Genomic DNA, 288,358 nt, shown 5'->3' on the forward strand with positions numbered 1-288,358 from the left:
GCTCTTTTCAAACAGACATACAATGAATGCACATGGATGCAATAAAAATAGTAGAATAAATACTTAAAAGTAAGCCACATTTGAATCAAGGACATTGGAGGTAGAGGAATCATGATTAGGTTATTATTAATTAGATCAGCCTAGTCTAAATAGATATTTCGAGGTAGAAAATGCTATGCAGTAAGACCCAGTCACGTACATATTTAAAATAAATTAATTAAAATACAGTACTTTTGAAAATCAATGTATAATTAACTACAGCTCATCATGTAGGACTTGTGATTTTTTGAATAAAATTGGCCACCATAGGTTTCATGATTTGTCTCCAGAAAGGATTTGTCTCCTGCTTGAGAAGGATTGGAAAGTGTGGCCTTATTGGGGTGGGGTGGCTTTGTTGAAAGAAGTGTGTCATTGGCAGTGGTCTTTGAACTTTCAAAAGCCCAAACCATCCCAGTGTCTCTTTCTGCTTCCTATGGATCTGAACACATAACTCTTAGCTACTACTCCAGCACCATGTCTACCCATGTGCTGTCATGCTTCCTACCATGAATGAAATGAAAGTTTAAAACTTTACACAATCCCCAATTAAATGCTTTCTTTTATAAGAGTTGCCTTAGTAACAATATCTTTTCACAGAAACAAAAACAAACAAACAAACAAAAAGGCAACTCAGACAGAAGTCAGTAGCAGGGAACAGAAGACAGATCATGCACTGTTATTGAGCGAATATGTAATGTTTGGAAATTTGGACTAGAAAAGCTTTTGGGTACTTTAAGGGTGGTTTAATGGGCCCTCTTAATAGGAACATGGAAAACAGTGCCGAAGTCAATTTGAACTGTGAGTGCTCAGCTCAAGAAATTTCAGCGGGAAAGAATGTTAGTAAATGAACTAGAGATAATTCTTGTGATATTTTGACGTAGAATCTGGATATTATAACCCCTGTCCTAAAAAATCTTCCTGAGATAAATTAAGACAAGTTTAATCACATTGGCATAACCATTTTCAATATAGCCTAGACCTGACTGTCACATGGTTACTGAAGGACAGTTTCATGTAGAACCACAGTTAAAAGGACCAAGCTGATCAAGAGAACAATACAAAATGTACACTTTGAGAAGGAAAGAAGCACGGAGAATTGTAATGTTAGAGCAAAGTTCAGTGATCAACAAGATAAAAAGTTTAAAGATGATCCTGTTCCTAAAAAGAAATAAAGGGAGTAGTGGTAACCTAGAGGCAAGCAAAACACCACATCAGTAAGCTTTCCCTTGTGGCAAGAAATTAAAGAAAAGCTTAAGACGTGAAGGAAACAATGAGCAAGCTGGTGCGAAAGTAATTGAATGAAGAAACCACTTCCAGCCATAGTAAGTAGCAGAAGTTGGCTGTTTCAGCCACATAGTTCAGGGTGTCAGATTCAAGAATACAAGAAAGGGATTGTGGAATTTCCTTCCATGACAAAGGAAAGCTGCTGAGTCCAAGCATACATCAGGAGTGCACGTACATGGAGCTCTAAAGAAGGCATTGTATGAACTTGCAAAGGTGAAGCCTGGATTGTGTTAAAACAAACAAACAAAAAAAAAACCAAAAAAAACAAAAAAACAAAAAACAACCCTCAAGACATTGGTGATAACACAGACATTGGATACCTACCAAAGAACGCTGAAGATCAGGTGTGGATATAGACCAAGAGAGAAGTATCTTGTGGTCAACAAAGCCTTTAAGAGTTGGAGACTTGAAGAACACTTTGACATCAGACAATGACATGACTAATTTGGAGTTTCTCTCTCTGGTGTTAGGTTTGAGGTGGCCCATTATTTCTTCACTCTAATCCACTTCCTTCCTTTTAGAATGGTAATGTATCTTCTATGCCGTTGTATGTTTGAATTATGTGATCTGCTTTTAGAATTTGATGTTACTATGGGTTGCCATCAAAGATTGCCTTGAGTGTCAGAAGAGACTTTGATCTTTGAAGCTTTAAGCAGTGTTAAGTCTAAGGAAGATAATGGGGTCTTAGAATTTGGACTAAATGTATTTTGCATTATGATATGGCTATCAGCCTGTGATGGACAGGGAGTGGAAGTTGGTGGTTTGATTAAGAATGACTATCATACGCTCATAGATTTAAATTAGTAGCAATCAAGAAGTGGCTTTACTTGTGAAAGATTACTAGTTATGGCCAGATTTCTTTTATTAGAGTTGCCTTGGTCATGGTGTCTCTATACAGCAATATAACACTGACTAAGATGGGTTTGGCAGTACTAATAATGTTCAGTACCATCTCGAAGAATATAAGGAAAAACAATAGATGTATCTTTATTGCAAAAGGTGCTGAAAGAGGTCTAGGAAGAGCCTGGAATAAAAAGAATGAAGAATGGGATCTGAAGATATTCTGCATGACAATGGGAAATCTGACAGCAAGTCAACTTTTGGTAGCAAAGTTTACCAGCCTCTGCTTTCCTTCTTCCAGTAATAGATAAATAACAAATTTTGGGAAACAGTATTCCTTGGGAGACATGAACAATTACCTATTTACTCCAAGTAGAGATCCAACATGAAGTCAACATTTGAATAACACCGTAGTCCACCTTATTAACAGAATATGTTTCATTGAGTTACTTACAATGATATGGGTGAATGGTTGCTTACAGGAGCAGAAATGACACAAGGACTCCTGCATCACCAAAGACTACCATCATGTGAGTGATACTTCACAAAGCTGAAAGCCTGTCACCCACTGTTCAACCTCTGGGCTGAGTAACAGGTTGGTGAGAGTCTTGTCTGAGTTGGTTAGCTGATATGAGCTGCTTCTAGGAAGAACAGGAGGCCTGCATTTCTTCTAAGAGATAGTCTGTCCTCTAGTTCTATTGTGCAGATTGACTGATCTCTAAGTCTCCCACATAGCAGAGTCTCAGTATCTTCTCAGCAGCTCAATTGAGAGCAGAGGCTTCAATTCTGAAGCTTCCTAATGCTGTTACCCTTTAGTCCAGTTTCTCATTTCGTGATGACCCCTAAACAATATTATTTTTTATTTCATAATAGTAATTTTGCTAAATTATTTAAATTATCATATAACTATCTGATATGCAGATGGTCTTAGGGGACCTTTTTAAAATGTCCTGCATGCCTATAAGCGGTCATGACCCATAGGCTGAAAATTGCTGGTTTAGAGAGTGACTTTCAGCAATCTTTACTGCTTATATACACATAGGCAGGGGGAAGCATTGTGAATCTGGTCAATTTGGGAGACATCCTGCCTGAAATTATTTTCAGTTGCTTACTTCCTGTCTTAATCATCTTTTCTGCAAGACAAATGGTTACAACTTTCCTTAGAACATCTTGCCCTAAAATCCTGTTGATTAATTCCCCTTCTACATCCTTTATCATAAGATATTTCTCAGAAAGATGGACACTTTTAAACTAGAAGATATTGTTACATGGCACAATGAGCTTTGAGAAATAAACCAATTTCTGGAGGGAGGGATCACAGGTATCTATCTGAATAAAACAGTCAATTATCTGAGCTTGACGTTGAAATAGATCAACAGCAATCCCAGAAAAAAAAAAAAAAAGGACACAAAAATATATCTAAAGACATTTTTAATGGGAAGTCTCAAACTAGTCTTTCCCTTAGAAAACTCTTTACTTTTAACTTTTTTTCTTAATTTTGCTTGTGTGTGTCTGTGTTTCTTTGTTGTTGCCCCTCTCACTACAAAAGTATAATCATGAAATTAGGTTTTTATTTTTCCTTTTTGATTATTCATATGTTCCTAACTCCTGTAAAGAAGTCTAGAACAAGGCAGCTACTCAATAAATACTGTTTGACTGAATGGATGCAGAATTAAAGGATAATTACAGATAAAATGAAATCAGCATCACAGTCATATGTTACAAATATCATAGTGCTGGCTGGTCAGTGTGGGACAGCGAATGTGTTGAGCACTTGATATCCACAGGGACTTTGGGGAAAATAAGGGAACAACACAATCCATAACTTTACTTTGGGAGTCTCAGACAGAGATGAAAAAAATGATTCTTGAATGTCTATGAGAAGAAGAAATGGACTTTTGATTTATTATAAGAAGAGATGATATGTTCACCTTAGCATTAATTCTCACCAGACTTACCATTTTAATTCTAGAGTTCTAAAGAAAGGTTATCTAATGGGTATATTCTGAACTGTATCTAAGTTGGGTTTTCAACACACAGCATTTGTAGGTGCCTAACAACATCTGTATAATCCTAAGCATTTTTTGGCTTGCAGTCTGGAAAATGTCAGTGGCTTATATCTCCCGGGAACTGCAGTCAACATTTTAATTATATGACATTCTGTTTCTGTTTCTTACTTTCTGGATGAACATGGCTTCTGTTACATGGCTCCTCCTGAGAGGCACAGACAGAATGTAGAAAGTGCTAAGGTGCAATATTATTTGTTTCATTGAACTTCTGTATATTGCTTATATGTATACAGAATATGTATGTAGACATATATTTTCTGATTTCAGCTAATAATTCTGTTGTAATCTGGAGCTGAAACATTTTCAGGAAGGATTAGCAAATAGAAATTCATGGGATCTTTATATTTCAGTAGATAAAAAGATTTAGGAAGCAGGTTAGGCATGGGGGGGTTTCTACACTTTAAATTCCGATATTCTACTCAAGAGCCATGGATAGGGATAGGTATAACTGTGAGCTTCTTCCTGTTGTACATAGTGGGAGCCTGTTTCAAACACAAGCAAGAAGATGTGAAGCAGAGTAAGCAGTTTTCTTTAGGCAGACTTTCTGAGATTTAGATCCTTCTCAGAGACCAGAAGATCACATGAGGGATGAAAGAGCATATATCACACAGCCAGAGATACAACTGATGAGGGCTGACAGACAACCCTGTGAGCTATTAACAACAACAAACCTGAAAGATATTTTTCTATTTTGAAGAACTTGAATTTTTGGAAATGTGGGACAGAAGATTGCACAATGATTCTAAGGGAGGCAAAGGAAACAGATAATTGTTAGTATTTTTAATGTAAATCAATGGAATTTAAGAATTTTGTGTCTGGTATGGAATAATTAGCAATGTTCCAATATGTTCCTGAGATGGTTTGAGAAAAATACAGGATAATTTTCACAGGTTGTTGCATATCATATTTATCTTATGAGTATTTGTAGGAAATATGTTCGTTGTTTATGTATGTTATGAGAGGGCTAGTATGGGTTTTTCTTAGGTCCTGTGATGACATTGTGTAAGAGTCCCCAACAGAAGGATCCATGGGAATGGGAAAGAATGTACACAACTGCTCACTTCACAGCTCTAGTTGAATGTCTCATGGGTTGGAAAACGTGGCTCAGTCAAAGGAAAAAAAGTACAAAACTCTAAGAAACCTATGCAATTAGTCCCAAAACTTGCCTTGTTACTGCTGTCCATATAGTTAATATAATTGTCATTCCTCTATACTGAATCTCAAGCAATTCTTGTCTCTTCATTGTCCTCTTTCAATGTATTGAATCAGGTGGAAGAATAGTGCTTGGTCTTTATTTTTAGTATATATTTCACTATGCAACTATTTTTGATAAATAATAATTAAGTATCATAAAATTTTTCAATTAATTTCCACTGTGATGGTACAATAAGTCTGAGAAGCCCTCAAAGAAATGCTCAACATCCTTAGTCATCAGGAAAATGCAAATTTAAATGACTCTGAGATTCCACTTTACACCAATCAGAATGGCTAAGCAAAACTCAAGTGACAGCACATGTTGGCAAGGATGCAGATAAAGAGGAACACTCCTTTATTGCTGATGGGATTGCAAATTGGTATAACCACTCTGGAAGTGAATCTGGTAGTTCCTCAGAAAACTGGAAATGCTTTTATCTGAAGATCCAGCTATACCACTCCTGGACATATACCCAAAAGATGCTGTACCATACTTCAAGGACATGTGAGGCACTAAGTTCATAGCACCCATATTCATAATAGCTAGAAGCTGAAAACAACACAGATTTTCCTCAACTGATGAATGGATACAGAAAATGAGGCTCATTTTCACAATGGAATACTATTTAGGTACTAAAAATTAGAACATCATGCATTTTTTCAGGTAAATGGATGCAACTAGAAAATATAGCCCTGAGTGAGGTAACGTAGACTCAAAGGGACATGCATGGTTTATACTCACTGATTTTATCCAAAAAGTACAGAATACTCATGATACAATTCACAGACCATCCGAGTTTAACAAGAAGGAAAGTCCAAGATTCTTCAGTCTCACTTAGAAGGGGGAACAAAATTATCATGGGTAGGAGAGGCAAGGAGGTACCTGAGTGGGAGAGGGGAGGAGAAGGGGAAGGGTGGCGAGATCACATACGGGCTTAGGCAGAAGAGAAGAGCAGAGGGAAGGGAGAAAGTATGAAATATGCAGCTGCAAGGAATGGGGTAGGGTGGAGAGTGAGGGACCATTTAGAAAGTCCCAGAGACCTGGGATTGAGAGGCTCCCTGAACTCAATGGGGCATGTCCTTAGTTGAAATGCCCAATAGTGTAAAGATGGAACCTGATGAGACCACCTCCGTGTAAACAGACAAGGAACCCAGTGGAGGGCCAGTCACCAGCCACCTGCCTTTAAAATTTTTGACCCAGAACTGGTTCTATCTAAAAGAAATGCAAGGACAAAAATGGAGCAGAGGCTGAAGGTAAGACATCCAGCGACCATCCAACTTAAGATCCATCCCATGAATGTGCACCAAACTCTGACACTATTATCAATGCTGTGCTTGCAGAAAGGAGCCTAGCAAGGCTGTCCTCTGAGAAGTTCTATGAGCAGCTGACAGACACAGACACAGATACTTAAAGACAACATTGGATTGAGGTCAGAGACCCCTTTGAAAGAGTTAGGGGAAGGATTAAAGGAGTTTACAAGGATGGCAAGCCCATAGGAAGAGCAACAGTATCAACTAACCTGGATCTCTCAGAGATACCAGAGAGTAAGCCACCAACCAAAGAGCATACATAGGCTGGTCCATGGCTCCAGGCAGATAAGTAGCATAAGATTACCCTGTCTGGTGTCAGTGGGTACAGCCTAATTCTGTAGAGACTTGATGCCCAGGAAAGGAGAATTCTGGAGGTAAGGAAATGGAATGGGTGGGGAAGCACCCTCTTAGAGGCAAAGGAGAGGGTGAATAAGGTGAAGAACTCTGTGAGGGATGACCAGGAAGGGTGGCAACATTTGGAATGTAAATAAATAAAATAAATATCTAAAAGAAATTATCTTGCCTTATTTAAAACCCTTTAATGATTCCCTTAATAGAATAGATTCCAGAGTTCTTATAATGGAGACTCCATCTCTCAGATCCAATTTTGCTACATCTTCAAGTGAGCATTTCTAATTGTTTCCAGGACATTCTTTTTAAAAAAAATGTTTTAAATATATAAAGAAATATAGGTTCTAGTGTGGCAGAGTCTACTATTAAGTACAACTGGTGAGAAAGTCAGTGGGGTGGTGAGGTTCACCAGCAGGACACCAGTAGTAGGAATGAGAGAAGAAAGAAGTGACCACATTGTGAGTCCTACTCTAGGATAATATCATTAAAATAGATGAGCCTTCTGGGAGGTACCCCTGGCTAAGGACTTAGGCTTTTTTTTTTTAGGTCAATAAGTCTATGTATCATTATTTAATCACAGGTGGGTCCAGAAAACCTGCTGTACGTTTCCTTGGTTGTTTGAATGTGATTAGAGATGCAAGCGATCAAGGCCCTCTAATTGTCAATAAATTTGTTGGGCTTCAGACTCTAATATCCTTTCTGCCATAGGACAGTAGAATATTTTCCATTTTCCATTCTGGGCAAAGGCAGAGTTCCCCAAAGAAGAAAGCTTTCTCCTATTTGAAGGTTCTAATCTCCATTATCCAGGGACTGACTCATCCTTTACCTTGGATTTCTGCATTAGTAGGGAGAATACTCAACCAGCTTCTGGGATGTAATGGTCACCATTAAATGGATTCATTCTTGCCACAGTCACCAAAATGCCAAATCTCTAGTTGTCAAGACTAACCAGAGACACGAGGTCTGACTCTGTCACTCCAGTTGATGATGTGCACACTAACTTCTTCTGCAAAGGATTGCTCATGGATGATACACAAATCCTTCAGAACATTTTGATGTTGTAACTTTCTTCTTTGTTAACACTCAGACATTTCCAGAAGCCTGAAACCTCTCAGCTACGTTTCCAGAAGCCTGCTGTTGACCCCAAACTGAAATAGCTCTTGGCTGGCATCTTGCCACCAATGTTTATGGAGTTGAACAAATGCATACACCAAATGAAAGTTCCCTTGTTTTCTATGTGCTGTCTGTCTACTCTATTATCAGAGAGAAGGTGGAGAATCACTGGGTCAAAGACAGAGACAGGTTCCATTCTTAGGCTGTTTCACAAGGAGTCTTGACTTGATCATGAACTCAAGATAATATATGGTATTATATAAGCTGGGAAACAAGGCTGAAATTCTAACTAACAAAGATTGCTGGAAGGTTTATGACTTTCCTTTCTTCTCTGTTGCTGACTTAAATGGAAAGGTAGCATAAAGCTGCATATGAGATGAGACAGGGACAGCTATGGGTGTTTCAGCAGAAGGAGAATCCAAAATGGGAGTGGATAATATTTTCCTGCTTATTTTTCTTTCTCTTTACCAAGATCTCCCACATTTGAGTTCCAGGAGATTTTACAGCCAAAACAGCAGCAGCAGTAGTGTCCAAACTATTCTTGGGAACCTGCAAATCTAGGGAACAAAGTCTTGTTATCACAAGAGAATACTCCTTCTTTCTATGCCCTTACATTGCAATTCAAGTTTAGAGTAGTTTGGTGAAGTGCACAGAATAGGCCAATTAAAATCAGAGTTCTTCTACAACAGAACTGGGAAATAGCAGGGAGATTGTAAAAAGAAGAGAACCTTCTAGAGGGAGTTCATTTCTATTTGGAAATGTGTGTGCTTGTGTGATAACCTCTGAGCTAAATAGGTAACACCTTAACTGCAAGATGTCATCACACTATTAAAATTCATTTACACCAAAACCACAGCATATGGGTAGGAGACTTATGAGTAATATAATACACAAATCCAAAAAAGCACTGCAAACATCCCTCCCAAGAAGTGTACTGATATTGCAAAAACTGTTTAATGAACAGGTAAAATGTTTTCTATGAGCGCAATGATAATAAGAATGACATTAGTCGCCGGGCATGGTGGCGTACTCCTTTAATCGCAGCACTTGAGAGGCAGATGCAGGTGGATTTCTGAGTTCTAGCCTAGCCTGGTCTACAAAGTGAGTTCCAGGACAGCCAGGGCTATACAGAGAAACCCTGTCTCAAAAAAACCCAAAAAAAAAAAAAAAAAAAAAAAGAATGACATTAGTCAGTTTTCTGTTACTTTTACAAATCCACAAGATAATTAATTTATAAAGAGAAAAGACCCATCAAAACTTGTTGTTTTGGAAGTCTTAGCTCATGATCAGTTTGATCTATGACAACTCTCTTATGCTGGCACACTATGACAGTAGCATTCAGCTGCACAAAATAATTCAGCTCATCATTGGATGAAAAATAAAAAGACAGAAGAGAAAGGACTGGGGTTCTTATATTCCTTTCCATGGACACTAGGATCAGGCCCACACTTTCACATATGGACCCTGGCATGTTGTGTTTGTCTCTGCTCCAAATCGAAGCATTCCTGAATGAATTTCCTAAAAAGCACAAGACTGCTTTCCAAGATTAAAAACACAGAAAAGAATTTCTAATGGAAAAGGGTTGGTGGCAGTCTCCATATGCCTCACTATCTACAAGGCATGCAGAGAGCTAGTCATGTAGGGGTGGCTTCTTAGTGACAAATCTGTCTTTGGATCACCCAAGCCTATGTAAATAATCCCTCATTGATACCCCTGTAAGTAACCCTTCATTGATACTCCAATATGTAACCCCAATAAACTCATTGGTATACTAAGCTACACTTGAGTAGAATTGCTTTTTCTTGTATTTCATCAGTGCCCTGTCTGGAGTGACTAGATTCTTGTCCATGTTTCCTCAGGAAAAGTCAGACTGCAAGGTCTTTCCCAGTGCAGACTCTAGCAAGAATAAAATTCTTCTACATCTTATGAGATAACTAAGCATCAAAGTAACATGCATAGTATTCATGATGCTCAGAATATTAAAAAAAAATATTTCACATGTGGAGAACAAGAGAAAAGAGAAAATACAGTAGAAATGTTATCTCAAATAAATATATCAAACATTGTCAGAGACCATCCTGTAAGAAAGTGAGCCCTTCACAATCTCCCTAACAGGCCAAAGGGCCTTGTGCTAAGAGCTGGTTGCCACCTCCTTCCTCCTTATACCCTTCCTAACACCTAAGGCAGTAAAATTTGAATAACAGTCCCCTCTTCCCTATCTCTTCCTGAGTTCACATGACATCCAAGGACATGAGCTGCACCTGAGTCCAGCTTGACACCCAAGGCTGTTGAGGAGGATCAATGTTCCGGAGATAAGATGCAAAGTACCTGCTGCTTGGCGCCTGACTTTGGCCCCCATGTCAGCAGCTGTCCATTTCTTTGTTCTTTGTATAATTCTCCCTCGACCCCTCCCATATTCCCCGTGATGTATGCTTTAAAAAGAAGGCACCTCAGCCTAATAAAGGAGACCTTGATAGGTACCCTTCCTGGTCTCCTATTCCTCTTTCTTTTCCTCCCATCTCCTTCCAGGTTTGAGGTCCCCCTCGCACCCACGAATAACTGAATCCCGCGGGACTGGATAAAACATATTTAAAACATGTTCTAAGAGAGAAGTGAAAATACCCAAGCAATAAGTAGAAAAAAATGCATCAATCAAGAGAAATAACTTGTAAAATACAAATCATGAATTTAATAATGGGACAACTAAAAGAGGCAATTCAGTAAGTGGCTGAATAAGAAAATGCAAATTAAAAAAAAAGTGGGAAGATAAGTTGAAGGAAAATCAGGAAATGTGAACCATTCTAAAGACAGGGGTGAGAGGGATGACAAGATTGAATGGAATCTCAGAGACCTGACAAACATTGAAAAGGTGAACTGTGAGGATGGAAAACAGAGTATATGACAAAGAATATATACCTGAAGGAAAAGCCCTTGAAAATATCCTATATCTTGGGAAAAGCAGGAAGGAACAGGAGAAAATTCCAAGCTGAATAACTTCTCAAACTCCAAACCAAGCAGTTAAGGATGCATGGAACCACATTAGCTAAGAAAAACTGGACAGAATATTCAGTTGATGCTAGAAGAAGACATAAATCTAAAATTCTGCATCCACTGAAAAGCTTTGGGTGAAACTAAACTTGGTACCAGTCAAAAAGCCACAACAGAAATAAAGAAAAAATAATGAAAATGGAAAACAACTGATTAAATGTGATATGTTATTGTCTTATTTGCTTCTTTAACTTAGGAGTGAAACTATAAAAGTGTAACTTTGAGTACAAAGTGTTTGTAAGTGTCATGCACAGACATGTGTCTATATATTCACATGACAGAAAATGCCAGAAGGGATTTTTAAAAATACCACCATATATCCATATATATTGGTGCTGCTTTACATACAGATGCCTCAATCAATCAATCAATCAATCAATAAATAAATAAATACATGACAAAAATTCTATGAAACCACACAATTAGTTAATGGTCATACTTGTCCAAGTATATTAATGTCCAAGAAAGCAAAGTGGATTTCAGATCTGGGACATTGTAAAACAGTAAATTTATATTAAATAATAATATAACATTCAATTCACTAAAGAAATACAGTCGGGCAGTGGTGGTGCACGCCTTTAATGCCAGCTCTTGGGAGGCAGAGGCAGGCAGATTTCTGAGTTCAAGGCCAGCTTGGTCTACAGAGTGAGTTCCAGGACAGCCAGGACTACACAGAGAAACACTGTCTCAAAAGAAAAAAAAAAGAAATACAATAAACACATTTTTAATTAGATGAGAAAGGAAGAGGTGATGGGGAGGAACTAAGTGAATGGGGGACTGGGAGGAAGGGGCTGCAATTGAGATGTGCAGTAAATAAATGGAAAATAAGTAAATAAATAAATAAATAAATAAATAAATGGAAAATAAGTAAATAAGTAAATAAATAAATAAATGGAAAAAAAACTAAAGGAACTTCCTAAAATATAAAGCAAATATATTGGAAAATTCAAAATAAAAAACTGATCTAACACATCATTATAGCTTGTGATTTCACAGAGCCTACTTTTAATCACTGATGGGAAAAAAATAAAAGAAATGACAAAAGAGTACACATTTAAAAGAACTGAAGATCACCTTAACTAGCTGTATTCAACTAATACTTATTGGACACTAGTGATGCATTTCTATATATGCCCTCCCTTCTCTATGCATACATCGAGTGTTCATCAATATAGGCAATATTAGTGCTACTTTGAAAGTACCAGAACTAAAGAACAGTACTATATCATAACTATATAGCTATATGCATACATATATATAATTAAATAGTTATATATGCATACATATATATAATTAAATATATATATAAATGTTTAACCACAATGACATTAAACATCATCACATATTTCATTTCATGACATCTAAACCTATTTCTACCCTGATGCATCTTTGATAATGTCTCTGGAGCTTTCTCGTGATTTCGATCTTAGCTTACATACTATTTCTTGAAATTCCTCTCTGAATATTCTTCCATATCCCATCTTTGTATAACACCCAATTTTCTTCCCTAAGGGACCATTCCACAAGCTACCACAGTTCATTTGTCCTTTGGTTTATTGTTTCTGTATTCACAACTTTGGCATGCAGGATTGTATTAAAAGTGGTCTATCTCATGATTTCTACTATTTACACTTTTAAGTGAAACCAAGACACTTAAGTAATTTTTGAATAAACAAAAGATAAACTGATTCAAATACAAGACCTCTACAATAGTGCAATGTCTACTTGGATGTATTTTGACTTTCAAATACAAGAGTTAGAGAAACACAGGAGAGTGTTTTTAAGTGATAGTACCATTTATATTTCAAACTGTTGATGTTAATACAGTATTATTATTTCCAGAAGTGTGTGTTATATATATATATAAACTTGTCCATCTTTAAACAATCAGGCCTTAACCTATTAAAAATTATTCAATCTTAGCTGAAACCTGTCTAGCACTCATAGCAGAGGTTCCATAATGGAAGACAGATGGCAGATGATAGAGGTAAATAAAATCATTAAACACTACTCTTTCACCATTTCAAGCTACACAATTATGCTACTTATGTGCTTTCAGTAATCACTCATTAGCAGTGATTCTGGTAAGTATTTTAAGAGTGTGGTGTTATTATTACCCTTAAGATGGAGATGAACAATTATTATTCAAGCATTAATCTTATGAATTCTCCTCCCCAACTAAAGGATGCAAGCAAAATGTTTTAAACCTAATTTAAAAGGAAAATATAATTAGTAAATGTAGGAATTTGAAAAATTCCCACTCCAATAAGCAAACATTTTGAGAGAAACTATAGGTCAGAGAAGAATAAACCTCTTTTGCCCTTTACATTCAGGTTTGATTCTTGTAGCTTTCAAGTTGCTGAACCTTATGTCTAACAAAGTCTTTTTTCAAGGTTATGGTATTGAAGAATAGCTTTAGGAAACAGTGTTGTCTGAGAAAAGACTTGGCCATATTCTGGTTTTCCATTCAGAATATTGGCATTTAAATTATGGAAAGTGGCATGGTAGTTAATTTTGTCAACACAGAATGATATAAAATGACCATAGAAACAAACCTCTAGGCATGACTATAGGAGGTTATCTAGATTATGTTAACTGATATGGGAAGGTGCAGCCTAGATGTGAGTTGTATCACTTCTTCTACATAAAAGCTTAGATGAGCATAAGTATACATCTCTCTTCAATTGCTCTTTACAGATGCTATATAACCAGATCTCATTTACAACCACCTATCACCATGACTCTTCTACCGTGATTGTTTGCACCCTCGAAGTATAAGTCAAAGAGAATCCTTCCTTCACACATTTGACCACAGCACTGAGAAAAGTATGCAATACGGAACTGACTTAGAGGGTGTATAGGCCTTTAAATATTCTTTAGAGGAAGAAATTTTGAAGACTATGAAACTTCAGTCTAAAACACAGGGAGAGTTATAAGCATTGATTAGTGCACTTTCCTGGTTGGAATTTGGGAGGTCAAAAAGCATACAGATATGGGGACTATGCAGGCTAATGTGGTGAGTCTTCAGAGAGAATGTGCACTTTATGGGGAACAGCAATAGATGTCATTCGGAATAAGGTCTGGAAAAGAACCTGTCTACATTCTGCCTATGTCCTGACAACTTTCGTAAAGTTAAATTAAAAATATAATGGGTTAGTTTGTTTGGCAGAAAATATTTCAAGGTAGGATTGCATTCGGGGGTATCGCTAATAATTTGTCTCTGCTCTGAACTAGATCCACAACGAACAAAAGCAAAAGGGAAATGGTGAAATATGATAAATATTAATTTCAGTGAGGAAAGTTGTAGGAATAAATTTAAAGTTGTGAAAGAGGAGAGTAGAAACAAGAGAGCATCTGTAGTTGTTATGTGACTAATATCAATATAAGAGAAACCCAATGATTTGCATTAGGTCAAGAGGATATGGTCTGAGGACAAGAGTCTGCACATATATGGTCCCATGGTGTGAAAACTCAAATCCACTGGAGAGAAGAGATTCTAATCTGAAAGTGCCTGTGCCTGGATTTCCTGTTCAAAAACAGGCATCTCAGAGAACATTTTCTAAGTGTCAGCATATAAAGGTAGGAGAACTGCTTCAAGGAGTGGAGCCTCCATTTGGAGCAGGCAGGAGAACTGGCAGTAACGTACATGTGGTACTGGTTGTGTAGGTATAAAAGTGCAGGATAAAGTGTTACAGAATCTTATACTGTTTCCAGAGAGCAATTGAGGCCTGCAAAAGTGTGTCATGCTCAAGGTCCCTGAAAGGAGGTCCTGAGAGAGCAGTATATGAAGCTGGGAAGGTGAAGAGAAGAAACCTGAGCTGCAATCTTGACTCCCCTAATTTTGGAGATGCTGGAATCACAGAACTTCCATCCAGAAGAGTTGCAAGCATGGAATGTAAAGAACATAGGCAGTGTCAGAGAGAGCATGCAGGTGCAGCAGGTGGCAGAGCTTTAGATGTAGTTACTCAGGCACTTTGGAGTCTAAGTGATTGCATTAGGAGTACCACAAGTCCAACATGGATCTAAAGCCTTTTGTTGCCCCTTTCATTTTTTTTTCAATATGTGCCCATTTCTTTCTAAATTCTGGTGCCTTTGTATTTTGGAAATATATTATCATTTTAAATGTTTTATTATTATTATTTAATGAGCCTCCCAATTATAAGATTGTCTGAATTTCTTAGCAGTGACTCTGTCCTTAAATTTATTTGTGAAGAGTGTTGAACGTGTTAAAGAGTAAGGGTACTTCTGAAGTTAGGCTGAATGCATCTTGTGTTCCCAGGAGCCAAAGGGAACAAAGAGTAGAGGGTTATGATTTAAAACCCATATATTTGAATGGTGAGTTGACAAGGGATAGAGTTGTGATGGTTAATATTGATTGGCAACTTCTCAGAATCGAGACTCACCAAGGAAACAAAACTTTGGACTCGTGTCTGTAGGATTATATAGATTAGATTAATTGAGGACATAAGTCATACCTTAAATATGTGCCTATTGGAAGTTATACCTTAAATATGTGCCTAATGGGTGTGTCACAGAATTCACAAAAAGAAGCAAATTACCTGAGAAGGAAAACTGATTTCTGTTCCATGGTTTTGCATGCAGTATGATCAGCTGCTGGTTCAAGTTCCTGCTATTATGAGTTTTCCATCACAATGGAACATATCCATGAATTATGAGTCCAAATAAATGACCTCTCTATTCATTGCCTTTGATAGGTATTTAATCACAGCAGAAGTTATAATTATGAGAAATGTTTGCATAAAAAGAGATATATTAAGATAAAAGTACAGGCTTATAGGCTGCGTAGGGATATTTGGAGTCTAGATGGTAATATGCATTGAAATCAATGATCTTCTCAAAGTACAGTCTCTGGGCCAGTGAAAAAAGAAGCCTGTTACATGGAAGGACTTGTTGGAAATACAAATGTTATAAATGTGACCTGCATTTTACCAGCCTAAAATTTTGAAAGTGGAGTTTAGAATTATTAAGGATTCTGATGAACAACTAGGTTTGAAAACTCTCTGTTGAGAAATACTTTTGAAATATACTGTCAGTAGTGGAAAATAATTAGTTGTGTCTTATCAGAGCTATCTGCAGTAACATCTACTGCAGATGTTAGCCTTGTCCACGAAGCTAAAGTCTAAAAGCCCTGACAGATTTTGATGCAGTATTCCTGTGGCAATGACAGGGAAAGTTCACATCCTCACTATTTGTCCTAAATTCATCAGATGTAGAGCCTAACTCCTATACTTGCTTCTAAGATTCAGGTACAACTTTCTCATGGGATGCCAAGGATTATGTGACAATGGAGTGCAACATGGAATGATAGTAGTGGTTCTGTCTTTCCTGTGAGGTTTATTTTCTGACAGTTCTTCTTTGTCCCCTTTGTTCAGACCAAAAATCAAGTATGGCCAGGGAAATCTAACCTTCTTCATGCATATGCCTGACTAGTTAACATTATTTCACTGAACAAGATAAGATGCCCGGTCGTTATAAAATGGTGATTCATATCGCTGATGAATAGAAGAGAAAATGTATAGAAAAATCCTAAGTCAAACATGGCAATGCTTCCAATTCGTTATATAAACATCTCATGACTAGTACTTGAGACTTCAGTTGTTAAAGTCCCTAGGTGACTATATTGTACATCCAAGGGCAAGAACTATTGCTCCCAAAGAAAGAATACACATAGAATAATAAAAACTTACTGAGGCATATGTGTTAGAACGTAAAATCATTAGAAAATGAGCCAAAAAATGTAATAGAAACTATGAGTTATAATACTTAAATAAAAGAAGATAATTTTATTAAATTATTTTGGTAATTTTATATAAGTCCTAAATGACTTTACATTTACCAAAAAAAAGTAAAAACTGTAATTTTAAGAAAAAGTAGAGTCCAAATGCTCCAGAGAAGATGTCCCTTCACTTAAAAACTAGACCCGATGAATATATAATATAGATGTTCAGATTAAATTCATCAGAAAGGGACTAAGTTGAAAAACATCCAAATAATTTCAAGAGACATAGGATAGACAGACAGGAGGACCATGATATGGTCATGCCTGGGCATATACCCAAAAGATGCTCCGATATATAACAAGGACATATACTCTAATATATTCATAGCAGCCTTACTTATAATAGCCAGAATCTGGAAAGACCCCAGATGTCCTTCAACAGAGGAATTGACAGAAAATGTGGTACATTTACACAATGGAGTACTACTCAGCTATTAAAAATAATGAATTCATGAAAATCTTAGGCAAATGGATGGAATTAAAAAATATCCTGAGTGAGGTAACCAAATCACCAAAGAATAAACATGGTATGTACTCACTGATAAGTGAATATTAGCCCCAAAGCTAAGAATACTCTAGATACAATTCATAGACCACATGAAGCTCAAGAAGAAGGAAGAACAAAATGTGGATGCTTCAGTCCTTCTTAGAAGAGGAGACAAAATATTCAGGGAGTAAATATGGAGACAAAGTATGGAGCAGAGACTAAAGGAAAGCCATCCAGAGACTGCCCCACCTGGGGATCCATCCCATATACAGACAATAAACCCAGACACTATTGCAGATGCCAAGGAGTTCTTGCTGAAAGGTGCCTGATATAGCTGTCTCCTGAGAGGATCTGCCAGACCCTGACAAGTACAGAGGCAGATGCTTACAGTCAAACATTGGCTGAGCATAGGGTCCCAATGGAGGAGTTAGGACTGAAGGAGCTGAAGTGGTTTGCAGTCCCATAGGAGAAACAACAATATCAAATAACTAGAACCCCCCAAAGCCCCCAGAAACTAAACCACCAACCAAAGAGTACACATGGAGCGACCTATGTCTCCAACCACATAAGAGGCAGAGGATGGCCTTGTTGGACATAAATGGGAGAAGAGGCCCTTGGTCCTGTGAAGGCTGGATAGCCCAGTGTAGGGGAATGCCAGGATGGGGAAGCAGGAGTCGGTGGGTGGGTGGAAAACACCCTCAAAGAAGCAGGATATAGGGATGGGATAGGGGGTTTTTGGAGGGGAAACTAGGAAGAGAGAGAGAGAGAGAGAGAGAGAGAGAGAGAGAGGGAGGGAGGGAGGGAGGGAGGGAGGGAGGGAGGGAGAGAGAGAGAGAGAGAGAGAGAGAGAGAGAGAGAGAGAGAGAGAGAGAGAGAGAGAGAGATAAATGAAGGAAAAAGGAGGAGGATAAAATGGATTGGCATTGCTAACTGGATCTCTGTCTACAGTTATTTAAAACATGACAGTAAGTAGGTTAGTTTCCGAGATATATAATGTTACTTTGTTCTCTACAATTTTCTGCATTTATTATTTATCTGTCTTTGTGGCAGTGCATGAGTATGCATGTACACATATGCCACAGTACATATATGTATGTTAGAGTACAACTGTTGGGAGTTGGTTTTCTTCTCCTGCCCTATGGGTCCCCAGACATTCAGCTCAGGTCATTAGACTGGACAACAAGAACCTTTCCCTACTGACTCATGATCCCAGCCCCAGAAGAAATATATTTTTGATATTTGAAAGGATCCAATACTTTTCAAAGCTCAGTGGGAAAAAAACCCTAAGATCTTAGAGAATATCTAAAGGATATCTTGTCCTTTTCCCTCTGAGATATCAACAGAAAGCATGTCATTGCCATAGATAATTTTAAAAATCCATTTATGTCTCAATCAGATCACATTGGGTCCCATATGGCCCTGATACACAAATGCACATATTTGGTTTGATGCGTGTCAGCATTTTAAAGAGATAGTGAATAAACAGATTAATGGAATTTGCTCAGTGTTTAAAGATATATTTCAGGGTATAACCTGTCACTTACATGGAAGATATTCATTCCCTGCAATGAAAAAAAAAGTTTTTTTCCCCTTTCCTTTTATCAGTGTTAGGAAATATAAATACTGAAAGTTTATAATCCCTTACACATTTGTTTCTCATAGAATTTATGGCCTAATTTGTGATTAACTTTTATATGAAATGGCCTTTAACAACAATTTATGAAAACTTTGCCCTACAATCATGTTGTGTCTGCTTTACATCACTCTTTTCTTCATTCTTCTCCTATGTTTTAAACGTATTTACTTGTTTTGGTTGTATGCTGACATAAAATAAATTCAGGTGACATTTAAATCTAAATAAAATATTAGAATACAAAATACTAATGATTATTATTTATGAAGTTAGAGTAGCTTTATTATGGTATTATATTATATAGTGTGTATGAAAATTAAAACAAGATAAATAAAAGGTGCTTATGATATTTAAATATTTTAAAGGCACAAACAACAATTCTATAATGTTTTAAAAAAACCAAGCAACTAAATCAAATTTAAATATTTTAAAAATAATAAAGTCTACACTGAGGGAAACACTTTAAATAAGTATAAACAAAAAAGTATTTTGATAATATATAAAATAAACCAACAAACCAGCCAGATAAAAGTTAACAAATGAATAGAATATAGAGGATGAATTGGTGTGAGAAAATGTGTACAAAAGATAGAATGTCATTAATTCTTAATTATACGAAAATATTTTCAACAATAACCTTGTGAAGAGATAGATACCTAGAACCACAAACTGATTCTTTTTGTGGTAATTAATGGTAATATAAAATACATGCTTATTAATAATCACCAGAGACTGGCAGATACTAACACATTGTTGATAGATAGGGTTTATAAGAGATTAAAAACATAGAGATGTAACTTTTTGAATATCAAGTCATCCAGTATCTAGTGGAGGTGGATCTAGTGTTAACTACCAAAATGAGAGGTGCAAAAGACTGTGAATCTCAAAATCCATCCCAATATCTTGCTCTATGGTTATTGTCTTCCATTGTGGTAGTGTCATAAACATAAATCATAGACAAACATGGTGGCAAGAATTGCTCTAAGGATAATTTTTATTATGACTTCTATATGAGGACTCATCACAGACTCTGATGTATTCACGGCTTGGTCCCCAGCTTCAGGCAATATTTCGGAGATTTCAGAAGTCATAGAAATTGGAGCTCAGCCAAAGACATAGGCTACTGGGATATGGAGAGGTACACATTAGCCTTTCCGTGCTCATGCCCCTTATATCCCATGGAATAAGAATTGTCATCCTAACTCCTCCATTATCACAAGGCCTTGCCCAATCACAGGCCTTAAAGCAATGGATGCATGGACTTACATCTCTAAAACTAAGATCAAAATAACAACTTTCTGCTTTTAAGTTGTTTCATCTGTGTCTTTCCATAGCAATGAAAAATCTGACTAATACACTTGTTTCATAGAGAGTGAAATATCATGACATTCTCAAAAGGAAGGAAAAGAAACTGTTTTTTATATGGAAAGCTGCAAATATGTGTTATCCAATATGCTTAAGAATAATGTCTACATAGAACACTCAGCCTTAAATAGAATGTCTCCATGAAATCTCTCCCATCAGAGCTCAATGAACCATTTAGAAACGAAGCCAGGAGAGTGGAAGAGCCATAAGGGATGGAGAATATATATAAAAAAAAACCCCAAGACCCTCTAAATCAACATGATAAAATCTCTTATGAACTTTGACTGAATTTAAATATAGTTCTTTTAGGACGATTTTATAACACAGTCCAATTTAAACCTGTGGAAGGATTTTAAATGTAATTTTTCCCTTTCCTCATAAAGACTGAAGGAGCATGCACAGGGCCTACATGGCTCTGCACCAAGCATGTATATATGCATGCAACATATATCTTTGTTGGTTAGATTTTTGGGACATTTTCATATGGTTATAGTTTAGTCTGTTTTTGGTTGGTTAGTTTGTATGTGTGTTGTGTGTGTGTTGTGTGTGTGTCTGTGGTTTCGTTTTATTTACTTGGTTTGTATGAGTTTGTGGTTGTATTGGGTTTTGTTTTGTCCTTATTTTGAGAAACAACATAAATTTGGATGAGTAGGAAGGGGAAGAGGATCCAGAAGGACTTGGGGAAGGGTAAATGTGATCAAGAAGAGTAATTTCTCTATAACTTTGTATCATGTCTCCTTGGTTCTATCCTGGTGAAGAGCTGTCAAAGCAAAAGGGATTAAATGTTAGGGCTTGGATTATGCCAACTTAACACATGCTAGATTCATTAGAGAAGATTGAGAAATGCCTTCATTAGATTGAGAAATTGCCTTCATTAGATTGGACTATGCTATAGCATGTTTGAAAGTTACTTTCTTAATTAGCTATTGATGTGGGAGAACCTACATTTTTGTGGGCGGGACAACCTTTGGGCTGGCAGCCCTGGGTTCTAATAGAAAACAGTTTGAGCAACCCCAGTAAGCAGCACTCATCCAGTGTATCAGCTCCTTCCTTCAGCTTCCTGCACAATTTGAGTTCCTGTCCTGACTTTCTTTGATGATTAACAGTGCTATGGAAGTGGAAGCCAAATGCTTTCTTTTCCCCCCAACTTGCTCTTGTAGTGGTGTTTTATAATTTCAATAGTAATCCTAACTAGAACATTGAAAAGAATTAAAAATAATATTAATAAACCCACCAATCAAAGAAAACACATGGTGGGACTTGTGGTTCTAGCTGCATATGTAGTAGAGGATGGCCTAGTCGGTCATCAATGGGAGGAGAGGCGCTAGCCCTGTGAAGGTTCTATGCCCCAGTATAGGGGAATGCCAGGGTCAGGAATGGGAGTGGGTGTGTTGGGGAGCAGGGAAAGTGGGGAGGAGATAGGGGATTTTCAGAGGGGAAACTAGAAAAGTGGATAACATTTAAAATGTAAATAAATAAAATATCTAATAAAAAAGAATAAAAGAATCATCATATGTAAATACAATTTCTGTAGGGTGATAGATAGAAAATGCTATCTTAACAGCACCTTAAAAGGGTAAGTGGTCGGATGAAAATGAGAGCAAAGAGAGAGAGGATTCTTTTTCACTTAATATATTTTCCATCTTCAGATTATACCTCATTGATATATGTCATCCCATTCCCCTCTTTCTTCCACATGTCAAAAATATTGCTTATAGGAAAGAAATCAAGTTACAACATTTTTAACTATACTATAAAATTAAAATCACCAGATGCCTATACAAAAGAGAAATCATTTATCAAAGGGTAATTAAATAAGAACTCTGTGGAGAGAGTCTGAATATATACATATAGTATTATGCATATGCTACTTTTATATTTAAATGAATGCAAATTTGTTCTTATATAGTTAATATACATTTAGAATAATATAGCATATTTTGCATGCAGAAGAGAGAGAGAGAGAGAGAGAAAGAGAAAGAGAGAGAGAGAGAACTAAAACCCCCTTGGAGATTTTTAATTGCTAGGTGAATTCAAAACCACTAGGATAGAGCATTCAGAGAATTCTCATGGAGAACACAGAGCTCTAATTTGAAAGCTAAGTCAGCCCTATCAAGATGAATATCAGTGAACTGAAGTTTAAAGTGCATTTACTCATTTTAGCAATGAATGAAATAATAACAGAGTGATAGGTAGACAAAGGAGATTTAAGTGTTATAGGTGGATGATTATTCTGAGTGAAAAAATCCACATTTATTATATTTATTGCAATAATTGTTTCATGGTATGTGACATGATAGGTGACATGGTAATTAAAATAAACACCCCATTAGTCATTAAAAATCATAGCTGATAAATTTCCTTGCATATATGACACAGTTCAGGGAATGACTAACTGTATACAGCCCTTAAGATGCTTTGTGCAAAACACTACAGACTCTGGCCACTGTCAAGCTAACAAAAGCTCATTGATTTTGTTTTCAGACAGGAAAAGATGACACTGTCTTGGGCAAGGCTACATTTTTTAGCACACAATCAAACCAAAGGTGATAGAAGGGTCCCGAGCTTATTCTTAAGGCTGCAGATGTACACCAAGTATCTGACATGTCACATCAATGAATATTTTGACTGAATTTTAATACAGTTCCTTTAGGAAGATGTTGTAAGCCAGTCCAATTCAAGCCTGTGGAAGGATTTTAAATGGAATTCTTTCCCCTTCCTATCCACAGGTACATATATGAAGAGTTTTTCAATTTGTATTTTTAAAGGGTTTCTGAGATTTGCCTGTAGCTAGCTAGGTCCTAGAACACTCGGGAGAAATTGTGGAGCTAGAAATCCAATGAAGCTCTTTACTATGATTCCCATTTATGGCTAAGAGTGGAATCTAAATCATGAGTGGGGTAACTAATTTATGCCTGAGTGATAAAACATCCAATCTGAAAGTCAAGTCATTTAACTTTATTCTTGAAAGAAGAGTATTTCAAATGCTTAGAGTAGTACATTGATACGTTATGGTCATACCCAGTCTTTCAAAATATGCTCTGTGACAGTTGCAGGCAAAATGGTTGTCACATGAGAGAATGAAGTAGAATAGAAAGCTTTTAAATGTAGTGCTTACTGGGTCAGGAGTGAGGGACTCATCTGGTGCAAAGAAGAGATGGCCACAAAAGGTCAAAGCCATTTCTATGCACCTTGAAGTACAGGAGGTCAAAGTGAAGAGACATATACTTCAAGGACACTCTGAAATTCATATTAGTGCCATAGAACACTGCAGCCAACTACTGAAGAATAGTCCCAGAGGCGATGTTGGAGACAGAGAGTGTAATGCACACGCTAAGATTACTTTTGCTTAAAAAAAAATGTGAAGACAAGAATTTCCATCTTCCATCGATTCTGACTCACACACAGTGGCTGGTGGATTGGCGTCCACAAATATTTGTTGTAGAGATGCCTAGGTGTGGGCATCTGTCTGTAGTGCATGGGGCATGACCTAAAATGACTCTCCAAATTAACTAGTGATACTGAGATTAGATTTCTCTGTGGATTCTCCCAGGATAAGCAATCAGAAAGGGTTCAGATTGTAGCCTCCCCATAGAAATATGTGGTGCTTTTAAGTTTCTTGTGATATAATTATTTATCAATTTTTATAATTCCCTAGACTCCCTCAAGCCTATCAGTCTTTGTAAAAGTAAAAGCAGGGTTGTAGTGTGTAGTGTAGGGTGTATAGTGTATAGCACAGGCTATTTTGGAACCAGCTATCATTTTTGCCTCAGCCTCTTGAGTGCTGAAATTAGGAAATGGCATGATCTAGTTCAACCTTAAAAATATTGTTAACTTAGTGTTTTTATTTTGTAGGATGTGTTTGTTTCAAATATTTAGTCTTCTTTTTCCTTCAAGAACCCAAAGCACCTTGGTGCAACTTGCAAACGTGGAGCTGGTGGTACAGCCTACTCTTAGGTAGCCCTAGCAGCTATGCCTCCTTTATTCACAATAGCTAAGAAATGGAAACAATCTAAATATTCCTCAACTGACCAATCATTAATGAAAATGTGTCATATGCAAAGTATGGAAAATAATTCAACTGTAAAGAGAATCATAGTTGTGAAATTTACAAGTAGATGGATACAACTGTAAACGATTATAATGAGTGACGTGTGTCATATGCTCTCTAATCTGTGGCTCTTAGCTTCAACCCTTCAGATGTTGAATATATAACATGGTGCAAGCAAGCACAGAAGCCATCAATGTAAAACCTGGGACCATTAGGAGAAGAGCAATAGAGAGGGGAATAGAAGAGCAAAAATAATTTAAGGGGATGTGGGAAAAAAAAAAGGAAGACATCGTCAAATGGAAGGCAGGAGGGATATTAAAACAGAAAGCAAGATAATGAGGATAGTACAATGTCAATAAGGATGTTCAAACAAGTCATGGGAAATCATATTAACTATTCTCATAAATTTGTACTTAATATCTGTCTGTTTGTCTGACTGTCTGCCTGTCTGTCTTTTAGATGAAGATTTTCCACCTTGGCTGACAATACTTCCTCCAAAGCCATAGGCAAATCATAAAACCCATAACATCAGGCATGAGAATCCACTTTATGATTTGTTTGTTATGGGAGTCCATGAAATTACCAAAATAGTATAGACTAGTACCTAGTCCCTAGGTGGTCGGCCAGAGGTTGAAGCAAAGTCTTTGTTGCTGAAAATCTATTTTCTAAGTAACAGTTTAAGTCTAAGGATCAGGACAAAGATTGTAGAGGTTTTCCAAACACAGAGTAAAACATTTATTGTAAATTGCCCACCTCTTTCAATGGAAGGAAGGAAAGTCAGAGACTGGCAGTGCTTTCCCCAGTACCTCTCCCAGGAGATACTTATTCAGGGGGTTTATTACCAGAACACATATTATAGGTTGATTGCATTCACAAAAGATTAAAACAAAAGCTTATGAATTAAAACCCATAGTCCTGTGTCAAAAGGAACGGCATGTAAATACAAAAGTACGCGGCCTTTCTTCTTGTTGTCTTGTATTCTTGTCAGTTCTTCTACATCACTTTCAAAAATGTCTTCATTGAATACCCATGTGATGATCATTTCTGTAATTTTGTGAAATAGTTATTCTCTAGTTTTCAATGTCATATTTTAATCACTGGAATATTTGTATTAATAAAAGTAAAATAATAGAAAAGGTTTTTTTGTTTTTTTGTTTTTTTGTTTTTTTGTTTTTCCTGGATGAAATTTTTTTTTCTGGTTTCCTTCCTGGCGAATTCATTTAGGAATGGGGGAGCATGGGAACCATTGCCACTAGATGTCACTATTACCAGACCATTTCCTGAGCTCCAGATTCTTTTTCTCACATTCCCAGACTTCCTGGACTTTGCAAGAAATTCTTTCTGGCCATATTAATTCCATCTAATCTCTTGTTTGCTTGTTTAGTCGAAGGTTACTGCTAAATTTACATCCTTTCTCGTGTCCCTTTACAAATGGGCAAAACAATTTTCAGTGCAGAAAATCACATCCCAGGGATTTAAAATTTGTTATCATTTTATTAATTAGGTGACGGTGTCTTGCCGAGTCAGTCAGTTTATTATTTCTTAAGAAAGATCTTGTAACCGAGTTTGTGTCTCATTAGAGAACTGCAGGGCCAGACAGATTAATGCACATATGCTACAACATTAATTAGAGAGTCAGATTTTCACACAATAGATAATTTGATTGTGACAATGGAGACAGCAATTAATTGAGTCTCCTTTAGAGAGCATCCAAGGGGCCTGAGTTGAGGAGAGAGCCAGCTATGATTTGCTGGAGTCAGACGCAAAGGGACACTAGAATTATAGGATTACCGAGTTAGAGAGACTTCAGAGGTTTTCAAGTTGAGTTAGGTTTCTCATCCATGCCCCGATCTGAAGCAGAAATTTTACCGAAACCCCCAAATACTGGTCTATAACAATACGTAATTTGTGGCTCAGTGGAGGTTTTGGCAATTATATTCCAATTATATTTCTTTGTACAAATTTGCTAAATGTGTTTTGGCCAATAAAGGGCTATGCTACTAAACTATACAGCACATAATCCATACCACATTTTTAAAAAAATATATCTCTTTAAGTCAATTTGCAAAAGCCAGGGCTTAATTAAAAATATCAGCAATCAACTGCTAAAATGCCCTTAATAATAGAGTAGTGGATTCAGAATAACAGGAGTGACTGAGTAGTCAAACTTCCTTGTTAGCTGACATTTAAAAATTCACATTTAAAAAATGACATTTAGCAGATGAGATGACGATGCAAATGAAATCTATATTTAGGGAGGGGTGAAAAACAGAATCTAATTTGTAGTGATTATATATTCTCTTCTACCTCTGGAATTCAGCTTAAGTTTGCTTGGTCCTTTATAAATATTTCTCATTCTCACATTCTCCTCTTTCCCCAATACCCAGTCTCTCCCCTATCCTCCCCCCCCCCCATTTCATTGTTTTCTTTTGTTTTTTTTCTAACAAAATATTTTTATTTTTGCTTTGGGGATTTTGCATTATACACTCCTATCACATTTGTCTCCCGGGCCATCTTCATACTCCTTTCAGAAAAAAATAAATTCCAGTTTGTGTTATTTATATATTCGTTGGGGTATGGTCAAAGTCAGTGGCCTATTCTCTAAACAGAGCTGAGCCCTTTCTGTCCTGCATCCCTGTCCATTATCTATATCTACTGTGAAGGGTGACATTCCCCAGAATTCTATCACAGTTTTTAAGAGATCTCTCTGATCACTTCTTGTCTAGACTTTCACAATTTGTTTTTGGGAAGGGGATGAGGTGAAAGTAGGGATTGCCATAGAAGTAAGTCTTCCATGTTCTCCTTTCTCAACCATGCCACCTTCTTTTCTTCTTTCATTTCTCAATTGAGAATTCAAAGACATAGAAATATTTTTAATCCTCCTACATCAAGGACCAGCTACCAGATAAACCACTGTTGATATGTAGGCTCCTGGAAATATTCTTAAAGCAGATTCCCATAAACTGTCAAAATCCCAAGTAGGAGCCATTTTGATGGGTCTCCTCACTTATACAACCAGGAGAGATTGTCAATTCCTGTTTTAAACTACTGGATTTTTTTTTTTTTTGGTGTGATTTGATATTCAACAGTAAAAGACTCAGTAGGCTATTTATATTTAAACCAAAGACAGAAATGGTAAGCTTGGGAATGGAGAGAAGGAGGAAAAGTGATAGAAGTGGAGAGAGAGAGAGAGAGAGAGAGAGAGAGAGAGAGAGAGAGAGAGAGAGAGAGAGAGAGAGAGAGAGAGAAAGAAGAGAATTCTACAAACTTTATGGATCTGGAACCTGTCTCATTTGTCATTGTTATCCAGTTTACCATCTTCTATTCTCACTTTTACAAGGTTGGTTTGCTTTGCCTTTATTTGCATTCTAAAGTATATGTAAAAGACTCAGTGCTCAGTGTTTCAGTATATATGCCTTGTTGAACATATTCTATAGGTCATCATGATGCATATGGAGGAGATTCACCACAAAATTATTTTAATTTGCTAAAGTATGAACATTAGCATCGAGCCTTTACCTGCTCTTCAGTGGCTAGAATTCTGAGAGAAGAACATGTGTCAGAATTATCCAGAAGTCTTCTTGACTTAAGGCCTGAGTTTGGCCTAATTATCCTCCAGTTAATTCAAATTGAGTAGCTGCAATATTCATCAATATTTAAATTTCCTGTATCATTTAAACACTGTCAATCCCATTTTTTTATAGCCAGCTGCTTCCACAAAGACACACAAAGCAAGTGAAGACATGTTGCTTATATCAACTCAAGGCATAGAATTGTCAAAGAAAGTAGAAATATAATTTGTTACCCAAGATGTGGATTTCCTTCTGCCTGACATACATTTCTTCCTACCACATCCTGTTAGTGCTTCTTTACCACGACATTTTATATGGGAGATTTACTCTTTCAACAGCCAGTACCATTTAAAATTTCTGAACCTGAGCCAGATAGTGATGTTACTACATTTATTTTCAAGACAGACTGTCTCTAACTATGAAACAGTTTGGACAACTACTACAGGCTGGTGGTGGTGGACAAGTTACTTGGATCTGTTGCTTCTGTTTGTATATTGAACTTCCCTGCTCAAGCTGTATCCTATATTCTCATTTTCTCAATGTCTTCCAATAGGTCTCCAGTACAACCTATCTACCAACTTCCACTACAAACAACCTGTTTATCAGATATGCCTTCGTTTGCTGTACTTGATACCCAATTCCCCCAGAGCATGCTTATTTCTGTTCTTCTTAAGTGAACTAGGGGTTTTGTTATATGGCTTATGTTATATATCCTTTTCCTCATAGTTTAAAATACGTCATCCTGCAGCCATGATCATTGAGACAGCAAATAAGAAACTCATAACAGATACAGGAAGTCCTGAAGTTGACCTGATTCACTAAGCTCTTTAGTTCCCAAGAGTATATAAGCAATAGCTACTAATAGGAGTGATTCCCAGACTTGCTAACTCTCCTGGAAGAACAGACCAGTGTAACTGCTTAGAAGAAACAATGACCAGCTGAGTTGCTTTGGAAGAGCCTCAGACAAACCAAGTCACTGGGAAGAACACTCTTCAACCTGGCAAGCTGCCTGTAGACTGCACAGTGCTCCAGATGCCCAGTTTTAGTTGCCCATGGTGGGTTTTGGTGACATACATTTCTTGTCTTTCTTTTTCTGTCCATATTCACACCCACATTCATATAAATAACTCCAATCAAACTCACTGGTCCTCTGTGTCAGACTTTGGTAATATCTGTATTTGGCCTCCTGTCTGGGGTGTGTAGATATATGTATATTGTGTCTCCCAAAGAAAACTCTGCCACATACATGTAGGGGCCTTTGAATGGTCAGATTGCATTCTCACCCTTATCTCTAAGGATGGAGATTGCATGCTCCATCCTTATCTCTAGCCATGCTGTATATTTTAATGCCTTATATGTTATTTTATTTTATTTTTTATTTATTTTTATTTATTTTTTTTTTGTTTTTCGAGACAGGGTTTCTCTGTATAGCCCTGGCTGTCCTGGAACTCACTCTGTAGACCAGGCTGGCCTTGAACTGAGAAATCTGCCTGCCTCTGCCTCCCAAGTGCTGGGATTAAAGGTGTGCACCATCACGCCCGGTATGTTATTTGATCTCTAGAGAATATTTTTTTTTTTTGTGCCCAGATTCTTCTTCCCTCCCTTTCTCCTTCACTGAAGACATTCCTACTATCTGTTCTTTTCTCAAGTCATTCTCACAGGGCAGCATTCATTGCGGACCACTAAGCACAGTTGTCACATTTAAATCCTTCCCTACTGCAGAGCTTAATTCTACCTTTGTATTTATTTAAGTAGTCCTCCTAAAGTAGAGATTTTGTCACTTGTGCCTGATGCTATAGACTGACATGCTATTAGCTCTTTGCTAGGTGCTGGTACCAAAAAATCAGTGCTATAATGAACACATTATGAAGGAAGGACTAGAGTCTTCCTCATTCGCTAATGTCTCTACTCTCTACATTGAATTTGCCTTTTGACCACTGCCTTTGGTATGACCCAACCTGTTAATCTCTTAGTTTCATTTTATCATTGAAAAGCATAAACTACCATTTGGTGATATTTTCATATTTGACCTTGATGGAAATTATTTAAACCCCTAATGTTAACATCCCTCAGGATGCCACAGTTAGGTTCACTAGCTGCTTCTTTGGGAAACCCACAAATCTTCAAGTGCCACTAAGCAGGATGGATATTCTGACTCTTTCCCAAATTTATGTTGTATTACTCATCACTTTTCATCTTACCTGTGTCCTGATAATATTTTAAAAGCCTGGTAATTCCTCTTGTCTTCTAATTGTAATTGCTTGGCTTTTAGCATTGACCAAGTCTTACTAGTGTTTTCCTTCGTGGAAACTGCAAAAGAAATCAGTATTCATAGATGTTTTCTCCTTTTGTTGGAATAAGTGGATGGTAATCCAGCATGATTGAGGATGCATTTAAAAGGGCGGGGGGGGGGGGGTGAATGTCAAAAAGTCCAAGCTCTTTGTTTGAAAACAAGCAAGGATTAGTTATCAGGATGCTTCTAGCCTAGGGCTTTTCTCTTTCTCTGTCTCTCTTACTGGGCATGACCAAAAGAAAAAAAAAAAAAAAGTCCTGAGCAAGCATTTATCATTCATATGAGTTGCATTCAAGCAAGGAACTGGAGCTTGCTGAATTTCGGTTTGCTGAGGAAGGAGACATATTTTCTGACTAACACACTTGTCCAGTAAACACTTATTCAAAGCAGGACTAGATCTGGTCTTTGCAAACTGTGCAACTATATGTAGGTCTCACTCTAACTTTACACATTTCAGAACTGCCACACATCTGACAACATGGGAGGCATCACATATTTAAGCACTTGTGGCTAGAAAAACAATCATATTCAAGGTCAAGGTGAATTGTAAAAAGACTCATGTGAAGATGTTAAATTGATGCTTCCCCAATGTTTGCTAAAAATAATACTATTCTGCAACACAAGTATTTGGGTCACTGGTTATAAGAGGGGATAGGGGATTTTCAGAAGGGAAACTAGGAAAGGGAATAACATTTGAAATGTAAATAAAGATAATATCTAATAAAAAATTATCAGTCTTAAGCTTTTTCATCTCTCCTAATTCCAGCTGAAATGGTCAATTTTTCCTTTTCCTTGGCATCACACAAGGATTGTAGTATGATGAACTTGGAGTATATTTCTATTACAAAATTGACTCAATACATTTTAGCAAAGGTAACTTTATATAACAATATATAACGTAGGTGTTATATGTTGACTAATTAAGTTAGGAGAAAAGAGAACAGACTGGGCTGAAAGGAACATCATACAAAAATGAGAGACATGCAGTGTAGATTGAAATGACTTTCTTGGACTACCAGCCAACTAGGCTGGAAGAGTAAGCTGTAATAGATATTCAGGAACTCTCATTATACTTTCTTGGAAAGCAGGTGAGATAATACATGCCCACCTTACATACCAGAAATTTTACAGCCTTTGTCTGTTTTATAAAAGCTGAAATAAATGCATAAAATGCAAATTCATTTTCTTTGGCATATTTTAAGCCACAAATTCTTCAAAAAGGAAAAGAAAAACTGACCTTTATATCTTTTCTTAGCCTCATTTGCCTGTACCATAATCACAACTGTGAATGTTTATATTAGCATTGTTAACTTAGGATAACATGCCACAAGCAGAAAAAAGAAAAAAAAAGCGAGTGTTTTTAACCTTGATTTTATCTTGTAGTCATGGTTACTTATTCAAGATTTTTTTAACCTTATTATTATTATTTTTTAAATGTAACCCAATGTATCTGGCCTTTCATGGGGAATGTGTTATCTACAGGGTGGTTGAAGATAAAGAAGGCATGCTTATCATATTTTCAGGTGACCCCAGACTAGAAGGGTTAGTCAATATGACAGTTGACAGAGCCAAGATGCTATAATGGCTCAACATGCAGAACGACAGTGAAAAGCTAATGTTGAATAAATCTGTATCTTATGGCTACTTTAAACAAACAGAGTTATACATCTTAAGAGTGGTGAATTCCTCTCAGAGATGCTTAGCTTAGGTTAGTGCTAGTTTGTTGTTAAAGATTTGGAATTTCACTTGACTGCACGACTTCATGTAATGGTTAGAATTCAACAAGTTTCCATGATGATGTATGTTCCCGTTCTAGAAGTTGCTGGGAGAACGTATAGGTAGCAGCAGCTTTTTTTTTCTCCCATTTTTTTTTCTTTTTTCTTCAGCTTAACTTTCTGATTGTCCTTATTGCATTTGCTGGTTTGATTTGAAACAGGGTTTTATTGTGTAGCCACAGCTGACCTGGAACTCACAGAGATCTCTCTATTCTGCCTTTCGTGTGCTCAATTCAAGTGGGCATCACCACACCTGACAGAGCCACACGGTACTGGTACTACCTATTCCTCCCAGATCTACACTTTTGGAGTAACCCTCCTGTTAACCCTTCTGTCTCTGCTGTTGCTTTCCATAGCCTGTGGTAGATACAGTGGGACAAGTTCATTCTCAGTTCCTGGCCCCTGCCAGTTTGTCCCATTATCTCAAATGTAGCTTGCTCACTCACAGACGAATACTCCATAGAGGCTTATGGTTCTAGGCTTTTCTACTATACAAAACATTATACTTTCTTTCTCATGACTTTAGCTTATCTGGGAGAATAGTTTACTATATTTCCCCCCTGGAGGATACAACGCCAGTATAGTATACTGAGAACCTCAGAGGAGCTAGGAAACTTATGAGGTCTAATATCATTCTTCCAGGAGTCTGGGGAGAAGTCAGCTTGATTAGGGAGAATTGACAGAAATCATATTTCAGTTTGTATTTCTGGAGCTGTTGGATCAAAGTGCACCTGAAATGCTCGCCATGTTCTGCACTTTATAGCTATGTGAGTCAATTAAGTATTTTATTTTTAACCCAACTTGCATTTTTCGTCACATGCATCTCTAGGTTCCTAGTTTACAGATAGCTATCATGTGTGACTGATTTACTTATCAGGGGAAAGGACATATAGGACTATAGGAATTGCTAAATATTTCATTTAAAATGTACATCATAAGGATAAAAAGAGGAATCCAGTAGGAAAACAGTCCCATAGTCTATACTGTTTGCAGGTCACACTTTATGTGCTGTTTAAGTCAGGGAACTGGACTGAAGAGCTGTAGACAGATTGATCAAGTGAATTTTAATATATATTCATTGCCATGGAAACACTAAGAAACAGTTAATTATTTGCTTAACTAATATTTATCTTCACATTTAAGATGGAATTAGTGTACTCATTCTCATCACTGTTATTTTGTGTTATAGAACATACCTACCCTGGATTACAGAACTATGATTAGAAATGAGCTAAAATTTCCTTCCAGTGTGGAGAATGGACAGATTGTTTTTATTAAGAAAACAACTAAAATTGCTGGATAAATTATGTTGAACTGCTCAAATGAATACATGACAGGGTTGATTTGTAAGAATGGAAGCTATGCTCAGGTGAGATGCTGAGGGTAAAGGAAGGAGGCATTTAGCCTTAAGGTGCTTACTAAACAAACAAACTGCAAAGGAAATTTTTATGATTAACTCAATAGAGGAGCAATAAAATTCACAAGTAAAACCAGGCCTGAAGAAAACAAATAAATCTACTAGAAAAAACGAGCCATCAATCTTAGATATTGGCTTCGAAAGTATTTATACCCTCAACTGAAATATATACCATAAAACACAACTTTTCTAAAAATATCTCCAAATGAAGTTTTATTTATTTATACATTCATTATTTATTAATGACTTTAAAACTAGCAACTCTGCCTCAAACTGTTTTCTTAGATTTTTTCCCAAGGTATATGTTTTACGTATTTGGACAAGCAAGTTCATTTCTTTTGTAAAATTTGTGTGTGTGTGTGTGTGTGTGTGTGTGTGTGTGTGTGTGAATTTTATTTCACCAACTGATGTGTTTACAAGACCTTGAGTAATATTGAGTAGTGTGTTGTGTTACGGGTGGTGGTTACCATGTGTCGATGGGTTCTTGATGCTGGGCATGGGATCACTATTTATCCACACATTTGAAGAGATGTTTACTACCTAGTCGGATCATAAATATGGTACTGTAAAGAGAAATAAAACAGTTAAAATAGCCATTAGTGAGACAATGTTCAAAGAAGAGAGGATAACAACAGACAATTGGATATATGGGGCTGCAGGAAAGTTAGGGCCACAGCAATTCATTAAACATGAACAAGTAATTAATTACATTGAAATATTGCAAATATAAGTGATTTTGTTGATTCATATACTTCATGTAGTAAGTAGATTGAAGGTAAAAGAATAATAAGCAGTAAAAATATGGAAATTGCAATACTTATAGAATACTAATTTCAGAGCAAGTATTTATAAGAGATAAGAAAATTAAGTAGATATTATTTCTGAAGATGAAATGTTTCCAAATGAGCATAATAACAAAGCTACAAAATCCATAGGATAGAACTTGATGATGAAAAGATGAAATTCACCATAAGTACAAAGGATATTAATACTTGCTACAAAAGATGGACAAATATTACCAAAGAATATAAAGTAGTCAAACAACCAACTCTGTACTATTTGACATCATAAGACATTCCATTCAGAAAAACAAAAATTTTATTTGCAAACATTTCTAATTATTCGCTAATATAGATATTATTTGAGAATCAATTATCAGATCATAATAAATTAAAAATGATAAGATATATCAAGTCTCCTTTCTGATTACAATGATGTTGTTCAGAAACTTTATACAAGGATTTTGAAATAAAACTTCAAAATAAACAAATATTATTTGTAGTAAGTTTTGATATATTAATAAAAATAATTATAAAAGAACACCAGGAAATATTGTGAAGAGATTGAAATGAATTTGACTTCCATATCATGTTGGAGATGGAGAAATAGAACAAAATTGAAATATATTTAATGTTTAAATTTGAAAGAGGGATAAAAGTGTCTCTTAGGACTTGGTGCTTAATAATACTCCAAATAAACTGAAGTAAACATATCCATGTAGTAGAATAAGAAGCTGTGTCACTCATCAAATCAAGTTAGTACATGACAAAGGATTTAGAAAGCTTAGCATTTTATCTTTCTTGCAAGTTAATCAGTATAATTTCTCTAAAGTTTTAGTCCATCAAAATTAAGTCAGAGAGAAAAAAAAGAAAGAAGAAAGAAGGAAAGAAAGAAAAGTAAAGAAAGGGAGAAAGAAAGAAAAAGGAAAAACAAAAAAAGAAAAACTTGGAGTCCAAATTAAGCAGAGGGAGAGTTTTCTAGGAAGAGATCTAGAAAGATGTGCTCAGGTACTAGTTTAAGACTGAGCAAAGCAGAGTAAATGGAAACTGCATGTGCAAAAAGAATTGCAAGAAAAGAATAAGTAATTCTTATATAAGAATATTAAACAATAAAGCAGAAAACTGACTTTGGCAGAAAATCAATATAATTGTCAATTTTTTTTCAGGACAATCAGAATAGATGAAAAAAAATGAAACAATTTATGAGTAACTATCATGAATGGAATTATATTTCTAAATCTGTTACAGGAATTAAGACATAACAAGGGGCATTATGATATTTCATGCCAATAAACTAAGTGTGAAATTGGAAACATTTATGAAGACAAATTTCTAATGAGGAGTAATTTTAAAATAAATATTTCTATCTTAACTAAATAAATTTAGGATGTATTTTGGACAGACATTGTAAAGTTGGTTTGCTTTCTGGGTGATTTCTCTGGAATATTGAAGAATGATTAAAACCATATTTGTACAAATTCCTAAAATATTCCTGAAATATTTTAGGAAAGTCTTTTAGGAAAGACTATTATCCTTTCTATGACTATAACTCATCTTATGAGTTACCTTCAATTTTGCATAAAGTTTACAAACACTGTTAAAAAAATCCTCACCATCATAGACTGATGTGATAAAACATACCAATTACTTTTAGCTCATTTATTAGGATATTTTCTTATACACATTAATAAAAAGAATAGCCAACAGATAAATAAATGTAAAAATAAAATCCATAGTTTCTGGTGTTTTAAAACAATTAAACAGACACATGTCTTTCAAATTGAGCAAAATTTCCAATGCTTAAAATAGTAAATATATCACTGTCCACTGAGTTTAACTTAGAAATGCAAGAGTGGTTTAACATTTAAAATGAGTAACCCACCATAGTCAGAAATTGGAAAAAAAACATATTTCAGTAAACGTAGAAAATGCCCTTGAGAAAAAAATCTATCATCCATTCCCAATAAAAATTCACAGCAAAGCAGGTGTAGAAGGGAACTTTTTCTCACTGATAAAGGTCATGGACAGAAAACCTACCCCTGACATCATTGTTAATGTTCAAAGACCAAATGCCCTTAGGTCAAGAAGATGGCAAGTATATCCACATGCTGCCCACTACTTAACACTCTCCATTGGAAGAGATTATAGCCCGATGAATTTTAGTAGATGGAAAACTGAAAGTCTTTCAAATAGAAAGCTAATTGATTAGTGTCAAAGGAGTGAAGAATGTGCAGATTTTGTCCTCAAGATCTATAACACAATTATGTAAATTTACATGCAAATTCTCTAAAGTATTCTATAGGAGATCTAGAAAATGATTTAGTAGTTACTTAGCTGATGGCCAATCTCCAGGAGTAAAATTACATAGAAGAACAAAATTAGACCATCTCTTTCCAGATTGTACGTAAAATTCTAGTTTTTCTCTCAGATTCCCAACTTTTGGTAAGTTTCATCATTTTGATATGCTGAATTCCACATTATAACTTAAATTTATTGGAAGACATCAATTTGATTCAAACTATGTGACAGTTTACAGTAAGCAATATGGTTTAGTGCAAATCCCAAGCCTTGTTGGAGTGAAATGGCCTAAATGTCTTAGACTATTGACAACTGTTCCAGGGACTAAATTCGAACTGTAGTAATAAGTATGGCAATAACAAAAACACATACCAAAATGCCACGATTTGCAGAATTATTCAACTTTACTTAAGAATATTATCTTATAAAATAATATAACATTTACTAATGTGTTTTAGTAGATTAAAGAACGTTTGATTCATACAAGTACAACACATACAAATGAAATACACATTCCAATTTTTATTTCTGGCTGTTGTCTGTATAGTTCCTGCTGTTGTCTGAATAGTTCCTGCGGGTGGGGGTGGGGGTGGGGGTGGGTATTGGGGACCTTTGGGACAGCATTTGAAATGTAAATGAAGAAAATACCTAATAAAAAATTGGGGAAAAAGCCTTGTTTGCTTAATTTGGACTCCAATATTTTTTCTTTCTTTTTATTTTCTTTTTTCTTTTTCCCTCCTCTCTGGCTTTTTTGATGACCTCAGACTTTAGAGACATTATATTTATTTGGCTGGCAAGAAAGATGAAATGCTACACTATCTACGTTCTTCATTACATACTTATTTGATGAATGACACAAGCTTTCTTCTGCTGCTACTTGGTTATGTTCAGTTTAGTTTATTTTGAGTATTATAAAGCAACAAGTCCTAACAGAGACTTCATGCTGATCCAAAATAAGAAAGATGATTATTACATTCAAGATGTTACTGTTTGAGGTTTTTTAATCTACCAAAATAATTAACTTAGAACTAACATAATAGAGGTTAAACTGAACATTATAGTCAACTGAAATATAAAAGAATGTAAAAGTAAGTCTGTTATGAATAGCAGTTTATCCGATGGATGGATGAATTTCTCTCATCTGCAATAAAATTCATAGTGTTTTCAATATCAAAAAGGAATTCTCATTTCTACAGCTCTGAATCCATTCCTTCTGATATAAATAAACTAAGTGTGCTTCAAAAATTCAAACATATAGAAGGGTCTAAATCTTATATGCATACTGCTACCAAAGGTAACAAAAATGTAGTGGAGAAGGCAGACTAGATGTGTCATCTAGATTAGCAGTATCTATTGGAAATACTGGAACTCATGAGAAAAGCGTCATTTGACAGCATTCAGGCAACTTAATTTATTTTCTGATGAAATACTTAATAATAAAACATAATAAAAGGGTTAAATAATCATCAAGCGGGTTAAATTAATTTAATGTAAGATGTCAGATTCTTTGTTTCAACAAACAATTATTTTATATATATATTCAAGAAACAGTGTTACTTGTTTCAAAAGACTTCAATATCAAGTATGTATTGTAACTTTCAGTACGTATACAATTTGTTCTAGTCGTAGTTTAAATGCTTCTGAACTGCATATTTTTAATGGTTACCACATTGTTCTGCATAATTCTACATGCATTATCAATTTGTTATTAAACATGTTGCAATAATCTCTTTTTAAAATTTATATTATGTGTGAGTGTGTATATGACACAACCCACATGTTGGAGGTAATAGGACAACCTGCAGGAACTGTCTATCTTCTACCATAATGTGAGTATACAGGACAGAGCTCAGGTCACAAGAATCATTAGCCATTGAAGCATGTTGGAAGTCCTATTTGTGAACTACTTAATGGTTTACCAACCTTTCCATGAATGACAACTTGATTGTTTGTTTGTTTGTTTGAGATAAAATCTATTTAGCACTTGATAGCCTGGAACTTGACATAAAGACTATGTCAGCCTCAAATTCACACTGGCCAGCACTGGAATAGAATTACAGGGGTTCACCACCATTTCCAGCCAACAATAAGAATGCTTTGGTCTATTTTTTGTTTGTTTATTTTCTGTTAGGTACAGATATACTATAGAGCTCTATCTTTATAGAATGGAAGAATGATGTAAATTATTGTTTAAAGAATCCTGGATAAATTTGTCTTTTTAGAAGAAAATTGGTTATGGTAGGATACACAGTACATTACATTTCTTGTCCAGCTTATCAGCGAAAGTATTCGGCAGCTCTCTGCTAACTTGCATCGCTGGAAAACAATCTGGGTAATGACATGCTTTCCTATGACCTAAGAGAGCCTCCAGATAGAAAGCATATACAAATCCCCTAGATGTGTTCATGTTGACTTATGCATACAAACATCCCCACTGCATGAATGGGCGTACCTATAGGGACTCTTCTTAAATAAATCACACAAAATGGAAAGACCAACTTCTAATCCTGATATTTGAGATGGAAAGATCCACCTTTAATTTGGACCACACGTTCTGCTGTCAGCTTGTCTGAGGGACGTGGAAAAAACAAACAAACAAACAAACAAATGTTCTTCTATTGCTTGTTTGCTTTCACTCTCACTAGCAAGTTAGTATCTAACTTGAATTAGAACCTACTGTTTTTGGATTCTAGCATATACTTAAGACCAATTGAAGCATCCAGTTTCAGACTCAACAACTATTTTATTCTTTAGACTTCCATGCCAAGGCAGTCACTGTTATGTTAGCTGGACCACTACCTGTAAGTTATTCTAATGAATTCCATTTCTCTCTATATATACAGATTTATTCTATAAGCTTTGCTACTCTTTAGTATTCCAACCAAAAAGAAAAAAAAAAGATTTTGGTACAACAAATGGTTCTAGGGCAACAGAAAGCATTGCTCTAGATCATATAGCTCTAGGGAGTCTTTTAACATAAGATAAAGCCATTTGCAAAGGAAAGTCCAAAATTCAAAATAACACATCTTTCCCCTTAAGGCTACTATGTAGGTTTTTGCTTAATAATTAGAAGAAATATCCTTAATAATATAAAAAATAAATACATGTCACTCTTGAATTTACATAAAAAGAAAGAAGGATGCAGGTATCTTTATCTATATAGATATTAGTCGCCAAAGAAAGGAGAAAAATGGAAAAATATATAAATGTTTTCAAGGGTGTTTAAATAATGAATAAATAAATCCAGGCCTTTGATCTTGATTCTTTGGAGACAAAGGCAAGGACATACAGATCCTTTGTGAATTCAAGGCTAGCCTAATCCACTAAGCAAGTCCAGGTGAGCCTGGGCTATATAGAGATACTCTAACTCTAAATCATAATAATTGTTTTAAATTATTAAAATGAATGTAGTTATAAGTTCAGTGGTTGTGATGGTTTTACAAATCCTCCATGAGAGAGGTTAAAATAGAGCAGACCTAAATAAAAAAAAATTGGATCAATGTGTACTCTTAATAACTTCAAGTTGATGATTCAAAAGCATGTTGAGAGTGAGGCTCTGTATTTGTGTTAACAGAAAAGAAGATTTTTGGGGCTGAAGAGATGGCTCACCTGCTAAGAGCACTGCCTGCTCTTCCAGAGGTCCTGAGTTCAATTCCTATAAACCACATGGTGGCTTACAACCATCTGTAATGAGATCTGATTCCCCTTCTGGTGTGTCTGAAGACAGCAACAATATACTCACATACATAAAATAAATAAATATATCTTAAAAAAAGAAAGAAAAGGTTTTTGGACTCCTTTCAAAATATAAGGATCAGATTTCATGGAGGAAGTACCCCAGAAGATCTCATCTACAAACAGGAGAAAATCAAAAGGACCAAATACACTGGTAATGTATATTTCTAAGCCCTGTATTAAAACCACTCTGCCAGTGCTTGACAAATACAGAGATGGATGCTCACAGCAAACCATTGAACTGAGCATGGGGTCCCCAATAGAAGAACTAGAGAAAGGACCAAAGAAGCTGAAGGGATTTACAACCCCATAGGAGGAACAACCATATAAACCAACCAGTATCTCCAGAGTTCCCAGGGACTAAACTATCAACCAAAGAGTACACATGGAGGGACCCATGGCTCCAGCTGCATATGTATCAAAGGATGGTTTTGTTGGACATCGATGGGAGGAGAGGCCCTTGGTCCTGTGAAGGCTCAATAACCTAATGTAGGGGAATGTCAGGGCCAGTAGGAGTTGTTGAGCATGGGGTGGGGGGATGGGATAGGGAGTTTCCAGGAGGTGGTGAACAAGGAAAGGGGATAACATTTGAAATGTAAATAAAGAAAATATCCAATATATGTATATGTAAAGAAACCACCCTGGAACTGAAAGGAACATATATGTCTCCAGTTGGAACTTCAGCATACATGGCTTATAATTTTGTTGGCTACAGAATTCTCATGACTTATTACTACATAGCACATCTTCATATGAGATGAATGGAGATTTATATCATAATTTGATTCTATGATATTACTAAGTTCTAAAGAAAGACAGTTGTCTTCCACATGCTCAAACAGTGGAAAATCATCCTTACTTGATCTATGCACACTGCGTATTTGATACAAATGTCTTTTTAGATCTATGTATTGCTTGTAAGATTTGTATATTGCAGAAGAGAAGACCAAGAGGGCAGCCCAGACAGGATTCAACCTCTGTATGCTGAGATGTTGGGACCTGCTGTTCCAGATCTATGCTTAATCTTATGTCAACTGCATCAAAATTGTTTCCTCTAAATGACTTGCTTCCTGAGCATTTTCAGAACAGCTGTTACAGTCAGGACTTCACTTATGCCCGAACTTTCTCAGCATGCAGAAACTGGACTAAACCTATTACATCTGTAAGACCAGTATCTCAAGTATCTTGACCCCTCAAAAGAAAAATCATACCACAAAACAGCAGAAAACAATTTAAAAAGAACTATGTCCTATCACAAAGGTATAAGGTGTTGCTATTACTATGGATGGCAAATGCTTATTGCTATTTAATGGGGTGGTAAAAAATTGTAATAGTCTTGGAAGTAGAGGAAACAAAATATGGGAGGTTAGATTTAGGATTTTCTCTCTTTCTTTTCTTCTTCTATCCTCCTTTCTCTCACATCTAGTATTAAGGGAAAATGGAGCAATAGATGGAAAAGAAAAAGGACATTATAGGAAAAATAGAGAAATAAAAAATGATATTATTGTATTTACTCTTAGACCAAAGTTTATTAACAAGCCACAAAATCTTACATTGGTATGGGTCTCTGTATATTGATATAAACTTAAGTATATATTTGGTTATAACATACTAAGAGCATATTATCAACTTTGATTAAGGTGTCATACCTCTGTGATTCTTAAGAAAAGCAATGTTAAGATCTCACCCATTTAATATCTGTTATTACAAACTCTTTAGAATAGGCAAGACATTTAAGTTAGTAGTTAAATCAATCAAACTTATTGTCATTTTAGATTCTAATCTAATTAATTACAGTAAGATATTCTCAAAATTGAACAGATAGTAAATAGATAGAAGCAAACAATTCAGATATACTATAGATAAATAGTAGATAGCCTTCAGGAAACCCAGAGTTCTGCAGAATATGGAATTTAAAGACATTTTATTATTAAAATATCTTTTTTTAAACAAGAAAACAGAACCGCCTTTAACAGCATGCTTATTCTACTTCAATGAAGATGATGGGTATTAATAACCATCCTGTGGAGTTTCTTTAATTGTGGCAAAGTTAGCCACTGAGTATAGAAATTCCTAACTATAGGCAAACAGAGTGATGTGCATAAAGAACAAACAGATGCAGGGAAAACAAATGCCAAGCTATGCCAAGACAGAGTAAGCAATACCTTCATAATTCCTGCTTAACAAAATGTCTGTCAGATATTCTGTGCAAGATAGTTCCAACATTAAAGATACAATTTTGGGGACTGTCCAGGCAGTCAGCTGTCTCTGCCATTTCTATAATTTTGGGAAGCTATGACCCAGTATTACCTGCATACTCAAGTAATATTTATTCCTTCTCATGACTCTGATGGGGTTAAAGATAGATAGTCATACCCTTACTATAAGATTAAATTATTTAGAATTTAAAAAGATGTTCTAAGTCTAAGAATATGGATTTAGAATGGCAATGTACAGTAGGATAAATTTTGAGTTAAGTACAAAACTTTAAATGTACAAAGATAGTATAGATAATAGAAATTTTCATTAATTGCCAATACTATGGATTGAACATTATAAATATTTATCATATCTTACAGTTTTCTTAGTTGTTTAATAATCATTATAATAATATTCAATTTATATTTGAAGGAAATGGAGTATTTTATTGAACTACATAGGGGGGTAATAGAGAGACTGTCTTGTATATTATATGGATGCATATAACCTGTCAATTAAAAAGCCTGTGGCCTATGACTTATGCAGGAAATAAAGGCAGGATATTTGGCAGACAGAAAGAATTCTGGGATAGAACCAGGAAAGACTTACCAGGAAAATGGGATGAGATGGAGGCATGGTACCTGAGCACATGTAACCACCCACGTGACAGAATATAGGCTAGAATAAATGGAATGTTTTAAGTTATATCTAGTCAGAGAAGAGCCTACCTATATGGCCACGGTATTTATAATTATATCTTGAGTCTGAGTCTTATTTCTGGGAGCATGGGATTATAAGATAGAACCTACTTCAACACTTATCAACCATGAAGGTATTGTATACAGTATCTATCTGACCAGACAACTCCCTTCATAGACAGAGAAGTGGGACAGTGGACCCATGGTTATGGAATCAACTGATGTTACCATGTACCCTATTATTCTGAAGCTGCTGGTCTGATAAAAAGATGAAATGGCCTTTTGAAGACACAGTTATAACACCAACCAGAAGGCAGCAGCTTGAGGGCTGGAGAAGACCTCTCCAGAAGGCAGGATATGTTTTGAGTCAGTGATCATTTTATGGCATGTTTTCTTTCAGGATCCATGGGTCCAGGAATTGAAGGGATGGAATTTGGAAGAGTTCCACACACTATTACCCTAGTGATCCACTATGGAAAATGTTGGTTCCTGCTCCCATGACCATAAATTCTGCTGGCCTAGACTATTGGTTCCAGAGGGAGACCACTCTTCTGAGGACCCACAAGAAAAATTCCATTGAACCACTTCAGACTTCCTCTGGGCACATTGTGCTTCTGATGCCCTTACACCAACAGGCAAAGAAAGGAAGATGGTGTAAGGAGAAGTGATTGATCCAGACTACCAAGGGAAAATTGAAAAGCTTGTCCAAAACAAAGGTGTGAAAGACTATGTCTAGTCAGCAGGAGACCCTTTAGTGTTTCTCCTGGTAGTAACATGTCTAATAATTAAAGCAAAGGGATCAATCAATCAATAAATCAAACACACAAACAAAATAACGAAAATACCTACAAAAACCTGATTCAGGCACGATGTCAAATATCACTGATCAGTGAGGAATAAAGGTATGGGTCATACCTTCAGGAAGGAAAACAACCAAACAGACAAGATTTTCTTGCGTGCCTGCTGAGGACATTAGAAATACAAAGTTGTTCTTTACATATAACCATGTGAGAAACACACACACACACACACACACACACACACACACACACATACCAGGTAAAGGCCATGTGGCCAGTTATAGGAAGGAGGTTTATAACTGGCAGACATATTTTTGTCATATTTTATTAAGAAAAAAAAAACTTTTGTACTTTCTGTACTTTCTTTCCTCAATCTTTTATGTGATATAACCAAATAAGGGAATGTCAGTGGTTATCATATTTTAGTTGGAGATATTAAAAGAATGTTGCTACTGAGACATTGCTAGATAGCCTAAATTTGCAATGTGATTGTGGTTATATGAGGGATAGTTATATCATGTCAGGTGTAAATGTGACCTAGTTAAATAAGTTTGTGATTATGCCTGAGTTAATTATATAATATTTATGTGTAATTTTGACATGTTTATTGTTTTCATTTGAAACTTACACATGACATCTTGAGATATGTATGTATGTTAAGTCGACAAGGGGTAGACTTGTAATGGCTATGATTGGTTTTAACTTGACTGCATTTGCAATTAAATAAAATCTAAATGAGTGGGCACACTGGTGAAAGATCATTTCTTCATTAAATGCTTTTAAGTCAGAGGATGCATTTGTTATCTGGATCTTTGGAGTAGGAGGATAACTTTTAATCTGGATCTTTGGAGGTGAGAAGATGCACCTTTAATCAGGACCTCACTTTCTGCTGGCAACCTATATAAAGCACACAGGAAAAGAAAACCCTCTGCCTGCCTGCTTGTTCTTGCCTCAATGGGAAGTCCATTCTTTTACTGGCATTACGGTGTACTTCCTTGGAATTCTAGCATATAATAAAGACCAGCTGATACATCCAGCCTTGTAGACTGAGAAACTACTGAATTCTTGGACCTTTCATAAGAAGCCATAATTTCATTACTCCGACCAGTGCCTGTGAGCCCTTCAAATAAATCCCTTCATATGTGTGTATATACATATATATCGCTATCTCTCTATTTCTCTATCTCTCTATCTCTCTATCTCTCTCACTCTATCTCTCTATTTGAGAGAGAGAGAGAGAGAGAGAGAGAGGAGAAGGAGAAAAGGAGATATTTTTATTCGTTAAGGTCTGTTACACTGGAGCACTCTGATTAACACAGTATTCATGAGTTTGTGTGGATATGAATGCTTCAAGATTTTTCTGAGATATAAGGGTCCTGATTTTAAAGGATGTTATCTTTTTTATTTTATTGGTTATTTTATTTATTTACATTTCAAATATTATCCCCCTTTTTAGTTAAACCCCCTATCCTCTCCCCCATATACCCTGCTTCTATGGGGGTGCTCCCCCATCCACCTAACCCATTCTGACTCATTACCCCAGCATTCCCCCATGCTGGATCATCAGGCCTCCACAGGACCAAAGGGCTCCCATCCTACTGGTGCCAGATAAGGCAATACTCTGATATGTATGCAGCTGGAGCCATGGGTCCCTACATAACGTTCTCTTACTTTAAATATTTCGTTTGTATATCCAGCAAACATAAGCATATATAAAAGTTTTCAGTTAGCATTATATGCAGATTAGAATAAAAAGGAGATACAACAGGAAAGCTGAGAGTGGTGTCCTGTAACATTGTTTAAATGGGTAGTATTATCTCCTGTAATAACTTGAGTAGTGTGAAAGGGACCCTGAATTATAGCAGACCTGAATATCTTCCTTTGACATGCTGGTTTCTATCTCTCCTCCAATGACTGTAGCATGCTAGAATTTGTCCTCATGCTTGCCAGTGATAAGAATTTTTCTTAAGATTTGTTTTCCCTGTAGTTTAGTTGAGGAGAAGGGGAAGGAACATTTGTTATTTTGGGTGTGAAAACATCTGTTTCTCCCTTTTGTTCCAAACCTCAGAAAGATGACCCTTAAATAGTGAGAGAATTTGGAAATTTGAAAGAGCTGAAAAGAGGCCAGATAAAAAGTTGTGCAGCAAGCCAAATGTCAACTCTGACACCATGTTGTATGACACTACAGGCATGTTACTAACTTATTACTACTGTTCTCTGCCTTTAGAAAATTATCCCACAGATGACCACTGGAGTGAGTCATATGCTTTGTGACGACTATTGCTAATTTTATGTGTGTTCGTGCAAACACTGGTTATGTGAGGGCTATTTCACATGGCACCACCCTAGTCTAGAATGCCCAACTCTTTGTCAGATACTTATTTCTCTTTTAAGTGTAAGTGGCTATACCCTACAGTATTGAAATACTTCCCCTAATCAAGTAAGAAAGGAAAAAAGAAACTTGAAGTTTCAGAAATAAAAGTTCTAGTGGAAGTCTGTATCTAAAATCACAGCATCTGGATGTACCCTGACGCCTGAAGACTCAAAGCAGAGTACTATTTTCTACTGATGAATCAGTCTTGCTAGTCTCTTATAGAAATATTGAAAACTCCAACATTACTATGGTAACATAAGCCAGTTCAATGAAAGAAGCCCTTAACTTGGTTGTTGTCCCTTAATAGTAAGTAGAGAGAAAGGAGAAAACTAGCAGAGTGCAGCAGCTAGACACCACCCTCCAGGAAGCTAGCTCAACATCATGCTGTCCAATTGATTCAGCTTCCTCTGGAACATCCTGACTGATATAGCAAATAGAATCACAGTTGAGGTCAGTTTCCTCAACTGAAATACTATCTCAAATGCATATATGCATGTGACCTGACTGAATGCTTCTTTACCTTGTAATGACAAGCACACATGTCTGCAACTGTGTGAGAGGCATCATCCAACACGTACATTTATGTTAAGTCTGTGACTTTGATAAAAGGAGGTTTCCCGAAGGAAATACATTTACATAATTTAAGGTATTAAATTAGTTATTATACTTAATGAAATTAGAACAATGTCTGGCCTATATTAAGTACTACATGAATGTTCCTCATCTTCTAATTATTATTATAATTATCAGCATAGTCATTGGAAAGCATAAAGCATATTGACACTGAGATGATTAAAAAAGGGACACCTTTGTTCCAGAAGCTGCCTGGCATATGTTTTAAGGCAATAAACCATCAACTTCACTAATGGAACTAATAGGTTAAGTTTCCCATGTTGCCTGAATTATTTCCCTGAGAAAATTAAATTTTCTTAATAGAAAATCTAATTTTATCTCCAGTAACTTAAAAATCTTAATTAGTGACACAAAAGCGATGTTAAAATTACTTAGATCAGAAATAAACACATCATTACACCAAAATAAACAAATTGAAGTGCTACTGTAGTTTAGTTGACATTCAACACACAATGTCTTGATAAAAATAAGATAGAAACAGGCAATTTCAAAAGGCAAGGAAAACATCAGTCCCATAAATTAAATTGATTAACTTTCATACTTAATCAATCACAGGCATAAATCTTACACAATCTGCTGGTGACCTCAGTCATTCTGTTTAATCAAGCACACCAATAGCAGTGTTATGCCTGATTTTCCAATTAAAATAACTTTGCAATTAGATCTAATTAACGTGTTCCAATTAAATAGGTTAAATGCAGCCGTATTCAATAAATTTAAATCCCATACTTTTCTCTTGGTAAAAAGGTTCTCTAAAATTGTTTGGATACATAATCCTTTTGGTACCAAGGCTTAACAAAAGAAGGATGGAAAGGTCGACAGCCTGGTTAAGAAATAACATAAGCCAGATATGATAGAGATGAGCAAGCATCCCGAGTTTCTCAATTATCCTCAGGATCACCTCATAAACCCTTCATGATAGCCCCTTTATGGATATGATCACCAGGTGTTCTGTTAAGTAACTTCCCTTTTTATAACTTGCCTTTGAGCCATGTAGATTCAATATGAATTCTTCATAAATCATAAATGAAATATGATTTGTTAGAAGTGGAAATTGATCCATTATCCATTTGTCCACTGCTTACAATAGTACACAATTAATTTATATTAATTACACATGTATTTATACATGTATAAATGAAAATTGAAATATAACATATCAGAGCTCATAATATTCAAAAAAGCAATACTAAAAGGACAATTTAGAGATATAAATGCCAACATAATTAAAGACTTTCAAATATTGACTGTATAATGCATTTTGAATTTTTAAAAATGTCAGGAAAACTAAAATTCAGAAATAGGTGAAAAAAATAGAAAGTCGAAATGAATCAAATTTAAATGAAAAAACAATACAATAAGTCATAAATAGGGATACTTGAAAAGATAAACAAAATTGACCAACACTTATTCCAACTAATCTCTGGAAAGAGATAGAAGTCAAAATGATAAATATTTATATAAGAAAATGGACCTTGCAGCCCCATAGGAGGAACAACAATATCAACCAACCAGTAACCCCAGAGCTCCCAGGGACTAAACCACCAACAAAAGAGTATACATGGAGGGACCCATGGCTCCAGACCCATATGTTGCAGAGGATGATCTTGTCAGTCATCAATGGGAGGAGAGGCCCTTGGTTCTGTGAAGGCTCTATTGCCCACTATAGGGGATTTCCAGGGCCAGGAAGCAGGAGTGGGTGGGTTGATGGACAAAGGGTGTGGGGATGGCTTAGGGGGGTTTTGGAGGGGAAACCAGGAAAGGAGATAACATATGAAATGTAAATAAAGAAAATGTCTAATATAAAAAGAAAAAAGAAAAAAAATAGCATGGTTTAGAGAATACACTGAAAAACAAAAGAAAATGGATCAACTATAATAGATACAAATAACAGTAGGAAGTTCAGTAGTGAAAACTCTGAAACTATATATTCCAATAAAGTGGAAAACCTAGGAAAATGTATTCTTATAGTCATATATAACCTACTAAGAATAAACCAAGAAGTTATAAACAATATTAAGCTAATCTCATTAAAAAAACAAAAAAACAAAACAGTAAGAATCACCTTGTGATTAAGAAGAAAGATTGAAGAGGCAGACAGATTACTGAGTTTGAGGCCAGACTGGTCTACAGAGTGAGTTCCAGGACAGCAAGGGCTACACAGAGAAACCTTGTCTCGAAAAACAAAAAGAAGAGGAAGAAGAGGAAGAAGAGGAAGAAGAGGAAGAAGAGGAAGAAGAGGAAGAAGAGGAGGAGGAAGAGGAGGAGGAGGAGGAGGAGGAGGAAGAAGAAGAAGAAGAAGAAGAAGAAGAAGAAGAAGAAGAAGAAGAAGAAGAAGAAGAAGAAGAAGAAGAAGAAGAAGAAGAAGAAGAAGAAAGATTGATTTAGAAGAGGGAGTAAGAAGGAAGGCCAGGTTCACACATGTTTATTACTGAATTCTAGTAGGCCTTTAAAGAATTAATACCAATGACCCTCAAATTATTCTGTAAAATAGACAAGAAGGAAGTGTCCCAAACTCATTTAATCAACTCAACTCTAGTCTAAAAATAAGACTGGCCTAGGTTACAACAAGAGAAACAGAAAAGTGTAGGCAAGTTTCCCTTATGCACATGAATGAAAATATTTCTAATAAAATATTGCAAATAGTTATATATCACATTAAAAAAAATCTCATTCACCATCAACAAACTGGCCTCTTTCCAAATAATAAAGGCTGCTATAGAAAGATGAGAAGGAAACTAATGTACAATGTTGATAAACTATAAATTGGCTCAAGCACTATGGAAATCAGTTGAGATTTTCCTAATAACAGAGGTAAAATATTCCCAGCTCCACCTCTCTTGCGTGTATATATATATATATATATATATATATATATATATATATATATATATAATGTATTATATATTTGCCTATATTGAAATATATTAAATTTTAGATGAAGAGTTGGATCCATTGATAATAAATATTACTGGTTTATTTAAAAAAAACATGTCATTTGATACACAATGGATTCTATTGGGACGATGATTTTTAATCCAAAGAAATGATATCCTGAATGGTATTTACTGCATGTTTTCTCTTATTAGTGGATTCTATATTTCCTTACAATACATGAAATCCGATTTATATATACATATATGACATTAAAGCAGAAGGTCAGATGCAGATGAGTTTGATTGGCAGAGAACAGAAAGAGTAAATGAGTGATAAAGATGGCCCAAAGACATATGAAAACAGCCATCTTAAAACCCATCACTAGGTACAATAAATGTAAGCATTAAAAGTGAAAGAGGAAATCAAATCCACATAAAGTAGAAGTTTAGACAAGATAGAGATTTCACTCATTTCTCAGCAGAAGTTACCTTGTAAGAAAATGTTCTCACTTTGCTCTTTCTTCATCAAGGATGAACCATCACACCCCTCTGTCATACTAAAACAGATCCCAGTAATCACTGCAGCCTCAGATTATTTAGTTTTCTGGAAGTGAGCAGCTTTTGTGAAAGATTCACAGAACTAAAATCCAAATCTCCTGTAGACTTTACTAGGATATAGAATGAACGTAGCTAAGATTGCAACACTAGGTTTCAATCATTAATAGTTCCAGCACCTTCCTACCGTGGACAGCAGACAGACTTCCTTAGGGAAGAGCCTTGAATGAAGAGACCCAGAATCCATCAGCTTAAACTCTTGCTTAGTTATTCTTCCTTAGTGTAATCTTCAATGAGTTAATCATGTCCTTGCCATAGACACATTGTATTGAAAAGACTTTCAACCTAACAGGTTTGAAAATCCTTTTCTCAATTAAAAATGTCTAGTCTTTTCAGAGATTAGAGCAGTGATTCTTGATCTTCCTGTTGCTGTGACATCTTAATAAAATTCCTCATGTTTTGGTAGCCCCAAACATAAAATTATTTTGTTGCTACTTCATCACAGTAATTTTTCTACTGTTATGAATCATAAGGTAAATGTCTGATGTGCACTATCTCTGATATGTGGTCTCCAAAGAGGTTGTAACCCATAGATTATAAACATTTGGCTTCTAGACACTTCCTGCTATCAGAAAGAGATCAGTGGATAATAGTTACTGCCCACTTATTCTTTTATTTTCCAAATACACTTCAAGAACATTTAAGAGGTTTTAGCAAAATTGTGAAGAGTTTACATTTCATATCTACTCTCAGATGAATACACATAAAGATTTTCATAGTTCCAATATTCCCTAATGAAGTTCTGTTTTACATGTAATAAACCTTGGTGGATTTAGGTGAAAAACACATATCTATGCAATGTACATGGTGAGGTTGAAAGTATATATCAGTAAATGAGAGACAAATATTTTTCCAATACTCTAACTGGTATTAATATAATTATAGACGTATAAATGTATCAATGGACATGAGAGCACTTGCCAACGTGTTAGACTGAACCACAAGTATTATGCAAGAATTGAAGTTTTAAGGCTATTCTAAAAACCTTCAAAAGCAATATAGTTGAGGTATCTTTCTAGTAACAGAAATCTGACAGATTCAGACTCTAGAACTATATTTTGAAAAAAATTTGCTACAGCTACAGCTTTGATATTATAAAAAAGTAAATGTTAAAAGCAAAATTAAAAAAAAACTTGAAATAATCAAACTTAGAAAGCCAACTGTTGGTGTTGGACTGGAGAAAATCTTTTTCTTTTTTAGCTCTTTCCTCTGATTCTGGAACTTTGTCTTCACATTCATGAGAGTGGGTCTTTAAAATGGGTACTGAACTGAATTAGTTTCTAGAAAAGCTATTTAGTTCAGATACAGAAAATAAATCCCTTCAGACTGCATTTTTTTTTCCACATGGAAATAAAAGATCAAATACCTGAAGCCTCCAAGTGGACAGGCTAGTTTATAAGGAAAAAGGTGGAAAGGGTGGAGTTGTCTCTTAAAGCAAGTACATGTTCTCACTAGGGAAGAATGGGAAATATTAAGACAGAGGCAAATTTTAAGGAATTTTGAAGGGAATAAAGGTTTTTTTTCCCCTTTATGCAATAAGAACAAACCTGAACTACATGACATATTGTTCAAAATAATCTTGGTAATGAAACTAGTCTGACTTGTGTTATTTGCAATCTGAATAGCTGTATAATATATGGATGGAGGTTATTGAACATTACTAAAACATCTACTATAAATATCTAATATTTACACAGACGAGCTACATACAAATCCTGAGAGGAGAGAGAGAGAGAGAGAGAGAGAGAGAGAGAGAGAGAGAGAGAGAGAGAGAGAGGAGAGAGAGATCTACTTTTCCATGTTGGCTTCTAGTCTAAAAATGACTAAACATATGCCTTTGAATTATGGGTCATATTTTAATCACATATAAAAGGTATACTTGTACATACCTTCTACCCTCTAAACACCAGGGATACAAACTTTCTTTTTAAAAAATTTCCAATGTTTTTAGCACTTTAACTCCATGTTTCTCTTGCCCTCATCTGTCAACAGGCAATTTTTTTCAGGAGAGCATCCAATTCCAGACCGTCAATGTTGCCCAAAACACAGTTAATAAATGACTTCTCAATTCTTTCTTCTCTTTCTATCAATTCAAGAAGCAATTGATTCACTTTCTTAACCTGCACAATTTATAAGTGGCCCACTATCATTGTGAGTAATGTTCCTCTAGGTTGACAGAAATTATGAATTTTCCCCCAAAGAAAGTGTAGGAGTCATCAGAGTCCTACCCATACATCACTTTACCATCAGGGTCTAGGTTCCAAATGCCATTTTGTGACTGTATTCCTTTAGTCATATGCCAAGCCCATCAATGTTTATTCAGCAATTTGCAAGAAAAATGGTGGCATAAGTCATGATTAATAGCCAGCCACCCACCTTTGCTGATCCTATGACATTTCTATAGAATCTTCTATGGAATGATTACTATCCTGTCTAAGAGTTGTAAGAACCCTCTTATTAACGGGGTCTCTTTTGGAATGGCTCCTGTTGATTTCATAAACTCTTCAAAGAGAAAATAAATCCACGTAAATTAGATGAACTGGCCTGTGTTACACAGTGCTTCATATTTTGTCTGTACTGTCTAGGAATGGAGACATATAGTTTAAGAGATAGAAAATGTCTTGCTAAAATAAATAAGAAGTTGAAGAAATGATTATGTTTGAAAATGTAATATTAAGAATAAAATTTGAAGATGAAAACATTTAAAACTATACTATCTACAATGAGAATTTTTGATATTTCTTCCCACAATAAAAACTTGCAGCTTAACTAAAGAAAAACATATTTTTCAGCCAAATTCTCTTGTCTTTCAAAGTCTTTAAAGTCACATAATCCAATAGAACTGTCTCTCAAGCCATCTAATGAAACACTTCTCTCATGGCTGACAGTGAAGTCAGTGCTGGGGCACCATTATGTGTGTGCTCAGAGTAAGTTAGAAGACTAATCTTGTGGTGATGTTACCCTTGCCACATACACTGTCATTGTACAGGCCCGTAAATTCATTTCCTTCAGTTATAGGACAGAGAAAGTACCCGCATCTCTTCTAACACCTCATCCACTGTCAAATAAAAGCAGTTGCTTCCCAATATGGTGTCACCAGCTGATAAAAAAATAACTTGCAAGAAAAATTGGAAAAGGGGGTTAACGGAGTCAACTTTTTTATTGAAAAAATTAAGTAAAAGGAAGAAACTGCAGAGACATGAGACTTGGAGTAGAGCCACATATTCAGAAGGACTGACAATAGATTCTGTGATATGTTTGTGACGTCAAAGGGATGATAGAATGTAATGGGTAGAGATCATTTTGTGTAGATTTGGTTAGACCAAGTGGATTGAGGAGGAAATATATTTGATGATGTTTCTTCACAGGCAGAAACACTGACTTATCTATGAGTCTGTCTGTCTGTCTTCTGTCTATCTAAACATGTGTGTGAGAGAGAGTGAGAGATAGAGGAGAGGAGGAGAAGAAGAGCAAGGTGAGGGGAGGAGAAGGGAGGGGAAGGGGAGAGGAAGAGGGAGACAGAGAGGGAGAGGGAAGAGGGACAAGGGAAGAGGGAAGAAAGAGGGAAGAGAGGGAAGAGGGGAGAGGGGAGGAGAGGGGAGAGAGGTGAAAGGGGAGAGGGGAGAGGGGAGAGGGGAGGAGAGGAGAGAGGGGAGGAGAGAGGAGAGGGGAGGGGAGAGGGGAGGAGAGAGGGAGAGGGGAGATGCCTATGGAAGCCAGAAGAGGCCATTGGATCTCCAGAAGCTGGAGTTAAGGCTAGTTGTGAATGAGTACTAGGAATTGAACTCAGGCCCTCTATAAGAACAGCAAATACTCTTGGAAATTAGGCTACATCTCCAGTCACAAGATAGTAACTTATCACAAAGTACTTATTTCTGAAAACTTTAAATCTAAATACAGGGAGAGACAGCTGAAACAGAAGTGAATTGGGTGTGTGTGTAGAAACAGTGCAGTGGAGACGTCCTAGAGTCCATGTGAATAACGCTAGTAAGGACTCCTAGTGATGGATGATTGACTGGCCATTTTTGTAGCCAAGTAAAACTTTCAATAGTAGGACTGCTTTGCACTTACTGAGTTTTTATCAGAGGGAGACCTGTAGAGCCTCTTTACAGACAGACTGAATCCAGGTCAGAAATTTATCTCTATAACATGACAACGGGGCCTCATTGTTGATGACAGCATACATACAGCTCACTGATGAGTAGAGATGCCCAGCTGCTCTGAGTTAGGACCATTCAGCGCTATGAGAGGTACTCTTTAGGCTCTAGAAAGCCAACTTGGATGCCCACCTAGGCCCAAAACCCTAGATCTACAATCTTTTCCTCACATAAAGTGTGGCAATGGTGGCTTAAAACTTGTGGGAGTGGCCAACCAATGTCAGCTAAACTTGAGGTCCAGGTCACAAGAGGGAGCCAAGTTGCCTGGATGGTCAGGAACCAGAGGCTAGATAGACTAGGAACACATGGCTTAGTATCTTATATGAACAACATTCCAGTAAGTTACTCAACCTTGGGCAAATGGGACTTACAGGTTACAGAAATTTTTATTTTATATATCTCTAAAATACAGTAATTTAAACTTAAAGCATAACTTTAGTTCTAAGAAGACCTTTAATCTTAGCATGAAGAGTGGCAGAGGTGGGCATATAGGTTCTAGTGTAAAACCAAACATGTCCAGAAAACACAAAAGTAAATGAAACAATTCCTTGTGATATTCTGTTACATATACACTCATGCCTTATCATCAGAGAATCTGCCTCTGGTAGAGAGATGCAGGTGTAAAGACCCACAGCCTGCCATTGAACAGAGACAATCTAAACTGGATTTCTTTACCTGGTCCCTTTCTTAGTAGATCAGGGAATCACACAGTAGAGAGGAAAGAAAAGACACTAGGAGCCAGAGAAGATGTAGAACACCAGAACATGGCCCACTGAATCAACTAGGCAGGGTTCACAAGGAGCACTAAACTGGCAAGCCATTGGGCCAGCATGGACCTGTACCAGGTCCTCTGAATGTATCTTATGGTTAACAGCCATATGATATGGTTCTCATAGGACTCCTGACAGTAGTGCTGGGCATATATTTGACTCTTTTGCTTGCTCTTGGGACACAAGTAAAATAAAACTAACATGATCCAAACAGAACAAGAAAAAAACCAACCCAACCCCAAAATAACTCTAAATAGAGGAATAGAAAAAAACAAACAAAAGAAAATAAAGCTAAGGTTGTTGGGATTTTTGTGCATTTTGAGGAGTACTGGGAGGCATGATCCCTATATGTATCCTTGTATTTTGAGTTGCCTATTGATGTATAAAACAAAAACAACAATTGATCTCTGTTACATCCATAAGCCCCATCCCTTTTCAGTGTTATTTTATATATTTATTCCCTCTAGGATTGCTTGGCACACTCCATTATCAGGAAGCATGTGTTTCAAAAAGTGTTCCTCAGTTGCCTTGGAATTTCAGAAACATGTTTTCCTAGTAACTGATGAATCACTTTCATAGTTGGAGTCTGTCGACTGTTTGCAGGGCACCTGTTGTCTGCTTGGGAATCCATGTATTGATATGAAGTACTCTTAGTTATTTGAAAGTAACCGCTTGGATAGCAACCAAGTCAACTGCTGCTTCCTGTGAGGTCACATTAAAACTCTGATAGCTTCTTGTTTTCTGAGTTTTGCCTTTCACAGTATAGAAGAATAGAAGTTCTATTTAACCTTAGTCCTTTCTCAACTTTATCTCATGATTTGTCATGTAGATAAAAAAAAATAGACATTGGCTAAAAGACATATGTAAAACATAGAGAATCAGTTAACTTGGGCCTATAGAGGCTCACAGAAACAGAACCATCATCCAAAGTACATGCATGTGATATACTTAGATTTTCTATGCATATATAATAGAAGTGAAGTCTTGTCTTCATGTGGGACAACTAAGAGTAGGAGCAGGAGTTGTCTGTGACTCTGATGCCCACATTTCAACCCCTTCCCAGTAACTTGGGTGCCTTATTTAGCTTCGGTAAGAAAAGATGCATCTAGTCATATTGCAGTTTAATATACCAAGGTAGTTTGATATCCAAGGGAGCCCCCCCTCTCTGAGGAGAAAAGGAGGGAGGGGGATATGGGTGGAGGAGTGTAGAAAGGGATGACCTGAGAAGAGAGAGAAGAGGAAAGCTCCAATAATTATATAAAGTAAATGAGTAAATTATTAATTTTTAAAAAAATGTGTGGTGATTTTAAATTTCTACATCATAAGAATAAATTTCATAAATGGACAAAAGGAAAAAAAATAAGAAAATGTGTTCTTTTGTCTCTGTCTTTTAATGCTTCTCTCCAAGTCTGTCCATCAGCAATAATTTTCCAGCCTTAATACACATATGGAAACTTCAGTCTGTGTGGCTGGAGCGAGGATCAGATAAATCTGCTGTGTTGTGTGCAAAATGGTTTGTGTCAGGTTTTTAGTGTCTTTTCTAGAACCTTGAGGTTTCTCTACTTCAGAATTCAAAATGTTTTTGTCTTGGGAGAGGCCCCTGTGCATAAAATAATTGCTGTAAATTTCATTCTACACAACCCATTTAGGAGCACGACTGATGTCCAGACTACTTTTATTTTATTTTATTTTATTTTATTTTATTTTATTTTATTTTATTTTGTTTTGTTATTTTATTTTATTTGTTTTTTCTTTTTAAAAAAATTTTATTAGATGTTTTCTTCATTTACATTTCAAATGCTATCCCTTTTCCACATTTCCTCTCCAAAAGTCCCCTATACCCTCCCCCTACGTGCTCCCCAACCTACCCACGCCCTTTTCCTGGCCCTGGCATTCCCCTGAACTGGGGCATATAATCTTAACAAGACCAAGGGTCTCTCCTCCTATTGATAACCAACGAGGTCATCCTCTGCTACATATGCAACAAGAGGCACAAGCTCTGGGGAGTACTGGTTAGTTCATATTTTTGTTCCTCCTATAGGGTTTTAGACCTCTTTATCTCCTTGGGTACTTCCTCTAGCTTCTTCATTGGGGGCCCTGTGTTCCATCCAATAGATGACTGTGAGCATCCACTTCTGTATTTGCCAGGCACTGGCATAGCCTCACAAGTGATAGCTATATCAGGGTCCTGTCAGCAAAATCTTCCTGGCATATGCAATAGTGTCTGGGTTTGGTGGTTGTTTATGGGATGAATCCCCAGGTGGGGCAGTCTCTTGATGGTCCTTCCTTCTGCCTCAGCTCTGAACTTTGTCTCTGTAACTCCTTCCATATGTATTTTGTTCCATGTTCTGCGAAGGAAAAAAGTATCCACACTTTGGTCTTACTTCTTCTTGAGTTTCATGTGTTTTGCAAATTCTATCTTGGGTATTCTAAGTTTCTGGGCTAATATCCACTTATCAGTGACTACATATTGTGTGAGTTCCTTTGTGATTGGGTTACCCCACTCAGGATGATATCCTCCAGATCCATCCAATTTCTAAGAATTTCATAAATTCATTGTTTTTAATAGCTGAGCAGTACTCCATTGTGCAGATGTACCACATTTTCAGACTATTTTAACGCCAGTGCTGGGGAGACAGTTGGCTTAGACAGCAAGCAGGCTAGGTAAACTAGCCAATGGACAACATCTGGCTTTGTGGAGAGACTCTGCTTCAACAAATATAATAGAGAGTGAAGAAGGACCATAACAATGTCAAAATTAGGTTGATGTATTCACAGAAACATGCAAAAATGCAAACACACACACACACACACACACACACACACACACACAGAGAGAGAGAGAGAGAGAGAGAGAGAGAGAGAGAGAGAGAGAGAGAGAGAGAGAGAGATATGCAGTGGTTGGCTTATTTAGCTACTAAGAGAAATAGCTGCTGTTGAAAAAGATCTGGGTTCAATTCCCAGTACCAACACAGGGTTGTTCAAAACCACCCTTAATTACAGTTCCAGGGTATCTGATGTAATTTTCTAACTTCCTCAGGCATCAGGAACACATGTGGCACATATTCATGGATGCAAACAAGACACTCACAATTTAAAAAGAAAATATTTCTATTTTTAAAGTAGCCTATATAATTTAATATCTCTATTTCCTTATCCTTACTAAAGACTAGTTAATTTAACCAAAACGAAAATGCTATTATTGTTTACTATTAAGACAAATTGAGATCTTGTGATATAAAACACTTTCCAAGATTACATTGCTCTTAGTGTAGTTTTAGGGGTAAAGGTTTTATTGATGTTTAGGGCTTTATCAAATCTTGAGACTATGGGGCTATCTTATATACTCATAGCAGGATGGGCAAAAGAAAAGCAAAAACAAGACAATATAATAAAATATTACTCTGTCAACCATACATAGTCAGTTCTATATGCTTCCTTTGATTTGCATAGTGCTGGAAATTATACATCAGCTAAATCAACCACAAAGTCTTTTTCAAAGACACATATGAATATAAGTATAACACTTCTTGATATTTTTAATAGTAAATTTTGAAAATTAAGACTATTTACAGTGTTGTTTTTCCTTTATCTCTATATTATCCTCATTTAAATTATTATTGCTGTAAAATCAACCTGTGGAATTTTATTTTGGGTTATATTATGTAGATTTTAGAGTTCTACATGAAGATTGAGAATAAATTTTATTGCACCTATGCAGCATATAATATAGATATTTTGAGTTTTAGAGGATTTAATAACAATGAACCAAGACACCTGGCTAAAAAGAACAGGCACAAAAGACAGGGAAAAGGCCTAATGCTTCCTGGAGAAACAAAGTGTGGATTCTAGCTTGTCTTTGCTGAGGCCTGGCTTCCTTTTGTTAGCTCAATCTAAACACCACCTTTTTGTGAATATGCATCACATTCATTTTGGATTATTTAATTTAACTTCCTTTCCAGATGAACTAGCTTTATTAAATGCTTGCCATGGATGGGCAAACAGAGTTTATGCAGGCTATAAATATCTATGATTAGTTTGGTATAGTATAGCACAGTCTAGGGTGCAGCAATTATGCACACTGCTTCCTCTCAAGCTTGATAAACCATTTGGGAACATAAAAGAAAAGAAAACCTAGAAAGTGGATTTTGCAAGTGTAAGACATATGCACACTTTATGTTTCTCTGAGCCCCTAGTCAGATGCTTATACACATACAGAATTGGATCTGTGAGCTAAATACCAAAAAAATAAATTTGACTCAATATTCCTCAAGTATACAGGGCATAACATTTATATTAATTGTAATAAGAGTTTTGATTCTAGTACTAAAAATTTACTAATTTTGATGTGATAAGCACATATTTCAAAATTGGGACATTTCATGAAGCTGATTTATCTATTCTATGTATTATTTTTGCCTCCTATATATATTGTCCTAAAAGAACTAACATTAAAATCCATAAAATTATATTTTAATGCTTCTTTCCTCCCAGGAGTTTACCAAAATCTTGATTATGTATTTATAATTACTATTAAAATAAAACTTTATGTATCCATATGTAGTCAAACCTTTTGCTTGAAGTAGCTAAGGAATTATTTATAGAATTAGAAACTAGGCTCTATTTAGTGCACCAAAGAGGACTGTAGATATAAATGATTCATACACAAATATAATACATGTTAGACCATGTCACATGTTATTGTAGGACTAGACTAAAATTAAACATATAAAATTAAACAAAGAAGGAACAGCATATGAATTGAGGCCAGCTGAAAGTGATTTGGAGAATTTTGGGCATGATGAGCTCTCTGAAGATTTTATATTGTGTTAGAAGGGATGGGGATAATTTATCAGATTTCTAGGTAGTTAAATCATATAATTAAAGAAAAAGACCAATAATTTTATGAAACTAGTAAACCACAGAAATTCATCCAGGGAAAATTTAAATACCAACAGTCCACAACAACTTCCTACACCTGTGAATTTCTCAAACTACATATTTTCTAAGAATATCTAATTGCTCATGTCATCTATACTTGTATCTAATCATCTATATCTATCAATTATTTAGATGCCTATATACATTTTTTATTACATCTATCTACCTATGCAACCCTATCTACTTATCTGCCTCTGTCTAACTTTCTATCTCTATTTTCTATCTATCAATATATATTATCCATCATGTATGATCTATAACAAATCTATTTATCTACCTATCATCTAACATTTCTCTATTTATATATGTATCTATTATCTTTCTATCATCTATCTCTTTCTATCTTAATCTATAGTCTATCCTTATCTATCACCTTCTTACTAATTTATATCTGTATATCTTCTAACAAACAGCCATTCTGTAACTTCTTGATGCCTCACATCTCTTAAAAGTTTGCCTTGGCTTCATTTAATTTTTTGTGTTAATGCCTTGTTCATAGTTTAACCATGCAAAATCCTTTCAGTATATTCAATTATACAATAAAAGGATAAAACTCACATGCAATAGTATATTCTATCTTTGTAAATATAGAACAAAAAAGCTATAATAAACATTAAAATAGAGTTCAGGGGAATAATGTAAAATAAATACTGTCTTCATGTTTTGAATATGGAAGACTTCCTACAATGTCAGTTGCTTGTATGCATGGTCTCTAGCTAGTGGTACTATTATGAGAGGTTGTGGAAATTTGATAAGACAGTGACCTACTGTCTCCTCAAACATTCAAACCATGACTTTGAAAACAATACTAGAATCTTGATTCGTATTTTGCTCTTTGTCCTATGCTGCTTAAGGTAAAGACTACTGTATCCTGTGCATTCCAACCACCCTAATATTTTGCCCTGTCACATGAGGCCTAATGATTACAGATTGAACAGTCCTCAATAATAAACAGAAACAATGCTTTCTTCTTTTAGATATTTTTATTCAATATTTCAATCACAGGAATAAAAATACCAAAATACACAATTTTCATATTTGTTTTTATATTTTTACTCATTTTGTGTTTGTATTTGCTTATTTCTTAGGATGCATATATGACATCTTACACACATGGAAGTGAGTGAACAACTTGGGAGAGTTAGTGGTCTCTTCCTTCCACCATGGAGGTAGAGAAGATTAAACTCAGGTCTTCAGACTTAACCACGACACCCTTACCCACTGGTTCATCTCATCGGCCTAATCATTGGATCAATTATATTTCACCTCCAGTAGATAAACATGACCCTGAGTTGAGAAATGGGGCCATTGCCCCACGTTCAAATTTTTGGCCCAAATTGTTCTTTTCTAATGAAAATGAAGGGACAAAAATGGAGCAGATACTGAAGGAAAGGTCACACAGTGACTGTTACAATTTGGGATGCATCCCAAATGCAGGCATGAAACCGTGACTCTATTAAAGATGTCATGTTGTGCTTGCAGACAGGAGTGTAGCATGGCTGTTCTCTGAGAGGTTCTAACAACAACTGACTGAGATAGATGCAGATACTTACAGCCAACCATCGGACTGAGACCAGAAAGGTCTATGGAAGAGTTAGGGGAAGGATTGAAGGAGCTAAAGTGGATTGCCACCCCATAGGAAGAACAAGAATGTCAACTAACTAAGCCAACAACCGAAGAGCATAATGGGCTAGTCCCCTGGCACATATGTAGCTGCCTTGTCTGGCCTCAGTGGGAGAAGATGCTCCAAATCCTGTAGAAAGTTGATCCAGGGAGGGGAATCCTAGCAGGAATGAGGTAGAGGTGGGTAGGGAGTAGGGGAGCAACCTCTCAGAAGCAAAGTAGACAAGGATAGGGAAGAACTCAGGGAGGAGGGACCAGGAAGGGGGCAACATCATCACATCATCATCATCATCGTCGTCATCATTATCATCATCATCAAGAAAATAGTTTAACTTTTCTATGGTTTTCATAAATAAGTTTGGGTATGTGTGCTGGGGTCCAGCTGTACTTCCACATTCTCCTTTTTCTTCTCTCAGCATGTCCAATCACCACTACACACTAGGTTGGAAGGATGAAACAAAGTCTCCAATGGGCTAGGAATGAGTGTGTATTGCAGGGAGACCTGTTAATGAAAAGCTCTCTTAGATAATCTTAGCTTGGGCACATATAATTATTGGGTGATTCAACAACATGGGATTGGATACATATGATTTATTCAGAGGTTTTATATATATGATGAGAAGAGTTTTCAGAGTGAAAGAAATCATTGGCATTTGTAGGAAGATGAATTCCAGGAATTCCAGGTACTTTCTGAGAAGATGCTTATCTGGAAAGCAGAAGTTAAACATGTGGATTTGTGAAGGACTATGTGACATTCCTTAGGAAGAATATTGGGGATTGGGTTCCCCAGATCAGACAGAGAAGAAGAAGCCCCACTAAGAAAAGGAAGTCCTCCATTTTGAATCAAGCTCAGAGGAGCTATCCAGACATGGTAAATTACCACCTTCATAGTGAGGTCCAACAAAGCTTTTTCATCATATAATTTGATTTGGTTGTTGATAAACTTTAACTTCTATTGTGACTATTAAATCCATATTTCCATGCTTGGGGAAAAATAGTTTCCGCTACCTTGATGGTCATAATTGCCAATTAGATATTTGAAATGTGTGTAGACATATATGGTAAGCAGTGTACAGTTAGTTACAATTTACTTGATATAGATCAAAGAAAATATTTGCTTCACAGCATTAGAGTATGTCATATAACTAAGCTGGTATATTGTCTAGTGACTGTGTTAGGCTTTACTTAACTTGTCATAGGATCTATTGGGCAGGCTGAATTGCCCATTTTTTATGTACCTTGCCTTCACTCTCTTATACTGTGGTTCAATCTCAGTCACATGGTTGTTCAGAGAGATATCTGGTTATGCACATAAGAAAATATCATCACTCAGAGGTAAAAATCTCCATTTTTCTCTCTGGTGACTGTCTAAGGTGGGACCACCCAGGAGTGCACAGGTCACAGAAACAGCACAGAATCTGGTACAGGGTCCTTCCTCCCTCCATCAGCACCTAGGAGCTGGCACTGTTCCACAGACCTCTGTGCATAAGTCCCACCAGAGCAAGCTGGTCTCCCAGGAGTGCTGACACAGGCTTACCAGACACAGGAGGGACAAGCTCAAGCCAGAGGCAGCAAAACCAACTAGCACCAGAGATAACCAGATGGAGAAAGGCAAGGTCAAGAAGCATACCAACAGAAACCAAGGCTACATGGCATCATAAGAACACAGTTCTCCTACAACAGCAAGCCCAGGGTATACACACACACCCCGGAAAAGCAAGATTTGGATTTAAAATCACATGTCATGATGTTGATAGAAGACTATTAAAAGGACATAACTAACTCTGTTAAAGAAATAAAGGAGAACACAGGAAAACAGGTAGAAGACCTTAAAGAGGAAACATAAAAATCCCTTAAAGAAGTACAGGAAAACACAACCAAACAGTTGAAGGAACTGAACAAAACTATCCAGGATCTAAAAATGGAAGTAGAAACAATAAAGGAATCACAAAGAGAGACAACTCTCTAGATAGAAAACCTGGGCAATAGGTTAGGAGTTATAGATGAAAGCATGACCAACAGAATACAAAAGATAGAAAAGAGAATCTCAGATGCAGAAGATACCATTAACAATGTTGACTTAACAGTCAAAGAAAATGCAAAATGCAAAAAGCTCCTAACCGAAAACACCCAGGAAACCCAGGACACAATTAGAAGACCAAATCTAGCAGGGCGGTGGTGGCACATGCCTTAAATCCCAGCACTTGGGAGACAGAGGCAGGTGGATTTCTGAGTTCGAGGCCAGCCTGGTCTACAGAGTGAGTTCCAGGACAGCCAGGGCTACACAGAGAAACCCTGTCTAAAACAAACAAACAAACAAACAAACAAGAAACAAAACAACAACAACAACAAAAACAGAGAGAGAGAGAGAGAGGGAGGGAGAGAGAGAGAGAGAGAGAGAGAGAGAGAGAGAGAGAGAAACCAAACCTAAGTATAATAGGATAGTAGGTATAGAAGAAAGTGAAGATTCCCAACTTAAAGGGCCAGTAAATATCTTCAACAGAATTATAGAAGAAAACTTTCCTAACCCAAAGAAAGAGGAAGCCAAGAACATACAAGAAGCGTACAGAACTACAAATAGATTGGAACAAAAGAAATTCCTCCCTTCACGTAATAATCAAAACACCACATGCACAAAACGAAGAAAGAATATTGAAAGCAGTAAGGGTAAAAAGTCAAGTAACACAGACCTATCAGAATTACATCAGACATCTTTCCAGAGACTATGAAAGCCCAAAATTCCTAAGCAGATACCTAAGGCCCTAAGAGAACACAAATGCCAGCCCAGGCTACTGTACCTAAGCAGAACTCTCAATTACTATTGATGGAGAAACAAAGATATTCCATGAAAAACACAAATTTTCATAATATCTCTCCACAAATCCAACCCTTCAAAGAATAATAAATGGAAAACTCAAACACAAGAAGGGAAACTACACCCTAGAAAAACAAGAAAATAATCTTTTAACAAACCAAAAGGAAGTTAGCCACTAAAATATAATTCTACCTCTAACAACAAAAATAGCAGGAAACAGCAATCATTTTTCCATAATATTTCTTGATGTCAATGGGCCCAATTTTCCAATAAAAATACTAACAGACTGGTTATGTAAACAGGACCAAAGATTTTGTGCATACAGGAAACCCATATCAGGACAAAGACAGATACTATCTCAGTGTAAAAGGATGGAAAACAATTTTGCAAGCAAATGATCACAAGAAATAAGCTGAAGTAGCCATTCTAATATCAAATAAAGTATACTTTTAACCTTAAAGTTATCAAAAAAGATAAGGAGGGACAATTCATACTCATCAAAGGTAAAAATCTATCAAGATGAACTCTCAATTCTGAACATTTATGCTCCAAATGCAAGGACATCCACATTCATTCATAAAAGAAACTATGCTAAAACTCAAAGCACATATTGCACCTCACACAATAAGAGTAGGAAACTTCAACACCCCACTCTCAGCAACAGACAGATCATTGCTGAGAGGAAACAGAAACAAAACAGAGACAAAGTGAAACAGAACCAAATGGATTTAACAGATATCTATAGAATATTATATCCTGAAAAAGAATACACCTTCTTCTTAGCACCTCATGGTACCTTCTTCAAAATTGACCATATAATTGGTCAAAAAACAGGCCTCAACAGATATAAGAAGACTGACATTATCCCATGCATTCTATCAGATCACCAGGGACTAAGACTGGTCTTCAATAAAAACTAACAATAGAAAGCCTACATAAACGTGAAAGCTGAACAACACTCTAGTCAATGATGACTTGATCAAGGAAGAAATAAAGAAAGAAATTAAAGACATTTTAGAGTATATTGAAAGTGAAGCCACAACATACCAAAACTAATGTGTCACAATGAAAGCAGTGTTAAGAGGAAAACTCATAGCCCTGAGTGCCTCCCAAAAGGAACTGAAGAGAGCATACACAAGCAGCTTGAAAGTACAACTGAAAGCTCTAGAACAAAAAGAATCATATAGATCCAAAAGGAGTAGAAGGCAGGAAATAAACTCAGGCCGAAATCAACCAAGTAGAAACATAAAGAACTATACAAAGAATCAACCAAACCAGGAACTGGTTCTATGAGAAAATCAACAAAATAGATAAACCCTTAGCCAAACTAACCAAAGGGCAAAAGGACAGTATCCAAATCAACAAAATCAAAAATGAAAAGGGAGACATAACAATGGAAACAGCAGAAATCCAAAAAAGTATCAGATCCTACTATAAAAGCCTATACTCAACAAAACTGGAGAATCTGAATGAAATCAACAATTTTCTAGACAGATACCAGATACCGAAGTTAAATCAGGATCAGATAAATGATCTAAACAATCCCATAACCCCTAAAAAATAATAGGAGTCATTAATAGTCTCCCAACAACAACAACAAAACAAAAATACCCATGACCAGATGGGTTTAGTGCAGAGTTCTATCAAACATTCCAAGAAGATCTAATACCAATACCCTTCAAATTATTCTACAAAGTAGAAACAGAAAGAACACTACCCAATTCATTCAATGAAGCTACACTTACGGAACCACACAAAGATCCAACAAAGAAAGCAAACTTCAGACCAATTTCCTTTATGAATATCGATGCAAAAATACTCAATAAAATTCTCAAAACTGAATCTAAGAACACATCAAAATGATCATCCATCATGATCAAGTAGGCTTCATCCCAAGGATGCAGGGATATTTCAATATACAGAAAACGATCAATTTAATCCATTATATAAACAAACTCAAAGAAATAAAACAATACATGATCATTTCATTACATACTGAGAAAGCATTTAGCAAAATTCAACACCACTTCATGATAAAAGCCTTGGATAGATCAGGAATTCAATACCCATATCTAAACATAGTAAAAGCAGCGTATAGCAAACCAGTATAGTAGCCTATATCAAACTAAATGGAGAGAAACTTGAAGCAATCCCACTAAAGTCAGGCTTTAGACAAGACTGTCCACTCTCTCCCTACCAGTTCAATATAGTACTTGAAGTACTAGCTAGTGCAATTAGACAACAAAGGAGGTCAAAGGGATACAAATTGGGAAGGAAGAAGTCAAAATATCACTATGTGCAGATAATATGATAGTATATTTAAATGACTCAAAAAATCAACCAGAGAACTCCTAAGCCTGATAAACAACTCCAGCAAAGTGGATGGATATAAATTTAACCCAAACAAATCAGTGGCCTTCCTCTACTCAAAGGATAAACAGGCTGAGAAAGAAATGAGGGAAACGAAATCTTCAAAATAGTCACAAATAATATAAGATATCTTTGCATGACTCTAATTAAGCAAGGGAAAATCTGTATGACAAGAACTTCAAGTCTCTGAAGAAAGAAATTGAACAAGAACTCAGAAGATGGGTCGCCATCTGGGTTCCGGGACTCCGCGGGACCTAGGAAATTAGTCTGAACAGGTTAGAGGGTGCGCCAGAGAACCGGACAGCTTCTGGGACGGGCGGAAGCACAGAACCGCTGAGGCAGCAGCCTGGGCGGGCCACAGACAACCGGCCACCATCCGGACCAGAGGACAGGTGTCCACCTGGCTCGGGAGACGGCCTCAGCCTCAGGAGCAGCGGTCACCATCTTGGTTCCAGGACTCCCTGGAACTTAGGATTTTAGTCTGCACAGGTGAGAGTCTGCACCACAGAAGCTGACAGCTTCTGGGAACTACCAAAGCAACTCAGCTTCTGAGAGAGGCCCTGTTTTGGGCCTTCTTCTTCGACCAGGAGGAGGTCCAAAAACAAGATATCTGCACACCTTCCCTGTAAGAGAGCTTGCCAGCAGAGAGTGCTCTGAGCACTGAAACTCAGAGGAGAGTATCTGTCTCCCAGGTCTGCTGAGAGACGGTAACAGAATCACCAGAAGAACAATCTCTAAACAGAGTCAACTATAACTACTAACTCCAGAGATTACCAGATGGCAAAAGGTAAACGTAGGAATCCTACTAACAGGAACCAAGACCACTCACCATCATCAGAACCCAGCACTCCCACTTCGCCCAGTCCAGGGCACCCCAACACACCCGAAAACCTAGACCTAGATTTAAAAGCATATCTCATGATGATGGTAGAGGACATCAAGAAGGACTTTAATAAATCACTTAAAGAAATACAGGAGAACACTGCTAAAGAGTTACAAGTCCTTAAAGAAAAACAGGAAAACACAATCAAACAGGTAGAAGTCCTTACAGAAAAAGAGGAAAAAACATACAAACAGGTGATGGAAATGAACAAAACCATACTAGACCTAAAAAGGGAAGTAGAAACAATAAAGAAAACTCAAAGTGAGGCAACACTGGAGATAGAAACCCTAGGAAAGAAATCTGGAACCATAGATTTGAGCATCAGCAACAGAATACAAGAGATGGAAGAGAGAATCTCAGGTGCAGAAGATTCCATAGAGAACATCGGCACAACAATCAAAGAAAATGGAAAATGCAAAAAGATCCTAACTCAAAATATCCAGGAAATCCAGGACACAATGAGAAGACCAAACCTACGGATAATAAGAGTGGATGAGAATGAAGATTTTCAACTCAAAGGACCAGCAAACATCTTCAACAAAATTATTGAAGAAAACTTCCCAAATATAAAGAAAGAGATATCTATGAACATACAAGAAGCCTACAGAACTCCAAATAGACTGGACCAGAAAAGAAATTCCTCCCGACACATAATAATCAGAACAACAAATGCACTAAATAAAGATAGAATACTAAAAGCGGTAAGGGAAAAAGGTCAAGTAACATACAAAGGCAAGCCTATCAGAATTACACCAGATTTTTCACCAGAGACTATGAAAGCCAGAAGAGCCTGGACAGATGTTATACAGACACTAAGAGAACACAAATTCCAGCCCAGGCTACTATACCCAGCCAAACTCTCAATTACCATAGATGGAGAAACCAAAGTATTCCACGACAAAACCAAATTCACACATTATCTCTCCACGAATCCAGCCCTTCAAAGGTTAATAACACAAAAAAACCAATACAAGAACGGGAACAATGCCCTAGAAAAAACAAGAAGGTAATCCCCCAACAAACCTAAAAGAAGACAGCCACAAGAACAGAATGCCAACTTTAACAACAAAAATAACAGGAAGCAACAATTACTTTTCCTTAATATCTCTTAACATCAATGGTCTCAACTCCCCAATAAAAAGACATAGACTAACAAACTGGCTACACAAACAAGACCCAACATTTTGCTGTTTACAGGAGACACATCTCAGAGAAAAAGATAGACACTACCTCAGAATAAAAGGCTGGAAAACAATTTTCCAAGCAAATGGTATGAAGAAACAAGCTGGAGTAGCCATCCTAATATCTGATAAGATTGACTTCCAACCCAAAGTCATCAAAAAAGACAAGGAGGGGCACTTTGTTCTCATCAAAGGTAAAATCCTCCAAGAGGAACTCTCAATTCTGAATATCTATGCGCCAAATACAAGGGCAGCCACATTCATTAAAGAAACTTTAGTAAAGCTCAAAGCACACATTGCACCTCACACAATAATAGTGGGAGACTTCAACACACCACTTTCACCAATGGACAGATCATGGAAATAGAAACTAAACAGGGACACACTGAAACTAACAGAAGTGATGAAACAAATGGATCTGACAGATATCTACAGAACATTTTATCCTAAAACAAAAGGATATACCTTCTTCTCAGCACCTCATGGTACCTTCTCCAAAATTGACCACATAATAGGTCACAAAACAGGCCTCAACAGATTCAAAAATATTGAAATTGTCCCATGTATCCTATCAGATCACCATGCACTAAGGCTGATCTTCAATAACAAAAAAAAATAACAGAAAGCCAACACTCACGTGGAAACTGAACAACACTCTTCTCAATGATACCTTGGTCAAGGAAGGAATAAAGAAAGAAATTAAAGACTTTTTAGAGTTTAATGAAAATGAAGCCACAACGTACCCAAACCTTTGGGACACAATGAAAGCATTTCTAAGAGGGAAACTCATAGCTCTGAGTGCCTCCATGAAGAAACTGGAGAGAGCACATACTAGCAGCTTGACAACACATCTAAAAGCTCTAGAAAAAAAGGAAGCAAATTCACCCAAGAGGAGTAGACGGCAGGAAATAATCAAACTCAGGGGTGAAATCAACCAAGTGGAAACAAGAAGAACTATTCAAAGAATTAACCAAACGAGGAGTTGGTTCTTTGAGAAAATCAACAAGATAGATAAACCCTTAGCTAGACTCACTAGAGGGCACAGAGACAAAATCCTAATTAACAAAATCAGAACTGAAAAGGGAGACATAACAACAGATCCTGAAGAAATCCAAAACACCATCAGATCCTTCTACAAAAGGCTATACTCAACAAAACTGGAAAACCTGGACGAAATGGACAAATTTCTGGACAGATACCAGGTACCAAAGTTGAATCAGGATCAAGTTGACCTTCTAAACAGTCCCATATCCCCTAAAGAAATAGAAGCAGTTATAAATAGTCTCCCAGCCAAAAAAAGCCCAGGACCAGACGGGTTTAGTGCAGAGTTCTATCAGACCTTCAAAGAAGATCTAATTCCAGTTCTGCACAAACTTTTTCACAAGATAGAAGTAGAAAGTACTCTACCCAACTCATTTTATGAAGCCACTATTACTCTGATACCTAAACCACAGAAAGATCCAACAAAGATAGAGAACTTCAGACCAATTTCTCTTATAAATATCGATGCAAAAATCCTCAATAAAATTCTCGCTAACCGAATCCAAGAACACATTAAAGCAATCATCCATCCTGACCAAGTAGGTTTTATTCCAGGAATGCAGGGATGGCTTAATATACGAAAATCCATCAATGTAATCCACTATATAAACAAATTCAAAGACAAAAACCACATGATCATCTCGTTGGATGCAGAAAAAGCATTTGACAAGATCCAACACCCATTCATGATAAAAGTTCTGGAAAGATCAGGAATTCAAGGCCCATACCTAAACATGATAAAAGCAATCTACAGCAAACCAGTAGCCAACATCAAAGTAAATGGAGAGAAGCTGGAAGCAATCCCACTAAAATCAGGGACTAGACAAGGCTGCCCACTTTCTCCCTACCTTTTCAACATAGTACTTGAAGTATTAGCCAGAGCAATTCGACAACAAAAGGAGATCAAGGGGATACAAATTGGAAAGGAGGAAGTCAAAATATCACTTTTTGCAGATGATATGATAGTATATATAAGTGACCCTAAATATTACACCAGAGAACTCCTAAACCTGATAAACAGCTTCGGTGAAGTAGCTGGATATAAAATTAACTCAAACAAGTCAATGGCCTTTCTCTACACAAAGAATAAACAGGCTGAGAAAGAAATTAGGGAAACAACACCCTTCTCAATAGTCACAAATAATATAAAATATCTCGGCGTGACTCTAACTAAGGAAGTGAAAGATCTGTATGATAAAAACTTCAAGTCTCTGAAGAAAGAAATTAAAGAAGATCTCAGAAGATGGAAAGATCTCCCATGCTCATGGATTGACAGGATCAATATTGTAAAAATGGCTATCTTGCCAAAAGCAATCTACAGATTCAATGCAATCCCCATCAAAATTCCAACTCAATTCTTCAACGAATTAGAAGGAGCAATTTGCAAATTCATCTGGAATAACAAAAAACCTAGGATAGCAAAAACTCTTCTCAAGGATAAAAGAACCTCTGGTGGAATCACCATGCCTGACCTAAAGCTTTACTACAGAGCAATTGTGGTAAAAACTGCATGGTACTGGTATAGAGACAGACAAGTAGACCAATGGAATAGAATTGAAGACCCAGAAATGAACCCACACACCTATGGTCACTTGATCTTCGACAAGGGAGCTAAAACCATCCAGTGGAAGAAAGACAGCTTTTTCAACAAATGGTGCTGGCACAACTGGTTGTTATCATGTAGAAGAATGCGAATCGATCCATACTTATCTCCTTGTACTAAGGTCAAATCTAAATGGATCAAAGAACTTCACATAAAACCAGAGACACTGAAACTTATAGAGGAGAAAGTGGGGAAAAGCCTTGAAGATATGGGCACAGGGGAAAAATTCCTGAACAGAACAGCAATGGCTTGTGCTGTAAGATCGAGAATTGACAAATGGGACCTAATGAAACTCCAAAGTTTCTGCAAGGCAAAAGACACCGTCAATAAGACAAAGAGACCACCAACAGATTGGGAAAGGATCTTTACCTATCCTAAATCAGATAGGGGACTTATATCCAACATATATAAAGAACTCAAGAAGGTGGACTTCAGAAAATCAAACAACCCCATTAAAAAATGGGGCTCAGAACTGAACAAAGAATTCTCACCTGAGGAATACCGAATGGCAGAGAAGCACCTGAAAAAATGTTCAACATCCTTAATCATCAGGGAAATGCAAATCAAAACAACCCTGAGATTCCACCTCACACCAGTCAGAATGTCTAAGATCAAAAATTCAGGTGACAGCAGATGCTGGCGAGGATGTGGAGAAAGAGGAACACTCCTCCATTTTTGGTGGGATTGTAGGCTTGTACAACCACTCTGGAAATCCGTCTGGCGGTTCCTCAGAAAATTGGACATAGTACTACCAGAGGATCCAGCAATACCTCTCCTGGGCATATATCCAGAAGATGCCCCAACTGGTAAGAAGGACACATGCTCCACTATGTTCATAGCAGCCTTATTTATAATAGCCAGAAACTGGAAAGAACCCAGATGCCCCTCAACAGAGGAATGGATACAGAAAATATGGTACATCTACACAATGGAGTACTACTCAGCTATTAAAAAGAATGAATTTATGAAATTCCTAGCCAAATGGATGGAATTGGAGGGCATCATCCTGAGTGAGGTAACACATTCACAAAGGAACTCACACAATATGTACTCACTGATAAGTGGATATTAGCCCAAAACCTAGGATACCCAAGATATAAGATACAATTTCCTAAACACATGAAACTCAAGAAAAATGAAGACTGAAGTGTGGACACTATGCCCCTCCTTAGAAGTGGGAACAAAACACCCTTGGAAGGAGTTACAGAGACAAAGTTTGGAGCTGAGATGAAAGGATGGACCATGTAGAGACTGCCTTATCAAGGGATCCACCCCATAATCAGCATCCAAACGCTGACACCATTGCATACACTAGCAAGATTTTATCGAAAGGACCCAGATGTAGTTGTCTCTTGTGAGACTATGCTGGGGCCTAGCAAACACAGAAGTGGATGCCCACAGTCAGCTAATGGATGGATCACAGGGCTCCCAATGGAGGAGCTAGAGAAAGTACCCAAGGAGCTAAAGGGATCTGCAACCCTATAGGTGGATCAACATTATGAACTAACCAGTACCCCGGAGCTCTTGACTCTAGCTGCATATGTATCAAAAGATGGCCTAGTCGGCCATCACTGGAAAGAGAGGCCCATTGGACACACAAACTTTATATGCCCCAGAACAGGGGAACGCCAGGGCCAAAAAGGGGGAGTGGGCGGTTAGGGGAGTGGGGGTGGGTGGGTATGGGGGACTTTTGGTATAGCATTGGAAATGTAAATGAGCTAAATACCTAATAAAAAATGGAAAGAAAAAAAATAGTAAAAAAAATAAAAAATAAAAAATTAAAAAAAAAAAAAAAAAAAGAACTCAGAAGATGGAAAGATCTCCCTTGCTCATGGATTGGTAGGATTCATATAGTAAAAATGGACATCTTGCTGAAAGCAATCTATAGATTCAAAGCATTCCTCATTAAAATTACAAGACAATTCTTCACAGAGTTAGAAATAGCAATTTCCAAATTCATCTAGAATAACAAAACACCCAGGATAGCAAAAACTGTTCTCAACAATAAAAGAACTTCTAGGGGAATCATCATTCCTGACCTCAAGCTGTACCACAGCACAGTTGTGATAAAAACTGCATGATATTGGTACAGTGACTGGCAGGTAGATCAATGGAATAGAACTGAACACTCAGAAATTAACCCACACACCTATTGCTATTTGATCTTTGACAAAGGAGCTAAAACCATCCAGTGGAAAAAAGGACAGCATTTTCAACAAATGGTGCTGGTTCAACTGGCAGTTAGCATGTAGAATAATGCAAATTGATCTACTCTTATCTCCTTGTACAAAACTCAAGCCCAAATGGATCAAGGACCTCCACATATAACCAGATACACTTAAACTAATAGAAAAAAAAGTGGGGAAGAGCCTCAAGAATGAGCACAGGGGAAATTTTCCTGAACAGAAAAATAGCCTATGCTCTAAGATCAAGAATTGACAAATGGGACCTCAACACATTGCAAAGCTTCTTTAAGGCAAAGGACACTTTAAATAGGAAAAAACAGCAACCAACAGATTGGGGAAAGATCTTTACTAACCTTACATCTGATAGAGGGCTAATATCCAATATCCACAAAGAACTCAAGAAGTTAGACTCCAGAGAACCAAATAACTCTATTTTAATAAATGGGGTACACAGCTAAACAAAAATTCTCAACTGAGGAATATCAATTGGCTGAGAAGCAACTAAAGAAATGTTCAAAATCCTTAGTCATCAGAGAAATGCAAATCAAAACAACTTTGAGAGTCCACCTCATACCAGTCAAAATGGCTTAGATCAAAAACTCAGGTAACAGCAGTGGTTGGCAAAGATGTGGAGAAAGAGGAACACTGCTCCATTGTTCATGGAATCACAAGGTTGTATAACCATTCTGGAAATTAGTGTGTAAGTTCCTCAGAAAACTGGACATAGTACTACCTGAGGAACCAGCTGTACCACTATTGGGAATATACCTAGAAGATTCTCCAACATGTAATAAGGACACATGTTCATAGCAGCTTTATTTATAATAGCCAGAAGCTGGAAAGAACCCAGATGTCCCTCAACAGAGGAATGGATACAGAAAATGTGGTACATTTACACAATGGAGAACTGCTCAGCTATAAAAAAAAAATGAATCCTTGAAGTTCTTAGGCAAATGGATGGAACTTGAAAATATCATCCTGAGTGATGTAACCAATTAACAAAAGAACACACATGGTATGTACTCACTGACAAGTGGATATTAGCCCAGATGTTCAGAATAGGCAAGATAAAATTCACAGACCACATGAACCTCAAGAAGAAGGAAGACCACAGTGTGGATATTTAGGTGCTTCTTAGAACAGGGATCAAAATACACACAAGAAGAGATACAGAGACAATGTTTGGAACAGAAAAGGAGGAAAGGCCACACAGTGACCTGGGTATCCATCCCATATATAGTTACCAAACCCAGAAAATATTGTGACTGCCAACAAGTGCTTGCTGACAGGAGCCTGATGTCTTCTGTCAGTGCCTGACAAATACAGAGGTGAATGCACATAGCCATCCATTGGACTAAGCACAGGATCTCCAATGGAGTGCTTGAGAAAAGATCCAAGGAGCTGAAGGGGTTTGCAGCTCCACAAGAAGAACAACAATATGAACCAACCAGTACTCCCAAATCTCCCAGGGATGAAACCACCAACCAAAGAGTACACATGGAGGGACCTATTTATATTCCATCCACATATATAGCAGAGGATGGCCTTGTGGGGCATCAATGAGAGGTGAGGCCCTTGGTCTTTTGAAGGGCCCTAGTGTAGGGGAATGCCAAACAGAGAAGCAGGACTGGGTGGGTTAGTGAGCAAGGGGAGGGGTTTCTGAAAGGGGGGGGGGTTCGAGGGGAAATGAGGAAAGGAAATGTCAATAAAGAAAATATCTATAAGGAAAATAGGAAAAAATATGAAAATATTGGCAACCTACACACTGGGAAAAAAAATCTTCACTAACCCCACATTCAATAGAGTGCTAATATCCAAAATATATAAATAACTTAAGAAACTAACTTTTAAAAAATGAAACAACCCAATCAAAAATTGGAGTATAGAACTAAACCAAGAATTCACAACAGAGGAATCTCGAATAGCTGAGACACACCTAAATGCAAATCAAAACAATCCTGAGATTCCATCTTACACTAATCAGAATTGCTAAGATCAAAACCTCGGGCAACAGCACATGTTGGTGAGGAGGTGGAGAAAGAGGAGCACTCCTCTATTTCTGGTGGGATTGCAAACTGGTACAACCACTCTGGAAATCAATTTGGAGATTCCTCAGAAAATTAGAAATAGATCTACCTGAAGACCAACTCTTGGGAATATACCCAAAAGATGCCACACCATGTCATAGGGGCACATGTTCGACTATGTTCACAGCAGATTTGTTTGTGATAGCCAGAAACTGGAAACAACCCAGATGTCCAATGACCTCCAGAATAAGGGATACAGAAAATGTGGTTCATTCACAAAGTGGAATACTATTCAGCTATTAAGAATAAGGACATTGTGAGTTTTGCAGGCAAATGGTTGGAACTGGAAAATATCATCCTGAGTAAGATAACTCAGACCCAAAAGGACATGCATGATATTTACTCGGTAAAATGTAGATATTACCCCCCCCCCAAAAAAAAATGTACAGAATACCCAAGATACAGTTCACAGAATTCAAAGTGGTCAACAAGCTGAAGTGTCCAAGTGAGGATGCCTTAGTCACACTTGGGAGAGAGAAGAAAGAAACCTCAAATAGGGAGGGAGGGAGGGAGGGAGGGAGGGAGGGAGGGAGGGAGGGAGGGAGGGACTTGGGATGGAAAGGGAAGTGGGGTAGAGGGGAACCCAATCTGGTATTGGGTGGAGAAAAAGAATGAAGCCCTGAGGGCCAGCAGAAATAATGGAAATAGGCAACCTCAGGAGGTAGGAGGTTGGGTGGGGGCGGGGGGGGCACCTCTCCAGAATATAATAGAGACCTGGGAGGTGAAAGACTCTCAGGACTCAAAGGGAGGAACCCTAGATGAAATGCATTGTAGTGGGGAGAGAAAACTTGTAGAGCTCAGCAGACAGAGTGTCAAGTGAGGGATGGCTTGCCATCTTACAGTCAAAAGTCTGACCCATAATTGTTCCTGTCTGAAAGAACTACAAGGATGAAAATGGAGAGGAGCCGGAGGAAAAGAAAGTCCAGCAACAGGTCCAACGTGTGATCTAGCTAAAAGGGAGGCCCCAAGGCCTGGTGCTATTACTGAGGCTGTGGAGCACTCACAAAAATGGACCTAACATGTCTGCCCTTCATAAGATCCAACAAACAGCTGAAAGAGTCAGATGCAGATGTTTGCACTCAACCAGTGGACAGAAGGAGCTGACCCCTGTTGTTGAATTAGGGAAGACTGGAAGAAGCTGAGGAGGAGGGCAACCCTGTAGGAGGGCCAGCAGTCTCAATTAACCTGGATCCCTTAGATCTTTCAGATACTGGACCACCAACTAGGCAGCATACACCACTTGATATGAGGCCCCCAACACATATACAGCAGTGGACTGCAGAGTGTATTTTCGATGAGAGATGATGCACCTAACCCTCATGAGACTGGAGGACCCAGAGAGTTTAGAGGTTTGGTAGCATATGGGGTAGACGGTGGTGACAACCTCGAGGAGACAGGCAAGGGGGCGGGAAAGACTTGTGGGATGCAGAACAGTTGGAGGGCGGAACAGGAGGTGAATAAAATCTGGAGTTTAAGATAAACAAACAAATAAATAAAATGATTAAAAACTCCTGAATGTATAATGTATAAACATATATATTATTTCAGAAAGGAGCCCTCAACATCTACCTTTAGAAGCATAGGCTTTAAAACAATAAAGCATAGTGTTGCCGATGTGTCTTGTTATTTTGGAAGAAGACTGTCCCTTAACCAGGGGGTGTAAGCTTGACCTCAATCCTATGTCCCAATTTCTGAAGTAAGGGAATAGAAAATGTTGGTTTTGATTCAGTACATGTGCAAGTTTTATATTTCTTATTCCATATTTCTTTAAAGAAATAAATCTATGGAAAATAATACTGGACAATCAAATGGCATTTTGTTCAGCAAAACATCCTTTAAAAAGCAATGTATTCGTCAATATCAATGTAATTGCCATTATCTTACAAGGTGTGAATAAAACCTTTAGGAATTTAGTAAACTTAATATGTTTTTCTATGTGTATCATAAGCTGACTAACCCAGTTTACCAAGCACATAATAGGAAAAAGCTTTTTTAAGAAACATATTAAAGATAAACATTTAATAATATTTTAGTATTTTATGTCATCTAACAATAAATCTATGACATGGATATACACATACTTTGAAACATAGTGTATAATATACATTAAGTTAACATACATATAAGTGTATGTCAATTTTACAAACAATTTTTTTAGATTAAAACAATTTGTTGATTCCATGTCATATTATCAAATAAATAATGAAGTATTAATTCATTAATATTAAAATTATATTATTAAACTAATAATTTTATTTTTATTTTGTTTATGTGCCTATGCATAAGTATATATAAACAATGGTAGGAATATATTAATATTTGATTCTCTAAATATGGAGTTACATGTAGTTGTAAGCTACCTGACATAGATGCTAGAAACTACATAGGTTGGCTGGAAGAGCAGTAAACACCATTAAACATTGAGCCATCTCTCCAATCCCATGAAAACTATTCTTACACAACAAGGGAAATATGTTCTTATAATATATGTAAACTTTTTTACAAATTGGAATTAGTTTTCCCCAATATAATATTTTTATTAATTATTTTGGAATATCATACAATGCACCTCATTCACACTTGCTTCTTATTTCTACCAGGTTCACCATCCCACCTTTGCATCTGCCCGCTCAAAAAAGGAAAAGAAACAAACAAAAAGTTTAATTTGTGTTGCCCATATACTCATTAGAGCATGGTAACTCCCAGTGCATGGCTAGTCCCTTAAGAAAAAAAACAAAAACAAAAACAAAAACAAAACAGAATTCCCCATCCGCATCCCCAGAGGGCATCAACTGTGACAAGTTATACTTTAGCATCTTAGTCACAATTTTAGGGATTCTCTTCAATGTCTTCCAGTGTGAACTATTTCTTTTGGGAGAATGTATATGGAGTAGGAGATGGGTTGGCACAGAATCCTTCAATGTTTCTCATTTTCAGTTATGAGTCTGCAATCATCAATACCACTGCAGAAGAGGTTTCCCTGCCCAGTGACAGCACAGACCACCAATGTCATTGACATCAGCACAGCTTCCAGGAGCAGCATGAACCACTGACATCATGGTCTCTGGCAGCAGCAGTGACCTTGGAAGTCTTCAATGATACTTAAGTCAGGAAGTGAACCATTTTTCACCTCTGGTATCTTTCTGTTGCTCAGGATGAGGGTGGTCATTCAGTTGGGCAGCATGTCTGGGGGCAGGAGCTGTGCAAGCTCCAGGCTGCTGTTCACCACCCTGCCCTCACTGCCACCTACCTGCCAGTACCCTTGGCAGGAGTATGAGCTTCTCAGCCCTTGGTCATAATCGAAGACCCTTTGCATTCCTCCTGCTAACAGGGTAAGATTCACAAGCAGCAGGAGCAGTGGTGGCTACATGCCAAGGGCCAGGCCCATATACCTGGTGGCACCAGGCCCACTAGTAGTCCAAGCCTCCCTGTGCCTGGAGGACTGTCACTACTAGATAACAATATGCTCCTTTGACCACTGAAGCCATGCTACTAGAGTTTTACCACTAGCATTGCGCCATTATGCCATCTCCAAATTTAAGAAATTTAAGATTTACCTTAATGTCTACAAGTATAGCAGAGTATCATTAATAGTGCCAGGGGTTGGCTTTCTTCCATGGCTTTGGTCTCAAGTTAAGTCAGTCATTGGTTGGCCATTCCCTCAATCTCTATTCCATTTATATGCTTCAACTTCTAGTAGGCAGGGCAAAATTTGGATTGAAGGTTTGTGGGTAGATGATGTCCCCTCCCTCCACTGGAAACCCTTCCTGCAGACAGGAAGTGGCCACTTCAGACTCTAAATCCCCTGTGGGTAGGAATCTCAGCAAGTGGTACGTATAGCCTCACCTTTCCCAGGCCTTGAGCTAGTCCCAGAGATGCCCCCCCCACCAATTTCCATTTACATTCCCAGACCTCTCCCATCCCTCCCCATACCTGATAGTCATTCCAGTTTTTCCCCTCTACTCTCTCAGCCAGCCAGCTCCCTCTCTCCCTCCTCCTCCTCTAGTGACTATTTTGTTTCCCTTCTGAGAGAGATTCACAAATACTTTCCTTGGGCTCTCCTTATTATGCAGATTCTTAGGAATCTAGCATGACTGTCTCCCAGGGAGGCTTCATCCATCAGCAGATAGAAAAAGATGCAGAGATCTACAGTCAAATATCAGGCAGAGCTGGTCCATCTTGTGGAAGAGTCGGGGATAGGATTGAAGGAACCTGAGCGGTCAAGGACACCACAAGAAGACCTACAGAGTAAACTATACTGGGTCAATGGGGCTCACGAGACTTAATATCTAACCTTAACCTAAGCCCTCTACATATTTTTAGCAAATGTACAGTTTGATAGTCTATTCATGTTGATCCCCTAATAATTAGAGGAGGAGCTGTCTCAGACTCTGTTGCCTGCCATTGGGTCCCCTTCCTTAACTGCCTAGATAGTCCTCAGTGGGAGAGATTTACCTAGTCCTGCTGGGACTAGATGCCTCAGAATGGGGCAGTACCCAAGGGAAGGGTCTCCTTCTCTGAGGACAAGGGGAGGGAGAAAAGAGAGAGGGATTTGGAAGGGCATGGCTGGAAGATGTGCAGCTGGGATCAGTGTGTCAAGCTGTATATATTATTGGAAACATTACTTTCTTTTTATTTTTTGATGAAATATAGTGAGTTCTTTTTATTGTTAACCCAAAGAACTTACTGCTTTTATCTCAGTTTTCAGGGTTATTTTTAAAATAAATCTATTTTACTTCACCTTATTATATGTCTTGTTATATAATTATATTTGAATTACTTTTACTATATAATACTTGAGCCGTCCTTTATTAAGTATGTCTTTGTTCCAGGCAATGTAGGTCTGTGTTCTACTTAATAGCAAGACCCAGTTTTATATCATCTGTGTTTTAAGAAATTTTGCAGTTATTTCTCCATTCAACAAATACCTACTGAATCTCTTCAATGTTTGTGCACACAATAAAACCTAGACAATATCTTCAAGAGCCCTGATCCAGTTGGTGGATATTAATTAAACAAATATATAATATGGAATGTAACATGGCAAAAAGAGTATGAACAAAGAAAAATGGCTAAGGTTAAATGAAGGGATGTTTTATTGAGAGAGTGAAGGATAAAACACCAGAGGACATATCCATCTCAACAGAGCCATCAGTGAAATGGGGTAATAATGTATTACATAACTGGAGCGAGGATATTTTGAGAACTGACAATACCTCGGTTAAAACAGATGATCATTGAAGGGGGTGCATAGGATAGTATGCCATGGATTGATGATGGCAAAATGTGGGGTCTAAAAGCCACTGTCAGAGTTCTAGTTGGCAACATCCTGGCTTTGTGGGCACAGCAGTTTCTGTAACCTCTCTGTGCCTCAGTTTTTCCAACTGTAGTACATTCACTCTTCTACTTTGGGAATGAATAATTGACTGGACAGTGGACTTCTTAAAGCAGTTGTAATGAGCGACATAGAGTGAGTGCTGGAAGAATGTAAGCTAGGTTCTTATATTATCATTAGGTTTTCAATGATGCTATACAGATCACTTCCTGACATAAATTAACAATATAATCTATGTCCCCACCCAGAACATAGGACTTCTAAGAGATGTGTATACTATAATGCACCTGTTTCTACAAAAGTAAGGGCTCTGCTTTGGGGGTGCACGTGTTCCATACACTATTTAATTGCCTTCCATCGAAAGAATACTAAATTGAGAATGATTAAATTAAGTGAACTGGAGAAAGCCTATTACTAATGTAAATCATTATAAAAGCTTCACTAGGCAAAGAAGTAAAAACTAGAGAGTATAATGTAGTGTCTTTGGATAGTCTTCTGGTAGACAATTAAATTGCTAAAAGTGAGACAGTACTGTTAATAATTGCACATTTCATTTAATATATAATTATTCATTGTGGTCTTGATAGCTTTCTTAAGCTCAGCAATGGAAGTGACCTTTTTTTTTTCCTGCTTGTACTTCTTCCTCGTGTGTCTAAACTGTCTCCATTTATCTTCCTTCACCTTATACCTAGTGTATAGAAAAGGGAATAGTCTTTTGTCTCCTTAAGACTTGTGTGTCAAATAAAAACATTCATTCCTCCACAGAAGGACAAGGAACACTTGTCTCCTGGAGATAATAAATGTGCTGACTTATTTCATGTCTAGGATCCCAGGAGGAAATGATATTTTGGGGCAGAAAATGCTTACAACTATAAGGAATTGCAGAAGAATATACTGGTTCTAAAGCAATCCAATTCACTACTCAAAATATGTCACAAATTAAGAAAAAATTAAGAGAATTCATTAGCAAAATGTTTCATGCGACTACCCAATAATTATCCCTTGACTATTTGGCAACACACAATTACAATCTTTGCTTATGGAGTTATTTTTCTTTTTCTTTTTCTTTTTCTTTCTTTTTTCCAGTTATAAAGAATACTCATGGTCACTACATTTTCGGACTAAAATAATTTATATCACTTGAAGTGCTGAGAATAGTGTCATGCCTGAGATGCTTTTATAAATTGTCTGGTTTAGTTTTCCCTATACTTTCAAAGGGTTCTAGTAGACTATAGTCTACATATTAGAAACCATGAGAAAGAAAAAGCAGGAAATTTATCTGTTTTTTGAAACATTGGGTTACAAATCTAACTATGAAACGTCTTACTCAAGTATGTGATAAACCCATCTTTATCATCATCTTATTTTATTCAGATGAGTAGAAAAAGAGGGATTAATCTTTATTGATTTAATGATAATAATAATAATAATAAGAAGAAGAAGCAAGGTACTCAGTAATTCAGCAAAATTTCCCAATAAGTCTAGGCATGATATAACAGGAATATTATTGGAACCGAATGAATTGTATACATATATTTTGGTAAATAATATTAACTAGGAGCTTGCTTTGCATGTAATCACAAAACAGAAAATCAAAAACGTACAAAAATCAACAATTATTAGACTTAAGGAATATGTTCCAGACAATTAACTTTTCTAAATACATAAATATACACCTAATTCTTTTATCATTGATAAGTTTATCTTTCAGTTAGTGACTTATTTACCCAAAAATTTAAAGGAATTTTTTAAAAAATCATTTTCATTTGCAACTACAATACCTTTCTGTTGAGTTTCTCTTGATTTTATAAATAGAATAATTTATTTTCTTATTTTAATTGTTCTCTGACAAAAATATCTCCATCCCCACATTAATCCCTTCAGCTTCTTAGTCATTATAATTTCATGAATACACATATCTATTTAACCCATGTACATCACTAGAATATACACCACATGAGAGCGATACTTCATTTGTTTGCTACCATGTTTCTGATGTTCAGAGGGGTGTGGACAGATAATGAGTATTTAAAAAAAATATGAAATGAATGAATAAATGTCGCGTCTGCTCTCAACCAGCAAGAACGACACGACCACCAGTCCTTCTAACAGTAGTTTATTCAGCAAACTTCAGTCTTCCTCTCTTGTCTTCCTCTTCATCTATATCTCCCAATAATAATAATAATAATCCTCTCTCAAATAATAATTATCCCTCTAACCCGGGCCTCTCACTCTTATATACTCTCAGCCCTCATCCACTCACAGCAGGCCACGTCACCTCACCAGGTTCACAGCTTCAGCTAATCAGGGCAGCAGGGGCATATCTCCACCAAAATGGATTCACTAGTATCCTGGTACACCTGCGCAGCTCTCATGATGGTTGTGGCTTATATTCAGGTGAGGAAGTCAGGTGCAAGTCATATGACTTAGCTACAGTCCCTGGCGCCTTTGGGACTGCTGCCACACCCACTCCTCACAAATAAACTGCATGGTCATAAAATTATAAAATGAAATCAGTCCCTATCATGACTTTTTGAATGTGTACAAATGCTTATACGTATAGAAACATAGGTTAATAGGCAAGTATGAAATCAAATTTATTGAGAACATTTTTTTTTTCAAAAATGGCTGTATTTTTATGCAGATCATTCATAAGCAATAATGTCACAAATTATAATATGAATATTTGGAAGGAAGTCTAATGAAAAATTCAAAGTTTTTTCTAATATCTTTAATGAGAAACCGATTGATAAAGAAATTAAAATGTATGCTTTTATCTTCTACAGAAGTATCCCAAAATCAACTAGATATATAATTATTTTGGTAATAAAATTTAATAACAAGTTAAGAAGTCTACAAATATGAATAAAACAGTAAATAAGGCAGTATACTCAGTTGTGGAGTGTCAATAGAATCTTTGAGGTACATGGGTGAAAAATATTTTGATCAAAAGAACATGCATTGACATGCCATGAACCAAAGTTTTCATACTATCCATGCATTTCTGTTTAAAATTAAAGCAGAGAATACATATAGATCTGGATTTAAAAGTATACATATTGAAAGCTGTGTGTTAAGATAATTGACAAATCAATTAAATAAAAATATGAAAGTTAATCTAATTCAAATCCTTTGAAAAAAAATCTCTAAGGATATAACCCAACTCAGATTTTGCATCTTATTCCTTTTTAGTCGATCCAGTAGAATAAAGTGAGATTTTGAACAGTTTTACAAGGATGAGTTTTGATTGTCATCTTTGGTTCCCTTTGGCTTAAGTTATCTTGGCATTAGGCAACAAATGGTAGAGACTGATAAAGAGTATCCATAAAAAATAAAACAGAGATAACAGCTTTGAAGGACAGTGGTGTAACAGTATAAGCATGATAACAGCATAATTTGATGTATTCTTGACTGCAGGGAACCCTTTCAGAGAAGATGACTTCAAAACCTGTCATAAGCATCAATATAATTTCAGTGTGATGAAGAGGAATGAAGTAGTCCTCTGAACATAAAGATGATCAAGGATCAGATATATCAAATGCATAAGACAGCATATTAGAGAAAGGTCATGAAAATCTTAATATGATCAAAGCATTTTTAATTTATTCTTTTATCCATGAAAAACCATTGAAACCTTTGTATATGAATGTGAGTATACATATAAAACCTTTGCATATGAATGTGTGTGGATACAAAAAAAAAAAAAAAGAGAAGATGTTTACGTGTTAGATTTGGAGATTCTTCAGTAGAGGAGAATCTGTTCACTGGAAAAATACAAGGATTTTTACACAGAACATCCTTAGCACTGAACACCTAATCACTTCAATTTCAACTCTATTGACTTGTGATCCACACTAAGCATTTCCTTTTGTCAGAAGAGCTAGTCATCTACATGTGAAGAAGTGGTCATTTGATTGACTGCCTTACTTGCAGTCAAATTCACTCCAAGCTTAACAATAAAGCAGAAACTATGAGTGAACCCCATCCTATTCCTTCCTCCCATTGTCTTCTTGATAGCCTAGTATGTTCAAGTTACAATTCCATTCCCGCTTCAGAAAAATATGTTTAATAAGCCACATAAATTTGTAAGTTTCTTGAAAATTTGGTTCTTGCAATATTTTTTTTCTTTTCCATTTTTTATTAGGTATTTAGCTCATTTACATTTCCAATGCTATACCAAAAGTCCCCCATAGCCACCCACCCCCACTCCCCTACCCACCCACTCCCCCTTTTTGGCCCTGGCGTTCCCCTGTACTGGGGCATATAAAGTTTGCGTGTCCAATGGGCCTCTCTTTCCAGTGATGGCCGACTAGGCCATCTTTTGATACATATGCAGCTAGAGTCAAGAGCTCCGGGGTACTGGTTAGTTCATAATGTTGCAATATTTTAATAAGGGGTTCAAGCCATGAGTATAGCCTTGAACTTAACAGTACTACTGATTCCCCAGTTCCCTGTTCTTTGGATTGTATCATATATGATAAAGTCATTCCTTGAAATGCAACCTGTATTGGCAACACAAGTGATTCTGATAAATCTAGGAAAGGGTTTAGTCTGTAATATCATCAAAGAAGTATGGTTTGAAAGAAACAAAGCTTACTCAGAGGCCTCTGGAACTTTCTGGTCTTTGGAAGCAAATTAAAAGAAATAATCTTGTTGCTTTTCCTTTTTATTCATTCTAGATTTGATGCCTGGAAGTGTTGCATCTATCTCAAAGGAAACACATATTTATGACGACAGAAGTAAATTTAAAAAAAAAAAAAAAAGCACATGCAAGGTTGGATACATTGTTATACCAATAACCCAGCTACCTAGATGCCCATCATGAGTTAGGATTCCCTATCATACCAGATAATGCCTGTTCTTCATTGTTTTTATCATTTCAAGTAAGGGATTTTGTTATTAGGATTCCCAACCATTCCAATGGACAAAAATAATAAAATCTCTAAAATGAAATTTGCTAAACGGAGTATTTTTTTTAATTTGGTTAATAATACACACTGCACTGTTATGTTTTGGAGCTGTGCACAAAAGCATTCTGAATAACAGCAGTTAGCAGTTTATTCTTCAAAAGATTAAAGGATTATGTGACATAAAGTCAAATAACTTTGCCTCTGTTGTGTATTTTATAATCTGTGGCTAATTGCAACGTTTCATGTAGATGAGCAACATTGTAATATGTTTGTTTCATCTAATACTAAATATGAAGCTCTATTTTTATGCATTTCTTGATACGGTAAAATTTTTATAAAGGAACAAGTCTATACTAACTTCTGTCCTCACGGTTTAGGAATCAAGGCAAAAGAGGAAGCAGAAAGATTGTAAGCCATACTGGTGGATGATGACACGAAAGCATTGTCTTTCAGTCATAAAAGGACTAGTGTGGATTTGAACTCACAGAGAATGTAACAGCATGCACAAGACCTGCATAGGTTCAGATCAGAAAAGATCCCAGCACTGAGAATGGGAAGTAAACACAAAGTCTCACTCCTGAAGAAAATACCTAATAAAAAATTGGAAAAAGAGAAGAAGAAGAAGAAGAAGAAGAAGAAGAAGAAGAAGAAGAAGAAGAAGAAGAAGAAGAAGAAGAAGAAGAAGAAGAAGAAGAAGAAGAAGAAGTCACTTACAATTAGTATGCATTGGGAAAGGAAACAAAAATCACTTTTTGGAGTGTCACTGTGTATGGTAATCAACCACAAATGGGACAGACCCATTTCCAGGAGGAGCTGACCAGCAAGAAATGGATTTCATAGTTGTTTTTTCTGATGCTGTTATATATCTGTGTGCATGTATCTGTATGTTTATGTGCACATGCATGTGTGTGTGTGTGTTCTGTGTAGTTTTGTTTTGCTTTGTTTTTAACGTATTGGTTTCCACTTGTTTTGATATTGTTTTATCAATTTCATTTTGAGAGAGGCAGAGCATGACATTGGATGTGTGAGGTGTACCAGGCAGGAATTGGGGGAGGGGAGATAATTTGATCAAAATATATCATACATAATAAAATAAAGTATTTTAAAAAGACATAGGGAACAATATTTTATCCAGAGCTCTCAAAAGACAAAGACAATGACTATATGTTTCTATTAGAAAAGGTATGAGAAAGCACTACATGAAAATTAGTCAGAATAAAATTATAAGAACAAGGACTTTTTGTCTTGTCTTGTTGTTTTGACCCCTCGGGTGCTATCTCTTACAGGCCTGCTTTTATCTGAAGAGGAAATGGAGGAGAGTGGATATGTGGGACAGGGGAGTTTGAAGGGGGTTGGGAGGAGTAGAGGGAGGGAAAACGGTGGTTAGATGAATTGCCTGAGGGTAGAATCTATTCTCAATGATATAGAGGGAGAGAGAGAGGGAGGGGGAGGGGGAGGGGGAAGGAGCAGGAGAGGGAGGGGAGGGGAGGAGGAGGGGGAGAGGGAGGGGAGGGGGAGAGGGAGGGGGAGGGGAGGGGGGAGAGGGAGGGGGAGGGGAGAGGGTCAGGGAGAGGAAGTGGGGGGGGGAGAGAGAGAGAGAGATTCAGAGTGTTTACCCTGAAGTATTAAGTATTGCAAAAATCCTAGCCAACAGTACTCTTTCCATCCGTATTCCACCAAGAATGTGTATAGTTCCAACTATTCTTCATACTTGTCAAACCAAAATGGAAGAAATTTCATTTGATCAGTTTTAAATTACCCACTGAATGAACTCTTTTGATAAATGAATGAAGTGCAAAATGACCATATCTAATTGGTCTGTGGGCACATAAATCCTGGTGCTGTTCTCAGCAATAGCAGTTTCCTAGCGTCAGAAGTAATACTTGGCAAAAATCAAGTTTGACTAGGTTAAATGTATGAAGACTTGTCCTTGAGTTCTACAAATTAAGGTACACATTTGCAGCTGAGGAGATGGTTCAGTCAGTAAGTGTTTGATGCTTAAGTGAGGACCAGAGCTCAGATAATCAGCACTTGTATAAAAAGATGGGTGTGATGGGTTATCCCTCTAACTCTCTGTGCTGATGTAGAGACAGCAGGTTTCCAGGGTTTGTTGGAAAGGCCTTCTAACCAAATTGGAACCCTTTATGTTCAATTGCAATGCGCCAAATAATGGTGATGAATGACTGAAAAATAAAGCCTATAGAAAATTCTTGCCTACACACACACACACACACACACACACACACACACACACAAAGAGAACACAAAATGAAAAAAATGATCAGTTTTATATAAAATAATAGAAGTAACAGAATAAAAACCTAATAACCTCATAAGAATGAGATATTGAAAAAGAAGCATAAAAGTAAAGAAGCCTAAAATACTTGTCAAATCCATAATGTGGAGACATGAATGCAGAATCAAAGAGTTTTGTTTTGTTCTGTAGTTTCCTTTTAAGTAAAAGTATAAATTAACTTGACACACAGGGTATATATGCATGTAAATATTTACTGGAGTTGAATATTATAAATGGCCCCAACTTGTAAGTCTATTTATGAACATTAATTTGGCAATAGTGTACAAAGCAAATTAGAGTAAGATAAAACTATGTCATGGTTTCTTAACTGCCTCCAAGATGAGATAGCTTAAATTCTTCATGAATCAATAAAAATAAAAGGAATAATTCTAAATGAATAAAAAATAAAAAAATGCTTTGATATAAGAGGAGACTATGTTATATTACAACTAATGACTCTTTTCTAAATACATCATAAAGACTGTTTCTAGAATGTCAAAAATATTTAGGTTTTCTGTTTCAGTGGCCCTAATTGGGACATTGTATGTAGCAGGAATTTGTGGGGCAGCTTTGAGAGGATTGATATGTACTGTAGGAGTGCAATGGTATTTCGAGATTATACAAATTGTAATCAAAATTGCTACAGCATTGCAGCTCAATGAGAAGCAATTAGAAAAGGATGTAGACTCAAGGGAATAATACACAGAAATAGGACATAGCATTATAGTGCTTGGTACCATGTCTGGCTACTTTGACTACTAGCTTGTGACATTGTAACTAACATAAGCATTGTATATATTCTTTACATTTTATTTAATGGCACGAGGAAAGTAAAGTATATAGTCATTAAACAGTATTGTTTAAAAGGAACCAAGCCAGAGGAGAGTCTAGAGTTAGAAAACACAGGCAATGGAAAAATATCACATAACATATTTTGGTGCAGTTCTAGTTGTAATAGCTAGACAACAAAGACTAATGTAAAGAAAGAGTCAATAGAAGCCATTTGCTGATAGGATAACAGGCTGTAGGATAATGAGATGTCTCAGAGAACTTCAATACCTGAGTTAGTGAAACAGAGATAAATATTAAAACTTCGATTTAAGGTAGCACTGAGCCTTGGAAGCAGAAAGATACAGGAAGCTGTGCCTTAATGGAAAGTAGAGGATGCATCTTAAAGGATCGTTGCGTATAAAACTGATGTGAATATTGATAGATACACTGAAGTCAGAAGTATAGACAAAAGGATGCTGACTGTGTTCTCTCTTGTTTCAGAGGCAGCTCTTCAATCTTGTCTAATTTCCTAGCTGGAAAACTTTAATTTTCCTGTAGATTCTCAACACAAAGTGATTACTGGATGGCTATTGGTGAGTTAGAGAAAGGACTGAAGCAGCTGACAGGGGGATTTGCCACCCCATAGGAAGAACAACAATATCAACCAACCAGATCCTGCTCTGAGCTCCCAGGTACTGAACCACCAACCAAAGAGTACATATAGAAAGGACCCATGGCTCCAGTGGCATATGTAGCAGAGGATGGCCTTCTGGGACATCAATGGGAGGAGAGGCACTTGGTCCTGTGAAGGCTAGATGCCCCAGTGTAGAGGAATGCCAAATTGGAGGGTGCTCCACCACCGTGCTGGAGCACCCTCATAGAAGCAGGGGAAGGGGGATATGATAGGGGGATTCTAGAGGGAAGCTGGGAAAGGGGATAACATCTGAAATGTAAATAAAGAAAATATCCAATTAAAAGAGAGAGAAGAAAAAAAGAAAAATGTGTATGCAAATTACTTCCTCCCTTATTCTCTTTTCCTCTGTCCCTCTTTCTCTCTCTCTTTCCCTCCCTCCCTCCATCTCTCTGTATATCCTTTAACCTATACTTATTAATTTATCAAGTTGTCTTTAAGTACCTACTGTGGCACCCACAATTTTCCACTTGGAGGGAAACAGAATGCAAATGGTATTATCCTTGCTGTAATGGCTATACTGTGTTCAGATAGACATGCAATCAAATTCAGATAATGATTTGGTGTGTTTTAAGTGGGGAAGTTTCCTTAGATAGTTCCATCTACAAGGCACAGCTGACATAGTCATAGAACTAGTTCAATCTCCCTTTTCTTATGAGGTGAAACTACTTAGTTTTCTGTTTGCAAGTAAATTCCTCTGTTATTAAATCTAATGCCATGTTTAGTGGTAATTTTAAATTATATATTGGACGCTCTAGTACATGCACATTGGTTCTTACAGGTTTTCAGAATTTATATCTGCCATTTGTACTATTTACATGTCTTTGGAAGGGATCTTGGTAGCCGCATCAATAATAAAGTTGTAAGTTCTTCAACTATGTCTGTACCTTACAGCTTCAACTCTGGATAGATACTGTGTATTTGAGTCTTCTTGTAATTTGTGGACTTGTGGGCTGTGGATAATGACTTTTATGGAACTGGAAATGCAATGTGCAGTTCAAATGGAAAATGCTCACGCACCATTTGAACTGAACATTTCCACAGGCAAACTGATGCATTTAAAACATCTCCCAATCCCCTTGATATGTGTTATAATATGAGATTCATATCTCAGACACTACTAAATAATGGTTTTAAGAGAAAATAAAATATAGTTACCAATAGATTCTTATTTTCCAATAACTTATTCTCTGAAGTATATAGCTTTCTGTGGAAGAAATTTAGCTACAAAATATCTTTCATGATCTTTCTGAAAAAAGAAAAAAGAAGAAAGAAAACATTGTCTATCAAACAAGGGATAAAAACATTATTTCTTCCAAAATCGACTCAGTATTGGTGATATGGATAAAAATATCTCCACAGAACTATTATCTTGAGAGCCTGAGAATTTGAGATCGTCTTATCTTAATTCTGTGTGGGAGAACTGCTTCTGACAAGCTTAATTTTTTTCTCTCCAGATAACTCACCTCTCAACTTGTCAAGTCTCTGATGTGAGATTCAGGGTTAAACAAAGAGTCACACTGAAAGACTCACACAAGTGGGAAAGTTGAAAATGAGGTAAGAGATGGCTCTCATTAACCAAAAGAAAACACAATCTGCAATCTCCTAGATGATTCTGTCTCTTCCATCAAAATAATTTACAAGTGTAAATTCTCTAATTTAGTCAAGCCTTTCAGCTCTACAGAGTAAGACATGGAACAAATTTGAGTTACTTCTTTATTTTTTTTCAGTTCCATCTCATTTTTACTCAGCGCTGATTTGGAAAGATTTTAAGATTTTTTTCTATTCATATTAGTATAATGTGTGGTATTAAATATCTCTGATTTAAACCCAATTGAGCCAAAGTAGTGACAATGATATCATTTCCTACTATGGAACATAAGAGATTTATGGAAGCAATGAGACACCCTGTACTCTTTGTAGTAAAATGTTACCTGTCTTACATTTTTGAAGTACCAACAATTTTTCCTTTTCTCTCTCAAAATGAGTATGACATTTAAGAATATTACCTACTCCTAACATGTGCACACCTGTTCTGTATTCCTCTATCTTGAACTTAACATTTTCTAAGATAACACATGTATCTCATACAATTCTCTTTTTATAAGAAAACTGCATCACTTCATCTAAAGCTTTCCAGGAGAGAGCATAACAATGATAATCAATAAATAGCAGTTACTACTAATGTATTTTATGTTATTAATAATATAATCAGTCAATTCCCATCTCTATAGCTAGGAACCAGTGTTTGTTCCTCTTTATTCTGACCATTTTTACTTCTGCTATCTCCTCTCTGCTATTTTTTCTCTCCTTTTTTTTTTTTGCAATAAAATTCCCATCATAATCAGGTGACCCTAATGCTTGCCGTAAATCTTTAAAATAAAGATTTTCAAATCTAAGCATAAATCAAAATCATCAATATTTTTAGTGTATACTCAAAAAAATGTTGCTGTCTCACTTTTTAACGTTAATTCTTCATTTTTTTATGCTTTCAGATAGCACGTACTACAAAAATCCACAACTTCAAATATTGAAGCAGTGAACCCAGGACTCTCACATGTTTATGGGTGAAGCTACATATAGCTAATGATGTAGTCTTCTCACAAGAGATTTCTTATTCCCTTCCTGGCAATTGGATTCATATATAATGTATCTATGCCATTTCATTGCACAGTCATGAGTTAACTATTATGAGGCAGATAACTAAAAATTACCAACATACAAATACGGTTAACCTAATACTAACTCTAATTATTACCTCCTTGATTTTTCACACAATCAAACATTTCTATGTGTCTAAACAAAAGACTAAAAGTCATTACAAAGATTACAACTTTAAAAAGTCCAGAAATGCACTTTGAAGAGGGGCGGGGAGGGGAGGTTCTCAGCCAAGCCATAAGACTAAGTGTTCTTTGACCAGGAGCCTTTGACAAATTTGATTCCTTGGTGTAGTCTAAAAGCTTACATAATTCTTCTTTCCAAATTGGAGCGTTGTTCTGAGTTTCAGAAACTCAAGTGGCTGTCTGAAACAACAAAACATATTCCATTCCTGCCTCCACCACCCACAACAGAATCTGCTCGATTAGAAATCAGTTCCTTGCTGAAGTCTTGTCTTATATGTCAAGGTTTTGCCGGAAGCCTATTTCTACTGCCAGGTTACAAACCTCTAAACTACAGCTACATTCTGAAAACAGCACACACCCTTAGCCTCAGTGATATGAATGGCACTGGTATAATACTCTGAACCCAGCATCAGCCATTAGCTCAAATAGCTTGATTTGGCCCAATTGTTGTTCATATCCCTCTATACATTTGCTAAAATGCCTGCGGTGCCTTTCAATACTACTTAACTATAGCCTGTCCTCCAGGAAATGTCAGGCACCACCTCCTCTGGAGACATGCAGACATGTGCTACTTAGCACAGTTTTATCACTAAGATTTTAACTTGATACATGTAAGTATTTTTTTCTATTGAAAATGTACTCCATTACCAAAAGAATATATACTCCTAAGTTCTGTTGCAATGTGATTTTTGTGGTTTTATCTCTTAGAGACTATTATTTTTAGGAAATATACTAGCAAGGATACAGACAGACACAGCCTGCTCGTTCCAGAGCCCTGGCAGAATAAAAATGCATCATTTTCCTTTGATATATTACTTAACTGTTTCCTTGAATACAAATCAAAAGTTCTCAATCTGTGGATCATACCTCTTTAGGGTTCATATATCAGATATCCGGCATATCAGATATTTGCATTATGATTCATACTTAGCAAGATTACAGTTATGAAGTAGCAACAAAATAACTTTATGCACGGGGGTCATCACAACATGAGAAACTATCTTAAAGGGTCGCAGCATCAGGAAGTTTGAGAACCACTGCTCTAGATTGTGACGTGCTTGCATGGGTTGGTATCATTACATGTGACGTGCTTGCATGGGTATCATTACATGTGACGTGCTTGCATGGGTATCATTACATGTGACGTGCTTGCATGGGTTGGTATCATTACAAAGCACACAGATAACAATAGGTTAGAATTCAGCCTAATCAAGCTGGACATGATCAAACATGTGTTCGGGTCACTGGTAATTTTACCTCTCTAAGGCTTTATTTTTTTCAAGCACTTCTATAACCTTAAGCAACTTATGTAAACTCACTGAATATTTATTCTCTCCAGTACTGTCTGCTTCACCTTGAATAAAGTATTAACTATTTCTAAGTCCTTATGTCTTCATCTGTATATGGAAATAAGGGGGCCTCTGTCAGATTAACAAAGATAATCATCATAAAACCCATATAAATATAAAGAATTTCTGTAATATAAAATTAGGATTACAAAAACATTAGTCTCACTGACCGCGTTCTGACATCATATACATACACATACACATACACATACACATACACATACACATACACATACACATACACATACACATACACATACACATACACATACACACACACACACACACACACACACACACAGATGCTAAGGCAACTTTAAGATGGTGACCATTTATTGAGATAAAGGGAGAGAAAAGCACAAGCTGTGATATTCTGCTTAGTGCTTAATTCTTTCAAAGTCACTGTATCAATACAAAAATGTTCCACAACAGGAGGTGTGGTTGTAATGTTGAAATTCATTTGAAAAGTAACTTGAGGGGAAATTCTGTTTTTTTTTTTTTTTTTTTATGGTAAACTCTCCTATGATTGGTCTGTCTTTGTTCTACATCTGCTGTGTATAGTCCAGATCCTTGTGGCATGGTGTATTAACAGAGTGGAAAGGTATTTTCAGCCAAGAATGGGACAATTAGGATGGACATGATAAGGTATAGGTTATCATAGTCAGGAACTCATCCTGGATTCAAGGTGTTTTCAACCAACTGAATCATGTGACAACAAAGGATAGTCTTGAGCAAGATAAGTGAAAACAATCCAGGCCAGCCTGAAATAACAACAACAACAAAAGGGCAGGTTCCAAATGAACAAACAAACAAAAAATAAAGAAGCAGAAACAAGTGCATAAAACAAAGGATAAAAATATTTGAAGCTGTGATCAAATACATATTGTAAATTTATTCTTTTAAAAATTATTCCCCCAAACAAATAAGACACTAATACAGGAAATTATTAATGATTTTCAGGTGAACATGCATTGCATTATGTTTTCAAAGCACAGTGATGCTTTAATGTTTATAAACATATTAGAAAGGCCCTGTTGATAATGAACAAATGCATTACCTCACCTAATTACTTTGGTGGTGATACCTGACATCCACTAAATTATTTTTGCTGTTTTAAATTGATAGTAAATGAGTTTTTCCCGATGAAGTGACTCGGTAAGTAAAGGTTACACCGTTCTCTCCTCATTGAAGTACAATCTCATTTATTCATGGAAGGGCTTCTTCTTCTCCTTGGGAGGCTTTCGTGGAGTGTTCTTAATTAAACATTTAGATGGGAAATATTTACAAGTAGGTTTTCTTTTGTTTTAGTATAGAATAGAGTTTATATAGGGCGTGGGGAGGGGAGTTGAAGGGGTAATAATGATAGGAAGGGAGGGGGGAGGGAGAGAAGGAGAGAGAGGGAGAGAGAATAGAGGAGTAAAGAGAAGTCATGAACATGTGAAGAGAAAGGCAGGAGGGGAATAGGGAGTGAAGAGACAGAGAGGGAAGAGAAGGAGAAGAGGAAGAGCTACAGTAGGGGTTTTTTTTTTTGTTTGTTTGTTTTTTGGTTTTTGTTTTTTGGTTTTTGTTTTGTTTTGTTTTGTTTTTGTTATTCCATTAGGCATTTATCTTTCTTTGTTCCCAACCTGCTTCTTACTAATTCTTACTTGGGAACCCCATAGTTCTCACTCTCTTTACCAATCCCCAACAAAGAAGGCTGGTTAGGAATCACATATAGTGAATTACGTTTCTTCTTAGTAATGCAAAAAACTAAGTTAAAAAGTGAAGAGGAATTTAACGAGATAGTTCATGTAAACCCAAAGTATACCCAATATAGCTGTGCAGAAACATGTAAAAAGTAATATTTGTAGTATTTTGCTACTTCACTATACTGGCTATCTACTTATTTACAAATTATGGTTCATTTATGGTTGTCACTAATCAGATTGACAAAGAGAAAAGTCATACATTTCCAATGGTCATGCCATTTTGCTTTATGTTGAAAGATTGTCAAACTGTCACCTAATCAGCTAAGCACACAGACAAAGACATATTAGAATTTATAAATCTGCTTTGCTTTTAATATATTGTCTAAAGAATATACAATAAGCTGTGTTAAACTATTGAAGTAGTGACTCTCAATGGCTTTTGGAACTTTTCTGTGATTTGCACTGGAACATTTTGAGTCCAATAATTTAGTAAACCCTTGAAATTAACTTTCCCCAATCCTATTGATTAAATGTTGGCACTGAAGTGGTCTTTTTCAGACTGGGCACTGTCTCAGGTTAGATAGGTATTAGCTACCCAAATACTTTCAGGTATTACTGAGTATTTCAATCTCAGCGAGAAAGTAGCAAGATAAAAGATAATTCCTCTTTTTTTGAAGGCCCAATTAAGTATATTTTCGAATAATCAGATTTTTTTGCAAGCAAATAAATGACCTTTAAAAATTAATACCTATAACTAGTCAGTCTATATTTTAGTATATTGACTAATGCTGATTTGGCAGAATTACACCTTTTAAATTCTGTTCCTTTCTGGAATTCACTAAGTGGAGCAGGAAGGGCTTACATTCAGAGAGATCCAACATTTCATTCCTTACCTCCAAATTAAACTTTTTAAAACCCCAAAGTGTCAAGAAAAGGAGTGTGAGCCTTTTAAGAAAGGAATACACCTCTCCTGCTTTCCTGGTTTGAATGCAAATATAAAAGAAATGTGTATTTTCATCTAAGTTTTAATAGAATTGAATATCTTCCAGGAAATTTATGTTTATTTTTACAAATAATAGCCAGAGCCATTTGGTTACATTTTAAGTATGAAGCACGCGCGCACACACACACACACAAACACACACACACACACACACACACACACACACACACACACACACACCATGCATGCACACACTGACGTTGTGAATGTCCTCTTTGAAGTGCTATTCTCACTGAATTCAAACAATGGTTGAGGAACTTAATAAATGCCAGTGGTGTTTATTTTTGGTTTTGCCAGGTCAGAAAGGTCCTTGTCCCTCCATCCATTTAGTGGCTTTATTAGTACAATTAAACATTTAATCATAGAGCATTTTACTTTAAAAAAATAGGTGAATGACTCTGAAGATGGTCTTTTTTTAAGTTATTCTATAACTCTAAAACTATTGTTGTAAAAGCAGTATTGTTTAATCCCCAGTGAGAGCCCTTCTATTTTTATTTTGTGTCTAATAACTCTCTCCAAAATTAAGAATTTCAAGTGTCTGCCTATATAGTAAACTGTTTTTTATTCATAGAATTTTGCTGATTATTATTTTTCTGTCCAAACTTTCAATAATATTAGCACTGCACAAGCTGGACCAAGGCAGCATTACTTCTAACGTGCATCACTGAAATATAAGAAACAAAAATAAAATAAGTTTCCAGTTAAATCAGGAAAATTTCAAAATATATAAATGAAAGAAAAACTAATGAGATACATAGGTTGGCTTTTAGGGAAGAGTGAGGGGAATTTTTATTTATTTATTTTATTTTTATAATAGGGCAACCTGGCACTTCAACCTATGGCATTAGGTTGCTAAAGCCAAACTAGCAGTCAATAAATATCATGAACCACAACCCACCGGAATCTGATTACTCAGTGGTTAGAGAGCTGAGACCCAAAGCCTCTAAAAAGAATCCTAAGCTTGTGACATTTACAAAGCTGTTTCTAAAGACAAAACAGGTAGGAAAGGTCATGACAGACTAAGGCTGTTGGGGGCATGCGAGGATGCCGCTCATCCACAGGAAGATTAAAGGATTCAAAGTTGTAGAGTGAAAAGTTTGTAATTTTTCTGAACACAAAAACTATGTTTTTGATACATATATGTGCCATGAATCTGAAACTGGGAAATGCAGTATTAAGTGTTGGTTTTTCTTTTTCACAGTAAACCAAGGGAAGACTAACTCTTCTCATAGTGTTAAGTTCTAATAAGAGCTAAGTTCAGGCAAGGTTAGATATTCTTGGCTTCCTCAGCTTTGTATGTATACTAAGGTCTTAAATCATGTCATAATTGTAAAACTCTAACATAAGGAAATCATCCAAGATTGATTTAGAATAGCAGCACTGATTTTAACGTACAGAATCTTGATGCCAATAATCATAAGCTTTCAACTAGTTTCTCAAACAGAGAATAACCACTTGTAGATTAATTAACTAATGATTTCCTTATATTCTCATACTACCGAATCAAATTTTAACATTTGTTTTAAGCCACCCACTCCTGTTGAATTTACTAGAAATGTTTATAACAAGGCTTGCTGCCTGGTTTTCACAATTTTGCAGTTTTCATAGAACTACTTTAAACATTTTAATGAAATGCTTCATATGATACATGCCTGTGCAGAAACATGTTCTTATGTGGTATAATTAAAGTATCACTGAGCTTAATAAACTATAGAAAATCACAAAAAAATGGTAAAAATATTCTGTTTTATTCAATTTAAAACAAATGTGAAAATTTATTTGTTGTCCCAAGGTAAAATCGCTTATATTCCAAATCATTATCAATGAAATAAACTAGGGCTCCCTGTACTCCTCCAGGATCTCTTTAAACTTAAAACTCTGTGGAGCAATTTTTCCAAAGTGCTAATCTTTCCAAAATTCAGTCCTTAGTACAGTGCCTCCCAACCTTCCTAATGCAGCGACCCTTTAATACAGCTCCTTAGGTTGTAGTGACTTCTGACCATAAAAATATTTTTGTTGCTATGTTATAACTATAATTTTGCTACTGTTATGAATCACAATGTAAATACCTAATATATAAAATATCCAATATGCAACCCATAGGAGTCAAAGCAAATAGTTTGAGAACTGTTGCTTCAAAAAGAGATCACCAGGCTAAGGTTAGAAATCATATGACTTTGGAATCTAACAATATGCCTTTTTTTAAAAAATCTAAATCTTTGTATCTTGTCATCCTACCCTTATCATATGCACACTGAATTCAAAAGACTGGCAGAAACAAATAACGAATTAAGATTGTTGGCATTTTGCCCAAACATTTGCATCTGGTTAGCAGGATTTGAAAACTGTAAGGGAGAGTTGAAAAACTATTATTTTGAATAAAGATAAAGAAAGAAAAGAAAAGAAAGAAAAGAAAACTGAAGTACAGTCTTAATAATACAGCTTCCCTTACTATGGGACCTTATGCAAAAGGTGTAGTAAAGATGATTAAAAAGGAGAAAAATGAAACAGTATTTGCATTCATTCTGGTAATAGAATATGAAATTAAAGCATGAATGGATTAATGTTTTAAAGCTTGACTCGCAGAGATAAAGCTAAGGTATTAGAACAGACAACAGAGCTGTTTCAGGACAGACAGGCAAAGAAAAAAAAAAAAAAAAAACAAACAAACAGCCAAGGCCTAAAGATGAGTTAACCTAGAATGGAATTACAAAATGATTAATCAACACAAATGAGAAAGTGTACAGGGAAAGAGAGCTTGGTGCGACTTCTTTTGGGACTCAATGCTGTGGCTGCTTACAGATAATGAAAGGAGCCTGGCAAAGCCAAGGAAATGCTTTCATCCCATGGCAAAGTCATTTGTGAACAATTTAAATTACCCTAATCACCTCCCCTCCAGCAGTCACTAGACCCCTACTCTTCAGTTATTTTTTTTTTTAAGATGAAGAAGATGAAGAAAGGAAAAAAAAAGAAAGAAAGAAAGAAAGAAAGAGTTTGGGGAAATGAGTTCAGGGAATCTAAGGTGCAAAATAATTACACACACACACACCGTTTTAGCATTTTAACAATGCAATCCCTAACATTTGTTCTCATTAGAATGCAAATCGACTCATTTAAGAAACCCACAAGAGAATTCCACCACACTCAGCTTAAAAAGCGCAATGGTATTCAAAATATTATTAATAAATGCCAAGTATGGAAAAGCCAGTTTGCTTTGCCAACTGCTTAGGCTAGATAAAAAGCATATACTTGTATTTTCATTTCTTTTTTTTTTCCCTGACAAAATTTGTTTAATTGAAATTTAACAGTTGGACTAGCCTGAGATAGACTTCCAAAAAGAAGAAGAAGAAGAACAACAACAACAACAGAAATTCAAGGTGACAATCCCTCAGCCAGCAAAATCTTTCACACTCTCTACAGTTGTTTTGTCTTGTAAACAGAAGGCATCCATTTATCTTTAGCACGGTGTAATTTCATTACCCTGAATTATTACTAATTGTTTTACCGTGGTTTCAGACAACACTTTGGATATTGTTTTATCCTAAATAGAGGATTTAGAACACATAGTAGGATTTACAAATGTGAGCCTTCTTTTGTAAAACTTAAACACTCAAAATATGACCTTCATTCTACATAATGCAATGATTTTCACATGCTACCTCAAAATGATACACACTATAATATATGATATATAAAATCATTTCTTCAAAAAAAGGACTATTGAGTTTGCTTTTCTATTTATTTATTTATTTATTTATTTATTTATTTATTTATTTATTTTTGGGTATTTATTTCATTTACATTTCCAATACTATCCCAAAAGTCCCCCACACCCTCCCACACCCCACTCCCACACCAACCCACTCCCACCTCTTGGCCCTGGCGTTCCCCTGTACTGAGGCATATAAAGTCTGCACGATCAATAGGCCTCTCTTTCCACTGATGGCCAACCAGGCCATCTTGTGCTACATATATAGCTAGAGACACAAGCTCCAGGGGGTCCTGGTTAGTTCATATTGTTGTTCCACCTATAGGGTTGCAGATCCCCCCATCTCCCTGAGGACTTTCTCCAGCTCCTCCATTGGGGGCCCTGTGATCCATCCAATAGCTGACTGTGAACATCCACTTCTGTGTTTGCTAGGCCCCAGCATAGTCACACAAGAGACAGCTATATGAGGGTCCTTTCAGCAAAATATTGCTAGTGTATGCAATGGTGTCAGCATTTGGAGGCTGATTAGAGGATGGATCCCCGGGTATGGCAGCCTCTAGATGGTCCATCCTTTCCACTCAGCTTCAAATTCTATCTCTGTAGCTCCTTCTATGGGTGCCTTGCTCCCAATTCCAAGAAGGGGCAAAGTATCCACACCTTGGTCTTCCTTCTTCCCGAGCTTCATGTGTTTCCCAAATTGTATCTTATATCTTGGGTATTCTAAGTTTCTGGGCTAATATACACTTATCAGTGAGTAAATATCATGTGAGTTCTTTTGTGATTGAGTTACCTCACTCAGGATGATGCTCTCCAGGTCCATCCATTTCCCTAGGAATTTCATAAATTCTTTCTTTTTAATAGCTGAGTAGTACTCCATTGTGTAAATGTACCACATTTTCTGCATCCATTCCTCTGTTGAGGGGTATCTGGGTTCTTTCCAGCTTCTGACTATTATAAATAAGGCTGCTATGAACATAGTGGAGCATGTGTCCTTCTTACCGGTTGGAACATCTACTGGATATATGCCCAGGAGAGCTATTGCGGGATCCTCTGGTATTACTATGTCCAATTTTTTGAGGAACCACCAGACTTATTTCCAGAGTGGTTGGACAAGCTTGCAATCCCACCAACAATGAAGGAGTGTTCCTCTTTCTCTATGTTCTTGCCAGTATCTACTGTCACCTGAATTTTTTATCTTAGCCAATCTGATGGTGTGAGGTGGAATCTCAGGGTTGTTTTGATTTGCATTTCCCTGATGATTAAGGATGCTGAACATTTTTTCAGGTGCTTCTCAGCCATTTGGTATTCCTTAGGTGAGAATTCTTTGTTTAGCTCAGAGCCCCATTTTTAATGGGGTTATTTGATTTTCTGGAGACCACCTTCTTGAGTTCTTTATATATATTGGATATTAGTCCCCTATGAGATTTAGGATAGGTAAAATCCTTTCCCAATCTGTTGGTGGCCTTTTTATCTTACTGACAGTGTCTTTTGCCTTACAGAAGCTTTGCAATTTTATGAGGTCCCATTAGTCTATTCTTGATCTTATAGCACAAGCCGTTGCTGTTCTATTCAGGAATTTTCCCCCTGTGCCCATATCATCGAGGCTTTTTCTCACTTTCTCCTCTATAAGTTTCAGTGTCCCTGGTTTTATGTGGAGTTCCTTGATCCACTTAGATTTGACCTTAGTACAAGGAGATGGGAATGGGTCAATTCGCATTCTTCTACATGTTAACCTTCAGTTCTGCCAGCACCATTTGTAAAATGCTGTCTTTTTTCCACTGGATGGTTTTTGCTCCGTTGTCAAAGATCAAGTGACCATAGGTGTGTGGGTTCATTTCTGGGTCTTCAATTCTATTCCATTGGTCTACTTGTCTGTTGTTATAACAGTACCATGCAGTTTTTATCACAATTGCTCTGTAGTACAGTTTTAGGTCGGGCATGGTGATTCCACCAGATGTTCTTTTATCCTTGAGAAGAGTTTTTGCTATCCTAGGTTTTTGTTATTCCAGATGAATTTGGAGATTGCCCTTTCCAATTCGTTGAAAAATTGAGTTGGAATTTTGATGGGGATTGCATTGAATCTGTAGATTGCTTTTGGCAAGATAGCCATTTTTACTATATTGATCCTGTCAATCCAAGAGCATGGTAGATATTTCCATCTTCTGAGATATTCTTTAATTTCTTTCTTTAGAGACTTGAAGTTCTTATCATACAGATCTTTCACTTCCTTAGTTAGTGTCATGCCAAGGTATTTTATATTATTTGTGACTATTGAGAAGGGTGTTGTATCCCTAATTTCTTTCTCAGCTTGTTTATCCTTTGTGTAGAGAAAGGCCATTGACTTGTTTAGTTAATTTTATATCCAGATACTTCATTGAACGTATTTATCAGGTTTATGAGTTCTCTGGTGGTATTTTTTGGGTCACTTATATATACTATCATATCATCTGCAAAAAGTGATATTTTGACTTCTTCCTTTCCAATTTTTATCCCCTTGATCTCCTTTTGTTGTTGAATTGCTCTGGAGTTTGCTTTTCAATTCAGAACTATCTTCTGAATAGCCGTGAGTATAATTGATCAATTCAATAAATGATTGGCTTTTCATCTAGATATCTGTTTCAATTGAAGATATCATTCTATTCAACTTTATGCTGCCTATTGCTATGTGTCCACCTCTGTGTATCATTTCTCTTTCTCTCTCTCTCTCTCTGTCATATCTATCCATCAACCTATTAATCTATCATCTATCCATCTCTCTATCTCTCTATCTCTCTATCTATCTACCTATCTATCTATCTATCATCTATCTTTCTCTCTCTCTGTGATTTTTATCCATCTATCTATCATTGATCTATCTTTTCCTCTCACTTTCTCTTCTCTGTACTGTCCGGTTTATAGGACTCTCTAAGACACAGCTTTTAGAATATCTTAAGGAAATGCTCACTACAAATCACTTCATTTTATGCATCATCTATATAACAATGGAGAGATTTTAAAATGTGTACACAGAAACATATACTAAATGAGTTTTCCTTTCAGAGAAGTGATATCATCTTAGTACATTTAACTCAAAACCATACAGGTCTGTGTTTTTACAGAAATAAAGCGAAAACCTTAAATTACTGTTTTAAACGTCAACTTTAAAATAAAATAAAATGGTAAGAATGGAATATTAGATAGGACTTTACTGATCTATAATAAAACAGTGAAGTACACATACAGATACATTTTAAAAGGATAACTTCCAAACTATGCGCCCGTGCATCATAGTGAGATGTAAATAAAAAACAAGTATATATGAATTTAACCCAATCTGCTAACAAATACCTATATTAACTTTTGCATATGTATTCAAAATGGCAACATAATTGTGTTTAGATGGTTTATTTTCTGTATACGTTCACAGAACAGAAAAACATTCAGGAGGTGGGGTTTTGTGATAAACCTCTCAGAATCTTATATCAGAGTTCTGAATACCAGTATGACTGTATTTGATGAAATGACTCTCAAATACATTCTTCCAAGTTAATAAGGCACAGTGGGTAAGACCTAATCTACTAGAAGTAGCATCTTTGTGAGAAGACTAGACACCAGAGAACTAAAAACATAGAGATGAGGCCATGCCTTGTACAGTTAGCTGGATCACAATTCACTATAATCTGAGAGGGGCTGTAAAGGAATCAATGATGCACCAACTAGACTTAAACTGTCCTGTTTCAGAAATGTGAGTCAGTGTGGTTAGGTTCCTCTTGCTATCCCAGGAGACTGTGTCCATAAATGTCTTTAAAAAGATTCCTTGAGCAGCTTTAGACCAACATCAGATCTAGCACTGAGATTAGAGAGAAAGCACATGCACTTCCTAGGTGGACAACAGAGAAGCACGTCTTCTTCTGAACTGTATGCAAATAAGCTATTTTAAAATCAAAGACAGATGATAGAGAACAATTTGTGGAATGTAGACGGTATATATTTTCCCAATTGTGATATGACTTGGTAATCCATTCCATAGAGTAGCTTCATTCAAATACTAGGTTGGAGATAGTATTTTATTTGTTTTCTCAACAAAAGATATAAAGTGTTCATAATTGCTTGAGGTCAGGCATGGTGATTCCCCCCAGAGGTTCTTTTATTGTTGAGAAAAGTTTTTGCTATCCTAGGTTTTTTGTTATTCCAAATGAATTTACAAATAACTCACTGAGGAATTGAGTTGGAATTTTGATGGGGATTGCATTGAATCTGTAGATTATTTTCAGCAGGATAGCCAATTTTACTATATTAATCCTGCCAATCCATGAGCCTGGGAGATCTTTCCATCTTCTGAGATCATCTGTACTACAGAACATTTGTGAGAAAAACTGCATGGTACTGGTACAGCAACATACAGGAAGATCATTGGAATAGATGTGAAGACCCAGAAATGAACCCACAAACCTATGGTCACTTGATCTTTGACAAGGGAGCTAAAACCATCCAGTGGAAAAAAGACAGCATTTTCAACAAATGGTGCTGGCACAACTGGCGGTTATCACGTAGAAGAATGAGAATTTTTTAAATTAATTAATTAAATAATTTGAGTTTTTTGAGACAGGGTTTCTCTGTATAGCCTTGGATGTCCTGGAACTCTCTTTGTGGACCAGGCTGGCCTTGAACTCAGAAATCTCCCTTCCTCTGTCTCCTGAGTGCTGGGATTAAAGGCGTGCACAACCACGTCTGGCTATTTATTTATTTCTATTAGATATTTTCATTATATACATTTCAAATGTTACCCCGAAAGTTCCCTATACCCTCCCCCTGCTCTGCTCCCCTACCCACCCACTTCTGCTTCTTGGCCCTAGCATTCCCCTGTACTGGAGCATATAAAAGTTGCAGTACCAAGGGGCCTCTCTTCCCAATGATGGCCAACTAGGCCATCTTCTGCTACATATGTAGCTAGAGATATGAGCTCTGGGGATACTGGTTAGTTCATATTGTTGTTCCACCTATAGGGTTGCAGACCCCTTCATCTCCTTGGGTGCTTTCTCTAGCTTCTCCATTGGGGCTCTGTGTTCTATCTTATGACTGTGATGGAATATTAGATAGGACTTTACTGATCTATAATAAAACAGTGAAGTACACATACAGATACATTTTAAAAGGATAACTTCCAAACTATGCGCCCGTGCATCATAGTGAGATGTAAATAAAAAACAAGTATATATGAATTTAACCCAATCTGCTAACAAATACCTATATTAACTTTTGCATATGTATTCAAAATGGCAACATAATTGTGTTTAGATGGTTTATTTTCTGTATACGTTCACAGAACAGAAAAACATTCAGGAGGTGGGGCTCTGTGTTCCATCTTATGACTGTGAGCATTCATTTCTGTATTTATGAGGCACTGGCATACCTCATATGAGAGAGCTATAACACGGTCTCTTCAGCAAAATTTTTCTGACATATGCAATAGTGTCTGGGTTTGGTGGCTGATTATGGGATGAATCCCTGGGTGGGGTCCATTCTTATCTCCTTGTACAAAGCTTAAGTCTAAGTGGATCAAAGAACTCCACATAAAACCAGAGTCACTGAAATTTATAGAGGAGAAAGTGGGGAAAACCTTTGAAGATATGGGCACAGGGCAAAAATTCCTAAACAGAATAGCAATGGCTTAGGCTGCATAATCAAGAATCAACAAATAGGACCTCATAAAATTGAAAAGCTTCTTTAGAGCTAAAGATACTGTCAATAAGACAAACAGGCCACCAACAGATTGGGAAAGAATTTTTACCAATCCTAAATCTGATAGGGGACTAATATGCAATATATACAAAGAGCTCAAGAAGCTCAACTCCAGAAATTCAAGTAACCCCATTAAAAATGGGGTACAGAGCTAAACAAAGAATTCTCAACTGAGGAATACCAAAGGGCTGAGAAGCACCTGAAAAAATGTTAAACATCCTTAATCATCACAGAAATGCAAATCAAAACAACCCTGAGATTCCATCTCATACCAGTCAGAATGGCTAGGATCAAAAATTCAGTTGACAGCAGATGTTGGTGAGAATGTGGAGAAAGAGAAACACTGCTCCATTGCTGGTGGGATTGCAAGCTTGTACAACCACTCTGGAAATCAGTCTGGCATTTCCTTAGGAAACTGGACATAGTACTACTGCTAGATCTAGCAATACCTCTCCTGGGCATATACCCAAAGATGTTCCAACTGGTAATAAGCACACATGCTCCACTATGTTCATAGCAGCCCTATTTATAATAGCCAGAAGCCTGAAAGAACCCAGATGCCCCTCAACAGAGGAATGGAAAATGTGGTACATTTACACAATGAAGTATACTCAGCTATTAAAAACAATTAATTTTTGAAATTCTTGGGCAAATGGGTGTATCTAGAGGATGTCATCCTGAGTGAGTTAACCTAATCACAAAAGAAGTCACTTGATATGCACTCACTGATAAGTGGATATTAGCCCAGAAACCTAGAATACCCAAGATACAACTTCCAAAACACAAGAAAATCAAGAAGGAATACCAACGCATGGATAGTTCATTACTCCCTAGAATAGGGAATAAAATATCCATGGAAGGAGTTGCAGAGACAAACTTTGGAGCTAAGACAAAAGGATGGACCACCCAGACACTGCCACACCCAGGGGTCCATCCCATAATTAGCCACCAAAAGCAGACACTATTGCATATACCAGCAAGATTTTGCTGAAGGGACCCTGATATAGCTGTCTCCTGTGAGGCTTTGCCAGTGCCAGGCAAATACAGAAGTGGACTCTCACAGTCATCTATAGGATAAAACACAGGGCCTCCAATATAGGAGCTAGAGAAAGTACCCAAGAACTGAAGGGGTCTGTAACACTATAGGTGGAACAAAAATATGAACTAATCAGTATCCCCAGAGCTCATGTCTCTAACTGCATATATAGCAGAAGATGGCCTAGTCTGCCATCACTGGGAAGAGAGGCCCCTTTTTCTAGCAAACTTTATATGCACCAGTGCAGGGGAATGCCAGGGTCAAGAACTGGGAATGAGTGGGTAGGGGAGCAGGGCATGAGGAGGGTATAGGGGACTTTTGGGATAATATTTGAAATGTAAATGTAGAAAATATCTATTAAAAAGAAATGTGGGGAAAAAAGTTATAAAGTGTTACTTGAGACCAAGTTTACTCAGGAATAAAAAAGCAACGAAAAAGTAGCAATGGAAAAACAAAACAAAACAAAACAAAACACCAGTAAACTCTCTTGTCTGTTAAGGACAACATGTTATCTTTTTTAAATTAACATTTCAAATGTCTACTTTTTTTGTTCCCCTCTGCAACCCCTGTATCCCATCCTGCCTTACCCCTTATTCTGCTTTACTCATACCTGCCTCACTGCCACAGCATTCCTCTATACTGGGGCATCAAACCTTCACAGGACCAAGAGCCTTCCCTACCATTGACGACAGATAAGGCCCCTTAAGCTCTTTTAGTCCTTTCCATAACTCCTCCATTGGGGTCCCTGTTCTCAGTCCTATGGTTGGCTGCAAGTCTCCACATCTGTATTGGTAGGGATCTAGCAGAGACTCTCAGGAGACAGCTGTATCAGGCTCCTGTCAGCAAGCACTTATTGGCATCTACAATAGTGTCTGGTTTTGGCATCTGTATATGGGATGGATGGATCCCCAGGTGGGGTAGTCTCTGGATATCCTTTCTTTTAGTCTCTGCTCCATTCTTTGTTCCTGCATTTCCTTTAGAAAGGAGCAATCCTGGGTTAAAATTTTGAGATGGGTGGTTGTTCCCATCCCTCACCATGCCTAAACTCTGGGTATGGTCTCGACAGGTTCTCCCTCCCCTTTGTGGCATACTTTAGCTAATATCATTGCCATGGGATCCTGGAGGCTCTTGCTTTCCTGGCATCTGGCACTTTCTGTTTGCTACCCCAAGTTCTCCATTGCTCATTGCTACATAACTCTGTTCAATTTCCTTATCCTCTGTACATTTCCTCCCATACCTGTTTCTCCTCACCTTTTCCCTCTCCCCATCTTCTGTTCCTCCCACATCCCTCCCACCCTCTACTTCCCTTGATTATTTTGTATACTATTCTAAGTAGGACTGAAGTATTCACTCTTTGGTCTTCCTTCTCTTGAGCTTCATGCGATCCAAGAGTTGTATTGTGGGTATTCCACACCCTTTGCCTAATACCTACTTGTCAGTGAGTATATACCATGTGTATTCTTTTGTGACTGAGTTACCTCACTCAGCATGATATTTTCTAGATCCATCTATTTACCTGTGAATTTACTTAAGTCACTTTTTTTAATAGCTGAGTAGCATTCCATTGTGTAAATGTACCACATTTTCTATCTCCATTCCTCTGTTAAGGGACATCAGGGCTATTTCCAGCTTCTGGCTATTATAAATAAGGCTACTAAAAACATAGTGGAGCATATGTCCTTATTACGTATTGGAGAGTCTTCTAGGTATATACCCAGGAGTGGTATGGCTGGGTCCTCTGGTAGTACTATATCCAATTTTCTGAGAAACCGCAAGACGATTATTTCCAGAGTGGTTTTATCTGCTCTCAATCCCATCAGCAATGGAGGAGAATTCCTATTTCTCCACATCCTTGCCAGCATCTCCTGTCACCTGAGTTTTAAAAATTAGATATTTTCTTCATTTACATTTTAAATGCTATCCCAAAAGTCCCCTATACTCTCCCCCTGCCCTGCTCCCCAATCTATCCACTCCTGCTTCCTGGCCCTGGAGTTCTCCTCTACTGGAGCATATGATCTTTGCAAGGCCAAGGGCCTCTCCTCCCATTGATGGCTGACTAGGCCACCCTCTGATACATATGCAAGTAGAAACACAGCTCTGGGAAGTACTGGGTAGTTCATATTGTTGATCCTCCTATAAGGTTGCAGACCTCTTAAGCTCCTTGGGTACTTTACTTTCTCTAGCTCCTTCATTAGGGACCCTGTGTTCCATCCAATAAATGACTAAGCAATTCTGACTGATTTGCATTTTCCTGATGACTAATGATGTTGAACATTTCTTTAGGTGCTTTTCTGCCATTCAAGTTTCCTCAGTTAAGAACCTTTTTTTTTTTTTTTTCTTAAAAAAAAAAAAAAAAAAGCTGGGCATGGTGGCACACACCTTTAATCCCAGCACTTGGGAGGCAGAGGCAGGGGGAATTTCTGAGTTTGAGGCCAGTCTGGTCTACAGAGTGAGTTTCAGGATAGCTGGGGCTACACAGAGAAACCCTATCTCGAAAAAAACAAACAAACTAACAAACAAAAATAATAAAAAATACTTTGTTTAGCTCTGTACCCCATTATTAATAGGGTCATTTGGTTCCTGGAGTCTAACTTCTTAGCTGTCTGTCGAATGTAGGATTGGTAAAGATTTTTTTCTCAATTTGTTGGTTGCCATTTTGTCCTACTGACAGTGTCTTTTGCCTTACCAAAGCTTTTCAGTTTTATGAAGTCCCATTTGTCAATTCTTGATCTTAGAGCACAAGCCATGGATGCTCTCTTCAGGAAAATTTCCTTGGTGCCCATGTGCTCAAGATTCTTCCCCACTTTCTCTTCTATTAGTTTAGTGTATTTGCTTTGATGTGGAGGTCCTTTATCCAATTTTACTTGAGCTTTGTACAAGGAGATAAGAATGATCAATTTGCATTATTCTCCATGCTGACTGCCAGTTGAATCAGCACCAAATGTTGTCTTCCCCCCCCCCATTGGACAGTTTTAACTTCTTTGTCAAAGATCAAGTGACCAGAGTTGTGCGGGTTTATTTCTGGGTCTGCAATTCTATTCCATTGATTTACCTGTCAGTCACTGTACCAGTGCCATGCAGTTTTTATCACTATTGTTCTGTAGTATAGCTTGAGATCAGGGATGTGATTCCACCAGAAGCTCTTTTATTGTTGAGAATAGTTTTCACTATCCTGAGTTCTTTGTTAATCCAAATGAATTTGCAAATTGCTCTTTTTACCTCTATTAAACATTGATTTGGAACTTTGATGGGGATTGCATTGAATCTGTAGATTGCTTTCAACAAGTTGGCCATTGTTTCTATATTAATCCTGCCAATCCATGAGCATGGGAGATCTTTCCATTTTCTTAGTTCTGCTTCAATTTCTTTCTTCAGATATTTGAAGTTCTTATCGTACAGTTCTCACACTTGTTTGGTTAGAGTCACACCAAGATATTTTATATTTTTGTGACTATTGTGAAGGATCCAGATGGGTTTAGAGCAGAATTCTATCAGATCTTCAAGGAAGACCTAATACCAATACTTTTCAAACTATTCCACCAAATATAAGCAGAGAGAACACTACTCAACTTGTTTTCTGAAGCTACAGTTATGCTGATACCAAAACCACACAAAACACAACAGAGAAAGAGAACTTCAGACCGAATTTCCTTATGAATATCAATGCAATAATACTCAATAAAATTCTCTCAAAATGAATCCAAAAACACATCAAAATGATCATTCACCAAGATCAAGTAGTCTTTTTCCTAGGGATGTAGGAATGGTTTAATATACAGAAATCCATCAATGTAATCCAAAACATAAACAAACTCAAAAACCACATGATCATCTCGTTAGATGCAGAGATAGCATTTGACAAAATTCAACATTCCTTCTTGTTAAAAGTCTTGAAAAGATCAGGAATTTAAGGCCCATACCTCAACTAGTTAAAGCAATATACAGCAAGCCAGTAGCCAACCTCAAAGTAAATGGAGAAAAACTTGAAGCAATCCCACTAAAATCAGGAACTAGGCAAGGCTTTCCACTCTCTCCCTTTCTATTCAAAATAGTACTTGGAGTTCCACTTAGAACTTCAATTGGATAACAAAAGGATGTAAAAGGGATAAAAAAAAATGGAAAGAAAGAAGTCAAAGTATCACTATTTGCAGATGATATCATAGTATACTTAAGTGACCCAAAAAATCCACCAGAGAACTCCTAAACCTAATAAACAACTTGTGTCATGTGGCTCGATTTAAAATTAGCTCAAACAAGTCAGTACCCTTCATATACTCAGAGGACAACCAGGCTGAGAAATAATTTAAGGAAACATGTTATCTTTATGGGCGTTAGAAAGGGCAAAAAAGAATGTTTTCTAATGGTATGGCCATACATACCAAATGGAAACAGGAGAGTTAGATTGCTCTCCATCCAATGCACTTGAAAAATATATCAAGAAAAACCTTCATATACAGTACTGAAAATAAATGTTAATATGTCAATAACAGGTCCACACTCTGAAGAGACTAGGGTCATTCTCTCTGAATTTTCTCTTAAACAGAAGATATAAAGATGGATGTAAAAGATCTTATGCCCCAGTATAAGGTAATGCCAGGAAGCAGGAGTGAGTAGGTTGGTGAGCAGTGGGAGGGGGGGAAGGGATAGAGGGGTTTTTGAGGGGAAACTAGGAAAGGGGATAACATTTAAAATATAAGTAAAGGAAATATCTACTTAAAAAAAAAAGAACTTCCTACATGGCTTACTGGTTACTACCAAAATGGAATGCATAGAGGTATAGGGAAAGCAAATGCAGCGCTGCTGATTTGTCCTGCAGTGTGGCACATTTTTGGTTCTGATTTTCTAGCTATATTCACTTCTGGTGTATCTGTATGATACAAGTGTTGCGAAAGCACCAGGAGAAATAGAGCATCAATGGAAGACAATTTTATAAAGTGTTTGCAGCATTTAAGAAGGTACTGGGAAGAGAAACTGAAAAAGACATGAATGACAGATAGTTACACAAAGTCAGAAGATGATGATCAACTCTGATTTCATTTTCTATCCTTTTAATTGGAGAGTAGATTCTGGAATAACGTAAAGACACGTGATATTTACTAAATGGGGGAATATCCTAAACTGAAGTTTTGTTTTTTTTTTTTTTAATATCAAGAGATAGAAGTCCAGGATTGCTCGCAAAAAGCTTAAACCCTACCCTGTGTCTCCTAGAAGTATTCTTACTATAACTTGCACCCAGAAAAGTTTCTGAGCTAACATCCATTTAAAAGAAATATGACAGAAAGGGTTGCAGTAAATAACATCCCAGGGAAGCAAAGTGAAGTAATAATATATGGGCCATAGTGGGAGGAATGAAATATTGACTACCTTGATGGATTGGCCAATGGCTTGGGAGCAATGAATTGTGTAAGAAAAATATTCTTATTTTTACAGATATATACTGAAATGAGTAAGATCCAAATGCCATGACTTCTAGAATTTCTTTGGAAATATCCCATAAGGTAAAAAATATTATCCATGAGGCTAATCAATTTGATTTTTTATTTTAAAAATTTTGAAAATTAAAATATAATGAGAATAATTAGTTTGCTGCCTAGCCAGATTTCTCTGAGGAAATGGATACACAGAACTGAACAAAGGAGGTCAGAGAGTTGAGGTCAAGGGTCACTCAGGCAAATCCCTGCAGTGGTCAATGCCATTGTCCAGAGGTCAGGGACTGTTCTCTACATTGGATTTTTAACAAATTTCTTTAAGATGATAAAATAGATGTATTCTATTCTGAGTTCCAGAAAATAAAAATGGGTATCAAGGTAGTATACTAGAGGCCTTTGCTAACAAGATAATGCCTTTAAAATCTATTTTAGTGTTGCTGATCATTTAAAAAGCATCCTGGGATGTTAGAACAATGTTGCATCAGTTTATAATACTCTTCCATGCAGTTCACTAAAACATAATAACATTTCCATATATCAAAGATTTTATATGTGTGTGTGTGTGTGTGTGTGTGTGTGTGTGTATGTGTGTATGTTCTACAAACTGTTCTTTTCTTTCTCAGTTCAAAAATATAATTGGTCACATTTGCCTTAGCAAACACCGAAGTTGTTTTATATCACTGAATTTGTCTAGGTAAGATTATTAAGTACATCTCCTTCTCTTATGTGCACTTAAAAACTGAAAAAATGTTATTAATGTTTAAATTATAATATAGATATTTTGATAGATACTAAATAACATGTTTTATATCTTAAAATTTCAAGGCTAAAGGTTTATACGATCTGAAGACAAACCAGCTGAGTGAGGTAACCCAATCACAAAGGAACTCACACAATATGTACTCACTGATAAGTGGATATTAGCCCAGAAACTTAGGATACCCAAGATATAAGATACAATTTGCTAAACACATGAAACTCAAGAAGAATGAAGACCAAAGTGTGGACACCTTTCCCCTTCTTAGAATTGGGAACAAAACACCCATGGAAGGAGTTACAGAGACAGAATTTGGAGCTGTGACGAAAGGATGGACCATCTAGTGATTGCCATATTCAGGGATCCATCCCATAATCAGCCTCCAAATGCTGACACCATTGCATACACTAGCAAGATTTTGCTGAAAGGACCCAGATATAGCTGTCTCTTGTGAGACTATGCTGGGGCCTAGCAAACACAGAAATGGATACTCACAGTCAGCTATTGGATGGATCACAGGGCCCCCAATGGAGGAGCTAGAGAAAGTACCCAAGGAACTAAAGGGAACTGCAACCCTATAGGTGGAACAACAATATAAACTAACCAGTCCCATGGAGCTCTTGACTCTAGCTGCATATGTATCAAAGATGGCCTAGTCGGCCATCACTGGAAAGAGAGGCCCATTGGACACACAAACTTTATATGCCCCAGTACAGGGGAACGCCAGGGCCAAAAAGTGGGAGTGGGTGGGTAGGGGGTGGGGGGAGGGTATGGGGGACTTTTGGGATAGCATTGGAACATTGGAAATGTAAATGAGGAAAATACCTAAAAAAAAAAAATTCAAGGCTAAAAGTCAGTAATGTACTGATCACATGTTTGTATCTACACTAATGTGCATGCACACTCTTTCACACACACATGTATATATAAATATATGTATATTCACATATATGTACATATACATATATATGTATATCCCTATGAATATACATATGTATATATACATTTTACTTGCTTTTCTAAGACACCTGATGCTAGTTTCTAAGTGATGAATAAAGAATCTGCTTTCTAAAAATTCATTTATTTTTATTCTTTAAAAGCTTTTTACAGTCCAGACTTCCAGACTTCATCCTCCTCCCAGCCTGCCTCCCTCTCTACCACACCCCATCCCATACCCACCCCCAGTCACCAAGAGGATTGCCACCCTCACCACCCCACCAGGCTTCCCCACCCTGAAGCCTCAAGTCTCTTGAGGGTTAATTATGTCTTCTCCCACTGAGGCCAGACCTGGCAGTCCTCTGCTGTGTAAGAGTTGGGGGCCTCATATCAGCTGGAGTAAGCTGCCTGGTTGGAGGCTCAGTGTCTCAGAGATTGTGGAGTTCAGGTAAGTTGAGACTGCTGTTCTTTCCATGGGGCCCAAATTGGGATCCAGCTTAAGGGGAAAGCCCAGAGCCCTGTCACTGATACTGATGCTGTGGTGTGCTTTCACTCAAGAACCTAGCATGGCTTTCCTCTGAGAGACCCAAGCAGCAGCTAAAGGAGTCAGATGCAGATACCAGCACCGACTAATGGATGGAAGCTAGGGATCCCTGTGGTTGAATTGAGGAAAAGCTGGAAGAAGCTGAGAAGGAGGATGGCCCCCTGGGGAGAATAATTTTTAATTAATTTTGTCACACTTTTTTAGAAAAAGCATTCATGTTCTCCTGAAGACAAAAATTGTATTTTTAATTACAATAAACTCCTTGAAATCAGAAATTATTTCTTAATATTTTCAGCTTAAACTAATAGCACAGAATTTAACATGATTTACTGATTCAGAAGTTCTTGATATTTTAGTAAAGTGTGCATCATGACACAAGCTAATTGGTAAAGCAAGCATACATGAATTGTTTATATTTTCTAATCTGTTGTAAAGAATACTCTGGCATTTTATTTGTTCTCTTGTATAATTTTTTTCTGAACATAGGGATTTGTGAAGTTTATTTGTTTTTGGTCTTGCCTTTTAAAATGCTCAAGCAATCAGATGTGACAGGCCTTGCAATTATTCCTTAGGGGAGGTGCCCCTGCTTGTATAATGTTTGTTTTACTTGTGCTCTCATTTGTGACAGACATATAATTATTACACAATGTTTTTTTAAAACCATCACTAAAGCTACTTATTTATAAAAGTAAGAAAGAGCCTACAGATACTCATTTCCCAATTAAACTGCTGAAGTGCTGTTATTCCAGTGAAGCAATAGTATTTGTAAGGAAGCCCAAGTCTGTACATTTTATGAGAGATTTCAAAAACTACCATGTTTGATGAGTATCCTCCTTACTGCTATGGTTCCATTCCAAAGTATGAATCATGGTTCATTTATTAATTATTTTTATTAGTGAATTATCAATTTTGTAAAATTTTATCAAATTTGCTTGATACAAAAATAAATCTCATTCATCCAAACCTCAAAATTCACCTTTACTAAGCAGGAATAATATTTGCCACACACTTGCCAAATATTACCTGAGTGAGTAACTTAGGTTAACTCCGCTATGTATAAGTTCAATATTAGACTGGGTTTTCCTGGAGCAACCCAGCCTCAGAAATGGAAAATATATCTCACGTACCAAAAGATATCATAAAAGGGCTTCGTTTGTGGGCTCCTGGTCATGTCCTACACTGAGAGCTTTAATAAGATATGGCTCAGCTACCTCAATGGTTCCATTTTCATCAATATCAGTATAAAACTGAAGCAGTGTTTCTTCTTTTCTGATGGGTAGTTAACATACTCATTTAAAACTCTCACATTTTCAATCCAGTTGAGGTTTTTGATGAATATTGTTAGTAACTCAAAGAGAGGTTATTGGAAGCATCTAGCACCACATGTGTAGGAGAACTGGAAGGACCCTTCTTTTGCATTCTATCAATTTACCCTCTGTTTATAAACCTTTATAAGAATTCTGATGTCATATTTGGCAGACTCCAGGCAAATATTTATGCTCATTTATGTATAAATCACTTAAGGGTACTTTTTAATTTGGTGGAAAAAGTACCCAACCCTGACAATATTTGTGCTTTCCCCATGGAATTTCTGTAGATTTTTCTGTGTTAAAAACATGTGAGTAATATCCCTAATGTCTGAGGTGTTCATCTGTCTTTGCCTCTTTTTATTTATTGTCACAAACCGGCACTTTCCCAACATGCCCATCATCACACAAACTACATTTGTCTACATAGACTTTCACTATCTCAGTCTTATCTGTAAAGCAACCCCACTATCTTTTTTTGCATTATTTTATTTCTACTTTTCATTTATTGAAGATTTTATTTATGTATGAAGCTATTATATGTTTAGAATTTGTATATTATCCATATCATCACATTAATAAGAACATTTCCAGTGGCGATGAGTCCTAATATTTATTGCATAAAAACTTATAAGCCACTAAGAATTAAGGATATCCCATATATTTAACCCACTGAATCTTAATAGAAGTCCTTAATTTTGGTATCCTTATTGATATTATTATCCTTATTAAAAGATTAATAGGTAGATCAACAGGCTTATCATCACTTGCATGTTACATATCATGCTTTCTATAAAGCTGTCTGTTCAATATTCTCTCTCTGCCTCCACATGAGTATATTTGACATAATTTGCTTTACTGATAATATGTTCAACAAGGACCTCAACCTCCATAATAGGGAATGAATTAATCCAACAAAGATGTTAAAATTATTTGTGTGTGTTATGTGTATGAGAGAGAGAGAGGGAGGGAGGGAGGGAGGGAGAGAGAGAGAGAGAGAGAGAGAGAGAGAGAGAGAGAGAGAGAGAGAGAGAGAGAGAGAAATTATAGTTGTGGAGTAGTTCAACTCTGTACTTTATAAACATGCATGGGAGAAAACCGTAATACTAGATATCTTTTCTTCAAGATTGATGAACACATTTTGGTGATCCACTTAAATAAATTATTCACATACTTGATTTTGCTAACCTGTGCTTATTTACAAAAGGCATTTAGAATAGAATTCTGAAAACAAAAGGTGTTCCCTTGGTATTCTTCCTATTCCAATTTACATCTATTTTCTGTCCTTCTCAAAATCTTACCTTGCTCTTGTGGTTGATACTGACAGGCTCCCAGTTTGTGGTCTCTTAGCAGATAATGATTCTGTCATTTCTCCTCCCTCATTTCATTAGCTACTTTTCTCACCGTGTCCAAACCCAGGACAAGTCACAACTTAAAGAAAAGAGAATTTATTTTGTCTCATGATTTGAGAGTATATCATTGTGGCCTTGAAGCCATTGAGGTAGGTATTAAATGGCACTTGATCATTGGGCAGATCAGAAAGCAAATAAAGGGATGGCCAATACTCAATGGGTTTTCTTTCTTTCCTTTCTTCTTTACTCAGTAATGAAACCAACCAAGGGAAGTTACAACTACTTTCAAGGAATGGTAGTATATTCTTTTAGTTAAGGCTCTCATAATATTTATGTTCATGTTCCTTCCTGTACTCCAAGAAACAGCAGAGGAAACTGCTAAATTTGATTTCACGCACATTAACAAAACTTGTTCAACTATGCTATATCATTTCTGTCTTATTTTTGTGTTAGTCTATGTTGGCACCATAATGTCGGCTAATTTGTAATATAATAGATTGGAAGTAATTATTAATGTATCTGAATAAATGAAAGGAGAAGTATTTTAAATCTACCAGATTTCATCATTTCCGTATGTCATGTTACTATATCATCAGCTCGCTCATCATCTGCATCACTGATTATTGCTTCAGGTGAAGGAAGAAGGGAAATGTCAGAGTCATTTTCTCAAATTATGTCTCTTTTTTAAGTCTCATCCACATTTTGGAATCAAAATATGAAGGGGAAAACCCCGGGGATACAAATAATTGGGAACTCTCTGCAGGTGAATCTGTTACCAGTTTTGTCTTCCTCTTATGCCACCAACCCCTGATCCATATCCTTACAACTCTCTCTTTTAGGTTGTAAAATGACGGTAGTACATTCTTAAGACAATACACAAGCAAAGGCCCACAATTCTTTGGTGATCTGTTAGCTGGAAACATTGAAAGTTGACTTTGTGTGTGTGCCACAGATTTTAGAGAGAGAATCAAATGGGTAGAGAGATGGCTCAGTCATTAGAGTGTCTACAACTCCTGCAGGTGGACTTGAGTTGGACTCAGCAGCAGCCAAGTCAGCACCTTACAACTGGATATAACACTTCTGCCTCTTATAGGCACCTGTAGTAATATGATTATACTCTCGCATATACACAGATACAATAAATAAACAAAATTTAGATAGTCAAACAAGTTTATTGGGATATTGGGGCAGTTGCATTAAAACCAAATGTCAATTTTAGGACCACATATACAGAATACTAAACATTTTTTCCTCTGACATAAATATAATGAAATGATTTTTCATAAAACAGATGAGGTTCTTTAAATATAAATAATTTTCCTGTAAGCTATCTCCCTTTGTGGCTGTATAATTAATTGCTTTATGTAATTTCCTATCTAAATTATGAACTGTATGGACCTAGGCACATCAGCTGAGTGATATCTAGCTTAATGATCATGTGGATGTTTTCACTTGGAACAAATATGAAGAATCATTATCCTCACACAATTTTATTTACATCATTTAAATCAATGTTTCATTCTGAGAGAAAACAAGATAATAGTCAAGTAGTGTTAAGTTTACCAGTGAGAATATTCCGCATCACTGAGAGGCCTGATGTATTTACAGCTAACTGAATCTGGCACTCATCTTGGATGAAGATCTGTTTGATCACACTGGCCAAGTCTGCTGTAAGACATTCAACTTCATGTTCCAATTGGCTTTGCTATGCACATGTGTATCCAACATCCTCTCATCTGGCTTCAATAACAGTCTCTCTTTAATTTGTGAAAGATTTGTCCACTTTATTAACTGATATTTATTTATTTTAGTTGACTTCTAAATTGGCAGAATGTTTCTAGATATGTGTCATAAAAATGGAGTCCAAAGTTTCTAAGTTGACCAAAGCTCAGATGCAGGTCATAATACATCAGAACTATCCATCCATCTGTAAAAATTCATTTTTAGTTCTAGATTGTGCATAGAAGGAAGAAGAGAATAAAGGAAGATACTGCATATAGAGATGCATTTTATAGAGAAAGATTATAAAGGAAATATAACTATTGGCATTAAAGCATCACACTCTAGATAATGCCTCTTTGTATACTATGGGACTATAGATTTTTGACCTATATACTCTAAAGAAAAATTGAAGCTGTTATATATACTAAATCAGTGGTTCTTACCTCATGGAAAGTGACTCCATTGAGGGTCACATATCAGATATTTACGTTATGATTTCTAACAGTAGCAAATTTGCAATTATGTAGTAGGAAGAAAATACTTTTATGATTGAGGATCACCACAAGCTGAGGGACTGCATTATAGGTCTGCAGAGTTAAGAAGGTTTAGAAACACTGTGTTAAAGGATTCACAATGGGGTTGTTAAATTGCTCACCAATACTAAAAACACACTGTGTGAAAGGGAACTAAAACATGCCAAAAATATAACCACTTGGACATGGCTACAAAGTGTACAAGCTAAAATATACCAGGCAAACGGATTAAAAAAAAAAAAAAACCAAAAAACTAGTGTCTTCTTCACAATTCTAGTAGAGTTTTATCTAAATATTTATTGGTAGCAATTATCCCTGTGAGTATACCAAACAATTAATAATATTTTTTTGTTAAAAATATTTTGACATAGTAAGTATATTTTCACTCTATAGAAAAAAAAATCATCTTAATAGCTTCAGAGTTGATGTGAATACCAGTGTTTTACCTCTAGCTAGGAATCACTAACTTGAGCACCAATCTTTAAAATTTGTTCTGTGATCCCATAATTACAAAACACAACCTGATATTTTAAGATATCCAAGATGGACTTGTTTATACATTCCCGGCACATTTTTCTTTTCCAAATAGGAGAATCATAGCTAGCTATAGGTTTGCTGAGAAAAGCTGTATGCAGTCAGCATCACATTCCTCCAAAGTCTGTAGTCTGCTTGGGGCAGAGGTGAATTATCTGGTTTATGGGGCTCAGATAGAGGTCACTGCTTGGATTGCAATTCTGACTTGCCTGTAGTTTATTTTGTGTAAATGTGGAAGCTGCAGCTTCTGACTCCCTGCAGTGAAGCAAACCTTGTCCTCTGTTTGAAGCTGGGTTTATCCTGAGTTCCCGTGATGAGATCTTAGAAACTGTATTCTTTGCCTGGTGCATATAAATATAGAGAGATTTATCTTATGGCTCTTTTCTGTGAATCACTGTAGGCTCCAAAATGTGGCGTTAATATATAAAAATATCACTGGGACAAAAGGGGAATATACTCATAATGAAATGTACAAATCAATAACCAAATCAGTTATTTATCATGAAATAAAAAATTCAATAATATGTAGTATTTTCAACAAATGTCATTTCAAATATTGGAAAAGAACTATTACAGAACAAATAGGAAATACTTTTGTCATGTTATCGAGTTATAAATGCTGGACCAAGAAAATGCTGTTGTAGTTTTTTTTAAGAGAATGAAATTCTGTGTCATCTTTATTGATTATAGTCAGCATGGAAGCAAAAGAGTTCGGGCAACAGTTTAATGTCACTTCCAATATCAAATTATCCAGCATTGCAATGAATTACTTATGTTTCAAACACTCTACCAAAGGTTATTGTCTGAAGTTAGATGAGCTCATATCAACAGCTGAATTCTTTTATGTCACTAAAAAGCATGTTTCACAATGAAGTTCTTTGGGTCTCAGAGTTTCCAATTCATGAAATCAACTTCTAAAATTTGTCAAACAAGGGGTGGACCTTAGGTATTAATAGGATTGGTCATTTAACTACTGGTAACTCCATATGTATCAATTAAATCATTCACTGCCATTAAGAGGAAGAGATGGAAACATAATTGTTTTATTTCTGCACTTCAGTGGGGACATAGAGCCATTGATTACCTACTCTATTCACAATTTTAATTGACCCTCCTGGTATTATATGAGTGATTTCCAATAATAGAAATTCCATTTGGCTTTATTATGGGAAAGACATTCAAAGGCAATAAAAATCAAAGTGAGGTTGGCTTGATGGAAAGTAATTTTAAAACATCATCCATTTCGCTAAAAAGTTTCTCTTTTTCTGTAACTTGCACAAAAAATGAATAGCTGTAAACTCAATAAACTAATTATCAAGAGTTCTAATTGATCAAGTATGGAGTCTAGTTAATCTTTTGTTAAATTACAAATAAAACCCACAAAACATTAGGTGATGAAAATATAAATATCTGTATATTATAACATTATTCAAGCATTATGCAAGAATGCTAAAACAATTACTCATTAATTTATCATGATTTTTAGAGATTCCTTTGCAAAACATTTATGTAATTTTCTATTTTTATGTTTATTCAAGTGCGACATATCCTAGGCTGATCTTTTCTTCCTATGTAGCTAACTAAACCTTGAACTTTTGATCCTACTGTCTCCAGCTGGGCTGGGCTTCCTTTTGTATTTTTAGTTTTATTATTTTTATTTTTTCTGTACATCTTCTTTTTTTTATTACGTATTTTCCTCAATTACATTTCCAATGCTATCCCAAAAGTCTCCCACACCCTCCCCCCCCTACTCCCCTACCCACCCATTCCCATTTTTTGGACCTGGCGTTCCCCTGTACTGGGGCATATAAAGTTTGCCTGTCCAGTGGGCCTCTCTTTCCAGTGATGGCCGACTAGGCCATCTTTTGATACATATATGAAAATATAAATATCTGTATATTATAACATTATTCAAGCATTATGCAAGAATGCTAAAACAATTACTCATTAATTTATTATGATTTTTAGACAATCCTTTGCAAAACATTTATGTAATTTTCTATTTTTATGTTTATTCAAGTGCGACATAGAATCAAGAGCTCCGGGGTAATGGTTAGTTCATAATGTTGCACCTACAGGGTTGCAGATCTCTTTAGCTCCTTGTATACTCTCTCTAGCTCCTCCATTGGGGGCCCTGTGATCCATCCAATAGTTGACTGTGAGCATCCACTTCTGTGTTTGCTAGGCCCCGGCCTAGTCTCACAAGAGACAGCTATATCAAGGTCCTTGCAACAAACGCTTGCTAGTGTATGCAATGGTGTCATCCTTTGGAGGCTAATTATGGGTGGATCCCTGGATATGGCAGTCTCTTGATGGTCGATCCTTTTGTCTCAGCTCCAAACTTTGTCTCTGTAACTCCTTCCATGGGTGATTGTTTCCAATTCTAAGAAGGGGCAAAGTGTCCACACTTTGGTCTTCATTCTTCTTGAGTATCATGTGTTTTGCAAATTGTAACTTATATCTTAAATATTCTAAGTCCTTTTGTATTTTTGAGTTTTGAATTGTTGTGTATGCTAGTAGCATTTAATAAGAAGCAATGAGCCTTGAGTGCAATTTTGCAGAATAGTCTAGAGAGCATATACATTAGAGGGTTCAAACATTCAGTGATGAACTAGATTGTTTCTCTCAGTAAACATGTATTTGTTTGTGACATTGTGTGGTGTGTATGTGAGTTCCTATATGCATGTGTCTTCTTGTTTGTGTGCATGTGCATATGTGTCTATGTGTATTTGGGGAATTGTCAGAGAACAGAGGCAAGAAAACAAGCTATGGGAATAAGCTCTCCCCTCCTATCATGTGAGACCCTGGGGGAGAGAAAGATTTGAACTCGGGTCATTAGGCTTTTTAGCATGTACTTTAAGATGCTAAGCCATATAATGTGCCCAAGAATATAGATGCTCAGAAATTAATTTGATTATTTAAGATTCAATAAGTAAAAATGGGTTTATATCTATAACATATTACAGTGTGGTTACTGTTCTGTTGTTAACATCAGAATTTGTTTTACAGTATCCATGAATTGGACATGCACATGCATGTGCAAACACACACACACACACACACACAAACAGACACACACACACCAACTGCAACTTCAGCTACAACATACCTGACACCCTCTTTTGTCCCCCTTTGTAACCACACTCATGTATAAATGCCTATAGACACACAAACACTTATGTATTCATAAAATAAATAAAACTAAATTTAAAAAGGAAACTGAAATTTTCTTAAGAGTCATTTTAAAATGAAAAAAATAGCATGGAGTTATATTTGATTGGTAGCAGAGAAATGTAGACATAAGTAAGTTCATGTCAAACAATATGAGTCACCTTGGAAACAGCTCTTGGTTTTTCTATATGTGTTTGTTTCTGTCACAAGGTATCTTACCGGTAACTCTGGAAAATAAGACACTCAAAAGGAAAATCCCATGCAGCTTTAAAAAGAGGCTTTGTATAATGAGGAGAAGCAAAAATATAGGGAAAAAACTGAATGCACAAAGGAAAATATTCAAACTTTTCTTAGGATTTTAAAATGGCATATTCATGTTATTAGCAACAGTTGAAAAGATTCCGAGAATCTCAAACCATTATTTATTCTTCTTTGATGGTTAAAATGAGAGAATGATAAAGGTGGTGTTTTTACTGTCTTAATATGTGTAGCTAAAATTTGAAGTGAATTCTGTTTCACACTCCTTGTAAGATTATGTTATCCTCATAGTTGTAGTTTCCAGGTGAGTAAGAACACTGCAGAAAGCCCTTTAGAGCCCCAAATGCCTTTATACTAGCCATATAAACCCTGGACCCTAGGAAAACATACTTACTTCCTAATCTCTAGCAAACTGTGTTTTTCTTTGTTTTTTTTATTTTTATTAATTTGTTTATGTATTCACTTTATAGTCTGAAAGCAGTCCCACCCATCCTCTCCCCATGACATTATAAATACCTACTCTTGGCAATCTTCAAATACTGAATTTGTCTTCTATTTAAATGTGATTAGAAACCATTCAGGGGCAGTCTAAAACTGTCTTACCAACAATTCCTCATCACTAAACTGGATAGTACCCATCTTACTCATTTCATATGTCCGAATTGGGCCAAGAATGGTTTTTAAACAATTTTATTAGATATTTTCCTCATTTACATTTCAAATGCTATCCCGAAAGTCCACTATAACCTCCCCCTGTCCTGCTCCCCAACCCACCCACTCATGCTACCAGGCCCTGGCATTCCCCTGTACTGGGGCATATAGTCTTTGCAAGACTAAGGGCCTCTCCTCCCAATGATGGCCAACTAGGCCTTCTTCTGCTACATATGCAGCTAGAGACACGAGCGCTGGGGGTACTGGATAGTTGGTATTGTTGTTCCACCTATAGGGTTGCAGACCCCTTCAGCTCCTTGGGTACTTTCTCTAGCTCCTCCCCTGGGGGCCCTGTGTTCCATCCAATAGATGACTATGAGCATAGACCTCTGTATTTGCCAGGCACTGACACAGCCTCACAAAAGACTGCTATATCAAGGTCATCAGGGCAATTGAGCCAAGAATGATTTTTTTATCTTTGGGAATAAGAGGACAGGTTTGTATTAGAAGTGATGGGAAGGAGAATTCTTTCAGATGAAGAAAAAATACAATATAAAGCTAAATGTATTTATTTAATAAATAATAATTATTATTGACACAATTCTAAAGGCCAGTTGCTTTATTTACATGTTTCATAATTATAAGTTCTTTGCATCTCCAGAGAAACATAAGAGTGAGAATTATTTGTTATAGGGAAGAGAGCTAAGAGCTAACTACTTGCTGTGTATGCATGAGAATATCGATTTGTATTCCCAATTCTCATGAAAAATACTAGGCTTGACCCTGCATGATAGTAACTTCAAAGCACAGACTTGGAATAGAAGCAGAATAATACAGGTCCTGCCTGGCAGTCATCCTAACCAGAAAATATCGCCTCCAGGTTCAGTAACAGGTCTTTTATGAATGTAATAAGTTTAAATGTCATAGTAGACAACGTTTAAAATCCTTGCTCTGGCCTCCAAGTTCAGATGGACACACCTTCTCATAATATGTAGGTAACACACACACACACACACACACACACACACACACACACACAGTAAGAATTAATGTTATGTGCCAGGGAACTGATGCACAAAGAGATGTGATAGGCCCCCACAATACATTTGAACTCCAGAAACTGCTAACTTAGTTCTTACCAGGCATTAATAATATCCAGATTTTACTTTTAAGGCTGCTATGGATCAAGTACACTTGTTTATTTCTATAAAACTAACACATATTTTGAATTCTTTTTTCTATAAACATGCAGTCAGACCTCATGTGAGAAAGACCATCAGTTCCTTTATTTGTTCATGACTCTAATTTTCTATAAGTAGACTTAAGTTTACATTTTATAGTCCTACTTCATGAAATGCACTTGTTAAACCCAGTATTTCTACTTAACTTTTTTTTTTTTTTTTTGGCTAAATACAATAGGTTAGGTATTGCTGAGTCATTTTTTCTTATTAATTCATTCTATTTCTGAGGATCTTAATAACGGCCAATGGTTTCTCTTGGATAGAGTGTTGCTCCTTAATTAAAGCTGGGAATTTACTGGCCTAATCGTACATATGAAGAGTCCTCCTTGAGATAAAAGCAAAGCCTTGCTTTGTCTCAACTTGTTGCCTCACAACATGGAAATGACAATACATTGTACAGACCACCCTCAACACAGAAATAAGTGTACATCATATACACCACCTCCGACAGGAAAAGAAAATATATTTTATATACATGTAGAACATTATTTTAGGCACGTTAATTTTCTAAGCTAATGTTAAATAAATAATGTGTTCAGGAGGCTTACACTCCATAGAGGATACATTCTTGATGTCTGTTATTTACTTTAGCATATATTTTCCTAATTGTAACATTTGGAGGTGGCAAAGACTACCTTTGTTACAAGTTTTAATGTAGAGGGGTTGTTTGTTTGTTTGTTTGCTTAAAAGTGGGTTTACAAAACAATTTCCCTGATGGCTTTCAGTGCTGTGTGTTGTATAATTTAACAATAACAACAAAAACACTCAGCATTTCATCTTTCATTCAGGTAGTGTCAGCTCAATGATATTTTCTTTTGCCATATACTGTACTCTATATTGCATGGGAAACCATTTTCCACACCTGCCAAATATCCTATTCCTCTATTACCATTATAACCTTGGTTATAATTAATCTTTGGGAAAAATGAAACAGACAACCAACTGTAGTACTGAGAAGATTAAAAGAAGCATTCTCCATTGTACTTCTTAGACAATATTAAATTGAAATTCAAGTTCATCTTAGTGACAGATTGTTGCAAGAATAAGAAATGGCAGAAACAATCAATTGCAGGACAAAGATCCAACAAAAGTAGGAAGGTTGATTATAATTGAATATTCCCTATGGATATCTCAAAAGCTTTGCCTCAGTCTATTTCCTATTGACAGGTGGTAGTGTAAATTAAATGTGGTATTTTGCATTCAAATTGGATTTCAACAAATCATCATCCATAGTGTGACATTAGAATTAGCCCCGATGATGACAGCCTAAAGATCATAATGAGACTGGGTGCCCTTTTCCATTCATATTGTAGTTTCACCGGTGGGGAGGGTAGGAGTTTGAAATTGGATTCATAATTTTGTCATAATCTTTCCTTCCTGAAAATTCATTCCATGAATTGACAATTGTGAATAGTAAAAACACACTGACTGTACTGTGAATTAATGGCAAAAGAAAGACTTCCTGTCTTCTGTAAGTATTGTACTGAGCCCAAACTGCAGCAGCCTCTCCAGCCTCATCAAACCCACTATCAGTTGATTAACTGTTTATAGAAATAGTGTGATATTTATTCCCTGGTCTCTCACATAAAAAAAAAAAAAATCAAAAGCAAGGGGTAAGCACTATCCAGGAAGCCAATCTCCACAAAAGTAGTTTCCCAAGCTGACCTGGGCATGCATTAAAAACAGTAGTGTGGACTAATGCTGCTTGCATAGACTTAGCGATCTGTAAGGTGTCTAGTCACGTGAATGCTCACATTGCTCCCATGGGATTCTGACCACAGTTACACTCACTCTTTCTTGACAGCTTCCCAGCATACAGATGGTGAATACTTGTCATGAAATCTATGGGGATGCCTTCTATGCAAATTTTTGATCCTATCCAAACCTGCTAAGTCATAGTTTCTGAAATAAGGCCTAAGAACATGTCATATACAAATAGCACGTGAGCATGAACATCAGGTATATAAAAGGTGTACATCTTTGGATTAACATCAAAGAGAGAACACATACATTGTCATGGCATGCTCCTAGCTAAGATATCAAGAAAAGAACAAAGCTGATTTGATTGTTTGTGAAATTGTTCATTATGTTAGCTGTTTATGACCCATTCACAATGATTCTGAAAGAATTAATGTCACAGAAAACTGTGTTTCAAATGTTTCTTATCAGTCATTAAAGCTATCTATCAAGATTGTTTATATATTTCTGAGTACTGACATGTACAAATAGTGAAGAAAAACATTGGGTACCTAATGCTAAACTTCTGAACACAAATATAGGAAACAACAATACCTTCAATCAAACAAATTCCACTTTTTTGTCTCAAATAATTATCTAAAAATAACAGTAAGAAGTGGTAATTCTAACAGCATTTGGTCGAGTTTCCATCTCAATAGATTTTTAAAAATAATGACACATAATTATTTATGGCATTTGTAATTATTAAACACAAATAAAAAAGAGAACACAATGTTAAGCTGTTAAGCCTTCCTGTAGATAAAAACAAAGTATATCTTTATTATAACTCCTAATTTAATTAGTGTATTCTAAGTGCCATCTGGTCAAATTATCTTAAACGTTAACAAAAGAGATTAATCTGACACTTAATAATGTATAAATCCAAATTAATGTAATACTAAATACTGATATGCAACCATCATTGCTATCATAATGCATAAAAGAGAAAGGAAGAAGGAGTAACCTTTCAACACCAGAAAAGCTTCATATCGAATGTACAGCACCAGTTAACACAGACTCACAGCAAGTCAGAGTGTGGACTTTGGAGTGGTCAGCCATAATGGGACAACTGTATCTCACACCTATTCTCCCATGGATCAGGAAACATGCAAGAAGAGGTAATGAAAGATCATCAGAGATAGTTCTCAAAGAGATAGCATCTTCGGGACATGACATGGCTATTAAACTCACACACTAATTGAAAATAAGGTTGCCTATATAGGTCCTGAACGAAGTCAAGCCAGTCCATATTCATTGAATATATTTTATCTTATGTGACTCTGTGATAATACAATAACTTTGTAAGAAGACACATGTTATATTACAGTGTTATGCAAATGAATGCAGGTAATATTTGTATACCATCATCAAGAACAATGTGCTAACATAAAAAGACATGATTTGGGTGTCCTTATACAGCAATCAATTTAATTATGAGCAAAGCGAAGTACAATATAAAATCATAATGGATGCAGAAAACTGTTAAATCAAGCAAGGCTAAAACATGTTTTAACTTTTCCTAGAAAAATAATGTTTGGTTGAAATGTGTCAAATTCAGCTTGGTACATTGAACTGATAAGGTTCAGGTGTTATATTGACAGTTACACACCTTATTTCAACATTCACATATTCCCCATCATGATAACTTACAAATACATGAATCAATTTACAAAGGAGTCAACATAAGTTATTTCTCCTGTTTATTCATATGTTAGATTAACTTTGTTTATCAACCCATATATTAAAATGTAATCATTTCATTGTGTGGAGCCTAAAGCTAATGTTAATTACAGTTTGGAACCTCGATTATTAATGCATCTTTACCTACTGAAGTGTGAAATAAGCAATAGTAGTCAGAATGTACCAATTAAATTAGCTTCTGAAATGAGACTTTGCAAGTATTTGCCCACAATGAACAGATTCATGGCATAGGGTTTTATATTCACAGTTATACTGTGAAATGTCAATTCTAAGAAGGGGAACAGCTCTTCAACAAAGTTAAAAACAAATGGCACAATCAATAAACACATGTATGTAATACGTATCTTTCGACTTTTGGCAATGTTTTCCCATATGTTTGTATATTTCAATACTTGGCTCCCCATCCATAGCATTTTTTGGAGAGATTATTGAATATTTAGGAGATTGAGCCTCCATGGAGGTGGGACAAAATTGTATATGGGCTTTTCAAAGTTATACCCTGCTCTACTTCTAAAGAGTATTTTGTCTCTTGCTATCTCTCCTTCTCTCTCTTACTCTGTCTAGTTCTCTTTCTTGCTCTCTAAGTCTCTCTCTAGTTCTCTTTGTATTCTCTTGCCCTCTTTCCCCCCCTCTCTCTTTCTGTGTCTCTATCTGTCTGTCTCTCTGTCTCTTTGTCTCTGTCTCTCTGTCTCTGTCTCTCTGTCCTTGTGTCTGTCTCTCTCTGTCTTTGTCTCTGTCTCTCTCTGTCTCTCTGTCTATCTCTGTCTTTCTGTCTCTGTGTCTGTGTCTCTCTCTGTCTCTCTCTCTGTACTCTCATGCTTTCTCACTCTCTCATCCTTCATTGCTCTCACTTTTGCTCTTATCCCTCTTGCCCTCATTCTCTTTGTTTTGGTGTGTACATAAAGATGTGATCTCTGAGATTTTGGCCATTATGTCAATCTATGGCCACATGCCACATACTGTTATGGACACACCCTCATTGGAACTGCAAACCAGTATTAATTCTTCCATGAGTTGCTTTTGGCTATAGTACTTCATCAGCAACAGAAAGGTAACTATTACACATTTTCCCTAATGTCACATATGCATTTCAAAGACAGTTACCATGGACTTACTACAAAAGAAAAAAAATGTATGGTCATGATTTTTGTTTTTACTTTTATAAAGAATGTGATAAATTAATTTTGTTTACATAACCTATGAAAATCCTGTGTATTTGAGAAATATTATTTACTTTTCTATGTCTCTACTAGCCTGTGCTATTTTTAAAAAGATTTTTTTGCTACAACTTACCTTGATACTTCTGCTTCCAACAATACCACATACAGCACAGATTATTTTATGTAATATTTAAGTGATTATTACTTCTCATTATGGCTTAATAACATAGTGCCCCTGAAATATATTCTCATACAAGATTATCAGTTTATGTAATAAGTGCTAGTACTGCAGAGGGGTACAGACTCTGTGATTCTATCTTATACCCCTCAAATCATCTAAGTACAAATCTCAGGTGACAGCACTTACTGGCAAGGATGTGGCGCAAGAAGAACACTACTTTATTGCAGGTGGAATTGCAAACTGGTACAACTACTTTGGAAATCAATTTTGTGGCTTCTCAGAAAACTGGAACTAGTTCTAACCCAAGACCTAGCTATACCACTTCTGGGCATATTCCCAAAAGATACTCCTCAATATTACAAAAGCACCTGCTCAACTATGCTCATAGCAGCTTTTTTTCCTAAATAGCTAGAAACTGAAACATCATAGATGACCCTCAACTGAAGAAAATAAAGAAAATGCGGTAAATCTACACAAAGGAATACTAATTAGTTACTAAAACAAAGACATCATGAAATTTGCCGGCAATTGGTTGGAATTAGAAAATAAGTGAGGTAGCCCAGGCACAGAAAGACACACATGGTATATACTCACTTGGACATTTGCCTGTAAGGTACAAAATAAACATGTTACAATCTACAGACCCAAATAAACTAAGAAATATGGATGGCCCAAGGAAGGATGTATAATTGTCACTAAGAAGTGGAAACAAAATCGTCCTCTGGAGTAGTTACAGGGACGGAATTGGGTGGGAGATTGAGTGAGGAGCGGAATGGGGATGGGGAACAGATGTGAAGCCCCTTAACACTTAGTGCAGAGGTTGTCCCTGACTCTTCTGCCTGGCATTGGATCCTCTTCCCCCATCACTGCCTAGTTGGGCTTCAGTGGGAAAGGATGCATTTAATCCTCCTGGTACTGGATGTCTCAGTGTAGGGTGGTACCCACGGGGTACTTTCCCATCTCTGGGAAAAAAAGGGAATAATGGGGGAAGGAATTTGTAAGAATGAGTCTGGGAGAAGATTAGGATGAGTGTGGTGAGAAATTAAAATGAATAAATAAATAGTGATAAAAGTAGGGAAACAAAGTAAAATGTCACATTCAAGGGGATCCTGCAATCGATATGCAATGCTTGGTTAGAATGTTGTTTATAATAAAAGTTTCAAACTTAAACTCTGAGAAAAATGTTATGACCTGCTCCATGCTATCAGATACCATTCATTTCTTATTTTCTTTTAATAGCAGTGTTGCTGATGAAGTTGCTATAGACTGTGAGAATTCCATTACAAATAATTCTCTTAACCTGTATTCCCATTATTAAATACTTCTTGATTATGACTAATGCATTTCTTTTATATTTAACAGAAACAGAAGTATTTTCTATTCTGAAACAACAATATCCCTCTCTTTATCTATGAATTATCACATGCTTTGTAGTTTATGCTTCTGTTAGATTTACCTAGTACCTAATTTTAGGTTTGAAAGTATACTTTATAACTTTGATGAAAAAAAGTCACATTTTATTTTACCCATCAAAGGAATTTCTGACATAGGCTAAGCTCTCTTTGAACTCCCCATCCCCATGCCTGTATGCTGGGATTACTTATCTGTGCTGCTACAGCTAGACAAATACAGCTTATACAGACTGGTATACTGTCAGACAAGCACAGTGAGAAACAGGACACTCCTATCATTCTTTACTGTGTATTGAGTTTGCCTCTAGTGTTTTACTTGGAGAGAAAATGTTGAAGGGGTTTATAACCCCATAGGAAGAACAACAATATCAAACAGCCAGACCCCCTAGATCTCCCAGGGTCTAAACCATCAACCAAGGAGTACACATGGCTGCAGCTGCATATGTAGCAGAGGATGGCCTTGTCAGGTATCAATGGGAGGAGATGTCCTTGGTCCTATAAAGACTCCATAGATGCCGAAGTGTAGGGGAATTGAGAAACAAGAGGTGGAAGTGGGTGGGTGAGTGGAGAAACACCCTCATAGAAGCAGGTGGAGGGAGGATGTAATAGGGAGTTACTGGGAGAGGGGGAGACATGGAAAGGGGATAACATTTGAAATGTAAATAAAGAAAATATATAATAATAAATAAGTTTACAAAATATTATTACTTTGCATATATAGCCTTTGCTGCTGAGTAAGTAATGAGAAGAGGATGAAAGACAAAGAGAGAGAGAGAGAGAGAGAGAGAGAGAGAGAAAGAGAGAGAGAGAATCAAAAACAAAACACCATGTCAAAGTAAAGAAACATAAAATTCAAAAAATGTAAAACATTTTCAGTAACTTTGACAATCTAGATTAATAGCATACCACCACTAATGCACACCTTATTAAGTAAAGTAAAACTCAAAAGAATATTTGCAAATTCATGAAGTGTTCCATATTTTTTTAAATGAACCCATACACCTATGGTCACTTGATCTTTGACAAGGGGGCAAAAAACCATCCAGTGGAAAAAAGCATTTTCAACAAATGGTGCTGGCATGACTGGCGGTTATCATGTAGAAGAATGGGAATTGATCCATTCCTATCTCCTTCTACTAAGGTCAAATCTAAGTGGATTAAGGAACTCCACATAAAACCAGAGACACTGAAACTTATTGAGGAGAAAATAGGGAAAAGCCTAGAAGATATGGGCACGGGGAAAAAATTCCTGAATAGAGAACAGCAACGGCTTGTGCTGTAAGATCGAGAATTGACAAATGGGACCTCATAAAATTGCAAATCTTCTGCAAGGCAAAAGACACCGTCAATAAGAAGACAAAAAGGCCACAAACAGATTGGGAAAGGATCTTTACCTATCCTAAATCAGATAGGGGACTAATATAACAATATATATAAAGAACTCAAGAAGGTGGACTCCAGAAAATCAAATAACCCCATTAAAAAATGGGGCTCAGAGCTAAACAAAGAATTCTCACCTGAGTAATACCGAATGACTGAGAAGCACCTGAAAAAATGTTCAACATCCTTAATCATCAGAGAAATGCAAATCAAAACAACCCTGAGATTCCACCTCATACCATTCAGAGTGGCTGAGATAAAAAATTTAGGTGACAGCAAATGCTGGCGAGGATGTGGAGAAAGAGGAATACTCCTCCTTTGATGGTGGGATTCAACCACTCTGGAAATCATTCTGGCGGTTCCTCAGAAATGTACTACCAGAGGATCCCGCAATAGCTCTACTGGGCATATATCCAAGAAGATGTTCTAACCAGTAAGAAGGACACATGCTCCACTATGTTCATAGCAGCCTTATTTATAATAGCCAGAAACTGGAAAGAACCCAGATGACCTCAACAGAGGAATGGATACAGAAAATGTGGTACATTTACACAATGGTGTACTACTCAGCTATTAAAAAGAATGAATTTATGAAATTCCTAGGCAAATGGATGGACCTGGAGGGCATCATCCTGAGTGAGGTAATCCAATCACAAAAGAAATCACACAATATGTACTCACTGATAAGCAGATATTAGCCCAGAAACTTAGAATACCCAAGATATAAGATACAATTTGCAAAACATATGAAACTCAAGAAGAATGAAGACCAAAGTGTGCACACTTTGCCCCTTCTTAGAATTGGGAACAAAACACCCATGGAAGGATTACAGAGACAAAGTTTGGAGCTGAGACGAAAGGATGGACCATCTAGAGACTGCCATATCTGGGGATCCATCCCATAATCAGCCTCCAAACGCTGATACCATTGCATACACTAGCAAGATTTTGCTGAAAGGACCCAGATATAGCTGTCTCTTGTGAGACTATGCCGGGGCCTAGCAAACACAGAAGTGGATGCTCACAGTCAGCTATTGGATAGATCACAGGGCCCCCAATGGAGGAGCTAGAGAAAGTAACCAAGGAGCTAAAGGGAAGTGGGAGTGGGTGGGTGGGGGAGTGGGTTGGGGGACTTTTGGGATAGCATTGGAAATGTAAATGAAATAAATACCTAATAAAAAATAAATTATGAAAAAAGGAAATAAAAATACTATGAAATGGTGGCATGTTCTACTTCGGGTAAATTTTAATGCTAATTCCCAATAGAGGATCCTTAGACACTTAAAATTTATAGTCATATTAAAGTTGTAATTCAACTCTTGACAAATATATGAATTTGTACAGAAAGATAAGTATTTATTTACATTAGTCACACATGGGTGATATGGGAAATAAATGACAACTAATGAACATCTACAGAACTCTTTCAATAACTGATAAGCCACTATTGAAGAATAGACCTTCAGTGGGTATGTTTTCTTTACACTGTGGCCCTATGAACATAGTATAAATAGGACAAACAGAGAGAAAAGACTGGTGCAGTGCTTTGTCCAAGAATGATAATTTAGATTGTTGCAATTTAAATGTGTTTTCTTCAGAACATATTGACTAAATGTGCCAATACATAGCAAGTAAAGAGGAAAATGACCAATCATAAAAATTTACTAATATTAACCATGACACCATTCTATTATATTACTATATATCTGTTGGTGCTAACATATTTTTCTCAGTCCCTTTTTATTTACTAAAGATAACAGTAGAGGTTACACAAATTGTTTCAATTTTTCTGCTAATTATAAAAATTTTCTTTGATGCTCTGATAACAAAGTTTGGCTAAATATCTTCAAGAAGATGTATATTATAAAGACCAATATCATATCTTTAAAGATACATTTAGTTCAAAGTACAGAGAATGAAGTATTAAACCTAGTCATACAGTGACAGTATTTTGAACCTTACGTTAACTGAAAGAAGCTAGCCATGAATAACCACATGTTGGTGATTCGATTTATATGAAGTACTCATAATAAGAAAATTCATATGGACAGAACATAACAGACCATCTGCATGGACTATGGGTAAATTGGGGAAAAAGAAAATTCCTACTAGTTCCCGTAGAGTTCTGCCTGGAGGTGGTAATGAAAATATTTGTAAAATATTGTGATTAAGGCTTTAAAATTCTGTGGATATACTGTAACTAATTTGTGTATGAATTTTAAATAGGTGAGTGATGTTTTATATGAATGAGCTCTCAATAAAGCTGCTAACAGAAGCCTGGTCAAATCTTTTGTAGTCAAGATATCACTTAATTTTAAATATCTCAATATCTAAAGAAAAATGTGCTAGAGAATTAATGAAGCCATTAAATTAAATTGCAATATGGGTTCCACTTATTCAGTTTTAAATTTACTATGTTGAAAGTCACCGTAGAAACCATTTCTTACTACCAAGAAAAGGGAATAATGACAATAAAATAATGATGAAGACAAGATTCAAGCAAAGAACTTCCTACATTATATGGAAGAAATATATATATTACATCTCCATATTAAATCATAGATGCATAATGGTGAAGAAATTAAATTGTGCTATAACCCCAGAACACTGGGGCAATAGAGGTGGATCAAAATAAAGAATAAATTATGATATTGGAATCTTTTTTCTATTATAATAATTATAATTATTAATGACATTTTAGAAAATAGTTTTGACAATGCTATTTTACTTTACAGCTTTGGGACTGTATATTTTAAGAGCCTACAGTAGCTCACATGTGATGTTAATAAAATATGTCACTGATTTGGGGAAAATGTCCTGACTTAGAACAGTGGCCCAGTAAGAGTTTAAATTTCTGCACACACAGGAGTATGGGATTTAGTCCAAAGCCCTTAGGCCACCTGGACAATGAATTCACCTTCTGGAGAGAAAGGATGCTTGTGTTTCCTCCAGTGACTGTGTCAGACTATACTCTGCCAGAAGCAATAAACCCCAAGCAGTGTTGCTACTTCTGCACTTATCAATAAAAATAATAATAATTGGAATTCCTACTTAACTTATAGTTATGTCAATGAAAGGTTCCTTCTGTGTTTTGTGGTAAACAATAATGAGAACAATAATATTAAGATTGTACTATTGAAATTTATCTGAGAGCATTTGCACAATGTTAACCGTATTGTTGAGCACATGGAATGATAAAGTGACATCTTCCCAGGCCATCCCTCTTAGTACTCACAATTATAATAAAGTCTCAATGTTGCCTGATCTAAAGTAGCTAAAATACATCATTCTACTTAAACGTGGACTTCCAAGGACAGACAATGGACAGTTCAAACAAGAAACTCAAACATCGTATTCCCAGGTCACTTTTGGAGTAATACATTCCTGGTTGCAAAGGTAAGAAGCATTATTTTATGTACCTGAGGTGCACTGAGAATAAATTTTAAATGTTCTACTCACACAAGAATCAGGAAATGCTATAATAATAAGTATTCACATTTAACAATGTATGTATATATTTCCAAGTATGTTCTGCACCATAATGCATCCATGACATAGTTATAACTTGATAATATAAGGAAGATATATTAAGAAAACCAAGCACTCCATTTATGTTACTTGATGTAAAAAATCTCTAAGAGATTCCTAAAGTTGCAATAACCAAATTATAACCACAAATATGACTAATATAGAAACAAACTACAAATGCTAATAATTATAACAAAAGATATTTAAAAACATGAATTTGCAAATATAGCAGTTATCAAATTAAGAAATTATTTATTTCATATAAAATACATATATAGCACATCTGTTATATTATTTAAGTTCTTTGAATCTGGTTTTTTCCCTTAAAACAATAAAACAATTTCACTAGAAATACTGTAAGAAATTTCCATTATTTATCTGGAAATCAGTCCTAAACATCAAATGATAAATCCAAATAAGCAGTTTTTATTTCCACTAAGAGTATCAGGTTTCAGGAAATGCATGGTGTTTTAATATCTAAGATAACTTCATTTTGAACTGGAAAGTTTTTGAATTTTAAGAAAATGGGAAGAGAGAGATTGAACAAAACAGTTCATTTATTCTGTTTTTTTAAATCTCTTTAGCATTCTTTCACTTTTCATTTGAAGCCCCAGAAAACTATAAAATAAAATACCTGAGGGTTTTTTTTTTTCATTTTGTTGCATGAATACTCAACTTGTGGGAAATGAGCAATATTCCAGTTCGAACATGGCTTAGGAGGGAGAGAAGCAAGACTCTGTGACAAATGGGGAAATTTGTTAAGCTCATCCTGACTCCTTCGTCCTTCTGTCAAATGAGACTCTGAAGGTATCCGCCCCATAGGAAGCTAGGAGAGTTAGAAGAAAGTCATTATTGTGGGCTCAGGAAATGATTGGCACATAAAAACTGTTCAGCTGTTGTATCGATATTCTTGCAGTGCAGTTACTTTAATTAGTATTATTACTATTTCATACCTGGTTAAATCTAGCTTAGAGCAATGCTGTGCCTGAGACAACACCTTAGAAATTTAGGTATTTCTTTACTAGAGCTATGAGAATGGAAAAAAAAAAAAAACAATTACCAACCTAATATTCTACAAAGTCAGCATCGATGAGAGATTTCTAAAACAATTGAGAGCTTCCTGCCTCATGTGAACACATTACTTGTTGTGATTTTATAGTAAACAGTCATGAAAGTAAGAAGGTTATCTTCTTTTTTACAAGACACTCAAAAATTAATGATAGAGATCTGTATATCTTAACAGAAGTTATATCCTATATATAAATGAGGTTATAATTTGTATTTTGCTTTGATTTAACACTTTTCCCCTGCATAAAAACTGTGTACTCATAATAGTTTTTCTGTACTTAGAGAGAGATCCTATGTAAATTCTGCACTTCCTAAGCAAACATGTTAATTAGATGCTTTAAATTACTACCTCACCTCATTTTGCATCCACCATAAATCATATATCTACTGATGATTCGTCTTTCATATTTTGATTTTAGTTTTCTACATCATTTTGAGGAAGAAGAAATATCCTGAAGATAACCCTTTTAAAATATCTCAGACTTTTTGAAGATTTTGACTTTCTTACAAATTGTAAGAAATTATGGTTTTGCAGAATTTCTTTCTTAATGTTAAGCACTGGAAAGGTACAAGCAGGTTAACTCACGAGTCATGGAAAATGCTTCTCATAAAGTTACTGATAAGTCTAAAAAAAGATGGGGTATGTTTTTTAAAAAAGGGTTGATGAAAATGACTGAGCGCTGGGATGAGTATTTATCCGTTCCTTTCCTTGAATCAGAGACATCCATATAATTTACACGCTTTTCTCCTACCTTTGATAACAGATAATAAATGTTAAGTGGGACCTCAGCATATATTAAGCACTTGGATCCTGCTCAGACAGCTTCCCTCCTCATCCTGAGCATTTTTGTAAACTGGAGAAACAGGATGCATTGCAGATCAATTCAATCAATCAACTTTAATCATAACAGAGGAATTAAGCTGCTTTTCAGGCATGATGCAATAGAGAAAATTGCTTGATATTTTTTTTAAGGCAGCAAACATCCCACAAGAGCTGTCATTTTGCTTTTACATCTGCTCTCCAAATATATGAAGTCTACATTTTCTTGAGGGATGTACAACAAGCAAGGCTAAAGTAATAGGAATCTGGGGGCATAATGCATGTATTTTATGTCATTTTAAACATAGCCATGATCACTGGGAAGAAATAAAGTCAGAGACAGAGCCCCAGAAGGATTTTTCTCCTCCATTATTTGTTGCTTTCGGTATTTCAGCTGATTTTATAGTGGCAGTAATTTTAAATGCATTCTCCTCCTCTGTGAGCTGCACTCTTTCAACCTTCCTAGAGGGGAGCTTGAGGGTCTGACTGATGGTCAGATGTGTACTCACATATATGTGACCATAAAGTACACTGGTAATTCCTCTTTGAATTTGGAAAGGCTGAGATCTTGCTGCCTTTCTTTCTGACACTTGGAACAATAATAAAAACCTCTCCTGCTAAACAGAAGTGAACAATGTGTTTGAGAAACATGTAGATTCTCAGACACAGGTGGACACACGCAAAGCATGCAGGCACACACACACACACACACACACACACACACACACATCTGCAAACAACTATGCTCATAAAAGGTATTTTCACCAGAAAATAGTAAATTATTCATAAAGTTGCAGAAAGATAAGAAATTATATTTTATGTCTTGAAGTGGTGATATTTTAAGTCAAAGTAGAGTAAATGCAAAAACAGATGACTTAAGAAAATTATTAAGTATTATAGCAACTATAATATGGTATTTGCTCCAATAATACATTTGAGAACACTGTTCAGTGTAACCTACATGATGTCTAGTGATAATTGTTAGTTAACAGATAGTAGGACCATGGATCAGCTGTGTGGAAATACTTACAGGGGATTAATTTCATTATGTTAATTGAGGTGGGAAGACCTGCCCACTATGGGTGGCACCATTCTTTGTAAGGATATGCTACTCTATAAATGGAGAAATGGAACTGAATTACAGCACAAATTCATTAGTCTATCTCTGCTTCAAGGTCCTGCTGCCTTGACTTTGTTCCATAATGGATAATAACAAAAAACAAACAAACAAACAAAAACAAAAACAAAACTATTTACAAGAATAAAACCTTTTCCTCTAAATTTGTTTTGGTCAGAGTATTCATTACAGAAAAAGAAGTCAAGAGTCCACTACCCTAACAAAGTGGGGAAAAGAAGAAGATTTAAATATTTCTTACTTGAAGAGATTCTCCTCCTCATAACCAAATTATTTTCTGCCAAATATATGACATGACAGTGAGATATCCAAAGAATTAGATAATACAAGAACTATTTTATATGCCTTTTAAAGTTTGAGAGTGAGATTATCAGCTAGTTTGAGTAGTGTAAAATTTCTGACAAAGTCAACATTACTCCATGAAAATTACTTAACACCAAGTAACTACAACACATTCTGATAAAATATCAGAAAGTCTACATTGTTGAGATTATAAATTCATCGTCAAGTTCTTGTTCTTCTCATTGTCCTACTCACAGGCTGGAAGCAAAACAATACATTCTTTCTCTGACATGAGTTGCTGACTGTCCAGTTTTCCCAGCTTTTCTGTGATTACATCATTCCTTCTCTTTAGGTATCCTTCTCCTTTGCATCTATCTGCAGTACATGGTGGATCAGCAGAGACTGAGGCTTGCTCTGGATTCTGAGCATCACATGACATTTTGAGTTAGAAAGTTCCATGTAGTGGTGGCCTGGGTCTATTACATGTATGTATTCAGAGTCACTGGCATGATCTTTGACCAGCTTGATGCCAATGATAAGTTTCTCTCATTTTTCCCAGAGAAAATGTGTCCCTAAATAATGTCTAAATTGCCAAATTGAACCAACCCACTCTTTTAGAACCTTTGCAACATTTTACAGCATCGTAGTTGGTATGTGATTTATTCAGAAGCCAGATTAGAATTCCAAGGGAAGAAGTGATTTTTCATTTTTCAGAACCAGAGTTTGAGTTGATCACTTACAACTGGAAGCTAAAATAGTAAGAAACAAAATGAGACTCTGGAGAGATGGATCAGTAGATAAGGGGACTTCCAGATCTTTGAGAAGGCATGTTTTGTTTTCAGTAGTAAGTTTGTGTATCTCAGCTCCCTCTGTTACTATAACTCCTGGGAACCCAACACTTAGGATTCTATAGGAAACTGTACTCCCATGCACATAACTACATACACTACACATATGTAGAATTTTAAATTATAAATAAAACATGAAGCAACTATAATAAACAAAAGAGCAGTGGAGAAATGAGAAATTTGGATGACCTTGAGGTATGGGTACATAAACGACAAACCTTTACCATCTAACCATCCTTGACCTTGCTAAGTGATCCAGCATCACTTCTTTCCTTTATGGATATCTGAGTTTGACTCTATGACTTCTGATGAAGTGAAACTTGGTAAGTAAATATGTTTATTTTGAAAATAAATTATTCAATCAGATAGCTTTTTAAGCAGGAATCAATAAATGTACTTATATCCATTATATACCCTTACATGCATTTCTATGTAAATACCATATGCGTAAAGCCTAATTCCACATGGTATGTTTATATTCAATGAGAAAAGTCAAATAAGAATGAATTCACAATTCTTATCATGGAAATCACTCTATAATATATTTGACCCATAATTCTGCTGGTTCCACTGATGGCTAAGGTAGGTAGTTACTCTGTAGCTAATAACTTTAGTATTGGGATTTATTTATTTATTTATATCTTTTATAAAGTCTAGTTAATTTAAGTCAGAATCTTAGAACTTTAAATAGGCTTTTGGAAAAGATATGCAAACAAAGTATTTTCTTCGAAATCACTGAATAGGGACTCTATTGAATTAATCTTGCCATTCTGTCACTAAATAGGTTTGCAAATGTAAGTAAGAATTTGGGGTGAAAATACGGAAGTGAATTCACATGGAAGATATTCCCGCATTTCCTCTCTCCTATTACTAATGAAATGTAATAGTACATTCTTTACTATAGCATCCTAAACAATGATGAAAATAAAAAGTATATTATAGGATTTGCTCAACTGTTCATCTTATAGAAATAAACATCCAAGATTATTGAAGTCTACTGAATTCCAACTATTTAATTGCAAATAATAGTGTGTAAACTTAGTCTTAACTGCTATGTTTATGTCGACTAATGGTGGAAAAGCAAGTGAGGTATCAAAAATTAAAATGACAAAATTAAAAGTATTTTCTATATGATTTTATCTGATATCAAACTTCACTTACATATCTGAAAGATAAGCATTGGGTAGGACAGATGATTCAGTGTGCAAGAGTGCTTGCTGGGTAAACAAGAGTACATGAGTTCAGACCCACAGCATCCCTGTGAAAAGTAGAGTGCATGATGTATGCATCCCTACCCCAACATTGGGAGTGTGATGTGTTATAGGAGACAAGGAGAGAGTTAGGACTTAGTGGCCATCCAGTGTAGGCAAAATAGTCAAGATTTCAGGGTCTGTTAGAGAGTGTTTTTAGGGACTATACCATCATCTCCATGACTGTCACTCTTTTGTCCCCACATTTTTCACATACACATACATTCACTGTGCATGCAAAAACAACAACAACAACAACAACAACAACAACAACAAATCAAAGAGAAATTACAATGGATAGCAGTATGGTAGATAAAACAGGCATGGATAATTTGAAAGTGTTCTTTCATCCCTTGCATTATTTAACCCTATCTATTTATATAAACAATCTCTCCTGGATGGGTTGAGCCTATCCATTCAATCTATTTTTATTATGCTCATCATCAATGTTGTTATGCTATAGTTTACATTCTACTCTTACTCAGGAAAGTGTGGCAGTCATTAAATTTCTTGATGCCATTACTCCAGACCATTCTCTCCTTAAGAAAAGGAGAAAGAAGAAATAATAATAATAATAATAATAATAATAATAATAATAATATCCACCAATCCTATCCTTTCATCAAAACAGCGTCTTTTCAAGCCTCACCTTACCCACCTTAAACAATGCGGCCACAGGCTCTAAAAAGGGAAGTACAATGATGCCACTTTCTTCCTGATTCTTGGAGATTGATTGCCTTTAAAGTAAAATGCTTGCTCTTAAGTCTGAAAACCTGTTTTAATCATTGGATCCTTTATGTATTATACAAATATTCAAGACCTTTTTACTTTTTCTCACTGCACATTGCTATAAAAAAGAACAAAACATCACGGGAATGTTACCCTTACAATTCCACAAGGGAGAGAATAACAAGAATTTTCTAAGCTCATTTGAAGTCTAAGAAGGCTATTGTACCCATTTTTAAAACCTGATCAAAATTCAGTCTGCTGTTTGTTACTAAATTATGTATCTCTGAAGCATAAATGTGTTGGCTTTAGAAAGTTACAAATTAGTGCATTTCCATATGACTTGGGAAAATGTAATTTTAACCAATTTTGTTTGGGGTGAAAAATACTGTTTGCATTATTTTATAACACAAGGGAGCTGTCAGCCCACATGGTCATCCAATTTCTGTGGCAGAGAGAGCCTCCTTGCATCTCAAATACTAGGCAATAAAGCTTCTACTTTTCACATTAATGCCACCGGTAACCTATAAAAATGCTTGCTTTCTACACCTTATTTTACAATAGAAAAGGTGGCAAGCCTAACAAAAGAATTTGGTGCCTTCTTCGATAGATATTCCATTTTTCACTCCATTATCTTTAATTCAAAAGTGTGAAACACCATTTGGAGCTGTCCTGAAACTTATTATTTTTAATCCTTTTCAGATATGCTGATTTCATTGTAGTGTGGAGGAGTGTGTGCCAGATCGTCTCATTGTCCTCTCCAATGTTACTAGGCTGAAGTCCTTTGTTCTCCTAGTCAGTAGAAGTAGATATTACTGTTTTCAGAAATGCAGATTTCAAGACTGCAAAATAAACCTTACAAACAAATGGGAAAGGAGCCATTAAACTACACATGGTAATTAAAAAAAAAAAAAAGCTAAATGGGTAGGCACTATAGATGATACCACAAAACACAAAATGTAGTAAGAGTATGTAAAATATGAATGGATAAAGAATATATTAAAAACTAGGAAAAGAGATCAGGAGTTAACATGGCATGCAGTAGTACTTGAGAAGGAACACACATTGTATGGCACTGTCACTTATGGGGAAAATGAGTTCTATTTTTCATTTTTAGGCATTATTTAACATGCATATTTTAGTCTCCTTATATCACGTCATATCTGTAAACTGTGGTAGTGGCGATTCCACTGCAAATGAGAAATAATATTTTCCACACCAGTTATTTTTACCAAAGGATACCAGAAAACTTTTACTTAAGGAGACTGAAGTTGGTGAAAATGCCAAAACGCTGCCAAACGTCTCACATTCATGGACAGAAAATTATCTGGCCAGATTGATATTACCAAGATAACACCATAGAGATTAAGAAACATATATATATATATATATATATATATATATATATATATATATATATACATATACATATACATATATATATATATGTGTGTGTGTGTGTGTGTGTGTGTGTGTGTGTGTATGTGTTTGTGTATGTGTATGTGTATGTATATGTATATATGCTGTTAGTGATTCCTTTAACAATGATCAAGCTGAAATATCTTCTGATTGCTCTTGTATTGGAAATCACTTTGTACTGCCCAAATAACCATTTGATCACCACTGATAGCAAACCTATTTATGTATGTATATCAGCCTAGTCCTGACGTCTGCTACATTTTACATGAAGTAATGAGTACCATATGCACTACAGGCATCTGTTGATTATTGGTTGGTACAGCTATATTCAAAATTATAGTAGCCTCTACCGCTAAATCCATGTCGATGTGTTGATTGTATTTCATAGGCAATTATACATGGGAGGGTATCAGTCTTCTCAAATGGCAATCCTACATGCAGATGGAACAAGTGATGATAGAGAAAGTCACTGTTAATGATCATAAATAGAAAAAAGGGTTTAAGTTTGCTTCAACACTAAATTACATTCTAAGACGGGAAGAAAATATGATCAATGGTGAGATGATATTTTTCTTTTTAACAGTGTTCCTCAGCTGGATTCAAATTCATGATGTTCTTGTCTGCAGTTTATTGGGATTGTATAGGCACCTTCCACCATACTGCACCATAACAAACCAAACTCATTTAGCATGGTGTTTGTTTTGTTGTTGTTGTTGTTGTTGTTGTTGTTGTTGTGTGTGTGTGTGTGTATGTATGTTTTACATATTATAGTCCTAAAAATGGCTAGTATTTTCTGTAACAAAACCCCCTGAATGTCAGATGCAGGAATCTTGTATTTCCATTCTGCTAGACCTTGCTGAATGCATAGTTAGGGCAGCAAGGCAGTCAAACAGTCTTATTTTCAAAGACAGTGAGGCAGGCAAGCATAAGGAATAGTTGAGTTACCTGGCACTTTACATGGTTTGGGTTATCTACAATCCTCTTTTAATAATGAAGTTGTCAGCCTAAGTTTGTAATTGTACATGATATGAGCACACACACACACACACACACACACACACACACACACACACACCTCCAAAGTACCCAACAATCTTGGCATCATATATGCAGCAAGATGGAAATAAACCCTTTTCTGAACAATAGGACAGGCTTCTCTGCTGCTAAACATAGAGTTGCTTCTCAAATATTTTCCCAATTTATAAAATACATAGTCTTTTTTTACCTTCTGAATGTTTTTTCTGCACAGTCAGAGTAAGAATAAACTTTGTCCTCAAAAGAACTTTTACAGAAATTTTCTATTTCTAATCCTATTTTTATGAGTAATTGGGAATGTAGATGATGAAAATCAGGTGCATCTGGGAAAGCTCACACACAACAGTGTAACGATTGTGTGATCTAAGCCCTCTGTCACATCAGAGAACTGACTTATCTATACTTGCTAGTAATGAAAGCTTTCCTCATGAACTTCATACCAGGAAACATCAAATGATCAGCACCCTTGAGCACTATCAGTAATGTGACCCAAAACTTCCTTCTAGTTTATTCTCTTTTGTATTCATTTGCTCTAAATATAATTATCTAGCTATTTTGCAATGTATGTGGGCATTTATTTCATTCTTGAATAAATGTAACAAGCTAGAAACAAGGCCAAACAGTCACCTGTCCACCAGTAATATTATAACTAAATTTTTTACTAAACCATATCTATGCTTATCATGTTGTAATTAATTTTTTTCTATTTTGTCTTTTATTTATTGATTTATTTTTTTACACTCCAGATTTTATTCCACTCCTGGTAAACCCTCTGACTGTACCACCTCCTGTAATTCCTCCCCACCACCCAACCCCACCCAACCAGTCCCCTAAAGTCCCTAGGGCCTCCAGTTTCTTGAGGGTTAGGTACATCTTCTCTGACTAAACCCAGACCCAGCAGTCCTCTGCTATATATTTGTTGGAGGCCACACATCAAAAAATATCGAGGCTGTGTTTCAAATAACCTGATGATTTGTATTAATTAAAACTGAGAAGCCTTCTTCTTGAGCTTCATATGGTTTGTGGGTTGTATTTTGGGTATTCCAAGCTTTTGAGCTACTATCCACTTATCAGTGAGTGGATACCATGTATATACTTTGGTGACTGGGTTACCTCATTCAGGATGATACATTCTAGTTCCATTCATTTGCTTAAATATTTCATGAAGTCATTGGTTTTAATAGCTGAGTAGTACTCCATTGTGTAAATGTACCACATTTTCTGTATCTGTTCCTCTGTTGACTGACATCTGGGTTTTTCCAGATCCTTGCTGGAAAATAAATAAATAAGGCTGTTATAAACATAGTGGAACATGTGTCCTTGTTATATGTTGTAGTATCTTTTGTGTATATGCCCAGGAGTGGTAAATCTGGATCCTCAGGTAGTACTATATCCAATTTTCTGAGGAACCACTAGACTGCTTTCCAGAGTAGTTAGTTGTACCAGCTTGCAATCCCATCAACAATAAAGGAGTGTTCATCTTTCTCCATATCCTAGCCAGCATCTACTGTTTTTTTTTTGATATTAGCCATTCTAAATGGTGTGAGGTGGAAACTCAGGGTTAATTTGATTTGCATTTCCCTGATGACTAAGAACATTTGTTTAGGTACTTCTTGGCCATTTGATATTCCTCAGTTGAGAATTATTTGTTTAGCTCTGCACCCTGCCCCCATTTTTAATAGGATTATTTGGTTTTTGGAGCCTGACTTCTTGAGTTCTTTGTATATATTGGATATTAGCACTTGATTAGACGTAGGGTTGGTAAAGATCTTTTCCCAATCTGTTGGTTGCCATTTTGTCCTATTGACAGTGTCCTTTGCCTTTCAGAAGCTTTGCAAGACCAAAGTGTGGATGCTTCAGTCCTTCTTAGAAAGGGGAACAAAATGTGGAGACAAAGTATGGAGTAGAGACTGAAGGAAAAGCCATCTAGAGACTGCCTCTCCTGGGGATCCATCCCATATATAGACACCAAACTCAAATACTATTGTGGATGCCAAGAAGTGCTTGCTGACAGGAGCCTGATATAGCTGTCTCCTGAGAGCCTCTGCCAGAGCCTGACAAGTACAGAGCAAATGCTTACAGCTGTCGTGCCCGCTCAGCAAGAACGACACGACCACCAGTCCTTCTAACAGCAGTTTATTCAGTCCTGATTCTTCTTGTTTATATCTCCCCGAACCCTGGGCCTCTCACTCCTTTTATACTCTCTCTCATCCACGCACCGCAGGCCACGCCCCCTCGCCAGTCATGAGGCTTCAGCTAATCAGGGCAGCAGGGGCAAATCTCCACCAAATTGGATTCACCTGTATCCTGGTACACATGCGCAGCACTCAAGATGTTTGTGTCTTATATGAGGAAGTCAGGTGCAAGTCATATGACTTAGCTGCAGTCCCTGGCGCCTTTGGGACTGCCGCCACACCCGCTCCCCACATACAGTCATCCATTGGACTGAACTCGGGGATCCAATGAGGACTTAGAGAAAGGACTGAAAGAGCTGAAGAGGTTTGCAACTTCACAGGAAGAATAAAAATATCAACCAACCAGACCCCCCCCCCCCCCCGCCAACCCAAGCTCCCAGGGACTAAACCAACAACCAAAGAATACACTTAGAGTGACCCATGGCTCAAGCTGCGTATGTAGCAGAGGATGGCCTTGTTGAGCAACAATGGGAGGAGAGACCCTTGGTCATGAGAAAGCTCAATGACCCAGTATAGGGGAATGCCAGTGCAGGGAGGCAGGAGTGGGTGGGTAGGTGGAGGCACACCCTCATAGAAGCAGGGGGAAAGGGGATGGGAAGGTGAGTTTCTGGGGGGAAGCCTGGGAAGGGGATAATATTTGAAAAATAAATAAAGAAAATATCCAGGAAAAAAACAACTGAGAAGCCTAAGTAAAATATCAAATAAATTTTAATTGTTATAAAGAGATATAAGTAAATAAAAGATATATTGACTCATTGAATGGAACCTAAGTCAGTCTTTTCTCTTCCAACTCAAACAGTGTCTCTCGATTCACTTTTCCATGCAAAGATAAACACAAAGTTCATCAATATTTTATATTTTCTTGCACATTATTATGAACTTATTTTTAGTCTTCTTTGCTCATATACTACTTAAAATTTTTGACAACTTAACATTTTAGTTAAGGGTTAAACTTGAGTATGTATTACATTGTGTTTTCTTACTTTTATAATTATATTATATGTTTGTATACACAACTACATCTTAGACTATGCAAATATATGTTGAAATCTTCTCTTATTTTAATTCATGCAACTGTATTCCTTAGAATGAGTGTGGCATTTGTATTTTGTTGTTCACTGATGTGTTTAAAATAGTTTTATATCATCATATTAAAGGTTAGAAGAAGTTGATTGAATACAATTTCAAGATAAGCCTGGCCCTAACAATTTCTACAGCATACAGGTGTTTTGAGTTTTTCCAATCAAAATATTTATACTTTTAAATGTTCATTTATTTTAAATAAATAACACAATCATCAGGGACATTTTTCAAATGGAGGTTAGAATTAAACTTACTATAGGAAAGAATTGTGCTTTATGTGTATTTTGGAACAAAAGAATATAATTTTTTTTATATTTTTTTGGTTTTGTAATTATTCACCAAAGAGAATCTACATCATTTAAATGTTATTTGTTCTTGATGTTTGAGGAAACTTTGCACAAACAAGAGGATAGGCCTAGAAGTCAGTATGATAGGAATGATAGGTAACACACAACCATTGAACTGTGGTCAAGGAATCTTATGGTTGAATTAGGGGGAGGATTGAAGAGACTGAAGGGGAGAACAACCTGGTGGGAAGACCAGCAGTCTCAACATATAAAGACCACAGGGAACTCCCAGAGACTGAGCCACCAACCAGGAACATGCACAGGCTTGTCCAAGGCCCCTGGCACAAATATAGCGAAGAAATAACTTAAGGCCTCAATGAAGGTGGTCTCTAAATTTCTGTGTGCGGTGGATGCCACTTTAAATCATTCTACACAAATTGTCACCCAAATTAAAATGCTCAGGTTTGTAGTTCTTCGTTTGTTCTACTGGTCTGGGTAATTTTAAGGTTTCACATGGCATTCTGCAGGAGTTTGGGACACTGAGGACTTGTCATGAATACCATGGATGCTGTGTTATATTGTGCTGTCAGTCCACGCACAGTGGCTGTTTTGAGTCAAGCATGTAGCTCGCTTGGGTATCATCTCCATGGTAACTTGTTTACAAGGACTGAAATACAAGCTGAAAAATTCAAGGTTAGCTTTTCCTTTGTTGCTGTTTTGATGTTTTTGGCAATCAGAATAATGTGGCTAGAAGACTTGATTTAAACAGCCTCATGGCAGGCTGAGCCAAAATAAAACTCCATACAAAATGTGCTTTCTTCATCTCCCTTTAGAAAATAAAGGAGAGAGGATTCAAACTGATCTTTAATCAGAAACATCAGTTATAACTCTCTTTCATATTCTAGAGCAACTGTCCTCTTGTTGCCCTTTGAAATCGCATCATGGGAAATAGGTCTAAGCCCTTGAATCTTTTGAAGCAATCATTTCCTTGTGCATATGTTGTTTCTTAGATGAGGAATTTGGTTTGATTTTACTGCCATTGTATTGAAACAGAAAAGGGACAGTTTAGTACCTGTGTTAAATCTTGTCACCCTTGAAGAAAATGAGCTTTGGGATTCTAAAACTGGACTGCATTTTCAATATTATACAAATTATATTCTTTCAAAAATAATTATAAAAGAACTCAAGTTGTAATGGTAGTCTAATAGAAGGCTTATTGTCATTACAAAAAAATTATTTTTTTTAAAAAATGAACTACCATTTTTGTTTGTTTGTGTCTTAAATTAAGTCATACTTTAGATCATAATTCTACAGACCCTTGAAATTTCCACTAAGTCGTGAAAAGTAAAACAAAAACATTTTATATTTCCATTGCTTTTTATAACATCCTTTTGAATTCTCAGGAACATTTGAATAATTCAACACAACTTCTAAAACTAGCACACAATATCCAGTACAATTCTATCATTAAAAGTATCATCATGTAGAATAGTATTGATCTGCAAATATAATAAGGGATCTATTAGCATAAAGGTGATGATTTAAGCATAATGGAAGACAGATTTTTAACACACAATTGCATTTAGATTTAGCATTGCTAATGTAGGAACAGTGGAAAGACGATCAACACATATCTCTTCCCTTAAGACTGTACTTGACCCAGATCTTCCCCATCCTTCTGTACCTGAGACATGTGTATATATCAAACAAGCGGTATTGAATGTTGCAATAACTGTTTTACTTGTTGCTCTCACCTGTAAATTGCCATCATCATGTTTGATATAGTAACATTGCTTAGAAACAATACATTTTATGGTTGGTAATCTTTCCAGGATGTTCTTATGGTCATCTCTTCTCAGACAGCAAACTTTCTGGGGATTTTACTTCTGTCATTTTCAAAGCTGATTTGTGTAATGTTTTACTTTCTTTATACTAGGTTGGAGAAAGAAACAGGCAAGTGTTGTTCCTCATACTATATATATCATGTATACTGGGAGCTGTGTTTAACAAATGCTAGCCTTAAAAGAATGCTAACAAGAGTTTGATAAAATAGTATCACATGTCAGTCATCAGGAAAGCATAGTATTTAAATTTGCCTGAAATGTAGCATTCTTAAAAATGTGATAGGTCATAGAAAAAAAAAAAAAGAGAAAGAAACATGTTTTTAAAATTAAAAAAAAATGAGTATACATATATGCTAGACAGGTAGACAGGTATGGCCAACTGCCTGCACTCTAAACATCTGTAAAGAAGAGTCATGTAAATGCCATGTATGGACTGGGTAGATGGAGTAGCTTAACCAGAAAATGATTTAAATAGAAGATCCTCCCTCATGTACCAGGTGAAGAACACTTAGAGACCCCTGAGGTTCATGACATCAAGTCTATGTGAAAACACATGTGCCTGCACATTTCCAAACGTGTTTACACAGTCACACATGTACATGCATACATACATGAAAGTATACTCACACACACATACACACACACATACATATGCACACGCACGCGTATGCGCGCACACACACACACAACACAAGTAAATTACCATTTTCCCCTTTGATAAATGCTTTATTAGATATTTTCTTTATTTGCTATCTTTAATGCTACCCCCTTTCCTCATTTCCCCTCTGAAAACCCTCTATGTCATTCCATGTCTTCTGAGGACACGTTTTACTTTTCTCTGAAACTGCAATTGAAGTATCCTAGGATCCTTTATTCAGCAAGAATGATTTTCATTCAAGTAATGATTTGATTTTCTAACTCAAATGTAATTGTGCTAAATAGAATCTATGCATTAAAAGTAGACGAGACCTTACTGAGTTTTGAAAATACACACTGAGGCTGGGGTATTCTATTTACATAAAGTATTACATTCTCTGTCTTATATTTAACTGGGCCTTTAGCTTTCTCCTGTCTAGCTACTTATCCCCATTCTTTCTGTTGTGAATTATTGGGGACATTTTTATCTGCAGTACTGTACATTTCATGTACAAATTTCAAGTTCAAGTAAGAGCCTTACGTCATATATATATATATATATATATATATATATATATATATATATATATATATATATACACACATATATATGATTATTCAGCATGCAAGGCTACCATTAGAAAAACATTGCAAATCAGACATTTTATTAGAAAATAAATTCTTTCAATTATTCTTTGAGACAAGATAGAAGTAACCCACAGATGACCCCAATTTAAATGAAAAAGTTCACTTTAATCGATTTACTTCCAACATGGCTGCAACCAGAGACCAATAAAATTCTACAAAGTAGCACACAGGTGATTTTCACTACACATTATGAGTTTGGTTTGGAAATAAATAGTAAAGGATGGTGCTTTTCCCTTAATGAGTGTGTATTAAAATAGATGCAACCCACTGCCAATGGTGTTATAGGAACTGAACTGCAAAGATCATTATGTGTTGTCAACAACACAATTAAGAAACACCATGCCTCTACCATCCTTTAAACTCACCGTTTACTTTAATTAAGCTCACACTGTGGAACTTTGTTGTTTTTTTTTTTTTTTCCTTATGAAAGATAGAATTTAAGAAATGGTGAACTGGGTATCAGAATGAATTTTAAATTCACTCTTTCACATTGTAATACACACTCATTGAAAGGACATTGAAAGACATGCTCTAGACATGTAAGATTAAAATATATATGCAAAGAATACTCCAAAATTTGTTGCTGATAAATTCAGTAATTTATAACAATAAAAAGGATAAAGAGATTTAAAATGACCAACACCCCAAGTCCTCAATTCTGATGTCTGGTAGCTATATTTGCCAAAAACTATGATCAAGCTATGAATCATTTGAGAAGAAGAGGTAGATGATATAGTCAACCATGTTTATATGGTGCAGACATTGTGATAACAGCACATTTTCACAATATGAACATGCCAGTTATTCCCCTCCAGACTCCTCCTTTCAAATGGCACTATGTTCACAAGGGTTTTATTACTTATTAATTTTCATTCCATTTCCCCTAGTTGGCAATCAATTAATATTCAGACAAAATACACCATTTTAAGTCATATTATAATCAATAACTAAAAATGAAAAATCAAAAACAAGTTAGCATTCTCCACATTTGCCTCTACATTGATTGCACCGACTTACTATGGCACCCAAGCAATTACAATAACATATAAATAAAATCTCTTCTTGGAAGGATTAACAGTTATTAATTCTGTCAAATCATAATGATATAAGTTTAGTTGGGAAGTAACTAGATAGTATTTCTTGATAATATTGTCCTTATTACTAGAATAACAAATTAGTTAGCAATATAAGCGCAATATATAACACATATTTTGAAAAATATATCATATATGATATATCAATATATATCAATCCATATAAACAGGAAAGGTCTTGAATGGAGCAAAATAACATTGATATTTTAAGATTGTTAGTAACACAGCCTTTTAGAAGTGAAACTCAGAATTTTGAATAATACCTTGGGTATATAACTAGAAGTAAAATCTATATAAGTATTTCATATATGTATAGTATATATTCTATATAGTGTCACATATATAGGAAACTTATAGACATAGGCATTTTTGTTTGAAACAAAAGGAAGAATGTGGTGAGAGGTGAAGGTCATGGCTGATAAGGCAGCATAAATTCAGATTATTCATTGAAAAATCCATTGGAGAATGTTAAAATTATATTTATAAGTAAATGTAAAGTTTAATTATAAAATGTTTAAGTCATATTAAGAATGTTAAAAGCCGGGCGTGGTGGTGCACACCTTTAAACCCAGCACTCAGGAGGCAGAGGCAGGTGTATTTCTGAGTTCGAGGCTAGCCTGGTCTACAGAGTGCGTTCCAGGACAGGCAGAGGTACACAGAGAAACCCTGTCTAGAAAAAAGAAAAAAATGTTAAAATATTTGTGTAGAATTGAAGCTGAGATTTTCGCAACTGGAGAAAGGAAAGTATTTGATTCGGTGTAAAAGAAAAAAAAAAAACAATTGCATGGTCAGTTGGCATTTAGTGTCCTGATAGGAACAATTGCTCAAATTTTGAAATTTCTAATTTGAGATAAAAAGAATATAATTTCAAGAGCAGAACCAAAGAGATAATTATCTAGTAAAATGATCTTGAATCTTACATACATCAGGGGAAGAATGTCTTTAATAGTACTTTTCTAGTTTTATTTAACATACGAATATTGATTCACAATTCAATTGTGAATAAAGTTCTACAGACATTATTAAAATTCCTATATGCTAGGACCACCAATACTCTAAAGTTTATCTAATATATCTCTTTCATTGTGTTTCTTTTTTCATTATTTTTCTTTACCCAAAATGATCACTTAAGTATATTATTGTATTTGAATGCTTCCCTTATCTAAATAAATCTCCATGAAATAACTTGAGATAAATTCACTATACACTTGAGAACTAGAGACACTGTTTACATGTAATTTTTTATTTGGAAACAAAAGAAAGCAATAGAAACTAGCTAGTTATTGGCCCCTCATTAATATACTTTGAGAAATAAAACTTGAGACGCTTCACTAACTTCCAGTTTCCTGTCCAACATTGAAAAATTTCTGTCTCTTGACTCCAAATAGATTCCCCAGTGAATTATTAGTTATCATTTTGTAATAAAATTTAAACAAGGTGTACATTTGTATTCCGGACACTGATGACTCCCACCCCCCACACATCATAGCATATTAAATTAGGACACCACAGTCCCTTATTTTTCTAGCAAACATGTTTACTGGCAAACCAGGAAAGAAAGAAAATTCTCTCTTGAAAATGTTTTACTTACTGTTAAAAGTTGAAATATTTATTTTACTGTTATGCTCTTGGAAAAAGACATGATGACTGAATAAGTAACTCGTGAAGAGAAGACAGACACAACTAAATCTTACATAAGACAGGACACAAAAATGAAAAGATGGAAATATTCAAAGTGCACCCATATAAGGACCAACTTAACAAGCAGGTAGCTGAAATACTGACTACCCAATGGTTATAGGTATTGTCAATCAGTAATAATAGGATTGCTATAAGATAATGTCTATTCTGGTATAAGCTAATGTAGTGAGTAGAGAGCTAAATGAATAGGGGGGCAATGAGAAGACAATTCTAGATTCATTAACATAGTCAGAAGGTCTGTAGGCAGGAATAGCCCTAGTGAGAAACTTGAGGCTTAAATAACTGTACTGTTGAACATATAACGTTCAATCACAATGTAAATTTGAGATATGCATAATTATTTTAAATGATAATATTTTACCTATTTTAAAAATTTGTTTCCTGTTAAATTCAATTTTGGATTTCAGAAGTCAACCAAGGTTAGCACCATTTATTTTAAGATGGTTTGCAACAACATGAAATATTTTCTATTTTCCCTTCAACAAAATGCATTGATAAAAATTACTGAGGCCTGAAATGTGAAAATTTCCTGAAATCAATTAATAAGAACCATGAAAACTTGGTTCATGCCCTGAGTTGAAAAGAAGAAAATTAATAGATTAGGGTAATTAATTCCTACATCTTGTATGTTTAAGGGCCTGCTTATATGTGCCAACAATCTTTTGGCTGTCTCCCAAATACTAAGATGCTGGATTTTTTTCTTAGTTCTTTTCTTAGTTTAACCATAGCATTATTATGCTGAATCTTCTAAGAACAGAGTTCAATACTGGCATCAAATGCTTTTCTACTTGCATCAATTCAGCCGTTTTATTTTTACTTACACATCATTTGAATTCCTGAAAGTATCTATTTGTTGATGTCCTTTCTTATGGGTTGCTTTAGAGTACCTTCTACAAGTGACTATATATATATCATCATCCGTTTGCTGGCCAGTTTGAAAAATATGTGAATTACTACTACTGTTGTTAAAATTTGTATGTACTATGTCATAGTTAACAAGATTTATGGTTTAGATGGAATGTCGTCATAGGAGAGAGGGATGGCAGACAATACATACAGAGCAAACAAATTCTGAATTTGTAAAGGATATTCCAGTATGAAGGAAGAAGAGGGAAGTAGAAAATATATCTCCAATTAAATATAGAAGACAGTTGTAAAAATACTTTCAGACAGCCTGCAAAATCATTTTAGGTGAAGATTTAAAAGTTGTTATTTTCTCCTTTGGAAAGATAGTTTTAATAGTTTTCCTTTAACTGTTTGAAAAGGAACATTTGCATGATTGAAATTGATTTCATTGAAGATTGAAAGGAAACAGTGGATGTTATAATCAGCTCATCATAGAAGCTTTGAGAGAGAAAATTCAAGTTGAAAGTGCGAGAAAGATAGGGTAAACAGGTCATACTGACATGAATGCCAACATAAGACTAAATTTTGGTGTGTATAAGGCTCTATGCCTCAGTATAGGGAAAATGCCAGGACCAGGAATGGGAGTTGGTGGGTTGTGGAGCAGGGGGCAGGGGGAGGGGATAGAGGATTTTCAGAGGAGAAACTAGGAAAGGGGAAATTTTTTGAAATGTAAATAAAGAAAATACCTAATTAAAAAACATGTGTTTTTCTAGTTCCAAAAAAAAAAAAAAAGGAAGAAAGAAAGAAAGAAAGAAAGAAAGAAAGAAAGAAAGAAAGAAAGAAAGACAGACAGACTTTGGTTATTTTTTTAAATAATTTAATATATTTATAATGGTCATTTTCTTTCCCAAGTTCCAGGATAAAGAATAACATTAAGAATTTTCAGGAACTGGTGTAAGAAATAGCTAGCGATACCTGAAAGTATACCTCAGATACTACATAGTTTGCTTAATAAAAAAAATGGGAATGACTGGGTAGGGAAGTGGCGGGGAGGGTATGGGGGACTTTTGGGATAGCATTGGAAATGTAATTGCGGAAAATATGTAATAAAAAAAAGTCTATATTCTACAAAAAAAAAAAAAAAAGAACAAGCCCTTGACTTGATCCGTAGCACTGCATAACTGATTTAAGGTGATGGTGATAAACACTGGTCACCCGAGAGATTCAAGGTTATCCTCTGCAACAACTGAGTTAGTTGCAGATAAAAGAGGATATTAGTCAATTTTGTTTTTAAAAAGGTGGAAGAGTAACTTTTATTCAGCAGCTGTAATTGTCATCTCAGAGGCTGCTGGCAGAGCTTTTCCTGGCTTGTTTCTTGTGTCTTCTTTCAACTATTCTGGGGATAGGGGCAAACAACAACAACAAAATAAAACAAAACACCAAAAACCAAAGTAAAGCCAAAAACAAACTAAACAAATAAACAAAACTACCACCACCAGCAACAAAAACCTCTCCTCTGACCAATTCAAACTGCCTTCTCTTGGATTCCCACTAACATGCTCTACTTGAGCTCAATGTAACCTTGGCAACCTGTTCCAATCTTCTGGATCCTTCTGATTCTCTGACTCAATCTGTCGTCACCTGCAACCTTTTGTTGTAAAACTGTCCCAGTAAAACTGCCTCCTCTCTTTGCACAAACTGAAAGCAACCCAACAGAACTCCACTGCATTGGTGGAACTCAACTGAACTGTACTCTACATAGACATCATTGTTTTGGATTAAATGTGTACACTTAAGGTTTGTCTTCATTCCAGCCAGATCTTACTGCAATCTAGAATGTGTCGCCAGACAGATAACAGATTGTCTATGGATATGATCCCTCGCAAGAGTAGCCATGTTGCTGGATTAAAACAAGAAGGTTAAATTACATTGTGACTTAAAGCCATAAAAAGCAAACTAAATACCCACAGGATGACTTTATGTAATGAAAAAGATCAGAAAACTATCTGAATTACTGCTGGAAGTGGGACAGACCAGAGATTACACTAACCAGTGACATATAGCATGTGAAACCAGACAAGGATGTAACAAGACCTAGAAAGCCTATTTAATGTTCACATATATACAAATGAAGAAGTGGCTGACAAGCAGCTTTGATCCATAAGTCCCTGGCTAAATACAAAGTACTTTATGAACAATTTCAGTCTCAACAGCACACCCAAGGCTTACTTATAATGATTGCGAATGTATAGAAAGAACACTTATTAGTTAACGGGATATCGCTGTAACATTTAATGATTTGCTCTTTATTTATTAACAACTAAGTTTTCATCACAAGCCCCATATAATTTTTTTTTTAAATTAACAAACAAACATGAACTAGCAACTAGCTTTGGAGAATGGGGATCATATTATAAGATATTCTAGCAGCACATTTGAAATTTCTGAATAATTACAGCATATTAACATTCCATGTGTATTATCCACATACACAACTGAGTGTAAGCAACAGACATTGTCTTTGAAGGTTACAGGGAGACATTGGGCTTTATCAGCATGTTAAGCTTCATTAATTCATTTCAAATCAATTGAAGAAAATAGGCATAAAAAAATAAAAAGGAGATGTGATAAAAAAAACCCTATCAAATAAATAATATCCCAAAGAGATGGAAATTAAAAACAAACAAACAAACAAACAAACAAAAAAACCAGGCAGAAATTCTGCTGTAACATACCTGGCACAAACAGCCTGAGGGAAGAAAAGCTTATTTTAGTTTAGTATTTGAGGCTACATTTCATATGATGAGGAAGGCTTGGTAACAGACACCCCACCAAATGATTCCATATCTTCTCACACGTAACTTTAATCACCAAACAATTTCCTCAGGTCAATCCACAGCAAGCTACAATAGGATGGGTGCTAAGATCACAATGCCTGAGCACATCACAGAGGTAAAATTCACAGTCAAAGAGGCCATGCTCCCCAAACTGAAATAAATCATCATGTGTGGTATTCCAGTCAGATGGTCAGCTGGGTACTAACCAGAAACAACAGAAGACAGACTGTCACTAGGGAGCCAAGCTTGAATTGCTAGGGAGAGACAAAGCCAAATGAGCAGCTTACCTTTCCCAAGTGAAGGAAAAAATGGATATGTGCATGAAAAAGACTGAGGCAAGCATCTCTGCCTTATAGAGAAAGTAAAGATTTGGGGGCTACAAAGAAAAAAATTAAACACATGATAAAAAATAGAGTTTTAACTATAAATGAACCTTTAAAACAAAGTTATAGATTCATATATATATATATATATATATGAAATAATATATGAAAATCAGAAACACATCTATATATATGAACATCAGTTACACTATATATACATACATAGGACTGAGAGTGACTATGTTAATAGGGATTCAGCCTCTCATTGAGTTACAGCGCCCTTCTCTCTTTAAATTTTATTTTGCAATGGGACTTCATTAGCTTCCGTGACTGGCATTGTAACCAGTCTGTATCCCAGGCAGAACTTAACTTGTGAGCTTCCTGCTACAGCTTATGAAGTAGATAATAATACAGTATTGTAAGCCTGTGACCTCAGTCTCAATTTGTAAGAAATCCTTTACTTTTCATTTTACACTTTTGAATTTAACATAACTGCCTCTCCCTTCCTTCCTTCCTTCCTTCCTTCCTTCCTTCCTTCCTTCCTTCCTTCCTTCCTTCCTTCCTTTCTCTCTCTCTTTCTTTCCTTCTTTCTTTCTTTTTCTTTCTTTCTCTTTCTCTCTCTCTCTCTCTCTCCCTCCCTCCCTCCCTCCCTCCCTCCCTCCCTCCCTCCCTCCCTCTCTCTCTCTCTCTCTCTCTCTCTCTCTCTTTCTTTCTTTCTTTCTTTCTTTCTTTCTTTCTTTCTTTCTTTCTTTCTTTCTCTTGACACAGTTTTACCATGAAGTTCTGGCTGTCCTGGAACACACTCTATAGAACAGTGTGGTCTCACATTCACAGATTGCTGCCTCTCTCCTGAATGCTGGAATTATAGACAGGAGCCACTACTACCAGGCATCATTTGCCTTTTCAATTTTCTCCTTCCCACCCCTCCTAGGTACCCCTTGTTCTATCTTAAGTCGGAGGTCAATGGCCTCATAAACACACACACACACACGTGTGTGTGTGTGTATTCCATGTGTACTAATCAACTAATCAGACATAGAAATATGTCTCTATCTGTCTCTATCTATCATCTATCTATCTATCTATCTATCTATCTATCTATCTATCATCTATCTATCATCTATCTATCTATCTATCTATCTATCTATCTATCTATCTACATCCCACAGAGGAAGAGAGGAAGATTTATTCTAAAACAGAGCTGATCATGGCTAATAATTATAATTACTGTTAATTATAAATAAATCTAAATATTTAGTTATTGTTTGCTTAACTCAATATTACATTTCTTTAGCCATTAAAATATTCACACCTTTCTAAGTTACCCAGTAGACCCCTTGTTCATTGAGGTACCATCATAATTTTGAAAATAGCTGTTGTGAGAAATGAAATTGCTGGGCTGTGGTTGTGCATGCCTGTAATCCCAGCATTTGGGAGGCAGAGGCAGGCAAGTATCTAAGTTAGAGGCCAGCATGGTCTCTCTCTCTCTCTCTCTCTCTCTCTCTCTCTCTCTATATATATATATATATATATATATATATATATATATATATATAATCTAATTATGTAATTATATATAATATAATATATATAATTTCAGTATTCGTGTTACTTGAATATAATTAAATACATTAAATATGCTTTTACTTTCACACTAAACATTGAGATTTAACTTTTATTTTGGACATTCAATGAAACTTAGCAATCCTATGACTCTGTATATACCTATACCTATCAATAATAAGAATAGAGAAACCAGCTAATAGGGAAAGGCCAAGATACTTTCTGCATATCACAAATGTTTGCACATTTTTGAACATAAGAATTTGCAAAATTCCATCTAAACAAGACATCAAAAGATAAAGGGTAACTGTGTAAAATGGATCCTCTGGTTTAACATCAATAGAAAAATATAGTAAATGAAAAGAGTATAAAACATAGAAAATCAAAAACATACTATAAATTTTCTTTTCTAGTTTAAGAGTGATACTAAATAGGGAACTCTGCCTCCCAGGAGACATTTGGCAGTGTGTAGAAGAATCTTTGTTTACACAAATGGAGAGTGCTGAGAGACAGCCCCTCACAACACAGAAGTGTGTGATCCAAAATGTCAATAATGCTAAAGATGAAAAAGCTTGCACCAGTACACCCCCAAATGTCTAAGAATAAATTTATTTTTTAAATATATTTCATTTTTCTATGGTTGCCTACAAAAACCCTACATTATGTTAAATGTGGAGAATCCTCAATTTTTGTTGGAAAGGTAATCACAAAGGATTGGCTGACATTCAAAAGCCAGATCCAAGTATAACTTTTTTGAAGGTTAAATTTCTTTCAGCTTCATCCAAATCAAGACGGGATTTGTCTGTAGAGATTACAAATGCTGGCCATCCTCTGACATGTTTCTTTATCTGTTAGGGAATATATAACAAATGCTGGTCAGGAATAGATCCCCTGTCAACTTTCTCCATGCCTTCCCCTTAGCTCATTTTCTCCAGCCTGGTAGAAATAAAGCAGAGACAGACAGATTGTGTATGAGGAAGGGAAAAAGAGCTGGAAAGAAACGGAAAAACTAATCCACTGTGATACCAGACTTCACCAAAGACAGTGTGCCGGGTCTCAAAGGAGCATCACTTTGAACATGACAGCTCTGGCTTCTATGGCTGTCCTTGATAGAGTGAATCAAGATGCACTTTCAGACTTTGAAGGCAATTGTAACTGCATCACAAAATCGTTATCTTTCCATTAAGATAGTCAGTTTTTATCTTACAATTAGTATGTCTCCAGAATTTTTGATATTGTCAATCTCTGATTTATTGCCTAGCTGTGTCAATATATGAGTAAGGTATGTTGTTACATTGGATGTCATAAGGCCAACTGAAGTGTAGAAACATTAGGGGAAGCAGAAAATCATATTGAGCGATCATCATAACTGAGAGTGTTAAAATTAGATATATTTCTATTAGTGTTTTAATTACATCAGTTAGAAGTTTACTTTATCCATATAATCTATCTCTGTAATTGTTATATCTTTATCTTCTGTAATCTGTCACAGTTATGTGACACAGAGAAAGATCATCCTATTTATGTTGGATAATATAATACTGATGTTTTTTAAATCCTTCCTTCTAGGTGACAAAGGGACAAAAGGCTTACCAACTTGATAGTATAGCTTTTGCCTTACAAACAGGAAAAGGCATTTAGTCTTTGTCAGGGTTGAGCTAAGCACCATCTTCACATGGTCCAATACACCAAAGAGAGAAATAGGCATAATCCTTCCCCATGGGTAATTCAGCTTTACTGAAGTACATTTTCTCTTATATAGAAGAAGCTGATGAACTGTAGGTCAACCCTAATCATACACGACACCAGAGCCTCTGCTACACCTGTCCTTCTCAACTGGACTAATTCCTCGTTGCTCATATTCCTCCTTCTCAGTACTAATTTCAAAGGGGCCCTTGCTTTTCTTTTCACTTTCAAATTCTAGTATCATATTTCATCATTTTACTTTCATTCATGTAAAGAGTACTTTCCACTTCACTGATAACTTTGAAGAGAAATTCTCTATACTTGCATGGCCTCTTGGGGCCACCTTCTTTAATTTCATACCTGCAGTCAAAATTCCCTTCTTATTAGATGCCTGGAGATAGGGACATGATCTACCTGCTTAGCTGCTTAGGACTGTACTTCCAACAATGTTTCCTCATCAAATCTTTGCTCTCTACCAGTCGTTTTACACAGTCAGAGTAATTTTACTTTATTTTTTTTGAGACACTAAAACCCTTTCTTCTTTTAGGCCACACATTCAGTCTGATACTTTCTTTGCAGTAATCCTATTCCTCAAGTCAGTTATCTTTATTCACTGTTTTCAATTCTTCTCTGACTGGTCATGCCCACAGTTCCATTGAAATTGCTCTTGTCAGGGTCACCAATGCCTTCCAAGTAGAAAAATCTAATAGTCACACCTCACTTCTCACCTTGACATCACATTGGGCACAGTTAATTACTACATTCATTGATACCATTCCTTTGGTTGTGGCCTCACACATGTATATATATTATTGAATCTCTTCCCATTTCATTACTCAATCCTTAATATTTTTCTTCCCTTTGATATATTCTAGCAGAATGAGCTTTAATTAAAAATATGAAACCCATATATTCTTGGTATTGGGGTGTTTACTTGGTTATCTAGTCTACTTGTTTAAGACTGTCGGTATACTCACACTTATTAAACACACATTGCTAATGGATGTGATCCATGCCCTTGAGCTATGGTCTATCTATTTTTAGATTATCAAGATGAAGAACTATGTGCTTACCTTTTTCTCTCACTTCCCACATCTAATCAGCAAGGACATTGTGCTAATGTTACACTTAAAATATCATCTGAATCTTATTGTCTAATTATGATGGGATAAATTGCACTACTGTAAAACATGCCTAGTCATACCCTGACTTCCAGTAGCTAAGTATGTGATTATGTGACAAATTAAAATAAGATCAGGAAGATAAACCTCATATTAGCACGATTATATCAAAAGCAGAAATTTGGAAGCATAGAGAAGATATAGAGAGTGGGTAGATGGTTAGCAAAAGCTAGGTAATTAAGGAGCTGCCTCCACAGCCAGAACTATTAGAAATCTACAAGGATTTGAAAAACAATTACAAAACCAAAACAAACAAGCAAACAAAAACAAGAGGAGGAGTGTTCCCTCTTTATTTTTCAGGGAATAGAACTTGAAGCTTTCAATACAGTATGCCAATATTTTTTTGCATTTTAATTTACAGTTTGCATTTCATTTTTATCAGTCCAAGCAATATATGATATAGAGTATTTATGTTTCAGTTTGTCATTGAGAAGACTACTACCTTCCTAACCTTCTGCCTCCATTCTTACTTCATCTACTATGAAATAACTAGAAATGATGCTGAGAAAGAGAGAGAGAGAGAGAGAGAGAGAGAGAGAGAGAGAGAGAGAAAGAGAGGAAGAAAGAAAAAAGAAAACTGTTCCAATTAGAATTTCACATTAGAATCTTCAAACCACATCATCTTTTTCTTCTATTGAAAATGAACATGATTACCATGTTCAAAATGACATTCCTCATGATTCTTAACCTTTCAGCATTGTCCCTTTTGGATTCTACTCTCCCTGTCATAGACATTGCGGCTGGAGAACTACCATCTTAGTTTTTATTGATCTGAGGGTCTTGCTAATAATACAGCATTTGAGGCAAATGAGCTTTTTTAGGCATCCTTTTCGAGTTAACTGACCAGCCACATAGCCCTCTGTAATATAATCTTTAAATTTCCAGTTAGCTCTCCTTAAATTGATATTAGGAATCAGTCCATTTTATCCACTTTATTTAACTTCACCACCTTCCTTAAAGACTCTACTCAAATCTCGTGTTCTTCCCAAAGTTTATTCTGTTTAAACTATCCTCTTACTTCTTGGGCTTCTAAACTTCTCATCCTACTCATAGATGCCTTTTATTTCTATCATGCAAATCACCTTCTAATATAGCATACACCTTGCCTAGCATCATCTAATATAGCTTGTTGATATAACTTATGAGGAGAGCTAGAGAGGATAATATTTTGATCATCTCTGATATAGGATAGATATTCATTCAAACAATGAGTAACCTTGCGTCACTTTAGAGTTATATTTTTCCCTTTTTTACGAAAATAGAATCATTTTATCCCACACTCTTCAGAAACTATTTTACAAACCACCATAGGAGTGAATGTAGCTAGCTGCCGATTCTTAAGTAGCCAATGAATCCATACTTTGATCTGTGAATTAAACTGTAGATATAGTGATTTAAACCAAGTATCGTTTTTTTATCTGGTTGGCTTCTGTTTTGGAATAAAAATATTAATCAAGTACAAGGCAAGGTTATATGAGCTTATGAAGTAGACTCGTTTCTTCCATTTTTCATGTATCTATATATCTATCTATATCTATATCTATATCTATATCTATATCTATATCCATATCCATATCCATATCCATATCCATATCTATATCTATGTAGAGTTTTATCCCATCTGTGGGTCATGATCCCTTTGGTTGCGGTAGGGGGATTGAAACAACTCTTTCACAGATGTCCTAACACCTTCAGAAGATACAGGTATTTACATGACGTGTTAGCAAAATCAGAGGTATGAAGTAGCAACAAAAATAATTTTATGATTGGGGGTCACCACAACATGAAGGACTGTGTTAAAGGGTAGCAACATTGGGAAGGTTAACAACAGTGCTTTACCAGAATCAATTATATTGCCTATACTTTCAAAGACATAGAGTCATGTTCAAATTAATGTACATTTTCCTGTAGCTCTGTGAGAGTTCAGTTGACACTATCCATTAAATGAATCTCCTATTTTGGGTTCAAGCTACATTAGATAGCAAGGTTTGAAGAATGCATGTGATTTGGCTATTGTTCTCAAAGCAGGCGTGATTATGAATGTATAAAAGCTAATGGATTAAGCACATATTTAATTTTTAAATGTATAAAACATTTTCTTGACAAAAATGAATGCATTCATAATAGAGATTTTTAAAAGAAAAACTGTTTGGGTTTTTGTTTGTTTTTGTTTTTGTTATTTTATAGATTCCTAAAATTAAGAGGAATGTAAAAGTACCAAAATATAGTAAAGTTAGGGTCTTGTGTGTGGGCAGATAATATAATTTTGAAACATATACATTCAACCATGTAGCTCTTTGTCTTTGAGTATAAAAATGCCTTTAAGTGTCTGTTGGCCTTCCTTTGGCCCCTTGTGTTTCTTCATAAATGGGACTATGCCAAACACATATCAACTGCATAGGAAATGTTCTTAATCTGAGCATAATATGCAAAATAAAATTTTTATTTTACTTTAAGGTTTAAGCCTAACCAAGTACTTCTGTGTTACGTTGCCCCATGGCAACTTTGAAGTATTGTTTTCCCAGGCTTCTCTTATTTCCCAGTCCCTAACATTGCAGGTAAACTCCATTGAGTGACCTCAATGAATACTCTTAAATTGTTTGCTCATACCCAGAGAGTTTTATTTCACCTTGTACAGAGCAGAAATACCCATGTGTTTATTTGCTATTCTTAGAGAGAAAATAATTTTGACAAATTAAAAAATACATTTTTTAAAACTCGGACATTGGAATGCTATAAAGATAATATACCTTATTTCTGTTTAAATATTTCTGTTTCTTATTTCGTACTTCAAATTTAGCCTTTCTAAATCCTTTTATATTTTTATTAAGAGAGTGCAGCTAAGTCAATGTTTTGATAGGTCATTCATTAGAAACAAAATAATAAGGATACATAATGGATTGAGCCTTCTCATGTATGTAGTTTTTACTTACAGTACTTGATTTTTGTGTGCTCAAGATTCTACTTGAAATTTCCTATATTTTACTCGGTTAATTAATAAACATAGCTTCCAAAAATAAAATTATTACAGTATATGTTGTGTGTGGTGGTGGATATATAAAGACAAAAAGATGTAGGTAGCTTTTATAGACATTCATTTTCTTATTGAGTACATAGAGATAAGTTCTATAGGTCTGTTTCTCAAAATCTCTCTCCCCGTGTGTGTGTGTGTGTGTGTGTGTGTGTGTGTGTGTGTGTGTGTGTGTGTGTTAACTACCAAAAGCATCCAAGTAATCTAGATTTTCAAGCATAGATCACAAAAATAATAAAATCCCTTCAAACTAAACACATTACAAGAATTGAAACTAGCCGGGCATGGTGGCACACACCTTTAATCCCAGCACTTGGGAGGCAGAGGCAGGTGGATTTCAGAGTTTGAGGCCAGCCTGGTCTACAGAGTGAGTTCCAGAACAGTCAGGACTACACAGAGAAACCCTATCTTGAAAAAACAATAGCAAAAACAAACAAAAACCACAAGAACAACAACAACAAAAAGAATTAAAACTAAAAATTATACAAAACACTTCAAAATCTGCAATGAAATACTCAAGTCATTGCCTGTCTAGATCTTGGTGAAAATAAGCTGTGTAAAATATAGTCTGTCTATATTGTTCTATATTCATTCGCCATTTTAAAAAAATACAAGCTTCTTGATAAATGATTAGTAAATAGTTATTTTCTTAAAATAATTTCAATTACCACTGAATATTAATATCAAAATCATTATTCCATATCATACAGTCACACATTTATATTCATTTTTAGTACCATGGCTTATTGTTCATAATAGTAGCTCAGTGATAGACACAGAAACAGGAAAACAGATTGTTCATCTTATTATATATCAAAGTTAAGAGAGGCAGAGAATATGAGTATCAGAGATCAGGAAAGGAAATGATGTAGGAATTGAGGAAAGTAGGGAGGGAGGAGAGATTGGAGGAGACTGATGAGGAAGAAGAGTTAGAGGACTAGAATAAGAAAGGAAAAGGGGAGTGGAGAAAGGAGGAGAAAAAGCATTAGGTAATGGAGAGGTACCTTATCAGTAAAGAACAATAATTGCACCTGAAGAGATCTGAATTCTGTTCTTTTCATACATTTCCGGGGTCTCACTGCTGCTTCTAACCCAAGCTCAAATGGATCCTAAATATTAATGCAAATGTATTCATGAATACACAGGCACACACACACACACACACACACACACACACACACACACACACACACACACACATATACACACACACACAAACACTGACAGACATGAATACACATACACACAATACACATTTTACGATATAACAAACATTTATAATTATAAAAAAGCAGGAGGAAGAGAAGGAAGAATCCCTAGTATAAGATTCACAGTGACAAATTGTACAGAATTGTAGTTCTGGAAGACTCATTCAATACTTGGGTAGTCTTAGAAATCTTATAGTACATTGACAACTGAGAAAGTGAGAGTAGTTAGAGACAGGCAATGTGAGAGAGCAATTCCCAATAGCTCAAAGATTTGTAAGAGGACAACATTTTGGGTTTACTGATGACTAGAAAACACAAAGCCCTCTGCTTGAAGCATACTAAAAGGTCTGGTGAGAAGGTTAGGGATAGATAATCCAAGTGTGTAAGAGTGGGTTCTGGCTTGGTTAGCAACAAGACCTCCTGGTATTTATTTGCGTAAACCATTCTTGTCAGAATTTAAGGTGGTGTGTCTATATAAAGCATAATGGAATGGAGATAGCAGTGAAGCCCAGTGAATTTGTTTTGTTTTGTTTTGTTTGTGTGTGTTTTTTGTCATAGTACGAAAACTGTTCATAAGTGAGATTTTGAATCAAATTCTCTAAAAATATTTTAATATAAAGTATGCTTTTACTTCTCATTTTATTTTGCTTGTTTATTTTTTATAGCACCTCTTTATTTTTATTTTATAACGTGTTCTTTTTTTGTCTTTGATTTATTTTATTTACTTACACCCAAGATTTTATCCCACCCTCCATCCACCCTCCAACTGTTCCACATCCTATACCTCCTCCCCACATTCCTCTCTCCAGAAGGATGCCCCCTTACCTTACCTAACCAGACCTCTAAACTCCCTGAGGAATCTAGTCTCTTGAGGGCTAGGTATATATATTGAGTGCCCACAAAAAGGGACCTATCATGACAGCATTCTGGAAGGCCCAACAAGCAGCCGAAAGGGTCCAATGCAGATATTTGCACACAACCAATGGACAGAAGTTGCAGACCCTTGTGGTAGAATTAGGGAAAGGCTGGAAGGTGCTGAGAAGGAGGGCGACCCTGTAGGAGGACCAGCAGTCTCAATTAACCTGGATCCCTGAGATCTCTGAAACATTGGACCACCAATCGTGCAGCATATACAAGCCGATATGAGGTCCCCAACAAGTATACAGCAGAGGACTGTCCTGCCAGGACAGAGTTCAGTCAGAGAAGATGCTTTTTGATTTTTTTTTATGACATCTTATTGAGTGATATTCACCTAATAGCTACCTCAACCCAGAATCTTTATTTCACTGGGTAGTAGATTCTTTGCAAACACTTACTACGCCACAATGGAGGCCAGGTATATTAGAATGGGCAACAGAACCATTGAGTGCTATTCTTATGGAAAGACATGACCCACAGAGATACATATGGGGAAGAAAACCATGAAATAGAGATGACAGAGGAGATTTTTGTAACAAAGCTAGAAGGCAAAGTGACAGGATTCTTTGGAATAAACCAAACGGGATGAGGCAGGAAGGGTCAACAAGTCTTTCCTAGGATCCTAAAGAAGATAAGGCCTTAAGAATTGTTTGCAGATATCCAAGATCCAAAAAAAGTATAAGACAATTATTTTCTGTTAGATTAAGTCTCCTTAACCTCCATACTTACCTTAAGCTTTTAATAACAGGTGAAACCATATAAGGACCCTGTGCTCAATAATTGAACAACATATAGTCTATTACAACTTAATTAATATGTGAAATATACTTTAGTTTTAGATATATACTGGAAAACTAATACTTGAGTATATAAATGTTAGTAAATTGAAGTTTGATTCAGTTTTATACTTTGTGACATATTCATGTAATAATCTATGGCCATCCCCAGCTACTGTCATCTCTCTTAGAATGATTTTCATATTCTTTTTTTTTTTCAAGAATTTATTGTCTTATATATTCTCATTAATTTATCTTTTTATTTCTTTATTGATTGATTGATATTTTCTTTATTTACATTTCAAATGTTATCCCCATTCCTAGTTTCTCCTCCAAAAACCCCCTATCCCCTGCCCCCTCCCCCTGCTCCCCAACGCACCCATCCCCATTCCTGGTCCTGGCATTCCCCTGTACTGGGGCATAGAGCCTTCACCAGGACCAAGGGTCTCTCCTCCCATTGAAGATCGACTAGGCCATCCTCTGCTACAAATATAGCTAGAGTCACAAGTTCCACCGTGTGTTTTCTTTGATTGGTGGTATAGTTCCAAGGAGCTCTGAGGGTACTGGTTAGTTCCTATTGATGTTCCTTCTCTGGGGCTTCAGTCTCCTTCAGCTCCCTGTGTATTTCTCTGGCTCCTTCATTAGGGACCTTGTGCTCCGTCCAATGGATGACTGTGAGCATCCACTTCTGTATTTGCCAGGCATTGGCAGAGCCTTGCAGGAGACAGCTATATCAGGCCCTTGTCAGGAGGCTCTTGCTGGTATCTGCCTAGTGTCTGTTTTTGGTGGTTGTTTATGGGGTGGATCCCCAAATGGGGCAGTCTCTGGATGGTCATTCCTTCGGACTCTACTCTGAACTTTGTAACTCCTTCCATGGGTATTTTGTTCCCCATTCTAAGAAGGAACAAAATATTTACACTTTGGTCTTCCTTCTTGAGTTTCATGTGTTTCACAAATTGTACCTTGGGTATTCTAAGTTTTTGGGCTAAGATCCACTTATCAGTGAGTGCATATCATGTGTGTTCTTTTCTGATTTGGTTACCTCATTCAGGATGATATCCTCCAGACCCAGCCATTATGAGGTCTCATTTGTCAATTCTTGATCTTACAGTTAATTTTATATCTAGCTGCACTGAAGCTGTTTATCAGGTTTAGAAGTTTTCTGGTGGAATTTTTAGGATCACTTATATATTCTATCATATCATCTGCAAATAGTGATATTTTGACATTTTCCTTTCCAATTTGTATTCCCTTGGTCTCCTTTTGTTGTCTAATTTCTCTGCCTAGGACTTCAAACACTATATTGAATAGGTAGGGGGAAAGTGGGCAGCCTTGTCTAGTCCCTGATTTTAGTGGGATTGCTTCAAGTTTCTCTCCATTTAGTTTGATGTTAGCTATTGGTTTGCTGTATATTGCTTTTATTATGTTTATGTATGGGCCTTGAATTCCTGATATTTCCAAGACTTTTATCATGAATGGGTGTTGGATTTTGTCAACTGCTTTCTCAGAATCTAAGGAGATGTTCATGTGGTTTTTGTCTTTGATTTTGTTTATATAGTGGATTACATTGATGGACTTCCTTATATCAAACCATCCCTGCAACCCTGGAATGAAGCCTACATGATCATGATGGATGATCGTTTTGATCTGTTCTTGGATTTGGTTTTTGAGAATTTTATTGAGTATTTTTGCAACGATATTCATAAAGGAAATTGGTCTGAAGTTCTCTTTCTTTGTTGGTTTCTTTGTGTGGTTTAGGTACCAGAGTAATTGTGGCTTCATAGAATGAGTTGGGTAGAATACCTTCTGTTTATATTTTTTGGAACAGTTTGAAGAGAATTGGAAATAGGTCTTCTTTGAAGGTCTGATAGAACTCTGCATTTAACCTCATCTCGTCCTGGGCATTTTTTTTTTTTTTTTGGTTGGGAGAATATTAATGACTACTTCTATTTCTTTAGGGGATATGGGGCTGTTTAGATCATTAATCTGATCCATATTTAACTTTGGTACTTGGTACCTGTCTAGAAAATTGTCCATTTCATCCAGGTTTTCCAGTTTTGTTGAGTATAGTCTTTTGTAGTAGGATGTGTTGATGCTTTGGATTTCCTCAGATTCTGTTGTTATGCCTCCTTTTTCATTTCTGATTTTGTTAATTAGGATAGTGTCCCTGTGTCTTGTGTCTTCTAGTTAGTCTGGCTAAGGGCTTATCTATCTTGTTGATTTTCTCAAAAAAAAAAAAAAAAACAGCTCCTGATTTGATTGATTCTTTGTATAGTACTTTTTTGTTTCCACTTGGTTGATTTTGCCCCTGAGTTTGATTATTTCCTGCCATCTACTCTTCTTGGGTGAATTTGCTTCCCTTTGTTCTAGAGCTTTCAGGTGTGCTGTCAAGCTGCTAGTGTGTTCTCTCTCTAATTTCTTTTTGGAGGCACTCAGAGGTATGAGATTTTGTCTTAGGACTGCTTTCATTGTGTTCCATAAATTTGGGTAAGTTGTGGCTTCATTTTCATCAAACTCTAAAAAGTCTTTAATTTCTTTCTTTATTTCTTCCTTGACCAAGTTATCATTGAGTAGAGTGTTGTTCAGCATTCAGGTCAAAGTTGGTTTTCTATTATATATGTAATTATTTAAGATCAGTCTTAGTCCTTGGTGATCTGATGGATGAATGAGATATTTTCAACATTTTTGAATCTATTGAGGCCTGTTTTGTGACCGATTATATGGTCAATTTTGAAGAAGGTACCATGAGGTGCTGAGAAGAAGGTATATCCTTTTGTATTAGGGTAAAATGTTAGGTAGATATCTGCTAAATCCATTAATTCATAACTTATGTTAGTTTCACTGTGTCTTTGTTTAGTTTCTGTTTACTGCATCTGTCCATTGATGAGAGCGGGGTGTTAAAGTCTCCCACTATTACTGTGTGCAGTGCAATGTGTGCTTTGAGCTTTAATAAAGTCTCTTTAATGAATATGTATGCCCTTGCATTTGGAGCATAGAAATTCAGAATTGAGAGTTCATCTTGGAAGATTTTATCTTTGATGAATATGAAGTCCCCCTCCTTGTCTTTTTTGATAACTTTGTGTTGGAAGTCAATTTTATTCAATATTAGAATGGCTACTCCAGCTTTTTTCTTTGGACCATTTTCTTGAAAAAATGTTTTCCAGCCTTTCATTCTGAGGTAGTGTCTGTCTTTTTCCCTGAGATGTGTTTCCTGTAAGCAGCAAAATGTTGGGTCCTGTTTGTGTAGCCAGTCTTTTAGTCTATGCCCTTTTATTGGGAAATTGAGTCCATTGATATTAAGAGATAATAAGGAAAAGTAATTGTTGCTTCATGTTATTTTTGATGTTAGAGTTGAGATTCTGTTCTTGTGGCTATCTTCTTTTAGGATTGTTGAAGGATTACTTTCTTGCTTTTTCTAGAATGTCCTTTCCCTTCTTGTGTTGGCGTTTTCCCTTTAATATCCTTTGACATGCTGGTTTTGTAGAAAGATATTGTGTGAATTTGGTTTTGTCATGGAATACTTTGGTTTCTCCATCAAAGATAAGTGATAGTTTTGCTGGGTATAATAGCTTGGACTGGCATTTGTGTTCTCTTAAGGTCTGTATAATATCTGTCTAGGATCTTCTGGCTTTCATATTATCTGGTGAGAATCTGGTGTAGTTCTGATAGGTCTGTCTTTATATGTTACTTGACCTTTTACCCTTACTGCATTTAATATTCTATCTTTATTTAGTGCATTTGTTGTTCTGATTATTATGTGTTGGGAGGAATTTCTTTTCTGTCCAGTCTATTTGGAGTTCTTTAGACTTCTTATATGTTCATGGGCATCTATTTCTTTAGGTTAGGGAAGTTTTCTTCTATAATCTTGTTGAAGATATTTACTGACCCTTTAAGTTGAAAATCTTCATTCTCATTTATACCTATTATACTTAGGTTTGGTCTTCTCATTGTGTCCTGGATTTCATGGGTGTTTTGAGTTAGGATCCTTTTGCATTTTGCATTTTGCATTTTTTGATTGTTATGTGCATGTTTTCTATGGAATCTTCTGCACCTGAGAGTCCCTCTTCCATCTCTTGTATTCTGATGGTGATGCTTGCATCTATGGTTCCTGATTTCTTTCCTAGGATTTCTATCTCCAGTGTTGTCTCCCTTTGTGATTTGTTTATTGTTTCTACTTCCATTTTTAGATTCTGGATGGTTTTGTTCAGTTCTTTCACCTGTTTAGTAGCCTTTTCCTGTAACTCTCTAGGGGATTTTTGCATCTCCTCTTTAAGGGCTTCTAGCTGTTTACTTGTGTTTTCCTGCATTTCCTTCTTAAAGTCCTCCATCATCTCATCATAAGAAGTGACTCTGATGATGCCAGGTAACCTTGGCTTATATTGCTTCTGTTCTTACTATTGCCTCCTGCCATCTGATTATCTCAAGTGCTTTCTGCCCTCAATATATCTGATTGGAGCCTGTCCTTCCTATAATCCCAGTTGAGTCAGGACTCTTCAGAGTCCAGCTTTCTCTGTGATCCTGTCATTTCAGGCTCCTGTGAACCTGTGATTCTGGGTGTTTCAGAGTTCTTGGCAGTCACACTCCCTCTGAGACCCTGAGATCCTCGTGTGACCAAACTCCTGTTACCCTTGCATCCTGGAATTCTAAGATCCTGGGCATGTTACAGTGCCTGGAAGTGGTGTCTCCTCTGAGGACGATGGGGCTGTCTGGTGTATACTGTGTTTGAAACCAAGGTATACCAGTATGGATCAGAAGGAACATGTGCTGCTGGTCAGGTGGGTCTCCTGTGTCCTTGCTCCTGCTCTCACAGGCCCATTACAATTGGTTTGTAACAGATATTGTGTTCCACTCACCAGTGATTCTGAGATCGAGTGGAGAGTCCTCTGGAAGCTGTGGGACCATCTGTAAAGTTCACACCTAAGTGGTGCTGACTGGAAGGGCAATTTTCATCACTTTGTTTTGTTGTTCTTATTTTTCATTTTATCCCCACAAGTCCCACACTGGTCCTTAATTGGGTGTATCATACATTTGCCTTTCTAATAATCTTATTATCTTAGAGCTGGATTCTGCTTTACATCTTTGATTTCTATTTGGTCCTACTAAGCAACTACTTAATACGAGATACATGAGTGTATAGATAAATTAGGAGAAAAGTACCTGCAGGATTCTGACTTCATAGAGGTCAGGTAATATTTGAATGTAAAATTCACAAATAAATGCTGGTAAATTTCAGTAAATCTTAAGAGAAATTTCACTTTTAATTTTATTTTTTAGAGGAGGAAAAGTTTTATTTGAATTATATTTCCAAGGAACAGTGTGTCAGTGTAACAAGCCAGGGCAGGAACTCAAAGCTGAAATCTAGAGGCAGTAACCACAGAGAAATATTACTTACTGGCTTGCTTCTCTGTTCTTCTTCTACAACCCAGGACTACCTGTCCAGGGATGGCCCTACCCACAGTGAGATGGGGTCTCCTCTATCAATTAACAATTCAAAAAATGCCACACAGACATACCCACAAGCCCATCGGACTGAGATAATTCCCCAGTGTACTGGCTAGTTTTGTGTCAACTTGACACAAGCTAGAGTTATCACAGAGAAAGGAGCTTCAGTTGAGGAAATGTCACCATGACATCCAGCTATTAAGGCATTTTTTCAATTAGTGATCAAGGGGGAAAGGCCCCTTGTGGGTGGTGCCATCTCTGGGCTGGTAGTCTTGGGTTCTATAAGAGAGCAGGCTGAGCAAGCCAGGGGAAGCAAGCCAGTAAGTAACATCCCTCCATAGCCTCTGCATCAGCTTCTGCTTCCTGACCAGCTTGAGTTCCAGTCCTGACTTCCTTGGTGATCAATAGCAATGTGGAAAGTGTAAGTCAAATAAACCCTTTTCTCCCTAACAGCTTCTTGGCCATGATGTTTGTGCAGGAATAGAAACCCTGACTAAGACAAACAGATAACTACAACAAGTAATTTGATTATAAGCAAAATGAATCATAACTTGGGAATTATTTATTGATATTGGTTGGGACATATTAAACTGAACAGGAACATGCCAGTTACGTTTACATTCTTTCTTCAAATCCATGTACCTGAGATCATGGCTCTTCAAGGCTATAGGGTTGGAAGACAATGGTGGCATTTGTCATAAGACTACTCCATATCATCTTGCTGTTCTTGGATAAAAGCAACTGCCTGATCAGAGATGAGAACTAAGTATAGAGATATTTCCTTTATTTCTCTATTCAGTTTTACAGTTGCTATCTGTTCCATTGTCTTATGCCCAGTGTCAGACATCTTCTTCCCTTATTTGTATATTGTACATGGCTGAAACAATGATTGCTTCTCTCTCTCTCTCTCTTTCCTTATATATATATGTGTGTGTGTGTGTGTGTGTGTGTGTGTGTGTGTGTGTGTGTGTGTGTGATGTTTGTGAATATATATATATATATATATATATATATATATATTTCATTTCTCAACTTTCTTTCTTAACATTTCTACTTTCTTAAATTTGATTCTCCAAGATTTGCTATTGACTTACCTTTCTACACACACACACACACACACACACACACACACACACACACACACACACACACGTTTGTGTGTGCCTCACAATATATTTTAAAATGTCAATATATAAATAAAACTAAAACATTTGAAAATTCATGCTGAATTTTAAAGGATTTTCTCTACTTCTTAGGTCTAACATATATCTATGTCTTTGTGTTCATGTGAAAACCCCTTTCAAGTCCTGTTGATGCTACACTAAATGACTCAAAGAAGGTAGTACTTTTATCAGGTTTTCACAGAGCACACTGTGAAATTAAACTAAATTACACCTGCCAATCCCATTTTCTCTCCCTGTCAAGGATGTGTTGCAGCTAAGAATTGACAGTATATGTATGTTCTCAGGCAACTATCTATAGTTAGTGGGGAGTATCCTGGTATATATTTAATATTTTAGAATTCTGAATGTATTATTTACTTAACCTGGATTCCTTGTTGGTAAAATCTGATTAAACTGCCCATATGTGAAATGTGCCTAGCATGGTTTATGCCATTTTTGGTAACAAAACCATGCAATTAAAGCATTCAGAGCATTGATGTTTGATATTTTTCCTTGAGTTGCACTGCAACCAAATTGCTAAGATCATAAAGGAATTTATATAATGTACTACATAGGTCATTTGGTTGTATATTTGACTCCTCAATTTTTTCCAAAGACTTCTTTTGCCTCATGGAAAGAAGATATTTGTGCACCAGACAAGTAATAACTGGGAGAAAAAGAAACATTCAGGGGAATTCCATTTGAGACTGAAGATGGCTATCAGGAAATACTGGAGACCTGATTCTATGGATGTGATCCAAATAAGAAAGGAATCCAGCACATGATGAGTCACAGCACATAGCTAAGTGGAAGCCATGAAGGGTTTACTGGAAGAGAGCACAGGTAGGCTCATAATAGGGATACAAGGCTATCTCTGAGGAGCTGCTGTTCTTTGATGTCTTCTGTGTGATTAGTTTCTTGGCAAAACAAGGATGCTTTGTCATCCTTTTTTCAAATATTTTGGTAAAATGTCCGAAGATGAACTTAAAGTATGAGCATAATATGTTCTAAGTATATATTAGAAGTGACTAAATGTTCAATTCAGTCAATCCTTCAGACCAATAATCCTATATTTTGTGGTGTTGAGCAAAAGGACATATCAGAAAGGAGGCAGCATATAAGAGATGTATAAAATGGTGTGTGAAAGAGGCTCACTTAGATACCCATGTTTAAGTAATGTAATGGCATGGATAAAAGAAAGAGCATAATAAAATGCAGAAGTAAAAGGGCATAATGAGATGCATAATTGGACAAATGTAACGATATGCAAAGGAGAAAGATGTAATATGATACACATTCTTGAGGAGTGTAATGAGATGCGTAAATAGAAAGGTGTAATGAGATGTGCATGTTTAAGCAATGAAATGAGAAATATAGGTTATAATAACATACATGAAAGTAATTTAGTAATAAGATATACAAGGGAAAGGCTTTAATGAAACCCACGAACAGAAATATGTAAAGATGCTTAAAGGAGATGTAATGAGATGCACATATTTGAAGGTTAAAATGAGTTGCTTTAATGGAAGCGTGTAATGAAATGTATATGTTTGAAAGGTGTAATGAGACACATTAAAGGCAGAGAGTGTAAAGCATATCCCTCCTATGGAGAATAACGGTTTCTGAAAGCCTTGAAGAGACATCATCCTAAGAGATTTCACTATTACTACCTTAGTATGAACTGAGATGTTATCAGCCGCTTCAGTATTGCAACATCACACAGCATCTCCCACGGGCCTGGCTTTATTTTTGTATATATAGTTTATAACACAGTCCCGCCTATAGCCACATTTTAGAGCAATTTAAGAATGATACTGATTATTACCCATTAACACAGGAGGAGGACAAGAGTAAGAAGAGGAGGAAAATAACAGCAACTGAGCCTTGATTTCATGGAGGAGCTATGCTGGGAATCTTGGGGTAATTGAATGTTCCAATCACCTTGCCTTGTCTTTTGACAATTACAAAAGAGAGCTCAGAGGCTATCCCAGTTGATCAAGGTCATATGGCAAGCACACATTGGAAGGAGAACTAGAAAAATATTCAATATTGCTTTGCATTGCCATTTTTAGTTTTGTTCCTATTTATCTTTATATGTGAATGCACATGCATGCTATATATATATATATATATATATATATATATATATATATATATATATATATATATATATATATGACAGAGAGAGTTTGGTTTTATTTTCCTGGCTAATTACTTCTAATTATGACTAAGTCTCCAAAGGGGCCTTATTAACACCTCTAGTTATGAATGTCACACATTTACACAGCTAATAATTTTGCCATGAGATAGTAAAGAATAACAGAATAACCACCTTTGAGACATAAGAAACAGCTTTAGCCCTAGTAGTTCAGTGAACAAGTATGTAACACAGTCTATCCCATATAAAAACTACCTGGTGATATACAAATTAGAAAATGGGGTGAAATTAATAGTTGATTATAACAAGGTTTTGAATAACACTACTAGCACATATTTAACTAGACTCTTACTATCTTAGTTGATGAATGTAAAAAACAAACAAAAAACAAAAAGCAAAAAACAAGCAAAAAAACCAAACCGGCAAAGAATAAAAAAGAGATGAAACCATATTCACTACAGCTTTAATCTCTTTGAAAAGAGCCTCATATTTTATAGCCTATGACAGATTAAATTTGCTCTTTGGAGAGCAGAAATAAATGGTGTTAACCTTAGCAACATGTATTACAGTAAAACACAATAATTTTATAACAAATATAACATACTATTTATATAGACTTTTCCATAGTTTAAAAGACAGTAAATAAATATTTATTTATCACAGTTACTAAGTATATGAAATAACCTTAGACCTTAAAATTCTTTGTATTTAGTTGGTGGTAGTTTATATTGGTAGACTGACTTCAAAGGGGAAAAAAACTAGAAAAAATATAAGGCAATTTTTCTATGATGGTTACAGGCAGTAATTTATTTCTGAATTAATTGCTTACAGAATGACAAAGGCATTAATTGGAAGAGAGAATGAATTTTTATAATATGTGAGTACCACAATTACTTCTCCTTTTATTGACAGAATTCAAATTAAACTAAGTACAACACAAATTTGTGACCTTTTACCCTCACAATAATAACTTTTCACAACCGTAATCAATCAGTCTAATATAGCAATTATCATCTCTCCCATATTCCCTCTAGGGTCCATGATTGTTTCGGGATAACTACTTATTGTTCAATTAAGACTCTATGAAAAGAGGCCAAACATTGGTCACTCTTACTCAATACAATTTTGAAGTTTTATCCTGAATATTTTCCCACACAATTGAGGTCCTCATTAGTAATTAATTATTAAAATTCACTCACTATTCATTGGGGAGCAGAGTAGCTAGCTCACATGTGAAGCCTAGATGGGGATGTTATAACCAACAGATTTGTTTATTTTGAGACATAGAATAGCAGCTCCTTTAACATGGCAAGCACACAGCTGAGGAATTATTTTAAAATTCTTGCAAAGAATTTGTTATCTGACTTAATACAAAGAAATAAACAAACCTTTCAAAAGTATAGTCCAGTGACAGAGACATTATTTGACAGGATTGATTTTTTTGTTTGTTTGTTTGTTTGTTGTCCACCAGCAGAGAGCTTGTGAATGTAACTTCTGTTCCTCAAAAGACAGATATTCTGCACTTGTGTTGTCTATGAAGGTAGTCTCTGGTCCTAATCTCATCTTTGCTAGCTGTGCAACTGCGAACAAACTCCTTTTGTATGATAGATATAGACTTACTATTTTATGTCGTATCAAGTTTAAGGAGACAGCATTTGAACTGTTTCAAGAATGTAATAAACTCAGAGCCCCTAGGAAAGCCCATGGTTCTTAAATTAGCAGTGTAATAGTGAACAGTAACTTTGGATCCCTTGGACCATTTTTCTATAATCATTTAGATCTATTTAAGAAGAGGAAGTATTCTGTTTAGACCCCTATCATATGCTTTTGACCACATCTTTTATTTGCTTTGTAAAACAAGACTATCAATTTAATTAAAAATTATAATTCCATGGAACCAATTATCTGGGATTTTAAGTTTGAAACATGAAATTTGTTGGTTATCAAAAGCAGACAGAGAAAGCTAGAACAAGTATGAGAGAGAGAGAGAGAGAGAGAGAGAGAGAGAGAGAGAGAGAGAGAGAGAGAGAGAGAGAGATATTTCCGTGGATTTTTTTCACTCTTGGGCTCATCTACACCAGTTAATGTTAAAGAAGATAAATGCTCTCCTTAATTTAAATACTGTGAAATGAGATATAAAAGAAAAAATATGAATAGACCAAATATATACTACAATTTCAACAAGCAATATGAGCTGTAGCAATTTTAAACATGAACATCATCTACATTCATAACAGTCAGCCTAACTTCCAGGGACTAGCAGTACTCCAAAAACCAGAAACTCACATCATTGGGAAAATGAAGTGTCACTCCCTTACTGCACTGCTAGTGCGAAAATAAATGTGCATTGTTTTTCAAATTTCATTTTCCACGTGAGTGGTTTTCTTTTCTGAGCATGTTAATTAGTTGCATATATTTCTCCTAAGAATGGGAAATATAAAACAAGTAAACAACCCACCCACAATTTTTGTTCTGTGCTAAAAAATAATGTGCTAAAAATGAGGCGGGGTTCACTAAATATCATTAATGTTTATTCTAATCTGCCTACTTTTATATTCCAGCTTCCTCTGTTTCTTTTGCTGTGTTAAAAATAAAATCATGGCTCTGTGAATTTAAATGTAGTTAACAGTTAACACTAGTGTGATTCAAATAAACAATATAGCTTTTAAATTTTAAATTAAAGTGGAAAGAATAGAAATTTAAATTTGGTGACTCTGAATAGTCATGTCACATGATTTTTATTGACATCCTGTTTGTTAGAGGGTAAATTATATATATATATATATATATATATATATATATATATATATATAATAAATGCAATTATATCAATATAAATTAACCTTTAGCACAAACAAAATGTTAAGGAAAGATTGTGGGTGTCAGAGAGGATGGAGGATTCTAGGAGAATATGGCCCACAAAATCAACTAAGCAGGGAACACATGGGCTCACAGAGACTAAAGCAGCACTGGACCTGCATACATCTGTACCAAATCCTCTGCATGTTATGGCTGTTTGATTGGTGGGTTTGGTTCTTTTTGTTTGTTTGTTTTCCTTTTTGTTTTGGTCTATGTTTTTTGGGAATTCTCATAGTGGGCACAGGTGTGTCTTTGACTCTTTGGCCTACTCTTGGGACTCTTTTACTTTTATTGAGTTACCTTGTCCAGTCTTGGTAAGAGGGATAAGGGGAGGGTGTTTTTTAGAGGGGAAACCAGGAAAGGGGACAACATTTGAAATGTAAATAAATAAAATAACCCCCCCCAAAAAAAGAGTAGTTGGAAAGCTTTATATGGACAAAATGATTACTGGTAAAAATGAACCTCAAGGCACAGAGGCTTACATAACAAGATGCTGGGTTCCAGCATCCATTTCTTTGTCATCTTCTATGTTTGTCTCAGTTTTCCAAGCTATCAATTTTTACCACATTCAATAGCCTTAAAATTGTAATAAGAAGAGATTTCAACTATTTTTAATATCTAAGTGTATTAAATTCATTCTTTATATAGTAATTATTTATTAATTCAAACATTTACTTGTTATTTTGTTTATAATTGAAATAAAGATACATCACCCTCCACGACCCCCTCTTCTCCCTCCATTCCCTTCCAGCTACCCTGCTTTGATCCCTTCTCATGCCCAGCTCCTCATTGTCAACTTCTTTTCTTTTGAATATTTTTGTTACATATATATGTGCATGTGTGATTATAACACATACATGTTAAATTGTGTGATATAAAGTAAGATTTGTGTTAGAAATATAGTGTATGGAATATGTCTAGTCAAACTCATGTATATCCTAACATTCAAAGATATTTGATTGTATGATACAGAAAGACATTAGAACATTTATCTTTTTTCTGGTAGCTTATATTATGGCCAATTTTCCTTTCTATGCTTGAGAATGGATTGAATAAAGGTAGAGATGAAGAGAAAAGTGTGAGACCAACTATGTTTCCTACACTATCCAGAGTTATGTGCCAAGAGGAATGGCAAATGGAAGGAGGGTTTTATTATATAAGAAGAATTCTGATTTAATTTTTGTCTGACACACACAACCTGCAGTTTCCCTTCCTCCCATCATATGCAGGAAAAAAAAAAGTTTAACACCTAAGACAGATTTCTGCAATATATTTTCTTGCTAACTCCTATTGGTTTCCTGTGTAGAAGTGAACAGCAGAGGCATATATGTTATTCAAATATATTTTAACTCAAATTCCTAAGCCAGAGTGCACCAATATTGACAGAAGAGCTAGGAACCCTGTGTGAAGATAGATTGCTGGCAACAGGCACCAACCTTTCTTAATTAGACAGGGCAAAGCTCCAATAGGAAAGTTATAGTACACAAGATGTAAAAGTGGTATTGTAACCTTCTTCTAGGGAACAATATTGTAGGAGTCATAGCAAACACCTGTCCAAAACTTTAAATCTTCTCTAAGAAAAATATAGTAGATTAGAATAGATGAAAACAGGCTAAGACAGAGCTTAACCCAACATGATTAGAAAAAAGTGAAAATTGGACTCCATTACATTTTCTGCTATCACATCAAATGATTAATTTGAATTATAGAAAGAAGTAAAGGAAATGACATTTCTCACATACATGGACTTGTTCCCTGGAAATATCATTCTTGCTAAAATAGTTTATCAACTTTCACGTAATTGATCTTTGGCTCAAGTTAATTCCTTTTTGGGAATGTTGAATATTCATGAGACCACAGCTATACTCTAATTATAATTCTTGATCACTATTTCAAATCCAGACTAGACAGACACCCACACTTCCCTAAGGAGATGAAAGCTATATAACCATTTGTAAACATCAGCTGGTCTTAATCAGCTAGATCTTAAGAAAGCATCCTCAACTCAAGGTAAAAACTCACAGAGATCTTTTAGTACAAACACTACTTTCTGGGGGGAAAAAACTCAGAAGATTTTGACCAGTCTTAGAAATAACATACCCTAATAGAAAATATTGTTTCATTCATAGTATTGTTATAGTTGTCATATTGTTTCAATCACAGGAAAATCTACTGCCTAAAATAAGTATAGAAGTCATAGTACTTCTAGCCTTGATTATTTTGTTTTGGAGAAAGGTATATCAGTCCGTTTATTTGGGTATTTAATAATATCCTTGGTGATAATGTTGACTCCGTGGCTTCTGACCCAAGAACTGACCTTGCTCCCACTGGTTATAGCCCTGTGATTGATTTTTATAGCCACAATTATTTTGTCATCCTCGGAAGTTGTGGTTATAATTCCCTTTGTTGGGCATTCCACCTCTGTTGTAATTTCCTCTGTTTGAGTAACCACTTCAGCCAGGAAAAACAGGGCCACGCGGGTATGGATAGCCAATTCCACCACTTTTGCCACCTCCACCTCTTTGTGGCGTGTTGCCTCTCCTATTACATCCACCAGGTTCCCAGGAGCTCTTACACTGAAATTGCCACCTCACATATTGTACCCTCCACTTCATTTATGTCCACCACCTCTGTTAAACTGGTTCTTGCAACTCTTATTTTTATTGCTTTATTTAGATTTAGTCTTCAAGCTAAAGACTGTATACAAAATGATTGTCTCTTAACAAAATCAAAACTTCATGTTTGAGAATGGAAAGATTTTTTTAAAAATCTATATTGTTATATATAATCTGTAATGAAATACTTGTTGGGTAAGGTGCAAGAGGTTCTCATTGATTAAAATATTAGTTTAGAGTACATGAGTCCAAAAGATGTCAAAGCTTAATTGTACTAAAAGATTCAGTGCCAAATTATACACTGTATTAAACAACATAAGAAGCATTAAAAATTAACAGCAACTCAGCATTTAGTCCTTATTATATTGTCAATGAAAATGATAATTGGAAGCTTAAAATAAAATTCACAATAAAGAAACATTTTCATTACTTCAAGTGCTTCTTATGTCACTGTGCTTTTCTCCCCCCCCCCTTTTTTTTGTTCAACACTTTTACTTTAAATTACTTTACATTAATCACTGTGTGTCAGAAAAATATGTCATGGGGATAAAATGCATCTTGAACATAGTTACATTTTGCAAGAAAGTTTTCTCTAAGTCATAGATTAAAATGGCTTTCCTTTTTCTTCTTCTTAAAATGAAAGACATCATACCACCTGCAAACTCTTACGATCACAGGAGATACCTGTCATGTGGAAACGTAAAGATTACTTAATATTAAAAATCAAATAAGTAATCAAGTCTATAAATCCTTTAGCCAAACCACATACCACTGAGAGAAAATAGGAAAAGACAAAAGAAAAAAAATCCTTATTTTTCCTTACTAACATTTCAATATTTCTTTCTCAGTTATATTGAATCAATTGATGTAAAATTCATGTGTAAATACCACTAAATAATTCAAACATACTATATACTAGTATGATTATCACCACCCCCAGTCTTTCATTCCTGCTAATTTACTAATAGTAACAATAACAACCAGTGTATACAAGCACTTACTAAAGTGCTTGACAACATACTGTTATACGACAGACAGATGAAAAATTAGAATCTGCTGATTAAATAAATTAATAGTTTAAGATGAGAAGGTGGAGCCTTTAGAGAAATTATTAACATGCACAGAAAAGGTACAATAATATAATTATAAATCGACCTCTTATGATGACATAATATTCTAAATGTTTCTTTACATTTTAAGTGTAAACTATCCCTGGGTACTTTGCATGCCTGGTAAAATTTTATTTGTACTGGGGATTTGTCTTCTATGTCATTCTAGTATTTTGTATTTTTACTCTTGTTTCTGACTTTTTAAAGATGAAATCTGCACTGTTTTCAATATTTTTGAGCTTTACTGAAATATTTCCTGAACATGAAATAAGAACTGTGATCACATTAAAGAAAAAAAATCTCATTACTTTGATGTTTAAGACAACAGATTTTGTAGGGTGCATTTCAAAAAGGTGTGAGGTTATGAGAATTAAAAGCAGTCAACAGGCTTCCTCAGAAGCAAATGGGAATGTTATCAGGAGACTTTGGGGCAATGGGAAAAGTTGACAAATGAGGGCTGGAAAATGTTGCTGGTAAAATATGGCCAACTCCAGATTGACCTTAGCTGAGATCTTCAAAACAGAAGTGGCTAACTCTTTCATCTCTAAGTAGTTGGTTACCATTTGCTGTATGTCTTAAAAAGATGTGCTTTACCTACGTTGTATTGATATAATCATGCTAATATTTTTCTTTTTGTCATGCCTTTAGATGTTAAGTCCTCTTATTCACGTTCAGTAATTCATATATGTACTTTCAAAGTATCTGTTTAACATGTATGCTTTATTTTTCCAACTAAATATATATATATTTTATATTTTTATATGGAACGCTTTGCTTCTTTATAGGTAGGTATGTGAAGAGCTGCCTAATACATGCCCTGCACTCTGGACAGAGTAGGTTTTTTTGGAGGGTTATGATGAACAACAGAAACACAATTTTGATTAGAATCTTAATACTATAATATTCTTCATTTAGGGTTATGAGATCCAAATTCCTTACTTCCTAGAATAATTTTGTAGTATTTTTCTTCATAGATGCCTTATAGCTACGAGTCAGTCATACTCAGAGAAAGCTGAATAGAAAGATATTGTGGTACATAAATAGTTGAGATTTGGCCACCAGATTGGTGCCAAGAAACTGAGGGGAATTGTGCGATTTACTCACACACCAAGTTAGGTCATATTTCTTGTCTACTTTTGTTTAGCATGACCTGTGACCTTAAGTTTATACTTGGTTATTCGCCATAGTATCCCCATCATAATGATACCTGTTGCTTTCCACACCTCCATGGTGACCATGAGGAGGGTAGTAGTTATTTGAGGCACTCTGCCAATGCTGCTGATATCCTTATAGAACATGTATCATATGGGCCTCTAAGCTGGTCTGAAACATTTAAAACTATTGCTTTACAATCTGTTGACCCATTATAATCAACGATTTTCTCTGTTTCTCTTGCACATGAAACATGCTTACTCTGATTATAAAGCCAAGGGAGAACAAGCCCAGCATTGTCTTCATAAGCTGAATAGCTCCTCTCACTTTGCACTCATGTCCCCTCTCCTTGCTGCCACTGATAACAGTTACCATGTTAAAACAATGTTAAGGATTCAGAGATTATAGCTCCAGGACATGAGAAGACAGTTAAAATATGTTTTGTTTTACCATAGGCTATAAAATTTAAAATTTAATCTAATATGAAGAAAATTATCATTATCCTTTTCTCATATTCTCTGGATTAGGCTGCTTGAGTTCAGATATAATGACACATTGTAGTCAGAATAGGGATTAGGTGTTGTGGATTTTATAGTTTGTTTGCTTGGCAAGCAGTTACCATTCAGGGATTGTAAGTGCTTAATGTACAGAGTGATAGTTGCCTGATTGTGAAGTTCTTATATTAGCATCCTTGGATTTCTCTACTAGTGTGAGGGAATTTCTATGAAATGAAGATGCCACCAGAGTATGAAGATTAGCTTGAGCATAATGGGAGAAGAAATAGGAAGAATCTGAACTGCCTGAAATCCCTTTTATTTGGATAAAACTAATAGTCTTATTCTTTGGAAAGATAACTTTAAAAAGCTCAATTAGGAACAATCACAATTAACATTTATAAAAGGAATGACTGACTCTTGTCATGCCTGAATGTGTGTATACAGAAATGTTAGATTATTCTGAACAAACTGTTTATGTCAAAAGTTTGGGTAACAGAGTAACAAAATGGAATTTACATTGATACATGAAATATTGTGTTTAAGTCATGCTTATATATTTTGAGGTTGACACAGGCTAGAAAATTGTTCGTGTGAATTATTTTCAGAGTTGCCCCATGTCTGTATGGAAGAAACATAATTTAAAATCTAGGATGTTTCTAACAAGATTTTGATAAATTAACAATACAAAATAAATCCATTTGAAATATAATAATAGTATCAAATTGCTATATGAATATAAACTTGCAGAAGGTACATTGCATGAGATTTGGAGTGGGACATTGGCCATCGACATAGCATTTGAAGTTATTAAAAAACACAATGAATAATTTTCACTGAGGTGAAAGATTACAATGCAAACATGGGTCCCAAACTGTCATTTAACTTGGTAGGGAAGACAAGAGGTACATTTATCAATATGCTCAGGCATATGTTTGTTTCTGGACTTTTGAAGACAAATGGATGGAACTAGAAAATATCATCCTGAATGAGATAACTCAGACACAAAAGGCCATGCATGGTATGTTCTCACAAATAAATGGATATTAGCCACAAAAAGTACAGAATAGCCAAGATATAGTCCACAGACCCAAAAAGTTCAACTAGCTGAAGGGTCCAAGTAAGGATGCATTGATCGCTCTTGGAAGAGAGAAGAGAGCAATCACAACTAGGGAGGGAGGGACATGAGAGTGAAAATGGACAGCAGAAAGAATGGAAACAGGCAACCTCTGGGGGTAAGAGGTTGGGGGAACCCTCCAGAAAGCACTAGAGACCTTGTAGGGGAGAAATTCACAGGACTCAAAGGGAGGGACCTTAGATGAAATGACAGTAGGAAGAGGGAATGAACGTATAGAGCCCACCTCCAGCAGGAAGATAGGGCATCAAGTGAGACAGGGGGTTGGCATCCCACAGTCAAAACTCTGACCCATAATTGTTCCTGTCTGAATGAATTGAAACGGAGAGAAGCCTGAAGAAAAGAAGGTCCAGCAATAGGTCCAAAATGGGATCCAGCTCAAGGGGAGATCTCAAAACCTGAAATTATTACTGAGGCTATGGTGATAGGTCTCACAAAAAAGAGACCTATCATGACTGCACTCTGGAAGACTCAACATGCAGTTGAAAGAGTCAAATGCAGATATTTGCACCCAACCAATGGACAGAAGCTGATGACCCCTGTTGTCTAATTAGGAAAAAACTGGAAGAAGCTGAGGAAGAGGGTAGCCCTGTAGGAGGACAGGCAGTCTCAATTAACCAGGACCCTCAAGATCTCTCAAACACTGGAATACCAACCAGGTAGTATACAGTAGCTGATATGAGGTCCCCAACACATGTAAAGCACAGGACTGCTGGGTCTGGGTTCAGTCAGAGAAAATGCAACTAACACTCAAGAGACTGGAGACTCCAGGGTGTTTAGAGGTCTGGTTGGGTCGGGGGTAGGGGTGGGTGGGAGGAGGTAAGGGTTGTGGAACTATTGGAGGGTGGACAGGGGAGGGGGGATAAAATCTAGGGTATAAATAATTAAATAAACAAGTAAATGCTTTTAAATGTATAACATACAACCGAAGTCATATGCCCTAGTCTAAAATATCTAGTTTCTGTCTTGTTAGAACTATATTAAGTCTCCTACCTTTGTTACTATAAGAATGACTTTATCTTAATATTTCTATTGACCCTGTGTTTGTTTTGTGTTTTCACATGATCATCTCCATTTTTATATTTATTTGAGAATTTCATACTCAAGTTCAACGTATTTACATCATCTCTTCCTCTCTCTTTTTTACCCCAAATTCATTTCTGTCCCTTTATCACCTCTTACATTCAAGATCTCTTATTTAATTTTGTTGCTACATATATATGTATGCATGTGTGTGTGTGTGTGTGTGTATGTATATATATATATATATATATATATATATATATATATATATATTCTGCTGAATCCAATTAATGTTGTTCATATGAGCACATGTTTACAGCTAAGCACTTAGGACTGAAGGCTTACCCTGAAGAAAATTGGTTCTCCTTACCTTAGCACCCATTGTCTGTTATCACTGAACAACATGCTTTGTTGTTTTAGCAACAAATCATCCCTTAGTTTAAATCATGATATCTTAAGTATATAAATGCAAATGGATTATATTGATTTCTCAGAGTACAGATCACCCATTCATGCAATATTTACATTGTACATTATAAAAGGGCAAGAGTTAAAGATATTCAATATATAAATGTTCTATAAAATATGCTAACAAGCCGGGCATGGTGGTAAACGCCTTTAATCCCAGCACTCAGGAGGCAGAGGCAGGCAGATTTCTGAGTTCAAGGCCAGCCTGGTATACAGAGTGAGTTCCAGGACAGCCAGGGCTATACAGAGAAACCCTGTCTTGAAAAACAAACAAACAGAAAATGCTAACAATAATGCTGAAATTGAATATGAATAACCTAAGACATTTAGCAGTCTATGAGGTAGAATTGGAAACTATCTACAGGCACATATTTTCGGTTTATAAATAATTACTCTTCAGAATTCAAGCTCAGTGATTCATATCAACATATTCCATAGTAAAAAATACGTGTATTCTATAGCACAGTTCATTACAAAATATATTAAGTGAATATTTGCAAACAAATTTATAGCTGAGAGTAAATCCTTTTCTCCAAAGTGTAATTTAACTCTAAAAACTGCAGACCTTAATCACTGAAATTTGTTTAGGTTTGAGTTTCAGATAAAATAAATTAAATTATTGACAAATACAACAGTAATTTTTTCACCAATGTTAGAGATGGATGGTAGGTCTATGATGGACTACAAGGAGTTACATTTTCAACCCAAAAGTAAATCTTGATATGTAGTAAATCTTAATACTATATTCACAAATTAAACTGAAAAAAATTGTCCTCAGTAATGATCCTGCTCACTCAATACAATCCCTAGGAACAAGAATTTAAATATTTATTTCTGAAAACTACCTCTATTTGTAAGTTGTATTATAATTATGAATTATAAACCTTAATTAATTATAAAGGCCAGAGAAATGGCTTAGCAGTTAACAGTATTCAGTACTCTTCCAGAGTACTTGGGTTCAATTCTCACTACCCACATGGTGGCTCACAAAGTACTGGTGTGTCAGGTCAGTAGAGCTAACCCCAGTTCTAGACTATGCCAACCTAGTACACAAATATACATACAGGCCAAAGACCCTCAAATATAAAATAATAATTTTAAAAATTAGATAAATTTAAGTTTATTTAATTTTTTTGTAATTGATGAATTTGAATTCATTTAAAATGCTGAAGAAATTATTGGGATGTGAGAAAACTGAAATTTCAAGTCCTTATTAAATGATTAGAAGATATCACTGCTGATTTGCTGGTGTCTTTTAGCTACACACACATATATACATAGACATATACACACAGGGAAAATGAATATGACTATCCCTGACAAAGCTAATAACTTTCTATATATCTTCTACATAGCATTTCTAGAATTCCATGCCCTATAGTTTAATAGGAAGAAAACAAGTTTTTCTTATTAATAAAAATTTAAAGTTATCTTTAGATAATTTTAAAGTTGAAATTTAGATTTTTATCAGTTACTTTCATATTTTTCTTTAGAAGATTCAAATGTGACATGGAAAATTGGTCAAATTAATACAATATAAAATTTCTAGGAATTATTTTGGATGCTGCATATCTTAAGTATTAATTTCAAGTATGAATGTATAATATATATTAGCACAATGAAATTAAGGTGGCATATAATAATAATGTAAGAAATAAATTTGGTCCAAAGCCAAAGGAAAGATATGTTTTAAAAAGTCTATTGTTACATATAGGAGTACATATGGCATGTAATATTTTTCAGAAAAAAAGAATATAATTTGGGGATTTCTTACAAGTAGAACATAAGAGGAAATAAGGCCAGACAGTGTTCACATTCAGTAGCACCTCTGCTATAGAAGAGGTCAGAGGTTCAACAATGTTTACTGATTTCTTCCATTATACTTCAAAGATACCATTTTTTTACAATTGGACAGACTTTTTATTATAATCTTGATACATAGTTTCATTTCCTTTTGTTTCTTGACTGTAGCAAGCACTGTTTTATCAGATACTTAATTGTGAGAAGCACAATATATACTTTGGAAAGCTGCTACCTTTTACCACAACGAACTCTACTGATGAACTTGCAAGTTGAGATCTAAAAACAGGGAGAATAATTTTCTATTTATTAAAAAATTAACACATGAAACTCAAGAAGAATGAAGACTGAAGTGTGGACACTATGCCCCTCCTTAGAATTGGGAACAAAACACCCATGGAAGGAGTTACAGAGACAAAGTTTGGAGCTGAGACGAAAGGATGGACCATCTAGAGACTGCCATATCGAGGGATCCACCCCATAATCAGCTTCCAAACGCTGACACCATTGCATACACTAGCAAGATTTTATGGAAAGGACCCAGATGTAGCTGTCTCTTGTGAGACTATGCCGGGGCCTAGCAAACACAGAAGTGGATGTTCACAGTCAGCTAATGGATGGATCACAGGGCTCCCAATGGAGGAGCTAGAGAAAGTACCCAAGGAGCTAAAGGGATCTGCAACCCTATAGGTGGAACAACATTAAGAACTAACCAGTACCCCGGAGCTCTTGACTCTAGCTGCATATGTATCAAAAGATGGCCTAGTCGGCCATCACTGAAAAGAGAGGCCCATTGGACACGCAAACTGTATATGCCCCAGTACAGGGGAACGCCAGGGCCAAAAAAAATGGGAATGGGTCGGTAGGGAAGTGGGGGGGAGGGTATGGGGGACTTTTGGGATAGCATTGGAAATGTAATTGAGGAAAATATGTAATAAAAAATATTTAAAAAAATAAAAAATAAAAAATTAGATGGAGCACAGGGTCCCTGATGAAGGAGCTGGAGAAAGTACCCAAGGAAGTAGTTTACATTCTATAGGAGGAACAGCAATGTGAACTAACCAGTACCCCCAGAGCTCCCTGGGATTAAACCACCCATCAAAGAAATCACACAGAGGGACTCATGGCATATGTAGCAAAGGATGACTTAGTCAGTCATCAATAAGAGGAGAGGCCCTTGTTCCTTTGAATGTTCTATGCCCCAGTATAGGGGAATGCTTGGGTCAGGAAGCGGGATTGGATGGGTTGGGGAGAGGATGGGGGGAGAGGATAGGGTATTTTCAGAGGGAAAACTAGGAAAGGGGATAACATTTGAAATGTAAATGAAATGTCTAATAAAAATTAATATGCTGTTGAATCAACATTGTGTTAGAAACTGAATTAGTTTCATATTTAAAAACAAAACAAACTATAAGTTTTAATTTTTTAAAAACGTTTGATTATTTTGTATCTTTTATATGATTGGGATTCTTGTTAGCACAAACACAAATAGGAATATGATCAATATAATCAGCTCTTTACTATTTTTCAGTATTTTTTTATTTTAGAAATTTCTTTTAAAAAGTACAGCATGAAAGAAGGTCTCTCCCAAGCCATCTTCTCACCTCCACACAATACCTATGCTTCACACTCTTACTTTGCCTCACAAATAAAGAATAACTATATTAAAGGAATTAATTTTAATTGTAAACAAAGATAAGGCATGTCTCACTAAGTATATGTCTGCTTAGGTATCCTTGCACATATCTGTAGGCATTGGTCACTCAAGCTTGAAGAATCATTGTGAGCTCTGACTTCACCATGTCACCCAATACTATATTCTGTGAATGTTATTTCCTTGTTCATGCCAAGCTAGTGGAATTCTTTCCCACATCTTTCTTTATTTCAGATAACTTTTGAAGATCTATTATCTTTTTATCGGTATATTTAAAGACGTGATAATTGTTCAACCTAACACTAAAATGAAAGTGATAACATTCCCTAATATCTAACATTATATCAATTAATAAAATTATATGTTGAAATTCTTGGTCAATTTGTATCATTATACAAATTCCCAGAACAATATATGAAGATGAAGATAAAAAATATTTTACATCTCTTCTTATTTGAGGTTATTAATTTATGTAACTAGGATTTTTATGCCCTCAACAAGTTTCATTTTGATACTTCATTTCGGCCAACTTTATACAGATGAATCATAATTATTTACCCTTATTATAGTGGTGGCCATGACAATAATTATAGCATTAATGTGACAACAGTTATGATTAGCAACATAATGAGGGCAAATAATTTTTAATTACAGTAGTGGCATCGCTCTCTTTTCTTGTTGGTTGCTCATGCTTGCATGATTAGAACAGTATTCAACATTGTTTTTGTGAAGCTACACTCAGTTAAAATTAGATAACATAATGTATGAATCCATTAGCTGTGGAGACTGAAATTATAAAATATAAACTTGAACTTGAAGCTAAAACTCGTTAGGGGTATATTGTTATTTTCTCTTTTGATGAATCTCTGTGCTTACCTCAGCATATTGGACTGACATAAACATCGCATGACTATGTTTTATATAGGCCAAATTTTATGTATTATCCATTCACACATTAAAGTATTATCCCTGCATTAAAGTATTAAGTATTAAAGGACCATTAATTTAATACTTAAGATTATAAATAAATAAGATGAAGTTTAAATTTTTCTCCCATATACCATTTAAACCTCTTAGGCCACACTATCCATCATATACCTATATATCATCTATCTATCTATCTATCTATCTATCTATCTATCTATCTATCTATCTATCTATCTATATCTCTATATATATATATCACCAAACTTATCTATGTCATAATATAAATTATGATTATTTATATAACACAGGAATGGTCATCTACTCCCCTATAGAATTTACTGGTTCTTTACTAATTTGTCAATCACATTCATACAGTTCACATCACAATGAAAATCAATATTTCCAAAACATTTACACGCATATTATTATATTTAAAAAGTTAGAAACACTTAACATTTCTCAGATACTTTCCATACCTAACCTAAAGAGTTCTGCTCAAATTATAACATGGATCTAAAATTTTAATCTTTTTTATTTATACCTGCCAAACATTCTCCCATTCTTTAAGTATCCTAACAATGAAAATATTGTATCATCTTTAGCATATATTTAATTTATGACCTATTTTGGGAGCCTCATTTTTTAGATAAACTTGCAGTGATTCAATGAGGATACGGATTAACACAGAAACTAGCTATTCAGTCAACTGTAGGCAAGATAGAGTTGATAGGTGAAATGAGTTGGAATCTTTTCTTGGCCCTCATTACAGTTGAGTCAAGAAATGGTCTGGAGGTCAATACCAGGAGCAAATGGTTCAGATTTTCTGAAATGATGTGCCTTAAGAATAGTGGTGTTCAGTGAACTAGACTGAAGGACTGAAGTACTCTGTACTCTGCTGATTGCATATATATATATATATATATATATATATATATAGTTTCTTAAACTTCAAACACTTGGCCCAAGTTATTTCTTAAGCCATTGAAACTATAATATTACATATTACATGTATTGGAATATATTATTGTTTTTTCTCAACACTCAACTTTATTGTTTAGTATTAGATGCTGGTGTCTTTGCTTGTCTATCTCAAAGTGTCTCATTTTTCTCTGGGTGAGCAACTACAGGATCCCATATTCTATACTATTTTCTGACCACGTTTCTTATAACAGGGTGACTGAGAAGCCTTTAGGCTTTGCCTTTCATATGGTTTCTCTTAGAAACACTCAGATCCATCATGGGTACTTGCTACTCATACAAATGGTCCTGACCAAATATCAATGGATTTAATGTGTTTTACTTATAAACACCAAAGATTCTACTTAGTATACAATTCACAAATAAATAATAATCTCCTTAAATCAGTTTCTAATTATATAAGATAATAAAAATAATTTTTTTCTTAAAGAGTATCTGAAAGCAATGAACAACTAAACTTGAATTATGACCTAGATGATTGATTTGTTTAAATGTGTTCTATGGTTGTTGTTATTGGTGATCACTTATAATGTCAGAAGTCAGGAGATTCAGGTACCTTACCACAGCAACAATTTTTATTGTTTATTTCATTTATTTACATTTCAAATCTTACCCCCTTCCCTGTTTCCCTTCTATAATCCTCTCCTCCATGGTCCTTGCGTCTATGAGGGTACTCGCCTACCCTCCCACCCACTACTGCCTCAGTGTCCTTGCATTCCCCTATCCTGGGACATCAAAGCTCCACAGGACCAAGGGCACCACTCCCAGTAATGCTACATATCCAGCTGGAGCCATGGGCACCCCATGTGTACTCTTTGGTTGGGGGTTTAGTTCCGGAGAGCTTGGGGGTGTCTGGTTGGTTGATATTGTTGTCCTTCCTATGAGGTTGTTGCAAACCCTGTCAGCTCCTACAGTATCACTTTTCTCTAAGGTTGGATTAGGTTGAGAGTACCTAGATATGATCATATGTAGAAATAAGATGGTATTCCTATTTGTTTTTCTTTCTGTTTGTAGGTAGGAAAGGATAGCTCTTGAGGATCAAGCAGGTCTGCAATTTTTCCCCATTGTACAATAGCTTTCTGTAGATGTTATCCTATTTTCCAATGAAAATACTATATAAGACACTATTCTTTCTTATAAAGTTGCTAGGCACAAGGCATAGTTGCGTCTATGACTTCCTGATCAAAGTTTCCTATCACCTTTTTTTATGAGGCCCTGATGCTTCCTCTCAGGAACCTGTCACTACAAAATGACTTGCTGGTTCATGTCAGACAGCTACACTTGAAAGACCATCAAAACCCTACCAGAAAAGAACCAGAATGCAAGGAAAAGAAAGTCAGCTGTCCTCCCATGCTCTCCTAAGGAGCAAAATCTGAAGAGATAGAGCAATTTGTAACTAAGGGGTCAAGATGGGAGCTCTAGCTTCTCTAGAGAAAAGATGTGTCAGAATTAAGAAGAGGCCACATTTTGTAATCATAAAGTGTAGATCGCTATTGAAATAGGCATAGATGTTTAAAGAGGAAAATGACTGACTCAGGAAACGTTATTTTTTGGGGGGTAATTGGAGTATTGATAAGGACTTGCATTAGGAGCTACAATGGCATCCATTAAAGGAGAAACCTGGTCATCCTAGCATTTACTCTAATAGGAGAATGGCATAATCAGAGAGCCATAGCCAGACAGAACCGTATGTTAGCTGGGAAGTGACAAGCAGGTATATTAGCAGGATGAGTACTAGGTTCATAGGATTATCTGAGGAGCACCAGGAATGGTTATATTTTGTAGGTGTCATTTTCAAAATATAATTTTATTTCAGGGAAAAATGATGAATGGTCTTGGTTTGATAGTTCCATTTTTTTAGATCCAAAGCATTCTATGTCCCTTTCAAATGAAGTTTAACATCTGAAAAGGAAAATGTGTTGTAATTAAGGCTACCATGACTACCAGCATCTTGTACACAGGGGCAAGATAGAGCCACTGAAAGAAATGTGTGTGATAAACTGCAGGCTAATGTTAGGCAGAATCAAACTGCTAAGGGCGCATTATCTTAGTCTTCTAGCTGCATATGAACATAGAAGCTGAGGTGAAGCTGCTATGAACATGGATAAGCAGTTAAGAACATCCACTACTCCTTCAGATGACCAGAGTTGGGAACACAGCTCCCATGTAAGCAGCTCATTACCACCTTAAGCTCTAGCTCAGAGAGTCCAAGGACTCCACAGAATATACACTCATGTGCACATAGTCCTCATCACCAACACACACAAGCACACATATTTGTCTAAATAAAACAAAAAAAGAATAAAAGTCCTAGTTTTCTTATTTTTGCTTACATGTTTGGGCCTTCTATTTAATAACCTTCACCTTTAATTCCAAATGTTCTCTTTCATACCAATATTACTGCACACAAATTCAAAGCAGATATGTGAATATAGTTGGGAATAATTTAGATATCTCCTATTTTACTAATGCAATTATGGTAGAAATATTAAACTGACAAATTCTATGAACCTACAGTTTCTGTGATACTACATTGGAAATTACCTCACTAAAGATTAAATAACATGCATATTATATTTTCTTTGATTAAAAGAAAAACATATTTCACAGATTACAAAACAAAAAAATATAGAAAAAAGTGTGCAAACTATTCAAATACTGACAACCATTTTTAAATAATAAAACAAACAAGACTCTGAATCATGAGAGCACATTTATTCTCTTAAAAGTACCAGTTGCCTCTTAACAGTCAATGTGCACATTTGACTGACAGCTGGTGTGAGCATTTCTGTGGCTCTCCTCCCAATGGACTCCATACTCTCTCAGTGATGGAGGGTAAAATGCAAAATAGCATTTTGTTGTCATATTCAGCTTTAGGCAATTTGACCTAGGGCTTAGATAAAGATAGAGGAAAAAAATCAAGCCATTGAACTTGAGGTAGTATTTCACCTTTGAGGCCACAACAGCAATTAGCACTTCCATTATTATGTTAAAATAGCCTAAATAGACCATGTCCAAAAAACACAATCTGCAAATAGAACCGTTTTGTGTAGTCTCCTGTGTTTTACAAAAAAAGTAATTGAGATATAAGGGAGAGTAATATTACACTGCCATCGTGCCTAATTTATTTTTTAACAGGTGCCTGGCTGAACAATTATCCTTGAGAAAAATAATAAATAGTTCCTTCACAGAAATTTCCTCATAGTGCCATATGCTTAGACCTAGGGAGACATTTAAAGGGAGTTAATTCTTACTGACATTGAAATATATTCAGCAATGGCTATAAAGTAGTAAGTAAGAACGCATATTGTATAAGACATACTAGCATACTCTTACTTTGGCCATAGAATCCCATGCAATTTTTTTTCCCTTTAGCCCTGCCATTTCCCTTCTACCACTGGCATTCAAACTAATTGGTAAAAAAATGGAAAATTAAAGGAGAGATAGAGGAGGGACTTAGGGCTTAATGAAGTCTGAATTTCAAAGTAGACAGACAGGCAAAGTCATGATTAAGAAACTTGACAAGTTGCCAAATCCCTTCAAGGGACTTTTCACTCTACAGTGTAGCATTGTTAATGGAAGTTGCCTGAAAAACACTACAATAAATAACAACTATATTCGTGGGCAAACCACAAGTGATTTCCTGTCTGCCCAGCATCTGGAAGGTGAGAATGGTATTGCAGGCCTACCCGCTTATAACTCCCATCCCTGAGATCAAGTACTGAACAATTAGAACTGCATTTCTTCACATACACAGAGCTCACCACCACCCATAACCCTTCCCTACCCCGCCTAAAGGAAAATGATGGCTTCTGGTTCAAAACAGGAATGGCCATTCTTCTGCTCCTCCTGAAACAGTCTTACCTGACTTGGGAAACTCCTTTGAACACATTTTCATAATGTAAGTAAGAATAACACAGGTAACAGATAAGGGAAACTAAAGAAGCAGGCTGGCTATTCTGGAAATTCTTTCCTACCATTTAGAAAATTCATTTTCTATAAAGCGTGAATTTCTTATTAGAGATCAATTTTGCCTAAAGGAGACAGTTTTCAACATTTAGATCAAGCCAAAAAGTGTTTTTGAGTATTAGTAGACCATATATTTGTGTATATCATGTTAACGGAAGACTGAAGTTTTTATATTAATGAGTATGTTTTAGATTTGGGAGACCATTTATTTACCCTTTGGGACTTAATTATCAATTATATTAGTTTTAATAAACTTGGTGTTATACCTTGGATAGATGTTATTTGTACCATTAGTCTTCTCATACTGTGCTCTCAGATGTATAGATGGGTAATAGCTGGATCCTAGTATAAAGTGTTCCTATCATTGAAATTGCAGTCCCTAAAATGATTAAGGTACTCTATCTCAAAATGCAGCACTTCTCTTGAGAGTAAATTTCTCTGAGAACCAAAGCCTGGCCACCAAACTTCCATGTGACTTCTTGTCTGGAGATATGATCAGTCACTCTTGTGAACTTATGTCCTCTACCTTGAAATCCCTTAAAAGGATCTGAGTTGATGCAATTGATCTTCTTGAGCTTTGAAAACTGAGCTTTAAAATAATAACAAAACCACCTATAAAACCACCTATATGGCTTATTCTATTTGGAGTATTGTCCTATCGGTAAAAGAAAATGGACTAAGCTACATTATTTTTCTCAAGGAGAAATTCAAAAAGTTTAGTGCATAAATAATATCTTAGTCTGACACTGTCATTCCATGACAAAAATCTAAAACACAAATTGAAGGGAAAAAGTTTTATTAGCTCATAGCATCAAACATCAGAGTTTGCACTCATTGATTTGTTCTACTGATCTAGAAGACAGTGTGGTGGTAATGAGGGAACAATATTATAGGCTACTGACCTCATGATACACATGACGTAGAGGAACAGGAAGCAATGCTGATAAGGTGTAGTCTTCAAATGCACAAGTAATGCAACCTATGTTTCAGTCCCTAAAACTTCCATCCTTGTCCCAAATTATACCAATGTGTGTAGCCACCCACAATGTATATGTAAGCTTGGGTTAAGACATTCTAAATTTAAATATTAAGAGATGATATAGCTTATATTTACATCAAAATATGAGTGATTCTCAGTATTTTTAATAAGAAAAACTTGATATTTACAATATTTGATTGTTTCATAATTGTGAAATATTTGCAAGTGGCAATATATTATAACATACTAATATCTATAACACTGTTTATTTCTTAATATTATTAACAATTATTGTTAAATAGCAGTCACATGAATATTGAAAATATTATTGTATAATCCTACAGTGTGACATTCTGAGGCAAGAGGAATTTGAAGAAAGAAGAGAAAGGAAGGAAGGGAGGGAGGGAGGAAGGAAGGATGAGGAGGAGGAGGAGGAGGAGAGAGAGAGAGTTATAATGAAAATATTCATAAAGAAATTTCCCTAATATTAATTTTATTGGGTTAGAATTTAGAAAACTATACAAACCACTAAGAATTCTTTTTGGGGGGAGGTTGGGGGTTTGGTTTTTTTGTTTGTTTTTTTGTTTGTGTTTTTTTATTTTGTTTTGTTTCTTATTTTTCTTTTTTTTTTTCTTTTTCGAGACAGGGTTTCTCTGTATAGCCCTGGCTGTCTTGGAACCTACTTTGTAGACCAGGCTGGCCTCGAACTCAGAAATCTGCCTGCCTCTGCCTCCCAAGTGCTGGGATTAAACGTGTGCACCACCACTATCCGGCTAATATTTCTTAAAATGTGATCTTGGGCTCATTTAAAATTTCCTTGACGATTATTTTCCCCTTTAAGCAGGTTTTCAGTATTCACACTTAGCCTTCCTCCTGTCTGTGAGTTGTATCCTGGGTATTCTGAACTTTTGGGCTAATACTCACTTATCAGTAAGTACATATACGTTTGAGTCTGAATTACCTCAGTAAGGATGATATTTTCTAGTTCCATCCACTTGCCTACAAAACTCATGTTGTCCTTGTATTTAATCGCTTAATTGTATTCCATTGTGTAAATGTATCATATTTTCTATATCCATTCTTCGTTTGAGGGACAACTGGGCTGTTTCCAGTTTCTGGCTATTATAAATAAGGGTCCTGTGAACCTAATAAGACAAATATAAATACTTGCAGCCAACCATTGGATTGAAGGCAGGGACCAATATGGTCCGGTTAGAGGAGAGACTGAAGGAGCTGAAGGAGATTGCAACCCTATAGGAATAGCAAAAGTTTCAACTACCCTGGAACCCTCAAACATCCCATACACTAAACCAAAACCCAAGGAGTACACGTGGCATCAGGTGCATGTGTACCAGAGGACTGCTTTGTATGACCTCAATAGGAGAGGATTATGCTTAGTTCTGTGGATGCTTGATGTCCCAGAGAAGAGGGATGCTGGTAAGGGTGGCGTGGTAGTAGGTGGGTAGGTGGGGGTAGGTGAGCTGATGGGGGAGCATTCTCTCAGATGCAGGCAAGAGAGAGGGTGGGGATCTTTGGTAGGTAGAAGCAGGAATGGGGGTGGCTTTTGAAGTGTAGATAAAATAATTTGATAAAAATAAACAAAATGATTTCCTAGACAGCTCAACTCAAATTAGAAGGTAAAGATGTGTCTTGATGAATATTTTGCTTTCATTTGTTCTATCCTCACTTATTTTTCAGGTTTTCTTTCAAATCACAACTCGGCATTTAAAAATTATAAAAATGTACTTTTATTTCAATAGTCATAAACATGGCTTGTTTTGATAAATACTTATTAGTTGTACTACATCTTTTGTACAGTTAACATTAATCCCACATAAAGAAAGCAGTGATTTCTAACAAGCAGGAAAAACATTTATTTGTTATTGTTCCCTGTGATTCATTTAAAACACAAAGAAATCTTCCATTTAGCAATAAGAATCAACATGAAGTATGTCAAACAACTTGTTTGGAATCAGAAATGCAATTACTATATTCTAGTGTTTACCACAAATAGTGAATAAATAGTAGCTCTATCATATTACCTCTTTGATTAAAAAGTTTCTTTGGAAACTCTAGCATGTACATTATTATTTTTTGTTTGTTTTGTGTGTAAATCAGTATATGTATAAATGCACCCTGTGTGATTGGCATTGTGCAGAGGTCAAAGAGTAACAGAGGGAGAAAGAAGTTTGGCTGTCAACATGAGTAGTAGCTGTGTATAAAGAGTTCCACATCATCATCACTTTGCAACTTCTACTTGTTGTCCATCAGCTGAAACATGAATAAAGACTTCCTCACAAGTTTCCAGGGTTGGTTCTCCCTGCTTGATCCTTAAGGGTCATCTAATTTGCATATGTATAACAGCTGATATAGAGTCCATGTAAGCTTATAAAAGTCTACATGCTCAGTCTGTTGGCATCTGAAACCTTTTCAGCTTCTCACCATCTACTATGAGAATAATTCTTTTAGCTAAGTAAATTCTCATTTAATTCAAATAGCCTTTGGGATATGGATGGGTGCCATCCTCTAATCACAGTGTATGTCATTCAATTGAAACAGTATCTCTTGTTGAAACTGATGCTTGTCCCTTTAATGTGAGGCACTGAACAGAAAGCTCCAGGGATACTTCAGTCTCTGCTATGCCTGCTTCAACATCATAATCAGCCATAGAGTGGAATGTTGAGTAGTCATGGTTTATAGAGTAATCTCTTGGCCGACTTGGGGTTGTGTCTTTCCATTGCCACTAGTATCACAGAAACTCTTTACCTTATAGAATTACCCAGAGAAATGATCAAACTAAAATTTTGAAATAAATGCAGACCATTCTTACTGGTGTAAAGTTGAAAAATCATTGAGAAGCAAGCCAGTGTAGACATTTTAATATCTGACAAAAAGTAGATTTCGTACCAAAAAAAAAAAAAAATAAGAAGACCTAGGGAAGGATACTACATATTAAAGGAAAATTTCACCAAGAGGATATTGCAATTCTTAAAATATATGTATCAAAAACAAAGGTACCCATATTCTTTTAAAATTAAATTTTCTTTTATAGAAACACTACCATTGTTTAAACCCCGTATTGACTCATACACTGGACTTACACTATTTCACTCTTGTTAAAAGGACAGGTTATAAGTCATTCAGAAAAAAAAAAACTAAAGAGAGAAATACTTGTGTTTACATAGGTAAAATACCAAATGGACCTAACCAATATTTACAAAACATTTCGCCTAACACAAAAGAATGTACCTTTTACTCAAAAACTCACGAAGTTTCTTCAAAACTGACACATATTTGGATGGAAATCATGTCTCAACAAATAAAATAAAAGTGAAATGACACTCTAGATCCATTCTGACCACCATGAATAAAAGCGTTGTATTATTCACAATAGTAACAACAGAAAATTTACAAACTCATGGAAACTGAACAACTCACTATTGGATGAAGCATAGATCAAGAAAGAATTTAAGAAAGACATTAATGTCTTGCTAGAATTGAATAAAGAGTATTATATAATAGACTCAAACTTATAGATTATGATGAAGGTGGTTCTGAGGTAAGTTCTTAACATGAAGTGCCTACATATAGAAAATTTAAGGAATCTCACATTAGTAACTTTCAGTATGCCTGAAAGCTCGAGAACAAAAAGAAATAACACGAAAAATGGTTAGTTGTCAAGAAATAAACTCAAGGCTGAATTCAGTAAAATAGAAAGAAACAAAATAGATTACAGAGAATCAATGAAATAAAGAAGTCCATTTTTGAGAAAATAGTAAGATTGGCAAGTCCTTTTATTCAAATTAACAAAATCAGAGATGATCTAAATCTGATAGAATGGAAAGTGGAGAATAGCCTTAAACTCATTGGCACAGGAAAAGACTTTCTTAGCAGAACACCAGTAGCTCAAGTGCTAAGAGTAAAACTAACAATTGGGACCCATGAACTGAAAAGCTTCTGTATTGCAAAGGTGACCATCATTTGGTCAATGTGACATGCTTCAGAAGAGGAAAAGACTGTTACCAACTACACCCCTACTGGAGGGGCATATCTGAAATATAGGAAGAACAAGCAAACAAACAAATGTAAACAAAAGAAAAACCTGTATGGCAGACAGCATTCAGGAAGAGAATAAGTTCCTGAATTTGATTGAACTTTAATAACTTTAGGAAGTTAGGACAGATAATAAGAAAGATCAAGAAGATAGTTTAGTTTGTTTTTTCCAGAAAAAAAAATTTAACAAAGAAAGAACCAAGAGCAAAATGTCTCCATTCTTTGTAGAATAGTGAGAGCTGTATAGGTTAGAGAAGAAGCACAGTGAGTTCTCATACATTAAAAACACACAGTTGTACTTGTGGAGATGAAAATAGGTTTGAGACAGGTTAATAATCAAATAAACCATTCATTCTGGACTGGGTCTGAGTTCTTTATTTTTGTGATCCAAGGATGTGGTCACAGGTTTTTATGTGCACCATGAAAAGAGAGAGTTATAAAAATATTAAATGATGTTATTGTGAGTATAAGAATAAAGAATAGATGATTAGCAAGTTTAGCGCAATAAGTTTTAAAAATAAAGATGTAAGATATATGATTTGGGTTTTTTTGTTTTTTTTTGTTTGTTTTTGTTTTTGTTTTTTGGTAAACACAAAACATCATCTAGCATAGGAAAAATAGCTACAACAGCCTTCACTTGCTTAAACTTTGTTAATTAATGACCAAAAAATTATTACCTTTAGATTAGGATGAATTTGTGGAAAGGAAAAAAGATGGGAACTGTTCAGTTAGGTGTGGGTTTTCCAAGAAGCATATATAACCAGTCATCATGCTGCAGTTTCACTTTGTGTAATGATTTTAATGAAATGTTTTCATGGTGTTAGTTTTTGGAGAATATATAACTGGTGGCTATGAGGCAATCCTTTCCTTATGTAGAGAATTTTTATTTTAGCTGGTATAAAGGGGCTAAGAAAGAAAATAAAGCTGTTTGAGTCTTACTTCATCCACCAAGTGTGTGAATGTGTGGCTGCTTTATGTCATCGCTGACCCTACATCCCCTCCTTGAATCACTGAGCACACTACTGGAGCTGGACTCCAACACCTGAACATCAAAAATCCATAGAAGCCAATTAAAAATAGGGTAATGTCTAGTCAGACAATCCTCCAAACAGTAACTTAATTGGCTGAAAAATATTCATATGTAAACCAAAACTACTTTGAGATTTCATCTTACACAAGTCAGAATGACCAAGATTAATAAAATAGACAGCATCTCATTCTTGCAAAGACATCAAGCAAGGAGGGCATTTATCCATTGCTCCTCAGAGTACAAACTTTTCTAGCCACTATAGAATTCAATATGGTAATTACTCAGGAATCTTGGAATTAAACCATCCCAAAATCCATTTGTACCACTCTTTGGCATATACACAAATTATTATTTATCCTTCTACAAAGACATTGCTTAAACATTTTTATTGCTATTCTAATCAAAATAGGCAGAAATTGGTTTAATGTTCTTCAACTGGTAAATGCATATAGAAAATGCAGTGAACTTACACAATGGAACATCAACCTGCCATTTACAAAATTAAATCATTAAATTCTCCAGTAAATGGATGAAGCTACAAAAACAAACAAACAAATAAACAGCTCCTGAGTAAGGTAACCCAGATCCAGATAAATATAGCATATACTCACTTACATGTGGGTACCAGATCTTAAGGTATTGATAAACATGCTACAATTAATATAACCATTGATATTAGGTATAGAGTAAAGGACTAAAAGGGAGGAATGAATCATTATTAGAAGGGAAAATAGAATCCATAGTTTTGGATAGATTCATAAGTGGACAGAAATGTAATGGGAGGATTAAATAAGGTGAGTGAGGAAACAAGGGGTTGAGTAATGGAATAGAAAGAGATAAAACTAAGAGCCATTTGAGGGATAGTATAGAAACAATATACTAGTAGCTTCACATATATATATATATATATATGTATGTATATATATAGATAGATAGATATAGATATAGATATAGATATAGATATAGATATAGATATAGATATAGATATAGATATAGATATAGATATAGATATGTCAAATAATGGAAGAAGCAGACCCCCAACTGGACATTTCTTTTTACCAAGTGAAGGATATACTTATTCAGGCTGTTGGTCAAAGGGTTCCCATGAAAACCTCCAAACATTCCAATCTATTGCCGAGGCTATCAATGGCTCTCCATAGACTGCCAGTAAGTTCCTTTTGCTGAGTAGAAAACCTACACAATTCACCGAAACTGGAGAAGTCTCGCTGGTGACTACCTTGAACCTTCACCCCTACAGACTATTTCATGGTACTGGAATATACACTGCACACTACCGAGGAGAACAGTAAACAGAACCCATCTTCCAACTCTCTGGTCTATAATGGTAACCCACTCACAAGATCTTTTGTTGCAATTGTGGCACAAAGATTCTAATAGTAGCTAACCCAGATCTGATTTGATCTAAGGTCCACCCCATGAAAAGGAACCCATACCCAAACCTGATTGTGTTGGAAAGAGCCTGAGACTAGATGAGACAAAGTACTTAGTGGACAGCCCGATACTACTGTCCAGCTAAAGGCACATAGCAATAGAATGACTTCTAATAACATTTTGATATACTTTTATATCAGTGACTTGCTCAGCCATCATCAAAGAATCATCTTCCTAAAGCTGGTGGGAACTGATGAAGAGACAAAACTTCAGGTAATGTGTGAAGAGTATATGGAATGATTATCACTAAATGGGAAGTCTCCATCATATCCCTTTTTTCAGGGATCAAGGAATCTTCCCCCCCCCCTTTTTTTTTCTTTACTAGATATTTTCTTTATTTACATATCAAATGCTTTCCTGAAAGTTCCCTATACCCCCTCCCACCCCCGCCCTGCTCCCCTACCCACCCACTCCCACTTCTTGGCCCTGGCATTCCCCTGTACAGGGGCATATAAAGTTTGCAAGATCAAGGGGCCTCTATTCCCAATGATGGCCTACTAGGCCAACTTGTGCAAGGAATCTTACAGAAGAGCAGTCAAAAAGAGTGTTTAAGCAAGAGGGCACAGAGTACAAGGGACAAGGCCAACTAGACTTAGCACGACGGACATACATGTACACATGAACTCAGAGACTGTGGCAGCATACACAAGCCACACACAGATCCATACCAGATAGAGCACGAAAGCTGAGAGAGGTAGTAACAGGTCCCATCCCTAACCCAGAAGCTAGCTCTAATTGATAACCCCGCTCAAGTCAAAAAACTACTTTCTTTCAAGGAAGTGTCACAGGGGTATCAAATTATTCTTTTAGGTTTAAGCTCCATGTCCAATAGTACTTGCCAATACAAATGAGCCAAATGCCAACCCGGACTATACTTTTCTCACAATGTTATGTTAAGATACTTGGTTTTTAACTTTACTTTTTTTTTTTTTGTATGTATGTTATAGTCCCTGGTTTTCAGCTTTTATTTTATTTTATTTTATTTTATTTTATTTTATTTTATTTTATTTTATTTTATTTCATTGGCTCTTTGTCATGTGTTCTGCTGTTGTTTGCTTGTTTGTTTGACATTGGTTTGTTATTATTCCATTTCATTTTATATTGTTTTGCTGTATTTCACTAATTTATTATTCCTATACCTTCTTTCCTTTATCATTTTTCCACTTTCTTTTAATAAGACACTGAAAGTATGTGAATCCAGATGGAAGGGAGGTGGAGAAAGTAAAGTAAACAAGAATCAAAGCATTCTCTTTCTCTCTCTCTCTCTCTCTCTCTCTCTCTCTCTCTCTCTCTCTCTCTCTGTGTGTGTGTGTATGTGTGTGTGTGTGTGTGTAACATCAATAAAAGAAAGAGATAGATTTGAAAGAGTGTCAACACCTCACAAGGAGTTAGTTTAATACTTACTATCCACGTCATTGATGCAGATTTGTCTTATTTTAAAAGAAACACATGATAATGGATAAAACACAGAGGAAATCCTTGAGCAAGTAAGAAGGAGTGGCAAGCCTGAGAATGAAATGTACTTAAGTTGGGAAGTTGTTTGTGCACTATGGAAATCTTCTTGCTGAGTGATTCCTAAATCATGAGGGAGATTAGTTACAAGTTTGTCTTAGTGGGCACATCATTAGCATATCTGGATTTCATGTACTTTAAAGAAACAGATTTTTTTTTTCTGTAATACTTCACACAGCCACAATATGGGGTAAAGTCCAGAGATCTTATCCTAAATCCCTAACAATCCAGAATTATATTGGTGGTGGTGTAGCTAAATGAATCTTAGGATTTCACATTGTAATTTTTGTAACAATTATCGGCAAAACATTGTCTTTGAATTTGGTAAAATAATTTAACTTTTGTGAGTTTTCAAAATTTAGTTTCAAACCAATAATCTTCAATGGAGACTATTGGAATACTAGAGCCCTTTTTTATAATGTCTACTAAGTATCTTTTCTTGATTGAAAAAAAATAAAACATTAATTTTGGGTGCATAGTAAGACTAATTCCATAATATATTGTATAAAGTATTGTGTCATCTTTAGCATTTTGCTTTTTCAGTAACACGTAGTCTAACCATAAAAGTAACACCAAGCTGTAAGTGCTGAAAGGCTGTCTTCACAGTGGTACTACTACAGGCTTGTTTATATTACCGCTGACACAATGATAACTCACATAAACATCAATTTTTTGAGCTTTCGGATGAATAAAAGAATAACTCCAACATCCTATAATCAACAGACGTTGAATTTGTTACATGAAAACAGTTCAAGGGTTGTGATTAGAAGATTAGGAAGAAAGCAAATGGAAGCTGCCAGTACAGTGATTGCTCTCTAATCTATAAAAAAATGTGACACATTTTTTAGTATATCCAAAAAGGTGTAAAACAGAGTGCCTTTTCCCATATAATGATGCTGACCCACTGTGGAGGGGAAAAGTAAAAACAAAAACAAAATAAAATAAGGTTCTTGGTAATCTCCTTGGCAAACTTAAAGTGTTTATTTAAAACAAAGTATATAAATTCATAATTTTGTGAATAGTGTGTCATACATACAGTTTCACTGCAATAAAACATCCTTCGGGGATGCAAGGAATCTTTGATCTATTGCAATTCTGATTGTAACATTTTTATTTCATTAACACCTAATTCACAAGCACAAGCCATTCAAAATGTATCACTCAAAATGTAACAGAAAAGATGTAGGAAATAATTATAAATTAGATTGCAATTTTCATCTCCTAGTCAAATATGTTAAAAATTCCACCTTAAAAAGAAAACATTTAATAACTTACTGAAGATGATTCTTCAGATATTTTAAAAAATTCTATCATTTAAATACACAGGTGCCCACCTTTCTGTTATTATTTTCTGACAATTTGCCTCTTATCACACAGATGCTCAATAAGGCCTGTACTGAACTGTTTGGTTTTTAAAAGATGTGCTCAAAATTAATGAAACAACCTACAGGCATTTACAAATACTTTGCCAGTGAGTTTCTTCCTGTTATAGACCTTAGGCATTTTGCTTAATTGTTCTAGATACTTAAACATTTTTTTGTTTTACAATGGCAGTCTATTTTCTTGTTTGAGCTGATGTTCAATTTACTATCCATCCATAAAACCAAATACAAAACAGGAATATTTTTGTAATACCTACATTAAAATGACAAGAACGTTATCTTTGGTATCAGATTTTACATCCAATCTACTCATTACAAACACAAAGAGTCAGCTCCTATTGGATAGCAACCAGAATGGTTATTGCACTAAGTGAGGAAGAAGTCTGTACTTTCGTAATAATAGCCCTTATTATCTAAGTCTGCTTATCCTCACTCAACATTTTCCAGTCTTTCTCAATTAATGTCTTGCAGCATTTGCCTCAACTGACCTACAGCTATCTGATTCCAAAACAAGGGACTGTTCTCCAACAGGTCTACTGAGACCTTTACCATCTTCTTTTACATTTCCCGTATTTGTATTCTAACTAATAGTTCATGTTAATCACTCATTTCCTACACGCATCCCTCACTATTGTCCCCATTGTGTTTAAATTGAGATTGTTCATATTCTTCTTTGTGTGTGAGTCTTCTTACCACTGGCATATGTGTTTAGGGATGTCCTATAAACATAGCTGACACGATGGGATCATATTATGCAACCCACACTAGCCTAGCATGATTTTATATAAGTTCAGAGGTACAGGAAGTTAAGTAAAACATTGACTTATTCAAATTTTGAGTTTTTCATGATTGAGAGGGATACAAAAGGGTGGCTCTCAGAAGAGATGATACCTCGTTAACTTTCAAAAGCTTGTCTTAAATTGAATAAGATATTTTTGCAATACTTTCCATCTTGAATAGGTTCCTTCTTCAGAGGTTTTATACTATGGTATATGTAGGTTGCTCTCAGAATATGGAAAAAGAAAGTGGAAGCTTTCTTACCTTACAGGAAATGATTCCAGGCTTTATGACAAGACTTCATATGTCTGCAACGTAAAAAGAAAAATTGTCAGTGTTTATATTGTGTCAAACCAAGTATTCTTCAAGCAAACAAAAACTGAAATATGACTCTCTCCTCAGCAATAAGAGATCAATTTTTTAGAAGATAAAGAGAAAAAAAAAGTTGTATCATAATTATTTTTCCCAAAAGGTATCTCTAATAAACCAACTTGGCCTCCAACTTGCTATACAGCTGAATATATAGAAAAAATGGACTTCTGATCCTCCTACTTCTACCTCTTGATGGATAGAATTAAAAGCAGTGGCGATGAGGTCTTATTTGACACAGTTTTAGAAATTGAACCTAAAAACTTATGCATTATAGCTATGTACTCTACTGAGCTACAGCCCCATACATTATTTTATGTAGCAAGAATTAATAAAATAATATGACATGATTAGAATTCAGAGTGTCTTTAGCAGAAAATAAGCAATGCAAGCAAATCTCTAAAACGAATTTGTATTATATAGCATACTACTGTAATAGTTTGATTTTTATTGTCATTACACATACGATGGTCGAATGCAATTTGAGGAAGACAGGTTTTCTTTTTTTTCTCTAAGATTATTGCTTATTTAAAAAAAAAAAGCCAAGGCACTAATAGGCTTTGAATTGTCTACCTTACTGATGGCATATTGCGGAACTTCATGGCCTTCACTGTAATATCAGACGATTACCTATCTCTCCAAATATCCTTACATATCATGATGTTTGTTGAGAGACTGATCATATTGTACCATACATTACCTGCTAAATTTGTACTCAGAATATAAAATATCTTCTGTTCGAGAACATAATAATAAGTCAAGAATGATGGTACATGCCTGCAATCTCAGCACTAGAGAAAGAGAGTCAGGCAGGTCTGTGGGAGTCCAAGGATAACCTAAGCAAAAGGGGTAGTATCCATAATGAAGCTGAAAATAATTATTATGTCCAAGTAAAAGAGAAAAGTTCCTATCTAGGTCAGTCCTACTTTGGATTCCCAAATGCTCTCCAAGAAAATATCTTTTGCTTCCAATGCATATTTGAATTATGTGACGTATTACATTGTTAAAACATAAAATGTACATTCTTTAGAATATAAGAGATCAATATTAAAGTTTCAGAGCACTTATGTTGTTTGTTTTGTTGCTTGGCAATGAAATCTGTTGCTGCAATCTGACTTTCAGAATTAGATTTACTAATATATATTAGTTTAATCCTAAATACATATTTTAGAAAACTCCATTCTATTTCATTGCAAATAAAAACCCAATGTATGATTATCATTTTCAAAACCAATTGCTTGCCTTTACATAATGATTTGGAGGAAGACAGTAGAAGCCCTGGAATCCAGGAGCTCATGTGGAACAGTTAGCTAGGTTGAATGTTATGTTGACTATAAGGTAAATATGCTATCATAATAAATCAAGAACAAAAGCATAGCAAAATCAAAACCCTCACGCCATCTGACCGAAGATAAATACCAGACTATTACTCAAACACTAAAAATGAGCTACCATGTTCCTACCATTGTAAAAGCATTCGTGAATATCAATCTATCAAATCCAAGAAGGAGCTACACAATTTACTTCTAAATAAGGACACTCGGGATGTGAAGCTCAAATGAGAGAACTTTCTCTTTATTTCAGAATGTCTTAATCCTTCCCTAAATCACACGTTCCACATCTATGTCTTATGAGGTGATCCGTCAGTGCACAGTCTTCCTTTGGAAAGTAGTCATCAGACCCAGCTTTGTTTCAAATGTGGTCTTTCTGGGCTTTGGTGAGGAACTGCAGCTTGTATTATACTCAGTCCCTCCTGGAATCCATTTTTCTACTCCTTAGATCAGATATTTATTACCATCCATCATGCAATAACCATTTGGATACCCTTATTGGAGTTTGGAGTCCTAATTTTCCTACTATCAAACCATATTTAGGAGAGTTAAATATATATTAGTCTGAACAACCATTCCTTTTTAAAAGTATTGATTACCAAGCATTTAATGTTACAAAACCATTTTGATCTTTAGAGAGTGAAAGAATGTCAGTGGCTGTTATCTCCAGAGGCATGCTATATCCTTTGTTGTACTGAAACCATTGTGAGCTGTGATCTACCTGGGTGTTTGGAGATAAGGTGAGAAATGCATACCTTTAAGTGGAAAAGCAATTTTCTCTTATGCTTCATATCATAGTATGTCAAAATTCTCTAATTCCTTGGTTTTGTTTTAAATGAAGAAAGGTTGGTCTGCGACTAAAAATTCTGTTTTGATAGCTCCAATCCTTATATAATGCTCAAGGGAATTAACAAAGAGCAGATTCAGTCAGAACAATGTTTAGAAAATATAAGTTTGTACCTTGTCATTATATTTCACATTCCTGCTTAAAATTGCAATGAGAATACTTGCTTCCTAGCTCCTTCTTCATTTAATTCAATAGATATTTTTCATTTGTGCTTTTTAAAAAAGTATTTTTAAAATTGTATTCTACGTAATGTGACACATAAATTGCACACTGTGGAAAGGATTGTCTGCCTCCTTGAATGAAACCATTTTAATCTCAAGAGTTTTATTATCTGTTAAAACCTATTTAAATATAGGCATTCAATTTTACGTGACTTGACATTTATGGGGAAGCTATTTTACAGCAGAAGGCTGCTGAATAGCCTAGATCACAACAAATATTCTTGATTAAATGACATGCTATATTGAAAAAAAACTATTGGAAAAGGCTGATCTTAATACTCTTGGCAGTTCACACGTGTGGGTATATTTGATACAAGTCTGGACTAAGGACAAGTTAATAAAGAATTTACTTTTCACACCTGCAACCTTAGCACTGTGATGTAGACCATAGTTATGACCTGCTTAAGGTTCACTTCCCCATATAACTATAAAAATTGAAGCTTTTCTGATTAGATATTTACCTAAATAATTTATGGTTAAAGAGGTATATAAGTACCTACATACCATGTGTATTTTTCACTCAGCATTTACAGTTTCTATTTTCTTAAAAACAAAAACAAAAACAAACTAGAGTCATGTTCAGTGCTCTAGCTATAAACAGTCAACATTATATCTATGTGTTTAATTTTTTTCACTGAAACAGATATACAAACCTTAGTCATAGTTTGAAATATGAAAAATCTTGTTTATCTGTAACTTTTTTATTTCAGTTTGTTGGCTTCAGTTATGGTTAAAAGGAACTTGGAAATACAGCTTTTATGCTTAAGATGTATTTTTGTTTTCTTTTGTTTTAGAAATTGGCATGTAGAACCTCATATGTGACAATTCAAACTGAGTTTTATAATCAAGGAAAAAATTTAGTGCAAAATTTTATATAACACAGGAAAAAATTGCATGAACCTTTGATCCATCAAATGGCCACTGAAAAATGAGGTAATTACCTAAAATCATTTGCATGTTAAAAGCTAATACAGTATTACAAAGTAAAGTCCAGTTGTGAAAGCAAGGCATAATTTCCTGATTAATGTCTCGTGCACAATATCCCTCCATGCTCTGTCAGAGCCCAAATAACAATATGGCTACTCAATCAAAGTAAAAAGAAAAGATGCTCAGACAAGAAAAGTACTGAGCTCTTACAGACCATGAGTTATAAACAGTGAGATTTTGGGTTATTCAGAGCTAAGCATAGTGAATTGAGGTTTTAAGGCACGACACTGAGAATTTAATTGGTATAATTGTAGATTTTAGTGATTCAAGATTAATATATGAAGGCCAAAAATATCATTTTTCAGTTTCTAAAATGTCATCTACTAAGATATTGAAGAAAGACCCATTTTGAAATATCAATCTGTAACACAGCTCTGCCAAAAGTTACAATTTGAGTGAAAATTACCCAGAAAGATTAAGAATGCCAGCGGAGTAATATGGGAAGATTCCATACAGAAAGACTAGGAAACATTTCTCTCCTCAGTGTAAAGTGGAACATACTTTCTAGAGGGAGAATTAATTTTCCTTGTCATTGGGATGCAGGCATGGAGATAAACAAAGAGAAACGGGCAAGGAAAACTACATTAATAATACAGACTGGAGCAGTGAGCATTGACCAGTCTCTTGTTAACAAATTCCGAAAGGGCTTCGTATACTGTTCTGCTCATGTGAAAATAGAGAAGCCTTCCAAGATGCTAAAACAATGTGTGGAACTTAAGATGCAGGGATTTCAATGTTAGTAGAAAGCTAGCTAAGGAATGGCAGTGGTGGATTTCAGTCAAAGTGCTTCTCGCTGTAATTGGGAAAGGAAACAATGAAAAGAAGGTCCAGCACAGATTCCACTTGATCATTGCAACACCTAAGACAATCCAGCTGTCCTCTGATTACTTAACAAGAGAACACTGACAGCTATTAAATAATGAAAGTATGTTGTGAGTTCTGGCGGGGTGTTCCTAAGCTATCATATTGGTTGACTTTGTCCTGAAGTTACTTTAACATTTTTCATGACTTTATTTTTTAAATTGGAAAACTGTAAGTGATCGGGTGTGGAAGGAGATGGGGGTGGGGTGGGTACAAAGGGTCAAGAAATTGAACAGATATGTGTAGCAGTGGGGCATGGAGAACTGGAGGTAGGCACTAGAAAGTCCAAGATGGCAGAAAGGCAAGAGGCTCCCAGCACCCAATGGGGATGACATTTGCTGTAATCCCAACAAAGGAGATAGAGAACCCGTAGACACCATTTCCAGAGGGTAGGCAGGGCCCCCAGTTGAGAGATGAGGTCACCCACCCATCTCAAATATATTAACACTGAATTGTCCATGTCTAAAGGAAATGCAGGAACAAAGAGTGGAGCAGAAACTGAAGGAAAGGCCATACAGTTGTGCTCTGACATTGCCACTCTAAATGGACAGAAATAATTTTTCATTTGAGTTCGAGCTTTATGTTTTATTTTATTTCCTATATTCCCCATAGACACAGAATCAGATTTTGCAAAACTAAATCATATCTTGTTCTCCCACTCTCATTTAGTAGGGACACACACACACACATACACACACACACACACACACACACACACACACACACAGAGAGGAGGGGGGAGGGGGAGGGGGGTTAGGCACAGATGCAGATGCAGATGCAGACACAGACACAGACACAGAGGGAGGCACATACACTTTTTTCTTTGTTTCATTTCTCTTTTACCAAGAATTGATAATCAAATATTATTACTAAGTCATTGATTCAGGGTTCTCATTTAATTGAAAATATTGTACAAATTAATCACTCTGGCCAGAGACACAAGTTTTTTGTTTCTATTTCATTTCTAAGAACACTTCTCTAAACTATTATAATTGTGAACATGACTATGGTAGTAAAACTCACTAGCTCTTTTACCTGCTACCAGCTTTACTGCCACAGTCGTGTTCATAATTTTCCTCTAAACACACATTTCCTTTGTATCCATTAACATCCTTTGCTTATGTCCACTTACAGATTTCACAATGGAGAAGAAGCACGTGTTCCTTCTCGATAGCTCCTCACTTCCTTCTCTGGCAACTTCTGCATCCCCCTGCTGCCTAATGATTTCCCAGGTGAAACTTCCCTCACAAGGAAGAAGGCACACTCCTTAAGACTCAGGAAGCAAATGAAACATACAAGGCTCACGACATAAACAACCCTCACAAAACTCAGAAGCTTTCAGACTTAAGAAATCCTCAGGTCCATGGATATGGAAGAGAAACATTCTGAGAAACCATACTGCATGTAAGTCACAAAAACAATTCCAGAAATGCAGTTGTGAAAGTTCTCACCAAGGCTGGCATGCAACTTTTAGTGTTGCAGCTGCTTTTGTTACACTCCTGCTCATGTAAGTAATTCTTCACTCTGAAATACTTGTGCCACTATTTAGAATAAATTCCCTCATTCTAAATACTGCACTTGTGTGAATATGATTATCTCTACTCCCACTGGGTTCTCTGCCTGAGAAGAAAAGACATGTTGTTTTTAACCCAGACTGTTTGACTACTTACATCATCCACAGTGATTGCAACACCATAGGAAGAACAATAATATCAACCAACCAGACCCCAAAACTCCAAGGGACTAAACTACCAACCAAGGAGTATACATGGATGGACCCATGGCTCCAGCGGCACATGTAACAGAGAATTGCCCTGTTGCATATCAATGGGAAGAGTGGCCCTGGTCTTATGAAGGTTCAATGTCCCAGTGTAGGGGAATTCAAGAGCAAGGAGGTAGGAGTGGGTGTGCAGTTGAGGGAACACCCTGGTAGAAGCAGGGGAGGAGGAATGGAATAGGGGGTTTCTTTCTGGGGGTGGGGAACTGGGAAAGGGGATTACATTTGAAATGTATATAAAGAAAATATTCAATAAAATATTTTAAAAGAATTTTTAAAACTTAAAAATGTAATCTTGATCATCATTTAAAAGTCCTGGCTGGACGTGGTGGCACAAGTCTTTAACCCCAGCACTCTGGAGGCAGAGGCAGGCAGATTTCTGAGTTCGAGGCCAGCCTGGTCTACTGAGTGAGTTCCAGGACAGCCAGGGCTACACAGAGAAACCGTGTCTCGAAAAACCACCACCACCACTCTTGCACGCTGGCCAGGAAGAACGACGCTGCAACAGGATCCTTCTGCACACGTTTATTCAGTCCTGTTTCTTCTTGTTTTTGTCTCCCTTGTTTTTGTCTCCCTTGTTTATATCTCCCTCGTTTATATCTCCCTTGTTTATATCTCCCTTGTTTATATCTCCCAATAATAATAATCTTCTCTCGAATAATAATCCTCCCTCTAACCTGGGCCTCTCACTCTTATATACTCTCAGCCCTCATCCACTCACAGCAGGCCACGTCACATCACCAGGTACACAGCTTCAGCTAATCAGGGCAGCAGGGGCATATCTCCATCAAAATGGATTCGCTGGTATCCTGGTACACCTGTGCAGCTCTCAAGATGTTTGTGGCTTATATGAGGAAGTCAGGTGCAAGTCATACGACTTAGCTGCAGTCCCTGGTGCCTTTGGGACTGCCGCCACACCTGCTCCTCACACACCACCAAAAAAAAAAAAAAAAAAAAAAAAAAAAAAAGTCTTGCTGCCTCTTCTTGAACACCAACCTCAGCACTCAGGATGTTAAGGAATAAAGCCTGGACTTCATAGTGAGACTTTGTCTCATAACACAACAAGCAAACGAACAAATGTCAAAGGTGTACACCATTTTATATCTTCTAGGAAACCAAGTCTTATATATTGTGGCAAAAAGGCAGAGTGTAAGCATAAAATATATATCATATAAGTAACGTAATTCATTAATTCTACAAGGATATGATCAGTAAGTCCTTCCTTATTGTTCAGTCTTGGAGAACACTAAGGAGTTACTGTTAGAATATTCCTCCAAGTGTTTGCTTTATTCAAAAAACTCAGGCTGGAGGATACAGGTTTAGAGTTCTACATCAGGAGTCATTGTCAAAGTCATGATTAATTTGAAACTCTTGATATAGAATAATTCAGTTCATTATAAACTCTAGCTGATTTATTTGTCTTAATATCAGCTACAATTAAGACCATGCCAGGCATGTATATTCACATTTAAATGCATATTAAAAGACAAGCAAAATTATGCTGGTTATATGAATGCAAATTAGGTCATGTCTATGTCAGTGAGGTCACAATCATATTTATACTGTTTTTCTCTGTCCTAAAAGTTTAAATTTTTATAGGAATTAAATAACCTTTTTTATATAATTTAGAAAATGAAGAAAAATTAATTTTCATTTATGCCCATGTAACTTAGATAATTGTACAAAATTTATCTTTGTATATGCTAGAGTTATTAAATATTAATTTTTCTGGATGTTGTTTTTCCTTTTCTTTATAAGGTATTAAAAGAAGTCACTTTCTGACTTTAAATATCAATGAAATATTATTTTGAAAATTTAACAAGGAAATACTTTTCTTGAAATATGCTTTAAATTCATTTTTTTTAAAAAAAGTGAATCCACACTCTGCCTTTTCATTGCACAGAATTGTCTGGTTAACAAAAAAAAAAAAATAGTGCTTTCACATTTTCTGTTAAAAAACATCGAAATAATTATCATAAAATAAGTATATCATAATACTTTAGTTAATCATTTATTTTAATGTGAATAGTTGGAAAGACCTTTTTTTTAAATTAAGCATTCAAATTCTCTGTATTTATGTGCTGTAATTGAATGTATAAAATATGTTTGATGAAGTATATATAATAATATGCCTTGAACTCCAATGTAATTAGCCAGAAATGCTTTAGAATATTGTATATTCTCCCACATTGTCCAAACAATCTATAATGTAGAAAAAGACAAGAGAGAACACACTTACATGGCCTTTGCTAAGTTCATCTGACACTGAGGACATGGTTCCTATTATTGTATTTTTAAAGACTTATTTTAAAGAAAGAAAGAAAAAATAGAGTTTACTATTATATGGCCATATGGGTCTAAGTGCAGCTTCCCACACTACAGTCAAATGAAGTCAACTGGAGTAACAGATGCACATGCAGCATATAAGGTGGGTCCTGGGTACAGAGCCTGAGGTGGGTCTTATAGAAGACCAGTATGAGCTATGCAACATTGAGATGTTTCTCTAATCTCCTTATCAATGTATTTACAGCAGACAATAATATCTACAAAGGAAGGATCATTATGTTTGTTTGACAGAGAAATAGATATTTTTTAGTTTTAAAGATTTGCTATTCTAAGTCACCCACCTATACAGGAGTGGAATGCGCTTTGTGCTTGTTGCATGATTTGAAATTTTTTCAGAGTTTGCCATCTTAACAAATAGACTGTATCACTTGTGGATAGTTGCTTTTATCTTTGTTGAACAAATTAGAAGACAGAAAAGCAGGGCAATCATTTTGCAAATCAGAATTTGAACTGATAATCCTTGAGTAGAGTTCTACAACAATGTCATAAAGAAATGAATACAAATGTTCTCCATGTTGTAATATATTTTGCACACTTTAAATTCAGAAACCATGAGTTCCACAGTATAATTAATCAGGATACCAATTATGTAAAATAGTTCACCCTAGGTGAACCCAATTGCTAGGTTTTCTAACTGACTTTTTTGAGAAGGAACTGTGGTCAATGGTAGCAACCAGTAGTATTTAATATTTATTATCCAACAAAACTGTATTAACTCTGTCAATTATGTCTTGTCTTCATCTTTAACACAGCACCACCAGGCATGATGTCACTATCATTAATAATATCCATGAAATCAATGTCCAGAAGTTTCCTAATGATAAAAGCAAATTCAACTTTAATTAACTCATTGTTAAAACAGACATTGATATTTGCCCTGTTTGATTTTAAGCAAATTTTTATACCTCAAATTCAAATACTTTACCATGAAAGCACAGTAGAGTCTCAGTCTCTTTGCCACATGCAGATATCTGTAAGGGCAGTATGAGCCAGGATATTTGACAAATTTGATATTACTAATTACCATAAGCATTCTTCCTAGCATAAAACCCAGCATCATATTTAAATGCACTTTGATAAAAATGGAAATGTGCTGTGTTTTTTAGTAATTTGAGTATAGGAAAGATTCAGGATGCCTTAGCTCCTAGTGTCTGCTGTTAAATTTTGAACATAAGCTTATCATTTCCCACATTGAAATTTTCCATTTGACTTAATATGTGAAAAGTGGTATAGGTGCCACTACTACCAACTTAGAGTTATTGTGCCATACTGGCACATACATATTATTGATGTTCACAAATATCATAGTTAGGTAGTAGTATTGTTTTCTTCCTTCGTTTGAGAGCTGGGATTACAGGTGTATACCAACAAAATTTTTCCTGGTCAAAATTCTTATAACAGTAATTAAGAAAGAGAATCTAAATACAACTTCAATATTCCATAAAGACTTAACTTTACATAAACAGAAGAATGATGTTATTTTTAAGGAATTACTGCAGGCACACCTAACACCCTCTTCTACATACACATATACACATCATTAGCAAAGAATTAGAAAGTATATTGTCTTATTCAGGGTTTCTATTCCTGCACAAACATCTTAACCAAGAAGCAAGCTGGGGAGGAAAGGTTTTATTCAGCTTACACTTCCATACTGCTGTTTATCACCAAGGGAAGTCAGGTCTGGAACTTAAGCAGGTCAGAAAGCAGGAGCTGATGCAGAGGCCATGGAGGAATGCTGGGAACAAAATAAAGGAGGGACTCAGGGGGAGGGGCTGGGGAGAAGTTGGGGAGGAAAAATATGCCACATCTGGCCAGAGTTCCCATACTATGGGCAGAAGATCATAGGGAAACTACTAGGCGCTTTTCCACTCTGCCCTGGGTGAACATGCCTGGCCTATGCAGTGGGGGATGGAGAAAGCCCCTGACCAGAACCCCCCACACCCCAGGAATTATCTTGCTAAAGCCCCAGGGTTGCAGAAGAGAGGGAATAGGGGAAGAAGTTTCAAACATTAACCAGAGTGCACAGTGGGCCTTGATGGAACAGAGACTCTCTATGGTCTAAGAACAATATTATAGAAATGCAGGCAAAAAGAGAAGGGAGAGAGAGAGAGAGAGAGAGAGAGAGAGAGAGAGAGAGAGAGAGAGAGAGAGAGAAAAGAAGAAGAAGAAGAAGAAGGAGGAAGAGGAGGAGGAGGAGGAGGAGGAGAAAGGAGGAGAAGGAGGAGAGAGAGAGAGAGAGAGAGAGAGAGAGAAGAGGAGAGAGAGAGGGGGAGAGGAGAGGAGAGGGGAGGGAAGAGGAGGGGAGAGGAGAGAGGGGAGAGGGGAGAGGGAAGAGGAGAGAGCGTGGTGGGGGCTGAGCCCCCCTTTTTATGGTCTTCACTGATGTTAGGTAACTGGGGAGGAGTTTAGCCTGAAGGTCAGAAACTTGACCCATTGCTTATGTGACTACTGACCATGCTTCTCTTGTGGGGGATGTGGGAGGTGGTACCTTAGGCAGGGGCCACAGTTCCAGAAGCATGAGGGAACACCTACCTACCATGTCATGTAGGTGAACTATGACCATCTGGGATCAGACCTCAGCTCAACTGGATGCCAGCCTGCAATTCCCCACAGAGGAATGTTCTTTACTGGCTTGCTTCCACTGGCTTGTTCAGCTTTCTTTCTTTCTTTCTTTCTTTCTTTCTTTCTTTCTTTTTTTTGTTGTTGTTGTTGTTTTTGTTTTCCATTTTTTATTAGGTATTTAGCTCATTTACATTTCCAATGCTATACCAAAAGTCCCCCATACCCACCCACCCCCACTCCCCTACCCACCCACCCCACCCCCCTTTTGGCCCTGGCGTTCCCCTGTACTGGGGCATATAAAGTTTGCAAGTCCAATGGGCCTCTCTTTCCACTGATGGCCGACTAGACCATCTTTTGATACATATGCAGCTAGAGTTAAGAGGTCCGGGGTACTGGTTAGTTCATATTGCTGTTCCACCTATAGGGTTGCAGATCCCTTTAGCTCCTTGGGTACTTTCTCTAGCTCCTCCATTGGGAGCCCTGTGATCCATCCATTAGCTGACTGTGAGCATCCACTTCTGTGTTTGCTAGGCCCCGGCATAGTCTCACAAGAGACAGCTACATCTGGGTCCTTTCGATAAAATCTTGCTAGTGTATGCTTGCTTTCTTATAGAACCCAAGACTACCAGCCCAGAGATGGTCCCACCCACAAGCATCCCTCCCACCTTGGTCACTAATTGAGAAAATGCCCCAGAGCTGGATCTCATGGAGGCACTTCTCCAGCTGAAGCCCCTTTCTCAGCGTGTGTCAAGTTAACACAAAACTAGCCAGTACATATATCTTTCTTAGTTTTCAGTTGTTGAAAGTACTGATGTGGGAAGAGATAAAATTCCCAAGATGATATGTTGGCAGTATAATTTTTTCATTGTGCACAGTAAAAGTTATTAATCCCCAGATGACACTATATTTTATCTCAAAATATTTCATTATTTCTCCATTTTCTACTTACAGTCATGGATGCATATCATTCAGAATATAATCTGACCTTAACAGGTATTGCTTCATAGTACAGTAAATGTATTAAAACACATAAATGCTTAAAAGAAATGAAATGTGCATAGAGCTGTGGGGAGTACAAACAATGTTTTTAAAGTTTTTGTGTAATGTATATGAATTTTCATATAAATTATATGAATTTTCAAATCATTTGAACAAGTTAACATTTGTTTGGCCTTTATTTTAATTTTTAATGGAATATGTTTGTTGTATATAGTCATGAACTTTACAAAGATATTTTTAATATGCTTATTTCTTGGCAATAGGTACTCCATGCTTTCCTTTAATTAACTTTCTGTTCCCATGAATTCCATTCATTCTCCCAAGATATTGGCAAAGCTTGCATGCCTCATTTGCATATCTGATTATATATATATATATATATATATATATATATATATATATATACATAAAAATGATGTTTGTCTTTTGTGTCTATAGTTCTTTTGCTTAATATGATGATCTTCAGTGACATCTGTTAACTATAAATAGCAAATTTTGTTCTGCTTTGTTCCTGGATAAAACTCCATTGTCTAAATATGCCATATCTTCTTCCTTAACCATATATTGATAGACAACTAGTCTGATTTGCTAATATGGTTATTAGAAGTAGAGATGCAACATAATATCTCTGGGAGTATCCAGGAATAATTCTGCCTTCATACAAATATCAGGCTACATGTCTCTGATTTATTTTTGAAAAAAGTTAAGCACAGCTGAAGATTGTAGATCTATAAAGAATGAACATTGCAGATTATCCCAATTTATGTAATTAAAGACAATATTATAAAACAGTATGTATTATGGTAATATTTTGATAGAAAAGACATGTACTACATGAGTATGTAGAAATATATAGATTATATATATGTGTGTGTATATATATGTATATATATATACATATATATATAAACACACAAATAAAATATTATTACTTAATTTATACCAGTGAGATCAAGTGACCATAGGTGTGTGGGTTCATTTCCTAAACACATGAAACTCAAGAAAAATGAAGACTGAAGTGTGGACACTATGCCCCTCCTTAGAAGTGGGAACAAAACACCCATGGAAGGAGTTACAGAAACAAAGTTTGGAGCTGAGATGAAAGGATGGACCATGTAGAGACTGCCATATCCAGGGATCCACCCCATAATCAGCATCCAAACGCTGACACCATTGCATATACTAGCAAGATTTTATCGAAAGGACCCAGATGTAGCTGTCTCTTGTGAGACTATGCCGGGGCCTAGCAAACACAGAAGTGGATGCTCACAGTCAGCTAATGGATGGATCACAGGGCTCCCAATGGAGGAGCTAGAGAAAGTACCCAAGGAGCTAAAGGGATCTTCAACCCTATAGGTGGAACAACATTATGAACTAACCAGTACCCCTGAGCTCTTGACTCTAGCTGCATATGTATCAAAAGATGGCCTAGTCGGCCATCACTGGAAAGAGAGGCCCATTGGACACGCAGACTTTGTGTGCCCCGGTACAGGGGAACGCCAGGGCCAAAGGGGGGGAGTGGGTGGGTAGGGGAGTGGGGGTGGGTGGGTAAGGGGGACTTTTGGTATAGCATTGGAAATGTAAAGGAGCTAAATACCTAATAAAAAATGGAAAAAAAAATAAAATAAAATGAGCAAATGATGCATGAAAATTAAAAAAAAAAAAAAAAAAAAAAAAAAATTTATACCAGTGAGTACAAACACAACATAGGCCAATTTAGAAGAAATTAAGTTCAAATTCATGTCATCAGTACTTGTGTTTTAGTTCGACCATTTATTCATATAATTATTTAAGCTAAAAATATAAGTTTATTCAGTCTGAATATTATAATGGCCCAAACTGACACATTGGATATAAGAAAGTCATCTAACACATATTGCATATTTCATCTTTACGGGAAATTAAAATTTTCATTATCTTTTCTTAAATTTAAACATTCCTTGCTCTGACCTCTGAGGTGTAGAAGCCTAGATGTATTTGAATATATTTTTAAACAATGTGGGCAATCTGGTAAGCTGTAGCAATACAATCCACTGCTTTCTATGCTCTTCACCTAATTAACCATTGTTCATGGAAAATAGGAATTATCACAAGGAAATACGCTGTCATCAAGTTGATTTCTTTTTCATTTAAGTTGCATTTTTATCATGGAGATTACCAACGGCAAAGCATGTTGATATGATTTTCAATCACATTTTACTGCCTGGATATTATTGAAGATTTCTACACTCTCTTTTGAAACTTGAATCACATCCCTAATGAAAAGATTAGTTTGTGACTGATGAATGCATTTCAATGGTAAAGTATTGGAAAGTTATTTTCTTGGTGCTACAGGGGTTACAAATTATCTAGTCATAATTTAACAGATATTATATCAGGGTTGAAATATCATTAAGGTTGTTCTAACTGATAATTCTGTCACAAGTAAAATATTCTTTGAAAGAATAGTAATAAACCTGTTTAATTTCTATGCTATATGCTTGAGTTGCTAAATATTACCGGAAATTAAAATGCACAAAGACTTCCCCTAATGTTTAATATGAATGAGATTGTATAATGGAAAGAAAAAGAACACTCAGTAATCTTTCAGCTGAGCCTGAGAATTCCAGTGCAAAACTGCTTTAGAGAATAAATCCCAGTAGAATGATACATATGTTGCCTGCAGAGGAAGCCATGAGGACCAAGCCAGTAAATAGCACTCTTCCAGGTCCTCTGCATCATCTCCTTGCTCCAGGTCCCTGCAGCACTTGAATTCCTGTCCTGACTTCCATTGCTGACGAACTAGCATGTAGAAGCTTAAGCTGAACAAACCCTTTCCTTCCAAAGTTACTTTGGAGATGGTGTTTTGCTGCAGCAATAGAAACCCAAATTAACAGTCAGAATGGCTAAGATAAAAAATTCAGGTGACAGCAGATGCTGGCGAGGATGTGGAGAAAGTGGAACACTCCTCTATTGCTGGTGGAATTGCAAGCTTGTACAACCACTCTGGAGATCAGTCTGGCAGTTCCTCAGAAAATTGGACACAGTGCTACCTGAAGATCCAGAAATACCTCTCCTGGGCATAGACCCAGAAGATGTTCCAACTGGTAATAAGGACACATGCTCCACTATGTTCATAGCAGCCCCAGATGTCCCTCAACATAGAAATGGATACAGAAAATGTGAATGGTACATTTACACAATGGAGTACTACTCAACTATTAAAAACAATGAATTTATAAAATGCTTGGGGAAATGGATGGATCTGGAGGATATCATCCTGAGTGAGGTAACCCAATCACATAAGTAGTCACTTGATATACACTCACTGATAAGTGGATATTATCCCAGAAACTTAGAATACCCAAGATACAATTTGCAAAACACAAGAAAATCAAGAAGGAGAACCAACCTGTGGATACCTCATTCCTTCTTAGAATATGGAAGAAAATACCCATGGAAGGAGTTACAGAGAGAATTTTTGGAGCTAAGACGAAAGGATGGAATCCATCCCATAATCAGCCACCAAACCCAGACACTGTTGCATATGCCAGCATGATTTTGCCTAAAGGACCCTGTTGTAGCTGTCTCGTGTGAGGCTATGCAATGCTTGGCAAATACAGAAGTGGTTGTTCACAGTCATCTGTTGGATAGAACACAGAGTCCCCAATCAAGGAGCTAAAGAAAATACCCTAGGAGCTGAAGGAGTCTGCAACCCTACAGGTAGAACAACAATATAAACTAATCAGTACTCCCAGAGCTCATGTCTCTAGCTGCATATGAAGCAGAAGATAGCTTAGTTGGTGATCAATGGGAAGAGAGGCCCCTTGGTCTTACAAACTTTATATGCCCCAGTACAGGAGAATGCCAGGGCCAAGAACTGGGAGTGGGTGGGTAGGGGAGCAGGACAGGAGAATGGTATAGGGGACTTTCGGGATAGCATTTGAAATGTAAAGGGAAAAAAACTCATAAAAATTTTGAAAAAATAATACACATTGTTGTCAAGAAAAGAAAAGAGAAGAAAAGGAAAGGAAAGGAAAGGAAAGGAAAGGAAAGGAAAGGAAAGGAAAGGAAAGGAAAAGAAAGAGGAGAGGAGGGGAGGGGAGGGGAGGGGAGGGGAGGGGAGGGGAGGGGAGGGGAGGGGAGGGGAGGGGAGGGGAAGGGGAGGGAAGGGAAGGGAAGGGAAGGGAAGGGAAGGGAAGGGAAGGGAAGGGAAGGGAAGGGAAGGGAAGGGAAGGGAAGGAAAGGAAAGGAAAGGAAAGGAAAGGAAAGGAAAGGAAAGGAAAGGAAAGGAAAGGAAAGGAAAGGAAAGGAAAGGAAAGGAAAGGAAAGGAAAGTTGGTACCAGGTCAGTGGGGTAGTGTTTTGAAAGAATGTTGAAGGTATTAAAACGTTGTTCAAGAAATCCACTTAGTTTCAAAGTTATGTGAGCTATTCTGTGGAAGCTTGGAAAAATAAGAATGTTGACAGCAGTGCAAAACATAGAGGTCTGGCATCTGACATTTTAGAGGGAAGTTTAATGCATTCTATCATTGCCACTTACTATTTTTCATTAAGATTTTATGGTTCTGTTTAGCAGGGGCTGAAATCAGTTGTGATTGGCTGATAGGAGACCTACTAAAGTGAAATATTTGCTGTGCTGGGATAGTCGATGCTGGTTGGCTGGGGCTTAGAAATTAATCGTGTATAGGATGAGACCATCAGCACTGAAGGAAAATCTGGAAAGTGGTTTCTGAGAGTGCATAGATGCTGTGTTCCAGGTGTGGCCAAATTTGTACTTCTAGTCACCCAGGTGGTATTAATTTTGAAAGCATGAAGGATTCATACAGAGCATCTTAGGCTTGACACTCTGAGAAGCCTGGAAAGGTTACTGTCTGATGATACATCTTCAGTGGCAGCAGCAGACCTCAGCATTTTAGAGATATTAGTAAAATGGGATGACTACCAAGAATAGCAGCAGTTTCAAAGTGGATCCCGCCTGAACTGAGAGGATAAGCTGTGTGTGCTGTAGACAGCAGAGTAGCAAAGTTTCTCAGATCCCTTAGAGGAGACTACCAGATTGGGAATGAGTACCAGACATTGAACATTGAGTTGTACTGTCAAGATTGGTTTCTCTTTGCTCAGGATTATGACTTGTCCTGCTTCTTCCCTATAGTCAAACTTTAGATGGAGCTCAGGAAGCGTTGTGGAAGATTTGGCAGAAGGAATGAGGAAGCCATATGGGAAACAGAAAAAACTAACCTGCACACTTGGGGGTTCCCAGAAACAAAACCAACCAACCGAAGAGCATACAAGAGCTAGACCTAGCCCCACACATATCACATATGTAGCAGATATGTAGCTAGCATGGTCTTCATGCAGGTCTTCCAACAGTATGAATGGGGGCTTTCCCTGACTGTATTGGCTGCCTAGGGCATTTTCTTAATTAGAGATTTATGGTGGAGGGCCCAGCCCATTATGGATGATATTATATCTGAGACAGTGGTCCTGAATTCTATAAGAAAGAAGAAAGAGCAAACGATGAGGAGCAACCCAGTAAAAAGCACCCCTCCATGGCATCTGTACCAGTCACTGACTCCAGATATTGCCCTGTTGGTGTTCCTGTCATGATTTTAGTGATACATAAACATAAGCTTAACAACCATTTCCTCCTCAGGTTGCTTTAGCCATGAGGATTTATTGCAGCAATAGAAATACAAACCAAGACATGCTATTAAAATAGTTTAAAATTTTTTATATTCTGAGAGAAGACATTTCTGTTTCAAGTATATAAAGCAAGCATATAATACAAATTTTATAAGATATTTAATCAGAATTAGAATTTATTGCACACAAAATGTTACCTGTGGCCACGACTCAAGTAAAATCATGTGTCATCTTTTTCATTACAATATTATCAAAATACTGGTTTTTAGTTTATGACATGCTGGGTTATTGATTTTGCCACAGTGCTTTGAAGTAGAGATGGAAGAATGAAACTTATGCATTCCAGGATAAAAATGATGAGCCAATACTATGTTTAACAGTTTATACATAATATTTTATCCCATTTTCAAAATGCACTATCTTTTCTTTATTCTTATCTATCTTACCATGGAAAAGATTATCTGAATAAACCACTTATGTCATATTTTACTGGTAAGACCAGGATCAACATTTGTGCAATTTTTGTATCACAGTTATACACTGTGGCATCCATGGTGAGTAACTACCAATGCCTACAGGTAGAAATGTGTTCCTTAAACACTAAATTCCATTTTAAGAAGCTGCCAATTATGAATTTACTTCTTTGAAAATAAGAGAAACAGACAATAGAGTTAATATAAGCACAGACACCCAGTAGGCTTCTCTTGATTTTCTGCACAATAAAGAGCAAAACTACTTAGTAGATATTTAATTCCTCATGTTTTATGATATATGCTTTATGATATATGTATGCTTTAAGCTGGGAAGCATAATGTCACAATAAAAGATGATTAGCAATAAAAATGAATCTTTTATTAGAAGAAAATGATGAATTTCATGGAAAATCATTCTGTGTATGCCACTGTTTGCTTATATACATGCATATTAACTGCCCTGGAAACTAACTTAGTTAAAAGTCACCATCTGCTGGAATTATCTATGACAGAATATGTGTTAAGCCACATGCACTGATTTTGATGATACCAGATAAAAATTCTACCTGGCTTATCTATAGGCAGAAAGTTCATCAGATGTACTTAAAAAAATATGATGACCTGTGGAACATTTTGTGTTTTTGCCATTTTATGTCTAATAGGATACAATTGTCTGAAAACATAACTATAAAATAAAGAGGTGTAGAGGAATTTTAATGCAGTAACAGGGCTGTTCTGGCAAGGCATCTAATCCAAAAATCTTCTAGTTCTATATGATAGGGCTGGAATTACAAAGACACTCCCTTAGCACACACATTTCATTCCAAACAATGAAGATAGACTTAGTTTGTAAAAGGATGGATCCATGTTTGAAAGTGATGTCTAATTGAATGATAGATTGAATGATGATGAAACAGAAACATTTGACAGAGTGTGTCAGAGATATGATAGGTTCACCGTTCACAAGAGCAGCTCAATGTGGGTCAGATGTGAAGGCCAGTTCAGAGAATGCAAATGAGTAAAGTTGAGTTTATCTAGTTCTGTTCATTTCCATTGTGTTCTTGAAATCAATGCTGTTCAGTTTGTTGATTTCAGCTACAGTTTTTCCAAGCAGTACAATCAGTTAGAGGCTAAGAGAAGCCATCCTGAATCCATCAGCTTAGAGAGAAGTTGTGGGCCAGAACAGCTGAGTTGAACAAGCCAGCAAGAGTTCAGAAAGAGACAGAAAGGGTGAAATTATCTAGCATTAAGCCTCCGAGATGACAGTCACATATGGCAAATAAAAGTTACTTTTACAAAGATTATTTTAATATTTTTATTAGGTATTTTCCTCAATTACATTTCCAATGCTATCCCAAAAGCCCCCCCCCCACTCCCCTACCCACCCATTCCCATTTTTTGGCCCTGGCATTCCCCTGTACTGGGGCATATAAAGTTTGCCTGTCCAGTGGGCCTCTCTTTCCAGTGATGGCCGACTAGGCCATCTTTTGATACATATGCAGCTAGAGACAAGAGCTTTGGGGTACTGGTTAGTTCATAATGCTGCACCATCAAAGTCAATAGAGGTACTTCAGGCATATGATATCAGTAAATTGATTTTATTCTTTTAAACCAATCAATTTACTGATATCATATGCCTGAAGTACCTCTATTGCCTGTACAAATTTTCACAATAAAGATTTAGCTTTTGGCATAGAATTACCCAAAATAGCTAATGGAATCATTTGATGGTTCCAATTTCTTTTTTTTATTTCTTTTTTTATTATTATTACATATTTTCCTCAATTACATTTCCAATGCTATCCCAAAAGTCCCCCATACCCCCCCCCCACTTCCCTACCCACCCATTCCCATTTTTTTGGCCCTGGCATTCCCCTGTATTGGGGCATATAAAGTTTGCATGTCCAATGGGCCTTTTTTTCCAGTGATGGCTGACTAGGCCATCTTTAGATACATATGTAGCTAGAGTCAAGAGCTCCGGGGTACTGGTTAGTTCATAATGTTGTTCCACCTATAGGGTTGCAGATCACTTTAGCTCCTTGGGTATTTTCTCTAGCTCCTCCATTGGGAGCCCTGTGATCCATCCACTAGCTGACTGTGAGCATCCACTTTTGTGTTTGCTAGGCCCCGACATAGTCTCACAAGAGACAGCTATATCTGGGTCCTTTCAGCAAATTCTTGCTAGTGTATGCAATGGTGTCAGCGTTTGGAAGCTGATTATAGGGTGGATCCCTGGATATGGCAGTCTTCGGGGTGCCTTGCCACCAGAGTCTCCGGACACCTGCAAGGACCCACACAGTATTTTCCCCATGGGATCCTAAGACCTCTGGTTAGTGGAACACAGGTTACAATTTCTAAGTTGTAATTGCAGTTGGTTTTGGAGATGTAAAAGAAGCTAAAACGCTTCAAATCTTTCTCATATCTCTAAAGAACAAAAGGTAAGTATAGAGGTGAGAGTTAGCCAATCTATTTCTTTACTGAAATGAAATGGAATGTGAAGATCAGTTACATATTCTGACTTTGATTCATGTTTTCGATATATAAGTAGACAAATAATTCAAAGAACAAGTAACAAAACTAGCATATTTCATGCCATAAAAGTGTTGCAAATCACTTTAAGACACTGAATTGTTACAGAAGTGTTAAAATCAAGACATACTATGTTAATATATGCTTCTTTTTATAAAATGAATTATTATGCAACAAGTTTGAAATATAGACTTTTTAAATGAGTAGTATTTGCACAATTTAAAGACAAATAGGGCCTACAGCAGAAAGACAGGGCACCAAGTAAGGGGTTGGGTTGCCATCCCACAGTCCAAAACTCTGTCCAAGAATTGTTCCTGTCCAAAAGAACTGCAGGAAAAAATTGGAGAATAGACTGAGGAAAAGGAGGTCCAGTGGCAGGCCCAAAGTGGAATCAAGCTCAAGGGACAGCTCCAAGGCCTAACACTATTACTGAGGCTATGGAGTGCTTACAAAAAGGAACCTATCATGACTGCCCTCTGAAAGACCCTGAGCAAGCAGCTGAAAGAGTCAGATGCAGATATTTGCACCCAACCAATGAACAAAAGCAGCTGACACCTGCTGTTGAATTAGGGAAGGCTGAAAGAAGCTGAGGAGAAGGGCAACTGTGTAGGAGGACCAGCAGTCTCAATCTGGACCCCCAAGATCCAGACACTGGGGCACCACCCAGACAGCATACTCCAGCTGATATGAGGCCCCCAATACATATATAGTACAGGACTGATGGGTCTGGCTTCAGTCAGAGAAGATGCACCTAACCCTCAAGAGACTAGTGGTGCCAGGGAAGTGGAGAGGTCTGGTGGGTTAGGTGTGGAGACATCCCCATGGAGATGGGTGTGAGGAGGAGGTATGGGATGTGGAACAGTCAGAGGATGAACCAGGAGTAGATAAAATCTGGAGTGTAAAAAAATATTAAATATAATTTTTTAAAAAACAAATAGGTATTTAAAAACTGCATAGCACTACAAAAACAACAGTAAAAAAATTTAAACATGAATCAGTCTTGAAGATACTTTAATTTATGCATTAATTTATAGCTTTGAAATGGATGATTAACTCATTTTTTCTATATGGTGTCAAATTACAAACACACAAAGTATTGGTCATATAGATAAAGCAAATATCCCAATTCAATTTGAACTATAAAGACAATTTTTAAACATTTCTAGAAAGTTAGTTTTATGCAAATGTAAGTAATTTAACAGCATCATGAATATGAGATGGTGTTAACATTTTACTTCTCTGTAATTAAATGGAAGAGAACATTCATTCAAAACTTGGAGAAAATTATGAGCAGGATATATAGAAGTGTGTATATTTTAATTTCAGTTATGTCAACATATATTCACCATTCATTAAGACTCATAAAGGCCTAATACAATGGTATTGCTAAATTGCATGCAACAATGGACAAAATATGGTTGTAGAAAAGTATTCTGTAAACAATTGTTACAATGCGTAGAAAAACTGTAAAAATCCAGCAACATGGCTGCTCTGGTCACATCCAAAGACCTAATAGGTCTATGTTTATCCAACTGGAATGTAGATAAAGCCTTAGGATTTTTTTTAAGCCCTCTGGCTATAATCCTTTGGTGCACCTGTGGCTGGAATCCTTTCGTATACGCCTTTAATCCCAAATGATGACATCTAATTGAGGGCAGACAAAGTGATGTATCAGAAAAGATTTGATTGAGTGAGTCAGAGATAGGATAGGTCAAATCTTGCCTCAGGAGAAAAGCTATTAAAGAGCCACAAAGGGAGAGTAAGTTTAGTTAGTATATTTGAGAGGAGTTGAGATCAGTGTAATCAGTGGGGAGCCAGTATAGTACAATGAAAAGTTTGTTCATGAATTCATGAAGTTCAGTACAGTTCAAAAGAGGCAGATGAAGCAAGAGAATAAACAGGAGCCAAAAAATTACAACATTATGTAAGAATTAGTTTGAGGCCAAAAGACAAGTCAGTCAGAAGATGAGAGAAAAGCCAGACTGAATCAATCAACTTGGAGAAGAGTTTGAACTAGAAGAGCTGAGTTGATCCAACAGCCAGAGTTCACACAGAGCTAGAATGGGGAGGTGTTACTTGGTATTAAGTCTTCAAGACAACAATTACTTCAGGTGAGTAAAAATTACTTTTATAAGGCAACATGAAAATTCAAAGTATAAACTATTTCTTGACATACCCATGTGCAATCTCCTATTAAAAAAAAATTACTGCCTTTACTTTTGAGATAATAATTACATCATTTTCCACTTCTCATGTCTCTCTGAAAACCATTCTATGTACTCATCTTTACTACATTTGTGACATCATTTTTCATTAATTGTTGTTATAGTAAATGTATAAGTACAATATAGGTCTCCATGGGAAAGCTAAAGATGTGTTCATCCTTTACAACTCACAATTAAAATTACAGAGAACAACAGAAGTAATATTCCCCAAGGAAGAACATATCAGTTGGTTATACAATATCAAATGGTCACTCCTAAAAACATATGTTTCAATGTCTCTGTCACTTTCTGAACTTCATTGAAAGGACAATTTCAATATTCAATAGGAAAATACAAACTAAGGTGAGTTCAGCCAATAGGAGAGGACTGAAGCAAGTCCACAAGCCATTCCTAACTTTCTAATCACTTGCAGGATAGGTAGTTTATAATACTTCAAATACATTGATATTTCAAAACTAGTTCATTATCAGTGTCCTGGGAATACCAGAACATAATATGTTCAGATCTGTATGTGTAAATAAGACCCAAGGCCTTAATCAACAGTATTTTCAATGAATATAAAGAAGGCTATAGAGACAAGCTTAAAAATCCCATAGGAAAGTCATAGTACCTAACTGTCATGAACCTGGCACAAAGTAAGACACAGACATCACTATACTATACTATACTATACTATACTATACTATACTATACAACACAATTATAAACCCATATAGCCACTGTCATAATATTTTGGACAAAGATGCTAAAAAAAATTTCTTGTGGATAAAAGGTATTTTTTTTTTGTAAAATCAGTAATAAGTAAACTGAATATTGGCAGGAGAAAGAGTGAAATTATATCCTTACACTCTATTCTCTACAAAAATCATCACAACTAGGGAAAATGATCTTAATGTATAACCTGAAGAGAAAGCATTATAAATGTACAATTAGGAAAGGGTTATCATAATATAATTTAAGTCTATTCATCAACAGAAGAATGTAAATGATTGACAAATGCAACCTCATGAAATTAAAAAAAAAAAAAAGCTTCAATACATTAACAGGATTAATTGAGCCATAAGATAGCCTGAAAATGGGGGGAAATCTTGGATGGTTAGTACATGGGACAGAGGATTCACTTATAGATCATAAAAAATAAAACAAATTATTATGAAGAAATAAAATGTTAGCCCAGAGCTGATTCTGTGCCACAGCACTCCATATCCAAATATCATCAGGAGAGAGCAAGTCTCCCAGGAATGCTGACACACCTATGAGCACAGGTAAAATCACCACTTCTGCTCAAATTCCTGACCCAAGAGAGACCTTCCCAGAGACATCAGGATAAGGGAAGCAGGGAATAGCCAGGAACAAGATCCTTCCTGTTTTTGCTCCCTGGAGCTGACCCTTACCACAGCTCTCCATAACCTAATTCCCCCCAGAGAGAACTGGTCTCCCAGGAGTTCTGATATATAGGCTTGCAGGAGAGAAAAGCCACAGTCAGAGAGAACAAGACTAGTTAACACCAGAGATAACCAGGTTGCAAAAGGCAAGGGCAAGAACATAAGCAACAGAAATCAATGCTACTTGGCATCAACAGAACCAATTCCTCCCACAACACCAAGCCCTGGATACCCCAACAAACCTGAAAAGCCAGATTTAAAAAAAAAAAAAAAGTAAAATTACATCTCATGATAATGATTGAAGACTGTAAGAAGGAAATAAAAAAACTCCCTTAAATACAGGAGAACACAGGTTAAAAGGTAGAAGTTCTTAAAGAGTAAACACAAAAATCCCTTGTAGAATTACGGGTAAACACAACCAAACAAGTGAAAGAACTGAAAAAAAAAATCTAGGATCCAAAAATGGAAATAGAGATAATAAAGAAATCACGAAGGGAGACAACACTGGAGATAGAAAAACTAGGAAAGATATCAGAAATCATAGATGCAAGCATCACCAACAGAATACAAGAGATAGAAGAGAGAATCTCGGGTGCAGACAATACCATAGAAAGCATTGACACAACAGTCAATGAAAATGCAAAATCCAAAAAGCTTCTAACCCAAAACATCCAGGAAATCCAGGACACAATGAGAAGATGAGACCTAAGGACAATATGTATAGAATATAGTGAAGATTCCCAACTTAAAAGGGCGAGTAAATATCTACCAAAAATTACAGAAGAAAAATTCCCTAACCTGAAGAAAGAGATGCCCATAAGTATACAAGAGAGTTGCAGAACAACAAATAGATAGGACCAGAAAAATAATTCCTCCCCTCACAAAATTGTCAAAACACCAAATTCACAAAACAAAGAAAAAATATTAAAAGCAGTAAGAGAAAAATGTCAAGTATCATATAAAGGCAGTCCAATCAGAATTACACCAGACTTCTCACCAGAGACTATGAAATCTACAAGATCATGGGAAGATGTTATACAGACTCTAAGAAAATATCAATGCCAGCCCAGGCTACTATGCCCTGGAAAACTCTCAATAACAATAGGTGGAGAAACTAAGACATTCGATGTCAAAAAAATTTACACAATCAATATCTTTCCACAAATTGATGCCAACAAAGGATAATAGATGGAAAACAGCAACACAAGGAGGGAAACTCCACCCTAGAAAAGGCAAGAAAGTAATCCTTCAACAAACTCAAAAGAAGATAACCACACAAATATAAATACAACATAAAAAATAAGAGAAAGCAAGAATCACTATTCCTTAATATCTCATGACATCAATGGACTCAATTCCCCAATAAAAAGACAGAATAACAGACTGGCTACATAAACAGGACCCAACATTTTGCTGCATGCAAGAAACACACCTCAGTATCAAAACCAGACATGACCTCAGAATAAAGGAAACAATTTTCCAAGCAAATGGTCCCAAGAAACAAGCTGGCGTAGCCATTCTATCATCGAATCAAATCAACTTTCAAACAAAATTTATCACAAAAGATACGGAAGGACATTCATACTCATCAAAGGAAAAAAAATCTACCAAGAAGAACTCTCAATTCTGAATATCTATGCTCCAAATGCAAGGGCACTGACATTCATTAAAAAAAAAACAAAACAAAACAAAAAACAAAACAAAAAAAAAACATTACTAAAGCTCAAAGTACACATTGCACCTCACACAAAAAAATAGTGGAAGATTTCAACACTGCACTCTCATCAATGGCCAGTCATGGAAACAGAAACTAAACATAGACACATTGAAACTAACAGAAGTAATGAAACAAATGGATTTAACAGATATCTATAGAACATTTCATCTTAAAACAAGAGGATATACCTTCTTCTCAGCACCTCATGGCACCTTCTCCACAACTGACCATATAATCAGTCACAAACCAGGCCTCTACAGATACAAGAAGATTGAAATGATCCCATGCACTCTATCAGATCGCCACAGACTAAGGCTGATTTTCAATAACAACAAAAACAACAGAACATCCACATATATATGGAAGTGAACATTGCCCTACTCAGTGATAACTTGGTCAAGGAAGAAATAAAGAAATTAAAGACATTTTAGGATTTAATGTAAATGAACGCACAAGATATCCAAATATATGGGACACAATAAATGTAGTCCTGAGAGGAAAATTCACAGATCTGAGTGCCTTCAAAAGAAAAAAAAAAAAAAAAACTAGAGAGAGAATACACTAGCAGCTTAATTGCTCATCTGAAAGGTCTAGAACAAAAATAAGCAAATACACTCAAGAGGAGTAGACATCAGGAAATAATCAAACTCAGGGTTGAAATCAACCAAGTAGAAACAAAAAGAAGTATACAAAGAATCAACAAAACCAGGAGCTGGCTCTGTTGAGAAAAACAACAAAGCAGATTAACCCATAGCCAGACTAACCAGAGCGCTCAGAGACAGTATCCAAATTAACAAAATCAGAAACGAAGAGGGAGATATAATAACATAAACTGAGGAAATTCAAACAATCATCAGATCCTACTACAAAAGCCTATATTCAACAAAACTGGAAAATCTGGATGAAATGGACAATTTCTTAAACAGATACTAAATACCAAAGTAAAATCAGGATCAGATAAATCATCTAAACAGTCCTACAACCCCCTAAAAAATAGAAATAATCATTAATAGTCTTCCAACCAAAAATGCCCAGGGCCAGATGGGTTATGTGCAGAATTCTATCAGTCCTTCAGAGAAGACCTAATACCAATACTCTTCAAATTATTCCACAAAATCGAAAAAGAAGGTACACTATCCAATTCATTCTATGAAGCCACAGTTATGCTGAGCATTCTCCCTTGGAGATGGAACAGTTTCTGTCTAATCAGGAAATTGTGACAATTTCCTTTCATAGAGGAGTTTATACAAGATTATTTTCTGGTCAACCATCTTCACCCTTGAGCTGAGGCTATTCCACAGCCCACTGTGCACAGGTCACACCAGGAGAGACATGTTCTCCCAGGAGTGTTTTTACTCCTGGGCTCAGAGGTGAGACAGCCACTTTCTCTCCCATAGCTGTGTGGAGTGGGGGCGGCTAGGAGCACACAGGGCACAAGATCAGTGGAGCAGCTGTGACAGGATCATTCTGGTCTGCCTTCTGCAACCAGAGCTTAGGCTGTTCCAGAGCCCTCTTTACACAAGTTCCACCAGGAGAGAGCTGATCTCCCAGGAGTGCTGACACGGGCTTATAGACCTACTGGAGGAACAAGCTCCAGCTAGAGACAGCAAGAGCATCTCACACCAGAGATAACCAGATAACAAAAGGCAAATGCAAGAATCTTACCAACAGAAACCAAGACTACTTGGCATCATCAGAACCTAGTTCTCCCACCACAGCAAGTCCTGGATTCCCCAATACACCAGAAAAGCAAGATGTGGAGTTAAAATCATAACTCATGATGCTGGTAGAGAATTTTAAGAAGGAGATAAATAACTCCCTTAAGAAACACAGGACATCACAGGTAAACAGGCAGAAGCTCTTAAAGAAGAAGGACAAGATCCCTTAAATTATTAAAGAGAATGCAGGTAAATAGGTAGAAGCCCTTAAAGAGGAAATACAAAAATACCTTATATAATTACAGGAAAACACATCCAAACAGGTGAAGGAATTGAACAAAACCATCCAGGATCAAAAAATGGACATAGAGGGGCTCGTGAGAAGGCTCAGTGGGTAAGAGAACCCAACTGCTCTTCTGAAGGTCCAGAGTTCAAATCCCAGCAACCACATGGTGGCTCACAACTATCTGTAAAGAGATCTGACTCCCTCTTCTGGAGTTTCTGAAGACAGCTACAGTGTACTTACATATAAATAAATTAATCTTTTTTTAAAAAAATGGAAGTAGAAACAATAAAAAAAATCACAAACGGAGACAACTCTGGAGATAGAAAACCTCAGAAAGAAATCAGGAGCCATAGATGTAAGCATCACCTACACAAACAACAAGAAATGAAAGCAAGAATCTCAGGCACACAATATACTATAGAAAACATTGACACAACAATCAAAGAAAGTTCAAAATGCAAAAAGATCCTAACTCAAAACTTCCAGAAAATTCAGAACACAATGTGAAGACAAAACCTAAGGATAATAGGTATATATAGAAGGAAAATTTCCAACTTAAAGGGGCAGGAAATAGCTTCAAAAATTATAGAAGAAAACTTTCCTAGCCTAAAGAAAGAGATGTCCATGAATTTACAAAAAGTCTACAGAACACCAAATAGATTGGATCAGAAAAGAAATTCTTTAAGTAACATAATAATGATACTTCCAAATGCAAAACAAAGAAAGAATATTAAAGCAGTAAGGGAAAAAGGTCAAGTAACATATAAAGGCAGACCTATAAGAATTATACTAGACTTCATAACAGAAACTATGAAAGTCAGAAGATCCTGAACAGACATCATACAGACCATAGGAGAACACAAATGCCAGACCAGGCTACTTTACCCAGCAAAAGTCTAAATAACCTTAAATGGAGAAATCAAGATATTCCATGACAAGAACAAAATTACACAATATCTCTACACAAATCCAGCCCTTCAAATGATAATAAATGGAAACCTCCAAGACAAGAAGGGAAACTACACCCTAGAAAAAAACAAGACATAATCTTCATTTAACAAACCAATAAGAAGATAACAACCTGTTTGGTTGTGTTTCCTGTAATTCTTTAAGGACTTCTACCTCTAAATGGGGTACAGATCTAAACAAAGAATTCTCAACTGAGGAATACCTAATGTCTGAGAAGCACTTGAAAAAATGTTCAACATCCTTAATTATCAGGGAAATGCAAATCAAAAAACCTTGAGATTTCACCTCACACCAGTCATAATGGCTAAGATCAAAAATTCAGGTGACAACAGATGCTGGTGAGAATGTGGAGAGAGAGGTACACTCCTCCATTGCTGATGGGATTGCAAGCTTGTACAAGCACTCTGGAAGTCAGTCTGGCGTTCCTCAGAAAATTGGACATAGTACTACCGGAAGATCCAGCAATAACTTTCCTGGACATATACCCAGAAGATTTTCCAACTGGTAATGTGGACACATGCTCCACTATATTCCTAGCATCCTTAGATATAATAGCCAGAAGCTGTAAAGAACCCAGACACTATTGCATATGCCAGCAAGAATTTGCTGAAGGGACCCTGATATAGTTGTCTTGTATGAGGTTATGCCAGTGCTTAGCAAATACAGAAGTGGATGCTGACAGTCATCTATAGGATGGAACACAGGGCCCCCAATGGAGGAGCTAGAGAAAGTACCCAAGGAGCTGAAGGGGACTGCAAGCCTACAGATGGAACAACAATATGAACTAACCAGTACCTCTATAGCTTTTGTCTCTAGCTGCATATGTAGCAGAAGATGGCCTAGTTGGCCATCATTGGGAAGAGAGGCCCCTAGGTTTTGCAAACTTTATATGCCCCATTACAGGGGAACGTCAGGGCCAAGAAGTGGGAGTGGGTGGGTAGGGGAGCAAGGCAGGGGGAGGGTATAGGGAACTTTCAGGATAGCATTTGAAATGTAAATAAAGAAAGGTATCTAATAAAATAAAATTAAAAAAACGAAGATAACCACAAAAAATATCTCATTTCAACTCTAACAATAAAAATAACAGGAGAAACAATCTTTTTTCCTTAATATCTCATAATAACAATGGACTCAATTCCCCAATAAAAAGCCATAGAATAACAGACATATAAATTAACTGGACCCAACATTTTGCTGCACACAAGAAACGCACCTCAGTGTCAAGAAAAAGACACAGCATTAGAGTAAAAGGATGGAAAACAATTCTCCAAGAAATTTTATTATAATATCAAGTAAAATCACCTTCCAACCTAAACATATCAAAAAAGATAAAGAAAGACACTTCATACACATCAACAGAAAAATCTACCAAGAAGAAATCAATATTCCTAATGCAAGGACACCAACATTCATAAAAGAAACTTGACTAAAGCTCAAAGCACACATTGCACTGCACAAAATAATATTGGGCTTCAACACCCCATTCTCAGCAATGGACAGATAATGGAAACAGTAACTAAACAAAGACACTGTGAAACTAACAGAAGTTATGAAACAAATGGGTTTAACAGGTATCTATAAAACATTTTATTCTAAAACAGAAGAATATACCTTCTTCTCAGCACCTCATGGTACCTTCTCCAAAATTGACCATATAATTGGTCACAAAACAGGCCTCAACAGATACAAGAAGATTGAAATAATCTCATGTATCCTATATGAGCACCACAGTCTATGTTTGATCTTCAATAACAGCATAAACATAGAAAGTCCACATACACGTGGAAGCTGAATAACACTACTCAAGGATAACTTGGTCAAGGAAGAAATAAAGAAAAAACTTAAAGACTTTTTAGAGTTTAATGAAAATGAAGCCACAACATACCCAAATGTATGGGACACAATGTAAGCAGTCCTAAGAGGAAAACACATAGCTTTGAGTTCCACCAAAAAGAAACTGGAGAGAGCATATACAAGTAGCTTGACAGCATACCTGAAAGTGCTAGAATTTTAGAAGCAAATTCACCCATGAGGAGTAGACAGCAGGAAATAATCAAACTCAGGGCTGAAATCAACCAAGAAACAAAAAGAACTATGCAAAACAAAACAAAACAAAACAAAACAGGAGCTGTTTTTATGAGAAAATCAACAAAATAGATAAACCCTTGGCAGACTAAGTAGAGGGCACAGAGTCAGTATCCTAAAAAGAAAAATTCAAAATGCAAGGTAGTCAGATGAACATATGGGTGAATTAGAAATGCCAGATAAACCATAAGCAAAAAAGTTAGTCTCAGTAGTCATGAGAATATTGCAAAGAAACAAATAAAGAAAGCCATACAAAGACCTATATACTGAATTTCCATTTTCCCATTATGAATATTAATCACTGAGAAATCAAATAAGGATAAATGCTGCCTAGTATGCAGGCAAATGCTAAGATTTAGCCTCTTCTGGTAGTAATCCATACTACACCAGGTATTACGGAAAAAAAATTTAGTTTCTCTGAAAGCTGAAATAAATGTGGCATGTAACTCAGACAGCATCTGAGTGTTACTAAATGGATTCTGAGCCATCATAGAGCTATTTACACAGTGATGTGTAAGGCACTTTATCTATCTATCTATCTATCTATCTATCTATCTATCTATCTATCTATCTATGGTTGTATTCACTAAAGTGAGCAAATGATATAATTTATGAAGTGGAATATCATGGAGCTCCAAATAAAATGAAATCACAAAATTTGCAGAAAAATGGACTTCAACTGTACACTATTTTAAAAATTCATAAAATTTCACAAAGAAAATAAAGGTATGGTTTACTTCATAAATGTCTTACCCTACTATATATAATACATGTATATATTGTATACAATATATTACATAGATTGATATATGTATATAAGCAGATGTGTGCAAAATAAATTCAAGTATATCCTGTTGAAAGAGAACAAGTGATTGGTAACTATTAGGTAATAAGGAAGGATTGAGCTAAGGTAAAAATCATTGGAGTTGACCTATGAAGTTTAAATGGAAGGAAGGTCCAAATTGTGATTCTTCAGTCTCACTCATTAGGGAGGACAAAATGATCTTGGGAGGGAGTGGGAGAGGGGAGAGGAAAAGGGTGTCAGGATCACATATGTGCTTAGGCAAAAGAGAAGCCCAGAGGGCCAGGAGGATGAATGGAAATATGCAGCTACAGAGGGTAGGGGTGAGGGACCCTTTAAAAGTCCCAGAGACCTGGGATTTGAGAGGCTTCCAGGACTCAATGGCATATGACCTTAGTCGAAATGCCCAACAGTGGAGAGATAGGCCCTGAAGAGACCACTTCCTATAGATAGACAGGGCACCCAGTAGAGGGATGGTTCCACCCACCTAACTTCATTTTTTTTTTTTTTTTACCTAGAATTTTTCCTGCCTAAAAGAAATGCAGGGACAACAATCGAACAGAGACCAAACAACTGAAGGAAAGGCCATCCAGTTACCACCCAACTTGAGATCCATCCCATAGGCAGGGCCTTATTTGTGATAGCCAGAAGATGGAATCAACCCAGATGTCCCACAACAAAAGAATGCATAGAGAAAATGTGGTTCATATACACAATGCAATACTACTCAGCTATTAAGAACAAGGACATCATGAATTTTGCAGGCAAGTGGACAAAACTAGAAAATGTCATCCTGAGTGAGATAACTCAGACCAGAAAGGACATGCACGGTATGTACTCATTAATAATTGGATATTAGCCAAAAACAAAGTGCAGAATACTGAGGATAAAATCTACAGAATTCAAGAAGGTTAACAAGCAAAAGGTGCCTCCATCCCACCTGGGAAGGAGAAGAAAGCAATCACAGGAGGGGGGCAGAGGGAGAGAGAAACCTTGGGTCAGAGAGGGGACATGGAGGAGAAAAGAGGAACATGATCAGGTATGGGGTGGGGGGACAGGAGTGAAGCTCTGAGGGCTGGCAGAAAGAATGGAAACAGGCCTTATTAGGAAGTAGGAACTGGGGTGAAGGGATGTTCTAGAATGTACCAGAGACCTGGGAGGTGAGCGAAGCTCAGGACTAAAAGGGAGGGACCTTAGATGAAAGGTCCAATAGCAGGGAGAGGGAACTTGTAGAATCTACCACCAATAGAAAAAGAAGGCATCAGGTGGAGGGATGGGGTTGCCATCCCACAGTCAACAACTCTGATCCAGAATTATTCCTCTCTAAAAAAATTGCAGGGACAACAATGGAGAACAGACTGAGGGAAAGGAAGCTCAGTGACCAGCCCAATCAGGATGGAAGGGAAGCTCCAAGGCCTGACACGACTACTGATGGTGTGTTTACAGGTAGGAGCCCAGCCTGGGTGCCCTCTGAGATGCCCAACAAGCAGCCGAAAATGTCTTGCCTTTTTGGTGACTATGTGCATGAAGACATATTTAGAAATGTAAGAAATATAAAATCTAGTGATGTCTAGAGCTTCAAAATGACTATTCTAGCTTACAGAAGCTCACCGAGTTGTTTAGCGCACTTTGGTTCTAGATGTGTTTCCTATGCCGTGTTTGTTTGTTTTATTTTATTGTTTTCAAGCTTTTTATAATGACAATTTATTTTTAAAATAATGTGAAAACGTTACTCATAGTAGAGCAGTTATTGTACCAGAGTGGTGTCCGTCAGAGAGGAATGGATTATTTATTTATTTATTTATTTATTTATTTATCTATTTATTTTGCCATGAAGGAAGAGAAAATCATGGCGCCGTGGCATTAAAATAGCTGTAACTGGAGATCATTGTATTAAGTGAATCACGACACCCTCAGAAAGACAAACCTCATATATTGTCTCTCTTTATTTGTTCATAGGTTTATAGATAGAGGCATTGTGTATGTATATATGACATAAAAGTGGAAAACTCTATGGGAACAAAGGGACAATTCAGTTGAGGAATCATGAAACAGAAGAACGTATGTGGGGGGAAATGTTCACAATTAATTTGACTGGTATTTGGGACTCAAGCTGGTATTGCCCACAGGTTTTGAACACTAAGGTCACAGTACTAATGATGTTAATACCTTTGTAAAGTAAATAACTGAAGTGAAAAAGACACTGACATCTACATGGGAGAAAGGCTACAAGCACTCTGGATTTTTTTCCTTTTCTCACCCTATGCTAAAAGAACTAAACTATTCTTTATTTTAAAAGAATCCTGAGGCTTTATGTACAAATACACTTGAGAATAGAATGTGTTGAATTACCGTAGTGCCAACCAAAAGACCTCAAGTATGTCTTAGTTGTTGCAGGTGGATATTGAAATTCCCTCCGTGGTTTCTTCAAGCACATAATGCAAAAGATTGGAAATTTGATTTGCACTTGATTGGATTGGAGATTGGTTAGACATGATAGACATGATTAGCTAAATCATTCATGTTTTTATTTCTTCCTAATCTGTTTATCAGCCTATCAAGAACTGTAGCTTTGCTAAAGAGGGGACAACTGAATATCAGGAGAGGACTTCTTGACAAAATGTTGCTATGAGAAATCTTTGGAAACACAAATATCTAACATGTAGGACTAATTATAACTACAGCAGCAGCAACAATAAACCACCATCACATCACATCTGAGGTGTTTTAATGTATGTTTTAAAGAAACCACCTTATCAAAACTAGTGCTTAAGAAGAGAGAATAAGGTATTAGGAGACTTATTGTGTAATCTTTGAATTCCCATCACCCATTTTCCAAATTTTTGGTTCTAGAATTGTTAATTCTAAAGGAAATGTAGGGACAAAAATGGAGCAGAGACTGAAGGGAAGGCCATCCAGTGACCAGCTCAATTTAGAATCCATCCCATGAGCAGGCACCAAACCCTGAAATTATTACTGATGCCATGCTGTGCTTGCAGATGGAAACCTAGCATGGCTGATCTATGAGAGGATCTACCAGCATCTGACTGAGACAGGTGCAGATACTTGCAGCCAAAGATTGTACTGAGGTTTGGGACCTCTATGGAAGAGTTAGGGGAAGGACAGAAGGAGCTGAAGGGAATTGCAATCCCATAGGAAGAACAACATTATCAAGTACCTCATACCCCTCGGGACATACATGGTGTAAGCCACCAATAAAAGTGCATACATAGGTTGGTCTGTGCCCCTTTGCACATATGTAGCAGAGGATAACCTTGTCGAGCTTCAATGAGAGTAGATGTACTTCAATGAAATGGGGTTTCTATGTAATCCCATAGAAACTTGATGCCCCAGGGAAGGGAGATGCTGTTTGTGGGTGAGGTTGGGATGGGTGGATGGATGTTGTTATATCCTTTCATAACCAAAGGGAAGGAGGTAGTAGATGAAGAACTAGGGGAAGGTGGACCCGGAAAGGGGGCAACACTTGGAATGTAAATAAACAAAATAATTTAATAATAATGATGATGATAATAATAAAGAGATAAGATATTTTACACTATTGTAAAAATATATAGGGAAATAAAATATCTACAGTACTCATTTAAGTTTCATTTAAAATTTTATTGCTTAGAGTAGAATAAACATATGTATGAATTTCATCAAAGATTTAATAACATTCAAATAACCTTAAATCCAAATCATAAACAATACATTTTAATTGGAATTTAATATCTACTGTACCTACATTGATCACTTTTCTATTTTTGGATTAAAATAGAAGATTATGGATTATAAATTATTTCCAATTTTATTTTTCAAATAAAAAAATGATCAATTGTACATTCCATTCCTAAAATCCAAAAATGTATCATTCACAGAAATAAAATGTGGTTAGTGGGGTCACTTACTACCATTTTGGTTCAGCATTCCTGAAGACTTGTGTTTGATTATAAGCACAGCATTATTAAAAAAATTCGAATAAGTGCCTTACTAAAATATTCATGTTATGAAATTCAAGAAGAAGGAAGACCAAAGTGTGGATACTTTGTTCCTTCTTAGAATGGGGAACAAAATACCTATGGAAGGAGTTACAGAGATAAAGTTTGGAGCAGAGCCTGAAGGAATGACCATCCAGAGTCTGCCCCACTTGGGGATCTATCCCATCAACAACCACCAAACCCAGACACTAGGCAGATGCCCACAAAAGCTTGCTGACAGGAGCCTGATATAGCTGTCTTCTGTGAGGCTCTACCAGTGCCCGGCAAATACAGAAGTGGATGCTCACAGGCATCCATTGGATGGAGCACAAGGTCCCCAATGAATTAGCCAGAGAAAGTACCCATGGAACTGAAGGTGTTTGAAGCCCCATAGGAGGAACAATCAATATGAACTAACCAGTACTCCCAGAGCTCCATGGAACTATAACACCAATCAAAGAAAACACATGGTGGTACTTGTGGCTCTAGCTATATATGTAGCAGAGGATGGCCTAGTCAGTCATCAATGGGAGGAGAGGCCCTTGGTCCTGTGAAGGGTATATGCCCCAGTATAAGGGAATGCCAGGACCAGGAATGGAAGTGGGTAGGATAGGGAGCAGAAGTGGGGGGGGAGGGGGTAGGGGATTTTCAGAGGGGAAATTATGAAAGGGGAAAGCATTTGAAATGTAAATAAAGAAAATATCTTTAAAAATATTAAAAAATGTATAATGAGCACTACCAAGAAATTTTAAATATAGCTTATATGTCTCTAGAACAGCCCAAGAAACTGCTTTTGACTGATAGTAATAACAGTACAGACTGGGCTGGGCAGTGTTAATAAAATATATTTTAAATAAAAAAAAGTTCTTGTTAAAGGTTTGCAGGTGGATACAAAAGATAAAGATCATGTGAGCTTGAAGCTAGTTGTCAAGTATTGGCTGTACTTCAAGAAGGAAGTGATTCTTTGTTTTCTCTCTAATACAGAGTTTCTTTAACACAGGGGATTGTCTTATACCTGATCTAATTAATTATGTTTTCTTTTAAGATTTATTTATTTACTTATTTACCATATGTAAGTAAACTGTACCTGTCTTCCAACACACCAGAAGAGGCCATCAAATCTCATTACAGATGATTGTGAGCTACTATGTGGTTGCTGGGATTTGAACTCAGGATCTCCAGAAAAGCAGTCAGTGCTCTTAACCGCTGAGCCATCTCTCCAGTCCTTTATTATGTTTTCAATAGTTATTTTTAACATTAATTTGTTGAATATAGTTTATAACTACTCACCATTGCTATGAACAAAGTACTATGTCAGCCTCCAAATTATGCAAATTCCTGGATTTTAAGATATGAACCATTTAGCAGTAATATTTTACACTTAAAACATTTCAATTAGTGTTTTTAAAGTAAAATACATATTTTAAATATTGTACAAAAGTAAATATGCTCAAAGTAAAGAAATGGCTCTGTGAAATAGGTATTTATTTTTTAGGTAATAAGCAAAAAAAAAAAAAATAAATACAGGATACAGAGCCTAACATATTAGTAGATTCATAGTTCTAGCATTCCAAAGAAAAGTGTCTTTTGGCAGGATGCGTAAGAGTTTCTATTCCTAATTATTCAAGTTGGGTTTAAGTTCACTTGTCTTCACTCTGGATCAACATACTAAAAATAAATCAGTATTGTTAATAAAAAAATTAATACAAGAAAAGCAAACCATCAAATTCATTATGTAACTGAATTGTGACAACTAAATCATTAATATTTGATTTTCAAATTCAGTTGTAAATTTTTTGAGAGAATGACATTCAGTGTCAGAGTAAGTGTTTTTTATAACATCAATATCCATGACAACGTCTTCCAGTTTGAAACTATACTAGTTTATTGCAGCCATTGTCAACTATGGCCCAAGGGTCATTCCTGCCTTACCACCTGTTTTGTGATTCAATATATTGGAATACAGCCCCACACAAGCATTCATTTGTCATACTTGAATTCTTCTATCTCCAGGCAAGTTCAAATATTTGCTACATTGAGAGTATAGTCCCAAAATCTTAAGCATTTGCAATCTTGTTATTATGAAAATTTCATACCTCCAAAAATATTTTCAATTGATAATCACAGTGTTCTTGAAACTATGACTAATTTCCATATTAACTTTGTGAATCATGATGATAACATTTTATGTCATCCAAAATAGCACACTTGAAAAATTTAAAAGTGAAAAAGATTTCTAGTAAAACATCACATCGTTGACTGAGCCAGGAAACATTTGCATAAAATGATAAAACACTAACACTAGATCAGTATAGGAAATTTTAATTGTACTTTTGGTCATTGTTGTACTTAAAGTATGGGAAGAATTTTGGATCACTTCTAAACTCTAAAATACGAAAAAAAGTCAATGTTTTTATAGAACTGTAGAAATGTGATAAATGAGTATGCCTTCTACAGCAGAGATGTTACATTCACCCATTTCTTCAAAACAGAAGTTTCTTTCTTTTACTAGGTTATAAGGAAGGAATGGAGGTTCACAAGTCTCAGAAACCTCATGAAATTTATACAATTTAGGGAGGTCATGAGATTTATAGGCTACATAACTCCCCTAACCATTGTTATGGAAGCACTTGTCCAGAGTTCTGAGACATCCTTAAAACTATCTGGCTGTTTGGCAATGAGGACCTGGAATGCTGCTTTCGGGAATCGTTATCCAAGTTAGGATGGAAATTCTCAGTGATGCAGCTGCCCATTGGTCACTCCTGCTCAGTAAGGAAACCTTATACATGTTCCTGAAAGTAAGCCCAATAAACATATTCAGAACACTAATCCATTCTTTGATGGGAACTTTTATTTGGTCTGCTATGGGTTTTATATTTGTGATTAATGCACATTTTAACTTGTCATTATGAAGTCATGAAACATTAAATAAAACAGGTTATTCCTAGTGTCATATTACCACAACTATATCATGACATAGGTTGTATCATGAGAAAGTATTTCATATCGAAAATAGTATGCTAACCAACAAATAGATACATATATTGCATGAAGTCTTACCGTGGGCTCTTCAGACATAAATTAAATAGAAGAGAGCCAAGGAAATAAAGAACACAGATTGGCAAGTGTCACTCAAACTGAGCAAAGCAGTGTGACACTCTACTGAGCAGCTCTGTAAAATCTGTGCTCTAATATGCACAGATCAATGGAGGATGCTCAGAACTATACCATATTCAAGGCACACTGCTGACAGATGTAAAGAAGTGGAAAATAATGGAGGCAAGGGAGAAACTAACTGTATTTGGTGGTGTCCTGGAGGCTACATGGAGGCTGACAGCCATATACAAGGTTTTGAGTAACCTACCTTTAAGCTGGTTAAAAAAGACAAAACCAAAAAATACAGAACATTCTTCACTTGGGATGGTATTTTTTCTTAGACCAAATTAAACTTTCATAGAGATAAACATTTATGACAATTAAGGCTACAGCCTGAAGCATTTTGGCTCACAAACTAAGTGCCTTGGTTAATGAGCAAAGATTTCCATTTCTTTGCATGCATAAACACTGTGAGCAGAATTTATCATTCACTAAATTGTTTCTTCTTTCCCCCTGCACTTCACCAGTGTTTGCATCAATTGTCATTTAACTGTACTAAATAATGCATTGTCTCCCCTGTTGTATTAAGCTATTTCTATCAAGGCTAATGATTTTCTGATTTCTACATGCCAGTGAGTTTTGGCAGTAACAAATGGTGCCTCTCTTTTGCATGTTGCCAGTAGCTTAAATTATATTTTACATACCCATTTAGAGGATCATTAATTAAGTTAATATTCTTGCTTTCAGGAGTGACAAGCATCTTGTAAAGTGCAGCCTAACTAAACACTACAACAGCCTATTGTATTCTAGCACTTAACCATTTCTATAATTATATGTAATTTTTTTTTTGGTTTTGTGATGGTTTGTTTGTTTGTTTTTTAGAAATAGGATTTCTCTGTGTAGCCTTGTCTGCCCTAAAACTTACTCTGTAGACCAGGCTGTCCTCCAACTCAGAGATCTGCCTTCCTCTGCTTCACAGACTTTTAATGCAACCTTTATTATGTATTGATATTCACATTCTTGAATATTTTAAAAATTGCAACTATGTTTTGTAAACTTCAGAGAGCAAAGTTTCATGAATTACAAAGAAAAATTAACTCTACTTCAAAATATATTTCTTTTGAAGTATTTATACACTTTTCTTCTTGTTTTTCATAATCCTTTCCATATACAACACAGATTAAGTATGCCATATGAAGGAGGAAAATTTGAATATATTCATAACAGGATCATGCTGTTTATGGATTGACATATAAAAATACTTCCTTTGCTACATTCAGGTAAGCTACTAATGAAAACAGTGATATTAAAATGAAAATATTAGTTTTAACATAATGCATAAATGGTAAAGAGGTTATTCTGTACTGAACAACCACCAAAGGGAAACTATATAATATTTATTGAGTTATGCTTATGTAGGCATGGATATATGCAGCCATAGTCTTAGATCAAGTATTCAGCAAGAGAGAAATGGTAGTTTTTGCTAAAAGTTGTATCTAAATGACAGCATGTCACTAAAGAGTAGATGCAACCCTGATTTGTTTATATTGAGGAATAGCTGTCCCAATCTCCAAAACACTTTTCTTTAATTATATATAAGTACACTATAAAGCACAGTCAGCCCTAGGACTTGATCATAACAAAGTGATTCAATGGGAATTTAAAGTAAATGCCTCATTCAAAGTATCCCCTGGAGGGAGAATTTTCAACTGGATGTTGTTACTGGTTTGTCTACTATTTGTTCCAAAACGATGGGATCTTCTAGTTATGGGAGGATGTGGTGATCTATGAAATAAGGATGAAATCTGCCAGAGTTTCATGGCATAATTTTCACTTCATAGAGAGAATAAAGAGGAGCCAAATAAGTTTCCTTCTTGACATGAGACTAATTGGCCATAAAAATAGGAAGAACAATGCTGGCTGGTCAAACCACCCAGTGCTTCCAGAAATTAGACCACCAACCAAGGAGTGTACAGGGAAGGATTCCTGGCTCCAGATACTTATGTAGCAGAGGATGGTTTTGTCTGACATCAGTGGGAAGGTATGTCTTTGGTCCTGTGGAAGTTTGATGCCTCAGTGTAGGGGGATGTTGGGGCAGTGGGGCAGGAGTGTGCAGGTGGGGAAGAGAGCACCCTCATGGAGTCAAGGGGAGGGAGGAGAGGGCAAATATGGGAGAGAAGGCTTGTGGAGGGGGTAACCTGGAAGGGGGAGATCATCTGAGACATAAATGAATGCAATGATTATTAAAAAATAGTTAAAAATTAAATTAAATTAAATTAAATTAAAAGGAAATGAAAATAACAAGATCCATATAGACCAAAGTGAGTGTGACTATTGCGATTAAGAGTGATACCAGGTCATACTGGTGTCTAGGGCATTAATAGACCTACAAAAGTAGTACATATAATTGGGTTGGCCTAATGTTTTAAACTATACATAGAAAGAATAATTTGAGAACAAAATGGAAATTATTCACTTATAATTTTAGTGCAAAAGAACAGATAATTCCAGAGCATTAAATATTACATTTAAATATCTCATATTTTAGACAACAGCGGCCTTTTCTGAACAATGTTTAAGGCATGTACATGGTTTGACCACACATTCCTTTGCTTTATGACTATTCTTTAGTTAGGGCATGTACCATAGTATTATGTGCATTTGTTTTCCTGAGAGATCTGGTTAACACTAACTGGTTCCTTTGTCTCTAATATAGCTCAAACACCTTACAAGACTCAAACTCCTTATTTCATTTGGAGTGAGAGTCAAAGTTTGGTCTATACTCTTTCCATAAGGAGTATTTGGTATATCATCAATTTATCTAAAGTGATTTTTTTAGAAGGGTCCATTATAATGGTTTGTATATGCTTGGCCCAGGGATTGGCAGGATTAGAAGGTGTGGCCCTGTTGGAATAGGTGTGACCTTGTTGGAGTAGATGTGTCACTGTGGGTGTGGGCTCTAAGACTCTCTTCTTAGCTGCCTAAAAGCCTTTATTCTGCTAGCAGCCTTCTGGCTAAGATGTAGAACTTTCAGCTCCTCCTGCACCATGCCTGCTGCGATGCTACCATGTTCATGCCTTGATGATAATGGACTGAACCTGCTCTGAACCTGTAAGTCAGCCCCAATTAAATGTTGTCCTTATAAGAGTTACCTTGGTCATGGTGTCTGTTCACAGCAGTAAAACTCTAACGAAGACAGTCATTTATATGGAATTAGTGACACTTTTATTAAGATGGTGAAGAGAAACAAAGAACACGAAGAAGCAGCTGTACCAGGCATGAGAAACAGGCAACATTAACTGCTTTTCATTTACTCTTATGCCTATGAGCTGAAAGAAAGACACAGAGTTTGGCCCACTTCGTCTTAACTTCATAAACTAAGATATGTAGGTGTTTTTAGAATTTTCTAGAAAGAGAAAACTATTATCTTGAATAGTTTAGAAGATACTATTGGTCTTAAATCAATGTGTGAAAAGCAGAGGCAGACAAATCTAGCTCAGGAATGGTATGCATAAAGAGTTTCAGGAAAACCAGGGCTACACAGAGAGATCCTCTCTCTAAAAGTACAACAAAAGGAACAAACTGATAAACAACAACACCACAATATGGGCTATGTGGAAAGTTCTCACAAACATATTTTTAGATAATAAAATGACTTAAGACTCACCCATGTGCTCAATAATTAGCAAACCCAAGTGTTAGTATCAGGTCCAAATTGAGAGCCTTCTTTGCATGCTTTAACTCAACATCTTTAAGCATATCACTATAATAGTACCATTTCTCCCTGAAATGAAAAGTTAGTTTCATACTACAAAAAAGCCAATAATGTTTCCTGATGTTCAGAGATATAAATACCATAAATATAATTTTATTCAGTAGATTCATTATTTTCCATTTAGTCTGTAGTACTGTGATAAACGTTGATTCTTTCTCTTGTTGTATACCCTGATGTCAATGTTAACGTGAAAAAAAATTGTCTAAGCCAAATATTTTGGCACATGCTAATAGTGTCAGAATCCTGGAAGCTCAGAAAAGAGGGTCACAAGTTCACAAAAGCTAAATTGTATTACATAGAGAGGCCTTATCTAAAAAACTAATCTGATTCAGTAATTCAATGAAAAAGATCCTGTGTCCAAGTATTATTTTTACAAACAGATACATTTAGTGGAGGTAATAATGACAATCAAAATTATCATCATATTTCACTGATATCTTTGACAAATGTCATTATATTTTTCACCAGGGCCCTATTATTTCTAAACTGAGTTAATTAATGATATTAGATAGGGACTCAGTAGTATTTTCATTTGAAATATTTAAATGTATTCTTCATGTATTGTGTGTATTTACTCAAATATTTAGATATTCATTTATGTTCTGTAAGGCTAAAGTTTTGTATTTTCTACTATCATAAGCACTGGATACTTAAAAAGAAAGAAATAAAAATTTAAACTTTCAGTGCAGGTAGGTATGTTTGTAGAAACATGAAATATGTTCAGTGAAAATTGTATCTGTTGTAGAATGGAAATGCCATAACATGGAAATATCTTTAATTTGTTAGCATATTACCTCTGTTTATATCCTTAATGTCATTTTGAAATTTAATCTTTTCCTCATCAACACACAAAAAACTCTAATATTGTGACTCAGAAAAGATTATAGTTGCTTAATTATTTGTGCAATATGGCAAATACATATTTTGAACATATCAACAGAGATGTTATGTGGGACAAAATGTTTTCATTATGTGTTTGTTCTGAACAAATGGGTTTACATCTAAAATGAAACAGCTTTGCTGATAGAGAAAGAAATTATATGTATGGGTGCTGAACTGCATTTCTGTTTTTAATATTTTTATGTGTAGCCAACTATAACCATCCTAAACAAGCCATCAGGTTTTAGGGTAATCAGGGTAAGTCCACTGTTAATTAACAGTAACACTTATTAGTCTTTTTTCCTCTGCTTCCTATAAACTCCCACTGCAAAATTAAAACCTACAAATGTTAAAATGGACTTTGCCGACTCCAGCACATTTGACCTGTCATATCAGAATTCTTAATCATACTTCTGTAGAACACCTGACCCTTAAGGATAGTTACTATGAGCAGGCTTTTTTGTTTGTCTGTTTGTTTTTATTTTATTGTATTTTTTTGTTGTTTTTACTTTTCTTCTAACAGAATCTACTACTTTCCTGATTCGGAAATCTACTAGAAAGTCATGTGAATTTGTTGTGACTGTGTTTGTATTCCATTCATATTATACTTAATGCATATAATTTTTAATATCTTAAGCTTTACTTTCAGCACTATATCTTTTGACTTATAAATAATTGGTCCAACTTTACTGTTATCAAATTTTGACACCGGCAATTATGCATAGAGAACTCTTGAACTTTAATTATCCTCATGGTCTATTATAGTAAATGTTTCCTTGCTGATATTGCTCATGTGTTCTCTATATCTTTTTGGACACTTTGATTAAAACTTTATCAACTGAACTCATGCCTGTATAGAATCAGTTTCTGGCTTTGCTGATATTTATATACTATATTGTTGTCTATTTATAACTACATTGACTTCTGATCAAATTTTGATATATTCTTTTTAGAATTTAAGATTTTTAGGCTTAAATTATAATTGCTTCCATAATTGTTGTGGGGAATATATCAAAAACAAACAAAAAGGAAAAAAAAATGAGGAAACTGGAACTCTGAAAGATCAAAAAATTCTTACGGATGCATATTATTCCCACACCTATCTGCACTGCTTATGTTGAACCCTATGTATTTTGGAAGAGAATATTTTTATGTTAACATTTTATAATTTTTCATAATTAAAAATACTTTATTAGCTTGAGATTTCTTTGCTTGTTTTTTAGATTAGCTAATTAAGTCCTTGGGGGTATATTTGCACTCTCTTTCAAATTCCAACTTAATTCTACTTTTTCTTTGAGAGCATATTTTCTATAATAATAGACTATTAACTTTTTATATGTATTGGTGTGTAGTTGATGATACAGAATGTAGTCTATATTGGTATGGATTTAATTTTATAAAAGAAAGAAAAATACATTGAAATATGTTATGACTGTATTGAATTTTATATTTTGTTTTTGTCTCTAAAAATTTCAGGTGTCAATCCAGAATTGTCCCTGTCTAAATGAAATGAAGGGACAAACAATGGAGCAGAGACTGAAGGAAGAGCCACCCAGAGACCAACCCATCTTGGGATACATCCCATCTGCAGACGCCAAACCCCTATAGTATGCTGATACCAAGAGAGGAGCCTAGCAGTTCTTTGAGAGGCTCAGCCAGCACTTGACTAAGACCAATGAAGACACTGACAGTCAACCATTGGACTAACCCTGGGGACCCCAATGGAAGAGATAGAGACAGACTTAAGGAGCTGAAGGGGATTGCAATCCCATAGGAAGAACAACTATATCCACCAAACAGACCCCCCAGAACTTCCAGGGACTAAATCATTAACCAAATAGTACACATGGAGCAACCCAAGACTCCAGCCACATATATAACAGGGTATGGCCTCCTCAGGCATCAATGGGAGGAGAGGCCCTTGGTCCTGTGAAGGCTTAGTGCCTCAGTGTAGGAGAATGCCAGGGCAGAGAAGTGAGAGTTGGTGGGTGGGAGTGCACCCTCATAGAAGCAAGAAGAGGGGCATGGAATAGGGGGTTTCTAAAGGGGAACAAGAAAAGGTGATAACATTTTAAATGTAAATAAATAAAATATCCAATAAAATAGATTTTTAAAAAAAGAATATTTGTGGGCTGGTCCATGGCTCCCACTATGTATGTAGCAGAGGATTGCCTTATCTGGCATCAGCGGTGGGGGAGGAGGCACTTGATCCTTTAGAGGCTGGTTGCCCGAGAAAAGGGGGCTACTAGAGGGGTGACTCAGGAATGGGTGGGTGGGTGGGGGAATACCCTTTTAGAGGCAAAGGGAAGAGGGGATGTGATGGGGGATTGAGGAAGGGAGACCAGGAAAAGGGACATTTGAAATGTAAATAATAAAGGAGTCAATAGAAAAAAATTCAGATGTGCACAATGAAAACCACCCTCTACTTCACACCCTCCTGGGATTACCCCACTAGCCTACATATCCTACATCCAAATTTCATGTGCAATTTTTTTCATGACTCACTAAGCCTATTTAATACTGTCCATATGACCACGTATTTGAAGTCATTCAATTGAAGAACATGCACCTTACCATTATTAGTGTTTTGTTTTGCTTTGCTTTGCTTTGTTTTTTAAGAGGAAGAAAAAGTAGTTGATTCTAGTACTATTTGTATGCTATACACTAGTTGGTGAATATTCATGCATGGTGAAGTAAAGCTAAATTTTGTTGTTATATAGAGTATTCCACAAGTATTAGTCAAATCAAATCGAGTATAAATATATGTGCCTGTTCTAATTTTTAAAAAAATTTTAGTAGTATGAAACAGTCACTGATTTATTACACACACACACAAACAAATAAAAAACATCTCTTTCCTATATGTCTCACACTAAAAATGGTCCATTTCTGTATATTCTTCTTTATCTCTGCTTCCATTGAATACTTAAAGCTATTATAATTAGAGTTTTAGGTATTGTAAAGTATTTGTGACTTACTGATTAAAATAATTAATAATTAATACTTGTGTAAGATGTCATTCAGGACTTATTACGTTAACAATTGCCATAGTTGTGAAATAGTGATACATATGGAAAGAGTACTTTGTGAGTTTTCAATTTGAATACTTGCCTCTAGGAACCTGAGGTTAGGAAGGGAAATGAAACCCCTCCTAAACCAATATTCTTAACTTTTCCAAGAAGTACAGGAAACGGAAAACATGATACAATGGATTTGGAAAATGTCACCAGAGTAAACAACTTCATATTTCTTTTATAACCACTGGCATTGAATCTTACGAAGTCCCAACACTTGAGCCTGGTATTGTTTCTCTTTTTGTTTTTTATGTACATGACTACTCTGCTAGGGAACCTTAACAAAATGACTGCTTTGACATTTGAGTCTTTTCTCCAGACTCCCATAAACTTCTTGCTTTAAAAAAAAAAAAAAAAAAAAAAAAAAAAACTCATCATTTTGAACATCTGCTTCTCCTACATCACTACATTTGTAAATTTCTTAGAAAGTGAGAGGGGGAGGAGGAAGAGGAGGAGGAGGAGGAGGAGGAGGAGGAGGAGAGAGAGAGAGAGAGAGAGAGAGAGAGAGAGCAAGATAGCACACAATTCTTCCCCAAACTTCATAGCATGGATGCATATTCTTCTACCTACTTTGTGTAAAAGACATATTTTTCCTCTTTCTCTCTTTGATGATGTTTGATAATTACATAGCCATCTCTAATCCAGTAAACTACATGACCATCATGAGTGCTGAGTAGTGTGGAACCCTCACTGGGGACTCCAAAGTAGGCGCTTTTGTCCACTCCATCATACAGAGAGAGCTGTCTCTTGTTTCCACACGCCTTCTGTGAATACAATGTGCTTGATTCTTTCTACTGCTTCTACAGCAATGACCCTTGCTCTCAAACCCCCCTCTAGTGAAAACTTTCCCCTTGAACTCCTCACAATTTCCACAATAGTCTAGTCACTACCCTCCAGTTTATCTTCCTATTGGTGTTCCTCATGGTCATCCTGGTGATGCTGATGCTGTGTTCTCAAGCAGGAGAGTTCAGGAAGAAAGTCTCATTTTTCATGAATGAATCAGATCTTTTCATCAAAATGTGGATATTACTGTTACAATATTTTGTACTTAGGGTCATAACCTTCTTATCTACATGTATTGATTATACTTGTTTATAAACACTGATAGCTTGCCATGTTTTTCATCATTTTCTACACACACGTTTGTATACATATACGCATTCATGTTTACTACTACTATTAATTTTGTATTTTGCATTTTAAATTATTCCAATATATTTTATATAATACTGTAGCTATAAATATATCGTAAAGGTATTTTTAAGAGTGAATATATTTTTTACCTCTCCTAACATACCCTTATTCTGTAATTATCTACATTATAATCATCTCATGTTATTGTTTGCTCAATAAAAATTATATTTCACATGTAGGTATTAAAATACAGAAAAATGAATGATTTTTATTATTTTGATATTCTTTCTATAAAGCATTTTTAAATTAACACTGAGATTCTGGACTCAGTTGTTTACTTATGAAGAACTACCTCCTAGTTATGAGATATATTGGGATTTATTCTTCCAATAAAGTCTAAGTGTTCTTTCCCATTTAAATAACAATTTATCTGCATACAATATTTAATTCTACATAGTCTACCCACTTCTCCATTCCCTGTCACAGATAAGGAAAAATGAGCCCTCATTCTGTTTTTTTCCAATACAAGATAAGTATTCTCCATCTGGGTTCTTTTATGGTTTTCTGTATATCGTAGTCTCTTAGCAACTTGGGTTCAGTGTAGTCATGGTAAGATAATCAAGTTTTATCAAATTTCTTATTTGATCTGTTTTGTGCTTCTGCCCCTTGGGATTTGCCACTCTTCTGGAAAATTCCATGAGTATCCTCTTTTAAATACTCCATCTCTCTCTCTTTCTTTCCTCTTCTACTGATAACAGTTTCTTTCTTTTCCATGTTGTAGAGTTTCGAAATATCCCACAAGTCTCTTCTTTCTTGTGTCTCAATTTCTGAACATGTCTTTTGCCTTTCACATCAGTTTTGTCATTTCTCTTCCTGTTCGTTTGGGCTCACTGATTTATTTCCTAGTCCACAACTCTGTTAATGCTGAATTAAATTAAATTCTTTAATTTTTCTTACTGTAATACAGTGTATCCTGTCCAGTATTTCATTTTAATGGTTTATTAGACATTGTATCTTTCTTCCTACATGAACAAACTGTTTCTGCCTCCTGTTTACTTTTTCCATCAGAACACTCCAGTTTTATCATTATTAATTTACATTTTCTTCTATCCTGTTGTTTAACATGTTTGTTTAGGTTCTAAATACCTTTTTGCTAAGCCACATCTTTAGGGTTTTGTTGCATCATCTTTTGAAAGCCAGAATAGATGCATGAATTCGAAGGTGAATAAGCCATTAATGTGATTTCTTGTTCATTACATATTGGCTGATTCCTGTTTAACTTATTTACTTTTAGGTGACAAACACTTCAAAATACATGGAAAAGGGTGTTTGAACAGTTAAACAGTTAATGGACAGTGTTTCTCCCTAAAGCTATGGATTATTAAATAAAATACAAGTCTCAGACAGAAAATACTCTCTATAAGTTACTGATCAAGGAGACTCTTAATATCCCAAATTAATGCAGTTTACTGATAATCATCTTGGCAGCTCATCATAATCTGAACGTAAGATTGTGTTGGTGAAAATGCCATACATTTTGTTCACAGGTAGTAGAGAATTCTAACTACAAGTGAGCTGAAAGTTTCTTGTCTATTGGTCTAATCTCATTGAGCCACAAGTTGCTGTCATTATTAGCCATATTCACCTATAAGTTTTCGTAGTTATAATAATAACCAATCAGACAAAACATGTCCTGAACTGTAGTAGGGACAAAATTGTTATGAGTAACCAACCATTTTTGATTTAAGATTCATTGCACAAGAAGGAAGATTTACTTAGTACTTTAAACCTAAGTAATAAAGTTGTGAATCTGCTTAATAAATACACATGTTTATTCCCATAGATTAGTGCTTTACCTAGCCTTGCTTAGAGAAATTTCTCACTGCTCTGGAAATGGTTAATGTAAAAACCCATTAACTGGTCAAAGTCCATAGAACAAGCAACAGTGCATTGTACAACCCTCAATGGAACATCTATGTATCCTCTCCAAGGCTCAGGGCATTTCATAGATGGTATGGGACACACAGAAAGAATTATAGTGTCCAAGGGATATGAAATGTACAATACAATGACACCCTGTGAATATGACATAGCCATTGCACCAACCTATTAACTATAGCTGTGCTTGGTGTGAACCAGACCTCTACATGACTAGGCTCATTACCATTTCATTATGAATGAAAGAGGAGCCCATGAAACACCCCTGTCTCTGAAGGAGAGTCAACAGTTAACAGATATTGAAGACATGGGTGTAATATTCTACTTTGAATGAGGGAACACCAAAAACCAGATTTATTCAGTCATTTACCAATTAAATAAAAAGTGAAATCATTTCTGTAATTTTTGTGATATTAAAAATATGAATAATCAACATTTAAAGCAAATACTGCAGCTAAACTTCAAGTTATTAATATAAACAATAAAATACTATCCCTTTTTATATAAGCTCACCACCACTCCCCACTTATGTATGAAGAATTTTTTTAACTTGTTAATATTTTATCAATTAAGTTATTTATTTACTTTCATCTTGATCCCATCCTGATTCCCTCCCACCTCTCCTCCCAGACTCTCCCTCTTACCTCCCACCATCCCGTATTCACACTTCCTCCATGCATACTAGAAAAGGGAAGTCCTCCCATGGATATCAACCACCCTTGGCATGTCAAGCCACAGTAGGACTAGGTATGTCCATCTTTATCTATTGAGGCTATATAGAGAAGCCCAGTTAGGGGAAAGTGATCTAAACACTTACAATAAAGTCAAATACAGCACTTCCTTTTGGAGTCTCACATGAAGATCCAGCTGCAAAACTCTTACATACGTGCTAAGGGCCTAGGTCTGTCCCATGCTTCTTTGAAGGTTGGCAGTTAAGTCTCTGTGTCCTCCTATGTACCCAGACTATTTGACTCTGCAGGGGCTATTAAGATCTTTTTTGCTCATGGGACACAATTCAAGAGAGTTAAAGAAGTTGGATTATTTTGTGATAAAATTTCATCATTTTAAAAAAGAATTAATTTTTAAACGTTGTGTGTTTGTACATACTATGTATGTGGTGAATTTATGATGCATGTATGTTTATTAAAGCACATATATGTTAATGGACACCTGTAGAGGTTAGTGAAAAACAGTAGCTATGATTCTTTGCCTTCTACCTTGATTAAGGCAGGGTGTCACTTTTCTTGTTTATCTGCAGTTTATTCCACCAGCTTGCCTGTAAGTTTCAAGGATTCTGCTACATCTGAACCCAATCTTCCTTGTAGGTCTGGGACTAAGGAACTGATGTTCAATGTTATGTGGGTTCTGGGGATTCAGCCTCCAGTCCATACTCTTGCATAGAGAGCCTTTACCTACTCAGCCACTTCCTAGCCTGACAAATGGTATTTTGCACAAAATTAATGGTAAATAGATTGGTAATCAAAAGAACAGTAATAAAATAGATTCCATTTAAGGTGTGTTTAGTCTATGTAATGGAATTTATATAAATTTGAATCTGAGAAAAAAATGTTCTCTCTCAAAATCATTCATTATAAGTTAAAAATCTTTATATCTTCTTAAAATTAAATGAAACAGTCAGTACTATAATTTTTGTATATTAGCTTTTGCTATTGCTGTCTCTATTCAGCAACTAAATTTATAACTACTTTTTATAATAAGAATAACAAATCTAAGGATAATGAAGTTAGGAAAAATAGTCAACCATATGCAATCTAAAGCAAGAAAGTTTACATTAAAAGAAAGCTTTCATAAATTTGCTTACATATTCCAACATTTTATATGCATATAAATGTGGCTAATTTAAAATTGTTTACATCATTTTTGAGATATTGATTTTCAGTATATGGAAAGCGAACACGAATAAAATAATGATATTAAGGAAGAGTTGAAATGTAAAACTAATTTTGAAAGTGAGTAGTACAAGAAGAGTTAACTGTGCCCTTACACTGGGCCCTTGCTGCTGGGGTAGACTCCTAGTTGGTCTGTTCCTGTGAAGACACAGTATTCTGATTGATCCTAGAGTATTCACTGCACTCAAAGCAGTTGAGGACCCACTGTCTTCAAAGCAGTTGAGGACCCACTGCACTCTGAACAATTGGACCCACTACATTCAGAGCAGTTAAAGATGTGCTACATTCAGAGCAGTTGAGGATAAGCTGCACTCAGAGAAGTTGGACAACAGCTTGACTGCTGCACTGGAGAGCCAACAGTCTGAAGGCCTTCCAGGAGATCTACTACTGCCAGGGCAACAGATAAGCAACTTCACTGACCCTGTGAAGAGTCCCATGTTAAAAGACCCCACAAGTGGTCTCATACAACCAGGGCCTCAGACCTACTGGGAGATATGAAGCAACCTAGGGACAAAAGAGGCAGACTCCAGACAATCACCCAGACCAATAAACATCAGGGATATCCAGATGGGAAAAGGCAAGCACAAGACCATAAGCAACAGAAGCCAAAATTCATGGGCATCATCAGAACCCAGTTCTTTCACCACAGCAATCCCTGAATGCACCAACACACCTGAAAATCAGGAATCTGTCCAAAAATCCTATCTCATGAAGATAATAGAGTCCTTTAAGGAGGATATCAGTAACTCAGTGAAAAAAAATACAGGAAATACAGATAAACAGATAAAGGAACTGAATAAAGTGATCCAAGACCTAAAAGTTGAAGAAGAAACAATAAAGAAAACACAAATGGAGGCAAACTTGGAAATGGAAGACCTAGGAAAGAGGTCAGGAATTACAGACATAAGTATTATCAACAGAATACAAGAGAGAGAAGAGAGAATCTCAGGTGTAGAAGAAATGGTAGAAGAGATTGACACATCTATCAAAGAAAATTAAAAAACAATACTTCTAACTCATAGCATCCAAGAAATTCAGGACACAATGTAAAGACCAAATCTAAGAATAATAAGAATAGAGAATGAAGATTCTCAGCTCAAAGGACCTAAAAATGTCTTCAACAAAATCATAGCATAAAACTTCCCCAACCTAAAGAAAGTGATGGACATAAAGGTATAAAAAGGCTATAGAACATCAAATAAATGGGACCAGAAAAGAAAATCTTGTCACATAATTATCAAAGCACTAAATGCATAAAACAAATAATATTAAAAGCTGCAAGGGAAAAAAGGCCAAGTAACATACAAATATATACCTAACAGAATCACACCAGACTTCTCAATAGAGACTATGAAAGCCAGAAGAGCCTGGTAAGAGATCATGCAGTCTCCAAGAGACGACAAATGCCAGCCTAGGCTACTATACCCAGTAAAACTCTCAATCAACACATATGGAGAAACCAAAATATTCTAGGACAAGACCAAATTCAAACAGTATCTATCTAATGACCCAGCCTTATAGAGGGTCCTAAAAGGAAAACTCTACCACAAGGAAAGGACAAGATATTAAGGATCTCACAAGAAAGCCAAAAGCAGAGATCCACATAAAGTCACCTACAAGAACAAACATAACAGGAACCAACAGTAATCTCTCTTTAATATCTCTCAATATTAATGGACTCAACTCACCTATAAAAAGACAAGCTTACAGACAAGATATGCAAACTAGATCCAACATTTTGCTGCATAAAAGAAACACACATCAATAACAAAGACAGGCACTATCTCAGAGTAAAAGAAAGGAAAAAGGTCTTCCAAAACAAATGGTCTCAGGAAACAAACAGGAGTTGACATCCTAATATCCAATAAAATAGACTTCCAACCAAAAGTTAACAAGCATGATGAAGCAGGACACTTCATATTCATCAAGTGGAAAATCCACCAAGAGAAAGTCTCAATTCTGAAAACGTATGCCCCAAATGCAAGAGCACCCAAATTCATAAAAGAAAATTTACTAAAGCTCAAAACACACACTGAAACCCATACAATAATAGTGGGAGATTTCAACACCTCACTCTCACTAATGAACAGGTCATTGAACCAGAAACTAAACAGAGACACAGTGAAACTAAGAGAGGTTCTGAACCAAATGGATTTAACAGATATCTACAGAACATTTCACTCCAAAAGAAAACACCTTCTTCTCAGAACTCATGGTGCCTTCTTCAATACTGACCATATAATAGGTCACAAAACAACCCTCAATGGATAAAAGAAGATTGAATTAGTACCATGAATCCTGTTAGGTCCCCATGGCCTAAGGCTAGTCTTCAATAACACCAAAACCTACAGAAAGCCCACATACATGTGGAAATTGAACAACTCTTTACTGAATGATAACTTGGTCAGGGAAGAAATAAAGAAAGAAATTAAAGACTTCCTGGAATTTAATGAAAATATTGACATATCATACCCATACTTATGGGACACATGAAAGCAGTGCTAAGAAGAAAGTTCATAGCACTAAGTGCATGGGTAAAGAAACTGGAAGGATCTTACAACGTAACAGCATACCTGAGAGCCCTGGAACAAAAAGAAGCAAATTCACCTAAGATGAGGAGAAGGCAGGAAATACTCAAACTCATGGCCGAAATTAACCAAATAGAAACAAAGAAAACAATACAAAGAATCAGCAAAACCAAAAACTGGTTCTTTGAAAGAATCAACAAGGTAGATAAATCCCTAGCCAAACTAACTAAAGGGCCAAGAGGCAGTATCCAAATTAATAAAATCAAAAATGAAAAGGGAGATATAACAACAGAAATTAAGGAAATTAAAAAAAAATCATCAGATCCTCCTATAAATGCCTATACTTATCAAAACTGGAAAATTTAGATGAAATGGATGGTATTTTGGACATATGCCACATACCAAAATTAAATCAAGAGCAGGGAAACTATCTAAACTATCTAACTTGTTTTATGAAGCCACAATTACTTTGATACCTAAACCACACAGGGATCTAGGCAAAAAAGAGAACTTTCAGACCAACCTTGCTTATAAGTATCAATGCAAAAATACTCAATAAAATTCTTGCAAAGTGAATAGAAGAACAAACACATCAAAACCATCATTCATCATGGTCAAGTAGTGATAAAACCTGCATAGTATTGGTAAAGAGATAGACATGTTGATCAGTGGAATAGAATTGAAGACCCAGAAATAAAATGACACTTGGCCATTGACAATAGCACCAAAAATATAGACTGGAACAAACAAAGCATCTTCAATAAATGGTGCTGGTCTAACTGGCTGTCTGTATGTAGAAGAATGAAAATAGACCCCTATTTATCTCCTTGTACAAAGATCAAGTCCAAGTGGATCAAGGATCTCAACATAAAACCAGATACACTGAATCTAATAGAAAAGAAAGCAGGAAAGAGCCTTGAACTCATTGGCACTGGGGGAAATTTCCTAAAAAGAACTCCAATGGCTCATGCTCTAAGATCAACAATTGATAAATGGGAACTCATGAAACTGGAAAGCTTCTGTAAGGCAAAGGACATAGTCAATAAGACAAATTGGCAACCTATAGATTAGAAAAAAGTCTTCACTAACCCCATATCCAGTAGAGGTCTAATATGCAAAATATATAAAGAACTCAAGAAGTTAACCACTAAAAAATCAAACAACCCAATCAAAAAATGGGGGAATAGAACCAAACTGAGATTTCACAACTGAGGAATCTTGAATGGCAGAGAAGCACCTAAAGAAACGTTCAAAATCCTTAGTGATCAGAGAAATGCAAATCAAAATGGCCCTGAGATTCCACCTTACACCAATGAAAATGGCTAAGTTCATATCTCAGGTGACAACACATGTTGAAGAGGATGTGGTGAAAGAGGAACACTCCTCCATTGCTGGTAGGATTGCAAACTGGTTCAACCACTCTGAAAATCAATCTAGAGGTTCCTCAGAAAATTGGAAATATATCTATCTGAAGACCTGTTATACCACTCTTGGGAATATAACCAAAAGATGTCCCACCATGCCAGAGGGGCATGTGTTCCACTATGTTTATAGCAGCTATATTTGTGATAGTCAGAAGCTGGAAACAACCCAAATGTCCAATGACAGAAGAATGGATACAGAAAATGTGGTTCATTTAAACAATGAAATATTACTCTGCTACTAAGAACAAGGACATCCTAAGTTTTGCAGGCAAATGATGGAACTAAAAAATATCAGCCTGAGTGAGGTAACTCAAACCCAAAGGTCATGCATGGAATGTATTCACTAATGAGTGGATATTAGAAAAAAAAAGGTTTAGAATAGCCAAGATACATTCTACAGAACTCCAAAAGTTCAGCGAGCTGAAGTACCCAAGTGGAGACACTTCAGTCCACTTGGGAGAGAGCTGAAAGCAATCACAAGTGGGAAGGGAGAGAGGGACCTGGGAGGAAAAGTGAGAAAGTGAAGTGGGGAGGAGAGGGGAACCTGGTCTGTTACTGGGAGAGAGAAAAGGACTGAAGCCCTGAGGGCTAACAGAAAGAATGCAAACAGGTAAGCTCAGGGAGATAGGAGGTTAGGGGGACCCTCCAGAATGCACTAGAGACCTGGGAGGTCAGAGAGTCTAAGAACTCAAAGGCAGGGACCTTAAAAGACATGCTAGAGAGTAGGAAGAGGGAACTTACAGAGCCTACCTCCAGCAGGAAGACAGGACATCAAGTGAGGAATGGTGTTGCCATCCCACAGTCTCAACTCTGATCCATAATTGTTCCTGTCTGAAAGAATTACATGGATGAAAATGGAGAGGAGCCTGTGGAGAAGAAGGTCCAACAACAGACCCAAAGTGGAATCCAGCTCAAGGGGAGGTCCCAAAGCCTGACACTATTACTGAGGTTATGGAGCACTCACAAAAAGGGACCTAGCATGACAGCACTCTGGAAGACCCAGCAAGCAGCTGAAAGAGTCAGATGCAAATATTTGCACCCAACCAATGGACAGAAACTGCTGACTCCTGTTGTTGAATTAGGGAAGGCTGAAAGAAACTGAGGAGAAGGGCAAACCTGTAGGAGGACCAGCAGTCTCAATTAATCTGCACCTCTGACTGAGATCTCTCAAACACTGGACCACCAATCAGGCAGCAACACCAGCTAATATGAGGCCCCCAACACACACACAGTAAAGGAATTCTGGGTCTCTGTTCATTCAGAGATGATACACATGATGCACCTAACCCTGAAGAAACTGGAGGTCTCAGGGAGTTCATAAGCATGGTAGGGTTGGGAGTGTGGGCATCCATGTAGAGATGGGATGGAGAGGAGGTGTGGGATGTGGAACAGTTAGAGGGTGGATGTGGGGGAGGGAATAAACTATAGTTAAAAAGATAAATTAATTATTTATAGTATAAAAAGATAAATAAATAAATTAATTAATTAAAAATAGTCAATTTTTACTACAAAGTAAATTGTAATATGTTTTTCTTATTTTATTGTTTCATTGAACTGATCAATAATATATTAATCTACTGCTTAATAAAATGGTTCTAAGAATGTCTGTAATTGTCTTCCAACAATTATCTCATAGTCAAAATAAAACTAAAAACCTACTTTCTAAAAGCTTAATTCTAAAAGTAAATGTGTCTCTTTTTTTCTAGGCAAATCAGTGAGGAAATAAGTCCCACTATATAATTTCATTTGGAAATAAAACTGTACTGTAGAACGAAATGAAACATTTACTTTGCATCTTTAACCTTGTGTGCTGTCACGAGGTCCTCTTGTGCAGTCCATTTTTCTATGGTAGTATATACATTGTACATACAGTACAAATGCATACGTATTCTAGGAGGTATGTGAAAAATACTTCTGAAATTAGGATATTACCAGAAAAGAGTGGGCATGTTGCTTCATTCATGAATGTGTACACATATACTGGATTTATTTTACATGGAGTCATCCTGTTGTGGTTATTGATATGCTGCGGTAGAAATGGAATAACTGATGAGAATAGGAAAGGCAAACGATTGGACCATGTCCTTGCACAGTGCAGAGGAGATGGGATTCTGTCCATAAGGGATGGGTTTAGCCTAAGCTCATCCATAATAACAGAAATGATGGCAGAGGTTTCTGGCACAGCTGTTACTGTGTTAGTCCATGTGGCTGGGGAAACTTTTGGAAGGTCTAATCTGATTGCTCTGTTTCTAAAATGAAGTAAAAAGCAGATTAATTGGTTAAGAACATGTTAGGGGATGAAAGCTTGCTTTGGATTGAAAACTGAGAAGGCACTATGACTAATGTCCTTTATGAACATAGACATGAAAAACAAACACAGCATCCCTAAAATGTATTCGCTTTCTCTTAAATTTTTGTGTTTCATGTACTTGATCAATATTAGTATCCAAGTCAAAAGAAATAGTAGAATGTTAATTATCACCAAAAAATATGAAATGAATATTGGATTTCACTATAATTTGAGAGCCACTGAGGATTTGATGTAGGTATGAGAAAGTTGTTGATACAGGCCATCTGCTGAATGCCTGACCAAAGCTGTAGATTCTTTACGAGTTTTTCAAAGAACCTAGCTCCATCAATTTCTTGGTCTACTGTAATTTTCAAACAGTAATTGTAGCAAACACTTGGGGAAAAAGAGAAAAAAAATTCTCGAAAAGAAGAAAGCATAATGTTCAGAAGCTAGATCAGCATAGCTGTTTCTCTTAACTGCAACTCAAATCCATGCTCTGTACTCTACACACCCACTATACACATTTGTCTCATGCAGAATTTGAGTGGGAGAAAATTGCATCATTGAAGTCCCCTTTCATTATTATTGGAATGTAAAGCCATGTCTTTTTTTTTATTTAATTGATTGACAATTTTCTATGACACAACCAGCTAATGGACCCATATGTGATCAGAATAAAGGCTCAGATAATGGCAGAAATGAGGAAGCAGTAAAATATAGGATATCAACACCTGGCCTTCATTCACGAGCTTATAATATAGGAATGACCTTTAATTTTAATGGACTAAGTGGATCTGAACAGTACAGAAACGTTCTGAGGTCATTTAGCTAATATGTAGCCCTGAAACAGATTTTAAAGGAGAGGTGGAGGTGAGGCCAAATAATTTTATTTGTCTTTGCTCTGAGTATAAAAATATAACCCAAGTTAAAACTGCAGAATGGAAAATAATGACTTCCTGGTATGCTTCACAACTATACATTCTCCCAATTTACTAACCTTGAGAAAATTATTTGATTCTTTCTCCATCATACATATGTCTGGTTCTTGTTAAGTGATTAAGAAATATTTACTTGGGAATTACACTTCGTTAAGAATAATGGAGGATTAAATGAAGTCATAAATCTAAAGTACACAGTATATGATAGGTGAGGTTGTCATCCTTGCTCAGCTCTTGCCTTCTACATCTGCTGTGTGAATTAGCTGAAATAATTAAATATATGTAATTTCTATACCTTGGTGAACAAAATAACAATTGAGACCCAAGAACATCATGTATTACTTAAAATTGGCCCCATATTATAATGTTCTAGTACTCTAGAAAGACTATTTTATCATAAGTATGTACATTCCAATGTTTAAATTTTCTCTGTTGCCATATGTGTATAGCTTTGGTTTTGCCAAATCAAGTACCTAGCATCTTTTCACATGACTTTAAACCATCTCATTATTCAAATTATGGAGTAATTCAGATCACAGCCTGTATTGGCAAAATGAAACTCAAATTTGAAGTTATATATGGGATTAAGAATGGTGGAATTAATTGTGAGATATTTCTTCAGAATATTTTCCTAGCAGTACCTCTTCTCTGTATACACCCAAAGGACTATCAGGCAATAAACAGCAGATATTTCTCTACATTATTGTATATTATAATGTTATTTCAAATGGTCAAATTACACACATACTTACATACACACATATTCACACATCTATTAATATAACAGTTGCTGGAAAATGGATGCAACTGGAGATAATCATAATATTCATAATAAGGCAGCCACAGAAAGACAAATAACTCAGTGTTTCTTTCATTCATGGTTCCTAGAAAATTCTTTATAAAATTCATAAATCCACCATGAAAACAGAAGGGAAACTAGAGAAAGAGAGGGGGGAAATTAAAAGGAAGGGTAGACAAGGAAGGGCCAACCAAAGGGAAAAATGTAAAGAGATAAATGCAGTCTAAGTAATTGTACTTTTGAAATGTTATATTTATGAAATTTTAAACTGTATATAATGATGTATATGTGAGTAAAATTGAGTCACATTAATGTGTTTTAATGGATCTCCTATGTTATATACAATACTGAAGCTTCAAGTATGACAAATAGGGAAATACCCCATTGCTTGAAACATTTTCTGCACAATTGGGTAAATATGATCCAGTCTTTCATTTACCCAATGCTTTTTAACCTGACACTTTTAAATTGCACATTATCACTTAAATATTATAAGAATATATAATATAGAAGGTATATTTACAAGAAAGTAGAACTTTCCCTTACTGAAAATGCTATGCTTCATATACAGATCATAAATAATTAAAAAGTTAACAGCATCTGGAATATGCATTTTCTATATTAATGTGTTATTATTATGATTAAAATTGGCATAACCCATATATTCCATAATTACATATACACTGGCCTCTCATATTGACTGTCTTCACTTTGCAATTTCATCATTACTAAACATCATTCCACATGTGTATAATAAACATGGTAGGTAGCGATTAATATGATATCTGTTAACTGGACACAGACACCAGTTATTACTGGCCAACTTTGGAATATGTATAAGAGCCATGCATAGTCTATGGAATTATCTACTCCACATGCAAGTCTAACTCAGGATAGCATAAACACATTATTGCAGGCTCTTCTCAAAAGTATGGACGTAGGGTAGAGAAAGTCTTTCTCATTACACTCCATGATCTTGGTGTAAGTAGCCAGCTCTCCTTTAGCTGGAGGTGATATCTTTGAAAACCTCCACTGGACACTTGAAACAAGTTATTATCAAATCTACATTTGTTGTTGTTATTCACAGGTACATATCTGTGATAAAATTTCCTTCCTAGCTTAGGCACATAAAGAAGGTAACAAAAAAACAGTAACAAACTTAAGAATTCAACAGCCTTTGTTGACATTTGTCACCAGACACATGAACATGAATCACATATATGCATAGGTAATCTTGTTAGCAAACGCACAGCAAAAAGTCTGTTTTCAGATCTCTGTTTATTATCTTCTAAATGAACCCTGATTTCTTAAGAAACTGTCTAAATTGAACATTAGAATCTAAAGCTATCATAATGAAGAGAACACAGGGTTTGGACTGATTACAAAATTAATTTTCTGCCCGAGAAAAAAATAACAGGTTGACATTTTAAAAATTCATTCTGAGTAAAAAAGAACAGATTGAGGAGATCTTCACATAATCTCTGTAAGGATATAGTTTTCAATGAACGTGAATTAAACTTCATTTTATGCAAGGTTCTTGCTACTGCATACTTTCTGATATATTGCGTTATAACCCCCTCCCTATAGAGGCAGCTTTGATTTGATTTTCATTGCCTTGGGCAAGCATGATTGAGGACCCATAAGACTGTAGAAGATGTTGATTGATTCTTTTGATCCTGGGAGATAATAGAAAGTGTTTAAATTGGTTGTGTTAAAAATCTGAGGATGAATTGGGACTTTAGGCAACTTGCATAGAAGATTTTTAATCTTTGATTTGTTCAAATTTGTAACATAGGGAACTGAAAAGATTTGTATCTCTTCTTGTCAAAAACCTTTCTATTTCACATCAATCAGTTTTTCTCTCTTTACCTTTTCAGTTCCTGTGTGACTCTTTCAGTTCTACAATAACAGATTCAGGGTCTTACTAAAAGTTAAAAAAAGATATCAAAGTCATACATAAATCCAAACTTAAACCCTGGATAAACTAGAATCAGCAGCCCAAAAAGTTTTAAAAAAAAAATCCTAGAAAGATGAAAAGTGAATGTTGTGTTTTTCTCAGATATTAACATCCCTCACCTCTCTGTGACTATCATGGGCTGTGTTGCTGAGTATTATCTTAGCTCTTCCTGTAAACACATAAGATGCTGACCTTACCTAATATATATATGGGTTGCTGACCTTCAAAAATCAATAGAAATTCTTTTTTGATTTATGAATTGCTTAAGTAGCAATATTATAACGATAGGCTCCTTATCTCCATATCAATGAAAATCATAGGTAAAGCTTAGATAGAGACTAGCAAGGCTTCATGGGATTCTGTCACTTGTAGTGTTCTTTGACTCCTGGTCAGTGACTGTCACTCAAACCATATCAGAGCTTACATTGTCTGAAAACAATGCTTAGTGTCATTTGCTTCTTTGGAAAAAAGGTATCATCATTTTTATTTTTAATTATGTATGTCTCTCTCTCTGTGTGCGTGTGCGTGTGTGTGTGTGTGTGTGTGTGTGTGTGTGTGTGTGTGTGTGTGTGTGTATGGCTATATGAGATTCAGTGTCTACAGAGGCTAGAAGATACCATTTGTCCTATACCTGAAGCTTTGATTGCATGAAGTTACATGAAGTTATATGATAATAGATGATTTCTGGACCCAAAGTGAATTGATAGATTCAGGTCCTCTTTGGTTTCTCTGTGAGAGAAATAAGTTCTTCACCCCTTCAGTCCAGAATTTGGCATTTATTTCTTGTACCAATAACTATTAAATCAGCCTGAACAGCCCATTACTTTCTCATAGGAATATTTGCATAGTGGAAAAGATGTTCTGAGTTTGTTTGTGTGGAAGTGTCCATAAAATGGGAAATCAGCTAGAATGCTGTATCAGAGAAAGAAAGAGCACAAAAGAAATGGTGTTGAATGCTGTCAAGTTGTTTGGCTTAATAAAGATTTGGGAGCAGCCCTAAGGATATCCCATTCATAATCCAACTATAAAATCTCTGTCTCACTCTCTTCTTGTATATTATGTGGTGTAGAGACTGTAAGTATTGCACCTTAACAAAGATGATTATGTGAGGAAGATACAAACCTGCCTAGATTGCACTTGAGGAAACAGCAAAGTCTCCGGGCTATGTGAGTTTATTGACAAACTAGAGATAACTCTTTGTAAACTTGTAGAATTGTAGCATTTCTTAAATTAAAGATTTAATATATTTTTAAATTTTAACCTGAAAGAAATCATTCCTTAATCATATTCTCTCCCTCTCCCTCCCCCTCCCCCTCTCTCTGTCTGTCTCTCTCTCTGTCTCTCTCTGTCTCTCTCTCTCTCTCTCTGTGTGTGTGTGTGTGTGTGTGCAAAAGCATGCTCATAAACACTAACGCATTTAAGCTTTTAATAATTATATAAGAAAGATAACATTTTCCCATTTTTTTTGATGAGGAAAATTGTGCCAAAAACAAGCTAAGTGACTTTTATAACATAATGTACACGGAAATGAAGAAAAAAGTTAGGCCAATGTCATCAGATTAGTAAACACTTAGCAATATAATCTGATTATACACACAAGGGATAGCTTTAAAGTCACCCAATGGAAAGTTTTTAGCAAGCTGTAACTTTGACCCCTTAGAACTGTCTACTAAAATTAACCTTGAAATGCTTTCCTTTATCTACTGTACAGTGATTCTGCTATACTGCTCCAGGAGACATACTGAAAGAGATGTTTGTTTTTCGACTGGAAATTTGATAAGTTGGTAGTTAACGCTCTTAGCACAGTGAAGCATCAGAAGCACTGTGATCCAGGAATCACGCCATTTCCTTCTGTCCTACACCTTGGCACACAGACATTTTTCTCATTAAAACCTTTACCACTCTCATTTCTTATACCGTTATTCAAAGACCTGCCTTACTGCATTTCAAAGATTAAGTTTGAGCCATGTACAATAAACCTGTGTGAGCTCAAATTTTCATAATTCTCATACACAAGAAAGCATTATGAAAGATCTTTTAAAAGCATCTCAGTTCGGGACTTTTTGGGTTCTAATTTATGTACAACATTAAATATGTCTCCTATGACAACAGCTACCTTACATGGGCCCAAGAACCATGGACAAAATGAATACATATAAAATATATTTCCCACAATTTTCACAGTAATTGATTATGAAAAGAACACATGATATAATGCTGAAAACTAGAGGTTTAAATATGCCCTTTATAGTATGAATCTGACCACTATTAGACCTGACTATTTTGTTAATTTCTTCGTCTGTAGAACAGTCTCAATAGAAAACTTGCTTGTTTCAAATATTACTTTTGGTAGCAAAATTGGATCACTTTCTCCTTTGGTGTATAATAACTATGTTGAAGACTAGGTCCACTTGTTTGTGTTAAGTAATGCCCAGGCTGGCATGGCATTGATAGGGACAGAATGTTATGGTTTCTGCCCCTGGGACAGGACCAGCAGGCATGGTCCTCCATGGGTGTTGGTGGCTGTTATGAGCATATGGCATATTTGTATAATAATGTACACATTTTATGTTCCTACTTCAAGGAATATCTTCCCTATTAATGTTAATGACTCCATGATAATCAGAGACAGTAAGAGTCTGGACGATGAAGGTGTGGCTATTGACTCAACAAAATGGTAAATATGGAGCCTTCAGGACAGCCCTTAAGGTTGTGGAAAAGAACTCTGAAAGAATGTGTTAAAATATATATAATTTCCAAAGTATGCAAAATATAAAGACGCAATATGAAATATAAGAGGCTTCAAAAGCAGTTATGCTGTGAGCCACCTTACTAAGGAAGGAAATGAAGACATTTATGGAGTGGTAATCACAGGAGATTTTGTCCAGCTTTGTTTTGTTTCTTTGTTTATGCTTACAAATAGACCTTTTAGGGTCTGCCTGGAAAAGCAAGATTTTTCCGAGGTAATTTCAGGATGATGTCCAATCCAGCCAGCTCAACATCTGTGTTTAACACATGCAGGCAGATCTCTGAATTCTTTTGCAATGTGAAGAGAAAAATGTGTCCTTGCTGTCTCCTAAATATTGAGGGGTTGGGGGGGTTACAGAATGGTGATTCATAACATAATCAAAAGGAAACCTGGAATGAATGATTGCAATGATATGTAAAATAAAAGAGTGGGCTTATAATCTGCATGAAATGAACTATCCAGAGAATTTGTTAGAATATCAAAAGAGAACTGTTTGGAGTACTGCATCAAGCAGAATATATATATAGAACTGTCAGAAGATCTCCAGAAAGCAAAACTTAGAGAAAGCAATCTGGAGAGCTGTCTCCAGCAGAACATAGACTGCCAGCTTGGACCCATGATTTGACTTTGAGACCCAGACATCCCTTCTCTCAGAACATCTCTCCAATTGAGGCTGGTCCTTGGCAATGATGTGCCTTTATATCTTTCTAGATGAGTTTGTAATAACTTTGCTAGGTAAGAAGATCCACTCATCTTAAAATGGGACCACATATTGCCTGCTGGACAGCTAACCATTGCAAAGTGCTAGGCAAGACATAGCTTGTTTGTCTGGGACACAAGTCTTCAAACATGCAGTTGAAAGGTCGCCATATCCAGTGATAGGCACAGCTCCCAATTGAGGGATGGGGCCATCTACCCACCTCAAAAATATTAATCTGAAATTCCTCCTATCAAAAGGAAATGCAGGGAAAGAGAGTGGAACAGAAATTGAAGGGAAGGCCATCTAGAGACTGGCCCACCTAGGGATCTATCCCATATACTGACACCAAACCCAAACTTCTTGGGCTGACCCCAAGAAGTGCTTACTGACAGGAGCCCTAGATAGCTATCCCCTGAGAGGTTCTGCCAAAGTGGGACCAATACAGATGTGGATGTACACAGCCAAACATTGTACTGAGTGTGGTGACCCCAATAGTGAAGTTAGAACAAGAACTATAGGAGCTGAAGGGGTTTGCAACCTCATAGGAAGAACAACAATACCAACCAACCAGAATCCCCACAGGTACCAGGGACTAAACCACCAACCAAAGAGGACACAGGGGGTAACCATGGCTCCAATTGGATATGTAGCAGAGAACTGCCTTATCTGGCATCACCAGGAGGAGAGGCCCATGGTCCTGTGGAGCCTTGACGACCCAGGATAGGGGAACTATAGGCCACTGAGGCTAGAGTGGATAGGTGGGTGGCAAAGCACCCTCATAGACAAAGGGGCAGGGAGGAGATGATAGGGTGCTTATGGAGGGAAACTAGGAAGGGGGATTACATTTGAAATGTAAATGAATAAAATAACCAATAAAAAAGAAAATCATGAAAGAAAGAAAGAAAGAAAGAAAGAAAGAAAGAAAGAAAGAAAGAAAGAAAGAAAGGAAGGAAGGAAGGAAGGAAGGAAGGAAGGAAGGAAGGAAGAAAGAAAGAAAGAAAGAAAGAAAGAAAGAAAGAAAGAAAGAAAGAAAGAAAGAAAGAAAGAAAGAAAGAAAGAAAACAAAGGTCTCCATGATCATGCTTCACATCTATTCGAACTGTAGATCTCAATACTTCTCAGAATTCAACATCAGGCAAGAAAACTTCTTGGTACACTTTGAACTTTTAATGAAGTCCAAAGTTTATATGTGTAAGTATGTTTGTTAGGCAATGACATCTCACTAGAAGAAGTGTTTTCATGACAGTGAGCACTTGAATGGTACTTTGGTATTCCATTCCTTTTCTTGGTTACAAGGAATGTCTTTTAATCCGAAACTTTATTCTACCACACACTCTCATATGCTCTAACTTACCACAGACATACAACTGTGTTAAAGGCAACTGACCTTGGTAGAAGTATCAAACAAGTAACCCAGAATGTATAGAAAAGATGTTTTAAAGGTAGATTTCCACAAATATTTTGTCAGAATGATGAAAACCTGGATAAATTCATGGAAGGAATTGTTTGATCTGGATTATGATACATTCCCTAAAAGATGTGTATATCATCCTAGGAAACTTGTATTTGTAAACTATTTTGTTTTGCACGTGTATGTATATTATGATTTTGTATTAGTAGCATTTGTGACATATTATAACATTCATAACATTTCTTTGGGAGTAATTATAATTCTTTGTGATTAAATTATTCTTAACTTTTTATATCATACAAAAGTTAGTTACTGTTAAACTCTCTATGTCATGCATCCAAAATGGGGAGGACATCAAGAAAGGTGAAAGAGTGGGCTTTTGCTTGTTCTTCTTCTTCTTCTTCTTCTTTTTTTTTTTTTTTTTTTTTTTTTGGTTTTTGAGACAGGGTTTCTCTGTAAAGCCCTGACCGTCCTGGAACTCACTCTGTAGACCAGGCTGGCCTTGAACTCAGAAATCTGCCTGCCTCTGACTCCCAGGTGCTAGGATTAAAGGCACCACCACGCCTCGTGGCTTTTGCTTCTTTGCTTTATGATTCTATGTGACTCTTATATTTACAAATCAAAATACGAATTATGTTCCTCCTGCAGTAGAAAGGAACAAATAGAGATACCCACAGCTAGACATTACTCATATAGTGAGAGGACTCCTTGGAACTCTCAGTGCTATGTACAGTGTTTCCATCAAATTCCTCCTGTCAGGCCTTCATGAACCATGTAAAAGAGGAGGAAGAAAGGTTAAGAGCTAAGGCATTTGAGCACATATAGGAAGCAATGCCATCTAATTTAACAGGATCAACTCATAAAAGAACTCACAAGACAGAGGTAGTATGCACAGGATATATAGATGTCTGCAGGACATCGGTTCCTAGATTTTCATCTGTGAGGAGTAGACACGTGGTATCATACCAAATACAGAAATTGAATTAATAACTATTTGCACATGAAAATTAATTTCTTCCAAAGGACTCTCACTGAAGAAACAAACTAAAAATTATATTACAATGGACAGTATTCCCAGCAATAGATGACCAGGAAATGAACTTGTTATTTGTCATATAATGTTATGCCAAGACTTCATAAAAATTTTTCATAAATTCATTGCATTATATAGGTAGATATATGTGTATTTCTCTCTTCTTTACTAATAGGACCTAGATGAATATATTTATTTGCTCCCAATTTCATGCTATTATGGCATTCCTGAGTGTGCAAATGAGTTGGTCTGTGTCAATATGCATTCATTGTCCTTTTGGGTGGCTCTTCCATCCCTTTGTGTGTCTTGTCCTATTCAGAGAGTCAATCTTTATTCTATCTTATCAAACTGTTTTTTATTTTATTTTTATCCATTAGAACTCTATTTGTTTTCTAATGAGAGACAGATTTGGATGGGAAGGAAGGTCAGGAGGAAATTGGAATAAGAGATGGAGGGGAAACTGTAATCAGTATATACTATGTGAGGGTAAAGAAGCTATTGTCAATAAAAGGGATAAAAGTATGTGCACTACAAGATTAGAGGAATTTTAAATTTCCGAACATTAATGTTGGGAACAAAATAAAGGGGGCACAGTGGGGGGGCTTGGGAGAAGTGGGATAGGAAAAAGATGCCCAACGCCCCACCACAGTTTCCCTATTCTCTGGTCAGTCAGGCATGGGAGGGCTCCTACCTACCCTATCCACTCATCCTGCGTGGGCATTCCTCTATCCCACTCTTCAGGGGGTGGCCAAGGGACAGTCCTGGCTGGAGACCCCCTGGAGCTACTTTGCTAAAGCCACCAGGGTTGTGGGAGAGAGGAAATAGGGGAAGAAGTTCCCAAAAGTAACCAGAGTGCACAGCAGGCCTTGATGGGGCAGAATAGAGACTCTATGGTTTAAGAGCTTTATTATAGAAATGAGGGGAAAGAGAGAAGGTAAGAGAGAGAGAGAGAGACAGAAACAGAAACAGAGAGAGACAGAGACAGAGAGAGACAGAGGGAGACAGAGAGAGAGGAAAGGCTAGAGAGAAAGAGAGAAAGAAGGAGAGAGGAGAGGAAAGAAGAAGACAAAGAGAAAGGAAAGAAGTTAGAGAGAAGTAAGAGAAGTAAGAGAAGTAAGAGGACAAAGGAGTGAGAGTAAGAGAGAGAGATGGGGGCTGAGCACTGTTTATGGTCTTCACTATTGCTAGGTAACTGGGGAGGAGTTTAGCCTGAAGGTCAGAAGCTTAGGCCATTGCTTATGTGACTACTGACCATGCTTCTCTTGTGGGGGCTGTGGGAGGTGGTACCTTAGGCAGGGGCCAGAGTTCCAGGATCATGAGGGAACACCTACCTATTGTGTCATGTAGGTGAATTATGACCATCTGGATTCAGACCTCAGCTCGACTGGAGACCAGCCTGCAATTCTCCACACATTAAAGTATAGATATCATTCCTTCATGGTAAAATTAGGGGCAAATGACTATCAAAAGCATTATTGAAACGCTACAGAGGCATTAGCTGGAAGGCCTTGGTCTGCCCATAGCAAGCAACAATGGTATCTGTACCATTGCACATGGACAGTGATATTTTAAATTAGGAAGCATATGGGATTGAGTAATTCATTATGGATTAGCTGACTATTTCATCTTTGTTTCATCATTTTTTCCTCAATGTAGTATACATATTATGATATTGGGACCCAAGAGTGTGAAGGATGTTTTAGGTCAGCTCTCAAGATCGCCACCATCTATATTCTGTTAAATTTCACATATGTTACTTAACCTCCATGCATCTCATTTAAATGAGAATCCTGAGACCTCTGCATCAGGGAATGGTAAAATCTACTATCACAATTAAAAAAGTATTCTGAATTATTATGATCACTGTCACAGATACTACTGATTGTCAGGACCTAGGACCGCTAGAAGGCAATCTCTCAGCAAGTCTCTAAGAGAAATTCTGGGCTCGATAAATTAAAGTGGAAAGCCTTTCCCTTTTTTTTTTTTTTTTTTTTTTTTTGGTATTTTCCTCATTTACATTTCCAATGCTAACCCAAAAGTCCCCCATACCATCCCCCCACTCCCCTACCCACCCATTTCCACCTTTTGGCCCTAGCATTCCCCTGTACTGGGGCATATAAAGTTTGCAAGGCCAATGGGCCTCTCTTTCCAGTGATGGCTGACTAGGTCATCTTTTGATACATATGCAGTTAGAGTCAAGAGCTCCGGGGTACTAGTTAGTTCATAATGTTGTTCCACCTATAGGGTTGCAGATCCCTTTATCTCCTTGGGTAATTTCTCTAGCTCCTCCATTGGGGACCCTGTGATCCATCCAATAGCTGACTGTGAGCATCCACTTATGTGTTTGCTAGGCCCTGGCATAGTCTCACTAGAGATAGCTATATCAGGGTCCTTTCAGCAAAATCTTGCTAGTGTATGCAATGGTGTCAGCGTTTGGAGGCTGATTATGGGATGGATCCCTAGATATAGCAGTCTCTAGATGGTCCATCCTTTTGTCTCTGCTCCAAACTTTGTCTCTGTAACTCCTTCCATGGGTGTTTTGGTCTTTGTTCTTCTTGAGTTTCATGTGTTTAGCAAATTGCATCCTATATCTTGGGTATCCTAAGTTTCTGGGCTAATATCCACTTATCAGTGAGTACAGATTGTGTGAGTTCCTTTGTGATTGGGTTAACTCACTCAGGATGCATGGGACCTGAGACAACATTAATTAGGGAAGCAGAAAACCCGGCCTGATCAGGGGCACAAGTCTCTTCTGGTCCCGCCAGCACTGGGGTAGCTAGGGCACAGAGTCCTCTGACACCCGCAAGCTACCCACAAGACCTGCCAAGGGAAAGCCTTTCCTAAGTGTGGACAGTACCATTCCATGCAATAGAGTCTTAGGCTGAATATGAAAGAAAATATGTGCTAGCTTTATTCTCATCTCTCTGCTTTCTAAGCACAAAAGCAATATGGAATGTGGTCATCTGTCTCAAGGTCCTGTCACCATGACAGCTCACCTAGTAGTACTCTCTCCTCTTACTCTAAGCTTCAATAAATCCTTTTGTTCTTCCATCCTAACATTCTCTTTTGTATTTCACTTTCCCAGATTATGAAAGTAATCCAACATAATCATACCAACATAATCATAATTGTTATGAACTGATTGTGAGTGATTTTGCATTCATATAACACACATTGGACCTCTTAAATATACAAAACTATACATTATTATTTAAAGTTTGTAGATTTTTAGGTATACTAAATGCTCTAATTTGAATATTGCATCACACCATGAATATACAGATAGCGAAATAGATGAATAAAGTAATTTACTACAATAGCATTTTATCCATTAATTGACACATTGTCTTATTTTATGATATCTTGGGTATAAATGATAAATAGAAGCCTATCAAGGGAGTGAGAGTGTAATTTATAAGGAGACATATCATCTATGTGAAATTTCAAAGGATAATAACATCAAATATAAATTGTCTCTTAATTAAAGAGTCTTAGGACTCTAAACAGTATTTAGTTGGCTTTTCACAACTACCAGACTGTAATTTTTCTTTCTTCATTTTTATTATTAAAAATAGATACCTATCCTATACAATACACTTGACTACAGTTTCCCTGACTTCACTCCTCCCAGCTACACCCAACCTTGCATCCCCCGGATCCATTTACCATCTGTTTCCTTTTCAAAAAAGAATAGGCCTCCAAGAGACAAGAGTCAAATAGGACAAAACACAACAAGCCACAGAAAAAGCCCTTTTATCAATGTGGGACAAAGCAACCCAATCAGAGGAAAAGAGTCCAAACAGCAGTGAGATATGAGTAGCATATTTCTGGTACAGTTGACATTATTTTATTATAAATGTTCATCCTTCTATAGATTTGTTCATATCAATACTAATAATTTAACATAGTGTAATCCAAATAATTTAGTTTATGAGCAAATTCCAATACCACTTAAGACTATTTTCATCAGGCATACTGAATTCCATCATTATTGTTGTCAATACTTTGTTTTACAGAATTTCAATTTTACTTAAAAAGGGAATTCATTTCTAGTTGTTAAAACAATGTGACACAGAAAATTTCAAATTTCCAATGTTGGCAATTCTCCTACCTTGAACTATTCCAAACACATTGGATTCTATTCAGATTTTTTTGAGCAAAAAAAAGAAATAAAAGAAATTTCTTGTCACTTTTCCCCCAGTCATTTATATTTCTGCATTCTTAAATGTGAGCAGAATGTCTGACTCAGAATGAATCGTGTTCCAAACGTGTTTCCCCCTAAAAGACACTGATGAGCAATGGTCCTCATTAGAACAGATGCTTTCATTTTAAGGGATAAGATTATATATTTTCCTCATAAATGTTGAAAGAGAAAAGCAACTATACCAAGTTATTTTAAAATAACACATGCATATAAATGTTTCCTCTTTTTCAGTTTTACAACTATATAAAGAAATGCCTATTGAAAGGGTTTAAATAAATGTGCCAGAAATCCTTATATTTGGTGCAGATTTTACTCTGCAGGACTAAAATATACATAATCAGGACAATATAAAGTCATTCTGGAATTACAGTTATCTGACATATATTCAGGCCTTTTTCTTGACATTCAGGAAGGAAATGGAAGATTTAAATATCTATAAATATTATATTTATAATGCAAAGATAATCTACTTGAATTGTCATGTCACTGCAAGTCAAAACCATGACATATTAAAATAGTTCCACTTTAAATATCACGAAGTTATTGTCTGTAATTCCCTGCAGGAGTTACTTCATTTTCCCCTCCTGTTTGGCATGTGTTTTTCCAATTTAAAGGACTGAAAAGGCAATGGTGACAGATATTATCACACAGCTTATATCACACCATGTTGCCTTTACACAGCTAATTCTCAGACACCATTTTCTCCATGCTAGATTATTTCTCCTGTGATTACAGTGTATGTTTCTTTAAATATCTCAGTTTTGATTATGCTATTTCTTAACAGTGCCATTATTTGATCAAAAAATGCATCCAAAATAAGAGTTATGGATCACATATTTATATCTAATATGAAACCTGTTTATTATAAAGGGCAAATTCCAGTTTCATATTTAAAAATTTTAAGGCTTATATATTTCTATCAAACATATTTTAATTAAGTTATTTATTTGCTTTACACCCTGATCATAGCTCATCCTCCCTTCTCTCCCCCCGCCCCCAGTCCCTCTCTCTCATTCCCCATCCACCCCTTCTCTTTTTCTCCTCAGAAAAGCAGAGGTCTCCCATGGATATCAAGCAACCTTTGTATATCAGTTTCAGTAAGATTAGGTCTAAATCTTCTTTTATTGAGAGTAGACAAGGCAGCCCAGTTAGGAGAAAGGGCTCTAAAGGCAGGCAATATAATCAGAGACAATTCCTGCTCCCAATTTAGGAGTCCCACATAAATATCCAGCTGCACAACTGTTATATATGTGCAGAGGAGATAGGTCCATCCCATGAATGCAACGGCTGTTTTTGAAAGACAAGCTCATCAATGAATCAACACATTTTTTTTTGGTTTGTTTCTTTACATTCTCTTTACTTAAAATGTTTTCCTATAGATGGATCAAAGTTACGACTTGTCTTAAGTATATTTTTTAGATAACTAAAAACACACAATCATTAAGTAGGAACTATTTTTATTTCATCTTAAAATGACTACTAGATTTATTAATTCAAAGATTCTGTTGCTCTTGTTTTAATTAATACTATGAGAATAATAATTATGTAGGCTAGGTAATAATATGTTATATAGGAAACCAAATGTCAACTTTAATATAAAAATAGATATATTCAAAACATTTGGAAAACATAGTATAACTACTCTTAGTTCAGTGTCTCAACTTAAAGTTATGTAAGAGCTCCTTCTTATCTTCCCTACAGGTAAGAGCCACCTAATTAAAGCAGTTTTAATAACTCTGCTGATAATATCTGTTTCATGGCTCATTTCAGACACACTTTTGGGCAATGTAGGTGTTGATAAACTTTTAGCATCATATCAATAGATAATATTACAATAGATAATATTATACAAATAAGGTCATGGAATGTGGCTATAGGACATTTTTAGAAATCTGAAGGATCCAAAAAGAGGAAGCTCCATGGAAGGAAAGTAAAATAGACAAGTTTTCAACATATGAAATCAGAAGGAAGGGGGTAATCAAGAACTAGAGGATTAAGACAAAGAGAAAGTCTTTAATGGAGTAGCCACAGGAGGTAAGACCTAGTGAAGAATGTGAGGTTGCTCCATGTTCTAGGTTTATGTTTGAGTGACACACAGACAAGAAAAGAGTTAGAATCAAGCTAATGTCAATAACATAAATGAGAGAGAACATAATAAAATATATTTTATATTATGCAATAAGTGTGATAAATCTGGAATTAACTAGTTTTAAGTTTTTGCCTATTAAATGACCCTGACTGAATAGAAAATTATTGCTTGCTGATACACTGCATGCATATTGTAGAAAGACTCTAAACACACTTTGATGACCAAGGTAAAAGAACAACCCAAAAAGGAAATATAATGATGCATTTTATAAGAACTTGTAACAACCATAAGTAGTCATAGTAGGTCAGCAGTGTTGGAAATAGTGGGGTGTTTGGAGATATGAAGGTAACTGCACAGGTGTGGTATGATTTAAGGTTTAGAATTTTGCTGCTGTTTCCATTAGTAACTGACTCTTTTGCATTCCCACCTAAGTAAGAAAACTGTTTAGAAAAAATAGGTTAATGATTCATACTTACTATTTGTTTAGAATGCTGAAGTAGCTAAACAGAGTGCAGTAACTAGGGACAATGGTGAACCTCTGGAGACCTTATATAATTTCCAAGATAAAGTGATTTAATGGAAACAATGATTTGAATGTACAATTGTGACTTTATGTGGAAGGAATCAGACTGGAGAGTTTGATAGCCAAGATTGAGGGGCTAAGAGACAGCATCAAGCTATTGGCAATCTCTGTCTGTCTGTCTGTCTGTCTGTCTCACTATCTTGCTCTCTTGCTCTCTCATTCTCTCACTTTCTCTGTCTGTCTATATTTATGCATAATTACGTAAATGTATATCTTTATATTTCTATATCGATCTCTGTATTTATATATATATATATATATATATATATATATATATATATATCACTATATGTATTAAAGAAAGTAGTCAGCTTTGCCTGAGCATCGGCAGCAGACATCTGGGTTCCGGGACTCCACCTAGAGTATTCTGTACAGGTGAGAGTGTGGAATACAGAAGCTAACAGCTTCTGGGACAGGCCGAAGCAATTCAGCTTCGGGGACAGATCCTATTTTGGGCCTTCATCTTCGGCCAGGAGGGAGGTCCGAATGCCAGATATCTGTGCACCTTCCTTGTAAGAGGAGAGCTTGCCTGCAGAGAGTGATCTGACCACTGAAACTCAGAGGAGAGATCTAGACTCCCAGGTCTGCTGATAGAGACTAACAGAATCACCTGAGGAACAAGCTCTAACCAGAGACAACTAAATCAACTAACTCCAGAGATTACCAGATGGCAAAAGGTAAACATAAGAATCTTACTAACAGAAACCAAGACCACTCACCATCATCAGAACCCAGCACTCCCACTTTGCCCAGTCCAGGGCACTCCAACATACCTGAAAAGCTAGACCCAGATTTAAAAGCATATCTCATGGTGATGGTAGAGGACATCAAGAAGGACTTTAATAACTTACTCAAAGAAATACAGGAGAACACTGCTAAACAGGTAGAAGATCTTAAAGAGGAAGCACAATAATTCCTTAAAGAATTACAGGAAAACAAGAACAAACAGGTGATAGAATTGAATAAAACCATCCAAGACATAAAAAGGGAAGTAGACACAATAAAGAAAACCCAAAGTGAGGCAACACTGGAGATAGAAACCATAGGAAAGAAATCTGGAAACATAGATACGAGCATCAGCAACAGAATACAAGAGATGGAAGAGAGAATCTCAGGTGCAGAAGATTCCATAGAGAACATTGGCACAACCATCAAAGAAAATACAAAATGCAAAAAGATCCTAACTTGAAACATCCAGGAAATACAGGACACAATGAGAAGACCAAACCTATGGATAATGTGAGTGGATGAGAATGAAGATTTTCAATTCAAAGGGCCAGCAAATATCTTCAACAAAATTATAGAAGAAAACTTCCAAAACCTAAAGAAAGAGATGCCCATGAACATACAAGAAGCCTACAGAACTCCAAATAGACTGGACCAGAAAAGAAATTCCGCCTGACACATAATAATCAGAACAACAAATGCACTAAATAAAGATATAATATTAATAGCAGTAAGGGAAAAAAGTCAAGTAACATATAAACACAAGCCTATTAGAATTAGATTATTCACCAGAGACTATAAAAGCTAGAAGAGCCTACACAGATGTTATACAGACACTAACAGAACACAAATGCCAACCCAGGCTACTATGCCCAGCCAAACTTTCAATTACCTTAGATGGAGAAACCAAGTATTCCAAGACAGAACCAAATTCACACATTATCTTTCCACGAATCCAGCCCTTCAAAGGATAATAAGAGAAAAAAACAATACAAGGACAGAAACCACATCCTAGAAAAAGAAAGAAGGTAATCCCCCAACAAACCTAAAAGAAGACAGCCACAAGAACAGAATGCCAATTTTAACAACAACAACAACAAAAAATAAAATTGGAAGCAACAATTACTTTTTCTTAATATCTCTTAATATCAATGGAATCAACTCCCCAATAAAAAGACATAGACTAACAGACTGGCTACACAAACAGGACCCAACATTTTGCTGCTTACAAGAAACCCATCTCAGGGTAAAAGATAGACACTACCTCAGAATGAAAGGTTGGAATACAATTTTCCATGCAAATGGTCTGAAGAAACAAGCTGGAGTAGCCATTCTAATATCTAATAAAATCAACTTCCAACCCAAGGTCATCAAAAAAGTCAAGGAGGGGCACTTCATACTCATCAAATGTAAAATCTTCAAAGAGGAACTCTCAATGCTGAATATCTATGCTCCAAATACAAGAGCAGCCACATTCATTAAAGAAACTTTGGTAAAGCTCAAAGCACACATTGCACCTCACACAATAACAGTGAGGGACTTTAACACACCACTTTTACCAATGGACAGATCATGGAAACAGAAACTAAGCAGGGACACAGTGAAACTAACAGAAGTTATGAAAAAAATGGATTTAGCAGATATCTACAGAACATTTTATCCTAAAACAAAAGGATATACCTTCTTCTTAGCACCTCATAGTACCTTCTCCAAAATTGAACATGTAATTGGACACAAAACAAGCCTCAACCAATACAAAAATATTGAAATTGTCCCATGCATCCTATCAGATCACCATGGACTAAGGCTGATCTTCAATAACAAAATAAATAATGGAAAGCCAACATTCATGTGGAAACTGAACAACACTCTCCTCAATGATACCTTGGTCAAGGAAGGAATAAAGAAAGAAATTGAGGACTTTTTGGAGTTTAATGAAAATGAAGCCACAACATACATAAAGTTATTGGACACAATGAAAGCATTTCTAAGAGGAAGACTAATAGCTCTGAGTGCCTCCAAAAAGAAACTAGAGAGAGCACACATTAGCAGCTTGACAAAACACCTAAAACCTCTAGAACAAAAGGAAGTAAATTTACCCAAGAGGAGTAGAAGGCAGGAAATATTCAAACTCAGGGGTAAAATCAACCAAGTGGAAATAAGAGCTATTCAAAGAATCAACCAATTGAGGAGCTGGTTCTTTGAGAAAATCAACAAGATAGATAAACCATTAGCCAGACTCACTAGAGGGCACAGAGAAAGAATCCTAATTAACAAAATCAGAAATGAAAAGGGAGACATAACAACAGATCCTAAAGAAATACAAAACACCATCAGATCCTTCTATACAAGGGTATACTCAACAAAACTGGAGAACCTAGATGAAATGGACAAGTTTCTAGACAGATACCAGGTACCAAAGTTAAATAAAGATCAGGTTAATGAGCTAAGCAGTCCTATAACCCCTAAAGAAATAGAAGCAGTCATTAATAGTCTCCCAACCAAAAAAAGCCTAGGACCAGATGGGTTTAGTGCAGAGTTCTATCAGAACTTCAAAGAAGATCCAATCCAAGTTCTTCACAAACTATTCCACAAAATAGAAACAGAATGTACTCTACCCAACTCATTCTATGAAGCCACAATTACTCTGATACCTAAACCACAAAAAGACCCAACAAAGATAGAGAACTTCAGACCAATTTCCCTTATGAATATCCATGCAAAAATCCTCAATAATGTTCTTGCTAACCGAATCCAAGAACATATCAAAACAATCATCCATCCTGACCAAGTATGTTTCAACCCAGGGATGCAGGGATGGTTCAACATAAGGAAATCCATCAACGTAATTCAGTATATAAACAAACTCAAAGACAAAAACCACATGATCATCTCATTAGATGAGGAGAAATCATTTGATAAAATCCAACACCTATTCATGATAAAAGTCTTGGAAAGATCAGGAATTCAAGGCCCATACCTAAACTTGATAAAAGCAATCTACAGCAAACCAGTAGCCAACATCAAAGTAAATGGTAAGAAGATGGAAGCAATACCACTAAAATCAGGGACTAGACAAGGCTGCCAAATTTCTCCCTACCTATTCAACATTGTACTTGAAGTTCTAGCCAGAGCAATTCGACAACAAAAGGAGATCAAGGGGTTACAAATTGGGAAGGAAGAAGTCAAAATATCACTTCTTGCAGATGATATGATAGTATATATAAGTGACCCTAAAAATTCCACCAGAGAACTCCTAAGCCTGATAAACAGCTCCAATGAAGTAGCTGGATATAAAATTAACTCAAACAAGTCAATGGCCTTC

General features: G+C 36.1%; 1 pseudogene; it reads left to right on the forward strand.

Annotated features, from left to right (window-relative positions):
- Gm18287 (predicted gene, 18287) lies at nucleotides 256,814–257,598 on the forward strand (annotated as a pseudogene).

This window comes from Mus musculus, chromosome 11 (assembly GCF_000001635.26).
Source record: "Mus musculus strain C57BL/6J chromosome 11, GRCm38.p6 C57BL/6J".
In the NCBI taxonomy this organism is placed as follows: Eukaryota; Metazoa; Chordata; class Mammalia; order Rodentia; family Muridae; genus Mus; species Mus musculus.